At 44.5% G+C, this 229,662-nt stretch overlaps 18 protein-coding genes and 1 long non-coding RNA gene across 26 annotated transcripts; 5 read left to right on the top strand and 14 right to left on the bottom strand.

The window, feature by feature from the left end:
* Positions 1–787: 787 nt before the first annotated feature.
* On the bottom strand, positions 788–10,091 carry taf4a (TAF4A RNA polymerase II, TATA box binding protein (TBP)-associated factor). The gene is made up of 15 exons (XM_084040352.1): positions 8,458–10,091; positions 8,144–8,277; positions 7,415–7,531; positions 6,689–6,778; positions 6,396–6,518; positions 6,115–6,204; positions 5,774–5,980; positions 5,493–5,634; positions 5,314–5,416; positions 5,027–5,196; positions 4,746–4,876; positions 4,446–4,571; positions 3,946–4,002; positions 3,727–3,849; positions 788–2,087 (listed from the first exon to the last, which is right to left on the bottom strand). Exons 1-15 carry the CDS (start codon positions 9,119–9,121, stop codon positions 1,923–1,925), a joined length of 2,442 nt encoding a protein of 813 aa, XP_083896478.1. The 5' UTR covers positions 9,122–10,091; the 3' UTR covers positions 788–1,922.
* A 780-nt stretch (positions 10,092–10,871) lies between these two features.
* LOC311024852 (protein LSM14 homolog B-B-like) lies at positions 10,872–14,078 on the top strand. Of its 2 annotated transcripts, none has more exons than XM_084027427.1 (8): positions 10,872–11,312; positions 11,413–11,576; positions 11,713–11,839; positions 11,964–12,134; positions 12,771–12,848; positions 13,073–13,213; positions 13,306–13,432; positions 13,532–14,078. In XM_084027427.1, exons 1-8 carry the CDS (start codon positions 11,132–11,134, stop codon positions 13,686–13,688), a joined length of 1,146 nt encoding a protein of 381 aa, XP_083883553.1. In that variant the 5' UTR covers positions 10,872–11,131; the 3' UTR covers positions 13,689–14,078. The 2 variants fall into 2 exon arrangements, with proteins under 2 accessions (XP_083883553.1, XP_083883552.1); XM_084027426.1 differs by having other exon boundaries at positions 11,961–12,134.
* Positions 14,079–14,212: 134 nt separating this feature from the next.
* cdh27 (cadherin 27) lies at positions 14,213–22,517 on the bottom strand (the record flags this gene model as incomplete). The annotated part of the gene is made up of 14 exons (XM_084031357.1): positions 21,459–22,517; positions 20,596–20,745; positions 20,032–20,173; positions 19,792–19,955; positions 19,328–19,459; positions 18,082–18,264; positions 17,620–17,927; positions 17,234–17,376; positions 15,754–15,975; positions 15,497–15,676; positions 15,212–15,333; positions 15,014–15,115; positions 14,799–14,882; positions 14,213–14,419 (listed from the first exon to the last, which is right to left on the bottom strand). The coding sequence occupies exons 1-14, from the start codon at positions 21,627–21,629 to the stop codon at positions 14,213–14,215; spliced, it is 2,310 nt and encodes a 769-aa protein (XP_083887483.1). The 5' UTR covers positions 21,630–22,517.
* Positions 22,518–22,555: 38 nt separating this feature from the next.
* LOC311028427 (dysbindin-like) lies at positions 22,556–33,299 on the bottom strand. Its single transcript, XM_084032987.1, has 4 exons — positions 33,106–33,299; positions 23,661–23,813; positions 23,420–23,563; positions 22,556–23,339 (listed from the first exon to the last, which is right to left on the bottom strand). The coding sequence occupies exons 1-4, from the start codon at positions 33,146–33,148 to the stop codon at positions 23,080–23,082; spliced, it is 600 nt and encodes a 199-aa protein (XP_083889113.1). The 5' UTR covers positions 33,149–33,299; the 3' UTR covers positions 22,556–23,079.
* Positions 33,300–35,580: 2,281 nt separating this feature from the next.
* On the top strand, positions 35,581–40,361 carry LOC311023114 (uncharacterized protein). 3 transcript variants are annotated; one of them, XM_084024781.1, is made up of 3 exons: positions 35,581–35,870; positions 37,323–38,475; positions 38,967–40,361. In XM_084024781.1, the coding sequence occupies exons 2-3, from the start codon at positions 37,423–37,425 to the stop codon at positions 39,285–39,287; spliced, it is 1,374 nt and encodes a 457-aa protein (XP_083880907.1). In that variant the 5' UTR covers positions 35,581–35,870; positions 37,323–37,422; the 3' UTR covers positions 39,288–40,361. The 3 variants fall into 3 exon arrangements, with proteins under 3 accessions (XP_083880907.1, XP_083880906.1, XP_083880905.1); XM_084024780.1 differs by having other exon boundaries at positions 35,581–35,954; XM_084024779.1 differs by having other exon boundaries at positions 35,581–35,958.
* Positions 40,362–40,891: 530 nt separating this feature from the next.
* Positions 40,892–50,205, bottom strand: LOC311024716 (bone morphogenetic protein 7-like). Its single transcript, XM_084027262.1, has 7 exons — positions 49,786–50,205; positions 44,815–45,004; positions 42,038–42,186; positions 41,683–41,889; positions 41,530–41,603; positions 41,331–41,441; positions 40,892–41,246 (listed from the first exon to the last, which is right to left on the bottom strand). Exons 1-7 carry the CDS (start codon positions 50,189–50,191, stop codon positions 41,097–41,099), a joined length of 1,287 nt encoding a protein of 428 aa, XP_083883388.1. The 5' UTR covers positions 50,192–50,205; the 3' UTR covers positions 40,892–41,096.
* A 1,696-nt stretch (positions 50,206–51,901) lies between these two features.
* On the top strand, positions 51,902–56,716 carry rae1 (ribonucleic acid export 1; the record flags this gene model as incomplete). Of its 2 annotated transcripts, XM_084032968.1 has the most annotated exons (13): positions 51,902–52,001; positions 52,566–52,673; positions 52,767–52,871; positions 53,249–53,341; positions 53,424–53,510; positions 53,596–53,682; positions 53,835–53,906; positions 54,029–54,136; positions 54,248–54,354; positions 54,549–54,624; positions 55,129–55,323; positions 55,442–55,527; positions 56,123–56,716. In XM_084032968.1, coding segments are annotated over exons 2-13 (1,107 nt in total). In that variant the 5' UTR covers positions 51,902–52,001; positions 52,566–52,583. The 2 variants fall into 2 exon arrangements, with proteins under 2 accessions (XP_083889094.1, XP_083889093.1); XM_084032967.1 differs by lacking the exon at positions 56,123–56,716 and having other exon boundaries at positions 55,442–55,531.
* Positions 56,717–58,161: 1,445 nt separating this feature from the next.
* On the top strand, positions 58,162–67,440 carry LOC311024158 (RNA-binding protein 38-like). The gene is made up of 4 exons (XM_084026439.1): positions 58,162–58,582; positions 60,583–60,706; positions 61,052–61,106; positions 65,613–67,440. Exons 1-4 carry the CDS (start codon positions 58,370–58,372, stop codon positions 65,953–65,955), a joined length of 735 nt encoding a protein of 244 aa, XP_083882565.1. The 5' UTR covers positions 58,162–58,369; the 3' UTR covers positions 65,956–67,440.
* A 13,444-nt stretch (positions 67,441–80,884) lies between these two features.
* On the bottom strand, positions 80,885–85,931 carry tada3l (transcriptional adaptor 3-like). 2 transcript variants are annotated; one of them, XM_084037284.1, is made up of 9 exons: positions 85,870–85,931; positions 85,279–85,535; positions 84,699–84,946; positions 84,438–84,543; positions 84,211–84,346; positions 84,018–84,121; positions 83,771–83,877; positions 81,411–81,602; positions 80,885–81,324 (listed from the first exon to the last, which is right to left on the bottom strand). In XM_084037284.1, exons 2-9 carry the CDS (start codon positions 85,486–85,488, stop codon positions 81,132–81,134), a joined length of 1,296 nt encoding a protein of 431 aa, XP_083893410.1. In that variant the 5' UTR covers positions 85,489–85,535; positions 85,870–85,931; the 3' UTR covers positions 80,885–81,131. The 2 variants fall into 2 exon arrangements, with proteins under 2 accessions (XP_083893410.1, XP_083893409.1); XM_084037283.1 differs by lacking the exon at positions 85,870–85,931 and having other exon boundaries at positions 85,279–85,841.
* A 450-nt stretch (positions 85,932–86,381) lies between these two features.
* Positions 86,382–88,815, top strand: LOC311031264 (actin-related protein 2/3 complex subunit 4-like). Its single transcript, XM_084037462.1, has 6 exons — positions 86,382–86,512; positions 87,073–87,191; positions 87,473–87,584; positions 87,696–87,791; positions 88,038–88,208; positions 88,323–88,815. The coding sequence occupies exons 1-6, from the start codon at positions 86,510–86,512 to the stop codon at positions 88,326–88,328; spliced, it is 507 nt and encodes a 168-aa protein (XP_083893588.1). The 5' UTR covers positions 86,382–86,509; the 3' UTR covers positions 88,329–88,815.
* Positions 88,816–89,513: 698 nt separating this feature from the next.
* LOC311031103 (6-phosphofructo-2-kinase/fructose-2,6-bisphosphatase 4-like) lies at positions 89,514–101,008 on the bottom strand. Of its 3 annotated transcripts, none has more exons than XM_084037218.1 (14): positions 98,020–98,293; positions 96,973–97,089; positions 96,760–96,856; positions 96,580–96,646; positions 96,423–96,497; positions 95,292–95,348; positions 95,082–95,203; positions 94,373–94,580; positions 94,143–94,289; positions 93,954–94,058; positions 93,246–93,375; positions 92,811–92,873; positions 92,632–92,696; positions 89,514–90,402 (listed from the first exon to the last, which is right to left on the bottom strand). In XM_084037218.1, exons 1-14 carry the CDS (start codon positions 98,216–98,218, stop codon positions 90,343–90,345), a joined length of 1,512 nt encoding a protein of 503 aa, XP_083893344.1. In that variant the 5' UTR covers positions 98,219–98,293; the 3' UTR covers positions 89,514–90,342. The 3 variants fall into 3 exon arrangements, with proteins under 3 accessions (XP_083893344.1, XP_083893346.1, XP_083893345.1); XM_084037220.1 differs by lacking the exon at positions 98,020–98,293 and adding an exon at positions 100,806–101,008 and having other exon boundaries at positions 89,518–90,402; XM_084037219.1 differs by lacking the exon at positions 89,514–90,402 and adding an exon at positions 91,083–91,804.
* Positions 101,009–103,261: 2,253 nt separating this feature from the next.
* mapkapk3 (MAPK activated protein kinase 3) lies at positions 103,262–114,824 on the bottom strand. Its single transcript, XM_084037302.1, has 10 exons — positions 114,187–114,824; positions 108,961–109,100; positions 107,367–107,431; positions 107,138–107,217; positions 106,913–107,039; positions 106,692–106,767; positions 106,459–106,583; positions 105,808–105,893; positions 105,593–105,673; positions 103,262–103,938 (listed from the first exon to the last, which is right to left on the bottom strand). Exons 1-10 carry the CDS (start codon positions 114,481–114,483, stop codon positions 103,783–103,785), a joined length of 1,233 nt encoding a protein of 410 aa, XP_083893428.1. The 5' UTR covers positions 114,484–114,824; the 3' UTR covers positions 103,262–103,782.
* A 417-nt stretch (positions 114,825–115,241) lies between these two features.
* Positions 115,242–138,235, bottom strand: LOC311031069 (dynein axonemal heavy chain 1-like). Its single transcript, XM_084037179.1, has 62 exons — positions 138,114–138,235; positions 137,777–137,932; positions 137,405–137,603; positions 137,041–137,294; positions 136,685–136,897; positions 136,429–136,593; positions 135,857–135,978; positions 135,457–135,562; positions 135,195–135,374; positions 134,936–135,076; positions 134,633–134,796; positions 134,415–134,528; positions 134,143–134,331; positions 133,957–134,062; positions 133,188–133,301; positions 132,959–133,108; positions 132,451–132,537; positions 132,150–132,336; positions 131,964–132,055; positions 131,729–131,883; positions 131,482–131,659; positions 131,210–131,404; positions 130,980–131,099; positions 130,389–130,547; positions 130,166–130,264; positions 129,946–130,086; positions 129,565–129,725; positions 129,323–129,480; positions 128,965–129,138; positions 128,448–128,626; positions 127,976–128,200; positions 127,629–127,825; positions 127,127–127,262; positions 126,750–126,958; positions 126,445–126,616; positions 125,834–126,025; positions 125,636–125,746; positions 125,318–125,503; positions 125,035–125,226; positions 124,746–124,913; positions 124,443–124,634; positions 124,130–124,261; positions 123,625–123,750; positions 123,369–123,488; positions 122,991–123,140; positions 122,703–122,863; positions 122,073–122,298; positions 121,704–121,899; positions 121,417–121,568; positions 121,114–121,310; positions 120,873–121,017; positions 120,481–120,639; positions 119,784–119,915; positions 119,501–119,671; positions 119,212–119,391; positions 118,805–118,981; positions 118,280–118,450; positions 117,936–118,066; positions 116,953–117,097; positions 116,398–116,604; positions 115,698–115,929; positions 115,242–115,374 (listed from the first exon to the last, which is right to left on the bottom strand). The coding sequence occupies exons 1-62, from the start codon at positions 138,213–138,215 to the stop codon at positions 115,253–115,255; spliced, it is 9,972 nt and encodes a 3,323-aa protein (XP_083893305.1). The 5' UTR covers positions 138,216–138,235; the 3' UTR covers positions 115,242–115,252.
* Positions 138,236–138,393: 158 nt separating this feature from the next.
* Positions 138,394–143,281, bottom strand: LOC311027356 (dynein axonemal heavy chain 1-like; the record flags this gene model as incomplete). Its single annotated transcript, XM_084031344.1, has 13 exons — positions 138,394–138,480; positions 138,587–138,706; positions 138,918–139,143; positions 139,253–139,446; positions 139,534–139,684; positions 139,787–140,085; positions 140,420–140,526; positions 141,115–141,272; positions 141,894–141,918; positions 142,002–142,134; positions 142,245–142,395; positions 142,712–142,818; positions 143,177–143,281. The coding sequence occupies 13 exons, from the start codon at positions 143,279–143,281 to the stop codon at positions 138,394–138,396; spliced, it is 1,863 nt and encodes a 620-aa protein (XP_083887470.1).
* Positions 143,282–144,357: 1,076 nt separating this feature from the next.
* On the bottom strand, positions 144,358–146,549 carry LOC311031225 (tripartite motif-containing protein 16-like). Its single transcript, XM_084037400.1, has one exon. It carries the CDS (start codon positions 146,532–146,534, stop codon positions 144,870–144,872), a length of 1,665 nt encoding a protein of 554 aa, XP_083893526.1. The 5' UTR covers positions 146,535–146,549; the 3' UTR covers positions 144,358–144,869.
* A 21,567-nt stretch (positions 146,550–168,116) lies between these two features.
* LOC311031127 (E3 ubiquitin/ISG15 ligase TRIM25-like) lies at positions 168,117–216,163 on the bottom strand (the record flags this gene model as incomplete). The annotated part of the gene is made up of 2 exons (XM_084037246.1): positions 168,117–169,091; positions 214,889–216,163. 2 exons carry the CDS (start codon positions 216,161–216,163, stop codon positions 168,699–168,701), a joined length of 1,668 nt encoding a protein of 555 aa, XP_083893372.1. The 3' UTR covers positions 168,117–168,698.
* LOC311031179 (tripartite motif-containing protein 16-like) lies at positions 179,675–181,957 on the bottom strand. Its single transcript, XM_084037332.1, has one exon. The coding sequence runs from the start codon at positions 181,925–181,927 to the stop codon at positions 180,263–180,265; it is 1,665 nt and encodes a 554-aa protein (XP_083893458.1). The 5' UTR covers positions 181,928–181,957; the 3' UTR covers positions 179,675–180,262.
* Positions 194,231–205,722, bottom strand: LOC311027140 (uncharacterized protein; the record flags this gene model as incomplete). Its single annotated transcript, XM_084030991.1, has 4 exons — positions 194,231–196,522; positions 198,256–198,496; positions 198,707–198,947; positions 204,081–205,722. The coding sequence occupies 4 exons, from the start codon at positions 205,720–205,722 to the stop codon at positions 194,831–194,833; spliced, it is 3,816 nt and encodes a 1,271-aa protein (XP_083887117.1). The 3' UTR covers positions 194,231–194,830.
* Positions 200,644–202,655, bottom strand: LOC311031279. The gene is made up of 3 exons (XR_014599058.1): positions 201,936–202,655; positions 201,771–201,848; positions 200,644–201,018 (listed from the first exon to the last, which is right to left on the bottom strand). It is a non-coding gene; the product is annotated as an uncharacterized lncRNA (long non-coding RNA).
* Positions 216,164–229,662: the final 13,499 nt, after the last annotated feature.

Genomic DNA, 229,662 nt, shown 5'->3' with positions numbered 1-229,662 from the left:
GCCGTTTGGGAGTGCCTGGCAGATTGGCCTTGTCGTCTGAATTGTCCAGCAGAGCAAAGCGTGGACATGAAACTCAACCAAATGTAACAAGGTGATGACTGTAAACAAGAACCTGCAGTTTCAGTGCCTTTTAGCTACTGGAGAATCCTGTAATGGGGTAAAATTGCCACCTAGTGGTTCCCAGATGTACTTTCATTATAGAAAATGAAATTATAGCTCATCACCACTGATGGCTCCAAATACACACTTATTGCTGCTCTTTGGTCATTGCCGATACGAAAGCTGCTCCCAATCATTGTAACATCAGGCAACTGTCCCAGTGGCAGAATGGCCTAATTATTTCCAGCCCATGGACGTGGTGAATGTTTGCAGCTGATGTTGCAGCTGTTGTCGATGCACGGTGTTGGGCTGATAATGGAGATGGACTTGAACAAGACAGCCCAACAAAGAACAGCACAGACTGGTAGCCGGCTGTGTGTGTGGATTTCATTCTAGGTTGAGAGCTGTGTGTTTTGCTCATGGGAGTTGTGCTCAATAGAAGTCTATAGACCCAGGGGACACGCACGGTGTACTACATGTGGCTTTGCAGATGTTAGAGGATTAAGTGGAATTATCTGTGAACAGGTAGAGTAAGAAGGAATTAAAGGCGTTTAGCTCATCCATGTGCAAAGCCTCAATATCCTCAGTGCCAGATGCAGCACACATCCAGATGTTATATTAATGCAATGCTGCCCCCTAGTGGAATACAATTCAAACAGTTATGACACCAAAACCAAATCAGTTACTGTAAAATCATTATTTATTCAAACTTTTTAATAGAGAAAATGTGTTTTCTTTAAGCTGAGTGGGTAAATTCTCAATTCTATACAAAATCAGGTGTAAAACTTTAGGTGTAACATTTACAAATATACAGGAAAACGCCGCTTTCTTAAACTGGAGGAAGCAGTCGGTCGCTATTGAAAGAGTAAAAATGTGTGTTGGTGGGCAGCTACAAAAATAGAAATCACTTTCAGGTAGATGTATGTTTGGTAGAGCAATACAGGTTAAAAGCCTTCCGAAAAAAAAAGTAAGTTTTAGAACTGAATACATGTCGAGCTAAAGATTAAAACAAAGAACAAACCTCTTTTCACGCACTGAAATATATATACACACCCAACAAAATGTCCAAACTGATTTTAAACATATGCTATGCAGGCAAAAGCATTGTTTTGAATTGAAGCTACAGGAAATCAATGACGAATCACATGAAATAAAATAAATACCTAAACATTAATTTAAGCTCGACTTTAGTAAATAAATATGCTAAAAAAAAAGAATCAAGTAAAGTAATGGAGATGACAGATACAGAGCAAACTACTGCTTTGAGTTACAGCAGGGTTAATTGCTTCAGGGCGGCTATATGGCTTATTCATAGTAAGGAAGGCAACTCAGTAGGTTACACAGTTTTGAGTTCAAACTAATTCAGTTAAAAGTTAAATAAAAAAAAAAATCATTAATCCATAAAATTACTTGGTCTGCTAAAATGTTGATTTCCATTGCTTTTAAGTCTAATGCACATAAAATCTGAAAATAAACTGTACTGTGTGCATAATTGTACAATAACTCATTTGTAGACACCCTTCCTCATAACAAGTAATCCATTTTTGCACTTTCTTGAAAAGTTGTACAGGGTGAATGGTAGCATTAGTAGCATTATGAATGCTCTGAAGCTAAATAGGCATTATTTGAGGAGAGAGGTAGAGAGGCCATCCAAGATGGCTACTGCTGTACTTCCGGTTATCGGCTATATCTGAAAAGTCTTGAAATGTGCCAAGATGTCGCTCTCTTCGCCTTCACTTAGAAGAGTCTCTTATGCTCTCTCTGTGGTGGGATCGGTTGGTCTCTCCACACACACTTCCCTCCTCTCCCCTCTGACATCAAGCCTATTTGAGAAAGCCCTTGTAGAGGAAATGGGAGTGACTGGTGAATCTCTCGTTCTCCAAACAGAAGAGCAGGTCCCTGAGATTGACACGTGTGATGCGCTGCCGTGTGGGTCTGGAGCCTGACGAACCAGCCCCACCAGACATGGAGGAACCTGGTCCCGACCCCTGCAAGATGAGAGGGAGAAAGAGAGGCTCAGTGTGTGGAGAGGGTATGTGATATTTGTCGTAGAGTAGACCGGATGAGGTTGTACCTGCATGTGCCTTTATTAACACATCTATTATATTGTTTTACATTGAAATGAATAATGAGCAGCGAGTGGCTGAGTGAGTGCTCTGTTTGAAAGCACCATCCGGCCCGGGGCCTTCCCTGTGCAGAGTTTGCATGTTCTCCTGTATGGATTGCTCCGGATTCAACACCACAGTCCAAAGACATGCTATTTAGGTCAGTGATTTCCATCCAGGAATACTAGTCACCCAGGATGTGGTCCAACTTCTGCAGTGGCCAGGGGTGTCCAAAGGACAGTTTGTGGAGTAGCTCAACTGAATAAAAATGCACATTTTGATTGAAAATTGAAATTACAGTAAAACTAGAAAGCCAGTAGAGACGTTGGGCTAAATGTGTAAGGGAGTGTGAATTTGTCTGTCTATACATGTCAGCATGTTAAGACTATAACGTAAGCCCCCCCACAACACTGAACTGTCTTGAGCAGTAACTGAATGTCTCTATAACAGGCCTCTGTTATAGAAAAATACTGTTCTAAGTGGGATTTACATGGGTGGGTGTTTGAATTGGTTAGAACATTTCCTACTTACGATGTACTGCTATAGCAATTTGCAGTGTACCTAACAATACATTAAAGCTCTGAGGCATCTTTTTCCTGCATTATGAAGACGAAGAAAGGGGGGGAAAAAACGCACAAAAGCAGCATTCAGTCATTCAGAGGTAGGGAAGGTACACAAATATACACACCCCGTAAATTATAGCAGCAGTTCTCAAAGTAAGTAAATAAAAGGTCAGTCTGTGTTCCTTCTCTTGCAGTACCCCCTCCTCCCCTCCTCTTCTCAGCTGCTGTTTTATTCGTTTCACACATGAATACATGACGCCTGACCTTCCACATTTGTTTGGTTAATTTGGAGAAATAAATGTGTCATAACTTTGAACTCGTCTGGTCTCCCGTTTTTGTGGCAGCCTTTGTCAATAATAGATATGCATCTATGTGTGTGACAGATCTATGGATGGGAGAAATGAATGAAGTAAACCAATAACGGTGACGTGTAGCAGGATGGATCACGCATTAACCAGCAGCTGGAGCACCATGACTGAACACACATTATGAAGACTGTCTCCTTGTGTTAAATGAATGAGATCGGGGACTTGCAGGAGTAAGCTGACATTGAGCATGAGTAGTGTGTTCTGCCAGAACTAACGAGCGGCTGCATGTCATTATTTTCTCTGTGTGTGTGTGTGTGTGTGTGTGTGTGTGTGTGAAGAGCACAGATGACTGACTGCAGGTCTCCGTCAAGGTAGTGCAGGCTGTCGATGACGGCTCGTCAAATTAACAACGGCCCGACGGATACAGTCACTGGAGGAAAGAACATTAGCTATGCTTTATACTGACGAAGACAGTAGCTTTTACCGTAACCTGGTATTATATTTGACATAAGTCATGTGGCTTTCCATTCCGTCTCTGTCCAGCTTGAGCTGATTAAGTCATGTAAGGAAATGCTGGGTTAAGATGTGTAGGAAAGGTGACTTTATGAAGGTGTTACACTTGACAGCTAGTAACTGTAATACTGTAATTACCTCGGCTGCAGCAGAGGAGGATGGGGAGTCCAGGATCTTCCTCTTCTTCCTGGGACCGATGGCGGCCAACGCTGTCAGGTTGGCCTCCCTCTGTCTCATCTGAGCCAACTCCTGCTGCTGCATCTGGATAAACGCACACATGGCAACATGCAAATCCATCCTGCAGTGCTTAAACACACAGAAACAACACACTAGTTGCCTGCCCTCCTCTCATCCTACCTCCTTTGCCTTCTGTTTCAGACGCAGCTGCTCCGGGTCCTCCTGCCGAGCTCGGGACTGCAAGGCCAAAAACGTTATCACGTTATCAACGGAGCAGATTCTACATCATCTACTTGTGAGTTCAAGTCCGCTGAATAATATATATCAATATTTACATTTAGAACTCAAACGTTTTATATAGAATAAAAACATGTTCTTAATATGCATAGTGTCTGTGGAGAAGGGAATAGCTTTGGGATAATAAAACATCTTATTACACAACTGCTAAGACATTTGTTTATTTAATCCAATCATCAAAAGAAGCAACAGTACGGCTTTGAAATAATAAAAACCGTTGGGATGCTTGAAACAACTGAAACTCAATAGAATCTTAATAGATCTTTGATGCCTGCCGAATGTAATAGGTGCACCTTTTGATGGTTATGCAAGATGTTGTTTCAATCTCCCAAAGAATGTTTTATTTAGGGATGTTATCATGATGTCTGTCAGTGATGCTGTACCTTAGCTGCCTTTAGGAGGATCTCTCTCTCCTGTTCCTCCTTCCGTTGTTTCTCTAGCTGGTCCAGCTGCTCAAAGAACTTGAGTTGAGCACGAACGTCACCGCTCTGCTCATGAGTGTCATCCTCCTGACAAAAGATACACATGGACTCAGAACATTAGAAGATGTATCTTTCATTTGCATGCTAAAGGCTGAGTCATGGCACCTTAAGCCTTGACCAGATTCTTGGTTGATCTAAACCATGGGGGGGGGGGACATGGATACTAGTATGAGTGTCTTTATAATGGTGCTGTAAACAAACCTTGAAATTGGCGTTTTTCTGCTGAGCCACTTGGGAAACTTTCCCCAGCAGGTTCTGGAGCCGCTGCTGAGTAGCGTGGGAGACGAAGTTCACCACCTCTGCAGCCAGGTCTGTCACACCATACCTCCTACCTGGAGAAGAAACATAACTTGGGGCTTTAGGAGGTGGGGATAGATAGATAGATAGATAGATAGATAGATAGATAGATAGATGGATAGATGGATAGATGGATAGATGGATAGATAGATGCTGTGTTGTCAAACATTTTTCAAGTGTCTCACCTATCTCCTGCATTCTCCTCTGTAGAATGGCACAGGAGAGGAAAGCCTCGTCCTTACAGGAATGTGTCACCGCTCCCACTAGTCCAGAATTGGTTGCCAGGATGTTAGCACTTTCCTCTGATAGATTCACTCCAGCCATGGAGGCCACATCGTTGATGTCGTCGTCTTCTCTGGAAACAAAACACGGATAAATCAGTACAAACTGTTATTTATTTATTTAATTAGAGAGTAGAGAGTAAGAAGAGTTCATTTTCCACTTATGTGAGTTCTGTTTCCTTTGTTCTTACTTGAAAGTACCGCCAGCCTCTTTCAGGTTGTTCTTTTGAGCCAGGCTCATGGCTCCAGCAGAGACTTGTTTATAAAAAGGTGTCACCTCTGGCCTCACAGGAACTGGCAGAGACACGAAAGCACAATAAATACTAACCCAAAGAGAGGTAGACAGGTGTAAACAGATTGGCATCCTCACCTGGCTGCAGCTCTTTCAGCTGGACCTGTTGCTGTCCCAGCATGATGCGGCCAGGGGCCTGATTCCTGAGAGTCACCATGGGGGGCGTCGGTAAAGCTACCTGAGGTCTCAACATTGCTCTCGGCTGTTGGGGCTGGATAACCTGCAAGATTGTTATTGTTATCAGAGTGATATGTATGTGTTATGTTTCATTGTGCAATGTCAGGGAGTGGAAATATTTGATATAAATGTCCCTCAGAGTTATAGATTTGAGTTGAGCGGACATGTATTTGTTAGTTTACCAGTGAGGGTGGATGTCCAGGTTTGCTAATGCCTGGCTGCGGCCTGCTGACTGGGGCAGTAAGGCGGGGCGCGGGGCTGCCCAGGACCACCGTGGCTGGGATGGGCGAGGTGGAGGGGACTGGACTTGGGGCCTGCTGTGGAAGCTGACTCTGCTGGATAAAGGCTGCTGAGTCTGGGGTGAGCTGCCTCAGGGCTGGGAGGCTTCTCTGCAGAAGATAAACGGGTTATATATTACATAAATGCTCGTTTGGCAATCGTTTCCTGTGGTCCAAGGAAATATTAAACATGTTACTGGAAGGTATTATCGCTGAAAATGTCAATAGAATATAAGCGTGCTTACCTTGAGGAAAGGCACAAGGTAAGGTTGGGGTGAGGAGTTGAGCTCTTTGTACAATCTGCTGGTGAATTCCTCAGCTTCCAGTCTGCCCTCCTAGTACAATATATAAGCATGCAGAGCTGGGAGGGAGAGCTGCCTTTTGCAGGTACAGACTTTGCTTTTCTTGGCTTATAATTTTAATGAACAGGTTAAATAAATTATTATTTATTTATTCATCAATATGGCAAACATAATACAGCAGTTGACAGGTCAGTGTGAACCTCCTGTATGCACGGCTCACTCACCAGCAGGTCCTTGACTAGCTCTCTCACGCTGGCTGCAGTCTCCGTGGATTGCTTCCCGGTGGACGCCAGCTTGATCAACGTGGACAGGAAGTTCTTACATTTCTTCACGTTCTCCATTGTCTCCTGCCAAAAACACAGAACACTCAGATTGTCAACAAATTCCAGTCTCATTTTTTTTGAATAACCTGTTCTCCATCGCAGCATGCTTTGCCTTCTTTTATTATGCTGTTATTGTCCATCGCACACAAAGACACCCAGTTCTATACCATCCCTTGGGGCGTAGCACAACTCACTTTGCTCACTGTTACTGAGGCAACTGTGGTCCCAGCTGTTTGGCTGAGGGTCCGGGGGGTAATTCCTGGCACTGTAGCCCCAACCGTGCTCTGGGAAGACGAAACAACACAACAAATGATTTGGGTTCAAAATGTTCAAAACACTTGTCATCACAGAGGAGTGTTTTTTAGAGCTGCTTCAAACACATAAGAGTGAACAGTTATTTTTCTTCTGGGTGTGCTCTCTCAAAAAATAACCTTCATGTTTTGGTTTTATGATGTTGGGAAAGAAGTCAGCATGTGGTTTGACTTGATCATTTTGTGATTTGTTTTATTTGTAACTGTCGAACCTGCTGAGCTGCAGTGTGTGTGTAACACAAAACTCTTTATAAATAAGTATAATTCCTTCTAGCTGGTCTCTACTATAGAAAATCCAGGAAACCAGGTCCAGGATTACCAATAAACCCAGGCAATTGGAAAACACGTATTCACACTATGTGCCAAACAACACATGTTCTAGAGAGCGACAGTTTGCATCCTTTTCATTGAGGCGAAATGCCCTCATAACATCCCTCTAGTGTCGCTTTGACACACAAACTGGTAATATCATGGTGTAACACAACACAATGCTCTCTAACACGGTGTATCAGCCTTCAGTCTGCAGCTTGAGCTAGTAATGGATACAAAACAAGGTACCACAAGCCAAACGAACATGAGATATGACCTGGCACCCACAGCCTGGGTTACCTGAAGGACAGGAGGTCTGTGGAGGGTGGTGGTCGCAGCCAGTGGTTTTGGGGCTGGACAGCCGTGGCGGATGGCGCTGGGAGCCACTGGCCTGCTGATGATGGTGTTTCCAGGAGCCTGAGGTGAGGCACAAAACATGACATGATGGGCAACACATCATCAAACCGGATGTCTACTGAATATATATTTAAATTAATACCTTAATAAAAACTAATAATACGTAGGTTTAACAATACATTGATCAGGAAAAAGACAATTTTAATGATCAATGATCCAGCGATACATCTTTAAGATAAGCCTTCCACGGTACATCTGTTACACCTTTCCCATCCAAGGTCGCCTCCTTCCCACAGAGCCCAGCAATATAATTGTCAAATTATGTTTTTGTTGGGTTTTTGTGTGAGTTGAGTTCATATAAATATAACTTGATTGTGTTAAAAGTCAAATGTATCATCTCATATTAATCACAGGCCCCTGAATTGAACCGAACCTGCATAACGGTGGACTTTGTGACATCAGCAAATATCATTCGGTTGTCCAAGGAATCAATATGATATTGTATTGTGATGAAAATTGTGCTTTACACCCCTAAAAAACACAGCACAATAATTTACTATCACACTACTTTCCATATACCTAAACACAACCTATATATGTAACTAATATTCTACTAAACCGGTGCTAATCTGAGCTATAGGCAAGCTGAACATGGACTGTGTGTGATCTTACCTGGCCAGGAGGCAGGCTGGTTGGTGTGGCAGCCCGAGGTGCCATGCTGCCCTGTGCCTGAGCCTGCATCTGGGCCAGAGCCTGCTGAGGAATCATCAGCAGCTGTCCGCTCTCACTGCGTACAAGCACCATGCCTGGACCAAAAGTCACAACAGTTCGGCGTTATTTGAGGAATCTGCTGCACTAGTCGTAGTGAGCCTGAGAGGACACGTTAACATCATTCAATAAGAATTCAGAAGTTTATTTTTTACAAGCACTGATGAGGTAAACTAATCAAATAAGTGCCTGACATGGAAAGTTCTGACTTCACTCACCCGGTGGGAGCTGGATGTTATGAAGGCCTATACTAGGCTGTCCCGGGGAGGTCTGGGGGAGCCTCGGGGCCAACATCTGAGGCGTGAGGGTTCGGATCCCGCCTGGACCGGCAGCTACCATCGACGGCATACGGGGAGCACCGACCGCGCCAGGAGTGCCGGTCGGCGTAGACTGTAATAGTGTTACGGGAGGCTCTGCCTTGATGACGTGCGACCCCGCGCTGACGACAGACACCGAGTTGGACGGCTGGCTGTTGCTCACGAGCGGAGTTTGCACGCCGAAACCCGCGTGACCCGCTGTGTTGTTCCCGTTCAAAGTTGCACCCGACCCCGCGGCCGGCTGCCTGACGAGTGTCACGGCGGGTGCCGCTGCCGGGCTCGCCGACCGAACACTCGTCTGGATCACGCTGTTGGCCGAGGGATGCGTTACTGCACCGGCCGGCCCGCCGCTGACAGCTGTTACGGATATCACGGTGCCACTTGTCGCCGTCGCCCCCCCGAGACGGGCGGCGCTTCCTGCATTGTGAGAGTTCATAGTTTGGCTCCCATTTAAAGTGTGCGCCGAGTGTGAGCCCACTTTGCCCTGGTGACTCGGGAGAGGAGTTACACCGCCGCTAACCAGGAGTGTTTTGCTGGGGTCCGTGCTGGCCGTCGACGCATCCATAGTTGGACCATGGGGACCCCCCCTGCGCTGCAACTTGTTCGGAGCACGAACAACCTAGAATGTGATGGGGCAACACTCTTGACAACTCTACTGGCAGCTCCGGCGCTTGCTTTTCGTGTTATACTCGGAGAGGCGGAGAGGAAAACAACATTAGTAGTTACAGCGTACCTGCTTTCGTCTTGACCAAGTCCCAGCTGGACATTAGCTCTCGCTACCCACTTGTCCGGCAACTACAGCCATGTAATAACCGGCCGCCCCGTGCCTACACCAGTGGTTGTTGTGACACGACAACGACAGTTGTGACTCTGCGGACCGCACGGGATGACAAACTACCGCTTTATTCGCCTCTGTGTGTGAAATCGGCTCGTCCAGCGGACCGGACCCGACCGCCATCTTCACACTCCTGCGAGCTTATGAGAAGCGGAGGGGACTTACCCAACTGACGTGCGCGTGCGCACAACGGCCAAACGTCTCCGTGCGGGAGGTTTCGGCGAGCTGCGATTGGCTCGCGCGCGTTGTAAAAGGCGGCACCAATGGCTTCGGCTGTCATTCCGGCGGATGCACGAGACGGAACGACACCGTTAACGGAGGCGAGTCGTCTTCGTCAAAGATTACATTATCGCCGGGGTTTTTACACCGGCACGACAGCTCCTCCGTCTCAGAATTGTACCACGTGACCATTGGTAGAACGATAACGTGGTTTACGACAAGCCAACGGACCTAAATTCACAGTTCGCCCACACTTGGTGCGCCGTGCAAGATGGCTGCAGTGTTTTTGGCCAACAAGTGAAGTAGCTGTTGTAAAGAGGCGTTTGAGGGCGCCACACCCTCCTTTTTTAGAGAGCAGATAGTGTAGCCTACAGTGCTGCCAGCAGTCACGGGACTAGATAGTGTGGTTAAACTCCCACGTGCGCAGACTTTAAGATCAATGCAAACAACAGTGTGTTTACATTAACGTGTGTGTTGAGATATGAATTCAGAATCAGCTTTTATGGCCAAGTAAGTGTGAACACATAGAAGGAATTTGACTCAATATACACTTAAATAGACATACAGCTTAAAACAACTATGACAACAATAAATAGATATATTTATCTACTTTATATGTACAGATATAAATATAAGTATACAAGCACAGGACAATTAAATTAACAGTCTGACTGGTACAGAGGGTGTTAGAATAAGTATGACATTTTGATTTCAGCCAGATGTAGTGTAGAGTCATGTTTGAAATCTACAGTGCAAGTGCAAGCTATAATAAGTAATTTTAGAAGCAATTAAAGCATTCTTTAAATTTTAATCAATATCAGTTACAGGTGTGAATAATTATTATGGAATTTCACCAATGAAATAGAAAGAGAATGTCAAATACATATTACCATATTGTAATAATTATAATAAAAATAATGTTATATGCATGTTAAAAAGAAACTGAAAAGGGACATTTGACGTCATATACAGTATAGCCTTCTTGATATTGTGAAACTTGAAAATGAAAATGTGTTAAAGCCCTGAAAGGTGTATTTGCAAACTGCCATGTCCAAAATATATAATCCAATGTACTTTTGTTTGTTTTTTAACATCCAATTAAGACTTAATTATCTGAAGTATGATAGTAAATCAACAGTTGATTTTATAAATATAAAAATTCACCGGCCTATATTTTGTCACGTGCTTTAGGTGGGACAGATGAATTCGGGACTCACGCTGTGTTTAAGGGAGTAAATTCACAGTAAAAGTATGAAACCACGAGCAGCCACTGCGGTCTTTCTCCACCTCCTCCTCCTATCAGGCTGTCCAGTTTGACCCAGGCTGATGAACGTCCCATACACACACACACACACACACACACTGGCGGGGCACGCCGGCTCTCTAAAGAAACGAACCTCGTTTTCACACGCAGGTGCCCGATCAGGGAAGAGGCGCGTCACTGGCGCTCTTATAAAACGCACGTGCGTAATTAGCGAGCACCTGCGTGATTAGCTCGTGTGTGATGTGTGCCGCGGTTTAATGCTCCGTGATTTAGTCGCTGCTTTCCAGTTTGAAAACGTGTTTTCGTCGGCAAACATGAGTGGAGGAGGGACCCCGTACATCGGCAGTAAGATAAGTCTGATATCTAAGGCGCAGATGCGCTACGAGGGAATATTGTCGTCTGTGGACACGGACAGGTCCACCATTGCGTTAGCCAAAGGTATGTTGAAGAGCCTAGGCAGCACGTGCTGTTGTCTGCTGACTATCTATACATCTGAATGTGACAATTTGCCCCCTATACTAACTTTATTTCCCAACAGTGAAGTCATATGGGACAGAGGACCGGCACACGGGTAGACCAGTGCCACCCAAAGATGAAGTTTATGAATACATAATCTTCAGAGGAGGTGACATCAAAGACATTACTGTGTCTGAGCCACCGAAGCCCCACCATGGCCTGCCTCGGGACCCTGCTATTGTCCAGGTCTGTGCTCTTGAGATTTTTACATTTTATTTGGTTACTTGCACTATGTAGGTTATATTTGGCATTCAACCTCTCAATACTCAGACATGTTGTTGTTTTTTTAAGTTTAACCTTTTGTCTCAACTTTTGTTTGCAGTCATCTCTTGGCAACTCTGCTGCGTATATCCCACGCTGTAGCTCCTACAGAGACATGATGCCCACCTACAACCAGTTAGCTGCGACCTCTCTGCTCAACCAGCAGTACAACGCAGCACTGGGCCTCGGTACTCCACATCTCACAAATATCTTACTTAGTTTTTTATTTCTATGTAATGCGAGTGGTGGTTTCTCACGTGTATCTGCAGTTGATCAAGCCCCCCTCCATGTTTGTTCCTGCTCCCTCAGTAGCAGGACTTCATGGCCTCCCATCCAGAAAAGCTCCCATGGTTGAGCAGGCTGTCCAGACGGCGCCCTTGGCTGGTGCCGCCCAGAAAAGGGGGAAGACTTCAACCCAGCCGCAGGGCAAACAGCCTGTTCGTCCAGCCCAGCGCTCTGGCCAGGTTCAGAAGGAGAACATACGTAAGCACACTTGAGACGGTAGCCCCTTGTAGACGGCCTGTTCGTTACGGGAGTATTCCCCCGTCAGTCTAAACGCTCGCCGAGGCAGAACACAATATTACGCCTCTGAGACGGCAACAGAGGTCGCTGCAGAGCTGCATCATAGACGAGTCGATACGGTGTGTTATCTAAACGCCCCGAGCACCCGAGGCGGAAAAGACGTGACGTAGTGAAGATGTTACCAGGGAGACATGCCACCTGTGGATTTAACGAGCTCAAAGCGTTCATCCGAAGCAGATGGAAAAACCGGTAGTTGCTCGTACGAGGCCGGCGTTGAACACGACACGTTTATGATGCAGCAACTTCGCTTGCGGCTGAAGAGTCGTGTGAATATGTGAGACGAGCAAAACTTTATCTATCTTAGTTGTTTTGATGCGGCGAGCTAATCAGATTTCCGACGCTCTTCAAATATCCATAGGCGCAGTGGGACGTCTCACTCGTTGCGGCTTTAAGTTCTATCTAAACGCAGCGTTTCACGGCATATTTTGACTCGCCTTCCCGCCATTACGGCTGTCAAAGTGGGCTAGTGACTCATAACATTGCTCCTAATTTAATCTGAAGGAAAAACCTAAAATCTTTTAATTTGTTTGTTCTTAGGTCGGACACCATCTCAGCCAAGTGCAGCCAAGGTTCAAGACCAAGGCGCTGAGAATCCCAAACAAAGGCAGAGACAAGGTATCAATTTTAGAAATGCACACTGAGCCATTTCTCGCTGACAGATCGCTGTATTTGTATCGTCTCGACTGTTTTGTTCTCATCCGAGGACGGAATGTACGGCAGGAATTTTGTCTTCTGTCTGCAACAAATGTCCAAGACTAGATGAGCATGTTTTTAAATCGTTACCAAACCAGTCTAACAGCAGTGTTTGTGGTGTTTGTCTGAACTCTCGTCTGGAGCAGGCGGTCGCAGGTCGAGGAATCGGAGCAGAGGCCAACTTCTGGTGAAAAACTCAAAGGCCACAACTTTGCAGTTTGAGTCGGACTTTGATTTCGAAACGGCAAACGCTCAGTTTAAAGACGATCTTACAAAGGAGCTTGTGGGTATGTTTTATTCTCAAAGGATATTAGCCAGTTCACTTTCAGTACACATCACAGAAAGAAATCTAAGGCGTATGCATTTTGTCTTCCTGCAGGTGTAAAGGTGGATTCTGGAGAGTCCCAGGACAGCCAGCAGGGTATGCAGGAGGACGCTCTGGGAGAGAAGTACTACGACAAGGCCAAATGCTTCTTTGACAACATCTCATCAGACCTTAAGCCTCGGTAATTATCTAACTTTTGATGTTCGTCTTTCTGTTATCATGGTGGTGTGTCATGCCCAACAATATTTAACATTTCCTTTTTTTTTTTATGCATCCTCAGCAGAACCACCTGGGCAGAGGAGAAAAAAATGAACATGGAAACATTCGGAGTGCCCGGCCGCTTCCTGAGAGGTCGCGGATTCGGGGGCCGAGGACGCAGAGGGCAGAGCACCACTGAGCAGCGCCCCCTCCCAAAAACTGGTAGTGGGAGGGTGTGAATGTGCTTGTTTTTGTTAATAATTTCTGTAAATATTGTAGTTTTCTACTAATTTAAAAAAAAGTACCTCCCTTTTTCCCCCCCATTTGAAGCCTGTTTTTTTTTTTTTTATTATCCCTAATTTGCATTCAGGGAATTTTGTACTTTAGTGCTTTATTATATGAAATGGGAGAGCAATTTCTTTTAATCAAGCAGCTGTATGCTGGAAGCAACTTTATTAATTGGTAGTTTGGTAAAAAATCAAACGTGGAATTTTTCTTTTGAACAGGCCAGCAGGTGCACATTTTATTTATTTTTTGCTAAATATGAAATCCTGTCTCGACTGCTCAAATGTAACTCCAAACTGCTTTTGGAGGACAGCTGTACTTTATTATTTCCCTACTTGTAAAATGAAAACTGGAGGACTTTGTAACAGTTGCTATTAAATAACATGATTACCAGAATGGCTTTCATCTCCGGTGATGTCAATCAGTCTTAAAATCACAGCTTGTACACACTTGAACATTACATTTCACACTTATGTAATCAGTTTTGGATGTGTGGTGGCTTGCAAATGGAAGCCAGTGGTTTGAACTTGGGGCCCAGGTCTGTCAGCGCTTTGTGAAGTGAATCCTCGTCGGGAATGGGAATGTTCTCCAGCTCTGAAACATTGTCTGATTCCCCCTCATCAGCGTACAGGTGAGGGGGATAGTCCAGCAGATCTCCCTCCGTCTCCTGGAGAGAGGAGAGCCTCTGCAGGAGGAGTGGGAAATGAGTCATTGCTTAATATTATTCTATGCAGAGTTGCCATGATGTAAGTGCACTACCAACCCCGTGAAGCAGGGCTCGGAGAGCTGCGTGCTCCATTTGGTTTTCGTTCATTTTCTGGAGATAATTCATTGTGAACGTGTTCCCCTTCTGTACAAAAACAAGTTTACATGATTATCACATTTCCTCAGCTGCTGCCACAACGTAACGAGCACAGGTCGAGTGACTTCCCTACCTGGTATGTGTCATGGTGGCCATTGGCTACTAGATAATTCCAAGTCTTGAGGTTGAAGGAAAGATTTGAAAGACATTATTTGGATGCACAGTTGTCACTGTGAAGTGACCTTCAACAGGTGCATATTACCTGGTTCCAGTTGTCATTGAATAGGTAGGAGATGTCTGTGCTTCTGTAACTTCTGAAGTCTTTGTAGAAGTTTTGCTCCGTTTCCTGTTTGAGTGACGGAAGCAACTGTGATTAAACGGCAATTTTTAAGTAAAGTTGGTCCACCTACTCAAAATGGCAGTCTTACATTTTACAGTTTAACCACTTAAAAACACATAATTTCCATCTGTACCCACATATGAAGTCTTGCTGTGTTGCATCATATTAGGCAGACTTTTCCATTTAAATATGTCGTGGTCAGTTTCATCGGTGGCCATTACCAGGATGCTGTCGACTACCTTGAGGGGAAGAAAAAAATTGTTTACTGATATTTGCATGAAGACACATCTGGAAAAGCATCACTGTTTGGTCTGTGAAGGTTTCTTGGCCGTGACCTTGCAGTCTGTTCCAGGTTGCTCGATGTTTGATACGAGGAGGGTTGCTTCAGGGGAATCGGCCCCCTGCAAAGTGGTGAACTCCTTCTTGCAGGTCACGGCGACTGCCATCAGCAGCACAGCTATCGGCGAGACAGAAAACACTCAATGCAAAATTCACCTTGCATTGAGCTGTCAGAATTGTGAAAATGCATGTTAGAGTATACTGCGATACTGACTAAAGTCAATAATCCAGTTTCTTACACAGGAATAAAAACACTGAGCCAAACGCTACGCCTACAGCACCGGAGGCAGCTTTTATGGCGGGGCCTTGGCGGCTTCGACAGCTGGCGGTCACAGAGCAGTCGCAGGCAGTCACGCTGAGGTTGTAAACGCCAAACACTCCTTGCATGTCAGAGATCTTTAGACCAATCGTGTGTGGGCCAGCATACACACCGGGGTCCTTCACCAGGCCAGCTGTGTACCCTGTGAGGAATAATGTGTTAAATGTGTTTTTTTAATGTTTGCCCTTATATTTCACTTCATGTCGTAACTGTTTCTACCATATGAGGGATTTAGTTTCCATTTTCTGTTGTCATCCACTAGCTCGAATAAGAAAGGCCCTCCGAAGGGGTTTTGATCCGGGTCGAAGGCTGTGATGTTGGTGGTGGTGGGGCCGTCGGACACGCACACGTCGACGTGGTCCACCGTTAGCTGAGGCGCGTTGTCGTTCTGGTCAGTCACGTGGATGTTGAGTGTGGCTGTGCCCGTCAGTGGTGGCTCACCTGTCCAACATGGAAAAACAAGAATAAGAGCTAATGGAGCTAAATGCTAATGTCAACATGCTAACATGCTCACAATGACAATGCTAACGAGTTGATGTCAAGCAGATACACTTGACATCAACTCCTTAGCCTCATACTACTCCAATAATATGAGTCGTACTATTTTATCATCTTAGATTAGCAAGATAACAAATGAACCTCACGGTGGCGCTAGAGTAAAGGTCAGAGGAACACCACAGTTATTAGCTCGAGGGGCCCCGGGTTCAGAGGTACGTCAGACTTGAAGACATTAGACGCCACACATGAGGTGTGGTTATCGTTCTTGTATCGAGGTTTGAAAACGTTGCATTTATCTTCATCTCGCCACCGTCGAGCGCGTCACGTGACACACCCACGATGCGTTTGTGTGGCCTGGCTAACATGCTAAATGCTAACACGGTGGGTCCTGCGACCTCTAAGGCCGGTGTGAACCCCATTAAGCTGGACAGACCGAGCAGACTGGTTATAATGGGACAGACTGAGCAGACTGGTTATAATGGGACAGACTGAGCAGACTGGTTATAATGGGACAGACCGAGCAGACTGGTTATAATGGGACAGACCGAGCAGACTGGTGAGTACTAAAAACACACATCTGAACTCGCAGTGATCTTTGGCTGAGCTCTCCAGACAACGTAAACGACCACTTCGTTGCCTAGAAACGTCGTTTCGTGCGCGCGCTTCCCGCTGTGTGCAGTGTCTCCTGTGCTGTGTTTACCTTTTCTGCTTTGGCAAGTTTGATTCTGCTCTCGTTTCTAAAACAAATATCAGGCGCCCTTGTGTCTATAGCCTCTTTTTTTTTTAATCGTTGAAGATATTTGTTTAATTTTATAAGTTGTGTCTCTGAGGCTTTGAGGAAGTTTGAGTATACTTCTATAAGTGATGATCAGTTGTGTGCAAGACTGCAGGGTGCATACAGTAATATTACTGCGTAATATAGAAGTATTACCAGTGTTATATTCTCATACTCTTTCCATCACCTGGGTAACAAACATTTCTGTACTTTCTGTGCCATTCTATCAAGCAAATCTACAGACATTTCACAGACTGTGACACATTGTAGATGCTGTTGGCACCAGAGGAAAGGTTAGGCAGACAGGCTCATATGCCGCCATAGCAAGGCTAAACATACTGTGAAAAGGCAGTGGAGATTTGAATGAAAGCTTTCCTGAAATAGTTGGTTCATGTCATTGCCAGTGGGTGATACTTGTTGTTTTACCGTTGTCCACTGCATGCAGTAAGACGGTGTAGACGCCGTTGATGACGTGAGGAGATTCTCTGTCTGGTGTCTTGGATGTTGTGATGTCTCCTGTGTGGGGATCCACCGTCACCCAACCAGCAGGGTCATCTCCCACCATGTACCTGTGGACATAAACAAATGGCTTCAGTGTGGGACGTCTTGGAGCTCAAGCATATTTAAATAAGAGGCTGTTTTCATAAACGGAAATATGCGTATCTGCCCTGTGACTCGGATCTGCTTCTTATAATAACTTCTTCCTTGGCCCATGCTACAGCCTGCCACCATGTTTGTAGTTTTTTTCTGTAATCCTGCTGACAAACAAACCAACAGCCTCCGTGGCGGAGACAAACAAACATCCCACTTACACGAAATCTCTTGCGTGACTGGAGTCGGGATCCACAGCTGTCACCGTCTCCACCCGGGTTCCAATGGGTGCGTTCTCCTCCAGCATGGCCTCCTTGTGGGTCACGCTGAACAGCGGGGGGTCATTGGCGTCCTCGACCTCGATGATGACTTTTACAGAGTGAGGCCGGAGATCGTCGTCACCTAATCTGGTGTCCACTTCCCAGAGGCCCGAGGGCGTCCTCCCCCTCACTTTACAGGAGAAATATGGCTCCTCGTTTTCCACTGAGATGGTCAGCTCCCTCCGCGTTTCCTCCTCAAAGTCCAAAGGCTGAGATACAGTTAATTGTTTGTGTGTTATTCAGAAAATATTCCTGAATGCAGTGAAACGGGTTAACTTCAAGTGCGAGCGGACTCTTTCTGACAAACAATGCAGCAATTACATGACAAACAGGATGTAAAGCATGGAGTTAAACATCACTTACTTTTATGACTGTAAGGATCCCATCATTGGTGTCTGGGTCTGTTTCGATTTTAAAGTTCCCTCCCTCGTCACCCTGAAGGGCGTACTTTGCTCTCCACGCCGAGCTGTTTCGGGTGTCTTTGTCTGTCGCATGCAGCCGCAGAGGAGACGTCCCGGTCTCATCTTCCCTCACTTTGCCAGAGCCCTAATGTGGGAATCCAAGGGTCAGAGGTCAGCGGAAAAGACATCTGTGACGTTAGCAAGTGATGGCGTTGCCTCCATTTATCACCTATGGTTACTTTGACTTGACAAGAGTGGAGTTTGTTTTCTCATAGATCTGATTTGGCTTTTTAAAACGGTGAAATGAACCCGATAAATATTGTGGTGGAAATCTGAAAATACAGATGTTTGCAACGACTCTGTCTGGTTTAAATGTTGTTTTGCAGTGCAGAGAGAAATACAGCATCTTTACAAGCAGTCTGTCATGTGTGCTTACCAAAGGTATGCACTAATGGAGTGTGAGGTGAGGACCTCATGGGCTTTCATGGTGGGACGTACGATTCGGGGGCCCAGGGCCTCACTGATAACGGGACATCTTAGCAGCCCAGGGTCTGATAACGGGATGATGAATACCAAGCTGTTCATCATCTGAGCATTCTTCATGGGGGAAGAGCAAGTGGTTCTATGAACAAGTTGTATTTTTCCATTCTAACGTAGCACTTGTTGCCTGCAGTGTTCTTTATTTAAAATAATGTTATCAGGGTCATTCGGGGGTTAAATGAAATAACTAACAAAAACATTTGGAATTATTTTCTTCTGCAACATGAAAAAGGCATCCATGTTTTATCTAATTAAATTTAGCATTTTATTGGATTATTTATTTCCATTGACTTATTTGATTGTTTGCTCACTTGAGTTTCTTCCCAACTACATTGAAATGTAATTTTTTTTTAAGTGCCTAACGGTGATGATAATAATAATAATATATTTTTAAATACTGTGGCATGTATTAACCTCCTAGAGTAATTGAAAATAGGTTTAAAAAAATAGCTCCGGTATGATCATCATTATATAATTTCAAAGACTAATTATTCAACTAAATATTCAAATGATTTTATTCAAATTTCAACAGTAATTTGTCACGTCTAACTTATTGATCGGCATCATAGATTGAAGGTGTAACTGCTGCGTGTCTGTTAAACTATGAAGAACTGTGTGACTACTATGATCGTGATCTTGTCAACACGTTGCTGATCAGGACAGCTCACCGTTTGTCCGCTGATGGTTGGGTGGTGGTTGTTGCCGTCCTTCACATGGATGACGACGATGGTTGAACTGGACAGACTGACTACGTCACCGTGGTCCTTGGCCTCCACCACCACTGTGAACATGTCAGCCACCTTTAGCCAATAGAAAGGATTCCATCAGATTAATAATATACAGAACTGGGTTGATAATCCGGTTGTGGTATATTTTTTTTCCTTCTATAATGATACATTTATCCTGCATCCTCTCAATGCAGCTTGATCATTTTAGATGATCTCAACTGAATATAAATATCAATATCAGCAGTGAAACACGTAAAGATAAATACGAAATAATTTAACATACTTTTACATGTAATCAAACATCAAATAAAGTATCCATCTATCTATCTATCCATCCATCCATCCATCCATCCATCCATCCATCCATCCATCCATCCATCCCCCAGTATTGTAGAGACACCTGCCTCGTGGTCCAAACATCCTTTGAATGAGATCGATCCCCACTCATCGATGGTGAACTCCATGTCTGGAGGGTTCGGGGCCACAGACTTGATTTGGTAGTGGAAGGTTGAGTTGGGAGTCCCTCTCTGGTCCTTGTCGTAGGCCACCACAGCAAGGAGGTGTGAGCCTGTACGGAGACGACAGGAGAGGAGCAGACTAACGGACATATTCTCGAGGGGTTAACTCTTCACGATAGTCTTTACCTTGTGGGGTTTCCTCGTCAACGCTGATTTCAAACAGATCCCTCTGGAAGCGTGGCGGGTTGTCGTTGATGTCCAATATGGAAATTTCAACTCCTAATTTGGTGTGAGTTGACAAATCTGTCCTTTTGGCCTCAAATTTCAGCTACGGATTGAAAGCCGTAACTCAGTTAGTCCCAGTGTAGAGAAAACAAATGTGATTGAAACGCTACGCTGTGATTGGCTAGTCTGCATTTGAGGGGGGGCTTAAAACAAAACTCAACACAACTATTTAGACCAAAGAGACTGAACACTATGTTTGTTCATTTCCAATACCAATACGACAGATTGTGCACCCTGAATCAGTAGAGGTGGGGCAATCTTTCCACATTTTATATATGTAATATAGCACATCAACTGTATCCTGCAAGTAGGAATTGGTTTGAAAGATTTGAAGGAATTCTCAGTATATTTAAATCGAGAATCGTTTAATTGTGAGGTGACTGTGTAAACTTTACAGCAGTGAGCTGAGAAAGTGGTTGACTAGCTGTTTCTAGATGTCGGCACGTTATATATGCAGAGTCTCACCATAAGCATGGTGTTCTTCTCGTAGTCCACAGCCCTGTGTACCGACACGGTCCCAGATTCCTTATCAATGGAGAGAACTCCCGTTGGCTCCTCGTCCACTCCTTCCCCATGGAGATCAAAATACACTAGATCGTCCAGCTCAATGTTTATCTACAACACAACACCAAATACAGGTGCATTCATCCTTTATACATATTCATGATGAAAAAACATGATCTGCATTTAAAGAAGCGGAAAGATTAAAGAAAATGATTGGAAGATAAAACTCGATGAAGATGAAGAAAGCAGTGATCGTCCTCAGAGCTTTGCACACTAATGGTAATGCTTGGTAATTAGAGGTGCAGAGGTCGATTCAACTAAATCCATCTGCTAAAATAAATAAATAGAATGAATCGTTTTGGCTTCACCAATAATCCATATAAATGCGTTTAATCGTGATTCTTACTTATGATTAATGTTTTAATACGTTTAAGACACTCTTTCCCCTGCCAGCATGTAGTCTATTAAAAACAAATTCAAAATAACTGGGCATTACATTTTTGTATTCAGCATAAAATATTATGCAGGACTACTTTTTTATAGAATAAATATAGGTTAAGTAAGTAATTCTGTGGTCTGTTTATTTTTTCACGTTTCAGAAGAATTCAGATAGTCTCACTCACATTATTTCATGTTTATTTCATGGATATAGAAGTTTGGTTACAAGTTACTGAATCGAATCGTTCCAAAAAAAGTCCTTGAATCTCATCGCCAAATACTGTATTGTTAATCGAAACGAATAGAAGATTCACACCCCTATTGGTAACTGTATTTATTGAAGAAGAAATGTGAGTATGAAGATGAATACATGGTGGTTTTCTCACCTTGCCCAGCACATAAGGGAAGGGCCCGGGATGCCCCTCCTCAAGATCGAAGGAGTTAATAATCCAAGACCTTGTGTGACGACTCAACAGCTCAGAGCATTTTGCATTTGTCAAACAAATAACCTGAAAGACAAACATCCAACCAAACCTGAAGCACAAGGTCTCCATCATAAAAGTCCGAAGAAGAGACACATAATTTATGGCATTTGAACACTTGGGAATGACCTTGTTACAAACATGAGCTTGCAAAGTGGGAGAACCAGTTCAGGAGCAGCATTAATACCACAGTGGGATTCTGTACTTTGTACCTTATGTTTGACCAGGTAGAATACGTGTATGTTACATTGAAGAGGCCAATTTTACACCACAGACTTAAAAACTGCTGTGGGAAGAAATCAAAACATGAACTTATAGACCACTAGAGTGATGGAAAATTATATAAACTGTAAAAAAATAAATAAAAAAAAGGCTCTGATTTTATAGAGAATAATACAAATCTTGCACCCTTATTAATTATTATTGATTATATAATTGAAAATCGTATTGTGTCACACTTTCATTCCCAAATAAAGAAAATAAACATTCCTTTTTAAGTAACACTGAATTTATTTAGTAACTGACATCGACAAAAATGAATAGTTTCAAACTTTCAAAGTAATTTGGTGTAAATGTAAATTTCATAAAATCTGCGTTGCTACTCACCAGGAGGAGGAAGAAGAACATGATGCTTGTTCATCGGGCTGTCAGAGCCTTTGAGGACCGGCTTTTTGACTCGACGAGACCCTGCCCTCGATTCTCTTCACTCCCACACGCGTGAATAATTAGAATAGCAGGTTGGAGTGTTTGTTTGTGTGAGTGAGTGTCTATCCCACAAACACTCGTTAGCCCTGAACACTTCCCTGTTTGCTCATGATGTTTTCTTCAGAATTTAACAATGCTCACTTTGATGGGACTTTCTGCCATATTTGTTGTACAATCATCCATTTTGCAGAAAGACTGATAAGTAGATAATTATTCTTTTTAGTCGACATTCATTTTGTGGTCTGGAAGTCTTTTTTACGAGGCTGTTTGTAGCGTCAAGCTTCCCTGGAAGCAGCTAAGAACTCCTTTATTCTTCTAAATACCTTGAAACAACCAAAAACAGTTTGGCTCATTATTAGAAACACATGCATCCATGTTTCTCTCGTGCTTTTATTGTTAAAACAAAGAAATGTATGAAGCCGTCTATAAGTGTCATTTTATTATTCCACTCACGGCTCTGCTGCCCTGGCTTGTGTTAGTACTGTGCAAAATGTATCATTCATCAGCGACAAGTCATGTGAGGTCAGACGCAGAGGAACAAATGTTGTCTGTCAAAACATGCCAAAAACGTGAGTGGAAACAGGCGAGAGTGAACGGGAAATCTCCATATTTACACTTCACGGTCCGCACCTCCAAAACACACACAAACCCATTCAAAGCTCACAATTCAATGACAGGTCGAAAGCAATGATAAGGGCCGGTGTGTGGCTGAGAGGCTTCTTTTTTTGATCGCCTCCCACAGTCTGCTCTCCGCCCCCCTCCGGCCGAGTTCTCAGCTGCCGCCGTGAAGGTGGAGACCTCCTGCCGAGTGGCTGCATTCCTACGAAGGCGACAAAGGAGTCTGACTGTTTGCCTTCTCTATCTCCGGAGGCGACGCTCTCCGCTTCACTGTGCTGATGAGCGTCTCCTCGTCGTCTGACCTCACGACGGGGGTGCCTCCTCCGTTGGCGTTGATGGTCTGGCTGTCACAGGAGGAGTTTGAAGACGTGGAGGACATGCGGGACTTGGCGTCAAGACCCTCGAGGACGTGCCGAAAGAGTCCGTTGCTGATGACTTCCTCGTTGTTGTTGTTTCCTTGGACTGCGGGTCAGATACAACATATTATTAGGGATGTAACCGCACAGCATGGCTGGTTATCTCTGTTTTCTGGGTTTCCATACCTGGCAGCGGGGAGGTCTGCACCCCATCGTCTCCCCCCGCGCTGAAGAAGACATCCAGGGCCTCCTGGTCAGAGATGTCAATGAGCTCCATCTGGTCCAGCAGGTCCACGTTCACCTCCATGGAGGAGATGCTGCCAATTGGAGCTGCAGGAGAGAGGGGGAAAGCGATGAAGGGGTGTGCATCGTTTCATGAAAGTGCAATTTGTGTTTGGCTTTATAAAACAATCCCCATCCAACTCACGCCTCCTATAGTCTCGGATAGACAGGTGCGCCGAGGACAGGTAGGCGTCCACGTCGTGCTGGAAGACCTCCTCGAAGAACCGCTGTCTCTCTCTCAACTTGAGCTGCTGTGCTGCGTCCACATCTGGGAGCCTCTGGCCTCGCTCGGCCTCCGCTGTCGAAGGAAGGAAGGAAGGACAGACAGGAAGTTAGACGCCCGCTCAGGGAAAGTCTTATACCTGGAGGCTCCCATCACACCAACCGGTTCCTCCCCTCTGGAGGTCGGTGAACCCTGGTGGTGTTGTAAAATGTGACGTATAGTTTGAGACCCATTTTACAGACGTAAAGGGTTCAAGTGTTGGCAGCCAGTAGGGGGAGACATTGAGCTGTAAGTGAAAGACATTAGTAGGTGGAATCCCCCTTTGTGTGGATTTATAGTGAGGTAATGAAAAGCTCATATCCCAACTATAATAAGATATTGCTTATTAATTGTTAACATTTTTTAACTGAACTTTCATTCCTATGGATTAGAAAGAAAAAGCCAAATAAGTGCAGTAGTCAGGGTAAAGCTTTCAAGTTGCCTGAAAGCAGCAACAGGTTGCAGTCTGGAGTGCTGCATCAGCACCCTCACCCCCCCCCCCCCCCCCCCCCCCCCCCCCCCCACACTCCAGGCGCACGTCCGCGGTGACTTAAGGACACTCGCCTGTCACTGCAGCTCCGCTCGGCCCTGTTTGACAGCCGGCCTCCTGGGTGCAGGACCTCCTGGCTCTGGGATCAGACAGGCAGACAACTTTGGAGGAGAGCAGGAGTAGAGGACAATTCAAAGCTCAGGGCCGGACCAGCTGACGGCCTTACAGTATGTGTGCATATAGACAGAAGCCATACGTATAGACGGGATTACCCAAAGACTGAAGACGCAAATCTACAAGCAAACTGACAGCAAAAAGTGACGAGCTGACGATATCTGCCATGACACGTGATCCTACTGTGACGACCAACAGAAGGAATAAAATAATCTGATGAACCAATATCACACAGCTTTCTCTGGCCTGTCAGAGAATATCTGATCCTCCTGTGCACCAAACTGCTCCTCGCATCCTCATCCATCCTCATCCTCCTCTTCCATCCTCACCCATCTTCATCCATCCTCATCCTCCTCTTCCATCCTCACCCATCTTCATCCATCCTCTTCAATCCTAATCCATCCTCACCCATCCTCATTCATCTTCATCCATCCTCTTCAGTCCTCTTCCATCCTCTTCAGTCCTCTTCCATCCTCATATATCCTCTTCCATCCGCATCCATCATCTTCCATCTTCATCCATCCTCTTCAATCCTCTTCCATCTTCATCCATCCTCTTCAGTCCTCTTCCATCCTCTTCAGTCCTCTTACATCCTAATCCATCCTCATATATCCTCTTCCATCCTCATCCATCCTCTTCAATCCTCATCCATCCTCTTCAATCCTCTTACATCCTAATCCATCCTCTTCCATCCTCATATATCCTCTTCCATCCTCATATATCCTCTTCCATCCGCATCCATCCTCTTCCATCCTCATATATCCTCTTCCATCCGCATCCATCATCTTACATCCTCATCCATCCTCTCCAATCCTCACCCATCCTCTTCAATCCTCTTCCATCCGCATCCATCATCTTACATCCTCATCCATCCTCTTCCATCCTCATATATCCTCTTCCATCCGCATCCATCATCTTACATCCTCATCCATCCTCTCCAGTCCTCATCCATCCTCTCCAATCCTCATCCATCCTCTCCAATCCTCATCCATCCTCATCCATCCTCTTACATCCTCATCAATCATCTTCCATCCTCATCCATCCTCTTACATCCTCATCCATCTTCTTACATCCTAATCCATCCTCTTACATCCTCATCCATCTTCATCCATCCTCTGCATCCCTCACACACACATCTATGTCTATGCTTTCTCTTGTATGCCCATTATTTTAATTCAAAGATCACCTCCATTCATTTAAAGAGACTTCCAGAAGCTTTGAGGCCTTGCAAGAATTAAATAATAAAATAATAATCATGGTCAAATTATTATTATTATATTGGCATTATTATTATTTCTTTTTTTTATTATTGTTCCTCTTTTAGTCCCTAGTATGCTCCAGAAATGCTGGATTCTATGAACCACTCATCTTTCGTTTTAGTCTCCCATCTGGTAAATGCTTTCAAATGCCACAGTCCTTGTTTACAACTGAAGCTTTCTGTTATAGATTTGTAGTCTCCAAACCCAACATGAGATAATCCTGATGACAACAAGAGTCATGAGTTGAGATATTTTCTTGGACTTTGGAAAGTTCCTCCAGTGTCAAAGCGTGCCCCTTTAACTATTTTCTGGAGGCTTAAAACAGCACAAGTTTATCAGTGAACGTTTTGTTGGACTCCTGGTGCCTACATTACCCACAACTACCTGCAACCCGACCATTGACAGTTTGGTTGGAGATGCACGTGTATCATGCTACCGCTGGCCTCAAGCAGAGGTGAAGAATGGGTTTCAGAGGTCCGGTAAGCTCACTTCTTTCTCTGTTTTTTATCAACTAACATCCCTTCGGGCAATTTATGAGATACAACTTTTTATTTTTTTTATTTATGCAGTTGAACTCTCGGAGACCTTGAAAGAGACTTGTATGAAATTGGCATAATTACCTTTTCTTTACCAAGAAAAGATGGAAAGTCCCCTGTAAGAGGTGATGATAGCGATAACACTTCGTCAGCAGGGTAAAACTGCTCTTTTGTAGATATCCCAGCTTGTGAGCGTGTGATCGGGCTTCATCTTCCACAATCAGAGACACTATTGTCTACAGAGTCTTGCAGAAGCGAAAGGGAGCAGCACTGACAAAGCAAGATGTCAGTCACAATCAGGAGCGGCCTCTTTGACATGTGTGTTCCAGTGAAAAGAGCTGCTCGTTTAATGTGACCAGACAAGGACATCATGTCAAACTAAACTCTGCATTTCTACTGGATGAATGACCTTCCTGTCTTCCCTTCCAAAAGGAGAGCACACATGATTTAAATATCATGTTTGAAGAAAATCATCCTTAACACAAATTGCTTATCTGGGAGTTTTTTTCCCTCACTCAGTTAAACACTGATTGATCTCAGCATTGATTGTTTCTACTTAAAGGCTGAGGCATGTGAGAGCTAAAGGTTAGCTACAGATGCATATCCTCGCATTGATTTTGCTTCCCTATCCAGTTCTTTCTTCCATCGCATCACCTTGATCGATGCGACTTCCCTGGCCGCCGTCGACCCCGGCGACCTCTGATTAGTGCAACCACTCACACGGGAAAATCGTCTTACACCAGAAAAGCCTGGCCACAGTGATCACGGCTGATGGGATCACATGTCCAGTCGGCTACAGCCCAAAGTCTTGAGTTTCAAACCACGAGATGTCTGAGGGGCATGTGGAAGATACAAACAACCTGCAGGCTTGAGCTCGACCTGACGATCTTTCTTTCTGTCTTTTTTCAATATGTCTTTGTCCGTTTCTCTTTCCATCTTCCTTCCTGTTAAACTTTCTTTCTTCCTTCCTGTCTCTCCCCCCTACATCCTGTCTGTCTCCCCATCCTCCCCCTCCTCTGAGTCCTCGGGTCATAGGTTCAGAACCCGTTGGACACTCAGAATGACTGCGACAGACAGAAAGGGATAGACAGAGCGAGCTGGACGTGAATGCATGCCACTCTGCCTCCCCCATAAAGACAAACCCAGATCCTCCGCTCAGGGGTCGGAGAGAGAAAGAGCCCATTCAGAGCCGGACAAAGGCTCAGATGTAAGGGAGCGGGACGGGCCTGCACTCCTTACTCATGATGCAATTTTTACGGGAAATCGTTTTGGATGTGGTGGAGGGTGGATACACAGAAACTCAGCCTTTAATTTGTTTAGCCGAGCTGCGCCCTTCCATGACCATGAGATGTTTGTTGAATTCCTCCTTTTGGAAACGGCATGACTTTTGCGCTGATAAGACATCATCTAATCCGCATGATGATGGCAAAATTGGTCAATTCTCTACTGTCTTCAGCTTCACTATATATCTCTATTCTAAAAGTAGTTAAAAAAACTCACTTTCTGTGTCTATTCAGTGTGAGTATTGCCTCCTTCCATCGTCGGGACCCTGAACACCAGTTTAGAAGCACAAACAGCAGAGGCAACGCATTGATCTGAAGGCTAAATGAGGGGATGGCGGGAGGGCTCGGTGTCGCCCACAGGCAGCCATTAGCTCGTCACCGTGCTAAATGAACATGTGAGCTCACCGGCTGACTCCCCTGTGATGGGGGAAGGAGAAGGTCAGGGCCGAACGGGGCAGAGAGAACCGCCTCTCCAGATGATCCAGTTGTTTTTACACTTGAGTTGAAGAAGCAGCTCTGGCTGTAACCCCTCAGCAAACACCGGTTTAACAGAAACCCCCACTGGGAACCAGCACTTCCTCCTCTGCTTTGATGATGGTAGCAGTTTGCCAGACCTATTCATCCAATCCGAGGCTTTTTGTGAGAGGTTCCTTGTACGAAACGGGTGATGTCATCCCTGTTTAAATGGCTGTGGGGACGTTACATACTCCTGTGTGTTGCCTTGGCCCGTCCACCAGTAGATTTAGTAGACTGCCAAGAAGAGGCGTCAAGCGGTGTAGTGTTAGTGGTATAATAAGTCTGCTTCTTCTCCCTCGCTGTCTTTCTCATTGACAAACCGAGGCTGTCCTTTCCACCTGGACACAGAAGAGGTTTTATTTCACATAGATGGGTTCTCAACTGCAGCAAGACGGAGAGAGAGAGCGGTGGAAAACACAGAAAGACAGCAGGAGGAGTGAGGGAGGAAAGGTCAAGGAGGACAGGCACACTTGCAGAAAGGCTTAAAAAATGAGAAGGAGGAGGTGGAGGTCTTAAATCTAGAGTGTTAAGCAAAAGTGAGTCAACCCAAGGGTCTGGGTTATAGAGATGGAGAGTATAGAGAGTGAATTCTGCACAGGCTCATTAATTAAAGAGGACATCTTGTTAGTGTCTTCTGTACACCTTCTAACACAGCACTGACCCCAGAGGCACGGCTGCTAACAGTCTACGGCCCGGTCATTAGCCGATCCATCTCTCTGCTAGTTAATGGGGTCTCACCGGTCGGGACTCGTGAAGAATGGAGGGGCGACTGTTTAGCTACAGGTAGAAGATTTATCTCGGGGTAAAGTCCTCCCGTTTCTATTTTCTAGCGGCTCAGAACACATGATGCTTTGAACCAAAGGAGCAGACAGGTAAATGTCCTTGCTTTGTCTCACACTTTCCCTGTTTTCTCTCCCAAAAAGCTTCCATTTACTTGTCTCCAGTTGCAAGGACTGTAAATTATTTATGGGAGTTGTGGTTGTGTGTTTCTGTCTGGTCTGTGTCTCCGTGCATGTGTGTGTGTGTTGTCATTTACATATTAGATCTGGGTGTTTTCGTTGGGACAAAGCAGTGTCCAGCCCCATCAGTTCAGGCCTCCAGGACAACAATGACATCAGTGTTGTTAACCCTCTCCTTCCTTCCCTCCTGCCTGGATTACACCCAGACTGACAATAGGACTGTTTGTAGGTCAGAGTCCTGTCCCACTGCCCCTCATTAACCCACAAACACAGTTCTGATCAACATGGCAAAACACTTCTACATCACACAAGTATAAGATTATTAACTGCAATAAGTTATTCAATCAGACAATAATGCCCAAAGCTCTGTATGGGCAAGAAAACCAATGCTAGAAAAAAAGAACACTCTATACTATATACTGTATATACTACCTATAGGGAAAGCAAGGCCTTAGAATAAAGCAAATGGTGTTGACAGCTTGTTCCTCTTCTTCCATTTAAAGCAAAGTGCATCTGGAGTGGTTGTCAACAGGCAGAAAACACTGATGCTGATAATTAAATCTGTAATTAGCGTCTAACATTAAATGATCAAGTGAAGGTAACAGAGTGCATCCTCCTCTGTAAGGCTAATGGCTGGGGCTCGCCCTCTGTCAGAGAGAGAGAGAGACAAAGGGGGAATTAAACCCTCACATGCCGACTCCTCTCATTGTAATCCCTTCAACATTCACACGGCTCCCTGCTCTTCCTGGAATCGCCGCCTCTCCCCGTGTTTGCGAGCGAGGTTTAAAGCCGTTTTCCACCTCAGCTGGGAGAACCGTAGGAATGTTTGCTTCCACTCCACGCGTCTGTTGAGGCCGGCCGGCCTGCAGATGCTGCCGGCTTCAAAAGCCTGAACGCATATATTATCATGATTAACTGTAGCAGTGACGATTCAATTATGACCTCATGTTATCACAACCATAGAAGAGTGTGATTTAATAGATAACAGTATTTAAACCCCATTACAGCCAGACTTTGTTGTCACTTATTTGGTCACCGTAAGCTCCAAGAATACTTGAGTAATATTTATTTAATGACTGTTAATAATGTACTGTAATTCTGCATTTTCTTGACTATTATTATCATGATTTGTATTCTCCTTTGGTGGATTTTATTTTCATCTTCATTGTCTTGTGAAATCCTTGAACAGCCACAAAGGCCCTTTTACTTATTGGCTAATTAGACCTCTATCAGACGTAAATTATTGTTAGTGTTTTATAAAGGTATTGCTGCTTTAAATCCCCCCTTCTTTCCCCCCCGTTTGGTTTTAATAGTGAAGGCTATAATATTCCCTCCTCCCAGCAACACCAGCGCCTCAGTGAACAAACTCCAAATCATTTCCCGACCAAACAGGTGAATTTGTTCCGTTTGGAAGTGAGTTCCCATGATGAATTGCTGCCGTGCTTCTGAAAACTCAATGTAAGGCTTTGCTCCGTCTACGGAGGATTCAGCTGAGCGGTGAGTCGATGGATTTTGCTGGAGAACTAATGAGAGGAGCTGAGTCTCCAGGGCCTGCACAGCTTAGGCCGTTGAACTGATGGGAACCTTATTCAGCCGTCCACGCACTGCTGTTTATTATAATCATGCTCAAACAGCCTATATTTAGCTTAAAACCACGAGGCATTGTTTATACTAGAAGCATCTGTTTCCCCCGTGTGGCTTTCCTTACATTACCAAGCAGTGGTAATGTAAGTGTTGCTTCTTTGCTTTCAGCAACAGCGATTGAGTTGCTGGAAACTTTCAACGGTCCTCATGGCCAATAGCTTTAGAAAGATATCAGCCATCATTATCTCTGAATGATTATATTTAATGTGAAAGCTGCCAGCCATAGTGGAGAAATGCAGTAGAATTATAACTCAACTACAGTTTCCCTCAGTACTACGGAGCGTTTTTACCGTCTTTAAGCTCTGCAGTTCCAAAGAACAGGCTCCTACCCGGCAAAGTTAGTGACCAGCTGAGCATTCAGCTCCTACAGAACCAGATATTTGGTAGGAGTTGGTAGAGACTATAGACTGTATGTAAGAAGTGGACATCGTCGACTTCACTCATTGGTTTGTGGACTACGGTTCTGAAGCCTCCATTGTGGATGTTGCCATCTTGGATTTTGAACGGAAGTTACCATTTTTGGGGGCGGGGGTAAATAGGGGAGTAGGGGAGTGATAGGTGGATTTGACAAACACAAGCGGCATAGTGGCACCCTGATCAGCAACCTTGCCGGATCTGGATCCATTTGGCCTCTGGTGTGAAGCTGTTAACAAAGTTAGCTTCCACAATTCGAGGTAATCTTTTCAGTTAAGTGTCAAAGTAATCTTAGTAGCTAGTCGGTAGCGATGGTAGCGAGGCCGTGGTAGTGATCGGCCAATCGCAAGTCAGACATGCCCTAAAGCATACGGTGCTTTATCATTATCTCCAATGTTTACTCAATCAAGTAAGAAGAAGGGTAATTCCTCATAGACTTCTATACAATCAGTTTGCAAGCAGAGGAGTCGCCCCCTGATGGCCAGCAGAGAGAATGCATGTTCAAGGCAGTTCAGCATTGGCTTCACTTTTCAGAACTGGAAGTTGCTGCCTGGGTAGAGACCAAAACAGAGCTAAAAAAAAGAGTAAATATTTTATCCATTGGCATTTATCAGGTAGTCATAAAGATGATTCCCAATAAATGTGAATGAATCTCTGAATCTGCTGGATGTGTAAATAGATAAACGCTAGCTAGAATGGAAAGTACCTCACCGCTACTTAAACATGACGTCATTCCAACTGTAGCCAAGTGCTCAAGAGGAACGAATCTGTAGAATCCAACTGTTCACTCAGAAGGGAACGGGGGTTGAATGTTCAGTTTGATCCCCTCCAACTTAGACATTAAGCTCCATGACTTGAGAGCAGCATGAGATGATACGGGATCCCTCAGGGTGTGATCAATTACAGATCCAGACAGCACATGATATGCAGTTCTACCTCTCTAATTGTCTCATTAAACACAATCTACTCCTCGGTCCGATCTGGGTCAAGTCCAAGGAGACTGAGCTGGTGAATACATGGAGAATAGAAACCCTCTCCACCCTGCTGTCTGTAACACGCTCTCAGCAGCTGGCCAGTCCTTCACTCCAATGTGCCTCTCTCTGGCACATTCCCACAATAATCACAACGCGACAGAGCCGACTGTAGCGGCGCCGAGGCCGAGTGCAGAGCAACAGATGGGAGATCTTCCTCTGGAGTCTCAGCCCCGATTCCTTTTTAGCCCCGTGAAATCACAGGGCGATCTAACTGGGACTAATTCAATCCCAGGTCCCGTGTGTTCCTTCTGGGTCGGTGTGTCTGTGGAGCGAGCTGCAGTCCATCGACTGATGGGATCTGTGAGATCTGCAGGCACAATCCCATTAGAAATAAGAGATCCTTGTCTGGAGCTCTGCTGTGGCCCTAATCCAAGCCTGCCTCAGTGTGTGTGTGTGTCTGTGTGTGTGTGTGTGTGTGTGTGTGTGTGTGTGTGTGTGTGTGTGTGTGTGTGTGTGTGTGTGTGTGTGTGTGTGTGTGTGTGCAGCCCTTATCCCATGCAAAGAGTGTGACCTATTCACTTGGTATTAGTGGACATTACTCAGGGTGATGATTCAACATTCCTGTCTGATTTTTGGTTGGCGCAGCACATCAACACAACGGCAGCTATTTAACACACACACACACACACACACACACACACACACACACACACACACACACACACACACACACAGCTTATGCCTCATAGTAATGGAGCAGTGAATAAATAAATAAAACTCCACCTTAACTTACCTGACATTAATTTGGCACCATTTGATTTAATACAGACACAGAATTGAAAAGCAAAGGATTTGATATGATTTCTGACGCCTTGTTAAAAGGAAATGCGTGATTTGAGATTTGTTTTTTGTTTCTTTTTGCCTTAAATGTGCTGTACTACCTCTCATCCCTACTCCCCCCATTAACACAGCTTTACATCTACAAATTAAACCTGAGTTAATGGAGCAAACATGTGGCTACGTCTCACCAAAATCCCCCTGAACTTAAAAGAGGAGAAGAAGTTTTGAGGATGACTCACAGGGCAGGCGTTTGTTGTGGAGGTTGGCCGACGAGGAGCTCATGTTGCCGGAGAGTCGTAGAAGAATCAGTCAGTGAGAGTTCAGCAGAGAGGCTGCTGATCCTCTCCCACCTCCCTCGGTGAATGATACCCGCTCACGGCGCCGTTCTGCCTCCCTGCTGCCCCTCTTTTGCCTCGGTGGACTCTGAGCCACTTGGATGAGGCGAGAACAAGTTTGTGGCTTTGTGGAGCCGACCAGCTGACCAATGACGGGGAGGGGGAGGAGCTGGGAGTCCGAGGAAGGGATTGAGGAGAGGGAAGGAGGGATTTTATGTAACGGAGTGGAAAATACCAAGGAGAGACAGGCACATGCCTTTGTTATTTTTGTCTTCTTACACCCCCTCCCTCCCTCGTCCTTCCTCCCTTTCTGTCTCTTGTTACCTCTCCCCCTTTTTGTTTGATTTAAACGCTCTCTGTGTCACCTTCAGGGTCAAATGTTACATGACAACAAATATCACTTGAATTATTGTATGATTTTTCATACCTGGTTTATAATAATTGGAACAGCACCGATGCTCACATTTTCTACCTCACAGAATAATCCAGTCTGAATAAGAGATTAATAAAACTATTACATTTGTATACATCTAGCTGTTAAAAAAACTCAAAATTCAAGATTTTACATCCAAATATTATTATGAAAATGTTGTGCATCCTGAGGGGGGGAAAAATCTTCCTTGTTGAGTCTATTGTCAGAAAATTAAACCAAAAACATGAATAAGACAGGTTCCAGTTTGACCCAGTGAGGATTTGAAGGGTTTCTCTGTTTTATATTTCCATAAGTTTTATATCTTTATTGATTGAACAAAAACAAGACATTTACAAATCTCTACTTTGTCTTTAGTCGTGTTTAAATAGCAGAATAATAGTTTGGTGTCGTCCAGTTTTCAGATTGTTTCCTTCTGATTTTCTAAACAGTGTTGAAACTCACTGACTCTCTAATTATTCATTTATTTAATAATGAATTCGATGCTCCATTCTGGCTGTGGAGAACTTTCCTCCAAACCATTTAATTTACAAATGGAACAGAAGAAGCAGGAGTCCTTATATATGGGAATGTAGTGTTGACAGTAATCTGATGAGTCTGTGTGTCCGAGACACCATCTAGTGGACGGCAGCTGACATCTCCACTCCTTCCACACCGGACCTGCTGATTACACAACGTTTGCATGCAGAGGCTTCACAGAGCATCATTACATCATCGCCTTCCCCCAAAACACCGCATCAGCATCTGAAAGAGGCTTTGAAAGTATGCAGGTAAAGGTGATATATATATATATATATATATATATATATATATATATATATATATATATATACTATATTACAATAACCACGGCACATAGTTCTTCACATAAGGAAACAAATGTGCATTAGCATGGGAGCTTTACCTACTGAAACTCTCTCTTGTCGTCTGTGCTAAGAAGCTGAAAAGTGAAACTTCAAATAGAGGCAAACTCTTAGCTGTAAATGTCAGTGGTTGTGATGGTTTAGCCTCAATGTGCTCTGTATGTGTGTGTGTGTGTGTGTGTGTGTGTGTGTGTGTGTGTGTGTGTGTGTGTGTGTGTGTGTGTGTGTGTGTGTGTGTGTGTGTGTGTGTGTGTGTGTGTGTGTGTCGAGGACAAGAAGACAGAGCGATAGATGAAGAGAGAGAGAGAGTGGGCAGAGGAAGCATGATGTGACTCAAAGTGAGAAATCCTCTCCACCTCAAACTAGATTATGCGTGGGCTTCCTCATGACTGGGGGTTCACCTGCTGAGGCCCTGCAGAAAATCGATAGCTGAGAACTGGGCTGCAGCGCTGCTCGGGCGGCCATGAAGCAAAAGCCAAGTCCTCTTTCATGTGTTTTTTTTTTCTTCTCAAAATGAGATAAAAGAGGGAGGCGAGAAGAAAGTGAAGAAGAAGGTAGTGAAAGCATGCAGGCGGCAGGGAGTGAGTGAAGGGGTCACGGTTCCTGTTGTCTGCACGGCCCTGAAAGGCCTTGTGTGTTTTTTTGTTTGCCTTCGTGCTTGATGTTGACCTTTTGAACACTTTGCTCCAAAGCAATTTCAAAGCGTTCACACAGTTTGGCGTCATTCACGATGAAATATCATTCACAGAGGCGAGGAGAAAAAACCATCAGGATGAATTCACAGCAAGTTGGTGCAGGATTGCAGACGTGATGACGAGATTCCTCTTTTGTAATGCCCTTTTCTTTTCTTTCTTTCTTTCTCGCTTGTGGCCACGCTGTAGTCTAAAGCAGCGTTTTGTTTTTTTCTCCACCAGGCAAAGCGCCAAAGCCATCAGGCAGTCATACGCCTACCATCCGCTGAGGAGTTGCACAGCAGTCTCATTTCTAATTATACACCCAACAACAGAGAGCGAGGAGAGAGAGAGAGAGCGTGGAATATGGAGGGAGAGGAAGAGGAGTGTGATTACAAATGGAAGAGGCTGAGAGTGCTACTCAGCAGCAAACACGGGGTGGACAAGTTCAGATGAGAGAGAGAGAGAGGGAGAGACATTAAATGTGTCTGAGAAAGGCAGGACTGAGTGGAGTGGGAGTGTAACATGTAAGAGTGAGTAGGAGGGGAGAGAGAGAGAGAGACAGAGAGAGAGAGAGGGATGAAGAGGAGGAGAAGAGAAAGGGAGGAGAGCTTGTCTGATAGACAGTCTGTTGAGCTTGTCTGCTCATTCTGCTGTGTTTTGCCTTTTCACCTGCAGCCTGGGAGGAAGACACAAGCCAGACAGGTGTGTGTGTGAGTGTGTGTGTGTGTGGAGAGCATCTGTGAACATGGATGGATACGCTTCGTGAAGATGGACGGACACCACCATGTAAGTAAGTAACACTCTCAATTCCGTGTCCAGATTTGTGTTCCAGCAAACATGCGGTAGTTTCTCTGTCTGCGTTGCACGTTGGAGGAAACTCTCTGTAGGGATTCGACACCGGAGGTCCTGTTTGTTTGCATCGCCGCTACATCTCCATAAATAGAAAGCATCAAGCTGACTAATTCACTATATGCAAATAATCCTCCTCGGGGGCAGATTGTCGTTCTCACGCTGGCACCAAACCGCACTTAAACACTGCTGAGTAAACACTTCATTTCCGTAGATTAGCAGCCTGTGGTGAACCCATCACCTCATACGGTCGTTCACCCTAGATAGCGTTACAGCGTTGGCCTTGTTTTGGTTCACTATCTGATCCTACCTGAAGCAAGCTGGTCCCCACACCTCCGGGCTCTTTGAATGTATTTCCATTTCCCCCCCCATCATCATGTGTATGCATCGTTGTGTAATGCACAGGCACGGCAGTGTGAGGGTTGTCGTCTGATCCCACACACACATAACTGCACACATGATCAATAAAGCGTTGATATCAGAGACGTGCCTGTCGGGCAGAGAAAGAGGTCCATTCAGCGGCGGCACTCGGCTGTGATGTGATGACATAACGCGGGGCATTGAGATGAGCTTTGCATTGACGGGCTGTAAAAGTCCTACACTGCTCTTTACTTCCCTGCATCACTTTGAGCCTTTTGAATAGGTGAGAAAACCGTGTGTGTGTGTGTGTTTGTGTGTGTGTGTGTGTGTGTGTGTGTGTGTGTGTGTTTCAGCCCCCTCCAGTGAACTGACTCATTGTTGTGCATGCTTGTACGGGGGGGGGACAATGAGGTTTGAAGTGCTGGAAATGTCGGAGATCCTTTCAGTCCCATGACAAAAGAGATGCATGGTTGAACATGCTGCGCCTATTTAGATGCTGAAAACACACGCTTTCCTTTGTTGCGAGTGGAAAATGTCTCCATGAAAACTTGATCCAACGATAACATCAACCTTGTGATATATCTTAACTTCTAACTTTACACCCCCCGACCTTTTAAAATCACATTGTTCTCAACCACACGGTGCAGTACAGCACTGTCACCAGACGAACTCTGTTTTTTTGCAAAGGACTTAATTGTCCATCAAACCTCTTCACTACAGCAGTTTGTTGTTGGGAAAGCCGATTGTTGTTGTGTCAAGGGGATATTTGCATGCAATTATCTTGCCAGGTTTGTTCAGAAGGGACGGGTGGAGATCCATCATCTATAAGAGTTGTTAAGGAGACAGAAAACTAGAGTGTGAATAGAGAATCCGATGACTCTCTCCAGCTCCAGACTTGTTTGCGAGGATATTAAGTGCGTTGATATTTGTTTCCTCCACTTTCAGATCGTGACGACCTTGGACCTGACTATCGCCGACGCTCGCAAAGAGACTGGAGTCTCATGATCTCAACACCTCCTCAGCCTCTGCAGGAGGACATGAGCCAATGAGCTTCACACCCAACCCAGTTCTAGTCCCAGACGGGGACCGGCTCCCGCTCAAAAAGAGGGACCAAAGGCCGAGATTGCAGGAGCAGCAGTGCGATGCTGCCACATTCAAGGCGCCGTACCCCTACAAGAGCCACGGTGAGTTCAAGACCAAGCACACGAGCCCCTTCCTGCCTGTACCGAGGCGGGTTCCCGAACTGTACCAGCCCTGGATGCAGACTCACTCCTCCACCAGGTCCAAACCTCACCAGCTCTCTGCGTTCAGGGATCACCACGGCTGGGCAGAGTGGAGAGACTTCAGCCCCCTGCACCCCGGATGGGGCTTCTCTCACCACTATCAGCACCACAGCGACGCGCCTGGCACACATGCACTCCAGCTGGGCCGTCCTCACCTCCCCTCCGGGTTCAGCCCCGTCTCCCTGGTCACGGAGGCGTTCCACAGGGCGGGCGGAGGGTACGGCTGGGAGCAGACGTTAAAGGACAAAAGTTTAAACGCCGAGAGGCAGAGCAATGGAAGGAATAAAGGGCCGTATGGGAGGAGGAGAGAGAGACATTTTGAGCATTTTCCCAGGGTTGAAAAGGCGAGTCCTCCGCCAGTGAACGCACGCCTACCTCACTCTCCACACGAGGACCTCACACTGCAATGTGACGCGTCGCACAGCTCGCCACAGGAGGTCAGACAGCCCACTTACGGCCACTCCTTCGCCAGAGTTTCACCTGACAGTCACTCAAGCAACGCACAAACCTCAACGGAGCAGGACGCGTCGACATCTCGTGCTCTCCCCTCTTCTGAGCGGGCGGCGTCGTCCTCCTCTTCCTCCCCTAACAATTTCCCCTGGCTGCTCCCTCACTTCGTGGCCGGCTCTCTGATCGAGCTCAGGGACGGCCAGCTGAGGAGGGTGGAGCACCTGCAGACGGAGGACTTCCTGCTGGGATCGCTGGCCTGCCCAGACCTGCGCTTGAGCTGCTGCACGGTGCAGAGCATCTCCCCGTCAGCCTCCTCCTCCGCCATCTCACGCCTCCTCATCCTGCTTCACGACCAGCTGTCTCAGGTGAAGGGATGAATGTGCATTTTACTCACGTAGTACAACTACCAAATGTTGCTGCCAGGTTATGTGTTCAATGTTTTTACATTTAAACACTGATTCTTACATCCTCTCTAATTCTTATTAAGAAAATGCCTTAAGTCTGTTACAAATAAGAACAAATAGTCATCGTCTATGTAGCCGGATGCATCTTATTCCTATTTGCACAAGTGATTAAAATTAATTAAATTACCACACACTGAGTGAATATGGGCACATCCACCTGTTAAACTGCTATAACAGTACAGAACCCAGCTGTTTTAGGTTAATTGGTGATGTTAGCGCCGGTCAGCAACAAAAATGGCGGCTACAAAAGAGGTCAAATCAGATTAACCGCTCCATCTCAGTGTTATTCTTGAAAATTCTCCATTCATCAAAGGACAGTAGCAGCCAGAGGAACTAGTGTGTAAGCTGCAAGTCTGTGTCTAACGGTCCTGTATGGACGTGTCGTCCTCCAGGAGTTGGTGGACGTCTACGTGGAGTACCCGTTCTTCGTGCGTGGGCGTGGCTGGTCCTCCTGCAGCCCTCAGAGGACCGCCCGTCTCTGTGGCCTGCATTGCCGGCAGCTCAGCGTGGGGGACATCTGCCTGGCTCTCACCCCCATCTCAGCCCCACCGCCACCCACCCTGGAGGCCAAGACCTCGCCCGTTAAGTTAAAGGTAGGGTGTGTGTCCCTGAAGGCACCACAGCCCCAGGTTCCCCCAGGGCCAGAGCTGGGAGCCCGGGGGCAGAAGAAGGAGGCCGAGGCGGTCCGCAGGAGACACTATTCGGCCCCCTGAGCTGAGAGGGCCGGGGGATATCTGCATGTCGGGAGGAGGGTGGCCGTTTTAAGGACAGAAAGCATGTCAATCTCTTTTAAGCTCTGCTATTTTCAGCCTATATTTGCTGTCTTTCTACCTCCTGAATCATATTTCTGTGCTTGACTGTATTTTTTCCATTATATCTAAGGAGTTAAAACTAAAGAGGATTAATAAGATGAACTCAGGATTCCCCGGGAGGTAAATCTGTATTTGCATATTTGTCAAGGAAAGTCAGGGAACAAACACTGACAATGAGATTTAAAGATGACTTTTAACACCCAGATCTTCCTCATGTGAGAGAACTCAGGCTACGTACACGTTTGTGGGGGAGAACGTGGAGAACCAAAGCTGTTTCAGCAGCAGCGACTCGGAGAAAGATCTTTTAGATTCAAAGCACGTCTGAGATGTTTGTATTATCTCAAGCAGCTCCGACAAAATCAGCCCACGTTCCTCGACAAGCGCAGAAGAACACTCCCTCAGGTCCTTCACTGCTGATCATACCGTTTAAAGTTATAGCTCTCCTGCCGAATATTATGTAAGGCTTCTTTATGATCATTAATAATTGGTTACATTCCAAATCATTATTACTTAAAAGTCTGGTAATAAAGGTCTAGTCTCGTCTTTGACAATCAACACCACTTTGATTGTATCAGTGGGATTAAGGTTTTACGCTTCTACCTCTATTTTCTATATACGGTGACGGATGCATATATTCTGTGTTTCTGACGGTGTCTGTGTTATTTACGCTACGTTGGAAGCTCTCGGCTTCTCGGTGGATGTCAGCGTGAATGCCTTTATTTGCCTGGTTGTTACCGTACATCGCTGCTTTGCTTATGTAACGATGCTCCTTTATGAACGTCTGTGGAGACGCTTGAGATTAAGTACTTTAAAAAAAAGCACAATTTGTGTGTACAAGTGCCACATGTCAGCACTGCCGTGTGATTTCCTCCTCGGTAAACAAACTATTAAATTGTACAAAATTGAAATGCAGACCACGAGGAACTCAACTATGATGTCAAAGTTACGGCAGATCTTGTGAAACCATTTTCTCAGTGTTCAATAAATATATTTAACATTTTCTGCATATTCTTTCAGTTGAATCTCCAAAAAACTTCCGACACATGTTTTTTTTGTTTTATAATTTCCATTTATTTACTTTCATCTTACAAAATAAAACATTTGAGCGTTCCCTTTGCCCTCCTGCAGCTCTGGTCCAAACGCCAGAGAGCAGCTGCAGTGGAGGCAACGCTGCCCACCCTGATGTCCGTCTCAGGAAGACGAATCCTGGAGATTGCATGCCTTCCACAGGCCGGTGATGTAAACACTCGGTCCATCAGGCCTCCACTTCCATTCTTTACTGACTTCATCAGCAGCCAGATGTCTTCCACCTGACCAGGTCCCAGTGGCTAACTTTGTCTCATCGGACTGAAGTTCATCCAGCTGTTCGAAAGGAAAAGGTCCAAGAGGGAATGTGGAGATTTTATGAGCACTTCCACCCAGGTGCCTGATGGTCAATGCCCGAATTAAAATACTACAAGGGGAAATGGTAACCTGTTAATTTGTGTTTCTAGCACTGGAAGGAAAGCAGAAGTTGGACCGTTGTGTCACCAGTGGTTCTGATTGGTTAGTGGTGGTTAATACTGCATAGGAGGCTCAGCTGCTGCTCATAATGACAGCTTGTTCTGAGGCTCCCGATGACCAGCCAGTCAATCATCTCTTGTCTCTGGATCTTTCACCTCCCCCCTCCCACAGATTGGCAGAACTTAGTGGAGGGGGGGGTGCGAGCGGTCAGTGGCAGCCACAGGCTCTGACCACCATGTTGCGGTACTTCTTGAGAATGACGTTGGAGCTGTCGTCAAAGTAGAGCACGGAGATGCCGTGGAGTTGGGTCGGGGCACAGCAGGGCTTGGGCACCGTGTCCGGGTTGATGAAGTGCACCTGTGGTCAGAGGACGCGTCAATCAATATTCACGTTAGAGTGTGTGGTGAGCGTGCCCGTTGGCGTGGGGGTGTGAGGACTCACCAGAGTTTGCACGATGGCGTGATTGGTGGCGTTCATGTAGGAATTGAGAGGGAAGGCGCATTCTCCCTCGCAGTAGTACGCAGCGTAGCCCTCCGGTGCTATGATCCAGTCCTGGATAAAGTCAAAAAAAAAAACAGCAAATTAAATTAAAGTAGGTGAAATTACATTAATTAGCAATTAAAAATAAAAAGAATTATACCTGCCAGCCCAAATCTCTGAAACTGACGTACAGCTCGTGCTTTTTGCATCCCTCTTTGGAGATGCCGAGGTTATCTGAAATGAAAAGCAAGTATGAGTACACGCAAGTATGAAATAAAGACATTAAAACGATGGCTAGATTCCATGACTGCACCTGTTGCGGCCTCCACTGCCTTCAGTGCATCCTGGACGGTCCTCTGAGGTTTGGAGCGGTTGGACTGGCGCCCCTTGTGGCCGTGGGCGGAGCGGACGCTGCGGAAGCGCACCTCATTGGCTTTGAAGAAGGCGACGGTGAAGGGCTGCTTGTCCTGAGGTCCACTGCCCGTCACCAGGCCCGCCAGCCTGGGGTTCCTCCTCTGACCTACAGAGGGAGACGTGGAGAAGAAAACCAATGAGACTCAACCGAACACACATCCAAGTGTCTACTAAACATGGTTCATCCTAGTATGAACTCTATAAGAATCCCCTGTATCCCTCCCCTTGTTAGTCGGTGTCTAGCAGTGACTGACCGTGGCGGTCCTCCAGGACCAGGTGCAGGCCCAGGTTCTGCTCAGGGTTGACCAGCCAGAGGTTACTGGTGTCGGTCAGGTCGAAGACCAGCCAGCCCTCCTCTGCAGCCCACACGTCTCGCTGGTCCAGCAGCAAGAGCTCCACTTCACTGAGGAGAGGACGGTATGTAATAATTACATTCAAGGCAGAACAGAGATGTTCCTCAGATGAACCATCAACGACTTTCATATCACTACTTGCAAAGGTTTGATTTCTGCAAAATGATAACAAGAGTTTGATGCTACGATGATGAAGTGTCGGTTTCTGCAAATGTATTTTCATGCCTGAAATGAATGGAAAGCATTGGCTGTCTGGGATTTATGAATCATCCACAAAAAATTTTATTTAATAGGCAAGAAAATAGCAAAACTACACGTGCAGTCCTGTAATGGTTATGAATGATGAGGTAAATGTGTTTTGTGTTGCACATTGGGCTTAAAATGAAACGTTGACTCTGCGGTTAAAGTTCTAATTGTCGATAGAAACCCTCTGTATACATATTTCCTCCAACTGGAGGACAACGCAGCAGGAAAATAATACATTAAAGGCAAAGCCAAGAGGTTTTATGGCCAAACGGTGGAATGTTGTTGATAAGCCAAGTCAGACACCTGACCCGAGTCCAACTGAGAATCGGTTTAATTGGCTTTAGACTGAACGGGGGAAAGCAATTAATAAAGTTACATCGTGTGGGTTGCAAAGAACCAAATATAAAACCATGATCGCTTTAATTAACTTTCTACTAACGTGTCCAATCACACGGTGTCACCTTAAAAGATCGGGAGTAGCGTTCCAACGTGTGGATACGAGAGATTTAACTTCATAGAAATCATTTATTTTCAAATAATAATAACAAACTGTTGATGGGTAGATGCATTAATACTAAACCATTTAAATATTTTAAATGTCCTGTACTGATGTTGTGCTGAATGGAGGGCAGATCTGTTAGCAGACTGAGCTCCAGGCCCTCGGGACCCAGACGTCTGCCTTCAGTGCTGCCGCTGGTCGTCTGGGTGGAGCGGCCTTTGTGTGTCTGTGCATGACAATGGCGTTGCCTTTAACGCCGTCGTCAGCCCCGCTGTCACCGACGGAGGAAATCAAATCTGCTGCCCCGCTCACGATTCCTCCGGCTGAAAGAGTCTCTAACGTGGATGGTAGATGGTAGATGATTGGCGAGGAAGGAGGGGAGGGTCTAATCATTCTACAGTCGGCTAATTGGACTTCAGATGCCTGACAGACAGAAACAGGGAGGAACGGCCAGCTGTGTGAGGGGGAAGAGAGTGAGTTGACGTCTTTATTCGCTGAGTTATAAATGCAGGTCTCCTGGGGACCGTCCTGTTCTGAACCCGCTCTGGAGAGAATCACTCTGTTTCTGTAATTGACACTAATGTCTGTGTAAACAGCTCAGGCGCTGACACTAAGATCAGCAGAAATAACCTGTGGGGGGGGGGGGGGGGGGGGAGCAGACAGGCCCGGCCAAAGCAGACAGATGTGAGCACGTACAGCAGCCTGAGGAGCCGTCGGGACAGGAAAGCACACAGTAGCAAGAGGTGTTTGCTTAAACTCCACCACACTAGCAGACGAGCAGAATCCTACGCAGCAATGACACCGGCTGTGAAGGCTTCATTCAACAAATGCTGCATCCAAACGTGAAAACAAAGTTTAGCTATCATGCAGGTTTGGTTTCTGACATATCTGTCTGTGAGACGTTTGCTCCGATACAACAGAGGTGAATGGGATTTCATCATATTCACCATCGTGTCTTAGGAAATCATTTCTACTGAAGTAGAAGTCAGTAAAAGCTGTTCGGGGCTCCAGGAATAAGTATGGCATTGCCAGGAAATGTAATAGATGTAAATTCCGTCCTTGAATGAAAAGCAATAACTGTATTCTCTATGATACGGTATTTTGGTTTAAAGCAAAAAACAAGCGGCGGTTAGCAAACGTCATCATGCTAACACGCTACGCTAGCATGGTGAACGTGATATATGCTCCAAACGTCTGCATGTTTGCACTGTCATTGTGAATGTGTTAGCATGGTGACGTTAGCATTTAGCTCGCAGCACGACTAGCCGTAGATTTGGTAAATGTCTTTTTAGCACCACAACAGAAATGACGAATTAAAACGGCGACGAAAGTAATTTGATTCAGTCATTTCGGAAAGTAACTAAGTACATTTAATTTGAGTACAGTACAGTACACATTTTAGGTAGTTGTACTTTACTTGTGTATATTTAATTCATACTTCTACTCCCCAATTAAAAAGCAAATATAGTACTTTTTACTCCACTATATTTATCTGTCCATTCAGAGAAACAAAACAAAAACAAAAAATAAATAAATGACACTTGTTTCTACTTTTTTACTTTCGACAAATATACTTATTGTAAGTTGCTTTGGACAAAAGCGTCTAAATGTAAATGTAAATGTACTCAAAAGAACCACATAAACGTTATAATGTAATACATATTCTTCTGAAAAGGGCCATTCTGGATCATGAATACTTGTACTTTTGGCACTTTAAGTACATTTTAATGCCAATCCTTTTGTATTTTTGCTCCAGTATGTTTTCCAAAGCAGGACTTTTACTTGTAAACATATCTTTACACTGAGGTAAGACTACTTTTCCTTCAGTCAAAGACTGAGGGATTGAGGTGACGGGTCGGATGAAGCCGGTCAGCAGCAGTAACCTCAAACATCCCTGTTAAATGTGCAGAAGCCGGATAGAAAGCACTTGTACCCGTTCGGAAGCTCCTCCAGGACCTGGAACACACGGACTCTGAACGTCTCGTTGTCGTAGCGCTCCTGGATGAAGTCTTTATAAATCCTGAACTCTGCTGCCGTGACGGCCTCGCCCTCCGGGATACGGGAAAGGTCAAACCGAAACTCCCTTCTGTGCTGCTGGTGCAGAAGTTCCTGATCCCGATCGACTGTGAGGAAGAGACAAATAAAAAGAGACATTTAAATAAGTGTATTAGTCTCCGTTTACAATCCAGCTAGGAGAAATGTGCGTCAGCTGACACGCATGCACGGTGGAATAATCCCCATGATGTGACTCTGAGAGAGGGGGGAAAAAAGGCAAACCGCCGTGAGTGCAATCAGATGGTAAAACCGGTCGGCGGTCGCACGTCTGTCAAAACTGTCAGCGATTCAAACGTTGCTCTGATGTGTGTCACTCTGCCCACATCTCGGAAGCTCGGGGTCAGAAATAGGAAAAATCCTGCTGTGGATTAACATCACTTAAGTCTGCCATACGTGCCAATGAATGTGGGGGGAGAAAAAACACACACTCGGGGCTCAGTTTGGCTCCCTGTTTAAATTGCACACATGTGCTGACCACAAGAAAAGGCCCGTTAAGGCACTGCCCGGAAAACCACAGCTGCCAGTGTGCTTTTTGCAAACACACTTGCATAAAGTATAGAGGGACGCATAAATTCATGTGTGACTTAACTGCCAGAGCCTGTACCACCCACACCTCCCTGATCATTTTGCCATGGAGCGCTGCGAGTCGGACTGGAGCGGGTGAAGCAGTGGCACCGCGGGGGTTTCCGACCCGCCCTGATCCAGTTGAATCCCTCCGAACGCTCAGACTTTCCAGAGGAGCGGCGGTCAGAAAGACCCCCAAGCTTCCTGGAGCTTTCCAGCGTTGTGTTTTTACAGCGATGTGTTTCCCCCCCTCCTTCAGAAAAAGAGCAGCGGAGGTCTCTGGTGAAGGTGTGCAGCGATTAGTCACCTTAAACACATCCTGCCCACTGGCATACGCCATGACATCATCATCATGACATCAGCCCAGCATTTTAATGACGGGGCCGCCATTGTTTTCAGATAATGCACGCTGGAAACACACACACACACTGACTCGCCATCTTCCCTCTCTAACGACACAAAAACACACACAAGCCGTTCGTCGTTAAGAGCAGTGCATTCTGAACCCTGCGAGTCATTTGTTTGACCGCAATTAAATGCTGGAAGGGAACGAGGGGTGTTTTTATGAAAGCAATAATTGCTTGTAAGGACTTGGTGTGTTTACGTTAGGGACCATTAGCTGCAGAGATCAGACCTCAGATATGCAAACTTCCCTCTGGGAGGCATTTCAACACTTCAGATTACTCCTGACACTGCAGGGCCTCACAGCCCACCAAGCTATCGTTAACCTATTGTTTTTTTTGTTTTAATACATCAGCATGGGTGGTTTAAAGATGTATCGCAATGGCTGCACTCAAAAAAATGACCTTTGTGTGGATAATAATATGCTCCAGACGGGATTTATGTCATCCTATATTTCAGTCAAACTGTTTAAAGTTAGCTTTAAATCTTTTCCCGCCCTTTCTCAGCCTTTCTGAAGCTGTTTTCTTGCAGATTATTAGAACCACCATATAACACGTATGCAAACATGATTTTTTTCTTTTTTTGCACCGTGTTTGCTCATTGAAGACAAAGCCTACTGAAGACAGGGAGCGTCTCCTCAGAAAGGAATTGTTTTTGCACAAGATGTACAAATAATGAGATGGTTAATGTGATTTTCTGGTGAGGAAAAAAGAAATTCCGAGTGTGATCTCCTTATGCTTCCTACAGATCAGCTTAGCAGGACAAACACATTTCTTCCTGCTTGTTCTCCAAAACACAATACGACTTCTGTTCTCCAGCGACTCACTCATTCCTCCGACCGTTGGGAGAACATTTTTTGCACTCTTTCTGTCTTAATGAATGCCAGTGATATTTCTGGTCATTAAGCCCTTTCCCATGCTCTGCAGGTGTGCCGCTGTCACGCATGTGTACACGTCTGCAGGCGAAAAGATTTCATCAGCAGTAAACAAGCCGACGTGAGGAACACATGAGCTACAGCTGATGACACTCCGGTGTTAAAGCCTGCGGGCTTCATTCATTTTGTATTGTATTGCTTCATTCGACTGTTCTTTTTTGGGCAACATTACATTTTAATGCCCATATTTATTATTGCTGCTGTTTTTCTGTTTCCTATCAGACCTACATATTTACATAAACATAATTATTATTTATTACTGGTCTCTTGACTTAACCTGCACTGTATTCACACTGTATGTCACTCTCAAAGTGCACCTTACATACGTATCATGTGGATCTCTCTCTCTCTCTCTCTTTAAAGTGTGTATTTTAATACTTGTTTTCTTAATAGAGTGTATGTGTGATGTCTGTCTTGACCTACTTGGACCCCGAATTTCCTCATCCATCCATCCATCCATCCACCCACCAACCCATCATCCATCCACCAACCCATCATCCATCCACTCATCCATCCATCCATCCGTCCACCCATCCATCCACCCATCCATCCATCCACCCACCAACCCATCCATCATCCAGCCATCCATCCACCCATCCATCCATCCACCCACCAACCCATCCATCCATCCACCAACCCATCCATCCATCCACCAACCCATCATCCATCCACTCATCCATCCATCCATCCATCCGTCCACCCATCCATCCATCCATCCATCCACCCACCAACCCATCATCCATCCATCCACCAACCCATCCATCCATCCACCAACCCATCATCCATCCACTCATCCATCCATCCATCCATCCATCTATCCATCTATCTATCCATCCATCCATCCATCCATCCACCCATCCATCCATCCATCTATCTATCTATCCATCCATCCATCCGTCCACCCATCCATCCATCCATCCATCTATCCATCTATCCATCCATCCATCCATCCATCCATCCACCCATCCATCCATCCATCCATCCATCCATCCATCCATCTATCCATCTATCTATCCATCCATCCATCCATCCATCCACCCATCCATCCATCCATCCATCCATCCATCCATCCATCCATCCATCCATCTATCCATCTATCTATCCATCCATCCATCCATCCATCCACCCATCCATCCATACATCCATCATCCATCCACCCATCCACCTATCCATCCATCCATCCATCATCCATCCATCCATCCATCCACCCATCCATCATCCATCCACCTATCCATCCATCCATCCATCATCCATCCACCCATCCATCCACCCATCCACCTATCCATCCATCCATCCATCCATCCATCCATCCATCCATCCATCCATCCATCCATCCACCCATTCATCCATCCATCCACCCATCCATCCATCCATCCATCCATCCATCCATCTATCCATCTATCTATCCATCCATCCATCCATCCACCCATCCATCCATCCATCCATCCATCCATCCATCCATCCATCCATCCATCCATCCATCCATCTATCTATTGTGATGGGATACGCTCTATGCATGTGTAGACATTAAGAAACGGAGACAACAGAGGGGTTGAATTGTTAACTTTTCTGAAAGGTTTCCCTCTGTTGTTTCCATCAGTGCAGTCCATGAGGCTGACTGTTATTCCATGCACTCTCCACCTGCAGGTTCTACCTGGCTGCAGCTCTCCAGCAGCCCCCCTTCACACTGGAAGCTGTGGTCTTTGGAAGGGAAATACCATAATCCCGTTTGGTCTTGAAGCGATCATTCGGGGGGACCACCAAGACGGAGTCGTTCCAGCACATTGTGGGCTCAAAACTCTGCCAATCATCAGCACAGGAGGAGGCCGTGGTCGAGTTAAGAGAGAAATAATGTCCCTTTTTCTTCCCTCCTCCTCCTCGTTCTAATCAAACTCCTCAGATGTGGAACCGCACAAATCTGTTATGAGTTTTCAATAACAACGTTTCAAGATCTCATTAGCTAAGCGCCATCAGTTAGAAGTTGATGACCGGGGACGTTAAATGTTATGTTTGAGATTTTTGTCTTCCCTCTCCAAATGTTTTGTATTAACTACACGTTTATGGAGCTGAAAAAAATCATCCTGAATGACTTCAGTTCAATCTCAATGGCATCCACACAGAAAGGAAGGTCAAAGGTTTCTTCTTCAAACTTTCATCGCTTCGGGTTTGACCTTTAACCCCCCCCGCTGAGCTCGGAGGGATGCACGAAGGAGCCGTGGGTTGGTTTTGGATGTAACCGCGTCCGGATTAAAGCCCCGGGCACCACTCCGTCTGCTGTTTCACCATAGTGATATCAGAGCAGCAGGAGAATCTCCAAGGGAAACAAAGGCAGGATTTGGCTTTTATAAATGCAATAATGTCTGAGGAAGCCTCGACTCCCACCTGTGACCCGGGCGATGTGTGCCCCTCCAAACAAACACAAACACACCAGGAGCACCTGCACTAACCCAGCTTTACTGCAGCAACTACGTGTGTTTAGATGCAGTTTGCATCTTGATCTGACTCGTCTCTCACTCCCTGGAGGTTCAGAAATGCCTGTTCAATTCCTGGTCATGCGAAACAAAGCCAAGCTAAAGCCCCCCCCCCCCCCCCCCCCCCCCAGAGCTTTGAGGGGATTCTGTGGAAATCGGATACAGGCATGTTGTCATAACATTTACAGCTCGGAATGCATAATGCCTGATTTTCAAGTGAAGAAAATGACCTGAAAGCCACAACGTCAGAAAGGCTCTCACAGATATTTGACTAATGCACTCTGTGGTGGTGGAAGACCTGACAACAAGATGGAAAACATTTCAGCTATGAATTCAGTCAGATAATGGAGATGAAACTTGAACCCCTAAACTACATAATGAGTATTGATTTGGACGTTTGGCCTATAATAAACAGATATGTCTTCCCAAGTCCCTGCAGTCATATGTATTGAAGCTGATATAAATATTGTAAACTTACCCAGGTTGACGAAACTCATGACCGTGTCCGCGTCGTCCAGGAAGCGGCTGTCCTGCGGGGTCACCATGGGAGAGACCTGGGTCGGCGGGGCGGGCTTGTAGTAAGAGTAGCCGGGCAGCTCCGCGTCCGTGGATATGGTGTTGTAGAGGTCCAGCATGAAGATCGGCGCGGCGTTGTGTTTGGTGGGGACGTGCGGCCGCGGGCGATGCGGCAGCCCCAGGATGGAGAGGATCTCCCGCTGCATCTCCCGGCGCTCCTGGCTCCGCAGCCGCCGCTGGATGAAGCTGGAGCGCACCTCGTTGTCCACGGACGCGTTGGAGGAGAAGGCGACCTGCTTGGCCAGCGCGCAGGAGGAACCCCACGACAGCAGCAGCGCGGACACCGCCGCCAAGGCGCGTGAGAGCATTTTTTACCCCCAGATGTGACGCTGTGTGGGGGCAAAAGTGGGGATAAGACTGTTGATACAAAAAGTTGCCCTACTCGTGGTTTGACGCGAATATCATTCCGGCGTGTTGTCTTTGGTCGCGCGCTCCTCTTGATGGCAACTTTGGGAATGGGTTTGATTCCGTCGCTGTGTCAGGGGAGGGGCGGGAGGGGGGGGGGGGGGGGAGAACGGGATAAACCAATGCTTGGATATATTGGGAGAGTTTGTGGGGGCGAGTCAGTGAGGAGTAGATAGTGACCTATCGTGGAGTACGCGGCTCTGTCTTGGTAATTAAACAGGGTGTGCCCCAAAACTGCGTCTTCCTCATTAACACATGTTATCCCCGGTGGTCTCTTCTTTCTCTTGTTTGTCCGTCAACCTCTCTCTCTCTCTCTCTCTCTCTCTCTCTCTCTCTCTCTCTCTCTCTCTCTCTCTCTCTCTCTCTCTCTCCAGATGACCTTATCTCCAAACCACCCATCTATTTGCGCTTAAAGGCGATCTGGAGAAACTCTCCAGCACAAAACCGAAAGCTTAATGGTCGGTCTAAAAGGTAGAGAGGTAAACTCCCCTAATCCCTTCTTCAATGGCGACACCTTTGAACTCAGACAATAAACTCGGGCCCACCCTAATCGTTGAGGGGTTTGAGTGATCGGCAGTATAGGCGCATGAAGGGACATGCCAAATAGCCCCAGTTGAATTACGACAACAAATGTGTGAAGCACTCCAGCGGGACTGCTTTAATAGAGAGATAATGGGGGTGGGGGTGGACAAGGACTCAGACACTGAAGTACAGATTATACTGAGTCTTGAGGACAGCAGTGACTATAATTCTAAATTAAGTGACCTTTTACTAACCCATAAATAAAAGCCTATCAGTCAGTTTACATGAGCACCATAGAGATGGTTATTCCCTAGCAGAGGCAACTTTATGGCTCATCTCTGCAAACTCATAAACGACTTCCCTCCCTATCCAGTCATTTGTACATTACTGTAAACATCCATTGCTGCCCAAGGACACTTAATGCATGCCAGCAGGCCCTCGAGACACATCAGCATCCCATGCATTGAAAGCAAAGGAGGTTTTCACACTATATGTCTCAGTGGCACCATTGTGTAGCTTATAGCTGCTGCAAAGTCAGACATTCGTCAGCAGCAGGGATGTACTGTATCTCATAATGTCTAGGCTACTCAGTGCAATAAGTATCAATCATTCTCCCAGTGAAGCTACCATAATGGCTGGCATATATATAACCAGACCTTTCTTTTTTTTTATTATTTCAGAATATGTGTCCATACAGGCAAACTATACATTTACAAAACTACATTTACTAAAAGAGGCTATTATTTTATAATAAAGTTAAATGTTAAGGTACTTAACTTAAGTATTTCCATTTCAGGCTACTTTTTTTTTTAATCTAATCCACTATATTCAAGTTGGAAATATTGTAAATGTCTGAATGGATGTCTCGGGGGACGGGGTTGTCGGTTGGTAACCATGGCAACCCAGTCTACCACCTGGCTTCTGTACTGGGATAAACAAACAATCGCCGAGATAATAAAAAAAAAAACACACTTAACTCAGCACAGATCTGAGTTTCTTTTCATTAAAATGACTTGCTACCATGCACTGCCTCCTAGCGGCTACTCCTGACATTGCATGCTTTGAACCGCCGGGCCGACTACGTCACTAAACTGCGACACACGCAGGAACAAGCGCCACATTTTGGATGCGCCGAGCTGTTTTGGCATTTTCAGCGTTACGGCTTACAGCCACAGTATAACAAACATTGGGGTATGTATATTCCTGTAGTTGCGAGAAGCTTCTACCGCCGATAGAGATGCTTTAAAACAGTGTTTGATACACGGGGACGTGTTTAATCCAGTACATTAGCTACGATTTTACAGCAAAGTATCTCACCTTCGCTAACGTTAGCTAGCGTTGAATTATCGTGTTATTTTTTTTAACGCACATCATGATTAAATAGTTGTAAATTCACCTCACATTCGCTAAAGCGTCGTTTAAAAACCGTAATCCGCCCATATAGCCTCATGTTATCAAGCTAACGTTAGCTAGCATTCGGAGCTAGCAGCGGTAACTGAGGTAACATCGTTTAGCGTTAACATTCTCAACAGCCGTTTTGCTTTACGTTACTCATGTTTTGCTGGTATTTGACCCACAATCATAACGTTTAAGGTTGCTAAATGAGTGTAGGAAAACGTTTTTTGTGTCGCGTTAATGCTTTCACGTTAGCTACCTAGCGCTATGTGCTTGCTTACACGCCCCGTTAGCACCATTTGGCTTGTTGTACACGTTAATTAAACAGTGCCTCCGCCTTCTCTCCCGGTCTCTCATTAGGAATAACGTTAATGTGCTATGAGTTTGTTCGGGACAACCGCCGGGTTTGGAGCAGGGGGGACAGGCGTCTTTGGAAACGCAACAACGGACAGCCACAATCCCATGAAGGTAAAACCAGCACGAAGGCAACTGTGCCTTCCCCAGTTTACATGACAGCTACGTGTTTGTTGTTGTTGCTCATGGTCCGGACTCGTCCCGCAGGATGTTGAAGTGACCTCCCCTCCAGATGACAGCATCAGCTGTCTGGCTTTCAGCCCCCCCACCATGCCAGGGAACTTTCTCATTGGAGGATCCTGGGCCAACGATGTGAGTTGTTTATACAATCATAATAATGGTGTACGGTAGTAGATTGATTCTGTGATTATGGACGATCATTATCATGTGAGAGTTGAGGTCCAGGAGGATCCCGTCACCAGGCTGGTCTTCCATAGAGGACCATTTACATTTAAGGTATTAAGCAGACGCTTTTGTCCAAAGTGACTTACAATAAGTAAGTTGAAAGAAAGAAACCACAACATATTATTGCCGATAAAGTAAGAGCGAAAAAATAGAGGTCCTCGTCTGAGTAAAGTAGTAGCTGATCAGCAACAATTCCTTAAGAACAACAGTGCTATGATCAAAGTGCTTTAGGTTAGAACACGCAAGTAAACACAGTCAAACTATGTTGTGGTATCTGACCTCAGGTCCGGTGTTGGGAGGTTCAGGACAATGGACAGACCGTCCCCAAAGCCCAACAGATGCACACGGGTCCAGTGCTGGATGCGTGTTGGAGTGACGTAAGTCTCATCACCCAAATTAATTTAATGGTGTCTGCTGGGACATGGAACCATTTTACAATGTTTCATTCTCTTTGACCAGGACGGGAGTAAAGTCTTCACTGCTTCTTGTGACAAAACAGCCAAGATGTGGGATCTCAACAGCAATCAAGCGATGCAGATTGCACAGGTTGGATGAGAGTTTACAGATAAAACTATGTGGTCGCAAGATTGAAGCAGAATCATCTGACGCCTCTCACCACTTCTCCTTACAGCATGATGGTCCAATCAAATCGATCCACTGGATAAAAGCCCCGAACTACAGCTGTATCATGACTGGCAGTTGGGACAAAACACTGAAGGTACACAGAACATTTCATACCATCTCTTGAAGGGACATACTTTGCATTTCTGGTCCCAAGAATATTGATGTATTGCGGTCGACACATACATGTAAGCATAGTTGGTTATGAAGAACTGAGAAACATGACGGCTCTTCTGTTTTTCTCTTCAGTTCTGGGACACCCGCTCTCCCAATCCCATGATGTCCCTGCAGATGCCAGAGAGAAGCTACTGTGCAGATGTTGTAAGTCATTTGTGAGGAGTTTGACATGATGTTTGGTTGGTTGTAATAATTGGTGAGTAAATAACTGAATATGTGACTTTTGTGTGGGTTTCTTTAACCTCCTTGGCTGTTGTTATATATAGGTGTACCCCATGGCTGTGGTTGCCACAGCTGAGAGAGGCCTTATAGTGTACCAGCTGGAGAACCAGCCCTCTGAGTTTCGCAGAATAGATTCACCTCTCAAACATCAGGTGAGTTTTTCTCTTATTTTTCTTTAATTGCTGCTAAATATTAAGTCAAATTTACGTCATATGCAAATCTTCATGTAATCCAATGTATTTTTGTTTGCTTTTTTTGTGCAGCACCGCTGTGTTGCCATATTCAAGGACAAGCAGAACAAGCCCACAGGCTTTGCACTGGGAAGCATCGAGGGCCGCGTGGCCATTCACTATATCAACCCTCCAAACCCGTAAGTGTCTAAAACAATACATTTCTTCCAAGTGCATGCATTTTTGAAACCTCGCTCCCGGTGTTTCTTTAATATAGCGATGTGCAAGCATGTCTGTTTATTATTTGGTTTTTACATCATTTAAAAGACACTGCTACTGCTGTCAAAGGCCTACAGCTAAATTTGACATGAATGTGTTCCCTCATCTCTTTCAGAGCCAAAGACAACTTCACCTTTAAGTGCCACAGGTCGAATGGAACCAACACAACCACTCCACAGGACATCTACGCTGTAAGTGCTCTTCATTGTGAACAAAGTGTCTCCTTTGTGCTCTTAAATTAGATTTTATTAACATATTTTTATTGGAACTAAGGACAATCAGGATGGGTGGCTTGGAACTGACTAAGCTACAACAAAAAGGACATATACTTCTATAAAACATGTGCTTTTCATAAATGTCATATCTTTAGTGAAACAGGTTTGTTAATACGGTTTAATTAAGTTTACAGTGTTCAATATCTGAGGTCAAAAAGAATGTCAATATGGCTTACCATTGATATCTTAATATTAATTTAATTAGCATTTTTTTTAATATTATGGTAAACCTACTGTATCCTTTGAATATTGACACAATTCCTTTTTGTATTTCTGTTGCATTTGTCATAATTATGTAATTTGATCGTCGTCATCTTGCTGATTAGACCTTGTGAATCGTTTTACAGACTCCATCATTACAATATTGTCACACTAATGTTTCCTCATGTCTCACCCACTGATTCCCACCTCCTGCATCAGGTCAATGCCATCTCCTTCCATCCTGTCCATGGCACGCTGGCTACTGTGGGCTCAGACGGCCGGTTCAGCTTCTGGGACAAGGACGCCCGCACCAAGTTGAAGACCTCGGAGCAACTCGACCAGCCCATCACAGCTTGCTGCTTCAACCAGAACGGCAACATCTTTGCATATGCTTCTAGTTACGACTGGTCAAAGGTAGGATGTTCCATTTCTTCCCACGTTTTCAGAAGAAGTGAGCAGGTGTTTGTACTTCACTGCAGTAGTAGGATCAACTCATGTTTTGTAATATTGTGCTCTCTTCTGAATTCCTCAGGGCCACGAGTACTACAACCCCCAGAAAAAGAACTATATCTTCCTGAGGAACGCTGCCGAGGAGCTCAAGCCTCGGAACAAGAAATGGTGAGAGAAGGGCATCCACTGTCAGTAAACCTGGAGACTACGGTCTCCATACTTGGCTGCCCCACTTACTAAATACCATTATGACTCTCACTGGGGCCTTAGAAGGCTCCCCATGATCCCTGGCATGCATGAATGTGGGCAATAACGATAGACATGGTTCCCATCTCAGTACTGCTGTGTCCTATTACAACTAGACATTTGTATGGTACTGTGAGAAGTCATTTTAAAGGTTTCTAGGTCTTGATGTAGTAGTGTATACATGCTGCATTTGCACCTGTACAGTAAGGAATTTAGTTTTGTTTTTTAACAGAGAGAGCGTGTAAGCAGTAAGCCTATGCATAGTAAAATAATATATATTATTTATTAAATTATGCAGATAACAACGAAAAGATTCAAGACATATTGGACATAGGCAATCATGCAAAGTGAATCAGCAGTCATCAGCCAGGGTTGATTGTTGTTTGCAGTGATTGAAGTGTGTGATTGTGCCGTTTATTCTGTGTGAAAAGGGACACGGTGAACACCCTTTCACAAATAAACCAAACAAAATGAAAAGAAATGTTCCTTGCGACTGACCGCTGCCTCCTGTCTTTAGATCCGTCGTGCCACGTCGCATCTCTTGTGAGGAAATGCGGAAGACCTGCTGCTTTAGTGTGTGTGTATACGCTCAAGACAGACTCCTTCCTTTCACCTGGACCAATGCTGTGGTGCTGCGTACTGTGCATGGACCAATCAGAGGACACTACCCCAACTGCAGTTGATGACAGCTGTGTGACAATTGGTCGTAGAGGTCATCATAGAAAGGGAGGGCTTTATTTCTCATTCATTTTGATGTTTCCGATTTCTCTGTGTCCAGCTACTCATTTGTTTTTTTTACAGGTTTCCCAAAGACATTTTTAATTCTCAGATGATTTGCTGTTACTCCACGGTTTAGCTCCATGAATGCCACTGGGATATAAATAAACAACTATGTGCATATTATTAGATTTGAACATGTTTATTCCGACTTAGGTTAAAATGAGCCTTTTGTTTTTGCTGTTTTAAATGTGTTTTGGGGATTCACGGAAATGTATTGTGCATGCAAAACCATGAACCACTACCATGTTTCAGCTGTAAATCTCTTCAGCATGTGGGTCTCTGACATTGGAATCATCACATCAAAAATGATAAACGATGGACAACAACTGCATCACCGTGACCCTTCCTGTCTGCTTGTTTTGAACCAAGTTGACCAGCAGGCGGAGCATTCTGCCCTTCAGTGTCTTAACCTCAGCAGTTGCCTATAGAAAAGTCAAAGAGAGCGAAGCAGGACAAATGAGATCAAAGTGGGACAGTGGTGTTCTTAATGCAGGTCCAGTCCTTTTGGCAGGGGCTTCATGGCTGGAAATGAGGGGGGGTTTATCAAGAGGATACGAATGAGGCAGCACGGGCAGCTACAAAGGCCATGTGTGAAAAGTGAACCAGTTCATAGAGGAGAAGGTGTGAATTAAATGCCTTTTTATTGAGGTCATTAGCGTATCACCTCCCTGTTAGCTTGACCCTTGGTACTTGGCAGTGGAACTCCAAAGCACAGAGGGTGGGAAGATATGCTGCCGCCACAGTTCACCGGCTCCTCTCAGCTTTCATGGGGTGACACCGCCGGCACACCTCGAGACCACTGTCTCCCGTTCTTCTTTTTTAACTAACCAGGTGGACTGCACTCACACGATTTAGGCTGACTCACTGGCTCTTTGAGGCACCAGGAGGGTAGCATTTATTTGGATAGTCAAGCAATTAGGAAGCTTATTGTCAGATCGACCTGTTGCTTTGTACCCTTGGATCTGCCCTTTCCTGTTAAGAGCATCTGCAGAAACCGTAAATCGCACTCAGAAAATAAGAGCGTGGTGCTTAAGTACACTTTTACTTAATACTTTGTTTTATTATTGGGTAATAAGAGGTGGGCTGTTGTGGTGGGCGCAATTTATTGTCATATTGTACTATTTCTATTACTATTTGCCTCTCCAAAAAGGAATAACCAATATACTGTGTATAAACTAATCCTTCATGGTATGTTGCACTGTAACACTAGTACATAACACAAATAGTATATATCTATATGTTTATATATCTTGAGAGCATATTAGAACGATTATTTTCTTGTTAAAAAAATAAAAGACAGGCCATTAGATATGTTTATTTGGACATTTTTAAAGGGAAGGTTACAAATCCATCATAATCACAGTGAAGTGCTGGTCCTTTTGTCTCAGCTGCACTGTTTTAGGTATAACTGTCGCACAACTCCTGTGTTCAGGCTGTCACGATGATAACATGGACATTAAACGCGTACTTTCATGTCTGCATTTTAAAGTTTGAATCAGAAAAAACGCGCATACAATTACTTCCTCGTTACGGTAGTACGACGCGCCATGTGGCGGAGCCGCGCTCATTGCCGTTTCCACGCAGCGAGAGCGTTTTTCTTTGTGTCGTAAAGGACAAAAGCAGGTGCAGCACAGCGCCGGGGAGGGCGGACCAATGGGAGGAGCCGCTGCCCAACTTTGGCACCCGGCGGCCGCGCTGATTGGAGGAGAGTTGGAGAGGGCGTGGCGTCAGTCGCGGCGTATAAAAGCTGCCGGCACTTTTTCCCACAGCGGCAAAGAAAGAAGTTTGGACGAGGAGCTTCACGCGGCGTCACTTACAGTCGTCATCAGGTCGCCACAACTTTTTATTCAACACGAAAACTGCAGCAAAAACAACAGCGAGTTATTCGTATTGAGTTTTTTACTGATGCCGGGACGTTGTTGAACGCTCAGCCGACGCGTATCTTTTGTCAGCGGTGCCCCCCGGTCTTCTCTCCGGCTGACCAATGCTTCTGCATCAGTTCATGAACGGAGCCCTGGAAGTCATGCATCCCACGACGCTCCAGAAAGACACGACTTTCACCAAGATCTTCGTCGGCGGGCTGCCGTACCACACCAACGACGCCTCGCTGAGGAAGTACTTTGAGGCCTATGGGGACATCGACGAGGCGGTGGTGATAACGGACAGGCAGACCGGCAAATCCCGAGGATACGGCTTTGTGAGTACGCGCCGACACCTCCACACAGTGACGCTCCTTTTAACCACATGTTGTTTTTAGTGTCTGCGTAACACCTGCCGTGTGTGTGTGTAGGTGTCCCCTCTTCATATTGGAATTTGACCCATTCTAGCTGTATGTACTGTATGCCCTGCAGTGTTACTGTTGCATGTCACAGGTAATCCACTGGATCGCACAGTTGCCCCCCCCCCCCTGTTTGTTTGTTTTATCTCGCCTGGCTGTCATTTATTTTAGCTTAATAAGCACTGAGGGATCACACAAGTTGATGGGCAAGTTAACTAAGACGATTATATTTCAACATATGTCCCCCGCATAATGGATCCCCCCTCACTCACCCCTCAGCAGCCCCAGCTTAGAGGTGTGTGTGTGTGTGTGTATCTCTGTGTGTGTGTCTTTATATGGTTATTTTGGACCAGTGTGGGGGGGGTTGACCTTGCACACTGTAACCCTCCATTGTCAAGGACTGGAGCAGTCAGCCCCAGCACATGATTTGCATCACATCTTGGCTTCCAAAAAGAAAGAGAGAAAAAATCCTACATCAACAAATTGGCTCTTCTACAAATGTATGTTAAGCGTCCCTTTGATCTCATCTTTTCAGTCAAAACTGTATAAAATACTCAGTAGATCATAAAATACAAACTAAACTCCAGCCGGCTGTCTGATCTCAGTTCCTGGTGTAGTGTGTGGGGGGGGGGGGGGGGGGGGGGGGGGTGCTGTTTACTGCTATCACAACTTGATCCACCTCCTACAGTTACTTCAAGTCAGATAAAAAATAAAAAAAATACCCAACAACCCCCTTTTTGATGTCTAATTTGAAGCTACAATTATGGGTTACTCCTCCTGCTCCACATGGATAAAGATGGCTATACTCTCTTTGACATAAAGCACAGAAGCAGCACGAGAAATGCAAATATTTACCAGAACCTCTAAAAGACGCATCGGCACCGTCCAGGCCAAAGAAGGAGTGGAAAACTGCTGCGTGTGCATGTTTAACTTCCAACGTCAGAGTAGTAAGACAATTGCTCTGGATGTTTACACATCAGCTCCCTAACTCCGAGGGAAGCTGCCCCGTGAGTCTCGCCGGCGTCCCAACGGCTGCGTATCGAGGCTGGAGTTTCAGGTTAAACAGGCTCGGGGTGATGTGGGTGCTGCCTGGGACGCAGCATGCATACCCAGCGGTAGATCGGCTCTTTATTACGCCGCACACTTCACGTCTGGCATGAGGCGACCTGCTTATTCTGAACTGGCAGCAGGAGGAGGGGAGGGAGGCGCCCCGAAGCTGAGCGCACCTTTTTTTTTTTCTAAACACACTTTAGAGGTGGATTAGCAGAACCCCCCCCCCCCACAGTAAGGCTCTCCACAGTGTAAACACAGCCTTGTTCCTTCCTGTGTGTTCACAACACAGGCCCTGGAGTGGGCTTTGTTCCGGATCCTTCCACTATGAGGAGGCACACTGCTTCTTTTTCTTTTTTAAATGTCCTTAAACAATGCAAACCGTGGCCTACATTCACTGCTCGAGGTGGCTGAACCCTCCGAGTTGGCAGAACGTGGCAATCAAAACAGAAGGGCTTGTCTAATGCCAGGTGGGAGAGAGGAGGGGGTGGACTAATTCCAATCTCCTTAATATTTTGTCCCTAATTGGATAAGCTCCTTGTTGCTCTTCCCAGAACCATATTTCATCAGGTCTGCCCGGGGCTGAGTGGCAGTCAAGTGGCTGGCTACTGCTGCTGTGGGCAGTTTTCAAAGCTTAGCATTGTGCTTTGTTTGTAGTTTCCCCTTTTTTTTGTACAGAGAAACAAAAGTGTATCCGTGGAAAGCCTGCAGGGGGAATTGTAGGGTACGCCCAATAGACAAAGTCTTGTTTTCTGCGTTTCATTTGTTTTTGTCTTGGGTTCGGTGATGTGTCACCAGACAGCAACCCTCCGTTTGCTTCACGAGGTGATGATTAGTTTTGTTCTTGACGAGTCCGACTCTGTCGTCAGGTGACGATGACGGACCGAGGAGCAGCGGAGAGAGCCTGCAAGGATCCCAACCCCATCATCGATGGCAGGAAGGCCAACGTGAACCTGGCCTACCTGGGTGCTAAACCCCGCAGCATACAGACAGGTGAGCTACCATACGTTGTTTCAAGGTCCAACCTTTCAAGATAGGAAGATACAAGATAAACATCCATAACATAACATAGACCATAGAGCTGAAAACAAACCATTTAAAAACATGTGGATATACCAGGGTTTTACTCCAGACACATGCAGTGTATTTTATTTCTACATGCCAAAAAGCAGACATGTTTGCTTGTTGCTCGGTGCACATTTGTAACTGTTGTTCCATCCGTGGTAGGTTTGCAAACAGGCAGCGCCTCTGTCTCTCCGTGCCCTCTGTGTATTGTTCTCCGCTCCTCCTCTGTAAATGCAAATGTCCGTGCCTGACAGCCGGCCTCCTATCTTCCAGGCATATCCATCGGAGTGCAGCCCATTCACCCGGCGCTCATCCAGAGGCAGTATGGGTAAGTGAGCGGGAGTGGGCGCTTGTATTGCACTATGTGGGACGCCACTGGGCTACTATTTCTTTGACAAACAGGGGGGGGGGGGGGGCCTCTGGAAAGTACGTGTCAGTTTCTGTGTCCACATGCAACTCCAGAAGTAGCCTATTAGCATATCTGAGCTGTGTGGGGCTGGGTGATGCTTCACATCTCTGTGGTAATGGAAGAACATTCCAGAGGTGAATGTGTGACTCACTTGTGGACTTTTGTCGTGAACCTCTTGGCTCGCGTACCTGCCTGAGTGAGCTCCGTCGCCGACGAGGCGTCCTAGAAGTGGCTGTGTTGTAGAAACGGCCTGGATGGCATCGAGGAGGCACGCTCCGCCGAGCAGCTAATGAGCCTTTCACTGCAGTAATGAGTCCCTCCTCCTCCTCCACAGCTCTCAGATATCATCTCCCACCACTGTTCATACGATGCACACAAACCTCCCATCTGTCTGTAGAGTTAGCTGGACGTCTCCTGGTATTTATTCTAGGGTGGTTTTTGTCACATATAGAAATACAAACCAACAAACGGTGACATTTCCATTTAAAAATGTGATTATTTGATCAACAGAAAACCAATCAATAACGAGCTTTATTTTCGTCACTTTAAATTAAAGATCTCCAGGTCAGAAAAACAGCATTTCAACATGGCTCTTTCCCACGCAACTAAATTATTAATCCACTATTCAAAAGAAATTATCAAGAATACAAGTAATCATTAGTTGCAGCCATAAATATGTTGTCAGGGTAGACCAACCGAAATTTAATGGATAACAATTCTGCTAATAAAAAAATGTTTTGAGCCATTTTCAAGCATAAATTATGAAAAATCAAACGAATCCATCTCTGCTGAAACAAGTCAGATCTGAGGTTCCCTCTCGGAAATCCTGTCTGCTCATGAATTGAATGACAAATCAATGAATTGAAACCATAAATGTATTATTTTATGACTTCAGAGCATGTGAATCTTAAAGAGCTTCATGGAAATCTTAGGACAGGAATCCTGGGGGTTTCATGAACCCTGAAAAGACATGCAACAAGTGTATATCACCTCTGTAAGACTGTACTGGGCCTCAACGAGGACTCTCAGAGTCCACTAGGGACACTTCCCAACCTCCTCCAAGACCTTAGGGGGACGCTAGAAAGCCCCTCCAGCTCCTGCTACCATAGTGAGCATGGATGTCAGCAAGACCCGGAGGGTTTGAAACGTGGAGCACATGCATGTGTCTGACAGGTGCTGGCTTACATTACAGCCCTTTACACCCCCTTAATCTCCCATGACCACCACCTCCTCCACCCCAGAGACTGAGGGAGGCGCACGGAGCACCTGTCTGCCTGCCTCTGACTTCCCTCTGTATGGCGGGTGACAGACGCAGGCCTCCCTAAGATGCAGAGCATACAAGTGGCTTTTCTTTCAGCCTCCTCCCCCCCCTCCAAACCCCTTGACAACATATGGTGTGAAGTAGGATTGTGAACAGTGCTAGAGCTCCAGCGATGTGCTGGTTTGGGCCTCACTGCGTGTGGATGTGTGTGTGTATAGCTGTTGTCAGCAGATGCTGTGGACTGTGAGTGCCAGAGGGAGTCACTGAGGCCACCATCATACTTTTTGATGGGCAGAGGAGGAGCTGTGTGTGTGTTCTTGCAGATTCATCCCCTCTCATGCGTCGCCTCCATCCACTTCCCTTTTTGCTTTCCCACATCGTATCATATGCGTCCCTTTTTTGTTTGTTGCGTTTAGAAACTGGTTTTTACTTAAATCTCGGCAATTAAAGTGCCGCCGCTTACCGGTGTGTCGGATACAGACGCTGAAAACTGACACCTCTGTGAGACTGGGTGGGGGGAGGGGGCTGGAGAGGAGACGGGTGGGGGTGGGGTGGATCTGGGGGTGTGCTCTAGGAATAATACTTAATGAGGCCCTGTGTGCTCCCTGTAGGAAACTCACCTCTCCAGGTGCCCAACAAAACACCCTGTTTTCCTCCCGCTGCCACAGAACACTCCTCAACAAAGAGGAGTTGTCTTACGAGTGTTGTACGGTGGCGTTCGATTCCCCCGCCCGCTCCGCTCCGGTCCGTTTTCACACAGTGAGTCATGCGCTGAAGGTCATCTGTGTTATCGTGTAGAAATATTTGGCTCCTTGGTGTGATATTGCGCAGGCTTTATTTTTCACATTAGCTCATTATGTGGCCATCATCATCATCATCACGATGACGATGACGACTCCGGCCTGTATTTGAGATGTTTATGGGCATCAAATATTTTCTGTGTGAGCGGTTCGGTGAGTGACGCTATGTCAAACACACACTGACTGGCCATCAGCACAAAACCAGCTGACCTATGGTCTTCTGGACATCATCCCCCCCCCCGCCAATGCCCCACAATCCACTTCATCTGGTATCTCTGTGGCCCCCGGGAGCTCGCTGCTGTCCCCAACTTGCCTTGGTCCCCCCATCCCGTCCCTCTCGTCTCTTTACATCTCCATCTCTCTGGGCACACCAAAGATATAACACAGGAGTACTTTGTCTACCCTTAACTCCCTTTGGGCTTACATCATTTACATTATTTTCTATTCCACTTTACCTCAACAAGGTCACTTGATTTTTAAGCCTAGATTAAGGCAAACTGCCTGCGGAGACACGATGCCGAGGCCGGCTCATTATACATGATGTGAGAGAGAGTACATGTGCCCCGCAGCATTAATGTATCGTCGTCTCTGAAAGCTGCCTCTTTGTACGCTGCTCCATCGCACTGCGAGGGCAAAGGGTAGCTTGGCCTGGTGGGTGGAGGCTCCCTTCATTAGCTTATGCTGACTTGTTACATGTTACTGTTTTCTGGTTTGTTTTTCCCCCTTTACTCGCCGGATTACGTCTTCCACATTGTTTGAATGTTCTCCTCACGGTGGAAAAACAGGGCATTTAACATGTAATTATGTTCCTTAGTCCTGCTTTATATCTTTGTATGTGATGTCATATAATGACATGGGATTAATAGTTAATAAGTAGACATGTCTGTTCCCCCAATGCTTCTTCTCTGTATTGACTTGATGATACAACAGGACTGTAATATATCGTTGCTGACAGTAATCAGTGCCATCCTCCTATCCAACCTTCTGCCTCGGCTGCTCTCTGCTGCCAGCTGACCAGCGTCCCAGCAGAGGACCAGAAGAGATCCACAGTGCAGGACTAGTCCCGAGGAGGGGGTCTTGAGGAAATGCCTGCCTGCCCCCTCCCCCTCCGTCCCTTCCTCCCTCAGCCAGCCTCTCTCCAAGGTGCCAGTGATGGCTTGAGAGTGCAGTGCGGTGTGCTGTGATGGAGTGGAGTGTCTTTTTTTTATCCTTTCTCTTGTGTGTGATATGAAGTGAAGAGGCTTTGCTGATTGTGGTGTGACTCTTTCCCTATTATGGCATGGTTTGGGGTTATAACGGGTGTGTGGGTTTGGAGAGACGGGGGTGTGTGTGTGGTGTGGTGTGTGTGTGGTGTGTGTGTGTGTGAGAGCGTGATGACATCCCTATCCATGCATGCTTCCATCTCTTGTTGTGTTGACTTCACGGCTGCCTCTCATTACTGATCCTCGTCTCTGGATTGAATCTGTAATAATAAATAAAAAAAAGAAAGGAAAAAGAAGCTGAAATTTGAATGAAGGGAAGATTATCATCAGTACTGTGACGCAGCTGGAGAGCACTCATCAAAGTGACGTTTGTTGTGACTATGTTGCCTTTGTCTCGGGATGTTTGTCGATGGTTTCCCCCCCAAAGACGTAGAATCCAAGATAAAGGCGCTCAATAAAGTCAGTTACTTCAACAAAGTGCCACAACCACCCCTCCCTCAGGTCCTAAAGCCCTTCCTTTATGGAGAAAGTGACAAAGACCGACAGAGGAGGAGGGGCACCACCCGTCCCCAGACCCCACAGCTCTAATCAGCTACATTTGAAAGCTGACCCATGAGGCCCGGCAGAGCCTGGCACCCAGACCTGATGAGCTCCCCCGCCACCGCTACCTCTCCCTGCTAGCATCATCACCTGTGGTAGTCTGCACGAAATGTCTGCCCAAGTGAGAACTAAGAGGGGCTGCAACTTCTGCACAGCCTCCATGTACTTCCCTGTGTGTGTGTGTGTGTGTGTGTGTGCGTGTGTGTTATGTGTGTGTGTGTGTGTTACTTCAGTGAGTGAAGAGCAACAGCTGTTAAAACACTCTGTTGATGCCTGAGCTTGAAAACCTGCCAGTAACGGCTGACTCTGTCATTCACCCCCCCCTTCCCGTCCCATCTACCCCAGAAGGCCCTACCTAACAGGTTTGGTAGGTTTTACTAACCGACGCAGACAGAGTTGAGTCATCGCCTCCTAACCTCCTCTGCCTCCCGTCTGTTTAGTCTTTAATAACGGTGGATCTCCGTGTGAGAACTGTCAGAGTTCATATTCCCCACGTGTTGCCCTCTAGGAGCCAGCTCCTTCCTCTGGTTCTGTCTAACCCCTGGTGTCTGTCTGTGTGCAGGTTGGCCCAGCCGTACGTCTACCCACAAGCCTATGTGCAGCCCAGCCTGGTGCTGCCCACCCAGGTGTCCAGCTCCGTCAGCAGCAGCCCCTACATGGACTACAGCGCCGCCTACACGCAGTACGCCCAGGCGGCCTTTGAGCAGCAGTACCCCTACGCCGCCTCCCCGGCTGGCTTCCTGGGCTACAGCTACGCCACCAGCCCGACGGCCAGCACCGGCCCGGCCGCCGCCGCCACCGCTCCAGCCACCGTCCACCCCACCCTCCCCTCCGCCGCTGGCCCCGCCCAGGCCTTCCTGCACTACGCCCCGCAGCCGCACATCCAACCGGATCGCATGCAGTGAGCCATGCGGTGGAAGCGGAGGAGGAGGGAGCAGACCTTTTTTTTTTTGGACAGGCAACGGAAAATCTAGCTATCGTCAGCAGGGACTTTCAGGAAAAAAGGGTGGGACTATTGCACTATAGGATCAGGATGAGCTGATTGCTCATTGGTTAAAGGGTAAAAGGTTTGGGAGGTTGGAGGACTGTCGAAGTTCAGGTTGGGAAGCTAAACGCCATCATATATGTGGTCGTTTCCAAGGGCTTCCAGAAGCTGACACTTCATTTTTTTTTATTATTATTTTTATCATTCTATTATTATTATTATTATTATTATTATTATTATTATTGTATTAATGTCAATGTTTGTTTGTGTGCCATTATTATCATATTTTTGGTTCAATCAGTTTTGTGTGTCCATGGTACATATTGATATTGAGTGGAACGCTGTCTCGGACCCGTCGCACCCTTTTCCTCCCAACGCCAGGGTATCTGGGGCGGATATGAAGGGCCCTGCTGCTTAAGGACACTCTGGGACAGGCAGGCGGTCGGGTGCAGGGTCAGGACAGGTTGGGGATCTGGGGAGGCGTACAGCCGGCCTCTCAGCCTCGCCTCTGTGGTCCCCATCTTGATGCCATCCACAGTGAGGTAGAGCATGGCTGCCCCACGAACAAAACCTCCATCCGTCGGCTCCACAACGCAGGAGGACCATGAGAGATTACGCCTCGAGGACAAAAACGGAAGGAAAGTTTCAGTATATAAGACAGTGGGAGCTCTGTGGTTTTGAGACTGTGATGTCAGGACGACACTTTTTAAAAGATTCTTATTAAAGAGGCCTTAATAAAAGAGAGACTCCTTTTTGAATCTCCTGATTTTTCAAGCGCCCCCCTTTCCCACCACAGAACCAAGTGTAAAGAGCCCTTTTGTAGCTGGCATTTCAGCAGTCAGTCACAGTAATCGGCGATACTTGGGTCTTAATTTCAAATGGATGTAGATAATCATGCAGTATGTGGACGACGGGGGGGACCAGGAGCACTGTGTATCGTTGTTTAAAGGTAGCTGACACTGAGCTCAAACACCAGTGTATTTTCTTTTTTCTCACTAAGATTGTTGCTCTCAAAAGGACATTCATGTACAGCAAGTTTAAAATGTTTTCATCAAGTACATTTACAATATTTATATGTAGGTATTTATATGAGGTACTAAGTTAAAATAGCTTCTCTGTTTTGTTACTATTGCTATAGTTGTGGCAGTGATGTCATTTAACCTAGAGGCATACCTGCAGATCCACAGGGGTTGTATTCATTTTGTTTGTTTCTTTTGTCCTTTCTGTTGCCATGTCGGTGGATTTGCCCTGGTGCACACAACTACAGCAGATGATCCTTTTGTAAATCCTTGACCGGTTGCATCAGAAATTATCTGGATTTTTTTTTTTTCCTCAATAAAGATGTCTTTTACAGTCTCTTCAAAGAAGCCATACCAAAAGATAGAAATAAAGAATTTGTACTGATCAGATGCCTCTTGACTTCTTCTTTGATTAAAATGAAGCTCTAATCCTGTCGGTTAACAATGCCATCACTTGAGTAATTTGTGTTTACAGCGTGTTTATGCTGCGTCACTGTATTCAGAACGAAACCGAACGGTAGCCCCTGCTGATAATAAACCCTGTGGGGTGATCAGGTTCAGTTATGTATGAGCATGTGCTTGTTATCAATGCGGTGTGTGCTGTAGAGGAGCAGAGAGGCCAAGACTTATCAAGCCACACCACCACTTGCCATTGGTGCTGGGTGTTCCCTCAGCTAATGTACTTTTACATTCGTTCTCTCACTGAGAGTGTTGACGGCCCGTTACCTGAGGCTTTTTTTTATTTAATGCTTAACAAGCAGCTCGCTCTGTTTCACAGCAGTGTCTCTACATGTTTGTGCTTAGGCCAGCTCCTTTAGAAGATGTGTCACTTCTCAGCCTCACTTTGACCCGGAGAATAAAGCAGGCAAAGCTGTTGGAAACAAAAAACATCAGTAATCTTTTTGTCCTTACTCAAGATGTGATGTTAGGATTTACAGTGTGGGATTGAGTGAAATGTTGTTTTTGTGGTCATTTGTTTTGATTGAAATTCACCAGAGCTTATTTACGCATGACTTAATTGCATATCATCATAGCAACCTATTTTGTTTAAAAGTCATTAAACCATAGTATAGTATATTAAAGTTATAAAAAATTAATAGCATTGCATGTTGTAAAAAGTCATAAACAAAGTCATAGTATAGCGTTTTGAAAGAAGTAATAAAAATGTTGTAGTACAGTATGTCTAAAAAAGTAATAAAAATGTAGCATAGTACGGTAAAAAAAGTAATAAAAATTTTGTCCTACAGTACGTCTAAAAAAGTAATAAAAATGTAGTAGTAAAGTACGTCTAAAAAAGTAATAAAAATGTTGTAGTACAGTATGTCTAAAAAAGTAATAAAAATGTAGTATAGTACGTCTAAAAAAGTAATAAAAATGTAGTATAGTACGTCTAAAAAAGTAATAAAAATGTTGTAGTATAGTACGTCTAGAAAAGTAATAAAATTGTTGTGGTATAGTACGTCTAAAAAAGCAATAAAAATGTAGTATAGCTTGTCTAAAAAAGGAATAAAAATGTAATATAGTGCGTCTAAAAAAGTAATAAAAATGTAGTAGTATAGTACGTCTAAAAAAGTAAAAAAAATGTTGTAGTATAGTACGTCTAAAAAAGTAATAAAAATGTTGTAGTATAGTACGTCTAAAAAAGTAATACATATGTAGTATAGTACGTCTAAAAAAGTAATAAAAATGTAGTATAGTACGTCTAAAAAGTAATAAATATGTAGTATAGTACGTCTAAAAAAGTAATAAAAATGTTGTAGTACAGTACGTCTAGAAAAGTAATAAAATGGTGTATAGCTCGTCTAAAAAAGTAATAAAAATGTAGTATAGTGCGTCTAGAAAAGTAATAAAAATGTAGTAGTAAAGTACGTCTAAAAAAGTAATAAAAATGTTGTAGTACAGTATGTCTAAAAAAGTAATAAAAATGTATAGTACGTCTAAAAAAGTAATAAAAATGTAGTATAGTACGTCTAAAAAAGTAATAAAAATGTAGTAGTATAGTATGTCTAAAAAAGTAATAAAAATGTTGTAGTACAGTATGTCTAAAAAAGTAATAAAAATGTATAGTACGTCTAAAAAAGTAATAAAAATGTAGTATAGTACGTCTAAAAAAGTAATAAAAATGTAGTAGTATAGTATGTCTAAAAAAGTAATAAAAATGTTGTAGTACAGTATGTCTAAAAAAGTAATAAAAATGTATAGTACGTCTAAAAAAGTAATAAAAATGTAGTATAGTACGTCTAAAAAAGTAATAAAAATGTTGTAGTATAGTACGTCTAGAAAAGTAATAAAATTGTTGTAGTATAGTAAGTCTAAAAAAGCAATAAAAATGTAGTATAGCTCGTCTAAAAAAGTAATAAAAATGTAGTATAGTGCGTCTAAAAAAGTAATAAAAATGTAGTAGTATAGTACGTCTAAAAAAGTAATAAAAATGTTGTAGTATAGTACGTCTAAAAAAGTAATAAATATGTAGTATAGTACGTCTAAAAAAGTAATAAAAATGTTGTAGTACAGTATGTCTAAAAAAGTCATAAAAATGTAGTATAGTACGTCTAAAAAAGTCATAAAAATGTAGTATAGTATGTCTAAACAAGTAATACAAAAGTTATAGTAGAGTTTGTTGAAAAAAGTCGTCGTTTAGTTTCCCGACACAACGTGTACAAAGCTGTAATGGTGTTTATTTGGGCCATGAATGATGAAACATTATCGGTGCAAAATGCAGCGGGTGCCGGTTGGAGTTGCCATGTCTCTGTTATGTGCACACAGACCGCCACAGACTGTCCGGGTGCTGCATTTCCGAGTTCTGCCTTTTGCGTTCCATAAACAATACGCAATATGGAATAAAAAAAATCAATTTATTTTCTGAATCGTCCACGTCTGGATTGCGATGCATCTAAGAATCGATTCCCCCACCCTAGTTAGACAGGTAACAAACTGAAGAAAGTCTAAAGCTGGAGCTGACAGACAAACTATGGCACAACGATCTGGTGGGATTGGCAGTTGGTGGAGGCGTTTTTAGGAAAGGCTTGATTATTTGTTGACAAGCAGGTGTTTTGATTCCAGATAATTTGTGTGAGAGAGAGAGGCAGAGGAAAGGAGAACAGGAATAACCAACTCAAAACAGACACACACCCATACCCAAAAGGCTCATCAAATCAATTAACCTGACGCATGTTTTTGGAACGTGGAAGGAAGCCAGAGTACCTTGGGACAAACCAGCTAACATACAAAACATACAGAAGGAAGCCGAACCAGATTAAAACCTGGGCCGCTCTCGCTTTGAAGCAACACTAACCACTACAACAATGTGTGTATGATTAAAGTTAATAAAGATAATAGACAATAGTTTGTCATTAAAACACCATTGAAATGCCATAGTATCATAAAAAAAATCCTAGTTTTTCTTTGATGTTGAAAAAAGTCATAAAATAGTCAGAGTATAGAATATCGAAAAGGGTCATTAAAAAATCTGAGTATAGTATGTCGAAAAATATCATAAAAAGCCATAGTACAGTACGTTGAAAAAAGGTCATAAAAAGTAATAGTATGTGTCAAAAAAAATAACAAAAAAGGCAGTAAAACTTTGTCAAATAAAGTTAGAATATGTTGAACAAAAGTGATAAAAACAAAAAAGTCATAAAAACGTCATAAAAATTGATAAAATAAACAGTTTAATGAACAAAGTGAAAAAAAAGTCATAATAAAAAGTCACAAAAAATCATTAAAAAGTAATAGTAATGCATGTCGTAAAAAGTGATAAAAAGGTAATATTCAAGTCATAAAAAGTATAGTATATTGGAAACGTTTTAAAAAGTCATAAAGTCATAATACAGTATGTCAAAAAATTATTTAAAAAGTCATATATATTGAAAGTAGTTATTAAAAAAGTAATATTAGAATAGGTTGAAAAAAGTCATTAAAAAATCATAGTAGAGTATGTCAAATAAAGTAATAAGAAGTATGATCCTGACAGTTCTGCACCATTTACATAATAATATATGAGAATAACAACAACAACAAATAAAAATGATAATTTATACTAATGATAATGCAAACTTCATTCTACACACATACAGTATAATGCAACTTGGTGCCTGGTAAATGCTGACAATCAATCCCTCAGTTTGTAACGCATGCTCTCTAAATATGAATTCTCCGAGCCCATCGGTGCTGGTTTAATCAGAAAGTGTGAAAGTGTGATGAGTCCATTGACTTTGATGCCCTGAAACAGATTCTGTGTTGAATAGAGCTTGTTGTTGTTCAGTGATGATGAGTGCGGTGTGTTCAGGGACTGCATGTAGAAAGAAGTAACAGCTCGATAGAAGCCACGCCGGTGTGTTGGACAGGTTTTACAGCTAAATCCTGTCACAGAGCTTTAAACACACTTGCATTCAACAGAATTGATGTCCTGACTGTTGCTGTGTTTGCTGGTTGTTAACGAGGCAGCTCTGGTCTCTTCACTGTTTATCTCTCACTATCTCTCCTCCCCTCTTCTCTGTTTGGGATCTCACTTTTCTGCTTGTCATTGGTGTTTTTTTTCTTTTCCTTAACATCTCTTCTGGCCTTCTCCACTTCAGCGCTCGTGGTCCTGTTTCTCCTCACACCCCTCTCTTTCTCCCCCCGTTATCTCTCCCCTCTCCTCTCTGTTGTCTCCATCCTTTTCTGTGAATCCCATCGGAGAGGAGCAGAAACAGAGCCGGGCGTCAGCTTGACGAACGAGGTCACACAGGCCCAGCAGACACTGTTATGCTGAGTCACCATAAGGCTTCTCTCTCTCTGTCTCACCCCGTCCCCCTCCCCCCTCCCTCTCTTTTTCACATGCACATCCAAAGTAGATTCAGTCAAATCTCACTCACCACACGCTTTCACTCCGTCGTGCAACTCTGACGTCAAGGGATTCCTCAGAAGTGTCATGAAACCAGTCGCATGTTGTCAGGCCCTCGGCTCCACGTTAATCCCAACCGGGCAAAGAAACACGTTTTCACGGCGTGAAACAGTGAGTTAGCGACATGTAAAAGAAAAGTAACGCGAATAAGAAGCCAAACTTGAGACAACCATGCTTATCCACCCTGGACAAGTCTCCGGTCTATCACAGGGTATCACACACAATTTAGAAGAACCACCTAATGTGCATGTTTTTGGATTGTGGATTACACATGTTTTGTGTTTTTGGATTACACCTACGGGCAATTTAGAGTCATCAATGAACCTATCCCCATCCTGCATGTCTTTGGACTGTGGGAGGAAGCCGGAGAACCCGGAGAGAACCCACGCTTACACGGGGAGAACATGCAAACTCCACACAGAAGGAACCTCCCTGTTGTTTTGTACGACAGCGTATATTCCGAAGAAAAAAGCCAGATTTTAGACTTTTTCCCCCTAATACGCCATCTTAGTTAAGCCTTGCTATCTGGCTGAATAATTACATCTAAACAAGCCAAGTAATGCCGTTTTCTAAGATAAATAAATCTGGAATGATATAAGTGAGCACTCATCGAGCCTCTATAATCTCCTTTGAGGTTTGTAGAGAAACAGAAATGACATCATCATTTTGCAATGGGCTATCAGGTATTAACATGAGATGGCCCCTAAAACCCAATCTCTATATACACACCTGACTGTCTCTAGAGTCCAGTCTTACCGGGTCTGTCTGGGCCTGGGGAGTGTTGCTGCTGTGGCATCAGATAGGCTTCTGATACAGGCTATATTTACCGGACCCCAGAAACCCACCGCCGAGCCAATAATCCATTCAGATAACAGGGTCCAGTCTGGAGAGAGTCAGGTTGGAACGAGGCAGTCAGCAGGTGGCTGAAGGGGGGTCAAACTCATTAGTTCTTACCTAACACTGTTCATGTATGTACACCTGAAGTAGGACGAGTGAAATTAACAGTCTACAACCGTTACTGATTGAGTCACAGTCAGAATACCTGAACAGTGTAATTTACCCAAACTTACCAAGCAGGAGGATTAAAGAACAACTCCAAACTGTCACTATGTTACACAACATCCTACCTGGACCGTATAAAAGTAGTTCAGCTTGATGCAAAGCTGTAAATAACCTTGAACAACCGGATCAATCAGCTGGTTCAGCCAGTAAGACTGGGCACACAGCAGAGACTCCCAACATATCTCTGACTTCTATAAACACGACCATGGACTGAAGAGGCTGTTGAGGAAAAGGAACAACAGTTATGTTCCCACTCTTTAAAGTGGAATCATTTTTACTGAACAGTTATCATATTATTTATTAGTTCTTCTATTTAGCTAAATGCTAAAACACACTGTAACCGTTGCTCAGGTAGAGTAGAGTAATGTACGAAGGATATATCTCTTTCCCTCAATCTAAATATACATATATATATACATGTTTGAAGGTATGTGTATACATTAATGTGTAGGATATAGATGTATGTGTGTTTTATTACTTATTTTTATTTATCTACTTAATCATTTTATTAATTAATTAATTTTAGTCATCTCTACTCTTATTATTTATTCTTATTTTAATCCCCCCTCCTTCTCTCCCCTTTTAATTGATTTATTCATTTTATACTTTATTTACTTACTTATTTACTCTTACTTTAACTCATTCTACTGTACATCACACATTTTCAAAGTCATATGTCAGGCAATGTTTTGTAAAACGTTTAAAATGTTTAAAAAAAAAAATACTAATCCCCTATCAGGAAATAGTAAGCCTTTGTCTTAAATTCAGTGGAATCAGAAAGTGATGTTACATAAAAATAAAGTGTGTTGGTTCTGTAAGTCAATGGAAATGTTACTGGATAGTGACGAGGGAAAGTGTACAACCAGGGCGGTGGAGCGTGGGTGTGATAAAGATTGAGATATTTTTGGATCACTGTGAGTTTTCAGGCCTCTGGCAGATCCAAGTGCTTAACCGACAACAGGTCTGTATTATATCAGCTGCTCGGATGACCCTCCACCCCACTCTCAGACACTCCTGCCCCCCTTCTGGCACTGCTGCTGCTGGGGCTGGTGATAATGAGGGGAGTTTTATCTGTGAATGGGAGTGAAGAGAAATCAATTAGACACAACAACAGCTTTGCACTCACAGTGAAGTGAAGTGATTAAGTGTATCTCAATATAGTGGATGTATGGGTTATAGTTTATACACTGGAGGTATGACAGTCCTAACAACGTGTAGACTGATATGAAAATAATCCCTCTCAATCATCGCTTATAATCACTAGAAGTGTGTGGTGTTGTCTGTATCTTAGAGTACTTTCTTGGTATCAGTGAAGAGCATTTGGACCCCCCCCGGCGAATAACTAGGTCCACCCCTCGCCATACAGAGGCACAAGGTATGTGGCGTCGGTATAAAAGTCATTTTTTGATGTGCTTGCCCTATTGGTGGAGACACACAGAGAGAGCAGACAGGTCAAGGAAGGATGAAGGCTGCATTCCTTCAAAATGCGGTACCTTTCCGCAGGTTTGAGGTGTGTAGGTGTTTATTTGTGCAGGGGGAGTGCAACCCCCTGGGAACCAATCACAAAATGACATGAGCTGGAGAGGAGGGGCAGATTTTGAACGTGTTTATAAAAAGCAACCTACAGTGTGACCACATATTACACCAACAGGAGCATCAACACAGTAGTAGTCTTCACTCTGCCACCTCCCTCCGATCATCTCATTTCCCTCTCCGTGATGTGACCTCCTGGCGAGGTCCATCAGAGCCCCACCCCCCCACTCTCCCCTCACCAACAGCCCCTAACTCAAGCAAAGCTGAGACGCTGCAGACGCTTTCAGGCCCCAGTCTTCTCCTCATGTCCATTTCACACCACACCTCACCGGTCAGGCATTCACACCCAGAAACAAAGCGTTCCTCCCCCACCTCAACGTGGAGCAGGGCTTTGCAGTTTGTTCCTCGTCGCTCAGCACGTGAGCCGCTAATGTTTCACGACACCGGAGTAGAATATGACAAGAACGGTGTGAAGCGAGGTCAAAGAATTGTCTCTAATCCAAAAGTCACGTTATTTACGACACTTCTTCGCTGTGTGTTTGTAAGATGTTGGACGCAGAGGGAGGTTTGTTGATCCTGTGACACATATCCTTATCTCTGGCCAACACGCTTGTACAAACCAGCGCCTCCACCTCAACCTCAAACCCATCGAGCCGCTGTTGGGGGGCAGAAAAGAGGAGGAAGGGAGGAGGAGGAGGAGGAGGAGGAGGAGGGGGGGATGTTAGCTTCAACAGGATCAGCAAAGAAAGAGAGAAAAGCAGAGGCCTGACAACTACTGACAGCTGAGCTTCCTCTCTCAGCGGGGCTTTCACAACCACGAACTGACAGTCTCACACACACACACACACACACACACACACACACACACACACACCAGCATCGATCCACTTCTCCTGTACAAAGAGCAACTGAGTAGTCACGCACAAATTATACTTGTTTTATCTCCCATGCAGAGTTTGACATTGACTCTGTCAGACTGAGCGGCGGTGGAGTCGTCTGTGTGGAAGAGGCGCTCTTATGTAACAAGTGCTGATGTTCAGTGTGTCTGCGAGGCTATTCGGGGGGTTTTCTGTGCAAACGTCTCCGCTCAGACAGCTATGGCTACTGGTGTGCCACACACACACACTAACACACACACATACACACACACACACACACACACACACAGCAGAGGACAGTAAGCAACAGGTGTAAAAGACCATGTAAAAACACACAGGGAACCTTCTTTTCCCCCCCAGTTAGACTCCTGAACCCTTGCTGTCACAGCTGGCATACGAGGGCAGCTGTGAAAATGATCTTGTTTGCTTCACAGAGAGCGCGGCAAACATATCTGTGTCTCTGAAGTGACCTGCTTTTGTCTCCTGTTGCAACACGTCTATCCGTGCACATGGCTGGTGTATAACTTGTGTAGTTATTTAACGGCAGAGAGCAGCTGCCGGTTTCACGACGACGACAGCAGCCGAAAACGGACCAGCTCGTCTCTGATGACTGGATGGGAGTAAGTTAGTAACTTCCATCGGTGACGCAGCTGTTGGATTTGTTGATTTGTTGTGTGTGACGGTTTTCTCTTTGAGGTAGGGGGAGCTTCATCCTTGAACCTTGTCTAAAGACATTTCTTTTTAGCAAAACTTTTGGTTCCCCTCTTAGATGTTTAAAAAAAAAAAGAAACCTTTTACCTTTTTTTTATATTTTCAACAAAACTGCATTTAACCTGTAGGATAAATAAAATGTATTATTATTATTATTCATTTACAAAGTTGTTTAATTCCTCTGCAAAGAGAATGGATGGCGTCATTAGAGAATAAAGGGTTAAAATAAAAAATACTTTTTTTAAAATAGCTTGACTTTTCAGAAGCTATGCTTTTTCGCCTTCTCCATACCACAAATATGAGGAAAGCAACAGGTTAGCCTAGCTTAGCACAAAGACTGGAAACATGGGGAAAGCCTGCCTGGTTCCGTCCCAAGCTAACACTAACGAAGCTCACTGTTAACGTTATGCTTATCGATCCAATACCAAAAACAACAACTTGTGGTTTCACAAGTGGGGCAATGTAACGGACTATTTCTTGGCTGGGAGTAGTGACTTCCTGGAGTCTTGTCGTCAAAGTGAGGTTGCCAGGCAACCAGCAGAGACACTGTGCCCGGCCAAGTCAGGGGTACGTCCAACATAAAAACAGTGTGTTTGCAACAGGCTTCAGGTTTGGTGTGTCAGGGATGTTTCCCAATAAGCAGTGACCTGTAGGCCAATGGATCCAACTAAAGTCCATGCATAACACATAAAACAGGGTTAACTCACAGCAAGAAAGTCAATACACATATTACCAAAGATGTAAAACTACTCCTTTAAGACAGAGCTCTCTTTAGAACAACATATTGACTTTAAGTGATAAGATTAGAGAAGTAAAAGAGCAAAAAAAGGGTGATCTCTAGCTGAGTGTTAGTATGAATATAAATGTATATACGCTCCATACTTGGAGATATATTTTTGGACATCTTTATCTTATTTCCTGATCTCCTCCCCTGTCTTGAACTCTCTCCCCCATCACTCATTTCTCCCATCATTTCTGTTTGGAGGTTTCCTCAAACCTCTCCTATTTTAGTATGTTCCACCAAACATGATCTGCCCTCTGGTGTACAGAAAAAAAAAACCCTAAGCCCCTGTCCTCTCTTTCTCATAAAGCAACGTAGCCCTGTGTGTGTGTGTGTGTTTGTGTGTGCGCTGACAATTTTGTTCCCAATCCTGGAGGGAGCGATCAGCTCTCAGTCCACACCGAGGAGGATCGTCCAGCCGGATTCAACAGCAGCTCTTTATAAGGACAGGGGAAGAAAGACCTTGCAGCCTCTATATTTAGATGGACTTTATTGGGCTTCTTGTCTTCGCTTTACCCCCCCCCCCCCCCCCCCCTCCTCGTCCTGTGCTGCCGCTGTTAGAAATCTCTCACCAAAGCCATGTGGGCGGCTGGCCCTCCTCTCCATCGCAGCGAGGGGAGCATGAGCCTGATAATGATCTGGGTGATAATAACAGAGCAAAGGAAGCGAAAGAGAGATGGGGAGAGGATGGAGGGAGGATGACAGAGAAGTGGTGGGTGGTGAGAGAAGTGTTTTTCATGGTGTCTTCTTCTGCTACCTCACTGACTATTATCCACAGTGCCTGTGATATCCTTTTTGCCATCCGGCTCGGAGGAAGTCCCAGGAAAAGGGTCACGTTGTCCAACCAGCACAACAACTGGATGGGTCTCTTCCAGCAACGTATAGGAAGTGTTGAATCTGTGTGGAATCATGAGCCTCTTATAGGTCCTTTCTACATACCTCTGCTATCTGGCCTTATCTCCGAAGAGAAGCGTATTTCTCAAGAGCTTTGACCTCTGCTGTCAAAAGGTATTGCCAATGACAAACAGCGCCCTAACATGGCGCACTCTTATGCACCTATATCTCTCTTTCTTATCTTACTTATTGCCTGCCGGTTCTAAGAAAGTAAAGTCAAACACTAACGGCACTTGACTCGCTCTCAGGAGTTTCTCAGGGGGAAACAAGAAAAAGCGGTGCCTTTTAGCGTCATATGGGGGTTCACGGACTTGGCAGGACTTAGCAAGACGCATAAAACCTTGAGCAAACATGAGCTGGGAATCACTGTGTGTAAACGACTCATTATGGCGACGTGTGTTGTCGGTCAAACAGTAGCTAATTGAACCTCACGCTTGCTTTCAGTCACTAATCCCGAACTCGCCAGATGTATCGGATAGGTAAACATTTGTACATCCTCTTTTCTACATCCAACACTAAGAGTCCACAGCCATGCTAGCAGCTCTTGGAGGCTACACTCAATTAGGCACAGCAGTGCTTTAGCCCAAATGCTAATGCTAGCATGGCAACATGCTCATAACGCTGACGTCGAGGAGTTATTTTCAGCTGTGGTTCTGATCTTAGTTTAGCGTGTCAGTAAGCTAACTGGCTAATAAGCACTAAAGTGCCACTGAGGCTGATGGGTATGTCATCAGTTTGGTATTTTCATTAGTATAGGATACATAAAAATCATCCTCTGGCAAATGATCCGATAGTTGTCAAGATATTTCAGTCCGGACCAACAAACCGACAAACCTCCGTAGCAATAATGCCCTTGCAGCTTATAAAAGGCACTTGTCTGACTGGGTTTGTTTCCTCCAATACTGTGAGTGAATAGCTTGTCTGTGGCTGATTGTGCTTATCTTGTACAAACTACCCTGGAGGCATGGCAGGCTGGAAAGGGAACCCAAGAGTATGAGTTATCTTTACCTCACCGATGAGCAAAGCCCCGACAGGTGAACCAGAAAAAAAAAAGAGATTTGCATATGAGCTGCCAAATCCAGGAGTAACACAAGAACAGCATCAACTGCCACACAAATGAGACGCAAATGAGATTCAAACCAGACCAGGGTGGTGTTTTTATGTGCATGTGATACTCTGTGCATCTGTGTCACCGTGTTTCCACCAATGACTGCGGGGCTAAGAGGTCTGTCAAGGTTTACCAGCGGCCCTCCGGAGAAAGACAAGCCATGACATCAGAAGCGATGACAATAGTTCTCTGTGCGGGAGCAGAGCTGAGGCGTGGCCCGGCGGGACAGAGAGTCTTCTCAGTGGACCAGCCAGCCTCAGCAGCTGTCTCAACCTCTGTCTGTATCTCTGTCGCACACACAATTTAAAAATCAGCATGAAAGCTGACATATGAGGACAAAGGATCGACAGATTTATGTTAACTCCCTTTACTCGTGTGTGTGTGTGTGTGTGTGTGTGTGTGTGTGTGTGTGTGTGTCCGTGCTCAGTTCCAGCTCAGGAACGCAGCGATGGAGGTGGAGTAGGAGGAGGGCCCCAGAGAAGCAAACAAAGTTCATACAAACTGGCAAAACAAAGAGCCGATGGACAGAAAGGCCCCGTCTGACAGGAGGTCTGGGGCGATAGTAGCGTAGATAAGTGTGCGTGCGTGTGCTCATGTAAACACACAACACACATACGTGACAGCACTGTATTTACACTCTTATTTGTCTCCTCATAATTGCTCCAGGAGATACAGAAAAGGCTTCCAGACATGCAGCCGCTGCACATCTCGTGCCAGGGAGTATCTCAGACCCTCCAGTGGAGAGAGCCCTCTCGACTTGAAGGCCACAGAAGAAGAAGAAGAAGAAGCTCACCACGGAGCTGGATTTCACATGCAGAGATCGTCATAGACTCAACCTTGTGAAAATGAGTCGAGCTAGCCTTGACAAAGAAAATGCTCAATAGTGGATGTGCAAACAGTAGACGGGCATCATTGAGTGTGAGCAGCGTGCATCAACACAAAACCCACCTGCCCTTCAATTTAGGTCTAATGACAACAAACGCAACAAAAGCCCTGTGCGATACGCCCAGCCTGGAGGGGCCAGCAGGCTATTTATTCAGCCTCTCATTCCCCTGTGAGGAGGATTCAATAGGTCTGTATGTTATTAAAAGCTTTCATACACATTATGAATTTGCTCAGAGGACGCCGACCTACACACACACACACACACACACACACACAGAGGGGGTTTTACATGGAGATTGGGCCATTGTGGCCGCCTCAAGGACACTAATCATTATTATTTTTAACCAGTCTGTTATGAAAAGATGGTCCAGCTGTATTATTGTGGATTGAGTGAGTTTCCACTAAGCATGCCTGTATTCTATATATAGACTACGCCTGCAGGAGACCAGCATACATGTCTTAAAGGAGTTGCCTATATGATTATATTTAAAATACACATTTTTTTATCAGAATAAACAAGCATCCTGGTAGCAAACATCCTCTACGATCGCAAAAGCCTTGTCATTTTGAAAGTCTGGATTTCTTGGGCACAGAGTACAACGTTCACTTAAATATAGAAACTTTGGGAAGCGGGTTTGACTGTTGCATGATGGGAACCGGGTTTGACTGTTGCATGATGGGAACCGGGTGACCCTCACACACAGCCTCCTGCTTTATCTCATCTTCAAGTAAGGACTGGATCCACATCACACTGACACACGCTGTGTTGACCTAATGACTATCAGAGGAGCCTTTGCTATTTAAATTATGTGGCCCCCAGTCAGTCGAGAGTCAATGACTGCCATCTAGTGGTGACTGTAAGGACAACTTCTTTCCATATGTGAAGCAAGGTGGATGAATCATTTTAAAAAGGTATGACATATTCACACATTAGATTGTATGATTTTAAAACATAACCACCTGAAGATAGTTCCTCCTATTGTTGTGGTAATAATACTGTATAATATCAATACCTTTGGCTCAGTTTATCCCATAGGAATCATTTTAGAGATCAATTTTCAGACTCAGAAAAAGCATTTAACAAGTATTCAAAAACAGCCTTCAAGCGGTAGTGATTTATTCATATGTATTGTATTCATAATATTACAATGGTAAAAACAAACATAAATTCAACTGATAAAGAAAGAAAAAGGAGAAAGTCTCTAATGGTACTAAATGTTACTGATTGAATGTGTGTCATCTAACAGCTGTCACAGCAAACTGTGTCAATCTGTGGGAAATCCAGATTCTTCTTCACAGACTGTCTCCGGATACAAACCAGACAACGGCGCTCTCTTCTTCTATCCATCCAGTAACTTCAGGATGCTCTCCCTCTCCTTCAGTGCTTTCCAGGCCTGGTCCTTCTCCTTCTTGGTTGGCGTGCGTTTCTTCTGCCTGGCTGCCATGATCCGGCGAAATCCCTCCATGACCTCGTTGTCAGACACCCTGACTCTCTGCCTCAGCTCCTGCTTGCGCATCTCCTCTTTCGCCAACCTGTGAGGCAGCAGCGATGGCAAAACTTAACGTCGGCAGCTGATCGTGGATCAGACAGTTTATTTCACGGTTGGCCGAGTCCTCACCTGAGCAGCTCCTGCTTACGGGCTCTGTTGTGACCGCTCAGGGCTTTCAGCTCTGCTTGCCTCTTCTGCAGCTCTGCCAGGATCTCGTCCTCAGAGTCCCCTCCTGGTCCGGGGCGCTCCTCAGAGTCCAGCAGCCCCTGAGCCACCAGCTCCTCCTTGATCCGAGCCTCCAGAGAACGTGTGTGAGGAACACTGGAGTGGCAAAAGAAAGACTGAGTATGTGGCACTGAGTGAAATGAAAAGCTCACGATGGCAGTTTCATACCTACGATGCACTTTGTTTGCAGCACAGCTCCGTTTAGTGAACGTATATATGGAGCAGCAGACCTGGGGCCTCATTTATCAACCGTGAGAAAGCACAGATGTGTGCGTTATGAGTGCATAAGAACATTCCCACGCCAAGTATGGGATTTATCAACTTGTACTTGTGCGTAGGAACATGTGTAAATTCAAGCACAACTCTTACCATGCGTACACACAAAACCTAGTGGTAGAACAGTGAAACTACAAATAGAACGCACTCAGAGAGTCACAGTATTCAGCAATTTCAAACCTCACACATGTTCCCTGTTTCCTCTAATTACTTACATTTCTCAATTAGTAATTTAGTAGACAATATGAATAATTGGTGTAACAGGTTATAAAAGACAGCTGTGACAGGACACCCTGAAAAGAAAACATGAAATGCACGTGCCATGGCTTATCTTGCACTATTAGAGGACTTGGAGAACCGTGCGCTCCGCAGGGAGCGCGTTTTCAAAAAGCGCGCTGATCTGTTCAGTGAGAGCACAGAGTGGCTTCTCAGCAAGTACCGCTTCCCCAAAAATATACTAATAGATTCATGCCGTGATTTACAACCCATGTTGGAGCTAGAGACAAGACGCACTAAAGCCATCCCAGTTCCCCTACAAGTATCTCAATCTCTGTGTCGGAGAAATTCCTCTTCTTCGCTCTCTTTGCCATGATTTCAGAGAGGGAAAAAGTCCATTGACGCATTCTTAAAGGGATTCCTGCTACCATATATGGTCAATTGGAGGCGTTTCTGAATGCAAATGAGCCTAAACATGCACCAGCATGGTAGTTTAGAACAGGTGGGATTTATCAACACAGATTACTTACTGGTGTGCGTACGGCTGGTGTCCGCACGTTTGATAAATACGTTTTTTGTTGTACTTACACACATTCGAAGTTTTAGTCCTACGAAAGAATTTAGAACCTTTTCTACGCACAGGTTGATAAATGAGGCCCCTGGTGTTGTTAAAGACTACGGGCTTCATCCACAAACAATGTGTACGCATAAATCAGGGCTAGAAGTGTGCATACGCACAAATCCACAAAAAGGCTTTAATAGACAATATGTAAAACACCTTCACCCCTCATCAATTATCATCAATTAACATATATATGTATATTTGAAGCTTCTATTGAGATATTTGAATTCAGCTTAAAATGTCTGTCTGCAGTGAAGAAAAATGTTTAAAGCCCAAACGCCAACAAATATGAATTGAGAGAAAATATTTTGTTTCATGTTGTGGATTAAAAAAAATTATTACATCCGTCTATTTTCAATAAATTTAGACTTTTGCACAAATGTTTTGATCACAGGGTTTAAATTCCACAAATAGTATACAACTTATATTGTATGACATGTCATGATGTGAAGCACTCTGAGTCTGCCTTGTGTATGAAATGTGCTATACAAATAAAGTTGCCTTGCCTTATAATATTAGTGTAGCCTAATCTTTATCTGCAACTTTGCAGCAAAAAACACATTTAAACAGAATGTATGGACAAAAAAAGAAGCTGCACAGCATTCAAATGCTGATTTAGAACTTGATTTTCAACGTAATGAATTAAACTCTGAACTATTTCAGCTCTAATATAATTATGACATAAATTACCTCGGGGTGAGATTTCTTGCTGGACGTCATCATTTTCACACTAATTTCTTGGACATATCCAAGTTTTAAAATGCGTTTCCAATAATTGTGGAAAGTCCTTGTCCTCCACCTTTTTTTCTTAAAAATAAATAATATCAAACCATTTCTTCTTTTTTTTTTAAACCTGAGCCAGTCTGTTATATCAGGCGACACAACATTCACGTGGCAGTGTGGTGATTGGGAAAAGTGGACACGAATCAATATGATTTTTGTGCAAAGTGAGAACATTTCTACGTAAGTGAATGAGGCCCAATGACCTGGGAACTCACGATAGACTGACTTAATGTGTCAAACACAGGTTGAACACGTGTTTAGTGTTTATTATGCTCCGTCAGGTGTACTCGGTTGGAGTTATCTCATGTGGAGAACTGATCGTGGTGCTTCTGATTCCTCATTCATTCATTATGGGTTGCATAAATACCTAAAAGCTTTCCCTTGGCTCCGAGGAGACGTCCCAGCGCCGTCGTTAGCATCCTTCCCTGAAATGTCGGGTATAGGAGAATCCTCCATGGGGGATATAATGTTCTCCTGGAAGAGAAGTGAAAGAAATGTCATCATGTTTCCGTGTTGAAGATGAAATAGTACAGAAGCCATCGCTAACTCATCAGAAATGTGGATTCTCAAACACTATTATGGAAGTTTTATCAGAGTAAATGCTTGATGCTGACCTCTACGAGGGCTTGGAGCAGACGCTGTGTGAGAGGACCGAAGGGACACCCGTCTTCTGGAGATTCATGTTGGGATTCTGACTTTTTCAACAGGGAGTCCACGTCTACAGCAGTTGAATATTAACACGATTATTACATGGATATATATGTGCACATATGTGTCGTGGAAGTGCAGACCGCAGTCTTCCTTCACCTTTAGCATCCAGCTCAGACAGCGGCCCTCCCATGAGGCTCTTCTTCTTGTCATTGGCTCGTGCTCCTTCCCTCTGCTCCTCCAGCAGATCCTCCTGAGCCCAACGCTGAGAGTAGTGTTTCCCCAGAGCTGGAATCTACAGTTCATAGACGGTACCAACGTATGGATTTAATACAAACATCGTTTTGGCCACGCAAAGTGAATTAAGGTGGCTTTCTAAAGCTTACTTTGAAGTACTCGGCTTCATCCTCTGGGGGTTTCAGAAGCTCTTCTAGCAATCGTATCTCTTCATTCGTGATGTCAGCACAATATGGCTCGACTGATGCCCAAAATCTGAAATAAACAACACCAGAACAACTCTAATTGTTACTATGGCACACTTTAGCCTCATTAATAAGATGCATGAAATCTAATATGACTAGAGGACCAAAGAAGAATACGTCTGAGACAAAAGCAAACAGATGTTACGAAGAGCTGCTGTTGCTGACCTGTTGGGTGCATCGTTCTTGGGAGTGCGGGGAATGTCTTGCGGATCATCAGTAAACTCATACTCTTGGACTTTAGGCTGCAGATTTTTGGATTTGGGTCTGCCAGGACCTGGACCCGGTGTGTGACCGCCTTTGCCCTCCAACTTCTGCTTTTTGGGTTTGTGGCGAGAGGAGGCAGCGGGGTCCGGGTCTTTGCCCAGCTTCAGAAAGCGCTTGTCTCCCTTCTTGTCCTGCCAGTCTGTGAGGATCTGAGAGGCAGCACAGAGAAAGGGGGGTTACAAACAGGACTGGAACATGGTCCCGTGGTCCAGGAGGTCTTTTGGGAGGCCCCCTCCTCCCCTGCTTGATTATGTCAAAAATCCTAATCATGATTATTTTGTAAATATTGCGATCACAAGTCACAGACTTTTTCAAACATCATGCATTTAATGAAGTTTTTAATAATAAACTTGTTGGGTCATGAGACCTGTTTAGTGTCACATTCACAGAAACTGGACTCGGGATTAAAACCACCATTCTAACACAGGTTACATGAAAAAGAGAGGGGTGGTGTGTGGTGGTGGTCCCGACGTCCTCCTACCTGTCTCTGCTCCTCTAGGGCCCGGAGCCGTCTGCTGGCCGAGGACAGCAGGGTCTCCAGCTCCAGCTGCAGGGTGTCCAGCTCCTCGATGCCGATGCCATCGTCCTCCGAGCGGCCGAGCACGGCGGTGTAGCGGGGACACACCTTGACGTGCTCGACGGGCTTGAAGTCGTAGTACTTCAACGGGGGGCAGTCCTTCAACTCACTCATGATGCTGTGTGACCCGGCAGACCGCAGGGAGATGGGCCGTGTGTAGGCTAGAAGTACAATTAAATAGTTTTACACACACACACAGTGGTGTCCGGCTGTGGGTGTGTTGTGTCAGCGTCCCTCTATCACATAATAAACAACACACACACCGGAGCACGCGCCCAAACGTACGAACATGCAGATGGGATCGATACAGCGCGAGCTCGCTGGGCCCCGAACCGCCTAAACCCCCCCTTTTACATTTTAATAATGGTTGCTATGGTTTCACAATTTTGCACACGATCATTTTTACACGCAGGACTCAACATTACAAGACGCCAAGTGAGCTGGCGCAACGCGCAGACGTATAATAGGTGAACGTTTAAGAGCAAGTATATTTACGGTTAATGTATGGCGTCCATGATGGGAGAAACCATTGTGCTCCGACAGGGGTGTATTATTAACACAGACTATATTATAACATATTCGCGACAAAATGACAGGTTTTTTACATCATTTTAATAATAAAATCTTTTAATCTTCAATCTTGGAGGAATATTTTAAAGCGTTGCCATTTTTTAAAACGTTTTTTGAGAAATTACGGCGTTTTGTTCGAGCATGATGTTAGAATGGTATCACCGGAATAAACCATGTCGTGTCACGGTGCATACAAATAGATCACCGCGAGACCAACGATTCAGGCGTTTAACTGGATCGTATATCGATTATAACGTTGTTATTTTACGTATTGTGTTCAATAACAGGCAACAAAAAGTCTAACTGCCTCCCGGACCGTCTGTCTCCCGTTCACACCACGGAATGGACGCGTCGTATGATACACTCGCTTTACAGCGCGCGTGCTCCACCCGGGCGGGGTAATGAGCGCGAGCAGCCGCGTCCCCTGCTGTGCGGAGACACCCGTCTCTTCAAGCGAGCAGCTGGGTGAAAAACGAGCGCACCCTATCTTTACCAGACTATGTAGGATTTACGGAAGAGGAGTACCAGGCGTGGCTGAGGAACTTCCGTCTTCTACAGCACAAAAATGGTAAGTCTTGCTCTTTACGCATCTTTCATTGTTTAGCTATTTGTCTCCGTTTAACCGCGGCTCCGTTTAAGACCGGCTAGCTAGCTTCGTGTTCCGCGTAGACGGGGGGGTTCCGGTCGGCTACCGTGAAACGAGAGGGCGGGCATCCTCGATACGGTTTGCAGAAACTAAAGTGATCGAGCTGAGCTGTCTTCTCCCCCCTCAGCGGTACTTTGACAGTCGGCTCTCCCGAAGCTTAGCCACAGAAACGTCCCTTTTTTCGTTGAAAACGACGTAGACGTCTGTAAACACGAACCCACCCACTTACATTAGTGTAATAGAAATCACCCATGTTTTAATAACACTCACATTCACAACCTAGCTACGTGTTTCCTGTCCAAAATGAGTCGTTTTATCATATAAATGTGGGGAACTGTAACGCCAAATCCACCTTCCTGCTGGTGACGTCACAGGCTGACCCAGCTGGTTGAGTCACTTGACCGAGAGGTTCGGTTTGCCCAAATAACGAGAACAATAACAACAAACGCGTCATGGATATTGTGTTTTTTTCCCCTCCGCAGACAGCGACTCTGCGCCCCTACTTGAACGCCGTGAGGTCCACCTTGCAGGCGGCCCTCTGCCTGGAGAACTTCTCCTCCCAGGTGGTGGAGCGTCACAATAAGCCAGAGGTGGAGGTCAGGTAGGTGTAATGGCATGCGCTTCTTCTCCCTGAGCTGGTTTTCTTTGCAGATCCACAGCTGTCACACTACAGACTTGTGCAAACTTGCATAAAAAAATCCAGGAGGGGGGAAAAAAAATGACACAAGCGCAGGCAAGGCTGTAAAATTGGCTTGCAGTGACTTGCCACAGCCTGTTTGCAGTTTGCTTTCCAACCGGGTTTCTGTGTGAGGGTCTGTGAGCAGAAAACACACTAATTTAAACCGTTTTATTTGTAATGGTGGGATCGTTCTGTGGTTACAGAAGCAGCAAGGAGCTGCTACTTCAGCCCGTGGTGATCAGCCGTAACGACAAGGAGAGGGTTCTCATCGAGGGATCCATCAACTCTGTCAGAGTCAGCATCGCTGTCAAACAGGTGATTTAAAAACAGCAGGAATTTGAACTTTTTTCTGGTTACGAGCATCATGATGCACATTTTCTAGTCTTCGTTTGCATAAAAAAAAAAGCCCAAACTTTGTCGCTGCAGGCTGATGAGATCGAGAAGATTCTCTGCCACAAGTTCATGCGCTTCATGATGATGAGAGCAGAGAATTTCTTCATTCTGAGGAGGAAACCAGTGGAGGTAAGAGAAGATGGACAGAGAGGTTTTTTTTTTATAATAGAAATAAAGTAACTGATTGACAAAAGAGGAATCAATATACAGGAAGAATTTAAAAAAAGAGGAACAGTGTGAACCTTTTTTAAACTAAAAACGTCATCGGGCTCTTCATGCAAAGATGTCGTAGAAGTACCTTTAATATTTACAAAGTGTGTACTCGATTACACAAACGTCTCCTTCCTAATTCCCTCCCTTGCTTTGTGATTCCAGGGATACGATATTAGCTTCTTGATTACCAACTTCCACACGGAGCAGATGTACAAACACAAGCTGGTGGACTACGTCATCCACTTCATGGAGGAGATCGACAAGGAGATCAGCGAGATGAAACTGTCCGTTAACGCCAGAGCCCGCATCGTCGCCGAGGAATTCCTCAAGAACGTAAGAAACTTTTAACGTAATGTGTTTTTTTTGTTTGTTTTTTAAACAGTGAGACTCATAGCTGTGTACAAAGACAGAAACGCTTACATGTAAAGTAATTTCTCCTCTCCACAGTTCTGATGAGTTGGTCCCACACAAGCCGGTGAAATGCTCCAAGGGCCAATCAGCACAAGAGTGGAAAACTAAAGGAGCAAACAGCCAATCAGCGTAGGAGACGAGAGGAACGCGACCAATCCCACGACGACACCACTTGCGCTCTTCTCAAGTATTTCCCTGTACTCACGAATATCATGACTGTATATAATGGAATATTTCATTTCATGCCACGTAGAACAAATCCCCAAACAAAGGCGGGTCCTTGAAGTATTAAGCAGGTTGATATCCATGAGTACAGGGGCGTTGAGGGAATCACACGGCCAGGTTTTTGTATTTTGTGCAGGTCTGCGTCTTCTGTCACCGTTTGTCTCCAGAAATTCTCCGTTCAGGAAACCCATGTTTGCAGAAAGTAGATTGTGAGGTTAAAAAGGGCGGTCATGGAGCAAGAGCTGCCTCGAAAAACACATGTATGAAAGTAATGATGAAAGATAATAAAATCAAGTTGTTTATACCTTTTAGTGTCACTATTTAAATACAGTCATTCTGAGTCATTTATGTTTCTGCATATAAGCAGATTAGTTTGGCTTCTGACATATTTAGTCAGCATCTCTCTCTCTCTCACACACACACACACACACACACACACACACACACACACACACACACACACACACACACACACACACACACACACACAGTTATTTCAGCTGTGAGGAAGGGGAACTACAGCAGACGGACTGAACCATTGCAGTTTGTAGTTCACAGAAATAAAGTGGCTTTTTATCAGATTAGAATTGAATACTTTTTAAATGAGTATTTGCCGGGTGTGATTTACTTCTTACGGCTACACAAGGCTTGTAGTGCTCGAGGTGTATTGCCTTGCTCAACAGCACTTCAGAGGAGGAACTTAAAAGTGTAATTCTGATTTGTGAATTTGGTCAAAAGGAAGATCCCTTCCCATGAACTCCCGTCTGTCCAAACTCATGTTCTACCAGTTCATCACTTCAGGGAACCCACGTCTCGGACCATCAGCTGGTCTGATTTGACCAATACAGCTCACCGGCACCCTCATGTTCTGAATTAATAACAGCTGAAACAATTAGTCAATTAATTAATTAACTAACAAGCAACCATTTCTATATTTGACCTTTTCTTTTGAGCAAAAATAAACTGGTTCCAGCTTTAAGACGATAGACTGGACATCACTGGGTTTTAGACAGTTGGTAAGACGACACAGAATATGTAGAATGTATCAATTTATATCATCATTTTGTGACTTTTATACCCAAAAACAGTATTGAGAAAGTACAGGCAGCTTAATCAGAAATTAAAATGATCAATTCAGCCGTAATAAATACGTAATCCCATAATGACAAACAACACTTCTTAAGCAGGGACGTACATGTTGAACAGCTTTGAGTTAATATTGCATTTTTACTTCAAAAACATTTGGATGTTCCTTCACAGAGAAAGTGTTCATTAAAAAGGTCTGTTTGTTGAATCATCAACAGAAGGCCATGATTTGATTCAACCCATCTGTATGAACTTTGTTTTCACCATAATAATAATAATAATAATAATAATAATCCACTCATTCATCGACTCACCAGTCAAAATAGTAAGCTTCTTCTATTTTCCAGAAGGTTTGTAACCTTTAAATTGCACATTATCATCGAATACACTGAACATGATGAACAATGATTGCAACACTAACACGTCCAACATGTAGCTGCACAACATCAACACACTGAGACCACACTGAACATACGGTCGTAACAAACAGACAAGAATCTGTGTCAAAGTGATAAATATCCACCCCGTGACTTCCAAACATGAACACTGAGGCCCAAACACACACACAAAGAATTCAGGCTGAACTCCTTCAACTAAAAACAAAAAGGTGGACGCGGTCCAAGGTGGGTTACAGACGGGTGTGTGTGTGCTTCTCAGAACGGCAGCAAATCACCCAAACGGTCACCACTGTGAGGCGGCTGTGCAGATTGGAAAAGTGAAAAGGGAGTGAGACGTGTCACTGCAGTCAGAGGTGAGGAGGGACGGTCTGCAGGGCGTCTCGGGTCGTACGATGGACGTTCACATTCTGAAAGGAGGAATGATTCAGCGTCAGATACCTTTTTTTAATTAATAATGCATGCGTACCAACAAATATACAGGGAGTCGAGTCAGTGTACACGACGGTTTGTCATATTAGAGTATTGTTTTTGTTGAAACTGTACTGGATGCTTCGGAAAACTCATTAAAAACGGCTATTTTAGACCCATTTCATAGCTAATAAGTGCTCCCATCATGGTAAAATGACTCCCGTTATTTTATTTTATTTGTATATGGCAGCAGGTCTTTGTAAGCTTATGCAATATTTTGTTTTATTATTTTCAAGCCTTTAAACAAAAAGGGCCAGTATTATTAATTTGACGTTTTGTTATCGGTCCAAACCGAGGCAGGAAGAAATGTGTGCGACACAATGAGCGTTTTGTTCGGGCGGATGAATGGCAGCCAACCAACCGGTGGAGTCTTTGCATATAAATGAACAGGAAAATGTCCGGGTGCAGTTTGTACAGCAGAGTAAGCAGAAAAAGGCACGGCACGGTATGTGGATAGTACGAAGAGGAAGGAAGGAGAAGTGTGTCACGTAGGAGGAGGGAGGAAGAGCCAACTCAGCACTGGAGTTGGGTTTGATCTATTTGTCATGTGGGACCTTAATTTAAAAAAAAAAGACCATAACTTTCATCAAATCCTCTAAAATGAAGCACAAGAAGAGTGTTGTATGGATACATGAAATGTTTGATTGGAGTTTATTTGGAAACAAACAGAAATATCTCCTTTTATGTCTAATCAGCGATAATAATTTACTGTAAGAACCTTCATATAGTTGAACAAAAAAAATCAAAACAAAGTCTGGAGGATCTTCATTAGACAGTGTTAGACATCCTAACCCTAAAACAAACTGAGAACATGAAGAATATAAACAGTTGATTCGTTAATGTGCAAAATATTTAAAATGTTGCTTTGTTGTGCAACGCCGTAAAACGATTAGCGTTCCGACTCCTACAACAAGGATAAAGCAATGAGACACTGCTAAAAGGTAAAATCAGACCGACAGACAGGATCAATGGAGAAAACAAGCTACATCACTGGAGTTTCATTGCTTTCACAGTTGGCACGACTTTTCATTCATTCTCCAAAAATGGGAGAACGTGGTCATAGATCCTCGTCACAGGATTAATAATCTGATCAGAAACTGGATTCCAGTCAATTATCACCATCATTTAAAATAGAAGTGGAGGGAAAGCAGGAGATCAGAACAGTGAAGAGATTCAATCAAAAGGAAGGTGGAGGAGAGAGAGAAGTACATGGTGCGTCTGGAGGGTGCAGAGTGCGTAAAGGAGGGTGAAAAGGAGGGGAGGGGGGAGAGCGTAACGGCCTCATTGGTGAGCTGGCACCGTTAGCAAAGCCTCCTCTGACATCCGCGACACTTCTACGTTCTGACAACACAAGAACACAGAGGGGGAGGCATGAAAACACAGGAGATCAAACCACTGCACACAGACTGGCCCGAGACACGGAGGTGAACAGCTCTCAGATAATCTCATTTAATCCTTTTACTATGTGCATCTTACTGGTCAAACATGTGCAAACTATGTATTTGCTCACTTTGTTCGGCTGATCCTCGATGACACTGATCCTTGCCATTCTTATCTATTCTGTTTATTTACTTTATTAACTTATTCCCTGTGTATTTATTGTGTGTACTGCGTTTTATGCAAGCTGCTGAAATCAATTGCCCCTGGTGGGATTCATAAAGTTGTCGGAGTCCAGTCAGAAAAATCTGATGATAAACATGAAAAACTTAAGAGTCCACAGAGGTTTAACGTGTAATTATGTAAGAGTCACAAACTTCAGGTCTTTAAGTGTAAATAAAGGATCCTGATTGTATGTATTATCACATGCTCGTATATAAAAAGGTACGTATATTCACCGTCATACTTGCTGACAAAGCCAACATTTTTATCACGTTTACGAGTACATTTCTTTGGCTGTCGTGCGACTACTTTCATCAGTGCTTTTCCTCATCAAACCCTGTGGGAAACATGATCCATACTGAGGGATATGAATCTAAAAAAGGGGAAAATGTGGAACAGGAGCAACAGGAGCGTTTGTTTTATTTACAGTGACTGCTCGTGTCACCTGAGGCCCTCGGATCGACAGTTTTTGAACCAGCTTTCCTGGCACAAGCGGGTTCAGTTAGTGTGTGTGTGTGTGTGTGTGTGTGTGTGTGTGTGTGTGTGTGTGTGTGTGTGTGAGTACCCACCTCTGGTCTCTCTCTGTGTGTGTTGACCGCTTCCACATTTAAGCTGATGGACTCCACCTTACAGCCTGAGCATGCAGACACATTTGCTTCATTAGTTCAGGTGGCAGACGCACGTTTATATTATGACTATAACAAATAGATTCATCACATGTGATTGCTGAAAGGGAGAGCAGTCCTACCGTAAGCTACAGGAGTTAGCTTTAGCACCGTGTGCAGCGGGCACTTCAGGTATGGCAGCTCCTCTGTGGGAAAACACACAGAATCAGCAAACAGAGTCACAACTTGGAATTTACACGGTCCGATCTTGGTCAAGTCTCGTCATGGTTGATGGAATATGTCTTTTTTTTCTTGATTAATGTTACAAATCGCTTAGATTTTTCACATAAATACTTAATTATGGTGAAAATGTACCTGCATGACCAAGAGGAAAAGAAGTACAATGTAATCTGTAATCGTCGCTCAAACATCAACGTACTTTATCTACTTGGTGAATTTAGTGGTTTTCTACATTTCCCAGAGTGCTGTTCAACCACCTCTGAAGAAGCCAGATTAACAGAACTGCATGGTTTTTCTGTACGTGTGCCTGATTTAAAGACCCAATAAAAAGGACTGACCTGCCGTCTTGTCCAAGAAATAGGCCAGCAGGCAGCGCATGACGGCCTGGTGACAGATGACCAGCACGTTCTCCTGCCGCTCCAGCTCCATGATGACGGGCTCCAACCGCTGCACCAGGTCCTCGTAGGACTGAGTCAGGAGACAATTTACTCATCATTATAAACTAAAGACACTTCTGCATCATCCATTTCCTTCACACGGCCTGGTGAATAATCACAGTTAAACAGATGGACATTCTAGCAGGTGGAAAAATCCATCAGGCCATCTTAAACCCACACTAGCTGTAACAAAATCCACTAAAGCCCTACATCAGCCGACTAATGCCCGTATCCATCTTCCTGTAATGGAGAGTTAATGGAATGGACTTAAGGTGAGAAGAGGCCAACACTCAGACTGATGTGAGGTCTTTATTTACTGTAATCTTCAGTCACATCTTTCTGAGAGGCTGCCGTTCCAAGCCGGGGCTCGTTAGTGAAGAGTAAGTGGCCGGTCGCCATCTGGACGCAGTTTAATTGTGTTTGCGGTTACGTGTGAGCGTCGATGATGACAGCGTGTCCTTATTTGCACAAAAGGAGGAGACACTCGGCTTTGAAAAGATCCGAAGTTCAAACAGAGACACAATAACGATAAAATCCAAAAAACAGCCTCAACAGTTACGACATCCCACCATCAAACACAACGTAGCACTTTGAATCGGAGCCACTGACCTCTCCTTTTGGGTACCGATAGCGGTATTTGTCCTGGTCCCTCAGTGCAAACTCCAGAGGAAAGTGATCCTGGATCTCCTCGTACATCATCTCCTCACACACGCCCTGCATTACATCAAACACAGATTTAAAACACATGTAATAATAAAACACCCCACACACACATCAGCAAACAGCTGTAGTTCTCACCGCATCGATCTCGTTCAGGACCTTCCACTGCTCGTAGGTCACGCTGAGAGCCTCGGCCGTCTGGATGGTTCTCTTCATCTGACTGGTCCACACCTTCAGGTCACTGATGCCCTGCGACTGGATGAACTGGCTCAGCTTCTTCGCAAACTGCATGGAGAAGGAAAGCATGTATTAACTCAGTTAAAAACTGAAGACACGTCTCTTGTTAAAAAAAAAAAGGGTAACTATACCTCTTTGCCTCTCGGCGTGAGGCCCGAGTCTCCTCCGATTCGACCGTTGACGTTGAGCTCGCTCTCACCGTGGCGACACAGGTAGATGGAGCGCGGCGTGATGTGGATGTTCATGAGGTAGTAGACGATCCTGCTCTGGATATGGTCCAAGACCCGGTTGACCAGGTACCGCTGACCCACCTCCATGATTTTAATATAGGAGAGATCCCTGAGGAGACCACCAGCATGTTCAACATCGATTGATTTTGGCAGATTCGAGAACCACAGTATGATTAGCTCTGGAATACAAATTAATCACTACATAAACCTACAATAAAGAATTCTGTTATCAATCAAAGAAGCTTGAAATCTGATTCTACCAGATGAAGGGGAAACAGCGAGTGGTGTCATAGCTTCATACAAGGCAAAAGGCAAGAACTATCCTACAAAATGCATCATAAAAAAGTGTTTTTTTAAATTCAATAGATCTGCAAACAAGACCAAAAACTATAACGGTCAAATTAATTTTAATGTACTGTAATGCAAAGTCAAATAAAAACTATTGTTGAGAGCAATGTTTCCTAATCTGTCACGTGTGTGAGCTTTGTAGCGTTTGCTTTTTCTTAATTAAACAGTTTAAACAGTAGCATGCAAAACACACAAAGTCCAGAATCTATATTAAATATAATAATTAATTTACTAACAATAACCACGCCAGTTTCCGCCTCACCTGTCCAGAACTTCATCCAGCGTCTCGTAGGAGTTTTCGTAACACTTGATCCTCTTCTTGAAATCTTCTGCTGCTTCTTCTGTGTTACAGTTGGTGTAGTCGGGGCTGTCCAGCTTCACTTGCTGAGCAGAGAGACAGCACAGCATTAAATCAACAACATGGACAGAAGTTCTCCTGAGATCTAACAGAGAGATAAACAGAGACACTTACCACTATGTTCTCCTGTATGACATCTGGGTCTTCACACACAGACTCCACGAAGAACACCTGAGAGAACGATGTGAGGAACAAATCAGACTTTGTGGGAACGTCAATCATTGAAAGGAATAAGACGGACTATTTTCTGTAAAAAGGAAAAGGAGAGCTCTAATAGCTATTATAGTAATGTTTACATATCTTTTATGGGGCGTTCAGACCAAACAACACGAAAATGTCTGTTTTCTGCTTCCTGAATGTTTCTGCATCTCCTGGACAAAACCCCCACCATTGCATTGCAGACGCTTTCCAGATATCCAGCAAGCTAAATATGTGGATCTGTTGGGAGGTCTGTCGGGGAGCTACAACCAATGACAATGCAAGGCGTCTTGCCTGTAGCAGACCTGTTATACATTGCATTTGCAACATGGATGAAAGCCGTTGTTGTTGCACCTATAGTGTGAGATGTTTGTGTGAATAAAGTGACTGATCTACAGGGGAAGTGGTGCGACATTAACAAGCCTGTGTCACTTCACACATCTGGGGTTCCAGACAGCTGGTCAGTCATGTAGTATGAAAACCACATTTAAAAGCTGTGTAGCGTGAACATGGCTTTACTCTTACTCACTGCATTGTTGCATGCTCCTTGTATTCCTGCCATTTCTCCTAACAGTAACTCCTACTAAACACACTCGGCTTCGTAAATATCTTGGGTCGAGTGCAGAACCGTTGTGGGAGGAGAGAAATCAACAGCGTTTCTGTGATGTTCTGGCTCCACCGTGCCGTAACACTCACCTGGACCAGCCACAGAACTAAACCTTTAACAGTAGTCTCTCTCCAGAGCTGCACGGAGGGAGACACCCAGCCGGCCATTCAGCTCATTCTCTGTGGCCAGTGTTGCAGTAAAGCATGGTGGAAGCACTGGTTCTCATTCTACTGGCGATAGCTCCCTGGTTTCTGCTTCCTGATGTTATTTCATTGTTTTGGTCGTTCATGCAAAACCCTCAGCGAGTACATGACTCGCCCCAAGGCTGTGTTCAGTTTCTGGTTACCGGCATACAGAATCAAGCCCGCTACAACAGTCACAATGGAAACCACGCTGCTGGGTAGATTTGAACGGGAATGTCCACGTTCCACAATAGTTACCTTGAAGCCATTCTGCTCCGCAAACTGGATGATGGTTTCCCTCCTCTCTCTGGTGGTGTTTGTTGCATCAAAAACCTGTTTAGACAGACAGACGTTTTTAAGCATTCCACACCGTCTGAAACATGGAAGCCAAAACGGCAGTGAACATGTGACCCACCGCCACTTGGCCGCCGTCTTCCGAGAGATACTGTCGCACGTCGTTCAGCGCTGCTGAGGCACATTGTCTGTAACGGTCACAGATAACACGCATCAAGAATGACGCTGCTTTTTCCCTTTTTTTTTAATGATTTAGCCACACATTGCTGGCGGCTACATACATTAAAAATGGCATTCTTACCTCCTGATCTTTAACCCCTCCTCGTTGTCTGGACGGAAGAACTCAAAGGACTTGTAGATCTTCACAAAGTCTCTCCTGTACTGCCCGACGTTGAACTCTGTGGGGAAACATGGAGGCAAGGACACGATATAATTTCACTCAGCGTGAAACTTGTGATTCTCACTCGATTCGATGATCCTACGATGTCATTCCCTGGAGCCCAAGAAGTCGTACCTCTGGTAGGCACGCCGATCCAGTTAAGGTAGCGGGTCAGCTTCTTGGAGATGTAGGTCTTCCCCCTGGCAGGAAGGCCCACCGTCACAATCAGGGTGGGACAGTTGGTCATACATACTGGAACGACAGATGGGGAGGGAGAAGAAAGCTCAAGTCATGCTGCCGATTACACATAACGTGATGGATGAAGTTGCAAAACAGATCTCGGCGTACAAACTCGAGGTTTTGTTCCAACAATTGACAAATATGCCTCCACCACTATCAAAATGTGTCGATTTGTGTGTATTCCAGCGTTACCTTCCCTGAAGATGCATCAAAACCACTCTGAGAATGTCGTCAGAGGTCACAGAGGTCACAGTCTTTGCCCAACTTGTGAAACGCTGCACTTTAACTGCACTAAAAGTGACCAAACAGCTGCTTTCCACACCCGGTGGCAGTGTGTGATCACAGATGACTGGGTCAGAGTCTGAGACAGATTGTATGCATGCTACTTCTATTTAAATGATAATAAAGAGACCCAGAACAGGACAGACTATTATAGATGAAAGGATGGAAGGAAGATTTCCCATAATGCATTACACGTCTTATTAGAAACCACTCAGTCAGGCCACAGTGAGGAGACACTGACCCGGGCTGCTCACATGACTGCAGGGATACGATTCCCGTTTACAGCCAAAGGTACTGGACTTGGCACAGATGCTAACCATGACATGGACACACCTGCGGTCACCTGTCCAGTCCCCTCGCTGCGAGCAGCCTTCATCTAACGGGGGACGTCATGTGGACCCTTCACGTAACCAGGTGGCAGCGGGACATCTGAACCGCCGTTTATAACCGTAGTAAACGTTAGCTAACGCACAGACGCAGGCTGAGGTGTGCTACACGCAGGGGGGCGGATTAGCATTAATCATTTAAGTTTTACCACACATGGGTTTTGGCTACGTCATGAAATAAACCTCAGAAGTGACACAAACACACAGTTTATTCTGCCACCGCCGCTCAAACAGATAGATATGCTAACGACTGACGCCACGTCGCCATACGCACCCTTTCTTTGAGAAATGTGTTTTTCGGGAAGGCCATTTTTACACGGCATCCAGATCTTCTTGAGCGGGTTCTGGGTGAGTTCCCGCGAATGTGACGGCGCGTTGTCCTCCATTGCGTCCGGCGGCGAGGCGGAGGCGGGCGCGGCGGGAACACGGGGCCTTTTCCCGTGATGCTGCTCTGAACGTGACCGGCGTTTCATCCGCGCTGCTCTGCTGTGATGGAGATGGTCCGCGCGACCGGTCTCTCCTTCAGAGCGGTGGTCACGTGCTCCCGTCTGGCCACAATGGAGCCCGGCGGCGGAGTCTACCGTAACGACGGCAGTAGAGGCGCAGCATATGTTCTGCTTAACCGTAAGTGACATGAGCTGCGGCGTGTGCTCAGTCAGAAAACACAAATGCAGCGACAAAAAACGCAGTGTTATGCTTATTTTATATACTTTATAGCGACAAGAGCTCGAGCTACTTCTGGATGCATTACAAGTGCGCCACCGAGATACTGAAAAAGTTATGCTACTTTAATAGAGAAACTTTCACAAACAGGGAAGTCACATGTCTCTAAAAAACGTCAACGCTGGCTGCATTGAATGAAGACATCCGGTAGAGGTCACTCACAGCAGCCATTTAAAGTCCTTATAGGTGAAACACAGGTGTAATTAATAATATTAATCATGGCCCTATTCGTAGCTAGGTTTTAATTGACTGTGACACTTATCAATTACATGATGCACCTGGCCGCTCAAATATGTCAAATGGCGCCTGTGCAAAAAAAAAAGTCTTTTGACTAAGTAAGTTGCCAATTAATTATTCCTTTAACCTCTTGGGGCTGGACTCCCTTCAGTCTTTGCCAACTCATGAGTGAAATATCTAGCTCCTCCTCAGCTGCTAAATGCTCCATTTACCATTATGCATGGCTGGGAATCGGGTTGATGAGAGCAGTGAGAGCGAACCAAACCATTCGTGCCGTGAGTCATAAAATACACTGTAATTGTCTCAATAGTCTGTATCTTTTATGGAAGCTGGCTGAGGCACAACACATGAACACATTTCTACAATAGCCTACATGCAGCTGACAGAGATTACTGACAGTGAATGTAAGGAGGATCTCTAGGGGTCACAGTGGTGAGTTGGGATTTAAAATCACAGCCTATTCATATCCATTCTAAATGTAATCAAAAACAACGTGTGTGAGGACTGTGCTTGATTCACATCCTCCTCGCAATCATGACTGTTAAAGTAGGACAAATTACACCGTAATGGTTTTTTAATCGTTCACTGTGTTTGGTGACCTCACAGGATGACACAACACTAAAGAGGACTGGCTTTCATTCACACCGCTGGGTTTGTGCATGCTGACTCACTGTCCCACCGTCATGACTTACTGGAACACAACACAATGGGACTTATTGTTATTAGTAACACATGTGCTTTTCCTACTTTACTAAGTCAAAACATTATGACAATAATGCTCCACTATGTCTTGATACCCAGCCACCACTGAGTGACAAAAATATTTAAAAACTTATTCCTGTTATTATTGAGGAGGAATTAAAAGGTAATCCCAACAAGCATGAGGTGTCCACCAGATGGCAGCATTACTCTGTATGCGCGTTGAACAAGGCTTTTAAACCACAGTGAATAAGACACACCTGTAATGCCAAACAAATACAAATGCATTTCCTGTAGATGTAATGCTTGTAATGTTCAGATTGTGTGTGTCAGAGGATTTGTTACTCTATCACTATGGCTTAAGCAATTATAATGGAGATACATCCGCACTAATAGCTTTAAATAGAGAGGACATTGAGGTGTTGAATTTATGTAATAGTATTCCTTAAGGTGCACTTAAATATAAGGAGTCACTCTTTAAAGCAACAGGCCTGTGACCTACATTATGGGGAGATGGAGGTTTTCTAATTAAATAGCTCCACCACTCCCTCTAATTCCCTGACTGCTAGTACATAATATATGTCAGGTTCATCAGGTCCACGCATAAATGGCACACTTACTCAAACTGTACTGTTTCAGCTATAACCACACCGCAGTGCAGAGTTTCAAAAAACAGAATAAACAGCATCACAAACTGTGTCCTTTGTTTTATTTACAGGAGCTTATCTGCTCTGGCAGCCCGTGTGAAATCAGCAGCAGGTCATTCACACTGTGTGAAAGACGTCAGATACTTTTCGGACGCGGTGTCTCGCATTCTTTACACTGGGACACGAACAGGAAGCAGCTCCGAGAGAGCAGCAGCTCCTCCTCCTCCTCCTCCTCTTCCTCCCAGCAGCTGCCTGCCTCTGATTGCAGCTAACAGCCGTTAGCCTGTAAACATGCAACTGCACAAGTAATGCCCCCCCCCCCCCCCCCCGAATACACGCAGTCTGCAGCGAGGCGATCGACGCGCAGCCCGCCGATGCCTGCCAGAGGCCGCGGCGGGTCGCGAACACATCGTCGCAGCTCCGTACAATCACAACAAACAGCAGCCTTCAGCAGCGTGTCCGCCACCGTCAGAGTGTGGGAATAGAAATAATGATAACTGGGAAAACAACCTATATGATCAGCCTATAGAAGCGCAAAGATTGTTTTTGTTATGGTTTGATTACAGCAACAACAAAACATTGAAGCACATCAGCTGTTGTTACGGATACAGCTGGTTACTGAACGCGGAGATGCTCGCTGTTTTGTGGGGTAAAGGTCTCGCTGACAGCCTTGTTGTTTACGTCTCGACCTGCCTCCCTCTCCCGTCATCCGCTTTAAAATCCCCCCCCCCCCTAAAAAAAGAGACGCTCTTACCCGCGGGGTCCCGGTCCTGTGTGAGCTTGGCGCGGCTGGAGCAGCCTCTCATGACGGCGCGTCCTGTCCTCCGGATGGAGCGCGGTGCCCGGCGGTGTGTGTACGTGCGTCCGTCCGCAGCTGCCTCTTCGCCGATGCTCGCTGTGCGCTGCACACACCCACTTGTGTGCGCGTTGGGGACCTCGGGCAGGTTTCTCCAAAAACGGGATGGAGTGAGGTAACTGCCTACCTGCCCCCCCCCCCCCCCCCCCTCCCCTCCTACACCCCACCCACCTTTGACTGCTGAGGTATGTCCCCGCAAATAAAACGCATAGTGGAAACATAACGTGCAGCCAAATAACAAAGCACACTTCTATAGTCACATCTAGATATGATATGAACAAAATATCTCAGATTTCAAATGATATGTATATCATTTATAGGGTGCCATTTAAACAATAACATGCTACAAAGCTTATGTCCAGGAATAACGCAGGTAAAGTTTGGAGGTTTTCCAGCAGCAGCCAAACTGGCGGGACTGGTTTTTCTGCAGTGCCAATAAAAATCATTTACCTAACTTTGAACCTGTCACATTAGGCTTTTGCATTAAAGAAGCAGAACTTAGAGATGGCCGAAGATCAAACTGATAGCAGTCGGCATAACTGATCTGTAATTGCTTAACATTGGATTGTCTCTTTATTATGACACACCTAACCTGTTACTGGTAGTTGTTTGTTGAATACCTGTGTGACGTGGGGATCACAAGGATGTACAAGTTTACTCGGTGCACCGTGCCACCAATCAGAGGAAGGCATCACAGAACGGAATGAGTTATGCAGGTATGGAACAGTTGTTGTGACACAGTGATCAACAGCCAACGATAGTTGAGACTTAGATGGCTCTTGACTGACCTTCAACACTTTCTGCCCTAAAAGGCAAAGTGATCTACCCCCCCCCCCCCCCCCCCCCACTGCCACCCGTCTACACTCCGCCTGCAGGCCACACACCCAAGCCTCAGGCAGCATGCCCACACACTCACATACAAGCCAGACCTGTCTCACTGGGCTTTATCTCACAGCTTAGAATAAGATAACATAGTTTAGATAGCTCATGCAGCTTAAACACAGTGTGTACGCTCACACGGGGCATCCACCAAAACGATTTTATTTGGAATTCTCCTTTCCTTTCTCGTGCATTTTTCACTAATCTTCCACAAGTAAAACAATCAATTTAAAATAACCTTACACGACCATGCAATAATCAATAAGTACCTCTTATTTCTGCTGAACATGCCAGGATATTTCATAGACGGACAACTTTCATTGCACGGATGTCTGACGGATCCGATATCTTAGTAACAGTAGATTCCATGAACTTGCAATAAAGCTTCAGAGGAAATAAGAAAATCAATCATTCAATTGTTTTATGAATCAATACGACTCCCAAGGAAATTAAAAGAGCAATGAAAGATAAGGGTTTAGAATAGCCCTGCGTCTCTCCTGTGATTATCGCTGAACAAACTGACCCACGACTGAACCCCGCTGACCCTTGACCTAATAGCTGCTGTTGTATTTACTGTCTGTGCCAGTGAAGTGTGAAGGGGAGGATCGGAGACTTGTTGTGCGGAATAACACAAGAAGGAAGTGTGCGAAACACTCGTTGTCGTTGGTGTTACACATACGTGCTGTAATCATGACTGCGCTTGTTTCTGACTAGCAGGAAATGTACTTACCGCCGCCGCCCCATGAGGAAGTTTGTCTTTTTCCACACACTGTAAGATTCCACCAACAACTACACTCTTGGGTAATTCTTATTGTGAGAACTCTAACACTTAAACAGCAGCTGAGGTCACGCTTCATATCTAATAATGGCCGACGTCCCATATTTACAGTCGTTTTGATGATAAGCTTCCCGTAACCCATCACCTAAATACTGCAGGGGGAGCATGTGATTGAAGTGGGGGAAAGGTACCCACCGTATAATCTAAACATAATGTTGTTGACCTTTTTTTCCTGTCCAACACCACGTCAGATGGCTGCGCCCCAAATAACTGCGCCGCTGCTGCTGCTGCTATTAATAGGCGCCTCACAAAGCCTGGAGGGGAACGACTACAAAAACAATCGTTTCAAGGACGGCTCCGAGCCTGACTTTATAGTTAATAGTTACGTTTTATTAACAATCGTAGGGACAAATCCAATCTCTGCGTGGAGTGGATGTACATATATGCTCACGTTTTAATGCGAGGTGAAACCGTGGCCCCTATTTACAGGAAGTGCTTGACTCAACCTCCATAAACAAGCGCAAGACCTTTGTCAAGAAACGTGTCACAACTCATCCATGTAGAGAGACCAACCATTACCCCACTGCTGCACCATTACGAGGACACAATGTCGACCTGCTCGCTCATAAGTGTCCTTTTATTGTTGAATACTCCCTCGGGGTCGAAGGGCACGGATCTCATGAACAAGACGAGACAGTCGGGTGTCAGACTTTGCTTTAATTCCTGAAAGGAAGGCTGCAAAAGACAGACGGCGTTAAGACAACGCAAGTATTAGTGAGTGTTCTAGTTTCACAGTCTGACCACGGTTGCTTCTTCGTCCGTCTGTGTGATTTGCACACAAGTGCATAGTTACAGAGGAGACCTCAAATAGCCAATCCAGCATTCAAATACACAAAACCTGTCCACTACAAATACTTCCTGTCTGCACACAGACACTCGTTCTAAAAATGACATACGCACGTACAAATACTTAAAAACGGACGACCCCCGCAGTGAGAGGAGCTGTTGGTGTCTGCCGCTGACGGGACAAACGGGTGATACCATGTCTTGATACGTCTTGTAAATGTCCAGCCGTGGTTCCTATGTTGTCCCTTCCTCAACATCCAGCCTCCCCAGAGTATTGAGCAGGTCTGTGATGGATCCTCTCTCTGCACACATCACCTTCTCCTCCCTCCTCTGAGCTGCTTGTCCTCGTCATCATCGACGTCGTCGACCGCCTCACTGACTCTGGCAGACCGTGGAACTGGTCTTGGCCCCCGCGGCGGCCTTCTTGCGCCTCTTGTTGAGTAGCGGGTTGCTGGACGTGTCTAGATCTTTGATCTTCACCTGGTCGTAGTCCACGCGCATGGTGGCCAAAGCGCTGGTCATCTCCTCCTGTGAGAGACGGGCAGAGGGTCATGTGTGGCAGGGTGTCTTCTACATTTCGTTTTATCTCTCCATGTTAAAACCCCTGATTTGTGTGTGTGATAGAGCGGCGACCTGTCCAGGGTGTAGCCTGCATTCACCAAATACCAGCTAGGATCGGCTCCAGGCCTCCACGAAACTGAACAGGATGAGTGTGTTACACATCCATTACATCCAATTCACTTCCTTGCAGAGAATGAGATGAGAAGTTTGACACCAAACTCACGTTCACTCGATAAAGAAGTAGCTGGTGGCAGCTGCCAGTTAGCTTAGCTTAGCATAAAGACTGGAACCGGAGGGAAACAGCTAGCGTAGCTTTTTCCAAAGGTAATACAATCCACCTAGCAGCTCTTAAGTTCACTAATATATATAATAACATGTTACTTCTTATCTCGTCTATTTTTTTATTCCTCACAAAAACAGAAGTGGAAGATGGTTAAATTTAGTTTTACTGTAAATGAACCAGAGTTGTTCAGGGTTTAGAGAAACGGGAAACATTTTCATGAGTTGGGGAAAGATCAGTTAATCAATGGACGAGGACAAGAGTAGCAAAAACGGACCTCAGATCCTGAAAAAAAGACTAAAATGTTAGAAAGTGTGTACGCAAACTGGAGCTAAAAGGCGTGGAAGTGTTAACCCTCAGACTCTTCATGATTTCAGGCCTCGGTCTACGTGTGAAGAAAGAGTCTTACATGGTTGTGCTTTTTGAGAAGTGGAGTGCAATCCGTGACTTTTTTGCACAATATAGCGTTGGTCGTTGCAGAACTGAACGGCGGTGCATTGTGTGCGTATCTGATTGTAGAAATGTTCTTTTCATACATTATCGCCTCAAACCTGCTCATTCAGCAGCTGTGAAGGAATGTACCGTTCTACTCATGATGTCGCTCACATTTACAGCCGATTGCACAACGGATGCTTTAACCCCACGTTGACTTGATGAGAGCAAACAGCTTTCTTTAGCACAGATTGTTTTTGAGTGAATCTTAGAAATAGTGTTGGGGAATATGGCTGCTGAGCTCCTTTGTGCTTCAGTGTTATATGAATATACTGGACTCACTCACAGTACAGACTACACTGTGACCACTGCTTCCTCCTGCTGGCCAGCGGGGGAATATCAGGATATTGATACGCAAATAAACATTTGAATGTCTTGAGCTTGGATAATGTATTATAATTTTCCGTTTACTGAAGGATTAAAAAAACAAATACAAATTGTCAATCTTCCTTTACTGGCTTTCGAGTAGTTATCATGAAACTAATACAATTTAACACATGAGAATCAGTATACTAGTCTTAAGAGTACTTGACTGTAAAAACCCTTAAGAGGCTGTATGTCTTCTGTGGCTCTGCAGGAGCTTTGTAAATGCTGAGAAAATGCCCCAGATGTTGCCATAGTGATGTCACCAGATGTTATCTCAGCTTGGGCTTGGATACTCCAAATGTTAACAGAAGTCTTACAAACGGAGGGAGAGAAGATTGATTGGTTTTTACCATCCTTTTTTATATAATCTCTCACTAATTAATTAATCTTAATTGCTGCAACCTCAAGCTTTGACAGCTCAGCAGTGACAGGGTGTAATATAAATATGTGACCAGATGGGGTCAGTGTTGTTGTGCTACTGACCTTCACATCCTCCCACATCGCTCTGTCTTCAGTCAGGACCCGGGTGGTGTGGAGCGGAGTGGAGGGAACCTCCATGGACTTCTACAGAGAGAGCACACACACACACACACACACACACACACACACACACACACACATGTAAATATGAACAGATGCACTGAAAACAGGAAGCAGCACAAGTAAACACTGTCTGCATGTGACCCACAGATACTTACATTAATCCAGGGGTGGTTCATAAACTGAGTGATGGTCATCCTCTCGTTAGGGTCTGTTTTTAGTAGCTGGTTGATCAAATCTTTGGCTGAAAGAGCAAAGGAAGGCATTCCAAACATAATTACATTATTAGAAGCAAAAGACACACAAACACACACAACTCTTGTGTCTCCTGAAGCTTCTCCAGGTCTCGGGGACAGACTGGCCTGATTGCATAGCAAATAGGATTACAAGGAAGGGAGAAGCGTGAGTCTGAGGGAAATAAATAGAATAATGATTCATTGCAGATCATCATTGCAGTTGGTTTGGTGGACGACACCAGCTGGCTGTTGGGTTTTATGTCTCATAGAGGGGTTAGGGCCTGATCATGTGTAGCCAGTAAAACTCACGCAAACACAGCTGAGTTTGGGAGATGAACCCGAGCTGATCACAAACTGGTCTTCTATATGAGAACGACTTGGACAAAAGGTCATCCAGTAAACCAGCAGAGCTGCAGGTCGTTTTGTGACTGATTTAATAGCTATAGAATATTACACTTTTCATAAATGTGTAGTTGATATAGGTTTAATATCGAATATATGACATTTTTTAATATTTCAGGGTTGAATTGGAGAGAAAAACAAGCATTTTTGTTGGCGGGAGGGGCATCTCACCTTCCTGTGACACCTCAGACCACTCTGGGTTGGGGAATTCGTATTGGCCCATCCTGATCCTCCTCTTCATCCCTGGAGAAATGGCCTGGCCCGTGTTGGAGTAAAACGGAGGGAAGCCACACAATCTACAAACAAATCAAAACACGTTATGATGCGTTTAAAGCCTCAACTCTTTGTCGGAAGAATGCTTCAAAACGTTTGTGGTGACATTCACACGGCCGCCCAGCACTCACAGGATGTACATGATGACGCCCAGAGACCACATGTCACATGACTTGTCATATTTCTCCGGACCTAAAACCTCAGGAGCTTATCGTTGGCAAAACATAAACACACAGAAATACATAAGAAATATAAATGGAGATCAACGGCAGATGAATTGTATACGTTTTTTTTCCTGAAACATCAGAAAAAAGAGAATCTTTTGGGTAAAAACCCCATAAAGGACACGTACCCACGTAGTACGGTGTATAACAGGGGGTCTGTAGAGGATTTTGCAGCGTCGTCTCCTTAGCAAATCCAAAGTCTGTTAATTTAAGGATCGCTTTTTTCTCTTTATTGGTGTACAGCAAGTTCTCTGGCTGGTTAGGAGGCAGAAGAACACATAAATACGTCCTTTAATGAACCACAACGTAATATAATCTTTACGAGTTAGACAGTGATCTGGATCGTTCTGCACCTTGATGTCTCGATGTGCGATGTCGATGTGGTGGAGATACTGAATGGCCGTGCCGATGTCCCTCATGATTTCAGAAGCCTCTGGGAGGAAAAGAGGAGAACACACTGTCTCAAACCAGAACTATTCTAGTATCACAACAAATAAGATGGAGCACATGTATATATTATTTTTTTTTTTTCTAATGAAATAACGGTTATTCTTTCTCACGTCCTGTGACATCAGTCCTCACCTTTCTCAGTGAAGGCTTGGTCTCCTCTGGCCTGGATTCGGCTGAACAGCTCGCCTCCTTCCATACTAGAGGCAAACATACACAAATGACCATCCAGAGCATGATGTCACCTCTACATCACAGACATCAACCTTGAATCAAGTTAACATTTTCTGAGCATTTCTTAAAAATAAAAAAAAATAAAAAATCAGCGTTCCCTATTATTTTGATATTTCCACCTCTGGAGAATTCATTTTGAGAAAGAACATTTTTTAAGTTTATTTATGAAGTCATTTCTACTCGAAGGCACTGAGAAACAACATGATTAGTAATGAAGCAGGGCTGGAAGGAATACATAAATGTTATTTTATACTAAATAAAGCACCACAGTTACAGTATAACAGATAAATTCCACAAAGTACGCATGAAAAAACAAAATAAACTGGCATAACCACAGCAATTAAATGTTATAATAGTATTATCAACACAAACTGGTAACAAAGACAATAAGTCAATACCACAATAAGCTTGACAATCGGGTATATTTTCTAACACGGTTTTACGCTGTGAGGCGGGCGGGTGGATTGTGTGGAAGTCTTGGAGTTTCTCGGAACACTTTTTTCAGAAGGAACAGAAAGCTTTCGGTCAAAGTGATTCGAAACGCTTTCGGTTTCTTGCAAAGATTAGTGAGTGATATGTGGAACTCTAAAAACACTGAGCGAAAGTCTGGATCTAAAGGGTTTATTCTACTCTAATCTCTATCATTTAAACAGTAAAAAGGCTACTTTGTTTTCCCTCTGTAGTCTCATTAGTATAAATACATTAACTGACCTATGACCTCAAAAGTTCAGAGAGTTTCAGAATCACAACCACGCATCAAACAGGCCTCACGGAAACTCTCCCCTCTGACTCTCTCTGTGGACGGGAACTACTTTCTGTGATCGGCCGATAAGCTGAGAGGGAAATGTGTGTGTGATCGTGTGTTAAAGGGACTGTGGTGGGCTGTACTGCTGTCCTCATCTGACCCTCACTCACACAGGAAGCAACACACACACACACACACACACACACACACACACACGGTGTTTCTCTGCTGTCAGCCTCTGTGGTTTCTTTCTGTTCCTTTGAATGATAACTCAACCTAACCCTTTTTGCCGTTCACAGGTGGAAGACAATGAAAAAAAAGTACAAAGTTCAATTACATGTACACACATCAAAGCTCTCTCTCTCACTCTCTCTCTCTCTCACACTCACACTGGAGGTATTATTATGGAGCGTTTGTCATGACACACAAAGCCCAGATGGAATTCTGTCGACGTCTTCATTTGCTTCAGGACTGACCTTTACCAAACCTCCAGCTATATTTAGTATGAAAACAAATCAGCACCTATTTGTTTTAGATCTATTGGAAACTGTGACTTATGGGAAAATGGAGTCATCGTAAGCTGACCCTTGAGCCTGATATTAAAGGCGCAGTACTCTTTTTTTTACTTCATAATTTAATAATAATAATTTAAAAAAATGTCATTCCCTTTATCTAATAACTCAAATCACCAAATATGGAGTCCTCATATACACGGTCGTCAAGCAGAGTGTGTAAAGCGGTGAATCCTACCACTCCATGATGATGAGCAGGCACTTCTTCCCATGATGCATGTTTTCGTACAGGCTGATGATGCGGACGATGTACGGCCCTCCCGATACGTGCCAGTGGAGCTCCACCTCCCGTCTGGCTTTGGGGCTGTCGTAGAGAATCTGGGACACAACAAGATATATGATCAGAGATGTTCCATGACCGTTTTCCCCTCCCGATACCGATTCCGATACTCGTGCTGTGATACCGAGTACCGTTGTTTGGCTGAGATCTATTCGGATCCTCTGCACTTCCTCGGGACTGTGCTTGATCCGCGTTATAAAGACCATTACTTGGATGTGGGATTAAAGCAGCGTGCGCGAGAAATGATCCAGGATGCGATGGATGCGGAGACCCCGCTTGGAGACGGAGAAGAGCAGGAGAAGGAGAGCAGAGCGCAGAAAAAAGGACTCGTCTCTCTGCTCCAGATGAGGGGCATGCACCCTCGTTGTCTGATATGTTCGATGACACATTTTATTTGTATATACTGTGCATTGTTGTAATGTCAGTGCTAAATACATATGTTCAGACTTTTGTAATTGATTTATTCTTTGAATTGCAATGCCTTGCTTTTAGTGAGGTGAGTACACAGTCATAGCCATACATGCAATGGTACTAATAATTGGAATATTAATTGCTTTCGGTGTTTCCGTTTTCGGCCTTGGTTTCCTCATTTTTGGTTTTCTGTTTCGGCCAAGAATTTCCATTTCGTTCCCTAATACTTACACACATTTCTGTCATCAAAATCCACCTAAAAGCTAAGAAAAGTAATGGCTTTACTGTAACTGTAAAAGTAAAAGCTTTTGGTCTTGTGTAATGAATGACAGGAACACATGACTATGAGCTTCACATTTTTTTGGCAACTATTTAGATCATCGCTTGAGTCATTCGATTTAAAAACACCAAACATTCCTTGGTTAAAGCTTCTCAGTTGTGGGGATTTGCTGCTTCTCTCTGATGTCAACAGCTTTGATTGGTTGACCAGAACAAGCAGTTTGAAAATGTCACTTTATGCTTTGGGAAACTGTGATGGATATTTTATTATATTCCATAGTACAAAGATTAAAGGATTTATTGAGAAAGTAACCGGCGGATCAATAGATCATGAAAAGGATAATTGCAGCACTAATGTCGATATCAGAAAGAATCCTTATTAATGTGGTAATGATCAACCATATCACCTCGACCGATTACAGCTTCTAAAAACCCGTCAGTTTTATAAGCCTATAATAATAAGCAACATTAACGTTATTATACTATTTATTCACTGATCCACCACGTGTACAGCAAACACATATATAGTCCTTACGGCATCCAGGTCATACAACAGCACACACACACACACACACACACACACACACACACACACACACACACACACACACACACACACAGCAGGTGGCAGACCTTGGCATAGCACACATCTTCAGTCGGGGTGTATTTTTGGATGTGACATGGTCGGAGTGATCTGCTGTTCACGAGGCCCAGTACATAAGACAGAGGGGCTGACTCATAGACACACACACACACAGGCACACACACACACACACAGGCACACACACACACACACACACACACACACACACACACACACACACACACACACACACACACACACACACACACACACACACAGAAACCGGTGCTCTCTAACAGGTTGTTTTAAAATGCTCAAAATGTGAGAAGTGATTTTTGTGGATACTCCACATGTCAGAACATCTGGCGGCGTTGTGTTTTAGCTGGCTAACGTCAAAGAGGAAGTGAGGGCAGAGTGTTTTCTGAGCAGCGCCGTGTCGAAAGTTGAGGGTTTCCGGTGACTTATTTGTCTGATCTACTATTACATGTGTCCTACTTTGTAGAGCAAGGCAGTGGGCGGTGTTGTTTCTGCTGTGTCATTTATAGCTTTATGACTTGAACGAGAGCAGACTACATGTGAGCTGGTTTCCTTCATTTCCTGCAGACAACCTGAATTGGCTCCAATAAAAACGGACTGTGTTAGATTAAATACATAAAAACATGAAGGCGGAGGCGGAGAGGGACAATTAACACAATGAGACGGACAAAGTTAATTTTCCGACGGACTCTTTTCATATGTGAGGCGGTATCGTGAAGACTAAACAGACGCTTGTCCCTGACCCTGCAGTAAACCCATCAACCACATCCTCACGCTCCTCTAAACCAATCAGATCCCGGGCCTTAACACACACTGAGACTTACACACTGTGATCTGATAATGCCCGCTGAGTTTAACAGCACATTACCTGCGAGGCCACACAGACACACACACGGCTCCAACCTGTTTACACTATTAAATATTAGTGGCTCAGAGAGTGCCGGTCTGTGGGTCTTGATAGAAAAGGTGGTTTATCTTTACAACGTTCTAATGATTGACTTTGTGCAGCAATAACAGTAAAACATTAGAGGTTAGAAGCTCAATCTCAGTTTAATACATACGCATGCTAACATTTGCTAACTAGCTTAGTTTTGCAGGTGTTTTGTCATAAGGTAGCTCATGAAAGGTTGAAGGGATCACCGATGTTATTACTCGACACACAACAAACTTTCACCTCAAGTAAGAGTTTTCCTTGACATCAGGGCTAAACTGCAGAGTAAACTGCAGAGTCCTGTATACCATATACTCACATTGTGAGTTAAATCCCCATAGGCAATACAATCATTTCCATAAGCACACATATACTTACTTCAGATCTATTTGCATGATCCATGCTGCTAACTTGCTTTTCTTATTGGCTTTGCATGTATTTTGCATACTTTTGATTTGCACTGTGTTGTTTTAGATTTTTAGAATTGCTCTTTTGTATTGCAGCAAAGCGATCCTATGTGTACAAACTGAAAACACTGCAGTGATCCACATCCACACGTCTTCCAGCTCCGTTGAACACAAAGATCCTTAACTGAAAAGGATCTGCATTTATTCAAGACACCCTGAGCTTCAGTATAGTGTGTTTCCTCCATGCTAGCATGCTACCGTCAAAGCAGATAATGATCTTGAATATCACACAACGAGCAGCTAAAGAGTCTTTAATAAGGCCAGACTTACCGAGACTATTAACTTGTTTAACAGCAGCGGTTGCTGTGTACGATCCTAATTGTAGTTTTCACACTCCAGATCCCTTGCATGTAGTGTCTGACCAAACCACTTAGGGTTCCTCTTCTTGGTCTCTGCGGGTCCCCTGAGGAAACCCAGATGTGCCACAACCATGCCAAAGGCCTGACCACGGAGGTGCACACACTCAAACACATGGACCATGAATGGAAGTGTCTCTACACGGACCCGTGGCTTGTACAGTTTTCCATGCGCTAAGATACGTGCTTCCAATGGTATTAACAGTCCATGCTCGAGAGTCAAGACCACGGGACTCTCCCGGGTCCTGCTCCTCCAAGGAGTCAGACAAATCCCAGTTAAAAGAACCCTGATGACTTTAACTGAATTGCATTAACAGGATGGCTCCCCTCCAGCTTTGCTGCAAAGTGGATTAAACCTAAACCACACATCCATTACGTTCAGCGCTAAGAGCAACACTTAATTACAAAAGCCAGCTGGTCAACCCTCCTCACCCCCAAACACTCTTGATTATTTCCATTATTTATACAGAGAAAGCTTGAGTGACAATAAAGTGGAATCAAAAACTCTCTGTGACTTCATCCAATACAATACAATTCACAAAACAGACAGCCAGTAAAGGCTTCTCTAGAGAAGGTGTACTGTCATGTGTTTCCTTTGTCATCTCTCAAACCCAAACCCAGGGTCTACGGTCTTCAGGTCTCAAAGGGGTTTCCTCAAAGCTGGGGTCACCCTGACCAGCTGCTATAGCTTTCTCCGGCTGAAGCTGGAGTCTGTCGAGCACCAGGTGATGCTGTTGTGAATGCGTACGGCAGTCACATGACTTCACAGGAAAACATTTTCACAGATTAACACACCTTCTCTTAATAGCCAACAGGACGTTTCTACTACAAACTGCCCTTGTGCTGTAGACCCATTTAAACAGCTTTGTCTGCTCCGACACATCCAGATTAAATTCAGTGGCCTGTAGATTTCTCTGCATATATATAAATACAGTATACACACACACATTCTCTCTGCTGTCATTTTAAAACTGTAACTGTGTTCTTCTCCCTCTCAGTCTGACATGATGCTATCAGGAATCCTATCCCTCTTGGCCTTTCATCTGTTTTTGAGTTATTTTCTCTTATCTCGTCACTGTTTCTCTTTCTATTCTGGAGCCCGGGTCTACAGCTCTGCCTGCTTGGGCAGCTCAGATCCAGATGGATTACTGTAAGCCAGTAAATCTCAGAGCCTGCGTCCCAGTGGTGACAGCCGGGCGACCAGGGCTTGTGTGCCTCTCTCCCCGTGTACGAAAAGGCGTGCTCGAGTTTCCGCCGCTCCTGGAGCGAGGTGTCACTGTCAAAACCCCATGTGTCCCCCCCGTGAAGCTGCGTAACATATGGCTGGGCGACCACACGCCCCTCGACTCGCATCTGATCCAGTAATAGGCTGAGATTCCGTGAAACCCAGCTCCGTGATCACGTTCGGCCTGTCCACGATGTAGAGCATGTGAGCTCAGTGGGCAGCATGTACACCCGATGTGGATGGCAGGAACACGTGCAGAAACGGAGCCAAAGCGTGTGTTTACCAGTCAATACAGACAAACTGACCAACCACTCAAGCACACGAGGATGGATGTTGGTCCTGAGTCCTTTATGTCTGTGGCAACAACTTTACCTCAACAAAGATCATAAAGAGTGTTGGATAACCAACTGGACAACTCTACAATGTGTCCTCATCAAGACAGCACTAATAAGATAAGACAAACTATACTATACTATGTTTTCAGACAGGTATTAACAGTACTTTATATCACTAAAACTCAAAATATCCCTCAGCTCTTTTGTGTGCTGCTCTATATTCCAAAGTCACTGACAGGTTTGGACCAGTGGCTAAAACTAGTTCTTCAGTTTTGCAAGTATGATAATTTAGGCAAACACACACACACACACACACACACACACACACACACAAAGCGAGTTTATGAACCTTTAATTGTGCTAGAAGTGCTGACTTGGCAGATTAAAGTGTGTAAACCGATCTGAGGAGCTCTAATGTCTACTTCCCTGTTTATAACACACACACACACACACACACACACACACACACACACACACACTTGTGTCAGGTGACTTCGGTACCTTCAGTGCGCACTTCTCTCCCGTCTTCTTGTTGAAACACTGTAGAACTTTGCCGTTAATCCCTAAACCCAAGACCTGACTGGAGATCTTGTAATCGTCCGTCACTGCGTGTCGCTTTATCTCCACTTTGGGGTAAACGGGCAGGGCGAAGTTTGTGGACTCGCTGCCTGCGGCGGCGGCGCCGGGAGCGGCGGGAGCGGGCTGCTGCTGGCCCGGCTCGTCGGCCGGGGAGTCCGCCTCTGCCTCAGCCTTTGGCGCCTGCAGCGGCTCCTGGTTTCCGTTACCATTTTGTAGCATGTTCCCACCGGCAGCTTCCTCTGGAGGAGACAGCGTGTGTAGTCCACCGGAGTAGACGCTGCGCTCCCGGTGTTTGCGTAAACCTGACAGGGATCCTCCAGCAGACCGACGCGTCTGGTCGTCCTGGGCACCACAGCCTCTGTGTGGACTCACCACACCGAGTCCACCGGTTCTACAAGATAAGGCTTATTTAACAAAGGACATTTGTTAAAACTACTCTATGTCTATTTTTCCTCACAGAAAATTAAATACCCGCCTTTTAAAAAAAAAAAAAAAACAAGCTGTCTCTTCAGAGAAATCACAAATATTTTAAGATACAGCAGAAAAATTAAATTCCCGCCACTAATGTGAGGCTGTATTCTGTTGATTGTGCTGATCTCAGCTTCCCGTTGATCTGGAGTCCTGTGGTTGAGTTCACATGGCCGGTCACTGTCACAGTTGGTTGAAGCGCCACCCTCCCACGGTTAAATCATCCAACTCAACTGCACCTATGTGGACGTCTTAAAGGAGCAGCACGTATATTCTCCTCGGTGTCCAGTGAGCCCTGTGGAGGACAAGCTGGGAGGAGAGCAACACTCGGATATGTTACTGCAAAGCTAGGATAATGAAATGATAATAATTATTATTCATAATAATGAGAAATGATTTATTACACAGAGGTTCAGTGAGCTCATTTGTACAAAACCACATCTTCATCGTCATGTAAAACATAGATATGGTATGAAGTCGGGTGTTTGTTTTTGTGGTGGATGAAAAAATGTGCCAGTATTTAGAAGTTGAGTGCACAGATGAGGGCGACGCCCCGTTTGATCCAGTGTCTCTGGCTGTGATCTGTCGCCAGCTCCACCGCCATCACATAGTTGGTGGAATGACCGGTCGTGGACAAAGTCCCTAGAAGCACACAAAGCGGTTCGGTGTCACCAAGACATTTGCATTTTTTTCCATCACGTCAAGTGTTCCTGAGCCACACAAGGTGTTGGCTACCGTGCTGCTGTGGATGGAAAATACAGAGCTGCACTTTAAGACGCTTCGTGAAACGAGACACTAACTGGAGGCTATTTTGGGTGAGTAATAAAACCACCAAAAGGAGATACACACAAACACTAGAGCAAGCAGCCCGACACCTAGTCCCACTGAAAACCAGGGTTATTACACCTGGAAAAAAATGGCACAATAAAAAACTTGTCTGAATTGTAGTATAGCTGTGTAATTACCAGCCCGTGTGAGGGTCTTGTAGATGGGGCAGACGTAGAAGCCAGAGGTTGGAGGTTGGCGGTTGGGTTTGGGGATCAGCCAGAGGGCGGCCATCTCTGTGTAGAGCTCTTTGGGCCTGGACTCGGTGAGTTGACCTGCTTCGTTATCCCAGCGAGCCCCCTCCAGGAATAGACCTTGGATGTAGCAGCCTGTGCTCGGTCTCTCTGTTATCTCGGACGTTGACTTCACTACCTGAGAGAGAAAGGATTACAAAAGAACTTGGGTGAGAAAGTAAATCTTCAAATATTCATACACAGTTGAGTTAAATTGATAAATATGTAGTGCTAAATCTGGAATCAGGGACTCTGGGTTCCTTCTGTGTGGAGTTTGCATGTTCTCCTCGGTACTCTGACTTCCTCCCACAGTCCAAAGACATGCAGGTTAATGGATGACTCTAAATTGCCTGAAGGTGTGAGTGTGAATGCTTATTTGTCTCTAAGTTTCAGCCCTGTGTAAGACTTGCGACCTGTCCAGGGTGGACCATGTCCTCGACCAACGTAAGCTGGGATCGGCTCCAGCCCCCTTGTGACCCCGAATGGGATACGTGGTGATTGATAATGGATGGATGGATGGATCTGAAAAACTTGTGTTTTTAGCTAGCGGGGCAGAAACAATGGCAATGGCACAGACTTGCAGACATACACCAGCTTACTGTCTGACCTCAAAGTCAAATCCAATTGTGTCGATGGAGGTCCTAAAGCGGCGGGCGTGATTCTGGAGGGTTCCGGTGAGAAAAGCCTGGGGGAAAAAGAAGCCGCTAATCCAGAAAACAGGTGGAATGCCATTATCGATCCATCCCTGCAGGAAATTGATCCTCTGAAGCAGGTCCGACACCCAGGAGGCCAGGGGCTTCAGAGACGGGTATGCCTGGAGGGAGAGAGAGACACGTGGCCATCAAAGAGCCATGTAATCTTCAAAAGCAGGGCTTGGAATTATTAGAGCGGCATAAACGATGAACCACATGTTGATCTGATATCCTGTCCACTGAAAACACTCAGAAATGTCCAAGTCTCACCCCTAACTGCATCCAATAAAACACACCTGCCAACAGCATTTTTAAATGTATTCACATCTAACAAGGTCATTGTTTAAAAATACAATTTCTCAGTAGGATTTTGAAAAATGTTGAATTTACAGTGGTTACAACCTCTGAGCAACGCCACTGTCACCCGTTGGTGAACCAGAAGGAGAATAACTGTTGTGGGTGTGTCTTACCTTGGTTTTCCACATATCAGGCACCACGTTGTTGAATAAGCTGTTGGCCATAAGCTCCAATTCTGATGACATCACCACTAAACCCTTCAGAGCCTTCACAATATCACTGAGACTCTGAGAGATGACCGCCAGCAGCTTGTTGTACCTGAAAGACCAAAAGAGACACGGACCAATTACTAGTAGTACTAATGACTTAAACTGGCAATACCTGATCCAGTACAACTCAGTCATCAAGTTGCAAAAAGACAAACACATAGCAATGAAAAGTCACAAAGGGCAGGAAAATATAAAATAAACATTCACTTATTTCCAAATCTGTTCTCAAAGCTGATATAAGTTTGATGTCTTATATTGATTAGATGTAGATTCAAATCTCAATAAGTAATATGTTAATTACTATTAAGTAACTATGGTCAAAACTTCCCAGCCAAAGTTCATAAAAGTAAAATCCAAGGACAAAAAATTGCACAAACAGACAGGAAAAATATTATATATATTATATTATATTTATAAGATCTGGACAACAACACTTAAACCCAAACATTTGAAAAGATTTGACCGCCCCACAGTATAAAAAGGAACATAATATATTAATGGGCTAATGGGACCATTGACTGATAATTTAGCAAACCTCCTTTGGCCTGTTGCTGACATCACCAGTTATAGCAGTTTACACGTATCCAAAATGAAAAAGCTGTTATTAATACAGTATGATTACAAAGCCATGTCATCACGGTGACTGGCTGGGACTTTTGAAGGGTACAATTTCAGCTACTGGATTCCAATAGTGATATTACATCACCGTTGGTTACAGATTGAATGACTATTTTTTAACTTACCACTTGACCAAACTGCAAACTGCTAATTATTGTCGACGGCCGTTTCTTTCTTGAATCTCAAAGAATGACCGAACTGTATCACTATTATGACCTCATGGAAACCTGCAGTGTGGTTTGTTATCTTTTAGCACAGCCCGATGTTACCTGATGACCTCCTGGATGAGCACTGTGTTCATGGACTCTTCATAGAGGACCGGGTACTTTTCCATCACCTCCTGAACGCTGAAAGGCTGAGGAATCTTTTCAACGATGCCTGCCACTATCTCCTCCACTATCTGCAGTAGAGGAAGAGACACACACATTACAGTAAATACCTGACAGGATGCTAAGCACTGCTCAATGAAGTATGTTCAGCTAAAACCTCGTTGAAGGAGGAAATGATGACGTTTTCTGTCGTCCCGCACCTCTGAATCTGCACTGAGCTCATGTACAAACTCAAATACGATGCAAGTCGTACTAAAAGGAATCAAATCATTCGATTTCTGTACCTCCTCCAGGGTTTTGCCCCCAGCAGATGCGGCTCGAGGCTGGAGACGAACCACGGCTCCCAGCAGTGTGAAAGTCTCATTCTGGGCAAAGCTGATGTTGGCGTTGTCATGGAGACCGAAGACCTCGGGTCTATCATTGATGGGCAAACCACGAACGTACGCCAAGTAACCCTAGAGTCAGAATTGCCGGGTCATCAATTAGTTTGATAGTCAGCACGTCATAAGATGATGTTCTTTGATTTATAGAATATATCATTTTCAGTCGTGTCGGTTTTTAAAACTAATCTTATACACAACTTAACAAGTATAGTGAATAGACTTAAATGTAATGATTATTTTCATAAAAGTTTGAGTTTTTTCTGCTTTAAAATAAATTGGTCTTTTTAATGATATGTCATTAAATCACAAAGATATCGTCATGTTTTATAGACTGACACTGTGATTCCTGAACCTTTGAAAATACAGTTTTGGACTATACCAAGTCATGGTGACAAAGGTCAGGTCTAAGTCCTGCGTTGATCTAACCTTGATATCCAGACTCGTGTCTATCTGCCGGTAGACTCCAGATGAAGAGTAGACGTGGTCTTCATTGAGCACAGCTGGACAGTAGAAGTCCTCCAGCACACTGAGCAGACATCGTCTGTCCCAATCATCTGTCACACGGCCGCCATAATTAATCTCCCCCGCAGTGTATTTTAGCACCTGGACAGATGGGGGAAAATAAACTCAAACACACAAATATTCTCTGTCTCAGTTTATACCTAAACTCTCAGCAGATTAAATAAAGCATGTCACAAAAGCAATTAACAGTGAGTAATACAGCTGTGTGTGACGCATGATAAGTTAGGAGGAGAAAGGATCAGTGTGATTGAGCTATTGTTGTTTTAACAGGCTGTTAAATATTGACAGAAGCCTTCTCCCCCCCCCCCCACCTTGTATGGGATGTCCTGGTACTCATCCAGGAACATTTTGAGTTGGCTGATGCAGATGTTCAGGTCGCCGTCGGTGAAGTCGTAGGGGATGTTAAAGCCCAGGGGGCCGAACTTCCTTCGCTCCAGAGCGATTCCGTGGAAGAGACACAGAGACAGGAGCAGAGACTTGAGGTGTGTTGTCTGGAGAGGAGAGGAGAGGAGAGGATAAGTCACAGATACTAGATGCTTTAAAAGGGATCCAAAAGGTGGTACATGTGATGAGCAGGAACAGACTGAACTCTAGGCAGACCTTGGTGGATGAGGAGATAAAATCACTGGTGAGCCTCAGGTAACTTTTCTGTAGATTAGCCTTGATTCCCTTCGGAGGCTCGATGGTCATCTTTGACCCATTTTGGAGAATGGACACTGGGAACTGGTTGCTGGGGAGACTTGTGAGCCACAGACGGAACTCCTTGTGCACCTGTTTGGGGGGGTTGTGAGGCAGTAACGGCATTAATTAACACCGGCAAGGCTTGTCTAACATGCAATACTACAATAGTAGTACAGTACGGCATGTGTGCATACTTGCTGACCTTTACTGGGTTGATGTTTTCAATGAGTCTCTCCAGGGCAGGCATCCAGCTGGGTGCCAGGTGACAGTTTTGAAAGAAGACCCAGTGACCTCTTTCCATAGCAGCGTGCATCAAGATCTCAGCACAGGGGCCCTGAATCAGACAGCAGCAGCAGAATAAAGAGGCAGGTGTGAAGATAACCATGTCAGTTTACCGTGACAATAGGTAACAGTTTCCTAGAAGAGTAGTCTTTCAGAAAGGCTTCAGAGCCCTCGGTTCAATGTAGACAGAAACTGAGGACAGGTGAAGGAACAGCCCCGAGTCTAACTCACATAATTGCAAATAATGTGATAAATACACAGTAACACCTATTAAACAGCCACAGGGGGAGAGCGTTAATGGGAGACATTTGTCTCAGGAGTTATCCTAAAACCTACACATGGTGTTTTTATGGTTATTCTTAGAGCTCATTTATGGTGTCCTGGAATCTAGCATCTGTCAAAGTTGTAGCGTACATTGTCCTTGCCTATGGCCATAAATAGAGAAAACAATTAGCACAGCGGTGGCCATTCTGAAGACAAATGAGAACGGCCTGGTTCTGTGAGAAAGTGTCTTACAGTGCATTTCCCCAGGGTCAGAGAGAGTGTATGCAAGTTTGAGTGAGTGTGGGTGTGAGAGAGAGAGAGAGAGAATTCCCAAGCACCCCCCTGGCCCTGACCTGGCCCTGGCCCAGAGAGATGGCACTCATTTTCTTGGAGAACTGCATGATGTCAGCAAACTTGTAGAGGTCAGCTGCAGGGTCAGTGCCAGGGGACAGGACGAAGATGAGGGGGGTGGAGGGGGATGACTCTGTGAAGACCACGGACAGGTCTGATGTCTGTGGAAAGATGGAGATAGTAGTAGTAACTTGATGCTGTTACATCGTGTAGAGGACAGACATACCGTAACCCATGTTTGCACTGCTGCACACCCAAGCCAAAACAAACTGAACCATTATTGACATTTTAATATTATCACTTCTATGCAACTGTCACAGAGGTACGACTGACTTTGTGTCACTGCATACATATTGGTTTTAACATCATCATTAAGGCAAGAGCGTGACTCTACCTGAGGCTCAATGAAGCGTTGTCCCAGCTGAGCCGAGACAAAGTCCTGCAGGCCTTGAACAAGACAGTCAGCCCTCAGACAGCGCAGGACCAACAGCTTCTGGAATGAGTCCATCTCTGTGTCCAGCTCTCCTGGGAGAGGCTCCCTATAGGCAAACATACACATGCACTCACAGCTTCTTCACGGTACAAATTAAGGAAACGAGTGTGCATTTGTTAACACGGCGGTTATCTATGCATGCCTGTGAGGCTGGTCGCTGTCAAAAATTCTCTTGAAAGCCTGCAGATGTACGATGAAGCTGTCCGCCAGGTTGCTGAAGTTGTCCAGAGCACTGAGGCCCAGGATGTCCTGCCAGGCGCGGTCTGACAGCCAACCCACTGCTGGGTTGGTCAACTCTCGAGTGGTCACCCCTCCAGATAACAGGTAGCGCCACTCAGCCTGCAACACAGATTCATCAAATGTACTTGGATTAACTCAATTTCTGTGTGTGTAGGAGTTCCTACAGGAAATTAAATAAAAGGGAGGGAGGTGCAAAACTCCTCACCATATCGATTTTGTTCTCATTCATCATGATGCGAGCGCACAGCAGAAAGGCGAACATGAGTTTGTGCTTCTCAAACAAGCTGCGGCACACGTTGCTGTATAGGCTGAAGGTAAAGAAGTCATTGATGTTGGAAATTCTCTTCTCCACTGTGTCTGTGAGAAAAACAGAAAATATTTTCACATCTGGTTTCAATGTGATAAACATTCTCGTCATTTTTCCATCTGCACTGACATAACTCTGTGCATAATCTTGCAATCGGAGAGCATGACTGTGGAATTTCTTTCTACCTGCTCTCTCAGAGTTGGCGATGCCAGCCATGAAAATGCCAAGGAACCACTCCAGTGAGTACTGGTACATCGGGTCAACACTGGACAGGTCCGACACGCAGAAGAAGAGGATCTGAGTGTGGACGGCCACCGGCACATACTCCTGACGGGTGGCGTCAATGTCCTGCTCTGTCTGCTCCGCCGCCTTCACTTTGGCCTGCAGGTAAAACCAGCTCGCATTAGAAGACAATCCAACAATAGTAGCTCATGAGTTTGATTGCACATCAAACATCAACAGTATCATATATGAAGCTAAGTTAGCTAGTTATTTAAGAACTTTCTATTAGACCACATAGTATATTAGAGTAAATAGCTCTCCCACGTTGTTACCTTGATCTCTCCAGCTTTGATCTTGGAAGCCGCCAACACTTGGATGAGCTCCTCATTGTCCACAGGGTTCCCCTCCGTGGAGCTCAGTCGAAACAGGATCTCGTCTTCAATTTCTTTCAGCTCTTGTTTCATCTTCGCATTGCTGATGATCAGCTGGTTCTTTGCCTCCTCCAGGTCTGGACGTTCCTCAGCAACCACTTGGCCCAGCAGCTGGTCCTCGAGACCACTGGGAATGCACATTCACACAAACACAGACCAAAAGACCAAGACATCATTGTTAGAATTAAATTAATTTCTGAAATTTATTGTTTTCCCTATCTGATAGATAGTCACAAACTGTTTTTTTAATCTATCCTTCAAAATCCTAACCTCAAAATTTGATTTTGAGTTGTTTAAAGCAGAATATTTTCGACCAATATGTACCAATAATTAACACAAATACACACACTTACTTACTATTGCAAGCGATGCTTGTATAATATTCCAATAATTATACCATTTGTGTATTTCGGATGTAGGTAAGCCAGACTTTTGTGTCTGTGTGAAGTGTATTGAAGAAACTCAGTGAAATCTACAAACGTAGTTTTAAACATTTGTATTTAACTTATATCTGTTTAAAATGTGTGTTACCTGGGTGACAGGGTGAAGTTAATGAGGGTGACTTTGGTGGCGATCTCTGGAGAGTAGTGTGGGTTAGGCAACTTGGTGGTGATGTACATCCTGAATCCTTCTTGGTAAGGAATGACTGAATCCCCAAGCTTCAACAGAATACTGCCTTGGTGCTTATATGTCTAAGAACCAAAAATAAGAGGTAAGCAGACCAGTGGATGGTAGATATTTGCATATAACACTGGATATATATGGATACGTGTGTGTGTGTGTGTGAGTGTGAGTGTGTGTGTGTGTGTATGTATTCACCTGTTGCAACAAGACAGGTTCTAGAGCAGGATCTAACTCCTCTCCTACGTTCTCCAAGAGGCAGGGTTTACCAAAACGAATGGCATTCTCAAGACTGCGGAGGAAGTCCCGGTCACTTAGCTTCATAATCTCCAATCCATTGTCCTGGTCCTGGGTGAGAACAGGAAGCAGGTAAGAGTGAGCAGTGGATTACCTGAGACACTCAGAAGCTTTCCAGCATTTTAAACATCTGCACTGGATACCCCGCTGTGGTTCATGCAGTTTAATTACACATGATGGAATATTCTCAATCTTGATAGGGCTATGTGCGCTGTCTTTTTGTCTCACTTGCACCCTCTGCAGCTATGGTTGGATCAGCACAGTAACAAGAGTCCTCACCATCTTTTTGATCCACTTGTTTGCTTGTCCCTGGGGATCAATGAATAGAGGCCAGCGCAGAGAGTACTGGGTAATCACACCATTCTCCACTGATAGGTTGTCCCTGGGCAAACCTGATATCTATGCATGTAGAAATGACATGTATGATGATGACAACAAAGGTAAATTATAGAAAAAGTCTTAAAGCACACTGAAGTTGGTCTATTAACAATTAAAATCTTAAGAGGAGGTCAGCTGGGTACAGGTTGGTACTGACCTGCCAGTAGCGGATCTTGACTGGATCTCCGAGGGTGTTGATCAGGTTGGGTTCGTCAGTATGTGGAACACTTAGCTCTTTGAAACAATGCAGCCACTCCTCTGCCATGGCTGCCCTGTACTCGCCCTAAAGACAAAAACAATGCCCCATCATGCAAAATATCCAACAGTGCAACACTAATTAGGAATATGAATGGAAATCATGGTAACTATGGTAACCTACTAAAAATGACCATCATGATACTATGGCCAGGGGCCCGAAGTGTTAGGCCTTCACCTAAAAAATGTTACTCAAACAGACTCAAATGACCGCAATAATCAAAACAACTACATAGAGATAAAAAAAGAAGCTGCTAACAAAGTTAGCCTCCATAATTGAGAGAATGCAAGTTTAAGGCACTTCCACCTTGGCTTCACTTTTCATAACCAGAGGTTGCCGCTTGGTATCTATACACATGATATTATGTATCAACACTCACATACTAACTGTCTTACATCCCACTTACAGTGAAGGCTCCCAGGTACGCTACGTATCCTGCAGTCAGAAGCACGTCGCCTGTCACATTATTGACCATGTAATCCAGATGTTGCACTGTTTCCTTCCATCGCACCTTCTCATCTGCCAGTCCGCCTATAAGCTGAGGAAAATCAATGTCATTATACAACGATCGATATTTACAAAGTTAAATATGTTGAGTGTTCTCATCAGACACTGCATTTTGATTTGCCTTGCGATTTGAGAAAACATAATGCCTGTTACAGTACATCCTTCCCTCCCTGGGGATCAGTGAAGTGTATCATCTTAACCCTCCTCCTGACCTTGTCTGCTCGGATGAGTTGGGCCTGGCATAGCTTAAACTTGTTGTCCAGTTGATCTTTCTTCGCAAGACAGTCCTGATACTTGGCCTGCAAAGTTGCAATGCCACCCTCCACGGCTGCCAGCTTTCCCTTGGCATCATCCAGGATGCACTGGGTCGCTGCTAAGTCTTCCTGGGCCTCCTGGAGAGCTTTCTGTGTAAATATTTAAGTGTTTTTATGTTAGGATGACATTCGACAAACATGTAAGGACTGTGATGTGTTACATTTATAACCAATGGCTCAAATGTGAATTTCAGTTCTTACCCTTTTAGGTTCTACACCCTTGGCCACAAAGTGATATATATGCATGGCTCGAACCCACTGGCAAATGGAGGTACAGGCTTTGGAAACCTTGGCAATGGAGTCGGGCTGAAATTCCTCATTATCTATGTAGGGCTGGACTAAATTGATCACGCTATCTGGGATGTTTTCCTGCAGAAATGATCGACAGCAGAAAAGCTGGTATTAACACATCTCCAAGCAGGAAATTACCAATGCAGCATCAGATTGAACATCCTTCACATACAATGAATCCATTAGATATGGGCTCTACCTTATCAAACTTGAAGAGGCTCTCCAGAAACCTGCCAGGGTCTTGTAACATTCCCTTCCCAGGCTCCCAGTAGTCATCAATCCTGGAGCCAGGCTTCTCGCCAGGTACCCTTTTGGGCTTGATGCCCTTCATAATACACACCGCCTCAATAACCAGCTTCACCCCATGGGGAGGTCGCTGCATAGCTCGCACCTATGGGGAAAAAACATTCAGGTTATATTCTATATATAAGCAATCTATTACTGTTTGAACAATATCACCATTCATCATCAACATCCTGGACCTCAGTGACATCATTCTTGTTGAGAGACTTGAGGCTGGCGAGGGCAGCATCCAGCGCTGGCAGAGCCTCATCTAAATCTCTTTGGGCGTCTGCTGCAATGGCTCCTGCAAAATGGGCTTTCTTTGAAGCCTTGGCTTCCTCTGCTTGCACTGAATTCCGGGTCTCCTCTGCAACCACTGTGTCTTTCTGGCAACAGACAGTATAAATCACACTCATGGTCCTTAGGTTATATATTGGTAGTCATACAGACATACATGGGACACATTGGCCCCACTTTTTGTTCCACTATTTCTGAGTTTCTGTATTGTTTTTCCTTACTTTGATGGTCTCCATAGTGACTTCAGTGTCCTTAGCAGCCTCCTCCAAAAGAGGTCTCATCTCCTCCAGCTCCTCCTGCATCTTACTCACATCCTCTGCTGTGCAAAGAAGCTACAGGATGACAGAAAAGGTGCTTATTAAGCAGCATATGTACTTAAATTTAATTTATGTTGTGATTTTTCAAATTGAGTGGCTGACCTTGTCCAGGCCAGTCTTCATGCGCTGGCGGGCCGTGCACAGTTCTTGCTTCTTGCGTCCAATGAGATCCAAGAAGATCTTTAGCAATTCCAGGTAGCTTTTGGGCGTGACATAGTTGTGTCGAGAAAGCTCAGTCAGGTACTGATCACACTTCCTCTTCACCGTCCGGTGGATCTTCACACACATCAATGTCTAGAGGAGGAAATCATTTGGGGAGAGATTGAAAAAATATTTTAGTATCTTAGATTTTTGTAGTTTTTCCACATTTTTCCTATTCATTAAGTCTTATTTTACCAAGATATAAAAATACATTTTCTCTTTGGTTACTCCCAAATTTTTTAACCTATGTTTGTTTTCTCATGACCACTCTTAATTCATAAATCCATGTATACATACATCTCATATTCTCCTCGTCATCATATTGTTGAAGTCAGTGCACTGTGATTTTTCAACTGGCTACATTATCTCAAATAACTGAATGATTTCTCAATTAGTACAATGTAAAATCTATAAATCCCACTGAAACACACACACACACGCACACACACACACACACACACACACACACACACACACACACACACACACACACACACCCCTCCCTCCCTTACCAGTCCCCTCATGGCTGTGGGGCTGGCTTCTAGCTCCGGCAGCTCATTAAGAAATGACGTGGCGACAGCCTGTAGAGCTTCCTCTGGCCAAGCACTGAACCAGTCTATGGTGCAACATGTCACCAGTGACGGAAACTGCCTCAGCCGTGCACGAAAAACCTCCCCAATAGGACTGCACAGGAAGGAAAAGGGAGAAGTGTGAGTAGCAGTAAGGGAGAGAACAAGGATGGATATAAGAAGAAGATTAAAAGTGATTTTCATTTGCTTTTGGCTCAGTGATAAACTCGTACTAAACTTTGTACGACCTCATGCAGAGTACAGTGTGGATGTTGCTGCGGACCCTTCGGATGTAGGCTGCCATAAAGTTGGCTTTAGTTGGTTGTTGGCCCAGCTCTTGCACCACTGGCTTCATGGCGCTCAGGATTTTCTCCTGCTCGTCTGTTGCATACAGGTTGGGAACATCCCCAGAGTTCAAAATGTTGTTGACATCCTCTAGGAATGACTCACTCTTAATCTGGGAGATGAACACAAAGGCAATGATAAGTAAAAGGCTGCATCGTCTTCTGGAGATAACAGAAACACATCACTACTGCAAGTAGTACAAAAGCATTCCAACCACAGAGTTCCAAGGAGGTGATACTATCGCAGGTGATACGATAGTATCATGATATATATATAGTACCTGTGTGTCTACAAAGAGGAAGGTGATCTGCTGGTTTTCAAGGCCGGCCTTCAGCATGATGCTTTTAATATCTTCCCTCCACTCTGTTTGACCGTAGTTCTTAGACAGCTCAATCTGGAAACACTCGTATGCTGACCTGAAGATGGACAAACGCACTGTGAGGACTGGGCCATAAGAGGTCCCTGCATGTTTTAGTACATTAACAGTACATTGTGTATTATTCAACATTAAAAGAATTTCCCGATTTGATGTATAAAACAGCATCTGCATGTACCTGAGCTAACCAAAGGCAACAGACTGTTATATGATGCTATTACATGACTGTATCCTCGTTCTAATTTGGATAGTGTGCTCAAATCAATGGAAACAGCTGTTCATAAGGCGGGACATCAATCCAAAAATGTCTGTATGCTTTGGAAAAAGTTCAGCAGGTAAGCAACAGTAAACATGCAACACCTTGTGTTTCATAAAAGTTAGCCTGTTGACAGTGTGGGAATCTCACATGTATGAGGCCAGCTTAGTGAGTGACTGACGCCCACTCCCACCCACTCCAAGCAGCAGGGCATTGCCCAGAGGCTGTCGCAGGATGCGGCCGATACGGCACACGTGCTCGATGGCATCCATGAAAAGCACCAGCTTCATCTTGGTGGTACTGGTCTGGTTGTAGTCTTCCATGTATTCCTCCATCACTTTTGCCAACTGAATGATGTAACATAGGGGTGAAACAAACCAAGCATGTTGGTAAAGTATACAGTCAAATAGCAGATGAATGAGGGGCACAATGAAATCAATCACAAGTAAAATGCAATTACCCATACGCAAACTGGTCAGCTGTTAAAAACCTCTCACCTCTTCTTTGTCTGCTATCAGTGTATAGACTTTGCGGTCAGGAACCATGAAATCTCCGTAGAAGACAGGTTGGCAGGGCACAGCCTCTTCAAACGTGCAGTCAAACTCCTGGATGCAGTCCTTGAGGAGCCTGTCAAACCAGTCCCTGTCCTCAGCACACACCAAGCGATCTTGGAAAACCCGACAGCTTTCATGGTACCAGAGCTGCAGCAGCTGCAATTTGTCCTGAAATGACCAGTCGCACTAGTTTTATACCGGGCGTTTTGAGACTGAATCCTTCAGACATTTCTCCATAGTTCAAACATATTCATATATGATTATTCTAGGGCAGTATTGCATCTATTGCTGGGGAGGCATAAGTCACACATCACACTGCTGATACTAGTTGCTTCAAAAGAAATGTGATTTGATTATATTTCATAATAGTAACGTGATTATGTCAAATGAATGTGCTTCTGTTGGACCTGACTACCTCTATCATTCCAGCCTCGGCCATGAGGATTCCCTGGAAGACTTTGGACAGGTCTCTGAGGTTGAAGGTGTAATGGGACTTGGCTGGAGTTGGGAGGAGCTGGGAGGTAATGGTGGAGTAGACTTTGATAGTAGCGTCTACAAGAGGCTCATTCAGCGGCTGGATCGCTGGCACAGGCCCTGTTTAAAAATAGCAGGACAGAAGAGGGAAGTGAAAACATGAAGAAATCTATATGTAGGATTTTGAGAAAATACTTTTACAGAGTACACTTCCACAAGTTTGGGTCAACATGTGTTAACTTGTGTTTTGTATCTATATCATAGCTTCACTAACTAATGCTGAGTATTAAATGACACACTTTGCACTCTTTGTCTACTTCCTATCTCTCTGACCCTGACTTACTGCCTGGTTCCTTTTTACTCATATTTCCATCTGAAAGACAACAAAGATTCAGTTAGAAACTGTTGCTAGCTTTTTTTCCCCACACTTTTTTAAAGGTATTATCTACACAACTCACCCATCCAACTGCCCAGAATGGTGGAGAAAATGGTTTTCTTGCTGGCATCTTCCATTTCAGTGAAGGACAGTATGTTGAAGTGGCGTGTGAAGCGCTGAGTGACGGGGTTCCGGCCTCCACCCGGGGGTCCCATGGCACAGGCAAAATTGATGTCCACGATGTGCTTGAATGTCCCTGAGGAGAAAGCAAACAAAGAGAGGCTCAATCCAATTAGACTGCATTCATGAGAAGTAAAAATAACCTTAATCTGTGTTTTAAAACAGTAAAAATGAAAATGTTAGAGACATTCAAACAGTGTATTTTTAGTTAATCTAGATAATAAAGAGTTAACATTGAATAAGGCCTCCAGTAATCTCACCTATGTGTTTCCTGTCATACCAGCCTCCGTGGTCCATCCACTGCCTCAGCAGCTCAATAGGAGGCTGAGCACCGTAGGTCTCCAGCATGGGCATGTTTAGGTCATCAATGAACAAGATGAAGTGCTTCCCTATTGGAGGTCCAAACACACCTTTGCGCCTGACACACAGTCACACACACGTCACTGAAACAGCCGACCACGAATATATTGGTGTAACTTAAATAAACTGGCAACAGTCATACCTTTTATCCAGCTTACTGTCGATGTAATCTTGAGTGTGGTTGGCCGAGGTGCGGGCAGAGAACATGAGGAAGTGTGTGATGTAGTCGGCAGACATGTTCTTCAGCAGTTTGTCTGACATGGTCAGGGTCTTTCCTGTGCCAGCTGGCCCGATGCAGAGCACCTGGATCACACACACACACACACACACACACACACACACACACACACACACACACACACACACACACACACACACACACACAAATCTAGTCTATTTGGTGCTTTTTCAAGGCAATTAACATATTTAAATATTAAAAATGTATTTCTGGATTCTGAATAAGTGGTTCAGAATAAAATGTTCATAAAACATTTACATTATTTGTATGAAGATATGTACTCACAGGTTTCTTATTGGTCAAAAGCATATCCATGAGGAAAGACATTCTCACTGTGTCGGCTGTGGGAACGATGATGTCAGCGTAATTTGTCTCGGGGGTGACTTCAACGCTCTTTGAGTATTTCATCCAGCTGACCCACTGCACCTGGAGCACAGGCAAAAAGATGAATGACTGAAAAGCAGAAATGCATCCGATTGTTTGGGTGGAAGAACAATAGGTTTACTTTGATTTCATCTTCCTCATCGTCTTCAAAGTTACTAATCCCTGCATCGTCCAGCCTGTAGTCATACACCAGGCCCTCCTCAGGGAAGCATAACTCGATCTGAAGGATACATAGATATATGTTAATCAAAAAAACATCCATCAGGAAATAATCCAGCTGGAAAAACAAATTACATTAGAACTATTTTGGTGCCGGGACGCTAAACTGGAGATGCTGATCTGACCTTTTCCTCTGCCATCTTGTTCTTGAGCCAGGCACTGAAGCGCTTACAGCTGTCTGCGTCTCCCGTGGATCCGACGCTCCACACCAGCGAGAAAAAGAACCAGGGCTCAATCAGCTCCTTCACACGGTCCAAGTTCTTATGGGGAGGTGGCATCTCATCCTACGAGACGATAAAGATCAATCAACAAAGTTCACAGGTAAAGCTCTTTGTTTTTGACAGGGTGATGTTGTGTTTGTTGTTTATATACATTTCATGTTCTAAATGGCCGAAATGAGAACATTTATCCTGACAAAGAGAAAAAAATGACCTGCCAAAGTATTTTTTCACCTTTTTTAAGAGAGAAAGCAATTGAGATCATACAAAGAAAACGCATCACTGGATTTTTTTAATGCCTCTCAGGGCTTCCGTACCAAACAGATGGATATGAAAATAATGCAAATTCAAATAATGTTTAAAAGCGTCCCTAAAGCACTCAATATTTACCATACAAAGCCAAAACTCCTATGAGTGTTCTAGTTGCCTCAACAGCATATTTGCTATACAGAAATACATGTCATGGATGATAATCTAACAGGGAAAAGCAGCACACACCTCTCTAATTTCAAAGGGCTTGAAGAAGCAGTTCATAAGTTTAAGGAGACTGCAGGTAAGGTTGCTGTCCAGAGATGTGATGACCTCCTTTACTGACGTGCGGACAAAAGTGAGAGAGTCCTGGGAAAAAGTTTGGAAAAATAAAAACAAAAGGCAGCACATTGTTTATACTTTCATAATCTACTATAATGAAAAGCTTTAAGATTCCCTGCTTGCGTCTCTTGTCTCACCTGCAGGAACCTGGCAAACAGGGAATCCAGTTGCTTTGTGAACGGTGTCAGGGCTTCAGGGACACGCTTCAGCCAACACTCTGTAAAAGGCTTAAGGCCCAGGATACTGGGCTCAAGGTAGACCATCCCACAGCGAGACACTGTGGCCGGAGATGCCACCGCCAAGTCCTGCACCTCGAACATCATGGTCATCACCTGCAAGGGGGAAACTTTAAGATGTCTGAATGCACATGGGACACAACACGGGGACAACAACTGAGACTTAACCTTACATCGGTGAGCTTGATGATTTCCCCAGAGCTAAGGCACAGCTTTTTGTTGTCATCCAGCACAGTGTTCATGTTCTCGATCCACACAGCATCCACTGGCCCATCAAACATGTACCACTTCTTCCCGTTGTCCATGGATACTGCACCTCCACGGATGACGGATGAGAGGATACCGTCTGTCCTGTAAGAGAAAAAACTGTGTTTGTCTCGTAGGAGACTTTTTTGTTGCGTAAAACAAAGCCTCCCTTACCACTCGTGTGTGAGCAAGTCGTACTCCCCGTAGAGCTGTCCCATGGTGATGGACTTGGGATTGAGGACATACATCTGAACCGCCTCATAGACACCACCACTCACTGACAGCTGGCCCTTCAGAGCGGTTATAGCCTCACCTAGTATCTCATAACACTAACACACACACAATAATGTCAACTTTGGAGAACTGGGAATAAAACTGTAATCGATATTTTGACCCATAAAAGACTCACCTTGGTTTTACCTGATCCAGCAGGTCCCACCAACATCAGGCCGTGTCTCACCACAGTGGTCTCATAGAGCTGAATACACTTGCTTATATACCCTGTGATCACCACAACATTGTCAGCTACTCATCCTGAAAATACAGGTACCTGCACGTCTGAAAACATATTCTCTAAACTTCCAGAAACACTCACCGTCCACATCTTTCAGGTTCTTCTTGATGCAGACGTTACGCATGGACTCTTCCAGTGTGCCATAGTTGATTGGCTCCTGTTTTGTCTCCGGAAAGAGATCAGACACGATACCACGGAAGAGCTTCAGGTCGTCCTGTAAGAACTTTGGCACATTGACATCTTGAATGGCTCGCAGACAGATCAACTCCTGGGAGACGGCGAGATTGCAGAAGAATTATATTAATTGGACAAGTCGTTTTTCAAACTCCATACTTTCTCATACTTTATTGCCTTCATGAACAAAGAAAAAAACATGTCTAACCTCATTCATGTCGGGATTTTCTCTCTTCAAGTTTCCAGCAGCTGAGATCACAGTCTTCACAGCTCTCATACCAAAGTCATAATGATCCTTCATATAAATAAGAGCAAGTCAGCACATCTTTGTTTTTCTTATAGAAACACACATCTTTCCACCCTAGGAATGTGTTAACTATGTATCTACATGCTGTATACCAATATTTTATTGTTTAATGCTGTAAAATGTAAGTTTTTTAAAAGTAATGTAACTTCTGTTTAAATTGCTTTTTCAGTATCACATACACCTCCACTTTATTGTATCATTTCGTTTCACCTGTCCAGATGGAAAATTAACTATTGTATAAATCTAGTACAAAGCATTTTCTTTCTTGAGATGAATGCATGTTTTTACATGGTCCCTGCTGTGAATAGATGTAATAATCTAAACTACAGCCACTTCCCTGGACAAATAGTGTATTTTCTTGGTAGATAGAAATGTATTTGAAGATTTAACTGATCCATTCATACATCACCTGAGAGCTAAGCTGCTCAGACGAGAGCTTGAACGTGGTGGTGATCTTCTTGGAGAGGACTTTGGCATCGCTGAAGCCAAATGAGTACAGGGAGATCTCAGCTATCATAGTATAGTCAGGAACCATCATGGCCACAGGACGAAACAGCGCCTGGAGAAGACATCGTCTCCTTTGTTGAGCTTAACCTCAATATCATTCAGGTATTTAACTGATATATTGAAGTTCAAACCTTGAGATTGTCGGGCAGTTCGGTGCGTCCGGCGTAACCAGGATTCATGGTGATGAACACAGCGCAAGAAGGGACAAGAGGGATCTCCGTCCCCTCAAACACAAACCACTCTGCCTAAAAACACAACACACACACAATTACCTTACAGGTACGTATGGGTGGAATGCAGTGGTGGTAAAAATGTATATATTTTTCTTACTTCCTAAGTCTTTACTTTAATTCTTTAAAACGGTACAGTACGGTGCTGAAGCTGACTGACCAACATTCTATATTGGTGACTAATCTGTGCAAAAAACCTGCATATTTTAAGAGATAATCTTGTATAAAAAACATTATTCTGTAGTCAAACCATTGCAAAGACTAGCGATGTATAATATTGAACCGTTTTCTAACTTACTCTGTCATCGTCACTGACAAATATAAGCAACATTTGTCAATACAATCATATTTGATTCTTGATTCAGATATGTGTAACTAAGTAATGTATCAGAACCTATGTTGGATTTTAAATAACAATACTATCTATAGTAATGCTTGTATCTGCAGTTGCTCCAGGAAGTTTAGTTTATTCAACTCAAATATATGAGAAAATATACAATTTAGTTTTAATTTGTTTTTTTTTCTTGAAATGCAATAGAAAAAAAGTACAACATCAATACACAAAATGGATATACTCACTGTATTTATGCACAGTACTTGTACAAAGAGGTAATCTGGGGTTAAGTATCTACCAGCACATGAATCTCTAAGTGAACCAGCCTCTTCTCACCCTTTGCTGTTGGGCCTTTTGTATAGTGGTCATCTGTTGTGCCACCACCGACAACACTTCCACGTCAATACGATTAAACTCATCAAAGCATGCCCAAGCCCCGGAGCTGTAAACAGGAAGTCAGGATTGATGGACGATGTTTGATATTTAACAGCATGCTATCACACTTTATCACCTGCCTCTCACCTGGCCAGCCCTTTGAGAAACTTGCCCATAGCCATGAAGTCAAGCTGATCAGAGCAGTTGAAAACAACCGTCTGGATAGCCAGTGCCTTTCCCAGATCTTTGGTGGTTTCAGTCTTTCCTGTCCCTGCTGGACCTGCGGGAGCTCCTCCAAACTGCAGGTGTAGAGCTCCTGTTAGGGTCAGGTAGCATCTGACAGAGGGAGGAGGTGGTGTATTCAAAAGAGCATATGACAGTCAGAAAACAACAGAGTAGACGACATTATACTTAACTACCTGTCAGTGAGCGGGGTGATGACCAGACGTCCAGAATTACCAAGGTACTCGTATCCATACAGAAACTCTGCGTTCACTGCACGGATGTACAAGTCATCTTTTGCCCAGTAATATCTACAAACAGTATGAGATCAGTATCAATCTCATTCTGCATCCATACTGTAGAATAATAGAATGCAGTGGAGTCTAAAATCAGTAGTGACAGACAAACAGATAACCTGAGCTGGCTGATCCACTCAAAGTCATTGATGCTGGAGACTTTCTGCTGGACCAGGTTGGCTGCAACATCCTTAGCATGGACGTCTATGACGATGAGGGCCGACAGCACAGCTCGTTGCATCTTAGACAGACCTCCTCTCACCAGCTGCACCAAGTCTTCCAGCTTCAGAAACAAAAGGGAACGTCTTAAGAAGGTCAGCATACTGCAGTATGCACAATGTTACTTGTAAACGTGTATATTTTTCACCAGTTATGGATATTTAAATGTTATTTAGTTTGAATAGGGGTCCCATATTCCACACCTGTGTTTGTAGTTGGGGATAAAGGCGTTTGGCCAAGTCTTCCTTCTCCAGGGCCTCCGACACCTCAGCAGTCCAGAAAACCTGACAGCCAGCTATCACCACTTGACCAGGCCAGGATAACACCCACTTCTCACGAGGTTGCTGAGGGATGCACATAAAGATTATACAAAAACTGAACAACTTCAATCTGCCTTGAAATTGTACAAACAAGTGATACAAGAGTAGAAAGCACATCAAAGTGAGAGTTAGTGTCACAGACCTCTGCGTAGACTTTGAGCGAGCGGTCAATGTTATCCCTCAATGTGGTCTTCATAGATTTCTCCACATCCCTTAGCCAGTCCTCCACGTTTCCAGTCGGCCACACCGGCAGAGACAGCTTCACCTCCTCCCCGTCTCCAGAGTACATATGTGTGATCTGAAGATCTGGCTGGAATTTAAGCTGAGAACCAACAAGAGCTTCAGTCTCATGTAGTAAGCATGTTATATTTTTAGTTATATATGAAATCAAAGAAACAACAAACCAATGAAATGTTCTCAAAGCATTTGCGCAAATGCGGTTGTACAGCAGTAGGATCTTTGGTCTGGGAGAGTATCTCCAGGAGCTCATCATCCGACAGGAAGTAAAACCTAAAAAAGTGTGTCAAAGTTTAGCAAATCAGTCCCCATATACTTTGTTTGTTCAAGTTGCGTTCTTTCGTTTTTGATACAAGGTATTGCTAGTTTTTCTTTTCACAGCCACCCCCAACCAAAGGAAGTTTCTTTGGCTGCTCACTGGCAAGTTTGTTCACATCATATGAAAAAAGATCAACGCACCCTAACTCTAGTATTATTATTATTATTATTATTATTATTATTATTATTATTATTATTATCACCACCAGAAAGCCAGGGGAACTTCAGGACACTTTCAGTGAGGCTCACCTTGGGAAGGAGCCTCGTTTTTTCTCCAAGTATTCACTGAGACCCTTCTGTACCTGTTCCAATAGTGCGTTGCACTTTTTCAATTTGGCTAGTAGATGAGAATCTGGACAAAGCTCAATCACCTAAAGAGAAATGCAGAAAGACACATTAACAGTTAACAACAATCAAGCAAGCATTTTTATTAAAACTGCCATAACATTATATATGTTATATATGAATATTATTTTACACTTTTTCTGATTTATCATTCTAAACAATATCCATCCATCCATCCATTGTCTACCGCTTATCCTGTATTCAGGGTCACGGGGTCTAAACAATATCATATTGTGATTTTAAATACCAGTAAAAACTACAATTGTGAAGCCAGGACTCTAAACTGAGAGCCTAGTATAATAATATGTATGATTTAATGCTGTAATGGAAGTGGGATCAAACAATGGGGACTGATTTGAGGCTGCATTTAGTTTATTATAGACTTATTACAGAAAATAAGTCTGAATTTCTGAAAATTTGTTGCCAAAATATCTGCCACATGCATTATCAATACGAAGTACTATGGAAGCTCTGACCTTTTGATTCTTGAAGGCCCGTTTCATGACGGCCCTCCATATTTGATCCATTTGCTGGTATCTTTTCCCCTCCACAGGCAGCTGCTGGATGATATCATCAGAGCCGAAGATGGGTTCCAAGTAGAGCCAGGAATTCTGGCATGTCAGCCACTCCTCCAGCACATCCTGCAACCACCACAAGAGGTCAGTAGCACAACACAAGACACTACACGGCAGTGATAGAAGACCCTAAGCGACCACCAGTGAGTGTGCGTACTTGAGTCAGTCTGAGCTTGCTCTCCCAGGTGTTGATACGGCTCTCGAATATTTTTTTGAAAGGAGAGAAGGACATGCTCTGTGTCATGACGATGTGGTCATCCAGCAATTGTGACACTTCATCTGGGCTCTTCAAGATGTAGGTGCCCGTCTCCTTGTAGGGCAACACATCAAAGTCTACTGATGACCACTCTTGTTCCATCTTTTCCAGGGCCTGAGACAGAAAGTGTGGGGGAAAAAACAGTGAGTAGAGCTTCTAAACAACACAAATCACTACGCTTCTGTTACACCATCATTCTGTAAAAAAAATGTTTAAATAAATCAAAATGTAACTGCTGAAATTCTGTTCAAACGTACCTGTTCAATGGTATACTCTTTCCCAGCCACCTCAGCCACCCGAGCGATGTCATCCACGTGGTTGTGGAGGCCCAGCTCTAGGTAGTGAGTGAAGGTCAGTTTGGCTTTGGGCATAACTTTCATTTGAATGAGTTCTGAAAGCTTCTCCCAGTGGCGGCTCCTCATCACTGGGTTCCTCAGGCTCCGGATCAGAGGAACGTGAGCATAGAAGTCCTCTATCTTGCTGTGGATTGCAGATGCTACCATCAGGCAGTCTGGGGACGTGTCAGACAAAAGTCAAAATGGGCCAAGAAAAATAAAATACATCAGGCATATTAACAATCACATTTTGTCACGTTTGAATGCAGATAGAGGTGTCACCGACCAGGAATGTCCTTGAACTGTTTAATACATTTCTGCATGGTCTTGTGGGCATCTGTAACGTTGCGCTCAAGCTGCTCAGGGTCTATGGAAGACAGGGGGTCATTTAACCAGCTCGCATGCCAACATAGCCATTTAGAGGTGGTGATCCATAGGTCTTTAAAGGGCTGGAAGTCCTGAAGCAGCTTCTGCAGCTGATCATTCTGGAATACATATGTACAATTTCCTTGTCAGAAAAAGCATGACCAATATTATAGTATATATATAGTATATTATTTCCCTGTTTGTTTAGCAGTTCAAAACAAGAGGATATAGTCTGGCATCTCGATTGACAAAATGTATCTAGACATCGTTTGATGGATTCTCTTTCACTTACATTGGTGACAGGAATGCCAAACAGACGTTCTCTGGTGTTGTAGGTCTGAGCCATTGTCTGACACTCCTCAAGCTTCTTGCTTATATGCCTCACCTTGTTGGCCATCACATGGGCCTGGTCAGCGTCAGCATGACCGCTAAACCCAGTAACCAGCATCTATAAAAACAGTTACACACACACTTACTTCTACTGAACCTTACATTTCTAACATTAACTAATAATAAATTATGCTCTAGAGTGGATGACTTTAGAAATGAGAGCTCACAAGCAAAAAAAATACAAATTATAAAGGGATCCGTCCAAACGAGGCTACTCTCCGGAGTCTTGCTCAGCTGACCTGTAGGGAGTCAAGGTCCTTCTGATAGTTGCTCTGGTCGACCAGCTGGATATCATGGAAGCGCTTCTCATCCTCCGCATGCTGGACGGCGACAGCTTCCATCTGGCTGATTATCCTTTGAGGCCACACAATAGCTGTCAACCTGCAGACATGTGAAGCAATCAGTCGACAGTTTCCTCTATTCACTCTAACCACTAAGAAGCCATCAACTCACGTTTCATTTCATATCAGAGCGTGCAAATTCAAAGATTAGAACATGAGCATGTGGATGATTTTACACTTACTTTTTATTAACATCCTCATCTGAGAGACAGTAGAAAAGTGATTCTATTAGCTCATATTCTGACAGGGTTGTGCCAAGGGTTTTCTGCTTTGGAAAGATTGAAAATAAAATAAAAAATCAGGTCTACGAACAAAGAACCCTCCATATGACGGTTAACAGAAATAGCCAATCCATGCATGTGCATGTGTACCTTGTAGCTCTTGAGCTGTTCTGGGATTTGCTTTATCCACTCTCTCTTTTCAGTCAGTTCCTCAACGCTGTTTGGCCTCTCATGTAGCTTGGTACTCAATGTGTTGCACACTTCATCCGCCTACGCACATATGAGACAAGAACTTACAACCAAAGTCAAAACAAGGTCACTTGCAAACTGAAGTACATTTAGGAGTAATGGTTAAAAAAAGAAATGAATTATCAAAACATTTCAGTACATAACACTAATGCAGTACTGCATACATACACTACATGTACACTACATACTCCTCATTGTCTCACACACACATATATATATATAAATGACTTACATCATTAATCTGCTTGCGTAGTTTCAGGACAAGTTGGTCCAGCAGTGCATTGGCTAAAGCCCTTCTTTTGTTAGAGAGAGCCTGACGTACCGCCTCCACACGGACAATAAAAGGACCGATGACAATGGAGGATGGCAGAGAGCGCTCGAGCCTTTCCTTGTCTTTGAGAATTTGTTCCACACCTTTCTTTACTTCTTGGGCCGTCTGTTCTGCATGCGTATGAGATCTGTCAGAAAAGAGTTAAATGACTCAATGATTCAACGAGGAAAGGATCCTGAATGGGCCGTGAATCTGACACTTGGAGAACCTGCATACACAACGTGAATCAGGCTTACTTGAGAAGCGTTTCGATGTCCAAGTTGTGTAAGTCTAAGTGTTTCTCATATTCAGCAGCATAAGCCCTGAGAGGTATGGCTGCTTGCACCAGAGCATTGCGGACCTTCGCTCTCAGCTCCATTACTTCTGGTTCCCAAGATGCCCCCAACTCCAGCACTGGATCCCCACCAAAGTACAGCTGCTGCATCACAAACTGGCATGGACAAGAGAGGAACCATTCAATTATCCTCCCCTGGAGTCATTATCGTCACCCATGGACAGATCAACGATTTTATTTTACCTGATCAGGCTGTGGTATGTTGTTGGTGGCCAGAATAGCTCGATCAAACAGGTTGACGATAGATGTCTCAAAGTTCTCCAGAGCAGTGCTGTAATGAACCCCAGTCTGATCCAGAACCAAGTCCACCAGGAACAGAGGGTTCATGTTTGGCCTAGTTATAGAGAACGTAGTAATATTACAATATTTAGCAGAGTTATAGGTTGTGTCACACTCAAACATGTGAGCCCATGTATGCGACTGCATGCTATCCTACTTGTAAGGGCTTGTGATGAGGTTGTTCCCCCAGACCAGGTCCTCAGGACATGTTAGCACACTGTGGCAGGCGTTTAACATCAGCTGAGTCAGGCTGACCAGCGACTTCTGCACCAGGAAGTGCAGGGAATCTTGCAGTTTTAAACGCACCACAGCCATCAGCCTACACAGCTTGGAATACTGGTACATCTCCCAGCAGGACTCGTTCACATTGTATGCACCCTTGCCGCTATGAACCAGGTTGTGACGGATTTTCTTGCTGAGCGTTTCTATCCATTCCTGCCTCAGAAACAAGCTGATCTGCAGGAGGAGGAAAACATTCAATGCTTCTATATTCATGTGAAATCCAGGTGCGTTATTCAAGGTTTCTCTTTCTGGTAATCCACATCAAAAACAAAATATATTGTTACATTTGGTTGCAGGCCTTGTTGTTACCTGAGCCATAATGATGAAAAATAAAAGAAGAGGCGTTGCTGCTTTATAAATGGTTTGAATGACAAAGCCTCAGTTGCCCTGATGGTTGATTCTTTTAGCTTTGTAGTGGTTAAACGTGGGTGCTATATCTGCACTGATCATACGGTACATAGACATTCTTATTTAAAAAGAAAGAGAAGCTACCCCAATGCTACAATACCTGAGTGTGTATTTGTATCTGGGCGTCTCCAAACTTGTCCAGTCGCAGCGGTTTGACTGAGGTGACACTGAACAGCGTCATGGTTGCTACGGTGTTGCACTCTGACTCTATTTCAGATAATACACAGATCACCTCTGGCTTCGTTAGCAGGGAACGGTGGACAAAAGCAGCTTGCTGTTTCTTAAAGTCAAAGCCAGGACCTGGAGCGTCCCCTGTGCATAGATAAAACAAACCAGTGTTTAGATGCTGATTCTAATGCTAGGTTTAGTTTAGTTTATTATAGGATCCCCATCAGCTGTGCCCTAAAACATACATTAAACATTACAGTCAACATATTAGAGAATGGCATTACAATATATGAATAAAAATGTTCTCTTTCAACAGTTCCCAGCAATATACACAAATAAATATACATAACGTCCTACAAATATGATGTGCCCAGGTGTTTTCTTATTTGTTTATTAAACATTGATTTTTGTGTTATATAGTCAATAACAGTGGGAAAGAATCCCATATTTTCATCACTCTATTTGTTACTGAGCCTTTTAGGTAATTAGTGTTTGCCTTGGGAGTGAAAACTGGCCTTTTGTTGCCTGTCTGGTAGAATATATACATGACTCCAAGTATAATATAGGGGAGTAATACATTTCTTTAATCTTACCTCAATCAAATGTATACAAGGACAACAGTCATACCTTTTTGCTGTACATATTCAGGATCCTTCTTCGGGAGGATGATGTGTGAAAACTCTTTTGGATGTCTCAACACTACTTTGTCAAAGATCATGCGGTTCATTGTCCGCTGATATTCCAGTTTGATTTCTTTCTCCAGATACTCTATACACTTCTCCAACCTGCACACATAACATTCCAGTTATTCACCTTTACTTTAGTTAACATTTCAACTCAGAGGCATGTGTTATAAAACAGATAACACTGAACAAAGAGACAATTACAGCAACGTTATGACATTACTCACATTTTCAGATTGAGCCCAGGGGTTGAAAGGGCACGTCTTTTGATACGCTGGAGGCTGTGGGTATCAAGAGATGGTGTTCCCCTACTGATGGGCATGCAGTCCACAGACAGGTGGTAGAGAATCACAGCTTCTGTGTCCTCCCTCAAACTGAGGGCAGACTGGATCCGTTCAACAAAGACACGTGGATCCTCAGCACTGAATAACAATCTGATCCTGGGTACCCAGACCTTAGACCCTGCTAGCATGGAGTTTACTCCTATGAATAAGAGGGGGATGGAGGGCATACATACATGGTGAACAAGACAGAGACAAGATGAAGTTATGAGACTCAAAGAACATGAAAAACCAACCAGGAGATTTGCTCTTTTGGTATTGTTCATTGAGAGTAGGATTTCCTTCTTCATCTGTCAGTTTGCTGCATTGGTGAACTTTCTGTACCAAGTACTGGCATGTCTCCTTACTATAGTCAAGAACCCCAACGACATGCCAGCTGTACTGCACGGGGGCACTTTTTGGGTCGTCTTTAAAAAGGAGAGAAGAAAGAAAATAGTGACCATCTCTGTTTTTACACATCTGTTGTACTGTGTTGCTGAGGAAAATGTACCACAGGGACTCTTGTCATCTGTAGGCAGCAGGGCTTTTGCAGCAATAGGTTTTCCACCAGGTGATCCTGGATCATTGCCCAGGGCAAGCCAGTCTTCTGGAGTCCGGCAGTCATACTCCTCATTGTCAAATATCTAAAGGAGAGAGATATGAAACATGAGTGTGGAGTGGACTTTGGCCTTAAATATCAGATGTAGTGGCTACCCAAATGCCACAGAAAATATTGCAGCAGTAACAGACTCACCTCCAGGGGAAGGTAAGGGGATACAGGGTCGTCTGTTGTAGTGATATCCTCATCACGACTGCTCTTGTGTCTTGGCATTAGGAGGTTGGAACATATACCCTTTTCTGCCAAGAGCTGTTCAAAGTCTAATTTCAAATATTCCCTTCGACATCTGTGAGAGAACAACAGAAAACAGTAAGTCTTAACAACAGGCAGAGAAAATAAACCAATGCATGGATGCCACTCAATCAGCTAATGTGCGATATAAAATAAATTAATACATATGTGCCGTATGATAGAAGCTCAGTGTCTGAATCACTCAGCAGTGAATCTGACATTAGAATATGTATAATACGTTCACTACAGGAAATGTCATGAATGGACTAGAGACTAAGTGTCCTTTCTGTCTTGCACACAAACACTGCACACCTCTCTATCGCTAACTTGCGGGGATTCTGGCCCGGAGCGGTTTGGTAGGGTATCTGGACTTTGGGTGAACCTCCACCCCAAAAGAAGAAACAACTTTGTGCTTGCTGTGGGACAGGTCCATGGTTAAGCTTTTCAACAGGATTGCATGGAGCCTCGAAGGTTGTAACTGAGGAAAACAGTGGGGAAGAACAAAGATTTTAGACACAGCATCTAAAAAGTTGTACTTTAGAGAAGGATTATATGTTCCTCTTATAAATACATATTTGGCTACAGAAATAAATGCCTACATTTCTAAAAAATGTCATGTTATACAGTAGTTTCGCACCTTTTGTTGTGTTGAGATCACTGAACCCAACGATGGATCGACCCCTTGACCTCCTGTGGATCTCAGGTCCAGCTGTACTAGACTAATGAATCAACAGTTATAGCCTTTGGTTTTGGCCGGAGCACAGCAGCATGATAATGAGCACAACATGATATATCTGTCAGAATTTGAAAAGGCAAATGCATATTATGTATTTTACCTGGAAGTTGAATGTGGTGATGTCCTCTGAGTAGATGCCCCTCTGTTCATTGGGCCTGGCCTCTGGAGGTTTGCTGGGTACACCTGGCAAATAGTTCCTTTCCATCTTCTGCAGAATAACATTATTAATTTTTAACAATTAAGCCTGGATGTAATCCTGTTAGGTGAAAATAATCTGTACAGCCCATTAGCTGAGTATGCTTTATTTTACAGGCATGATGTGGATGAAAACCCCCAGGAAATACCAAACATTAATAAACGTTGACATAAGCTAACGTTATATTTGGAAAATGAACAACCAACTGTGTAATAACAGGACATGTGTGTGACTCTGTCGCTGTTTCCAAATAACTATACTGAACCAGGACAACAAGCATTAAAAAAAACTGTTAATTAAAACCGTAAACTGTTTAGTGTTAGCTGCTAACGCTAGCAACGTAACGCAACGTTTACATCTGAAGGGTGAACAAATGACACAGCGTAACGTTTGCTAATGTAATCTTCTAAACAGTGATTTTGACATAACGTTACCTTAAATCCAACCGGAAGTTCTAACGCTGCTTTTTTTATCCTCTGCGCAGCTAAAACATTGGCGAGGCGAACTTCTGAAATCTCAGTTACCGAGTGGACGTTAGCTAACTGCCGGTATGAAGTTAATGTCGGACATAGCAACGGTTGTCATAGAGACGGAGACCCTCCACCAGAAGTGAAGAGAGCGAGCCAGAGCAGAGCAGCACATACTGAACTCAAACCAAAAGTACACTTTTTATTCACTTTTACTTTATTGGTTATCGTAATATGTAATCTGTAGATGTAGTATGTAATACTATTGATGAATACTTGCATATCTAAATATTTTAACTGAGGGTTATGGATACTTTTGCACAAATAAAACATCTGAATGCGGCTCTTACCACTGGTGAGCCACATGAGTGTGAGTATAGTGATTAGTGATAGTGTGTGTGTATATATATATTTATATTTATATTTTTATATATATATATAATATATCAGTATAGCTGGACCCGATGAAAGGAAACCCCATGTGATGAAACCCACAACCAGGAAACATCTGCACCGCCAATCTGAGAGTTAAAGACACACGACGAAGCTCGGGGGAAATCATTTATATTCAATATCATAATCACATAAGCATCAATAATTCACATAAAAAAACCTCTTTAAAATAAAACTTTTCAGCATCTGTGATCGACGTCCCAAAAACAAACAAAGAGTCTTACAGGAGGTGGAGAAAACAAACACACCTGGCAGTGTAACTAAACCCGGAGCGATCGCTTCCTGTGAAGCTGATGATGAGATTTGAGGCGTGTTGTTGTTGTTCTGGGTCGCATTAGATCGTCAGCTGTTCCTGTTATTTTGTCCACCTCCCGCTCACACCATCAAGTACAAGATCTGCTGCTCAGTTAGCAAAAATATCAACAGAATAAAAAAAGTACTGGTGTTACTGGTGTTACTGGTGTTACTCTTTCAAGACCCACAATAAGGAGGGACTTGTAAAATGTAACATTTTCAAGCTGTGTTCCATTCTCAAAAGAAAACATCAGCAAAACAGTTATTTTATTTTTAATGGGATTCAAATAGAGGAGAGAAGGAGGCGGAGAGGAGAAGGACAAGAGGAGGAGGAGGGAGAAGGAGAAGGAGGTGAAATCATTCAACTCTTAAATGCCTTCTGTCTAGTTGAGTTGACAGAACTCACCACTGCATCCAATATTAACACAAAGTCCAGCATAGAGGGGCTCAGTGAACGTGGTCTGGACTCTGTGGAGGAGAGTCATGGTCTTAGAGACGCTGTAGAAGGACAGAATACCTGCTCTGTGATCCAGGAACACTCCTACTCTGGAGGACCGAGGACCTGAGACGGGAGTTTCAACTGAGTTGTAGGAGAACGTATATCTGTTGTTGATCAAATCTAACGACCAGGATTTGTCATTGTGTCCAAACGTACATTGACGCCAGTCTCCTGCTCTACTGATACTCTTGTATGCGACTGCTACACCAACTACACCTCCTCTCCTCTCCACCTCCCAGTAACAACGGCCAGTCAGACTTTCTCTACTCAGGACCTGATAACAATAATCAGTGAATCTGTCTGGGTGACTAGAATAAGACTGGTTTTGACTCCCTGTTGCTTTTCTGTTCCCCTCAGATAATAACAGACATGTGTGTGCTGTGTTTGGATCCAGTGTGATTTCACGTGAATATTTCAAGAATCCAGCTCTGGTCTTGGGTTCTGGTTGTGGCAGTGAAACATCCACTTCAGTCCCTGCCAGTGAGACGTTTGTCCATCTGTGTGTCAGAACTTCCTGTAGTCCATCTCTGACTTCTGACAGCGCCGCCGTCACGTCCTCAAAGTAGCGGCGAGGAGGACGGGCGTTGATGCTGGATGAGTGTGTGGACTCACTGAGTGGTGACAGTGATGGGTAGTCGTGTAGAAACTGGTTGTGATCCTCTGTGTGTGAGAGCTTCTCCAGCTCAGCGTCTCTCCTCTTCAGCTCACTGATCTCCTGCTGCAGCTTCTCCTGAAGCTCTCCGACTCGACTCACTTCCCTTTCCTGCTGGGATCTGACCTGCTGCTTCACGTCAGAGCGTCTTCTCTCCATGAGACGGATCAGCTCCGTGAACATCTCCTCACTGTCCTCCACTGCTTTATCAGCAGAGTGGTTGATGGCCTCCACCTCCTGGTGGAGCAGCTTCACATCTTTGTCTCTGTCCTGGATTCTCTGCTGGATGTTTAGTCGACTCCCCTCCAGCTCTCTCTGCCTCTCGGTCCTTTCTGCTGCAGCTGAGACTGTGTCGTGGCCTTTATGTTCCTCCACAGAGCAGAGATAACAGATAGACTGCTGATCAGTACGGCAGAACATCTTCATCACCTCATCATGACGAGAGCACATGTTCTCCTGGAGCTTGTTGGAGGGCTCCACCAGCCGGTGTTTCTTAAATGCTGCTGATTCATGATGAGGCTGGAGGTGTTTCTCACAGTAAGAGGCCAGACACACCAGACAGGACTTGAGGGCTTTCAGTTTCCTCCCAGTGCAGGAATCACAGGCCACATCTTCAGGTCCAGCATAGCAGAGACCAGCAGGAGCAGCTAGGAGTCCAGTCTTCTTCAGCTCCTCCACCAGATCTGCCAACATGGTGTTTTTCAGCAGGACAGGCCTCGGTATGAAGGTCTGCCTACACTGAGGGCAGCTGTAGATCTCCTTCTCATCCCAGAAGCTTTCAATACACTTCATGCAGTAGTTGTGTCCACAGGAAGTAGTCACCGGATCCTTCAGTAGATCCAGACAGATGGAACAAGAGAAGGTTTCCCGGTCCAGCTGAACTCCTTTCTGCGCCATTTCACCTCTCAGCGACGACGACTGTCTGAGTTTCACTTAGTGAGAAGTGAAACTGGTCTGAGGTCTGATATGGAAATTTTGTACTTCTTGATGAGAGGCATCTGAACTGAAGACTTACACATGAGAAGGTTTGGTGAATGTAAATGTGTCCTGTGACCTGTGACGTGTGGCCTGTGGCCATTTGTGTGCGTTTTGCAACCCATGGGTGTTTTGCGACATAGGTGTGGTTTATGACCCAGGTGGGGTTTGCGACCCATGCAAGGTTTAGATAAACATCGGAGTTTACGACTTCCATCCCTGTGAACTGAGTGAAAACACACCCACAAGAAGATGGATAAATATCATGTTTGTCTCACAATACGTTGAGTCTACACTTTGCAACAGACCAGCATGTTGTTCTGTGAATTCTCCTCTTGATCAAGATTAAATCCCTGTTTGGACCTTGAGCTGACTCCGATCTCCTTCCTCCAGTTCTATACTAACGGGTAATTATTTTAACACTTTGGCGCCCAACGTGGGGCCCCAATATCTTTCCCTCTCTTCGTACCAGAGGACCTGAAGACCTTAAGGCAGAGGAAATAGAAATCCTCTGAAAGACCTCCACCGCGGGGCTCATATAGCCTCGTTTGGGACAGGAGGCCAGGTCCTCTGAAGAGGGGGCGGTGACGGGGCCAACCACAGAGGGGAGACGGACCAGCCAGGCAAACAGAGTCAGGGACTCATCGAAAGGGTAAGAAATTTCTAATAAGTAAAGCAAGTCGGGAACTTGGGGGATCGATCTCTTAGAATAGGTCAAAGGACCTAATAGGAAAAAGGAAATAAATAGAATCAAGCCCAGGCTTGGGGGAGCAGGACTCTCTTAGATTTAGGGCAGGACCCTAAATCCAGGTAAACTGTCTTTGGAAGGACAAGGATTAAACTAATCCCGAAGGCCTGCGAAAACAAAAAGACGTCAGGGAGGGTTAGAGACCCATAGGTAAGAGTACTCAAAAGAAAAGAAATGAAAAGACCGGTAAAATAGAAAAAACGTTTAAATAAAAATACGTATTGAAAATAATTAAATAGATAAATAAATAAATAAACAAATAACTAACAAATTCAAGCTGGGAAATTGTAAAAGTTGTTTTAAATTGTTGTTGTTGTTTTTTTAAATATTGTTGTGAACCTGACGAGGTTCAATATAAATGAGATGCAAAATGAATGAGCCAGAAAGCTCTAGATAATGTAAAATATATAAAGAAGTGGGAAAAAGGTTTAAAGGAAAGTTGCAGGTGGAAGAATGCAGAGAATTGGTAGAAGAAAAAAAAATAGAGGAAAGGTTAAAGGGAAGTGAGAAAAGGCAGAACAAAGAGGGATACACACAGGCGAAAGCATGGTTAGAAGAGGCAGAAGCAAGGAAGAGAGGAATGCAGAAGCAGAAAGAAAAGTAAGTGAGACAATGTAAAGAAGAAATTGAGAAAAGAGAGGTTGAAGAAAGGAAAAGATAGGAAGAAAAGGAGAAAAAGGAAAAGAAAAAGATTCAGTATGTAATAAACTTTATCCTGTTTTGTACTCCAACCGAGATAAACAGGATGACAAGTATGTGCCTCTGGGTCTCCACCCTCCCCCGTACAACATCCCTCAGCCACCACCGCCTCTTGTCCAGGCCTCAGCTCCACTCCTTCGCCCTCCCTCTCTCTTCGCATCTACTCTCTCCACTCCTGCACCGATAGCAACAGCCGTAGGAAGCACCTAATTGGTGTTGGAACTGCTGGATACAAGCTACGACTGACCATGAAAAGCCAAGAAAGGCGGAACAAAAAAGGCAAGTGAAATATTTGTCATGGAAGATAATGACGAAAATTATGCTAATTCATTCACTGATGTGTATTTCCGAGGCAATGTCAATCGTGGAGGCTGGAGAGGGAGAGGAGGAGGAGAAGGACGGGGAGGACGGAGATTTGGAGATGAGAGCTGCTACAGTTGTGGTAAATTTGGACATTGGGCTCAAGAACGCAGAGCTCCAAAGGGCAGAGGTCAAGGAGGCTGGCGGGGGAGAGGAGGAGCAGGGAGACCCAGACGAGTTGATGATTCATCGGCGTGACTTCAATAAATCAGGTCATGCACAGTCACACACACACACACACACACACACACACACACACACACACACCAAGACACAGATGAGGAGGAAGAAGAGGTATGTTCACTAGAAAGTTCTGAAATATTTTTAAGCATGAATCAAAAACCGATTACCGATCACCAGATTATTGGTTAACAATTATAAAACTCGTTTTCTATGCGATACGGGAGCATGTAGAACAATAATCAGAAAAGATGAAGGCGGTAGTAGACTGCCACTCCAACACGGTAAAGGCATGAAGGTTAAATCTGCGACAGGACACATAGTCACTGAGCCACTTAGTCAACCGGTGTCAATTACCGATCTAAAGACAAATACAACAGTCTTAGCAGTGGTTGCAATCTCAAACCTGTGTCCAGTGAATCTGTTAGGGAGAGATTTAATGGAAAAATTAGGAATAGGAGTAATTCCAACCCCGTTGGGCATGGAAGCCTGCAGGATGACAAAAATACAAATGTCTCAAATGACAGAATGATACTTACTGACTGATAAAGAAGAAGAGGAACTGAAAGTTGTTCCTGAAAAACTATGGTCTAAAGGGACAGCAGATGTAGGGCTAATACGGGGTATATGACCAGTAGAAATAACCCCGAAGGGTTCATTTAGGCCCTACCAAAGACAATATCCATTGAAACAAGAAGCAATAACAGGAATACGGCCAATAATCAAGGATTTATTGGCTGGAGGGATAATCAGAGAGTGTCCAGATTCACCATGTAATACACCATTATTCCCTATAAAGAAGGCGGCACCGTCACAAGGATGGCGCATGGTTCAGGATCTGCAAGCAGTAAATCGAGCAATAATACCAAGAGCTCCTTTAGTTCCTGATCCACATACTTTATTAAACGATCTGGACCCGAAAGTAAAATACTTCTCAGTAATAGATCTGGCAAACGCATTCTTCTCAGTTCCAGTACATAGAGATTCACAATTCTGGTTTGCATTCCAGTTTGAGGGTAGAAAATATACATACACGAGAATACCTCAAGGTTACTGTGAAAGTCCAACTATCTTTTCTATGGCCATGTCTGCAAACTTAGCAAAATTTGAACCCCCGTGTAAAAGTCAGATACTATTATATGTGGATGACATCTTAATAGCGTCTAAAACTGAAATAGATTGTAAAACAGATACCTTAGCTATATTAAAGTTCTTAGCTGAACAAGGACATAAGGTCAGCAAAAATAAATAACAATTGTGGCAAACGGTTGTAAAATATTTAGGTTTTAATATTTCACAGTCAGGTAAACATCTAGACGAAAAAAGGAAAACAGCTATTTACAAGCACCAAAACCTACAACCAAAAGACAAATGATGTCTTTCTTAGGTATGACTAATTTTTGCAGACAATGGATTGCTAATTATGCTGAAATAGCACAACCGCTCCAAAATACTATATATGACCAACCTACGGCAGCTCAAGACAAAATAACATGGACTCAAGAAACTAATGATGCTTTTGTTAGACTCAAACAAGTTCTAGTGAGCTCAGCAGTATTAGCTTTCCCTGATTACTCAAAGCCGTTTGTTCAGACTTGCGATGCAAGATCTGGTTTTATGACTAGTGTTCTAACACAACCATTTGGAGGAAAACAGAGACCTATTGCATATTATTCATCAAAACTTGATAACATCACAAAGGCTATGCCACCTTGTTTGCAGGCAGTACAGGCAGCTGCACTCAGTGTGCAGAGTTCTGCTTCTATAGTGTTATTTCACCCACTGACACTTATGGTGTCACATGCGGTCTCAGCACTTTTAATGCAGAACAAAATAGCCTTTATGTCACCAGCGCGACATCTTAGTTGTATGACTATCTTACTGTCACAGCCACATCTCACTATAGAGAGATGCACTACATTAAACCCATCAACCCTGCTACCAAATGAAACAGATGGAATAGCACATGATTGTGTAGGAGAAACTAGTGCTAGAGTTTTACCAAGACCAGATCTCACCGATGTACCACTTGATGCTGCTGATATTGTGATATTTGTGGATGGCTCATGTAAAAAGAATCCTGACGGGACAAATGTAAGTGGATATGCTGTAGTAACATCTGACAAAGTTTTGAAGTCAGGCTCCTTACCGTCGCATTTCTCTGCACAGGCAGCAGAACTTGTTGCACTTACAGAGGCGTGCAAAATAGGGAGAAATAAAGATATAACTGTATATACAGATAGCCAGTATGCATTCTCGACACTTCACGTGTTTGCACAACAGTGGAAAAATAGAGGCATGGTAACATCTACAGGGAAACCTATTACACATAAAGATCTCATTTTGCAGCTACGGGATGCCATTCAACTGCCAAGAAAAGTTGCAATATGCAAGTGTGCTGCACATACTACGGGTAAAGATTTTATTTCAATGGGAAATAAAAAAGCGGACGAGGAAGCAAAACGAGCGGCTGCTACTCAGAAAAATGTAGATGACATTTATACTACTGAGACTACGCTTACACATATAGATCATGACATTTTGAGAGACATGCAAAATAGTTCATCTGAGACTGAGAAAAACATGTGGCGAAATAAAGGAGCCACACAGACAGAAACGGGGATTTGGGAGAGCCTCGACGGAAAGCCTATACTACCAAAAAATGTATTTAGATTTGCTGCGATATTGAGTCATGGGATTACCCATGTCTCAACAGGAGGGATGGTATCCACAATAGAGAACATTTTTACTACATATGGATTTCACAATTACACAAAAAAATTTTGTGCCTCATGATTGATTTGCTCTAAACATAATGCTCAAGGTAGACTACGTCCTAAACCAGGTAAATTCCCAGAAGCGACATACCCATTCCAATGTATCTGTATGGACTTTATTGAATTAAACAGAGCCGAAGGAAAGAAATACTGTTTAGTGATAGTGGATATGTTCTCCAAATGGGTAGAAATTACACCAACAGTGAACAATGATGCAATAACTGTGGCCAAAATTTTGGCTACAATAATAGCTCCAAGGTATGGTTTTCCAGAGAAGATTTATTGTGATAACGGTCCTCATTTTAGGAATCAAATAATACAAAAGCTATCGGAAATATTTTCAATCCAACTCAGGTTCCATTGTAGTTATCATCCACAGTCAGCAGGACTGGTGGAAAGAAACAATGGAACTATTAAAGCAAAACTGAGGAAGGCTATGGAAGAAACAGGGAAGAGTTGGGTAACATGTCTACCAGCTGTAGCATTAAGCTTACACATTCAACCTAACAGTACAGGATTATCACCATTTGAAATATTATATGGAAGGCCATTTAGGGTACCGCTAATAGATACAAAGGGAGATGATACAAGATTGACTGAAACAATCGTTGACTACATGTCAAAAATGATGAAGAACAAAAGTGTTATGTCTACAGTATCTCCTCCTACAGATCCAGCACCAACAGGAGGGCCAATAAACCCAGGAGATTGGGTGTTTATCAAAGTCCTGAGGCGAAAGAATTGGTCAGCTCCCCGCTGGGAAGGACCCTATCAAGTGTTACTGTCTACACCCACAGCAGTCCGCATAGCTGAAAGACAGACTTGGATCCATCTCACACACTGCAAAAGAGCACAAATACCACTGTCAGATAAGTAGAAACATTCACCATGCCGGATTTAAAGCTATGCTTGATAACTGTTTTGTGTGTGACCACAATTGCATTCCTTATTTCAAATATAGTGACACAAGGCCAGGTATACGATAAAATGAGGGAAAGAGCTATAGGAATACAATCCAGGTGGGACACTAGTAGAGGTGTAGTGATAATAAAATGTACTGAAGGGATGAATTGCATTGCTCAGATTGATGCATGTCAGGTTTTCCCCTGTTCAGGACAACACTTTCACTGGCCGGAGACAGAAAATTATATCTGTGTCACCACGGAGATATGCAGCGCATATAGAAAAGCGTGGGGTAGAACTGTTCATATAGGTGGGTGTACGTGTGAGAAGTGGAGTTGGGTAATTGCTAATACAGGACCACGAGATTGGGGATACAACCCAAATTCTAACTTGAAAAACCGACTGAAAATTATCAAGATATTTGCAAAACAAAATATTTGCAAAACAAACAATTGCATTCCTGTAATAATAACACTTAAGACTCCTAAACGCACTGATAACGGAACATATGTGTTGGGAGCATGGGGGAGTGGAATAAACAAGGTTGGGATATTCCATATAATAGTGTCCCCAAGCCCGAGAGATCAGACAACATCTGTAACAGCCACACCAACCAAACCGACTTCGATGAAAAATAATCCTGTAAAATATATAGACATAAGAAATATGAAGGAAACGTATGCCCTAGAAACAGGATTCACAGACTCAAATGTATGGCTACAATGGATCGTTCACACAGCCCGAAACAGCAAGTTATCCTCTTCCAGTTGTCTAGCATGTGCAGCAGCCAGGCCGGGGTTAGGCACAGTGCCTTTTCCCCTTAATCCAGATAATGATCCAAAAGGTTTTCGTTGCATGCTAGAATTATACAAATCAGAGAGTGCTACAAACTGCACCACTTTGAAACTTCTGTTCCCCCCAGTGTCATCACAGATTAAACCACCTTGGTTTACGCCATACACCGGGAATTATACCTGCTTGACACGAAGCAGAGGTACTGTGTCAGTAGGAGTATTGACAACCTGTAAAACCATCATTGATGTAATTAAGGGCGAGAGCAATGTCACTGATGACATAGTGAATGATCAAACCATGGCCAGAGCTGATGTATGGTGGTTCTGTGGAGGTAAGATACTCAGAGCAAAATTACCAACTGATTGGAAGGGAACTTGTGCTATGGTACAATTATTAATGCCGACATATATTTTACCATATGACACAACATTAGAAAAAGTGACGATACATAATTTACGAACAAAGAGAAATGCACCAGCAGGATCTTTTGACAGCAGAGTTTATATAGATGCAATTGGTGTTCCTCGAGGTGTTCCTGATGAGTTTAAAGCCAGAAATCAGGTTGCTGCAGGATTTGAATCACTCCTGGCTTGGTGGGTAACCGTTAATAAAAATGTGGATTGGATAAATTACGTCTATTATAACCAACAAAGATTTTTAAATTACACTAAGGAAGCAATTGGGGGCATACATCAACAGTTAGATAAGACTAGTTTAATGGCATGGCAGAATAGGATGGCGTTAGACATGTTGTTGGCTGAAAAAGGAGGACTATGTAAAATGTTTGGAGATATGTGTTGTACGTTTATTCCTAACAATACAGCACCTGATGGCAGCATCACTAAGGCGTTGAATGGATTAACCTCTCTATCTGCAGAGTTAGCTGAAAACTCTGGTTTTGAAGATCCTCTGACAGGATGGCTCCAGGACATTTTTGGAAAATGGGCAGGTTCTATAAAAACTATGATGTTATCTGTAACCGTAATGATTACCATTCTAATCGTTTGTGGATGTTGTTGTATCCCCTGTTTGAGAGGACTGTTACAGAGACTCATTGACACCGCTGTGACTAAAACAACTATGCTGTACGAAAGGATCCCCACCACCGATGATCACCGAGGGGACTATGAGAATGCAGCACAAGAAAATGTTACTTCTGATCTGACAGATGATGATTTATATGGTAACCTCTTTGATGGGGATAAGGACACTACGGACTAAGAGATAATTGCTGTTATATGTTTATTCTACTGATTATGATGAGACTACAGCAAATCTAACTGAAGTTGTAGTTTTCTGAATTGGCCGACTAGAGCCTCTTAGGAGAAAAATATTCACAGCATTTGTACATATTGAAGGTGACCCCATTTCTTTTGTTCTTTTTACGTGCAAGGGATAGTTTAACTAGGTAGGGATAGGTCCGTAGCCAAGCCCGATAGGTTGACTAGCTTGGCGAGGACATTTATGTTTTGTTTTTGGGGGCAACAATGTAATCAAAATGCTTTTGAATTTATGCTTATTTTTATATAATTTCTGTGCCTTGTTAAATGGAGTACCTGCGGGTGGTTGCCGGGGCAGCGGGACCGTGAGAGAGTTTCCCTTTCTAGAAGGATAATGGATAATAAGAATGTTTTGAACTGCCTGATAGGGTTTTTGCTCTCACACTTCACAAAATGTATGTTATGATTATGCTTAGAATCAGCATAAACAGGAGGGATATGATATGGAAATTTTGTACTTCTTGATGAGAGGCATCTGAACTGAAGACTTACACATGAGAAGGTTTGGTGAATGTAAATGTGTCCTGTGACCTGTGACGTGTGGCCTGTGGCCATTTGTGTGCGTTTTGCAACCCATGGGTGTTTTGCGACATAGGTGTGGTTTATGACCCAGGTGGGGTTTGCGACCCATGCAAGGTTTAGATAAACATCGGAGTTTACGACTTCCATCCCTGTGAACTGAGTGAAAACACACCCACAAGAAGATGGATAAATATCATGTTTGTCTCACAATACGTTGAGTCTACACTTTGCAACAGACCAGCATGTTGTTCTGTGAATTCTCCTCTTGATCAAGATTAAATCCCTGTTTGGACCTTGAGCTGACTCCGATCTCCTTCCTCCAGTTCTATACCAACGGGTAATTATTTTAACAAGGTCTGATCTCAACAACACTGTGTGTGTGCAGTGAAGGTGGCCTGTCAGCTGCTGCACTTCACCGCCATGTTGGTTACACCCGTCCACACGCAGTAGATCTGAAGGGGAGGGAACAAGGAAGTGTGTGTGTGTGTGTGTGTGTGTGTGTGTGTGTGTGTGTGTGTGTGTGTGTGTGTGAGAGAGAGAGAGAGAGAGAGAGAGAGAGAGAGAGATTCTTTTTATTTTTTACAAAAAACACTTTATTTACAATATTCATATATACATATACATACAATATTCATCAATATCTCAACAGAGAAAATGCAATGCATCAATAAAGTGCTATTTGTGCATAAGGTTAATAAAAAGAGGAGTTTATCTGATAAAAAACTGTGCAAATACTAAATCATCATTTTTGACAGAGCAGATAAAATCACCGAAGCACCACCGCCGTTTAAAATGTTCCACGTCCCCAATGGTCTTATAAAACTTAAACTCTAGACATATTCTTGACTTAATGTTACAGAGAAACACAGGAAGGGCCTCATGCCCCCTCTTTCTTTTACCTTGTTTCTCCGACTGATGTAGACTGCCATTTTTGCTTCTCCTAATAGGAAGTTTATCAGCTGCCATTTGACACAATCTGTCTTTTTCTATCCTGCACCAAAAATAAAAACTGTCTCTGAAAAAAACACATTAAAAGAGCTAAAAACCAACGTTAAAAAAGAAAAAAAGCTTGTGAGTCTCAGGCATTCAGTAAAAACATGGAAAACTGTCTCTCTTAGGCCACAGAAAGGACATTGGTTTGAAACGGCAGGATTTAAAACTGAGACAAAGGCATTTGAGGCGATGGCACCATGAAGTACCCTCCACTGGAGGTCAGCTGTCCGTTTTTTAAGGGGAGGCTTGTATAAAACCCTCCACTGCGGGCAGGCCCCGTCCCACCCCGCTCTGTTGCTCCAAGCTGTGGGGGGCCTACTTTCCAGTCCTTTCCTGTTGACTGATTTGACAATGTTGGTATACAGCGTTGCCTTGTCGGCTCTGTGCAGGCTGAGCTTGCCCGGGCTAGTGACAGTTAACAGGGGTCCAGTCTCTTCTCCAAACTCTGGGCTCAGGCCAGAGGGGGGGTCTATACACGACAGACGATGCCACAGGAGGGATGCAACAAGATTATTTCAGATTAAAACTCTACCTCTGTATGACATTTGAGGGAGCAGCCATTTCCATTTTTTTATTTTACTCTCTACTCTTTCTAGGACGGTCTCCCAGTTTCTCAGCACCACAGCCTCATTCCCGAGAAACACCCCAAGATATTTCAGCCCGTCTTTTTTCCAGGCAAGGCTCTGGGGGAGAACCGGGAGACCGTCAGCCCATTCACCAACAGCGAGGGCTTCGCTCTTTCTCCAGTTCAGCCTCGCTGCTGATAAAATAGTAAAATTGTTTACAATGTTTTCTAAAATGTCCATCTCACCCTGATTTTTAATAAAAACAATGAGGTCATCAGCGTAGGCTGATAAAACAATGCTTCCATTAAAACCAGGTAAAATGAGACCTTCAATATTAAAACGTATTTTGTTGAGGAGGGGTTCCAGGGAGAGCGTGTAGAGCATGCCAGACAGAGCACAGCCCTGCCGAACGCCTCTACATGCTCTAAAAGGAGCACACAGACTACCGTTTATCTTCAGCACACTCTCAACCCCACTGTACAACACCTTGATCTTAGCTATGAAACCAGCGCTGAACCCAAACTTCTCCATAACTTTCCAGAGGAAATTGTGTTCAACGCGGTCAAAAGCCTTTTCCTGGTCTAGACAAATCAGACCAGTGTTACTGCCCAATGAGCTGGAGACGTCCAAAACATCCCGAATGAGGTGGACATTGTCCACCATGGACCTGCCGGGCACACAGTAGGTCTGGTCCCGATGGATGACCTGCTCCATAGCTTTCCCCAGCCTGGAGGGCAAAGAGTTTGGACAGAAGTTTGTAATCCACACACAACAAAGACACAGGGCGCTAGTTTTTGATTTCTTGCAGGTTACCTTTTTTTGGTAGGAGAGTGATAACTGCTCTGCGGCAGGAAGTGGGCATGGAGCCAGAGGCCAGACTTTCATTAAAAACCTCTAAAAGATCATTTGCAAAGATGTCCCAGAAGGCTTTATAAAACTTGACTGTGAGGCCGTCGATGCCGGGAGCCCGCCGCCCTTGCATGCCCTGCAGGGCAGCGTGTAGCTCCTGCATCTGCAGCGGCCCCTCGAGACAGGTGTTGGTCTCCTCAGAGACCTGAGGCAGTCCACCAGTGAACCCCTCCAGTAGAGCGTCCTGCTCCTCATATTGGCTTGTGTAGAGGGAGGTATAAAACTCCACCGCACGCCTTCGGATCTGGCTTGGCTCCACGATCTCCTGCCCTGTGTCTGAAAGCAGTGTGTGGATTATTCGCCCCTGCCCATTCTTTCTCTCCAGGCCGAAGAAATAACTAGAGGGGACATCCATCTCTTCCATGGCTTGAAACCGGGACCTGACCAGTGCGCCCTGTGCTCTACTTTCCAGCAGGTCAGCTAAAGCTAGCTTTTTGACTTTGAGGACTTCAATATGTTCTCGATCTCCTGTGGATTCACTTCAATTCTCAAGTTCCACTATATCTATCTCCAGGTCCTTCATAGATCTAGTGATGTCCCAAGACCCGAGAATGATCAGTAAAAATAGCTGGGGTAACTGTGCATGATTTATAAATATTAAAGTGATGCTTAAAACAATAAAAACGATCTAGTCTGGCTGAGGAGATCCTGCTCTCTCTAAGGTGGGACCATGTGTACTGTCGGCAGTCTGCGTGCATCCTCCTCCACACATCCACCAGGCCATGAGCAGAGACCAGCCGCCTCAGAGCATGCTGGGATGCTGGATGTGGCTCTGCATGGTTTCGGTCTAAACCCTCATTTTCAGTACAATTAAAATCCCCACCCAAGAATAAAAAATCCTCCGTGGCACAGCCGTTTAAAACATCACTTACTTTTTCTAAAAAAACCTTCCTCTCTGCACCGATTGTTGGAGCATACACATTAATAAAAACAGCTGTAAAATTGTCAAATGGAGCTTTGACTAATAGTAGCCTCCCCTCGATAAAATGCTCAACCTCCAGTGAGACTGGAGTAAAAGCCTTGGAGAAGAGGAAGCCTACTCCTCCACTCAGAGAAGTGCCATGACTCAAAATGGCTTCCCCTTCCCACTCTCTCCTCCAGTCTGCCTCATTGCCTTTGTCACTGTGTGTTTCTTGTAAAAAATAAAATATCTATTCATTTCATTTTTGCTGTTTCATGAATACTTGCTCTTTTTTTGTCCTCTCTGGCTCCGTTCACATGAACACTTCCCACTCTAAAACAATCCATGTTGAGTGAGAGGTTAAAAACGAGGCTTAAAAACAATAAATTCATTAAAACACACATTAGAGCATTTTCCATCACTGTTCATTTGTTTTTTTACCTTGACTACAAATTTCTAAAGACTTCTTGGTTGGTAAAACCGGACAACTCTTGCTGGCTAATATGGAGCCGGGCCGAGGAGCAAAACAAAGTTAGATCCGGGAAGAAATCCTCTATTTTTACCCCATGTTGGTTTTTTGTTTTTCTTAAAAAATTCCTGATTTTTTCTGGAGTGTATTGTGATTTTTTTTGGCTGTTGCTGAGGCTAGGAGCTTCACTGCCGTCGGACACATATTCCTCACTGCTCTCGTCTGTGTTGGCCCTCCTATCCGTCTGCCCGTCTTCTTCACTGGCTTTACTCGTTTTAGCATCACTTGTTGTGTTTTTTGTTTTTCTTTGTTGAGTTTTATCAGCAGAGTGGTGCTGCTGACGATGCGTAGGAAGGAGGCTGACGACTTCTCTCATTATAGAACATTTATTTCAGAACAATGAAATGTGGCCATCTGCCGGTTGGGTTGAGCGCGGACTGACTGGAATATGAAAAACGTTCCGCATAAAAATGTCCATGTACGGGAAGTCCATTAGGTCACAATACAATACATGAACATTCATTACATTAATTATTGTGTGTGCTCTTGCGCCCTCTTGTGTCTCTAAGAGTAAACAATATTTACAGTCATGTAACCTGAGAACATAAAAATAGGCTTACATTTTAACACCCCCACTTGTACTCAGGTTGGTAACACAAAAACACCAAAACAAGATTAAACAAATGTGTACCTTTGGCTTACACATATTAGTCACCAAAAAGAAGACCTGCAAACTTTCCCAGTTTGAACTTGCTGACAGGCTTCGTCATCAGCGACCATTTCATCAGTAGCACAATACATTAAATTCACCTTACCCTCATTCACAGTAGACCTAATAAAGTGATACCTAATGTCTATGTGTTTACAACGCTTTCTATTCACAGGATTTCTGGCAAGAGCAATCGTCCCCTGATTGTCTTCGTGTATTACCGTTTGTGTGTATTGGTAACCATCCATATTCTCCAGTAATTGTTCTAGGTAAAGGCATTCCTGAACAGTAGAAGCAAGTGCCATATACTCTGCTTCGCATGTGGAAAGTGCAACAGTAGGTTGCTTCTTTGCCTTCCATGAAACAAGTGCACTGTTTTCACTAAGACTAACACAGTATCCTGTGGTACTGCGGCGATCACTGGTATCAGCCGCCCAGTCTGCATCACTGTAGGCTTTTATACCAAGATTCTCAGTGCTTCTCCTAAAGGTTAAACCTTTGTCTGCTGTACCTTTAAGGTATCGCAGGACATGCTTCACAGTAACCCATTGCTCCTCTGTAGGCTCAGCTAGGTACTGTGACAGCCTGCTCACCACAAAACTCAGATCAGGCCTAGTGCAGGTCGTCAGGTATATCAGACTGCCCACGGCCTCTCTGTACATCCTGATATCTGTCATTTTAACTGCATCATTACTGTATTCGAGCTTTTGCTCACAAGGGGTATCTCTCACCCTGCATTCTGACATGTTGAAACGCTGTAGAATTTTGTTAATGTACTTCTCTTGTGACATCTTAATGCATTCATCAGAAAAATCAAAATCAATACCAAGAAAATGTTTGAGTTGCCCCAAATCTTTCATCTTGAATTGCTCTGCAAGCATCCCTTTCACCTTTTTCAGTTTTCCTTCATCGCTTGCAGCGATGATCAAGTCATCGACCCACACAATTATGATCACTTTCCCTTCTTTAGACTCTTGGGAATAAACACAGTTGTCAGCTTGGTTTTGTGTGAAACCATTTTCAGTTAAGCAATCATGTAAAACCCTGTTCCAGTTTCTTCCAGACTGTTTGAGACCATAAAGCGATTTCTCTAGCCTATACACTACACCCTCTTTTTCTTCATAGCCCTCTGGTGGATTGATGTAGATTTCGTGGTCGATGGGGGCGTGTAAGAACGCGGTTTTCACGTCCATTTGGTGGACCAGTAAATTTTCCTGCACTGCCTTCTGTAGCACAATTCTAACACTGGTTAGGTCTGCTGTAGGTGAAAACGTTTCCCCATAGTCTACCCCCATTTTCTGGCTGTAGCCCTTGGCGACAAATCGAGCCTTGTACTGGTCATTCCCATCTACACCAGACTTGATTGCGTAAACCCACCTACCCCCCACTGGTTTCTTGCCCACGGGTAGTGTTGTCGGGGTAAAGGTTTTATTCTCATTTAGAGACTGGATTTCCTCATTCATTGCTTTTCTCCATTCTTTTGAATTGTCTGACTGCATTGCTTCACCATAAGTTTGCGGAATGCCACAAACTGCTCTGCAGCAGTAGTCTACTGTGACATGCATCCCGTCACTATCACTGTCTTCTCTCACGAAGTCGCCTAGGTAATTTGGTGCCCTCCTTTCTCTTGTTGGATACCGCCTACTCTCAGGATCGATGCTTGTAACACTTCCAGTTTCATTATGCTCAGTAGACTCATTTGCTGCCCTTGGACTATCGCAATGTGGACTTTTACCGGGTTCATTTTGCTCTAGAGCCTTTTCTGCACTCCTGTTGACCCCCTGCGTCCCCCTAGTCCTGACTCTGTGCCCCACACCGTCATCATTTAGATCTGGCTCATCTGTCTGTGTTTGTTTTTCTGCAGCTGTTTTGCTCACAAATTTCACCAGCCTGTGTTTTTGCACTTTGTTTGTATTTGGGTGATACACCAAATACGCTGGGCTATTTTTATCGTACCCCACAAAACGCCCCTGATCACACCTGGAGTCAAGCTTTCCCTTTTCCTGCTCATAATTGTAGCAAACAGACCCGAATCGTTGCATTCTGGACACATTGGGCTTTTTGTTTGTCAACATCTCGTAAGGAGTCAGCCCTGTGCGCTTGTTCAAGCATCTGTTGCGTACCGTTGCTGCTGTTTGTACTGCGTAGTGCCAAAGGTGTTTTGGTAACGCACTTTCAATTAGCATGCACCTGCCCATCTCGAAAAGAGTACGCCACCCACGTTCTGCTGTTCCATTTTGGTGCGGTGAGTACGGAGCTGTCGTCTCATGCCTAATTTTGCTTTTCCTCAGCAGCGCCTGGAAATCACCACCTGTGAACTCAGTTCCATTATCAGATCGCATACACTTCACCTTCCCATACGGGGATACATCTGCAAGGAATTTTTCAGTTGCCTGCACTGCGTCACTCTTTTTCTTTAGAAAGTAAACAAATACTGCATTTGAGTAATCATCGGTAAAAGACTGTGCATATTTGTACCCATCTAATGACTCAGTGGCTATTGGACCTGCAAGGTCTGTGTGTATCATTTCTAAAGGAGCCTTTGCTCTGGCATCGGGGTTCCTATTTCTAGTTTGTGTAAACTTCCCTTGAATACACACCTCACACTCTTGCTCAGGCTTACTCATTTTTCCCTTGATCTGCATACCATCAACAACATCATGTAACCTAAGCACATCATCATAATTACAGTGGCCTAGTATCTCATGCCATGCTTGGATGTCGTGGGTTGCATTACACTTATCATCAGTTGACTCAATCTCAGTGTGCAGGTAGTACAATCTGCCAAACACATGAATGTCAAACCTGGTACCATACCTGCCCAGTAAACATTTTCTCGACCATCGTCTAGATGAAGACGTCCAATCGACGTCGCGTCACGACGTGACTTTAATTCGACTTTTTTTCGACATCATAAAATAATATCATGGCAAATATGACCTTATTAAATATGCATTTTAGAGAGGTTTAACTGAATAAACACGGCCAGAAAACGTTTGCTCGACCTGCGTCCAGATGAAGACGTCCAATCGACGTCGCGTCACGACGTGACTTTAATTCGACTGTTTTTCGACATCATAAAATAATATCATGGCAAATATGACCTTATTAAATATGCATTTTAGAGAGGTTTAACTGAATAAACACGGCCAGAAAACGTTTGCTCGACCTGCGTCCAGATGAAGACGTCCAATCGACGTCGCGTCACGACGTGACTTTAATTCGACTTTTTTTCGACATCATAAAATAATATCATGGCAAATATGACCTTATTAAATATGCATTTTAGAGAGGTTTAACTGAATAAACACGGCCAGAAAACGTTTGCTCGACCTGCGTCCAGATGAAGACGTCCAATCGACGTCGCGTCACGACGTGACTTTAATTCGACTGTTTTTCGACATCATAAAATAATATCATGGCAAATATGACCTTATTAAATATGCATTTTAGAGAGGTTTAACTGAATAAACACGGCCAGAAAACGTTTGCTCGACCTGCGTCCAGATGAAGACGTCCAATCGACGTCGCGTCACGACGTGACTTTAATTCGACTGTTTTTCGACATCATAAAATAATATCATGGCAAATATGACCTTATTAAATATGCATTTTAGAGAGGTTTAACTGAATAAACACGGCCAGAAAACGTTTGCTCGACCTGCGTCCAGATGAAGACGTCCAATCGACGTCGCGTCACGACGTGACTTTAATTCGACTGTTTTTCGACATCATAAAATACCCAGCAAACATTTTGACGTCTATTTGACGTCTAATCAACGTCGGTCAGGCAGGTTGATCTGACGTCTACCTGAGGGGCTGAAATGACCAACGTCATTTAGACTTTTTTTCAACGACATATCAACGCACGAATGTTAAAAACTATTCAAAATAATGGAAATATGTTCGTGAATTTAAGAAAATAATGTAGTATCATATTGGCAATGTGGGCTAAAATGTTTGTGATTCTAGCGTCCATCTAGGAACTATTTTTCCTCGCGTAGTTAGCGCACCTAGCGGTTTCCTACGCATGCGCAAGAAGAACTTTGCAGCGTCAGTTGACGAGGAGGAGACACAGACACCTGTGAAAGGTGAGTTACTAAAAGTACTGTAGTTTAAAATGAAACCGTGTTTGGTAAGACATTATACGTTTATCAGTTGCATGTTAGAGTTTTGATTTTCTTGCTGCATCGTGTATTGTTACAGATAGCTGTTTTTTTGTTGCTTTTATCCGTAACCGAGCGGCGGCTAGCAGCCGAGTTAGCTGCCGTGTGAAACTAGCCCTGAGTTAGCTCACAGGCTAGTGAGGTGCGATGCTAAACCGAGCCGAACATTTGTGCAACTCTCGGTTTAGCATCGTTACAGAACCATAACACTTTAAGGCGCCGTCCAGACGGGGGTGAAAACGTTATTTTTTCTCTCTCTTCCTCGGCATTGTTTCAAGAATATTTGCATCTAGACGGATCCACCGAAAACGCTGTAGTTCATATGCCAGGCCTATAGGTGTCGCTTGACATACACCAAAAAGGAGACGGAGAGACGGAGCATGCGCAGAAGGTTTTCGCTCTATAATTTGTTCTTGCCATCTATAAAGTGCATTTAACACATTTCTTATGCCCTCCCTCCAGCTGCTGTGAAGAGATGGAGTCCAAAGGCCACAGATGCAGAAATGGAGAGTGTGATTCAGAACCACCTTAAACATGCCCCAGCAAGGAGTGGGGGCAAGGGGCAGACTGCAATAAAAAGGAAGTCAATAAAACATTTGTTCCAATATACATGTTCGTTTTTTATTCAATTATTCAATATATGGATAACTACATATATCTGGTCCTGAATGCTGAATTTTTTTTTTGATTTACCTGAGATTAGTCCATGTACTACTTGTATTTTACAGTATGGGTGAACATTACTCGAGTATTTTTAACTTTATCACAGGTGAGTTTATTTACTATGAAAGTTTCCACCAGGTTCACCATTCCTGTGATATTTTAAGTTGGCAAATGTGAAATTTGCTGGTGTTGTCTATTGGACTTTTTGACCTCTTTGCATTTTAAGGATTTTTTTTGCTGAAATGTATAAGTTAATTTAAATAGTTGTAGATTAGAGCATTAAGAATTGCACATGTATACAGCACAAGAGCTGTGCTTGTCATAGAATGTATGGATGTGGTAATGCCAGTTATGTAGGCACTAGTTGAAACTAGATTTAGGTAAACATATTTTTAAATGCAATACATTACATGTGTATTTTGACAAAGGTTGATATGCCGTCGAAACGACGTTGAAATGACGTGAATTGATGCCGTCTAAAAGCCGTCATGAGACCGACGTTAATTAGACGTCAAATAGACGTCACGTAGAGACGTGGAAAAGTCGTCTATACGACGTAATAATGACATAGTAGCCTGCTCTGTGAGCCGTTGATATGTCGTAGAAACGACGTTGAAACGACGTGAATTGATGCCGTCTAAAAGCCGTCGAAATCCGACGTCAGAAAAACTTTCATTTCAGCACCTCTGGTAGACGTCGAATCGACCTGCCTGACCGACGTCGATTAGACGTCAAATAGACGTCAAAATGTTTGCTGGGTGGTTATCAAGACATCATCATCTTCTTTGAAGACGACTGTGGACCCATTCGTGGTTGCTGCCTTCACCGAGAAAATGTTCTGCGGGTACGACGGCACATACAGAGCGTCCAACAGTTTCGCATTGCACCGCCGTCCACTGCTGTCGATGAGGGTAACCACTGCCGTGCCTCTCCGCTGAGCGACGCCGCTGCATCTGGTCCCATCAGCCAACTCAACGCTGTGAGTCTCCGGCCTGAAGGTGCTGTCGAAACTTGTGAACAAGGCGATGTCGTTGATGACGTGGGATGTGGCCCCGGTGTCCACCATCAGGCCCCTCTCCTGGATGGTGCGCGCCGGCTGCTGCTGGTCACTGGCCCGTCCGTCCGCCATCTTGAACGCGAAGTCCTCCTTTACCTCAGCATTCTCCGACACTTGGCTCACGCCGTCCCTTCGGTCTCTGTCTTTGTCTTTTCGTCTGCATGTCGCGTCCCTGTGTGTGTCACTTTTGCAAACACTACACCACGTCTTCTGTCGACACGCTCTCGCTCGGTGCCCCTTGGTCCCGCACTTGAAGCACACCATCTCGCTGTCGTCTTTGCCCGGTCCATGTGCGCTGCTACTGGGAGGTCGCCGTCCGGTTCTCCCCTGGGTCTTCATCACGCTGTCATCGTTCGACCCGGTTGCTCTGATGTTCTCGGTTTCCTCGAAACTCCGCAATTTGGTCTTGAAGTCAGCAAACGTGATGTTATCGTAGGTGTGCGCCACATGAATTGCGAATGGCTTGAAGCTCTCTGGCAATCCCTTCAGCGCCATAGCCACCAGCAAACTGTCCCCCGGCGTTTCTCCCGCGCTTCTCAGGGCAGTTATGGCGGTCTCTGCTCTAATGATATAGTCTATTACACTTTCGCCGATGGACTTTTGAAGTGAGGTCAGCGTGATGTACAAACTAATTATACGAGGCTTTCCCTTCCCTGCATAATAGTCTCTCAGAATATTTCATGCTTTTCTGCCATCATCTTGCGCATCTCTCATTACCAGAGACAGACTTTTGTCATCTAGCAGTAGGATCAACTCTGCATACGCGTCCGCGTTTTTCTCAGGATCTGCTGCTATTTCAGCTTCTTCTACTGGCTCATTCAACACAGTGTTGTTCAGCCCTAATAAACGAAAGTGTCCCAACAATTTAGTTTCCCAAACTTCATATTTTGCCTCGTCGCCGTCGAATACCAGTCGATGTAGCCTGCTGCTACTTGCCCTTCGTTGCTCTGCCATGCTAGCTTGCCCCTCTCCTCAGGTTAGCAGCCTTCCTCAGCACGCGATCCGTTGCAACTTTCTTGGCTTTCGTCGACTATCTTCTCCTCCAAACGTCTCCTGGGCCCATAACCTGTTGAGTTTTATCAGCAGAGTGGTGCTGCTGACGATGCGTAGGAAGGAGGCTGACGACTTCTCTCATTATAGAACATTTATTTCAGAACAATGAAATGTGGCCATCTGCCGGTTGGGTTGAGCGCGGACTGACTGGAATATGAAAAACGTTCCGCATAAAAATGTCCATGTACGGGAAGTCCATTAGGTCACAATACAATACATGAACATTCATTACATTAATTATTGTGTGTGCTCTTGCGCCCTCTTGTGTCTCTAAGAGTAAACAATATTTACAGTCATGTAACCTGAGAACATAAAAATAGGCTTACATTTTAACATTCTTCTACGTTTTATAGTAGGTTTTTCTCTAACAACCTCTGCTGCAGCCTCCTCTTCCTCCATCTCATCCTCCTCTCCCAGATCACTCCATCTTGTATTACCTTGCCCAATCTCTTCATTTATGTTTCCTTCATTAACCTCATCTGCCTGCCCTTCACCTGTTTCCCCTGCCTGTCCCTTTCCACTGATCTCACCCTGTTCCACACCTGCATTTCCACTCGTTTTTTCCTCCTTTTCTCCCACCACTACACTTCCCACCGTTTCACCCAGCGGCGCCGCCAGGATTCAATTTCAATGTACGCACAGAAACGGCAAATACAACAACAAATGGAAAAATACCTTTTTAAGACAGAATCTAATGTTTTCAGTATCAGTGAAATCAGTAGTGTATATCATGGTGATAGGCCCCGGTGCAAATAGTTTTTTGTGCCCTCCATCCCCGCCCTAAACACAAGCGCACGCTTGTGAGCACTCCACGCACGCACACACACACACGCTTGGACACACACGCACAGTACGGTATGATAACTCTCCCGGCCCGGGGAGAGAGACATGCATCGGCTCGGCCCACAGTGCTCAGCAGCAGAGAGGTGACGAGACTAGAGCCGAGCTGTATTGTGTAGTGGAGAGGGGCCAACACACGCTATGCGTAATTGCGCACACACGCGCGATCGTCCTCTCAAATGCGGCTGCGTCTCTCCAGGTCACTGTGTGAGAGAAAGAAAAGCTCTGACTTGCTTGGGCAGACGTTGTTTGGTGTCACCCGCTGAAATTTAAATATCTACCCGCTGATTTTTTTTTCACCTTCAAAAAAAGTACGCGCAGTGCGTACAGGATTCCGGCTGGCGGCGCCACTGACCAGGAAAACAAATAATAAAAAAAACCTGCTCCACTTTCAGGAGGACGGTTTGGGATTCTCGGTGTCACAAACGTCCAACTAGAGCTCCGATGCTTCTGAGAGAAGTGCAAAAGAAGTTCTTTATTTGGCTACGTGTTACTGAAACACACCGACGCTGGAGAACCAAGAACGGTTGTGGACAAATTCTCTACATTGCACGTGGGAAAGCAAATATAAAACCTATAAAGTGTTAACTTATACCACACGTTAAACTGAATGCAGAGCCAGTGTTTTATTCTGTCCCCCATTAAAAAGGAAACAAGGCTATGTGTGCAAAAACAAACCCTTTCACATTTACAAAAAGGACATAAAGAGCCCGACAGTTAGTGTGTGTGATGCATGGAAAGTCAATCAACCTCAGAATAACAAAATCCTTGCAAAAATAAGAAATCAGCTCTTCGGTTAACGACACAGGAGGTGATGAAACCTGGACCCGATGAAAGGAAACCCCGTGTGATGAAACCCACAACCAGGAAACATCTGCACCGCCAATCTGAGAGTTAAAGACACACGACGAAGCTCGGGGGAAATCATTTATATTCAATATCATAATCACATAAGCATCAATAATTCATATAAAAAAACCTCTTTAAAACAAAACTTTTCAGCATCTGTGATCGACGTCCCAAAAACAAACAAAGAGTCTTACAGGAGGTGGAGAAAACAAACACACCTGGCAGTGTAACTAAACCCGGAGCGATCGCTTCCTGTGAAGCTGATGATGAGATTTGAGGCGTGTTGTTGTTGTTCTGGGTCGCATTAGATCGTCAGCTGTTCCTGTTATTTTGTCCACCTCCCGCTCACACCATCAAGTACAAGATCTGCTGCTCAGTTAGCAAAAATATCAACAGAATAAAAAAAGTGCTGGTGTTACTGGTGTTACTGGTGTTACTCTTTCAAGACCCACAATAAGGAGGGACTTGTAAAATGTAACATTTTCAAGCTGTGTTCCATTCTCAAAAGAAAACATCAGCAAAACAGTTATTTTATTTTTAATGGGATTCAAATAGAGGAGAGAAGGAGGCGGAGAGGAGAAGGACAAGAGGAGGAGGAGGGAGAAGAAGAAGGAGGTGAAATCATTCAACTCTTAAATGCCTTCTGTCTAGTTGAGTTGACAGAACTCACCACTGCCTCTAAAATAAACACTAAGTCCAGCATAGAGGGGCTCAGTGAACGTGGTCTGGACTCTGTGGAGGAGAGTCATGGTCTTAGAGACGCTGTAGAAGGACAGAATACCTGCTCTGTGATCCAGGAACACTCCTACTCTGGAGGACCGAGGACCTGAGACGGGAGTATGAACTAAGTTGTAGGAGAACTTATCTCTGTTGTTGATCAAATATAACGACCAGGATTTGTCATTGAATCCAAACGTACATTGACGCCAGTCTCCTGTTCTACTGATACTCTTGTATGCGACTGCTACACCAACTCCATCACCTCCTCTCCACTCCACCTCCCAGTAACAACGGCCAGTCAGACTTTCTCTACTCAGGACCTGATCATTATCAGTGAATCTGTCTGGGTGACTAGAATAAGACTGGTTTTGACTCCATGTTGCTTTTCTGTTCCCCTCAGATAATAACAGACGTTTGTTTGCTGTGTTTGGATCCAGTGTGATTTCACGTGAATATTTCAAGAATCCAGCTCTGGTCTTGGGTTCTGGTTGTGGCAGTGAAACATCCACTTCAGTCCCTGCCAGTGAGACGTTTGTCCATCTGTGTGTCAGAACTTCCTGTAGTCCATCTCTGACTTCTGACAGCGCCGCCGTCACGTCCTCAAAGTAGCGGCGAGGAGGACGGGCGTTGATGCTGGATGAGTGTGTGGACTCACTGAGTGGTGACAGTGACGGGTAGTCGTGTAGAAACTGGTTGTGATCCTCTGTGTGTGAGAGCTTCTCCAGCTCAGCGTCTCTCCTCTTCAGCTCACTGATCTCCTGCTGCAGCTTCTCCTGAAGCTCTCCGACTCGACTCACTTCCCTTTCCTGCTGGGATCTGACCTGCTGCTTCACGTCAGAGCGTCTTCTCTCCATGAGACGGATCAGCTCCGTGAACATCTCCTCACTGTCCTCCACTGCTTTATCAGCAGAGTGGTTGATGGCCTCCACCTCCTGGTGGAGCAGCTTCACATCTTTGTCTCTGTCCTGGATTCTCTGCTGGATGTTTAGTCGACTCCCCTCCAGCTCTCTCTGCCTCTCGGTCCTTTCTGCTGCAGCTGAGACTGTGTCGTGGCCTTTATGTTCCTCCACAGAGCAGAGATAACAGATAGACTGCTGATCAGTACGGCAGAACATCTTCATCACCTCATCGTGACGAGAGCACACGTTCTCCTGGAGCTTGTTGGAGGGCTCCACCAGCCGGTGTTTCTTAAATGCTGCTGATTCATGATGAGGCTGGAGGTGTTTCTCACAGTAAGAGGCCAGACACACCAGACAGGACTTGAGGGCTTTCAGTTTCCTCCCAGTGCAGGAATCACAGGCCACATCTTCAGGTCCAGCATAGCAGAGACCAGCAGGAGCAGCTTGGAGTCCAGTCCTCTTCCGCTCCTCCACCAGATCTGCCAACATGGTGTTTTTCAGCAGGACAGGCCTCGGTATGAAGGTCTGCCTACACTGAGGGCAGCTGTAGATCTCCTTCTCATCCCAGAAGCTTCCAATACACTTCATGCAGTAGTTGTGTCCACAGGAAGTAGACACCGGATCCTTCAGTAGATCCAGACAGATGGAACAAGAGAAGGTTTCCCGGTCCAGCTGAACTCCTTTCTGCGCCATTTCACCTCTCAGCGACGACGACTGTCTGAGTTTCACTTAGTGAGAAGTGAAACTGGTCTGAGGTCTGATCTCAACAACACTGTGTGTGTGCAGTGAAGGTGGCCTGTCAGCTGCTGCACTTCACCGCCATGTTGGTTACACCCGTCCACACGCAGTAGATCTGAAGGGGAGGGAACAAGGAAGTGTGTGTGTGTGTGTGTGTGTGTGTGTGTGAGAGAGAGAGAGAGAGAGAGATTTTTTTTATTTTGACAAAAAACACTTTATTTACAATATTCATATATACATATACATACAATATTCATCAATATCTCAACAGAGAAAATGCAATGCATCAATAAAGTGCTATTTGTGCATAAGGTTAATAAAAAGAGGAGTTTATCCGATAAAAAACTGTGCAAATACTAAATCATCATTTTTGACAGAGCAGATAAAATCACCGAAGCACCACCGCCGTTTAAAATGTTCCACGTCCCCAATGGTCTTATAAAACTTAAACTCTAGACATATTCTTGACTTAATGTTACAGAGAAACACAGGAAGGGCCTCATGCCCCCTCTTTCTTTTACCTTGTTTCTCCGACTGATGAAGACTGCCATTTTTGCTTCTCCTAATAGGAAGTTTATCAGCTGCCATTTGACACAATCTGTCTTTTTCTATCCTGCACCAAAAATAAAAACTCTCTCTGAAAAAAACACATTAAAAGAGCTAAAAACCAACGTTAAAAAAGAAAAAAAAGCTTGTGAGTCTCAGGCATTCAGTAAAAACATGGAAAACTGTCTCTCTTAGGCCACAGATAGGACATTGGTTTGAAACGGCAGGATTTTAAACTGAGACAAAGGCATTTGAGGCGATGGCACCATGAAGTACCCTCCACTGGAGGTCAGCTGTCCGTTTTTTAAGGGGAGGCTTGTATAAAACCCTCCACTGTGGGCAGGCCCCGTCCCACCCCGGTCTGTTGCTCCAAGCTGTGGGGGGCCTACTTTCCAGTCCTTTCCTGTTGACTGATTTGACAATGTTGGTATACAGCGTTGCCTTGTCGGCTCTGTGCAGGCTGAGCTTGCCCGGGCTAGTGACAGTTAACAGGGGTCCAGTCTCTTCTCCAAACTCTGGGCTCAGGCCAGAGGGGGGTCTATACACGACAGACGATGCCACAGGAGGGATGCAACAAGATTATTTCAGATTAAAACTCTACCTCTGTATGACATTTGAGGGAGCAGCCATTTCCATTTTTTTATTTTACTCTCTACTCTTTCTAGGACGGTCTCCCAGTTTCTCAGCACCACAGCCTCATTCCCGAGAAACACCCCAAGATATTTCAGCCCGTCTTTCTTCCAGGCAAGGCTCTGGGGGAGAACCGGGAGACCGTCAGCCCATTCACCAACAGCGAGGGCTTCGCCAGGGGCGTTGCTAGACATAAAACTCTACTGGGGCACAGGCCCCCTATTTCATAAATCACAAAAAACATCCTTGAATTCCCGCTGCATGTATGAAATGTGCTATACAATGTGCTATATAAACTTCCCTTGCTCAGCCCACTATTACTGCCACAGCCACACTGCTGCTGCTAAAACCGAAAGGTAAAAATGTAGAGATATTAATCTCTAATTCATATTTATTTCAACATACATAATGAACATGCTCAACATGTTTTTGATGATTTTGGAGTACCGTTCCCACATTTGTGAATGAAGAACATCAGACGCTTGGGGTTGGGGGAAATCACTGTGACTGTAAATCTTACTTTAATGCTGAGCCATCACTTGGTTTACAAAGTACTATAAAGTAAATTGTATTAAAATGAAAAGATAATGCGGTAAACCGTCAGCTATCTAACTCCTATGAAACAACACAGAGTGATCTGTGATTCAGAGCAGCAAACATGAGGACTGGTGGTGATTATTGAGTGGTAATAGAAATGTGTAACACGTCGTTGTTTGAGTTACTTACTGGAAGGACCGCAACACTGTCAGAAACTACGCGCACTGTGCCGCTTCACGCCGGCTACTGCGGGCATCGGGGCGAGCGGGGCAGGTCACGTGGGAGAGAGAAGTGGATCATACCATGACGTGATGGGGGGGTCTGTTGTATTTTCAAAGTAAACCATATCCTGTCTATGGTTTTTTGACCATGTTTAAGCTTGTCAAACACGGACTTGCGTTTAAAAAACAACATAACTGATATATTTTTTTGCATTTATCTATGCGTGCGCGCCGCGGTGCCCCAGCTACGACATGCACACTGCCGTGCACGGACGTAATGTGTGCGCCGGACCCGGACCACAAGGTACGCGCCTCAGCGTGTATTTTGGATTAAACTGCGTTGGTTTGAGATTGTGGATGAGAAAGAAAATCCATTCTTTTACCGTTATTATCAATATAAATTAATCCACTGCCAAATATAGTAGCTCGTTAAAACTCGAACGGGAGTTTTTACTGGGGCACTGCAGATCAATACTGGGGCACGTGCCCCAGTAAAAGAGGTCTAGCGACGCCGATGGGCTTCGCTCTTTTTCCAGTTCACCCTCGCTGCTGATAAAATAGTAAAATTGTTTACAATATTTTCTAAAATGTCCATCTCACCCTGATTTTTAATAAAAACAATGAGGTCATCAGCGTAGGCTGATAAAACAACGCTTCCATTAAAACCAGGTAAAATGAGACCTTCAATATTAAAACGTATTTTGTTGAGGAGGGGTTCCAGGGAGAGCGTGTAGAGCATGCCAGACAGAGCACAGCCCTGCCGAACGCCTCTACATGCTCTAAAAGGAGCACACAGACTACCGTTTATCTTCAGCACACTCTCAACCCCACTGTACAACACCTTGATCTTAGCTATGAAACCAGCGCTGAACCCAAACTTCTCCATAACTTTCCAGAGGAAATTGTGTTCAACGCGGTCAAAAGCCTTTTCCTGGTCTAGACAAATCAGACCAGTGTTACTGCCCAATGAGCTGGAGACGTCCAAAACATCCCGAATGAGGTGGACATTGTCCACCATGGACCTGCCGGGCACACAGTAGGTCTGGTCCCGATGGATGACCTGCTCCATAGCTTTCCCCAGCCTGGAGGCAAAGAGTTTGGACAGAAGTTTGTAATCCACACACAACAAAGACACAGGGCGCTAGTTTTTGATTTCTTGCAGGTTACCTTTTTTTGGTAGGAGAGTGATAACTGCTCTGCGGCAGGAAGTGGGCATGGAGCCAGAGGCCAGACTTTCATTAAAAACATCTAAAAGATCATTTGCAAAGATGTCCCAGAAGGCTTTATAAAACTCGACTGTGAGGCCGTCGATGCCGGGAGCCCGCCGCCCTTGCATGCCCTGCAGGGCAGCGTGTAGCTCCTGCATCTGCAGCGGCCCCTCGAGACAGGTGTTGGTCTCCTGAGAGACCTGAGGCAGTCCACCAGTGAACCCCTCCAGTAGAGCGTCCTGCTCCTCATATTCGCTTGTGTAGAGGGAGGTATAAAACTCCACCGCACGCCTTCGGATCTGGCTTGGCTCCACAATCTCCTGCCCTGTGTCTGAAAGCAGTGTGTGGATTACTCGCCCCTGCCCATTCTTTCTCTCCAGGCCGAAAAAATAACTAGAGGGGACATCCATCTCTTCGATGGCTTGAAACCGGGACCTGACCAGTGCGCCCTGTGCTCTACTTTCCAGCAGGTCAGCTAAAGCTAGCTTTTTGACTTTGAGGACTTCAATATGTTCTCGATCTCCTGTGGATTCACTTCAATTCTCAAGTTCCACTATATCTATCTCCAGGTCCTTCATAGATCTAGTGATGTCCCAAGACCCGAGAATGATCAGTAAAAATAGCTGGGGTAATTGTGCATGATTTATAAATATTAAAGTGATGCTTAAAACAATAAAAACGATCTAGTCTGGCTGAGGAGATCCTGCTCTCTCTAAGGTGGGACCATGTGTACTGTCGGCAGTCTGCGTGCATCCTCCTCCACACATCCACCAGGCCATGAGCAGAGACCAGCCGCCTCAGAGCATGCTGGGATGCTGGATGTGGCTCTGCATGGTTTCGGTCTAAACCCTCATTTTCAGTACAATTAAAATCCCCACCCAAGAATAAAAAATCCTCCGTGGCACAGCCGTTTAAAACATCACATACTTTTTCTAAAAAAACCTTCCTCTCTGCACCGATTGTTGGAGCATACACATTAATAAAAACAGCTGTAAAATTGTCAAATGGAGCTTTGACTAATAGTAGCCTCCCCTCGATAAAATGCTCAACCTCCAGTGAGACTGGAGTAAAAGCCTTGGAGAAGAGGAAGCCTACTCCTCCACTCAGAGAAGTGCCATGACTCAAAATGGCTTCCCCTTCCCACTCTCTCCTCCAGTCTGCCTCATTGCCTTTGTCTCTGTGTGTTTCTTGTAAAAAATAAAATATCTATTCATTTCATTTTTGCTGTTTCATAAATACTTGCTCTTTTTTTGTCCTCTCTGGCTCCGTTCACATGAACACTTCCCACTCTAAAACAATCCATGTTGAGTGAGAGGTTAAAAACGAGGCTTAAAAACAATCAATTAATTAAAACACACATTAGAGCATTTTCCATCACTGTTCATTTGTTTTTTTACCTTGACTACAAATTTCTATAGACTTCTTGGTTGGTAAAACCGGACAACTCTTGCCGGCTAATATGGAGCCGGGCCGAGGAGCAAAACAAAGTTAGATCCGGGAAGAAATCCTCTATTTTTACCCCATGTTGGTTTTTTTTCTTCTTAAAAAATTCCTGATTTTTTCTGGAGTGTATAGTGATTTTTTTTGGCTGTTGCTGAGGCTAGGAGCTTCACTGCCGTCGGACACATATTCGTCACTGCTCTCGTCTGTGTTGGCCCTCCTATCCGTCTGCCCGTCTTCTTCACTGGCTTTACTCGTTTTAGCATCACTTGTTGTGTTTTTTGTTTTTCTTCTACGTTTTATAGTAGGTTTTTCTCTAACAACCTCTGCTGCAGCCTCCTCTTCCTCCATCTCATCCTCTTCTCCCAGATCACTCCATCTTGTATTACCTTGCCCAATCTCTTCATTTATTTTTCCTTCATTAACCTCATCTGCCTGCCCTTCACCTGTTTCCCCTGCCTGTCCCTTTCCACTGATCTCACCCTGTTCCACACCTGCATTTTCACTCGTTTTTTCCTCCTTTTCTCCCACCACTACACTTCCCACCGTTTCACCCAGCGGCGCCGCCAGGATTCAATTTCAATGTACGCACAGAAACGGCAAATACAACAACAAATGGAAAAATACCTTTTTAAGACTAAATCTAATGTTTTCAGTATCAGTGAAATCAGTAGTTATATCATGGTGATAGGCCCCGGTGCAAATAGTTTTTTGTGCCCTCCATCCCCGCCCTAAACACAAGCGCACGCTTGTGAGCACTCCACGCACGCACACACACACACGCTTGGACACACACGCACAGTACGGTATGATAACTCTCCCGGCCCGGGGAGAGAGACATGCATCGGCTCGGCCCGCAGTGCTCAGCAGCAGAGAGGAGACGAGACTAGAGCCGAGCTGTATTGTGTAGTGGAGAGGGGCCAACACACGCTATGCGTAATTGCGCACACACGCGCGATCGTCCTCTCAAATGCGGCTGCGTCTCTCCAGGTCACTGTGTGAGAGAAAGAAAAGCTCTGACTTGCTTGGGCAGACGTTGTTTGGTGTCACCCGCCGAAATTTAAATATCTACCCGCTGATTTTTTTTTCACCTTCAAAAAAAGTACGCGCAGTGCGTACAGGATTCCGGCTGGCGGCGCCACTGACCAGGAAAACAAATAATAAAAAAACCTGCTCCACTTTCAGGAGGACGGTTTTAGTGGGGTCGTATAAGGCTCAGTCATTTTAAATTCGTGTTAAAGTTTGGTTTTCACTTCCAAGTTGAAGTTTAGGGTCTACAGAAAAATTTGAGTCCGAGTGTCAAACACACAGATGAAAAATGGCCTCTAGGGGGCGCCGCAAAATATGTAAACTGCTACAACTTTTGATTAGATTATCCAATTTTAACATATGAGGTATGTATGGATTCAGAATTAAAAGGAGAAACAGGTATACCAAGCATTTGGTGACCAGATAAAAATAAATACACTTTTATCCCAAAATATTACATGGACACAAGCGAAATTATGCTTTTTTTGGAGATAAAGTCTGGAAATGTCCTCAAAGTTGCTATGAAACATGATTTTTAAAGTTATTGTAAATAAAGGCTGTGTAATGACTCGACTGGATTTAAGATTGGTGTTCAGAATATCCCTATAGCACAAACATAGCTAGGATACCCGTACACAAATATGGCTGCATATAGCCTACGTGATATGAAGCACCCAACTTGCAGGCCTTTTGTTATTGTTGCACTTTTTAATTATTTTGCTGGAAGGATCAGCATCACAGCAGCGTTTTCAACGTCACACCAAAGACGTGATGGAGCTGTTGCTCAGCAATGGGAATCCCTTTGAGGAGAGCAGTAAAGACCTGGTTACTTTAGATAACAAGGTGTGCGAGTCTGCAGCCGCTGCAGCATCGGTCCTTAAAGTTGAGTCAATGGGACAAGAGCAGTACAACAACTTCAAAAAGAATGTGCTGGACTCACATGACACACCACTGACAGCTCCGATCAAGCGAAACAACTTGATGTTGTTCCATGAGAAGAAAACACGCAAGAAGACAGCAGCTAAACTGAGGATGCAGCACTTCAAACGTCATGCAGAGCTTTATGGGAAAGCTTTCATTGTGCTGGAAAGCCGGAGTGGGAATTTGGAAGATTTTTTCTGCCACGAGTCTTCTCCATACCCACCTGCATTGTCATGCGAAGGATCCCTCAACTCCTGTACGAAATCAGATTTGTTGTTTTACATCCTGGGGAATCCTAAGAGTGGAGGAATATCTGACAGTGAGGAGATAGTTGCACCAGATCTTTATGATTTCATTGTCATTGATGGTGGAGCACTTATCCATTCACTGCCTGGCACGACTGTCCAAGGGAAGACCTTTGAGTCCTACTTCGACAAGGTGTTCTGCCCAAGAGTTCAACGTGACCTGAAAAGATCAACACGAGTGGACATCGTCTGGGACCAGTATCGTGCTTTGACAATCAAAGGAGGAACAAGAGAAAAGCGAGGATCAGGCACCCGACAACGCATCTCTGGCACTGCCAAAGTCCCAAGAGATTGGCAGGCATTTCTGGGAAATGAGGATAATAAGACAGAACTGTTTTCATTCCTGTCAACTGCGCTTGTAACAAATGGACAGTTCCCAGATGACAAAGATGTCTACATAACAGCAGATGATTGCGTCCACCATGTTGGAAACAGTCCTCCAATGGATCGCTGCAACCACGAGGAAGCTGACACTCGTGTCCTAGTGCATCTTCTCCATGCCCTCCAAACAGCATCAGTTGGGATGGTCTATACTGGAGACACAGATGTTGTCGTAATCCTGCTGAGTAATTTCCATCATATCAAGGCTTTGAATGCAACTGCAGAAATCTGGATCTGCTTCAAAACTGGAAAGACATCAAGAATGATCTCCCTGAACACTCTCGCCACAAAACTGGGCACAGAAACATGTAAAGCCATGGCTCTCTTCCACGCATTCACGGGATCAGACAGCACATCTTCTTTCAAGTTCAGGGGTAAGCGATCCTGCTGCAAATTGATGCACGAAGTTCCACACTTGACAGAGGAGTTCGCAACCATCATTGAGACTCCATTCCAAACCTCTCCAAGGCTGAAAGAAGTTGCAGTAAACTTTGTCTGTAGGCTGTACTCCAGTGAATCAAATGAGGAAAATGATGTTGATCTTCGAATGAGGCTATTCTCACAGAAGACGAGGGATGTTGAAAGAATCCCCCCAACAATGGATGCTTTGGATCTACATCTCAAAAGGAGTGTCTTCCAAGCAAGCATCTGGACAACAGCCCACATGTAAGTATGCACCTGTATGGATTTGAGTACTATATAATCACAAAAAAAACATGCATTTATGTATTCATTCATTTAGGTCTATAATGCCTGACAACAACCCCACTGACCATGGGTGGAAAGAAGAGGACAGCAAACTTCTTCCCATTTGGACTACGCTACCACTTGCCAAAGACGTATTCCAACTAGATGTGAAGTGTGGTTGTACAAGTACTTGTACAAGTCGACCTGCCAGTTCTCGGTGCAAGTGCATGAAGGCGAAGTTAAAGTGCACACGTCTGTGCAAGTGCACATGTCAGAACTTCTAAGACTGACATAGAATAAATCAAAGAAGTAAATTATAGTTATCATTGTAGAGTGAAGTTCTCAGAATAAATGTTAGCCCTATGGTCCTCTGTTCATTTTTTGAATGCCAGAAAAACTATTGTTTATCTTCTTATTGTTATTGATTTACTTTCTTCCAGATATAAAGTTCTTTTGTGAAAATTTCTTGTGAATAAAATGATGGCTTGTTGGCTTGTTGGCTTGATTGATTGATTGATTGATTGATTGATTGATTGATTGATTGATTGATTGATTGATTGATTGATTGATTGATTGATTGATTGACTGACTGAAAAAAGTTGAGACAACTGATCCTAAATCAATACATAGAAAGTTCATGGCTGTTACTACATTTTGCGGCGCCTCCTATAGAATAGAAGAGTGAGGAGCATTTCAATTTCAGTTTAATCACCACACAGTCTTGACTTGTGAAATAACATTAAAAAGTAAAATTCCTTAGCAACTGTGAGGATATTTTCAGACTTTATCTTTAAAAAAGCATAATTTCGCTTGTGTCCATGTAATATTTTGGGCTAAAAGTGTATTTATTTTTATCTGGTCACCAAATGCTTAGCATACCAGTTTCTCCTTTTAATTCTGAATCCATACATACCTCATTTGTTAAATTTGGTTAATCTAATCAAAAGTTGTAGCAGTTTACATATTTTGCGGCGCCCCCTAGAGGCCATTTTTTATCTGTGTGTTTGACACTCGGACTCAAATTTTTCTATAGACCCTAAACTTCAACTTAGAAGTGAAAACCAAACTTTAACACCAATTTGAAATGACTGAGAAAAATTACACATGCATCCGACCCCACTAAACCCTTTCACATTTACAAAAAGGACATAAAGAGCCCGACAGTTAGTGTGTGTGATGCATGGAAAGTCAATCAACCTCAGAATAACAAAATCCTTGCAAAAATAAGAAATCAGCTCTTCGGTTAATGACACAGGAGGTGATGAAAGCTGGACCCGATGAAAGGAAACCCCGTGTGATGAAACCCACAACCAGGAAACATCTGCACCGCCAATCTGAGAGTTAAAGACACACGACGAAGCTCGGGGGAAATCATTTATATTCAATATCATAATCACATAAGCATCAATAATTCATATAAAAAAACCTCTTTAAAACAAAACTTTTCAGCATCTGTGATCGACGTCCCAAAAACAAACAAAGAGTCTTACAGGAGGTGGAGAAAACAAACACACCTGGCAGTGTAACTAAACCCGGAGCGATCGCTTCCTGTGAAGCTGATGATGAGATTTGAGGCGTGTTGTTGTTGTTCTGGGTCGCATTAGATCGTCAGCTGTTCCTGTTATTTTGTCCACCTCCCGCTCACACCATCAAGTACAAGATCTGCTGCTCAGTCAGCAAAAATATCAACAGAATAAAAAAAGTACTGGTGTTACTGGTGTTACTGGTGTTACTGTTTCAAGACCCACAATAAGGAGGGACTTGTAAAATGTAACATTTTCAAGCTGTGTTCCATTCTCAAAAGAAAACATCAGCAAAACAGTTATTTTATTTTTAATGGGATTCAAATAGAGGAGAGAAGGAGGCGGAGAGGAGAAGGACAAGAGGAGGAGGAGGAGGAGGGAGAAGAAGAAGGAGGTGAAATCATTCAACTCTTAAATGCCTTCTGTCTAGTTGAGTTGACAGAACTCACCACTGCCTCCAAAATAAACACGAAGTCCAGCATAGAGGGGCTCAGTGAACGTGGTCTGGACTCTGTGGAGGAGAGTCATGGTCTTAGAGACGCTGTAGAAGGACAGAATACCTGCTCTGTGATCCAGGAACACTCCTACTCTGGAGCACCGAGGACCTGAGACGGGAGTTTCAACTGAGTTGTAGGAGAACGTATATCTTTTATTGTTACAATATAACGACCAGGATTTGTCATTGTATCCAAACATACATTGACGCCAGTCTCCTGTTCTACTGATACTCTTGTATGCGACTGCTACACCAACTCCATAACCTCCTCTCCACTCCACCTCCCAGTAACAACGGCCAGTCAGACTTTCTCTACTCAGGACCTGATCATAATCAGTGAATCTGTCTGGGTGACTAGAATAAGACTGGTTTTGACTCCCTGTTGCTTTTCTGTTCCCCTCAGATAATAACAGACATGTGTATGCTGTGTTTGGATCCAGTGTGATTTCACGTGAATATTTCAAGAATCCAGCTCTGGTCTTGGGTTCTGGTTGTGGCAGTGAAACATCCACTTCAGTCCCTGCCAGTGAGACGTTTGTCCATCTGTGTGTCAGAACTTCCTGTAGTCCATCTCTGACTTCTGACAGCGCCGCCGTCACGTCCTCAAAGTAGCGGCGAGGAGGACGGGCGTTGATGCTGGATGAGTGTGTGGACTCACTGAGTGGTGACAGTGACGGGTAGTCGTGTAGAAACTGGTTGTGATCCTCTGTGTGTGAGAGCTTCTCCAGCTCAGCGTCTCTCCTCTTCAGCTCACTGATCTCCTGCTGCAGCTTCTCCTGAAGCTCTCCGACTCGACTCACTTCCCTTTCCTGCTGGGATCTGACCTGCTGCTTCACGTCAGAGCGTCTTCTCTCCATGAGACGGATCAGCTCCGTGAACATCTCCTCACTGTCCTCCACTGCTTTATCAGCAGAGTGGTTGATGGCCTCCACCTCCTGGTGGAGCAGCTTCACATCTTTGTCTCTGTCCTGGATTCTCTGCTGGATGTTTAGTCGACTCCCCTCCAGCTCTCTCTGCCTCTCGGTCCTTTCTGCTGCAGCTGAGACTGTGTCGTGGCCTTTATGTTCGTCCACAGGGCAGAGATAACAGATAGACTGCTGATCAGTACGGCAGAACATCTTCATCACCTCATCATGACGAGAGCACACGTTCTCCTGGAGCTTGTTGGAGGGCTCCACCAGCCGGTGTTTCTTAAATGCTGCTGATTCATGATGAGGCTGGAGGTGTTTCTCACAGAAAGAGGCCAGACACACCAGACAGGACTTGAGGGCTTTCAGTTTCCTCCCAGTGCAGGAATCACAGGCCACATCTTCAGGTCCAGCATAGCAGAGACCAGCAGGAGCAGCTTGGAGTCCAGTCTTCTTCAGCTCCTCCACCAGATCTGCCAACATGGTGTTTTTCAGCAGGACAGGCCTCGGTATGAAGGTCTGCCTACACTGAGGGCAGCTGTAGATCTCCTTCTCATCCCAGAAGCTTCCAATACACTTCATGCAGTAGTTGTGTCCACAGGAAGTAGTCACCGGATCCTTCAGTAGATCCAGACAGATGGAACAAGAGATGGTTTCCCGGTCCAGCTGAACTCCTTTCTGCGCCATTTCACCTCTCAGCGACGACGACTGTCTGAGTTTCACTTAGTGAGAAGTGAAACTGGTCTGAGGTCTGATCTCAACAACACTGTGTGTGTGCAGTGAAGGTGGCCTGTCAGCTGCTGCACTTCACCGCCATGTTGGTTACACCCGTCCACACGCAGTAGATCTGAAGGGGAGGGAACAAGGAAGTGTGTGTGTGTGTGTGTGTGTGTGTGTGTGTGTGTGTGTGAGAGAGAGAGAGAGAGAGAGAGAGATTTTTTTTATTTTGACAAAAAACACTTTATTTACAATATTCATATATACATATACATACAATATTCATCAATATCTCAACAGAGAAAATGCAATGCATCAATAAAGTGCTATTTGTGCATAAGGTTAATAAAAAGAGGAGTTTATCTGATAAAAAACTGTGCAAATACTAAATCATCATTTTTGACAGAGCAGATAAAATCACCGAAGCACCACCGCCGTTTAAAATGTTCCACGTCCCCAATGGTCTTATAAAACTTAAACTCTAGACATATTCTTGACTTAATGTTACAGAGAAACACAGGAAGGGCCTCATGCCCCCTCTTTCTTTTACCTTGTTTCTCCGACTGATGAAGACTGCCATTTTTGCTTCTCCTAATAGGAAGTTTATCAGCTGCCATTTGACACAATCTGTCTTTTTCTATCCTGCAGCAAAAATAAAAACTCTCTCTGAAAAAAACACATTAAAAGAGCTAAAAACCAACGTTAAAAAAGAAAAAAAGCTTGTGAGTCTCAGGCATTCAGTAAAAACATGGAAAACTGTCTCTCTTAGGCCACAGAAAGGACATTGGTTTGAAACGGCAGGATTTAAAACTGAGACAAAGGCATTTGAGGCGATGGCACCATGAAGTACCCTCCACTGGAGGTCAGCTGTCCGTTTTTTAAGGGGAGGCTTGTATAAAACCCTCCACTGCGGGCAGGCCCCGTCCCACCCCGCTCTGTTGCTCCAAGCTGTGGGGGGCCTACTTTCCAGTCCTTTCCTGTTGACTGATTTGACAATGTTGGTATACAGCGTTGCCTTGTCGGCTCTGTGCAGGCTGAGCTTGCCCGGGCTAGTGACAGTTAACAGGGGTCCAGTCTCTTCTCCAAACTCTGGGCTCAGGCCAGAGGGGGGGTCTATACACGACAGACGATGCCACAGGAGGGATGCAACAAGATTATTTAAGATTAAAACTCTACCTCTGTATGACATTTGAGGGAGCAGCCATTTCCATTTTTTTATTTTACTCTCTACTCTTTCTAGGACGGTCTCCCAGTTTCTCAGCACCACAGCCTCATTCCCGAGAAACACCCCAAGATATTTCAGCCCGTCTTTTTTCCAGGCAAGGCTCTGGGGGAGAACCGGGAGACCGTCAGCCCATTCACCAACAGCGAAGGCTTCGCTCTTTTTCCAGTTCACCCTCGCTGCTGATAAAATAGTAAAATTGTTTACAATATTTTCTAAAATGTCCATCTCACCCTGATTTTTAATAAAAACAATGAGGTCATCAGCGTAGGCTGATAAAACAATGCTTCCATTAAAACCAGGTAAAATGAGACCTTCAATATTAAAACGTATTTTGTTGAGGAGGGGTTCCAGGGAGAGCGTGTAGAGCATGCCAGACAGAGCACAGCCCTGCCGAACGCCTCTACATGCTCTAAAAGGAGCACACAGACTACCGTTTATCTTCAGCACACTCTCAACCCCACTGTACAACACCTTGATCTTAGCTATGAAACCAGCGCTGAACCCAAACTTCTCCATAACTTTCCAGAGGAAATTGTGTTCAACGCGGTCAAAAGCCTTTTCCTGGTCTAGACAAATCAGACCAGTGTTACTGCCCAATGAGCTGGAGACGTCCAAAACATCCCGAATGAGGTGGACATTGTCCACCATGGACCTGCCGGGCACACAGTAGGTCTGGTCCCGATGGATGACCTGCTCCATAGCTTTCCCCAGCCTGGAGGCAAAGAGTTTGGACAGAAGTTTGTAATCCACACACAACAAAGACACAGGGCGCTAGTTTTTGATTTCTTGCAGGTTACCTTTTTTTGGTAGGAGAGTGATAACTGCTCTGCGGCAGGAAGTGGGCATGGAGCCAGAGGCCAGACTTTCATTAAAAACATCTAAAAGATCATTTGCAAAGATGTCCCAGAAGGCTTTATAAAACTCGACGGTGAGGCCGTCGATGCCGGGAGCCCGCCGCCCTTGCATGCCCTGCAGGGCAGCGTGTAGCTCCTGCATCTGCAGCGGCCCCTCGAGACAGGTGTTGGTCTCCTGAGAGACCTGAGGCAGTCCACCAGTGAACCCCTCCAGTAGAGCGTCCTGCTCCTCATATTAGCTTGTGTAGAGGGAGGTATAAAACTCCACCGCACGCCTTCGGATCTGGCTTGGCTCCACGATCTCCTGCCCTGTGTCTGAAAGCAGTGTGTGGATTACTCGCCCCTGCCCATTCTTTCTCTCCAGGCCGAAGAAATAACTAGAGGGGACATCCATCTCTTCGATGGCTTGAAACCGGGACCTGACCAGTGCGCCCTGTGCTCTACTTTCCAGCAGGTCAGCTAAAGCTAGCTTTTTGACTTTGAGGACTTCAATATGTTCGATCTCCTGTGGATTCACTTCAATTCTCAAGTTCCACTATATCTATCTCCAGGTCCTTCATAGATCTAGTGATGTCCCAAGACCCGAGAATGATCAGTAAAAATAGCTGGGGTAATTGTGCATGATTTATAAATATTAAAGTGATGCTTAAAACAATAAAAACGATCTAGTCTGGCTGAGGAGATCCTGCTCTCTCTAAGGTGGGACCATGTGTACTGTCGGCAGTCTGCGTGCATCCTCCTCCACACATCCACCAGGCCATGAGCAGAGACCAGCCGCCTCAGAGCATGCTGGGATGCTGGATGTGGCTCTGCATGGTTTCGGTCTAAACCCTCATTTTCAGTACAATTAAAATCCCCACCCAAGAATAAAAAATCCTCCGTGGCACAGCCGTTTAAAACATCACTTACTTTTTCTAAAAAAACCTTCCTCTCTGCACCGATTGTTGGAGCATACACATTAATAAAAACAGCTGTAAAATTGTCAAATGGAGCTTTGACTAATAGTAGCCTCCCCTCGATAAAATGCTCAACCTCCAGTGAGACTGGAGTAAAAGCCTTGGAGAAGAGGAAGCCTACTCCTCCACTCAGAGAAGTGCCATGACTCAAAATGGCTTCCCCTTCCCACTCTCTCCTCCAGTCTGCCTCATTGCCTTTGTCTCTGTGTGTTTCTTGTAAAAATAAAATATCTATTCATTTCATTTTTGCTGTTTCATGAATACTTGCTCTTTTTTTGTCCTCTCTGGCTCCGTTCACATGAACACTTCCCACTCTAAAACAATCCATGTTGAGTGAGAGGTTAAAAACGAGGCTTAAAAACAATAAATTAATTAAAACACACATTAGAGCATTTTCCATCACTGTCCATTTGTTTTTTTACCTTGACTACAAATTTCTATAGACTTCTTGGTTGGTAAAACCGGACAACTCTTGCTGGCTAATATGGAGCCGGGCCGAGGAGCAAAACAAAGTTAGATCCGGGAAGAAATCCTCTATTTTTACCCCATGTTGGTTTTTTGTTCTTCTTAAAAAATTCCAGATTTTTTCTGGAGTGTATTGTGATTTTTTTTGGCTGTTGCTGAGGCTAGGAGCTTCACTGCCGTCAGACACATATTCATCACTGCTCTCGTCTGTGTTGGCCCTCCTATCCGTCTGCCCGTCTTCTTCACTGGCTTTACTCGTTTTAGCATCACTTGTTGTGTTTTTTGTTTTTCTTTGTTGAGTTTTATCAGCAGAGTGGTGCTGCTGACGATGCGTAGGAAGGAGGCTGACGACTTCTCTCATTATAGAACATTTATTTCAGAACAATGAAATGTGGCCATCTGCCGGTTGGGTTGAGCGCGGACTGACTGGAATATGAAAAAACGTTCCGCATAAAAATGTCCATGTACGGGAAGTCCATTAGGTCACAATACAATACATGAACATTCATTACATTAATTATTGTGTGTGCTCTTGCGCCCTCTTGTGTCTCTAAGAGTAAACAATATTTACAGTCATGTAACCTGAGAACATAAAAATAGGCTTACATTTTAACACCCCCACTTGTACTCAGGTTGGTAACACAAAAACACCAAAACAAGATTAAACAAATGTGTACCTTTGGCTTACACATATTAGTCACCAAAAAGAAGACCTGCAAACTTTCCCAGTTTGAACTTGCTGACAGGCTTCGTCATCACATCAGCGACCATTTCATCAGTAGCACAATACATTCAATTCACCTTACCCTCATTCACAGTAGACCTAATAAAGTGATACCTAATGTCTATGTGTTTACAACGCTTTCTATTCACAGGATTTCTGGCAAGAGCAATCGTCCCCTGATTGTCTTCGTGTATTACCGTTTGTGTGTATTGGTAACCATCCATATTCTCCAGTAATTGTTCTAGGTAAAGGCATTCCTGAACAGTAGAAGCAAGTGCCATATACTCTGCTTCGCATGTGGAAAGTGCAACAGTAGGTTGCTTCTTTGCCTTCCATGAAACAAGTGCACTGTTTTCACTAAGACTAACACAGTATCCTGTGGTACTGCGGCGATCACTGGTATCAGCCGCCCAGTCTGCATCACTGTAGGCTTTTATACCAAGATTCTCAGTGCTTCTCCTAAAGGTTAAACCTTTGTCTGCTGTACCTTTAAGGTATCGCAGGACATGCTTCACAGTAACCCATTGCTCCTCTGTAGGCTCAGCTAGGTACTGTGACAGCCTGCTCACCACAAAACTCAGATCAGGCCTAGTGCAGGTCGTCGGGTATATCAGACTGCCCACGGCCTCTCTGTACATCCTGATATCTGTCATTTTAACTGCATCATTACTGTATTCGAGCTTTTGCTCACAAGGGGTATCTCTCACCCTGCATTCTGACATGTTGAAACGCTGTAGAATTTTGTTAATGTACTTCTCTTGTGACATCTTAATGCATTCATCAGAAAAATCAAAATCAATACCAAGAAAATGTTTGAGTTGCCCCAAATCTTTCATCTTGAATTGCTCTGCAAGCATCCCTTTCACCTTTTTCAGTTTTCCTTCATCGCTTGCAGCGATGATCAAGTCATCGACCCACACAATTATGATCACTTTCCCTTCTTTAGACTCTTGGGAATAAACACAGTTGTCAGCTTGGTTTTGTGTGAAACCATTTTCAGTTAAGCAATCATGTAAAACCCTGTTCCAGTTTCTTCCAGACTGTTTGAGACCATAAAGCGATTTCTCTAGCCTATACACTACACCCTCTTTTTCTTCATAGCCCTCTGGTGGATTTCTGTAGATTTCGTGGTCGATGGGGGCGTGTAAGAACGCGGTTTTCACGTCCATTTGGTGGACCAGTAAATTTTCCTGCACTGCCTTCTGTAGCACAATTCTAACACTGGTTAGGTCTGCTGTAGGTGAAAACGTTTCCCCATAGTCTACCCCCATTTTCTGGCTGTAGCCCTTGGCGACAAATCGAGCCTTGTACTGGTCATTCCCATCTACACCAGACTTGATTGCGTAAACCCACCTACCCCCCACTGGTTTCTTGCCCACGGGTAGTGTTGTCGGGGTAAAGGTTTTATTCTCATTTAGAGACTGGATTTCCTCATTCATTGCTTTTCTCCATTCTTTTGAATTGTCTGACTGCATTGCTTCACCATAAGTTTGCGGAATGCCACAAACTGCTCTGCAGCAGTAGTCTACTGTGACATGCATCCCGTCACTATCACTGTCTTCTCTCACGAAGTCGCCTAGGTAATTTGGTGCCCTCCTTTCTCTTGTTGGATACCGCCTACTCTCAGGATCGATGCTTGTAACACTTCCAGTTTCGTTATGCTCAGTAGACTCATTTGCTGCCCTTGGACTATCGCAATGTGGACTTTTACCGGGTTCATTTTGCTCTAGAGCCTTTTCTGCACTCCTGTTGACCCCCTGCGTCCCCCTAGTCCTGACTCTGTGCCCCACACCGTCATCATTTAGATCTGGCTCATCTGTCTGTGTTTGTTTTTCTGCAGCTGTTTTGCTCACAAATTTCACCAGCCTGTGTTTTTGCACTTTGTTTGTATTTGGGTGATACACCAAATACGCTGGGCTATTTTTATCGTACCCCACAAAACGCCCCTGATCACACCTGGAGTCAAGCTTTCCCTTTTCCTGCTCATAATTGTAGCAAACAGACCCGAATCGTTGCATTCTGGACACATTGGGCTTTTTGTTTGTCAACATCTCGTAAGGAGTCAGCCCTGTGCGCTTGTTCAAGCATCTGTTGCGTACCGTTGCTGCTGTTTGTACTGCGTAGTGCCAAAGGTGTTTTGGTAACTCACTTTCAATTAGCATGCACCTGCCCATCTCGAAAAGAGTACGCCACCCACGTTCTGCTGTTCCATTTTGGTGCGGTGAGTACGGAGCTGTCGTTTCATGCCTAATTTTGCTTTTCCTCAGCAGCGCCTGGAAATCACCACCTGTGAACTCAGTTCCATTATCAGATCGCATACACTTCACCTTCCCATAAGGGGATACATCTGCAAGGAATTTTTCAGTTGCCTGCACTGCGTCACTCTTTTTCTTTAGAAAGTAAACAAATACTGCATTTGAGTAATCATCGGTAAAAGACTGTGCATATTTGTACCCATCTAATGACTCAGTGGCTATTGGACCTGCAAGGTCTGTGTGTATCATTTCTAAAGGAGCCTTTGCTCTGGCATCGGGGTTCCTATTTCTAGTTTGTGTAAACTTCCCTTGAATACACACCTCACACTCTTGCTCAGGCTTACTCATTTTTCCCTTGATCTGCATACCATCAACAACATCATGTAACCTAAGCACATCATCATAATTACAGTGGCCTAGTATCTCATGCCATGCTTGGATGTCGTGGGTTGCATTACACTTATCATCAGTTGACTCAATCTCAGTGTGCAGGTAGTACAATCTGCCAAACACATGAATGTCAAACCTGGTACCATACCTGCCCAGTAAACATTTTCTCGACCATCGTCTAGATGAAGACGTCCAATCGACGTCGCGTCACGACGTGACTTTAATTCGACTGTTTTTCGACATCATAAAATAATATCATGGCAAATATGACCTTATTAAATATGCATTTTAGAGAGGTTTAACTGAATAAACACGGCCAGAAAACGTTTGCTCGACCTGCGTCCAGATGAAGACGTCCAATCGACGTCGCGTCACGGCGTGACTTTAATTCGACATCATAAAATACCCAGCAAACATTTTGACGTCTATTTGACGTCTAATCAACGTCGGTCAGGCAGGTTGATCTGACGTCTACCTGAGGGGCTGAAATGACCAACGTCATTTAGACTTTTTTTCAACGACATATCAACGCACGAATGTTAAAAACTATTCAAAATAATGGAAATATGTTCGTGAATTTAAGAAAATAATGTAGTATCATATTGGCAATGTGGGCTAAAATGTTTGTGATTCTAGCGTCCATCTAGGAACTATTTTTCCTCACGTAGTTAGCGCACCTAGCGGTTTCCTACGCATGCGCAAGAAGAACTTTGGAGGAGACACAGACACCTGTGAAAGGTGAGTTACTAAAAGTACTGTAGTTTAAAATGAAACCGTGTTTGGTAAGACATTATACGTTTATCAGTTGCATGTTAGAGTTTTGATTTTCTTGCTGCATCGTGTATTGTTACAGATAGCTGTTTTTTTGTTGCTTTTATTCGTAACCGAGCGGCGGCTAGCAGCCGAGTTAGCTGCCGTGTGAAACTAGCCCTGAGTTAGCTCACAGGCTAGTGAGGTGCGATGCTAAACCGAGCCGAACATTTGTGCAACTCTCGGTTTAGCATCGTTACAGAACCATAACACTTTAAGGCGCCGTCCAGACGGGGGTGAAAACGTTAATTTTTTCTCTCTCTTCCTCGGCATTGTTTCAAGAATATTTGCATCTAGACGGATCCACCGAAAACGCTGTAGTTCATATGCCAGGCCTATAGGTGTCGCTTGACATACACCAAAAAGGAGACGGAGAGACGGAGCATGCGCAGAAGGTTTTCGCTCTATAATTTGTTCTTGCCATCTATAAAGTGCATTTAACACATTTCTTATGCCCTCCCTCCCGCCTCTGTGAAGAGATGGAGTCCAAAGGCCACAGATGCAGAAATGGAGAGTGTGATTCAGAACCACCTTAAACATGCCCCAGCAAGGAGCGGGGGCAAGGGGCAGACTGCAATAAAAAGGAAGTCAATAAAACATTTGTTCCAATATACATGTTCGTTTTTTATTCAATTATTCAATATATAGATAACTACATATATCTGGTCCTGAATGCTGAATTTTTTTTTTTTTTTACCTGAGATTAGTCCATGTACTACTTGTATTTTACAGTATGGGTGAACATTACTCGAGTATTTTTAACTTTATCACAGGTGAGTTTATTTACTATGAAAGTTTCCACCAGGTTCACCATTCCTGTGATATTTTAAGTTGGCAAATGTGAAATTTGCTGGTGTTTTCTATTGGACTTTTTGACCTCTTTGCATTTTAAGGATTTTTTTTGCTGAAATGTATAAGTTAATTTAAATAGTTGTAGATTAGAGCATTAAGAATTGCACATGTATACAGCACAAGAGCTGTGCTTGTCATAGAATGTATGGATGTGGTAATGCCAGTTATGTAGGCACTAGTTGAAACTAGATTTAACATATTTTTAAATGCAATACATTACATGTGTATTTTGACAAAGGTTGATATGCCGTCGAAACGACGTTGAAATGACGTGAATTGATGCCGTCTAAGAGCCGTCGAAATGACTTCCGTCATGAGACCGACGTTAATTAGACGTCAAATAGACGTCACGTAGAGACGTGGAAAAGTCGTCTATACGACGTAATAATGACATAGTAGCCTGCTCTGTGAGCCGTTGATATGTCGTCGAAACGACGTCGAAACGACGTGAATTGATGCCGTCTAAAAGCCGTCGAAATCCGACGTCAGAAAAACTTTCATTTCAGCACCTCTGGTAGACGTCGAATCGACCTGCCTGACCGACGTCGATTAGACGTCAAATAGACGTCAAAATGTTTGCTGGGTGGTTATCAAGACATCATTATCTTCTTTGAAGACGACTGTGGACCCATTCGTGGTTGCTGCCTTCACCGAGAAAATGTTCTGCGGGTACGACGGCACATACAGAGCGTCCAACAGTTTCGCATTGCACCGCCGTCCACTGCTGTCGATGAGGGTAACCACTGCCGTGCCTCTCCGCTGAGCGACGCCGCTGCATCTGGTCCCATCAGCCAACTCGACGCTGTGAGTCTCCGGCCTGAAGGTGCTGTCGAAACTTGTGAACAAGGCGATGTCGTTGATGACGTGGGATGTGGCCCCGGTGTCCACCATCAGGCCCCTCTCCTGGATGGTGCGCGCCGGCTGCTGCTGGTCACTGGCCCGTCCGTCCGCCATCTTGAACGCGAAGTCCTCCTTTACCTCAGCATTCTCCGACACTTGGCTCACGCCGTCCCTTCGGTCTCTGTCTTTGTCTTTTCGTCTGCATGTCGCGTCCCTGTGTGTGTCACTTTTGCAAACACTACACCACGTCTTCTGTCGACACGCTCTCGCTCGGTGCCCCTTGGTCCCGCACTTGAAGCACACCATCTCGCTGTCGTCTTTGCCCGGTCCATGTGCGCTGCTACTGGGAGGTCGCCGTCCGGTTCTCCCCTGGGTCTTCATCACGCTGTCATCGTTCGACCCGGTTGCTCTGATGTTCTCGGTTTCCTCGAAACTCCGCAATTTGGTCTTGAAGTCAGCAAACGTGATGTTATCGTAGGTGTGCGCCACATGAATTGCGAATGGCTTGAAGCTCTCTGGCAATCCCTTCAGCGCCATAGCCACCAGCAAACTGTCCCCCAGCGTTTCTCCCGCGCTTCTCAGGGCAGTTATGGCGGTCTCTGCTCTAATGATATAGTCTATTACACTTTCGCCGATGGACTTTTGAAGTGAGGTCAGCGTGATGTACAAACTAATTATACGAGGCTTTCCCTTCCCTGCATAATAGTCTCTCAGAATATTTCATGCTTTTCTGCCATCATCTTGCGCATCTCTCATTACCAGAGACAGACTTTTGTCATCTAGCAGTAGGATCAACTCTGCATACGCGTCCGCGTTTTTCTCAGGATCTGCTGCTATTTCAGCTTCTTCTACTGGCTCATTCAACACAGTGTTTTTCAGCCCTAATAAACGAAAGTGTCCCAACAATTTAGTTTCCCAAACTTCATATTTTGCCTCGTCGCCGTTGAATACCAGTCGATGTAGCCTGCTGCTACTTGCCCTTCGTTGCTCTGCCATGCTAGCTTGCCCCTCTCCTCAGGTTAGCAGCCTTCCTCAGCACGCGATCCGTTGCAACTTTCTTGGCTTTCGTCGACTATCTTCTCCTCCAAACGTCTCCTGGGCCCATAACCTGTTGAGTTTTATCAGCAGAGTGGTGCTGCTGACGATGCGTAGGAAGGAGGCTGACGACTTCTCTCATTATAGAACATTTATTTCAGAACAATGAAATGTGGCCATCTGCCGGTTGGGTTGAGCGCGGACTGACTGGAATATGAAAAACGTTCCGCATAAAAATGTCCATGTACGGGAAGTCCATTAGGTCACAATACAATACATGAACATTCATTACATTAATTATTGTGTGTGCTCTTGCGCCCTCTTGTGTCTCTAAGAGTAAACAATATTTACAGTCATGTAACCTGAGAACATAAAAATAGGCTTACATTTTAACATTCTTCTACGTTTTATAGAAGGTTTTTCTCTAACAACCTCTGCTGCAGCCTCCTCTTCCTCCATCTCATCCTCCTCTCCCAGATCACTCCATCTTGTATTACCTTGCCCAATCTCTTCATTTATGTTTCCTTCATTAACCTCATCTGCCTGCCCTTCACCTGTTTCCCCTGCCTGTCCCTTTTCACTGATCTCACCCTGTTCCACACCTGCATTTCCACTCGTTTTTTCCTCCTTTTCTCCCACCACTACACTTCCCACCGTTTCACCCAGCGGCGCCGCCAGGATTCAATTTCAATGTACGCACAGAAACGGCAAATACAACAACAAATGGAAAAATACCTTTTTAAGACAGAATCTAATGTTTTCAGTATCAGTGAAATCAGTAGTGTATATCATGGTGATAGGCCCCGGTGCAAATAGTTTTTTGTGCCCTCCATCCCCGCCCTAAACACAAGCGCACGCTTGTGAGCACTCCACGCACGCACGCACACGCATGGACACGCACGCACAGTACGGTATGATAACTCTCCCGGCCCGGGGAGAGAGACATGCATCGGCTCGGCCCACAGTGCTCAGCAGCAGAGAGGTGACGAGACTAGAGCCGAGCTGTGTTGTGTAGTGGAGAGGGGCCAACACACGCTATGCGTAATTGCGCACACACGCGCGATCGTCCTCTCAAATGCAGCTGCGTCTCTCCAGGTCACTGTGTGAGAGAAAGAAAAGCTCTGACTTGCTTGGGCAGACGTTGTTTGGCGTCACCCGCTGAAATTTAAATATCTACCCGCTGATTTTTTTTTTCACCTTCAAAAAAAGTACGCGCAGTGCGTACAGGATTCCGGCTGGCGGCGCCACTGACCAGGAAAACAAATAATAAAAAAACCTGCTCCACTTTCAGGAGGACGGTTTGGGATTCTCGGTGTCACAAACGTCCAACTAGAGCTCCGATGCTTCTGAGAGAAGTGCAAAAGAAGTTCTTTATTTGGCTACGTGTTACTGAAACACACCGACGCTGGAGAACCAAGAACGTTTGTGGACAAATTCTCTACATTGCACGTGGGAAAGCAAATATAACATCTATAAAGTGTTAACTTATACCACACGTTAAACTGAATGCAGAGCCAGTGTTTTATTCTGTCCCCCATTAAAAAGGAAACAAGGCTACATGTGTGCAAAAACAAACCCTTTCACATTTACAAAAAGGACATAAAGAGCCCGACAGTTAGTGTGTGTGATGCATGGAAAGTCAATCAACCTCAGAATAACAAAATCCTTGCAAAAATAAGAAATCAGCTCTTCGGTTAATGACACAGGAGGTGATGAAACCTGGACCCGATGAAAGGAAACCCCGTGTGATGAAACCCACAACCAGGAAACATCTGCACCGCCAATCTGAGAGTTAAAGACACACGACGAAGCTCGGGGGAAATCATTTATATTCAATATCATAATTACATAAGCATCAATAATTCATATAAAAAAACCTCTTTAAAACAAAACTTTTCAGCATCTGTGATCGACGTCCCAAAAACAAACAAAGAGTCTTACAGGAGGTGGAGAAAACAAACACACCTGGCAGTGTAACTAAACCCGGAGCGATCGCTTCCTGTGAAGCTGATGATGAGATTTGAGGCGTGTTGTTGTTGTTCTGGGTCGCATTAGATCGTCAGCTGTTCCTGTTATTTTGTCCACCTCCCGCTCACACCATCAAGTACAAGATCTGCTGCTCAGTTAGCAAAAATATCAACAGAATAAAACTCAGCCCCCACAAATAAACACGTTCACTGCTCAACAAAGTGTCTTAAATTCCCTTTTAACCGCCGCGCGCGCACACACACACACACACACACACACACACACACACACACACACACACACACACACACACACACACACACACACACACACACACACACACACCTCTCAAGCGTACATTCAAAAATCTTGAATCAAAGAAATCCTCGTCGATCCGTCTGAAGCGACCTCGGAGGCGGAGAGGAGGAGGGAGAAGAAGAAGGAGGTGGAGGGAGAAGAAGAAGGAGGTGAAATCATTCAACTCTTAAATGCCTTCTGTCTAGTTGAGTTGACAGAACTCACCACTGCCTCCAATATTAACATAAAGTCCAGCATAGAGGGGCTCAGTGAACGTGGTCTGGACTCTGTGGAGGAGAGTCATGGTCTTAGAGACGCTGTAGAAGGACAGAATACCTGCTCTGTGATCCAGGAACACTCCTACTCTGGAGGACCAAGGACCTGAGACGGGAGTTTTAACTGAGTTGTAGGAGAACGTATATCTTTTATTGTTACAATCTAACGACCAGGATTTGTCATTGTGTCCAAACATACATTGACGCCAGTCTCCTGTTCTACTGATACTCTTGTATGCGACTGCTACACCAACTCCACCTCCTCTCCACTCCACCTCCCAGTAACAACGGCCAGTCAGACTTTCTCTACTCAGGACCTGAGGACTTCCAGTGAATCTGTCTGGGTGACTAGAATAAGACTGGTTTTGACTCCATGTTGCTTTTCTGTTCCCCTCAGATAATAACAGACATGTGTCTGCTGTGTTTGGATCCAGTGTGATTTCACGTGAATATTTCAAGAATCCAGCTCTGGTCTTGGGTTCTGGTTGTGGCAGTGAAACATCCACTTCAGTCCCTGCCAGTGAGACGTTTGTCCATCTGTGTGTCAGAACTTCCTGTAGTCCATCTCTGACTTCTGACAGCGCCGCCGTCACGTCCTCAAAGTAGCGGCGAGGAGGACGGGCGTTGATGCTGGATGAGTGTGTGGACTCACTGAGTGGTGACAGTGACGGGTAGTCGTGTAGAAACTGGTTGTGATCCTCTGTGTGTGAGAGCTTCTCCAGCTCAGCGTCTCTCCTCTTCAGCTCACTGATCTCCTGCTGCAGCTTCTCCTGAAGCTCTCCGACTCGACTCACTTCCCTTTCCTGCTGGGATCTGACCTGCTGCTTCACGTCAGAGCGTCTTCTCTCCATGAGACGGATCAGCTCCGTGAACATCTCCTCACTGTCCTCCACTGCTTTATCAGCAGAGTGGTTGATGGCCTCCACCTCCTGGTGGAGCAGCTTCACATCTTTGTCTCTGTCCTGGATTCTCTGCTGGATGTTTAGTCGACTCCCCTCCAGCTCTCTCTGCCTCTCGGTCCTTTCTGCTGCAGCTGAGACTGTGTCGTGGCCTTTATGTTCGTCCACAGGGCAGAGATAACAGATAGACTGCTGATCAGTACGGCAGAACATCTTCATCACCTCATCATGACGAGAGCACACGTTCTCCTGGAGCTTGTTGGAGGGCTCCACCAGCCGGTGTTTCTTAAATGCTGCTGATTCATGATGAGGCTGGAGGTGTTTCTCACAGTAAGAGGCCAGACACACCAGACAGGACTTGAGGGCTTTCAGTTTCCTCCCAGTGCAGAAATCACAGGCCACATCTTCAGGTCCAGCATAGCAGAGACCAGCAGGAGCAGCTTGGAGTCCAGTCTTCTTCAGCTCCTCCACCAGATCTGCCAACATGGTGTTTTTCAGCAGGACAGGCCTCGGTATGAAGGTCTGCCTACACTGAGGGCAGCTGTAGATCTCCTTCTCATCCCAGAAGCTTCCAATACACTTCATGCAGTAGTTGTGTCCACAGGAAGTAGACACCGGATCCTTCAGTAGATCCAGACAGATGGAACAAGAGAAGGTTTCCCGGTCCAGCTGAACTCCTTTCTGCGCCATTTCACCTCTCAGCGACGACGACTGTCTGAGTTTCACTTAGTGAGAAGTGAAACTGGTCTGAGGTCTGATCTCAACAACACTGTGTGTGTGCAGTGAAGGTGGCCTGTCAGCTGCTGCACTTCACCGCCATGTTGGTTACACCCGTCCACACGCAGTAGATCTGAAGGGGAGGGAACAAGGAAGTGTGTGTGTGTGTGTGTGTGTGTGTGTGAGTGAGAGAGAGAGAGAGAGAGAGAGAGAGAGAGAGAGAGAGAGAGAGAGAGAGAGAGAGAGAGAGAGAGAGAGAGAGATTTTTTGTATTTTTACAAAAACACTTTATTTACAATATTCATATATACATATACATACAATATTCATCAATATCTCAACAGAGAAAATGCAATGCATCAATAAAGTGCTATTTGTGCATAAGGTTAATAAAAAGAGGAGTTTATCTGATAAAAAACTGTGCAAATACTAAATCATCATTTTTGACAGAGCAGATAAAATCACCGAAGCACCACCGCCGTTTAAAATGTTCCACGTCCCCAATGGTCTTATAAAACTTAAACTCTAGACATATTCTTGACTTAATGTTACAGAGAAACACAGGAAGGGCCTCATGCCCCCTCTTTCTTTTACCTTGTTTCTCCGACTGATGTAGACTGCCATTTTTGCTTCTCCTAATAGGAAGTTTATCAGCTGCCATTTGACACAATCTGTCTTTTTCTATCCTGCACCAAAAATAAAAACTCTCTCTGAAAAAAACACATTAAAAGAGCTAAAAACCAACGTTAAAAAAGAAAAAAAGCTTGTGAGTCTCAGGCATTCAGTAAAAACATGGAAAACTGTCTCTCTTAGGCCACAGAAAGGACATTGGTTTGAAACGGCAGGATTTAAAACTGAGACAAAGGCATTTGAGGCGATGGCACCATGAAGTACCCTCCACTGGAGGTCAGCTGTCCGTTTTTTAAGGGGAGGCTTGTATAAAACCCTCCACTGCGGGCAGGCCCCGTCCCACCCCGCTCTGTTGCTCCAAGCTGTGGGGGGCCTACTTTCCAGTCCTTTCCTGTTGACTGATTTGACAATGTTGGTATACAGCGTTGCCTTGTCGGCTCTGTGCAGGCTGAGCTTGCCCGGGGTAGTGACAGTTGGGGTCCAGTCTCTTCTCCAAACTCTGGGCTCAGGCCAGAGGGGGGGTCTATACACGACAGACGATGCCACAGGAGGGATGCAACAAGATTATTTCAGATTAAAACTCTACCTCTGTATGACATTTGAGGGAGCAGCCATTTCCATTTTTTTATTTTACTCTCTACTCTTTCTAGGACGGTCTCCCAGTTTCTCAGCACCACAGCCTCATTCCCGAGAAACACCCCAAGATATTTCAGCCCGTCTTTTTTCCAGGCAAGGCTCTGGGGGAGAACCGGGAGACCGTCAGCCCATTCACCAACAGCGAGGGCTTCGCTCTTTCTCCAGTTCACCCTCGCTGCTGATAAAATAGTAAAATTGTTTACAATGTTTTCTAAAATGTCCATCTCACCCTGATTTTTAATAAAAACAATGAGGTCATCAGCGTAGGCTGATAAAACAATGCTTCCATTAAAACCAGGTAAAATGAGACCTTCAATATTAAAACGTATTTTGTTGAGGAGGGGTTCCAGGGAGAGCGTGTAGAGCATGCCAGACAGAGCACAGCCCTGCCGAACGCCTCTACATGCTCTAAAAGGAGCACACAGACTACCGTTTATCTTCAGCACACTCTCAACCCCACTGTACAACACCTTGATCTTAGCTATGAAACCAGCGCTGAACCCAAACTTCTCCATAACTTTCCAGAGGAAATTGTGTTCAACGCGGTCAAAAGCCTTTTCCTGGTCTAGACAAATCAGACCAGTGTTACTGCCCAATGAGCTGGAGACGTCCAAAACATCCCGAATGAGGTGGACATTGTCCACCATGGACCTGCCGGGCACACAGTAGGTCTGGTCCCGATGGATGACCTGCTCCATAGCTTTCCCCAGCCTGGAGGCAAAGAGTTTGGACAGAAGTTTGTAATCCACACACAACAAAGACACAGGGCGCTAGTTTTTGATTCCTTGCAGGTTACCTTTTTTTGGTAGGAGAGTGATAACTGCTCTGCGGCAGGAAGTGGGCATGGAGCCAGAGGCCAGACTTTCATTAAAAACATCTAAAAGATCATTTGCAAAGATGTCCCAGAAGGCTTTATAAAACTCGACTGTGAGGCCGTCGATGCCGGGAGCCCGCCGCCCTTGCATGCCCTGCAGGGCAGCGTGTAGCTCCTGCATCTGCAGCGGCCCCTCGAGACAGGTGTTGGTCTCCTCAGAGACCTGAGGCAGTCCACCAGTGAACCCCTCCAGTAGAGCGTCCTGCTCCTCATATTCGCTTGTGTAGAGGGAGGTATAAAACTCCACCGCACGCCTTCGGATCTGGCTTGGCTCCACAATCTCCTGCCCTGTGTCTGAAAGCAGTGTGTGGATTACTCGCCCCTGCCCATTCTTTCTCTCCAGGCCGAAGAAATAACTAGAGGGGACATCCATCTCTTCGATGGCTTGAAACCGGGACCTGACCAGTGCGCCCTGTGCTCTACTTTCCAGCAGGTCAGCTAAAGCTAGCTTTTTGACTTTGAGGACTTCAATATGTTCTCGATCTCCTGTGGATTCACTTCAATTCTCAAGTTCCACTATATCTATCTCCAGGTCCTTCATAGATCTAGTGATGTCCCAAGACCCGAGAATGATCAGTAAAAATAGCTGGGGTAATTGTGCATGATTTATAAATATTAAAGTGATGCTTAAAACAATAAAAACGATCTAGTCTGGCTGAGGAGATCCTGCTCTCTCTAAGGTGGGACCATGTGTACTGTCGGCAGTCTGCGTGCATCCTCCTCCACACATCCACCAGGCCATGAGCAGAGACCAGCCGCCTCAGAGCATGCTGGGATGCTGGATGTGGCTCTGCATGGTTTCGGTCTAAACCCTCATTTTCAGTACAATTAAAATCCCCACCCAAGAATAAAAAATCCTCCGTGGCACAGCCGTTTAAAACATCACGTACTTTTTCTAAAAAAACCTTCCTCTCTGCACCGATTGTTGGAGCATACACATGAATAAAAACACCTGTAAAATTGTCAAATCGAGCTTTGACTAAAAGTAGCCTCCCCTCGATAAAATGCTCAACCTCCAGTGAGACTGGAGTAAAAGCCTTGGAGAAGAGGAAGCCTACTCCTCCACTCAGAGAAGTGCCATGACTCAAAATGGCTTCCCCTTCCCACTCTCTCCTCCAGTCTGCCTCATTGCCTTTGTCACTGTGTGTTTCTTGTAAAAAATAAAATATCTATTCATTTCATTTTTGCTGTTTCATAAATACTTGCTCTTTTTTTGTCCTCTCTGGCTCCGTTCACATGAACACTTCCCACTCTAAAACAATCCATGTTGAGTGAGAGGTTAAAAACGAGGCTTCAAAACAATAAATTAATTAAAACACACATTAGAGCATTTTCCATCACTGTCCATTTGTTTTTTTACCTTGACTACAAATTTCTATAGACTTCTTGGTTGGTAAAACCGGACAACTCTTGCTGGCTAATATGGAGCCGGGCCGAGGAGCAAAACAAAGTTAGATCCGGGAAGAAATCCTCTATTTTTACCCCATGTTGGTTTTTTGTTCTTCTTAAAAAATTCCAGATTTTTTCTGGAGTGTATTGTGATTTTTTTTGGCTGTTGCTGAGGCTAGGAGCTTCACTGCCGTCGGACACATATTCCTCATTGCTCTCGTCTGTGTTGGCCCTCCTATCCGTCTGCCCGTCTTCTTCACTGGCTTTACTCGTTTTAGCATCACTTGTTGTGTTTTTTGTTTTTCTTCTACGTTTTATAGTAGGTTTTTCTCTAACAACCTCTGCTGCAGCCTCCTCTTCCTCCATCTCATCCTCCTCTCCCAGATCACTCCATCTTGTATTACCTTGCCCAATCTCTTCATTTATTTTTCCTTCATTAACCTCATCTGCCTGTGTAACCAATTTTAGGAGTGTAAAAGTGAATTACAGTAAAATAAGAAGTTGATCTAATGATAAGACCTGGACCAGAATCAGAAGAAACTAAATTCGAGAGGAGCCACTGTACTGAGCAACAATAATGAAGCAGACGCAAGAGTAACAATTGAGTAGCCACTCTTATATTTTTTACAGTGGACAAAATGATTTGTCTGGTTTGTACAGAATACAAAATATTAACCCAAACAGTAAGAAAAATAAAAAAGTAGTGTGCACACTAAAACCAAAAATGTCCGTTGGGGCCCTTAAAATAAAAAAGGAGTTGTTGCAGGTTCTATTGTTGTAGAGTTTGTGCAAGTTCACCTGATTCCAAGGTTCCTTGTAGTGTAATGTAAGTGTATTATGTGTGTGAATGAGTGTGTACGTGGATATCTCCTCGGTGCTGATCTTTCTTCAGGGTAGTTGGCTCGCCATCTGTTACAGCAGGAAGTTGTCCTGAACCTCAGACTCTTCAGTCCTCCTAAAAAAACCTGACCTGAAGACAGGGTCACACAATACATTCAACACTATCCATTCTCAGATGCATCATTAGGAATATCAGATGTCAAAAGATGCACACCATTACATCTAATTCTGACATAAATCTTCATCCCTATTCAAATCTCAAATCTCTGTCTCAGTTGTACAACGTTCAGTCTTAAGTGTATCATTTATGAGAACTAAATACTAAAGTGCTCACACATTTACCCGTTCATGTGAACAGTTTCAATAATACTTATGGTAAGTAACCATTAACATACAAAATATCATTTATCATAAACATATCAGAACCATGTGCAAATAACATAACAGTACACATTTTGAGTTAGACTCAGAGGTATTAAAGAATTGTGCTTAGTTTACTCTTACATTATAGGCCTATTCATGTCCGAGATCTGCACCAAAAATTACCCTCTAGTTGCTTTAAACTCAGTTGGAATAACATAAATGTCTTCAATAAATTGCATGGTACAAAATAAAATATTATTTTACATTCATCACATTCACAACATACCAAATTACTCTTTTTTCTCCCTTTAAATTGGCATAAGGAAATAAAACACTTCCCCTTTAATTATATTCACATCAGCATAAAATAATAAACACAATGTGCATTTGTTCAGAAGTATTTTACCCGTATTCATTTCAATGTACTCTGATAACCCTAATATCACCGCTGCTTTCTTTTAGCACACGGAAAACCAAGAGGGAAATAGCACCAGAGCAGCTAAAGAGCACATTTCTCACCGTTGCTCTGTGTATCAAGGTGGAGCACGCCGATGCCGAACTTCGTAGCAGCTCTCCGGATGAAAGCAAGCAGTTAGCCTGTTAGGCACAGAGCTAGCATTAGCATGGACTACGACGGTAAGCGTCAACAAGCTGTTTTTTCATCGGATAATTGACTCGTCTTACCGACGTAACTCTCCTTCGTTCAGTCACTTGGCTCCGGACCTCCACTGGGTAAGTGCTCCGACTCTCTCTTTTTCCCGTTCCACAGGTAAACTCCGGGTTTTCTCCCGTTTTCCTCTTCTCCTTAGCACGCAGCTGCCCTCGCTAGTGATGTAACTTCCGAAACGGGCGTGTCGGCGCGTCTCTGAAGTCCCGGATCGAAACGTTTCGAAATGTTGTGCCGAAAAGCGGTTCTGAAACGCCCATGTCACGTGACTGTAGTTCAGCGATTGAAGGAACGCCTCTGTTTGGAAACGGCTATTCCAAGACGGGCAGATCCTTTGAAATACTGGCAAGAGCGACGTGCTGTCTTCCCTAATTTGTACCAACTGACTAAGACATGTTTAAGTGTCCCTGCAACAAGTGTACCCTGTGAAAGGATTTTTTCAAAAGCAGGGAAAGTGTTATCCAAAAAAAGAAACGGACTCAGCTCAAAAAGAGCTGAACAAATATTATTTTTGAATAAAGATCTTTGATTATTGTATTGCATATAACAATGTGTCATTTATTTATTTTTAATGTGTCTTTAATTCAACCTGTATTCTACTTAACTTAAGGAAACCTAAGACCGGCTCATAGTGGCACATAATTAGGAGTTTTCTTTGGCCAGACATGTAGTTCACAGAAGTGGCCACTAGATGCCACTGTAGAGTCAGGTTTCATATTCGTTTCAAGGCTTCAACACATACTGAAACATCGCTTCAAACTGTTCCGAAGCTTCCCTTTGCCCTTCACTAGCACACACGCGCGATCGTCCTCTCAAATGCGGCTGCGTCTCTCCAGGTCACTGTGTGAGAGAAAGAAAAGCTCTGACTTGCTTGGGCAGACGTTGTTTGGCGTCACCCGCTGAAATTTAAATATCTACCCGCTGATTTTTTTTTTCACCTTCAAAAAAAGTAAGCGCAGTGCGTACAGGATTCCGGCTGGCGGCGCCACTGACCAGGAAAACAAATAATAAAAAAACCTGCTCCACTTTCAGGAGGACGGTTTGGGATTCTCGGTGTCACAAACGTCCAACTAGAGCTCCGATGCTTCTGAGAGAAGTGCAAAAGAAGTTCTTTATTTGGCTACGTGTTACTGAAACACACCGACGCTGGAGAACCAAGAACGTTTGTGGACAAATTCTCTACATTGCACGTGGGAAAGCAAATATAAAACCTATAAAGTGTTAACTTATACCACACGTTAAACTGAATGCAGAGCCAGTGTTTTATTCTGTCCCCCATTAAAAAGGAAACAAGGCTACATGTGTGCAAAAACAAACCCTTTCACATTTACAAAAAGGACATAAAGAGCCCGACAGTTAGTGTGTGTGATGCATGGAAAGTCAATCAACCTCAGAATAACAAAATCCTTGCAAAAATAAGAAATCAGCTCTTCGGTTAATGACACAGGAGGTGATGAAACCTGGACCCGATGAAAGGAAACCCCGTGTGATGAAACCCACAACCAGGAAACATCTGCACCGCCAATCTGAGAGTTAAAGACACACGACGAAGCTCGGGGGAAATCATTTATATTCAATATCATAATCACATAAGCATCAATAATTCATATAAAAACAACCTCTTTAAAACAAAACTTTTCAGCATCTGTGATCGACGTCCCAAAAACAAACAAAGAGTCTTACAGGAGGTGGAGAAAACAAACACACCTGGCAGTGTAACTAAACCCGGAGCGATCGCTTCCTGTGAAGCTGATGATGAGATTTGAGGCGTGTTGTTGTTGTTCTGGGTCGCATTAGATCGTCAGCTGTTCCTGTTATTTTGTCCACCTCCCGCTCACACCATCAAGTACAAGATCTGCTGCTCAGTTAGCAAAAATATCAACAGAATGAAAAAAGTACTGGTGTTACTGGTGTTACTGGTGTTACTCTTTCAAGACCCACAATAAGGAGGGACTTGTAAAATGTAACATTTTCAAGCTGTGTTCCATTCTCAAAAGAAAACATCAGCAAAACAGTTATTTTATTTTTAATGGGATTCAAATAGAGGAGAGAAGGAGGCGGAGAGGAGAAGGACAAGAGGAGGAGGAGGAGGGAGAAGAAGAAGGAGGTGAAATCATTCAACTCTTAAATGCCTTCTGTCTAGTTGAGTTGACAGAACTCACCATTGCCTCCACTATTAACATAAAGTCCAGCATAGAGGGGCTCAGTGAACGTGGTCTGGACTCTGTGGAGGAGAGTCATGGTCTTAGAGACGCTGTAGAAGGACAGAATACCTGCTCTGTGATCCAGGAACACTCCTACTCTGGAGGACCGAGGACCTGAGACGGGAGTTTCAACTAAGTTGTAGTAGAACGTATATCTGTTGTCGAAACAATCTAACGACCAGGATTTGTCATTGTATCCAAACGTACGTTGACGCCAGTCTCCTGTTCTACTGATACTCTTGTATGCGACTGCTACACCAACTTCATCACCTCCTCTCCTCTCCACCTCCCAGTAACAACGGCCAGTCAGACTTTCTCTACTCAGGACCTGAGGACATCCAGTGAATCTGTCTGGGTGACTAGAATAAGACTGGTTTTGACTCCATGTTGCTTTTCTGTTCCCCTCAGATAATAACAGACATGTGTCTGCTGTGTTTGGATCCAGTGTGATTTCACGTGAATATTTCAAGAATCCAGCTCTGGTCTTGGGTTCTGGTTGTGGCAGTGAAACATCCACTTCAGTCCCTGCCAGTGAGACGTTTGTCCATATGTGTGTCAGAACTTCCTGTAGTCCATCTCTGACTTCTGACAGCGCCGCCGTCACGTCCTCAAAGTAGCGGCGAGGAGGACGGGCGTTGATGCTGGATGAGTGTGTGGACTCACTGAGTGGTGACAGTGACGGGTAGTCGTGTAGAAACTGGTTGTGATCCTCTGTGTGTGAGAGCTTCTCCAGCTCAGCGTCTCTCCTCTTCAGCTCACTGATCTCCTGCTGCAGCTTCTCCTGAAGCTCTCCGACTCGACTCACTTCCCTTTCCTGCTGGGATCTGACCTGCTGCTTCACGTCAGAGCGTCTTCTCTCCATGAGACGGATCAGCTCCGTGAACATCTCCTCACTGTCCTCCACTGCTTTATCAGCAGAGTGGTTGATGGCCTCCACCTCCTGGTGGAGCAGCTTCACATCTTTGTCTCTGTCCTGGATTCTCTGCTGGATGTTTAGTCGACTCCCCTCCAGCTCTCTCTGCCTCTCGGTCCTTTCTGCTGCAGCTGAGACTGTGTCGTGGCCTTTATGTTCGTCCACAGAGCAGAGATAGCAGATAGACTGCTGATCAGTACGGCAGAACATCTTCATCACCTCATCATGACGAGAGCACACGTTCTCCTGGAGCTTGTTGGAGGGCTCCACCAGCCGGTGTTTCTTAAATGCTGCTGATTCATGATGAGGCTGGAGGTGTTTCTCACAGTAAGAGGCCAGACACACCAGACAGGACTTGAGGGCTTTCAGTTTCCTCCCAGTGCAGGAATCACAGGCCACATCTTCAGGTCCAGCATAGCAGAGACCAGCAGGAGCAGCTTGGAGTCCAGTCTTCTTCAGCTCCTCCACCAGATCTGCCAACATGGTGTTTTTCAGCAGGACAGGCCTCGGTATGAAGGTCTGCCTACACTGAGGGCAGCTGTAGATCTCCTTCTCATCCCAGAAGCTTCCAATACACTTCATGCAGTAGTTGTGTCCACAGGAAGTAGTCACCGGATCCTTCAGTAGATCCAGACAGATGGAACAAGAGATGGTTTCCCGGTCCAGCTGAACTCCTTTCTGCGCCATTTCACCTCTCAGCGACGACGACTGTCTGAGTTTCACTTAGTGAGAAGTGAAACTGGTCTGAGGTCTGATCTCAACAACACTGTGTGTGTGCAGTGAAGGTGGCCTGTCAGCTGCTGCACTTCACCGCCATGTTGGTTACACCCGTCCACACGCAGTAGATCTGAAGGGGGGGAAACAAGGAAGTGTGTGTGTGTGTGTGTGTGAGACAGAGAGAGAGAGAGAGAGAGAGAGAGAGAGAGATTTTTTTAGTTTTTACAAAAAACACTTTATTTACAATATTCATATATACATATACATACAATATTCATCAATATCTCAACAGAGAAAATGCAATGCATCAATAAAGTGCTATTTGTGCATAAGGTTAATAAAAAGAGGAGTTTATCTGATAAAAAACTGTGCAAATACTAAATCATCATTTTTGACAGAGCAGATAAAATCACCGAAGCACCACCGCCGTTTAAAATGTTCCACGTCCCCAATGGTCTTATAAAACTTAAACTCTAGACATATTCTTGACTTAATGTTACAGAGAAACACAGGAAGGGCCTCATGCCCCCTCTTTCTTTTACCTTGTTTCTCCGACTGATGTAGACTGCCATTTTTGCTTCTCCTAATAGGAAGTTTATCAGCTGCCATTTGACACAATCTGTCTTTTTCTATCCTGCACCAAAAATAAAAACTCTCTCTGAAAAAAACACATTAAAAGAGCTAAAAACCAACGTTAAAAAAGAAAAAAAGCTTGTGAGTCTCAGGCATTCAGTAAAAACATGGAAAACTGTCTCTCTTAGGCCACAGAAAGGACATTGGTTTGAAACGGCAGGATTTAAAACTGGGACAAAGGCATTTGAGGCGATGGCACCATGAAGTACCCTCCACTGGAGGTCAGCTGTCCGTTTTTTAAGGGGAGGCTTGTATAAAACCCTCCACTGCGGGCAGGCCCCGTCCCACCCCGCTCTGTTGCTCCAAGCTGTGGGGGGCCTACTTTCCAGTCCTTTCCTGTTGACTGATTTGACAATGTTGGTATACAGCGTTGCCTTGTCGGCTCTGTGCAGGCTGAGCTTGCCCGGGCTAGTGACAGTTAACAGGGGTCCAGTCTCTTCTCCAAACTCTGGGCTCAGGCCAGAGGGGGGGTCTATACACGACAGACGATGCCACAGGAGGGATGCAACAAGATTATTTCAGATTAAAACTCTACCTCTGTATGACATTTGAGGGAGCAGCCATTTCCATTTTTTTATTTTACTCTCTACTCTTTCTAGGACGGTCTCCCAGTTTCTCAGCACCACAGCCTCATTCCCGAGAAACACCCCAAGATATTTCAGCCCGTCTTTTTTCCAGGCAAGGCTCTGGGGGAGAACCGGGAGACCGTCAGCCCATTCACCAACAGCGAGGGCTTCGCTCTTTTTCCAGTTCACCCTCGCTGCTGATAAAATAGTAAAATTGTTTACAATATTTTCTAAAATGTCCATCTCACCCTGATTTTTAATAAAAACAATGAGGTCATCAGCGTAGGCTGATAAAACAATGCTTCCATTAAAACCAGGTAAAATGAGACCTTCAATATTAAAACGTATTTTGTTGAGGAGGGGTTCCAGGGAGAGCGTGTAGAGCATGCCAGACAGAGCACAGCCCTGCCGAACGCCTCTACATGCTCTAAAAGGAGCACACAGACTACCGTTTATCTTCAGCACACTCTCAACCCCACTGTACAACACCTTGATCTTAGCTATGAAACCAGCGCTGAACCCAAACTTCTCCATAACTTTCCAGAGGAAATTGTGTTCAACGCGGTCAAAAGCCTTTTCCTGGTCTAGACAAATCAGACCAGTGTTACTGCCCAATGAGCTGGAGACGTCCAAAACATCCCGAATGAGGTGAACATTGTCCACCATGGACCTGCCGGGCACACAGTAGGTCTGGTCCCGATGGATGACCTGCTCCATAGCTTTCCCCAGCCTGGAGGCAAAGAGTTTGGACAGAAGTTTGTAATCCACACACAACAAAGACACAGGGCGCTAGTTTTTGATTTCTTGCAGGTTACCTTTTTTTGGTAGGAGAGTGATAACTGCTCTGCGGCAGGAAGTGGGCATGGAGCCAGAGGCCAGACTTTCATTAAAAACATCTAAAAGATCATTTGCAAAGATGTCCCAGAAGGCTTTATAAAACTCGACTGTGAGGCCGTCGATGCCGGGAGCCCGCCGCCCTTGCATGCCCTGCAGGGCAGCGTGTAGCTCCTGCATCTGCAGCGGCCCCTCGAGACATGTGTTGGTCTCCTGAGAGACCTGAGGCAGTCCACCAGTGAACCCCTCCAGTAGAGCGTCCTGCTCCTCATATTCGCTTGTGTAGAGGGAGGTATAAAACTCCACCGCACGCCTTCGGATCTGGCTTGGCTCCACAATCTCCTGCCCTGTGTCTGAAAGCAGTGTGTGGATTACTCGCCCCTGCCCATTCTTTCTCTCCAGGCCGAAGAAATAACTAGAGGGGACATCCATCTCTTCGATGGCTTGAAACCGGGACCTGACCAGTGCGCCCTGTGCTCTACTTTCCAGCAGGTCAGCTAAAGCTAGCTTTTTGACTTTGAGGACTTCAATATGTTCTCGATCTCCTGTGGATTCACTTCAATTCTCAAGTTCCACTATATCTATCTCCAGGTCCTTCATAGATCTAGTGATGTCCCAAGACCCGAGAATGATCAGTAAAAATAGCCGGGGTAATTGTGCATGATTTATAAATATTAAAGTGATGCTTAAAACAATAAAAACGATCTAGTCTGGCTGAGGAGATCCTGCTCTCTCTAAGGTGGGACCATGTGTACTGTCGGCAGTCTGCGTGCATCCTCCTCCACACATCCACCAGGCCATGAGCAGAGACCAGCCGCCTCAGAGCATGCTGGGATGCTGGATGTGGCTCTGCATGGTTTCGGTCTAAACCCTCATTTTCAGTACAATTAAAATCCCCACCCAAGAATAAAAAATCCTCCGTGGCACAGCCGTTTAAAACATCACGTACTTTTTCTAAAAAAACCTTCCTCTCTGCACCGATTGTTGGAGCATACACATTAATAAAAACACCTGTAAAATTGTCAAATGGAGCTTTGACTAATAGTAGCCTCCCCTCGATAAAATGCTCAACCTCCAGTGAGACTGGAGTAAAAGCCTTGGAGAAGAGGAAGCCTACTCCTCCACTCAGAGAAGTGCCATGACTCAAAATGGCTTCCCCTTCCCACTCTCTCCTCCAGTCTGCCTCATTGCCTTTGTCTCTGTGTGTTTCTTGTAAAAAATAAAATATCTATTCATTTCATTTTTGCTGTTTCATAAATACTTGCTCTTTTTTTGTCCTCTCTGGCTCCGTTCACATGAACACTTCCCACTCTAAAACAATCCATGTTGAGTGAGAGGTTAAAAACGAGGCTTAAAAACAATCAATTAATTAAAACACACATTAGAGCATTTTCCATCACTGTTCATTTGTTTTTTTACCTTGACTACAAATTTCTATAGACTTCTTGGTTGGTCAAACTGGACAACTCTTGCCGGCTAATATGGAGCCGGGCCGAGGAGCAAAACAAAGTTAGATCCGGGAAGAAATCCTCTATTTTTACCCCATGTTGGTTTTTTGTTCTTCTTAAAAAATTCCTGATTTTTTCTGGAGTGTATTGTGATTTTTTTTGGCTGTTGCTGAGGCTAGGAGCTTCACTGCCGTCGGACACATATTCCTCACTGCTCTCGTCTGTGTTGGCCCTCCTATCCGTCTGCCCGTCTTCTTCACTGGCTTTACTCGTTTTAGCATCACTTGTTGTGTTTTTTGTTTTTCTTCTACGTTTTATAGTAGGTTTTTCTCTAACAACCTCTGCTGCAGCCTCCTCTTCCTCCATCTCATCCTCTTCTCCCAGATCACTCCATCTTGTATTACCTTGCCCAATCTCTTCATTTATTTTTCCTTCATTAACCTCATCTGCCTGCCCTTCACCTGTTTCCCCTGCCTGTCCCTTTCCACTGATCTCACCCTGTTCCACACCTGCATTTTCACTCGTTTTTTCCTCCTTTTCTCCCACCACTACACTTCCCACCGTTTCACCCAGCGGCGCCGCCAGGATTCAATTTCAATGTACGCACAGAAACGGCAAATACAACAACAAATGGAAAAATACCTTTTTAAGACTAAATCTAATGTTTTCAGTATCAGTGAAATCAGTAGTGTATATCATGGTGATAGGCCCCGGTGCAAATAGTTTTTTTGTGCCCTCCATCCCCGACCTAAACACAAGCGCACGCTTGTGAGCACTCCACGCACACACACACACACGCTTGGACACACACGCACAGTACGGTATGATAACTCTCCCGGCCCGGGGAGAGAGACATGCATCGGCTCGGCCCACAGTGCTCAGCAGCAGAGAGGTGACGAGACTAGAGCCGAGCTGTGTTGTGTAGTGGAGAGGGACCAACACACGCTATGCGTAATTGCGCACACACGCGCGATCGTCCTCTCAAATGCGGCTGCGTCTCTCCAGGTCACTGTGTGAGAGAAAGAAAAGCTCTGACTTGCTTGGGCAGACGTTGTTTGATGTCACCCGCCGAAATTTAAATATCTACCCGCTGATTTTTTTTTTCACCTTCAAAAAAAGTACGCGCAGTGCGTACAGGATTCCGGCTGGCGGCGCCACTGACCAGGAAAACAAATAATAAAAAAACCTGCTCCACTTTCAGGAGGACGGTTTTAGTGGGGTCGTATAAGGCTCAGTCATTTCAAATTCGTGTTAAAGTTTGGTTTTCACTTCCAAGTTGAAGTTTAGGGTCTACAGAAAAATTTGAGTCCGAGTGTCAAACACACAGATGAAAAATGGCCTCTAGGGGGCGCCGCAAAATATGTAAACTGCTACAACTTTTGATTAGATTATCCAATTTTAACATATGAGGTATGTATGGATTCAGAATTAAAAGGAGAAACAGGTATACCAAGCATTTGGTGACCAGATAAAAATAAATACACTTTTATCCCAAAATATTACATGGACACAAGCGAAATTATGCTTTTTTTGGAGATAAAGTCTGGAAATGTCCTCAAAGTTGCTATGAAACATGATTTTTAAAGTTATTGTAAATAAAGGCTGTGTAATGACTCGACTGGATTTAAGATTGGTGTTCAGAATATCCCTATAGCACAAACATAGCTAGGATACCCGTACACAAATATGGCTGCATATAGCCTACGTGATATGAAGCACCCAACTTGCAGGCCTTTTGTTATTGTTGCACTTTTTAATTATTTTGCAGGAAGGATCAGCATCACAGCAGCGTTTTCAACGTCACACCAAAGACCTGATGGAGCTGTTGCTCAGCAATGGGAATCCCTTTGAGGAGAGCAGTAAAGACCTGGTTACTTTAGATAACAAGGTGTGCGAGTCTGCAGCCGCTGCAGCATCGGTCCTTAAAGTTGAGTCAATGGGACAAGAGCAGTACAACAACTTCAAAAAGAATGTGCTGGACTCACATGACACACCACTGACAGCTCCGATCAAGCGAAACAACTTGATGTTGTTCCATGAGAAGAAAACACGCAAGAAGACAGCAGCTAAACTGAGGATGCAGCACTTCAAACGTCATGCAGAGCTTTATGGGAAAGCTTTCATTGTGCTGGAAAGCCGGAGTGGGAATTTGGAAGATTTTTTCTGCCACGAGTCTTCTCCATACCCACCTGCATTGTCATGCGAAGGATCCCTCAACTCCTGTACGAAATCAGATTTGTTGTTTTACATCCTGGGGAATCCTAAGAGTGGAGGAATATCTGACAGTGAGGAGATAGTTGCACCAGATCTTTATGATTTCATTGTCATTGATGGTGGAGCACTTATCCATTCACTGCCTGGCACGACTGTCCAAGGGAAGACCTTTGAGTCCTACTTCGACAAGGTGTTCTGCCCAAGAGTTCAACGTGACCTGAAAAGATCAACACGAGTGGACATCGTCTGGGACCAGTATCGTGCTTTGACAATCAAAGGAGGAACAAGAGAAAAGCGAGGATCAGGCACCCGACAACGCATCTCTGGCACTGCCAAAGTCCCAAGAGATTGGCAGGCATTTCTGGCAAATGAGGATAATAAGACAGAACTGTTTTCATTCCTGTCAACTGCGCTTGTAACAAATGGACAGTTCCCAGATGACAAAGATGTCTACATAACAGCAGATGATTGCGTGCACCATGTTGGAAACAGTCCTCCAATGGATCGCTGCAACCACGAGGAAGCTGACACTCGTGTCCTAGTGCATCTTCTCCATGCCCTCCAAACAGCATCAGTTGGGATGGTCTATACTGGAGACACAGATGTTGTCGTAATCCTGCTGAGTAATTTCCATCATATCAAGGCTTTGAATGCAACTGCAGAAATCTGGATCTGCTTCAAAACTGGAAAGACATCAAGAATGATCTCCCTGAACACTCTCGCCACAAAACTGGGCACAGAAACATGTAAAGCCATGGCTCTCTTCCACGCATTCACGGGATCAGACAGCACATCTTCTTTCAAGTTCAGGGGTAAGCGATCCTGCTGCAAATTGATGCACGAAGTTCCACACTTGACAGAGGAGTTCGCAACCATCATTGAGACTCCATTCCAAACCTCTCCAAGGCTGAAAGAAGTTGCAGTAAACTTTGTCTGTAGGCTGTACTCCAGTGAATCAAATGAGGAAAATGATGTTGATCTTCGAATGAGGCTATTCTCACAGAAGACGAGGGATGTTGAAAGAATCCCCCCAACAATGGATGCTTTGGATCTACATCTCAAAAGGAGTGTCTTCCAAGCAAGCATCTGGACAACAGCCCACATGTAAGTATGCACCTGTATGGATTTGAGTACTATATAATCACAAAAAAAACATGCATTTATGTATTCATTCATTTAGGTCTATAATGCCTGACAACAACCCCACTGACCATGGGTGGAAAGAAGAGGACAGCAAACTTCTTCCCATTTGGAATACGCTACCACTTGCCAAAGACGTATTCCAACTAGATGTGAAGTGTGGTTGTACAAGTACTTGTACAAGTCGACCTGCCAGTTCTCGGTGCAAGTGCATGAAGGCGAAGTTAAAGTGCACACGTCTGTGCAAGTGCACATGTCAGAACTTCTAAGACTGACATAGAATAAATCAAAGAAGTAAATTATAGTTATCATTGTAGAGTGAAGTTCTCAGAATAAATGTTAGCCCTATGGTCCTCTGTTCATTTTTTGAATGCCAGAAAAACTATTGTTTATCTTCTTATTGTTATTGATTTACTTTCTTCCAGATATAAAGTTCTTTTGTGAAAATTTCTTGTGAATAAAATGATGGCTTGTTGGCTTGTTGGCTTGATTGATTGATTGATTGATTGATTGATTGATTGATTGATTGATTGATTGATTGATTGATTGACTGAAAAAAGTTGAGACAACTGATCCTAAATCAATACATAGAAAGTTCATGGCTGTTACTACATTTTGCGGCGCCTCCTATAGAATAGAAGAGTGAGGAGCATTTCAATTTCAGTTTAATCACCACACAGTCTTGACTTGTGAAATAACATTAAAAAGTAAAATTCCTTAGCAACTGTGAGGATATTTTCAGACTTTATCTTTAAAAAAGCATAATTTCGCTTGTGTCCATGTAATATTTTGGGCTAAAAGTGTATTTATTTTTTATCTGGTCACCAAATGCTTAGCATACCAGTTTCTCCTTTTAATTCTGAATCCATACATACCTCATTTGTTAAATTTGGTTAATCTAATCAAAAGTTGTAGCAGTTTACATATTTTGCGGCGCCCCCTAGAGGCCATTTTTTATCTGTGTGTTTGACACTCGGACTCAAATTTTTCTATAGACCCTAAACTTCAACTTAGAAGTGAAAACCAAACTTTAACACCAATTTGAAATGACTGAGAAAAATTACACATGCATCCGACCCCACTAAACCCTTTCACATTTACAAAAAGGACATAAAGAGCCCGACAGTTAGTGTGTGTGATGCATGGAAAGTCAATCAACCTCAGAATAACAAAATCCTTGCAAAAATAAGAAATCAGCTCTTCGGTTAATGACACAGGAGGTGATGAAACCTGGACCCGATGAAAGGAAACCCCGTGTGATGAAACCCACAACCAGGAAACATCTGCACCGCCAATCTGAGAGTTAAAGACACACGACGAAGCTCGGGGGAAATCATTTATATTCAATATCATAATCACATAAGCATCAATAATTCATATAAAAAAACCTCTTTAAAACAAAACTTTTCAGCATCTGTGATCGACGTCCCAAAAACAAACAAAGAGTCTTACAGGAGGTGGAGAAAACAAACACACCTGGCAGTGTAACTAAACCCGGAGCGATCGCTTCCTGTGAAGCTGATGATGAGATTTGAGGCGTGTTGTTGTTGTTCTGGGTCGCATTAGATCGTCAGCTGTTCCTGTTATTTTGTCCACCTCCCGCTCACACCATCAAGTACAAGATCTGCTGCTCAGTTAGCAAAAATATCAACAGAATAAAAAAAGTACTGGTGTTACTGGTGTTACTGGTGTTACTCTTTCAAGACCCACAATAAGGAGGGACTTGTAAAATGTAACATTTTCAAGCTGTGTTCCATTCTCAAAAGAAAACATCAGCAAAACAGTTATTTTATTTTTAATGGGATTCAAATAGAGGAGAGAAGGAGGCGGAGAGGAGGAGGACAAGAGGAGGAGGAGGAGGAGGGAGAAGAAGAAGGAGGTGAAATCATTCAACTCTTAAATGCCTTCTGTCTAGTTGAGTTGACAGAACTCACCACTGCCTCCAATATAAACATAAAGTCCAGCATAGAGGGGCTCAGTGAACGTGGTCTGGACTCTGTGGAGGAGAGTCATGGTCTCAGAGACGCTGTAGAAGGACAGAATACCTGCTCTGTGATCCAGGAACACTCCTACTCTGGAGGACCGAGGACCTGAGACGGGAGTTTGAACTAAGTTGTAGGAGAACGCATATATGTTGTTGTTACAATATAACGACCAGGATTTGTCATTGTCTCCAAACATACATTGATGCCAGTCTCCTGTTCTACTGATACTCTTGTATGCGACTGCTACACCAACTCCACCTCCTCTCCTCTCCACCTCCCAGTAACAACGGCCAGTCAGACTTTCTCTACTCAGGACCTGATGACAATAACCAGTGAATCTGTCTGGGTGACTAGAATAAGACTGGTTTTGACTCCATGTTGCTTTTCTGTTCCCCTCAGATAATAACAGACATGTGTTTGCTGTGTTTGGATCCAGTGTGATTTCACGTGAATATTTCAAGAATCCAGCTCTGGTCTTGGGTTCTGGTTGTGGCAGTGAAACATCCACTTCAGTCCCTGCCAGTGAGACGTTTGTCCATCTGTGTGTCAGAACTTCCTGTAGTCCATCTCTGACTTCTGACAGCGCCGCCGTCACGTCCTCAAAGTAGCGGCGAGGAGGACGGGCGTTGATGCTGGATGAGTGTGTGGACTCACTGAGTGGTGACAGTGACGGGTAGTCGTGTAGAAACTGGTTGTGATCCTCTGTGTGTGAGAGCTTCTCCAGCTCAGCGTCTCTCCTCTTCAGCTCACTGATCTCCTGCTGCAGCTTCTCCTGAAGCTCTCCGACTCGACTCACTTCCCTTTCCTGCTGGGATCTGACCTGCTGCTTCACGTCAGAGCGTCTTCTCTCCATGAGACGGATCAGCTCCGTGAACATCTCCTCACTGTCCTCCACTGCTTTATCAGCAGAGTGGTTGATGGCCTCCACCTCCTGGTGGAGCAGCTTCACATCTTTGTCTCTGTCCTGGATTCTCTGCTGGATGTTTAGTCGACTCCCCTCCAGCTCTCTCTGCCTCTCGGTCCTTTCTGCTGCAGCTGAGACTGTGTCGTGGCCTTTATGTTCGTCCACAGGGCAGAGATAACAGATAGACTGCTGATCAGTACGGCAGAACATCTTCATCACCTCATCGTGACGAGAGCACACGTTCTCCTGGAGCTTGTTGGAGGGCTCCACCAGCCGGTGTTTCTTAAATGCTGCTGATTCATGATGAGGCTGGAGGTGTTTCTCACAGAAAGAGGCCAGACACACCAGACAGGACTTGAGGGCTTTCAGTTTCCTCCCAGTGCAGGAATCACAGGCCACATCTTCAGGTCCAGCATAGCAGAGACCAGCAGGAGCAGCTTGGAGTCCAGTCTTCTTCAGCTCCTCCACCAGATCTGCCAACATGGTGTTTTTCAGCAGGACAGGCCTCGGTATGAAGGTCTGCCTACACTGAGGGCAGCTGTAGATCTCCTTCTCATCCCAGAAGCTTCCAATACACTTCATGCAGTAGTTGTGTCCACAGGAAGTAGACACCGGATCCTTCAGTAGATCCAGACAGATGGAACAAGAGATGGTTTCCCGGTCCAGCTGAACTCCTTTCTGCGCCATTTCACCTCTCAGCGACGACGACTGTCTGAGTTTCACTTAGTGAGAAGTGAAACTGGTCTGAGGTCTGATCTCAACAACACTGTGTGTGTGCAGTGAAGGTGGCCTGTCAGCTGCTGCACTTCACCGCCATGTTGGTTACACCCGTCCACACGCAGTAGATCTGAAGGGGAGGGAACAAGGAAGTGTGTGTGTGTGTGTGTGTGTGTGTGTGTGTGTGTGTGTGTGTGTGTGTGTGTGTGTGTGTGTGTGTGTGTGTGTGTGTGAGAGAGAGAGAGAGAGAGAGAGAGAGAGATTTTTTTTATTTTTACAAAAAACACTTTATTTACAATATTCATATATACATATACATACAATATTCATCAATATCTCAACAGAGAAAATGCAATGCATCAATAAAGTGCTATTTGTGCATAAGGTTAATAAAAAGAGGAGTTTATCTGATAAAAAACTGTGCAAATACTAAATCATCATTTTTGACAGAGCAGATAAAATCACCGAAGCACCACCGCCGTTTAAAATGTTCCACGTCCCCAATGGTCTTATAAAACTTAAACTCTAGACATATTCTTGACTTAATGTTACAGAGAAACACAGGAAGGGCCTCATGCCCCCTCTTTCTTTTACCTTGTTTCTCCGACTGATGTAGACTGCCATTTTTGCTTCTCCTAATAGGAAGTTTATCAGCTGCCATTTGACACAATCTGTCTTTTTCTATCCTGCACCAAAAATAAAAACTCTCTTTGAAAAAAACACATTAAAAGGGCTAAAAACCAACGTTAAAAAAGAAAAAAAGCTTGTGAGTCTCAGGCATTCAGTAAAAACATGGAAAACTGTCTCTCTTAGGCCACAGAAAGGACATTGGTTTGAAACGGCAGGATTTAAAACTGAGACAAAGGCATTTGAGGCGATGGCACCATGAAGTACCCTCCACTGGAGGTCAGCTGTCCGTTTTTTAAGGGGAGGCTTGTATAAAACCCTCCACTGCGGGCAGGCCCCGTCCCACCCCGCTCTGTTGCTCCAAGCTGTGGGGGGCCTACTTTTCAGTCCTTTCCTGTTGACTGATTTGACAATGTTGGTATACAGCGTTGCCTTGTCGGCTCTGTGCAGGCTGAGCTTGCCCGGGCTAGTGACAGTTAACAGGGGTCCAGTCTCTTCTCCAAACTCTGGGCTCAGGCCAGAGGGGGGGTCTATACACGACAGACGATGCCACAGGAGGGATGCAACAAGATTATTTCAGATTAAAACTCTACCTCTGTATGACATTTGAGGGAGCAGCCATTTCCATTTTTTTATTTTACCCTCTACTCTTTCTAGGACGGTCTCCCAGTTTCTCAGCACCACAGCCTCATTCCCGAGAAACACCCCAAGATATTTCAGCCCGTCTTTTTTCCAGGCAAGGCTCTGGGGGAGAACCGGGAGACTGTCAGCCCATTCACCAACAGCGAGGGCTTCGCTCTTTCTCCAGTTCACCCTCGCTGCTGATAAAATAGTAAAATTGTTTACAATGTTTTCTAAAATGTCCATCTCACCCTGATTTTTAATAAAAACAATGAGGTCATCAGCGTAGGCTGATAAAACAATGCTTCCATTAAAACCAGGTAAAATGAGACCTTCAATATTAAAACGTATTTTGTTGAGGAGGGGTTCCAGGGAGAGCGTGTAGAGCATGCCAGACAGAGCACAGCCCTGCCGAACGCCTCTACATGCTCTAAAAGGAGCACACAGACTACCGTTTATCTTCAGCACACTCTCAACCCCACTGTACAACACCTTGATCTTAGCTATGAAACCAGCGCTGAACCCAAACTTCTCCATAACTTTCCAGAGGAAATTGTGTTCAACGCGGTCAAAAGCCTTTTCCTGGTCTAGACAAATCAGACCAGTGTTACTGCCCAATGAGCTGGAGACGTCCAAAACATCCCGAATGAGGTGGACATTGTCCACCATGGACCTGCCGGGCACACAGTAGGTCTGGTCCCGATGGATGACCTGCTCCATAGCTTTCCCCAGCCTGGAGGCAAAGAGTTTGGACAGAAGTTTGTAATCCACACACAACAAAGACACAGGGCGCTAGTTTTTGATTTCTTGCAGGTTACCTTTTTTTGGTAGGAGAGTGATAACTGCTCTGCGGCAGGAAGTGGGCATGGAGCCAGAGGCCAGACTTTCATTAAAAACATCGAAAAGATCATTTGCAAAGATGTCCCAGAAGGCTTTATAAAACTCGACTGTGAGGCCGTCGATGCCGGGAGCCCGCCGCCCTTGCATGCCCTGCAGGGCAGCGTGTAGCTCCTGCATCTGCAGCGGCCCCTCGAGACAGGTGTTGGTCTCCTGAGAGACCTGAGGCAGTCCACCAGTGAACCCCTCCAGTAGAGCGTCCTGCTCCTCATATTCGCTTGTGTAGAGGGAGGTATAAAACTCCACCGCACGCCTTCGGATCTGGCTTGGCTCCACAATCTCCTGCCCTGTGTCTGAAAGCAGTGTGTGGATTACTCGCCCCTGCCCATTCTTTCTCTCCAGGCCGAAGAAATAACTAGAGGGGACATCCATCTCTTCGATGGCTTGAAACCGGGACCTGACCAGTGCGCCCTGTGCTCTACTTTCCAGCAGGTCAGCTAAAGCTAGCTTTTGACTTTGAGGACTTCAATATGTTCTCGATCTCCTGTGGATTCACTTCAATTCTCAAGTTCCACTATATCTATCTCCAGGTCCTTCATAGATCTAGTGATGTCCCAAGACCCGAGAATGATCAGTAAAAATAGCTGGGGTAATTGTGCATGATTTATAAATATTAAAGTGATGCTTAAAACAATAAAAACGATCTAGTCTGGCTGAGGAGATCCTGCTCTCTCTAAGGTGGGACCATGTGTACTGTCGGCAGTCTGCGTGCATCCTCCTCCACACATCCACCAGGCCATGAGCAGAGACCAGCCGCCTCAGAGCATGCTGGGATGCTGGATGTGGCTCTGCATGGTTTCGGTCTAAACCCTCATTTTCAGTACAATTAAAATCCCCACCCAAGAATAAAAAATCCTCCGTGGCACAGCCGTTTAAAACATCATGTACTTTTTCTACAAAAACCTTCCTCTCTGCACCGATTGTTGGAGCATACACATTAATAAAAACACCTGTAAAATTGTCAAATGGAGCTTTGACTAATAGTAGCCTCCCCTCGATAAAATGCTCAACCTCCAGTGAGACTGGAGTAAAAGCCTTGGAGAAGAGGAAGCCTACTCCTCCACTCAGAGAAGTGCCATGACTCAAAATGGCTTCCCCTTCCCACTCTCTCCTCCAGTCTGCCTCATTGCCTTTGTCTCTGTGTGTTTCTTGTAAAAAATAAAATATCTATTCATTTCATTTTTGCTGTTTCATGAATACTTGCTCTTTTTTTGTCCTCTCTGGCTCCGTTCACATGAACACTTCCCACTCTAAAACAATCCATGTTGAGTGAGAGGTTAAAAACGAGGCTTAAAAACAATAAATTAATTAAAACACACATTAGAGCATTTTCCATCACTGTTCATTTGTTTTTTTACCTTGACTACAAATTTCTAAAGACTTCTTGGTTGGTAAAACCGGACAACTCTTGCTGGCTAATATGGAGCCGGGCCGAGGAGCAAAACAAAGTTAGATCCGGGAAGAAATCCTCTATTTTTACCCCATGTTGGTTTTTTGTTCTTCTTAAAAAATTCCTGATTTTTTCTGGAGTGTATTGTGATTTTTTTTGGCTGTTGCTGAGGCTAGGAGCTTCACTGCCGTCGGACACATATTCGTCACTGCTCTCGTCTGTGTTGGCCCTCCTATCCGTCTGCCCGTCTTCTTCACTGGCTTTACTCGTTTTAGCATCACTTGTTGTGTTTTTTGTTTTTCTTTGTTGAGTTTTATCAGCAGAGTGGTGCTGCTGACGATGCGTAGGAAGGAGGCTGACGACTTCTCTCATTATAGAACATTTATTTCAGAACAATGAAATGTGGCCATCTGCCGGTTGGGTTGAGCGCGGACTGACTGGAATATGAAAAACGTTCCGCATAAAAATGTCCATGTACGGGAAGTCCATTAGGTCACAATACAATACATGAACACTCATTACATTAATTATTGTGTGTGCTCTTGCGCCCTCTTGTGTCTCTAAGAGTAAACAATATTTACAGTCATGTAACCTGAGAACATAAAAATAGGCTTACATTTTAACACCCCCACTTGTACTCAGGTTGGTAACACAAAAACACCAAAACAAGATTAAACAAATGTGTACCTTTGGCTTACACATATTAGTCACCAAAAAGAAGACCTGCAAACTTTCCCAGTTTGAACTTGCTGACAGGCTTCGTCATCACATCAGCGACCATTTCATCAGTAGCACAATACATTAAATTCACCTTACCCTCATTCACAGTAGACCTAATAAAGTGATACCTAATGTCTATGTGTTTACAACGCTTTCTATTCACAGGATTTCTGGCAAGAGCAATCGTCCCCTGATTGTCTTCGTGTATTACCGTTTGTGTGTATTGGTAACCATCCATATTCTCCAGTAATTGTTCTAGGTAAAGGCATTCCTGAACAGTAGAAGCAAGTGCCATATACTCTGCTTCGCATGTGGAAAGTGCAACAGTAGGTTGCTTCTTTGCCTTCCATGAAACAAGTGCACTGTTTTCACTAAGACTAACACAGTATCCTGTGGTACTGCGGCGATCACTGGTATCAGCCGCCCAGTCTGCATCACTGTAGGCTTTTATACCAAGATTCTCAGTGCTTCTCCTAAAGGTTAAACCTTTGTCTGCTGTACCTTTAAGGTATCGCAGGACATGCTTCACAGTAACCCATTGCTCCTCTGTAGGCTCAGCTAGGTACTGTGACAGCCTGCTCACCACAAAACTCAGATCAGGCCTAGTGCAGGTCGTCAGGTATATCAGACTGCCCACGGCCTCTCTGTACATCCTGATATCTGTCATTTTAACTGCATCATTACTGTATTCGAGCTTTTGCTCACAAGGGGTATCTCTCACCCTGCATTCTGACATGTTGAAACGCTGTAGAATTTTGTTAATGTACTTCTCTTGTGACATCTTAATGCATTCATCAGAAAAATCAAAATCAATACCAAGAAAATGTTTGAGTTGCCCCAAATCTTTCATCTTGAATTGCTCTGCAAGCATCCCTTTCACCTTTTTCAGTTTTCCTTCATCGCTTGCAGCGATGATCAAGTCATCGACCCACACAATTATGATCACTTTCCCTTCTTTAGACTCTTGGGAATAAACACAGTTGTCAGCTTGGTTTTGTGTGAAACCATTTTCAGTTAAGCAATCATGTAAAACCCTGTTCCAGTTTCTTCCAGACTGTTTGAGACCATAAAGCGATTTCTCTAGCCTATACACTACACCCTCTTTTTCTTCATAGCCCTCTGGTGGATTGATGTAGATTTCGTGGTCGATGGGGGCGTGTAAGAACGCGGTTTTCACGTCCATTTGGTGGACCAGTAAATGTTCCTGCACTGCCTTCTGTAGCACAATTCTAACACTGGTTAGGTCTGCTGTAGGTGAAAACGTTTCCCCATAGTCTACCCCCATTTTCTGGCTGTAGCCCTTGGCGACAAATCGAGCCTTGTACTGGTCATTCCCATCTACACCAGACTTGATTGCGTAAACCCACCTACCCCCCACTGGTTTCTTGCCCACGGGTAGTGTTGTCGGGGTAAAGGTTTTATTCTCATTTAGAGACTGGATTTCCTCATTCATTGCTTTTCTCCATTCTTTTGAATTGTCTGACTGCATTGCTTCACCATAAGTTTGCGGAATGCCACAAACTGCTCTGCAGCAGTAGTCTACTGTGACATGCATCCCGTCACTATCACTGTCTTCTCTCACGAAGTCGCCTAGGTAATTTGGTGCCCTCCTTTCTCTTGTTGGATACCGCCTACTCTCAGGATCGATGCTTGTAACACTTCCAGTTTCATTATGCTCAGTAGACTCATTTGCTGCCCTTGGACTATCGCAATGTGGACTTTTACCGGGTTCATTCTGCTCTAGAGCCTTTTCTGCACTCCTGTTGACCCCCTGCGTCCCCCTAGTCCTGACTCTGTGCCCCACACCGTCATCATTTAGATCTGGCTCATCTGTCTGTGTTTGTTTTTCTGCAGCTGTTTTGCTCACAAATTTCACCAGCCTGTGTTTTTGCACTTTGTTTGTATTTGGGTGATACACCAAATACGCTGGGCTATTTTTATCGTACCCCACAAAACGCCCCTGATCACACCTGGAGTCAAGCTTTCCCTTTTCCTGCTCATAATTGTAGCAAACAGACCCGAATCGTTGCATTCTGGACACATTGGGCTTTTTGTTTGTCAACATCTCGTAAGGAGTCAGCCCTGTGCGCTTGTTCAAGCATCTGTTGCGTACCGTTGCTGCTGTTTGTACTGCGTAGTGCCAAAGGTGTTTTGGTAACTCACTTTCAATTAGCATGCACCTGCCCATCTCGAAAAGAGTACGCCACCCACGTTCTGCTGTTCCATTTTGGTGCGGTGAGTACGGAGCTGTCGTCTCATGCCTAATTTTGCTTTTCCTCAGCAGCGCCTGGAAATCACCACCTGTGAACTCAGTTCCATTATCAGATCGCATACACTTCACCTTCCCATAAGGGGATACATCTGCAAGGAATTTTTCAGTTGCCTGCACTGCGTCACTCTTTTTCTTTAGAAAGTAAACAAATACTGCATTTGAGTAATCATCGGTAAAAGACTGTGCATATTTGTACCCATCTAATGACTCAGTGGCTATTGGACCTGCAAGGTCTGTGTGTATCATTTCTAAAGGAGCCTTTGCTCTGGCATCGGGGTTCCTATTTCTAGTTTGTGTAAACTTCCCTTGAATACACACCTCACACTCTTGCTCAGGCTTACTCATTTTTCCCTTGATCTGCATACCATCAACAACATCATGTAACCTAAGCACATCATCATAATTACAGTGGCCTAGTATCTCATGCCATGCTTGGATGTCGTGGGTTGCATTACACTTATCATCAGTTGACTCAATCTCAGTGTGCAGGTAGTACAATCTGCCAAACACATGAATGTCAAACCTGGTACCATACCTGCCCAGTAAACATTTTCTCGACCATCGTCTAGATGAAGACGTCCAATCGACGTCGCGTCACGACGTGACTTTAATTCGACTGTTTTTTGACATCATAAAATAATATCATGGCAAATATGACCTTATTAAATATGCATTTTAGAGAGGTTTAACTGAATAAACACGGCCAGAAAACGTTTGCTCGACCTGCGTCCAGATGAAGACGTCCAATCGACGTCGCGTCACGGCGTGACTTTAATTCGACTGTTTTTCGACATCATAAAATACCCAGCAAACATTTTGACGTCTATTTGACGTCTAATCAACGTCGGTCAGGCAGGTTGATCTGACGTCTACCTGAGGGGCTGAAATGACCAACGTCATTTAGACTTTTTTTCAACGACATATCAACGCACGAATGTTAAAAACTATTCAAAATAATGGAAATATGTTCGTGAATTTAAGAAAATAATGTAGTATCATATTGGCAATGTGGGCTAAAATGTTTGTGATTCTAGCGTCCATCTAGGAACTATTTTTCCTCGCGTAGTTAGCGCACCTAGCGGTTTCCTACGCATGCGCAAGAAGAACTTTGCAGCGTCAGTTGACGAGCAGGAGACACAGACACCTGTGAAAGGTGAGTTACTAAAAGTACTGTAGTTTAAAATGAAACCGTGTTTGGTAAGACATTATACGTTTATCAGTTGCATGTTAGAGTTTTGATTTTCTTGCTGCATCGTGTATTGTTACAGATAGCTGTTTTTTGTTGCTTTTATCCGTAACCGAGCGGCTGCTAGCAGCCGAGTTAGCTGCCGTGTGAAACTAGCCCTGAGTTAGCTCACAGGCTAGTGAGGTGCGATGCTAAACCGAGCCGAACATTTGTGCAACTCTCGGTTTAGCATCGTTACAGAACCATAACACTTTAAGGCGCCGTCCAGACGGGGGTGAAAACGTTATTTTTTCTCCGTCTTCCTCGGCATTGTTTCAAGAATATTTGCATCTAGACGGATCCACCGAAAACGCTGTAGTTCATATGCCAGGCCTATAGGTGTCGCTTGACATACACCAAAAAGGAGACGGAGAGACGGAGCATGCGCAGAAGGTTTTCGCTCTATAATTTGTTCTTGCCATCTATAAAGTGCATTTAACACATTTCTTATGCCCTCCCTCCAGCTGCTGTGAAGAGATGGAGTCCAAAGGCCACAGATGCAGAAATGGAGAGTGTGATTCAGAACCACCTTAAACATGCCCCAGCAAGGAGTGGGGTCAAGGGGCAGACTGCAATAAAAAGGAAGTCAATAAAACATTTGTTCCAATATACATGTTCGTTTTTTATTCAATTATTCAATATATAGATAACTACATATATCTGGTCCTGAATGCTGATTTTTTTTTTTTTTTTACCTGAGATTAGTCCATGTACTACTTGTATTTTACAGTATGGGTGAACATTACTCGAGTATTTTTAACTTTATCACAGGTGAGTTTATTTACTATGAACGTTTCCACCAGGTTCACCATTCCTGTGATATTTTAAGTTGGCAAATGTGAAATTTGCTGGTGTTGTCTATTGGACTTTTTGACCTCTTTGCATTTTAAGGATTTTTTTTGCTGAAATGTATAAGTTAATTTAAATAGTTGTAGATTAGAGCATTAAGAATTGCACATGTATACAGCACAAGAGCTGTGCTTGTCATAGAATGTATGGATGTGGTAATGCCAGTTATGTAGGCACTAGTTGAAACTAGTTTTAACATATTTTTAAATGCAATACATTACATGTGTATTTTGACAAAGGTTGATATGCCGTCGAAACGACGTTGAAATGACGTGAATTGATGCCGTCTAAGAGCCGTCGAAATGACTTCCGTCATGAGACCGACGTTAATTAGACGTCAAATAGACGTCACGTAGAGACGTGGAAAAGTCGTCTATACGACGTAATAATGACATAGTAGCCTGCTCTGTGAGCCGTTGATATGTCGTAGAAACGACGTTGAAACGACGTGAATTGATGCCGTCTAAAAGCCGTCGAAATCCGACGTCAGAAAAACTTTCATTTCAGCACCTCTGGTAGACGTCGAATCGACCTGCCTGACCGACGTCGATTAGACGTCAAATAGACGTCAAAATGTTTGCTGGGTGGTTATCAAGACATCATTATCTTCTTTGAAGACGACTGTGGACCCATTCGTGGTTGCTGCCTTCACCGAGAAAATGTTCTGCGGGTACGACGGCACATACAGAGCGTCCAACAGTTTCGCATTGCACCGCCGTCCACTGCTGTCGATGAGGGTAACCACTGCCGTGCCTCTCCGCTGAGCGACGCCGCTGCATCTGGTCCCATCAGCCAACTCGACGCTGTGAGTCTCCGGCCTGAAGGTGCTGTCGAAACTTGTGAACAAGGCGATGTCGTTGATGACGTGGGATGTGGCCCCGGTGTCCACCATCAGGCCCCTCTCCTGGATGGTGCGCGCCGACTGCTGCTGGTCACTGGCCCGTCCGTCCGCCATCTTGAACGCGAAGTCCTCCTTTACCTCAGCATTCTCCGACACTTGGCTCACGCCGTCCCTTCGGTCTCTGTCTTTGTCTTTTCGTCTGCATGTCGCGTCCCTGTGTGTGTCACTTTTGCAAACACTACACCACGTCTTCTGTCGACACGCTCTCGCTCGGTGCCCCTTGGTCCCGCACTTGAAGCACACCATCTCGCTGTCGTCTTTGCCCGGTCCATGTGCGCTGCTACTGGGAGGTCGCCGTCCGGTTCTCCCCTGGGTCTTCATCACGCTGTCATCGTTCGACCCGGTTGCTCTGATGTTCTCGGTTTCCTCGAAACTCCGCAATTTGGTCTTGAAGTCAGCAAACGTGATGTTATCGTAGGTGTGCGCCACATGAATTGCGAATGGCTTGAAGCTCTCTGGCAATCCCTTCAGCGCCATAGCCACCAGCAAACTGTCCCCCAGCGTTTCTCCCGCGCTTCTCAGGGCAGTTATGGCGGTCTCTGCTCTAATGATATAGTCTATTACACTTTCGCCGATGGACTTTTGAAGTGAGGTCAGCGTGATGTACAAACTAATTATACGAGGCTTTCCCTTCCCTGCATAATAGTCTCTCAGAATATTTCATGCTTTTCTGCCATCATCTTGCGCATCTCTCATTACCAGAGACAGACTTTTGTCATCTAGCAGTAGGATCAACTCTGCATACGCGTCCGCGTTTTTCTCAGGATCTGCTGCTATTTCAGCTTCTTCTACTGGCTCATTCAACACAGTGTTTTTCAGCCCTAATAAACGAAAGTGTCCCAACAATTTAGTTTCCCAAACTTCATATTTTGCCTCGTCGCCGTCGAATACCAGTCGATGTAGCCTGCTGCTACTTGCCCTTCGTTGCTCTGCCATGCTAGCTTGCCCCTCTCCTCAGGTTAGCAGCCTTCCTCAGCACGCGATCCGTTGCAACTTTCTTGGCTTTCGTCGACTATCTTCTCCTCCAAACGTCTCCTGGGCCCATAACCTGTTGAGTTTTATCAGCAGAGTGGTGCTGCTGACGATGCGTAGGAAGGAGGCTGACGACTTCTCTCATTATAGAACATTTATTTCAGAACAATGAAATGTGGCCATCTGCCGGTTGGGTTGAGCGCGGACTGACTGGAATATGAAAAACGTTCCGCATAAAAATGTCCATGTACGGGAAGTCCATTAGGTCACAATACAATACATGAACATTCATTACATTAATTATTGTGTGTGCTCTTGCGCCCTCTTGTGTCTCTAAGAGTAAACAATATTTACAGTCATGTAACCTGAGAACATAAAAATAGGCTTACATTTTAACATTCTTCTACGTTTTATAGTAGGTTTTTCTCTAACAACCTCTGCTGCAGCCTCCTCTTCCTCCATCTCATCCTCTTCTCCCAGATCACTCCATCTTGTATTACCTTGCCCAATCTCTTCATTTATGTTTCCTTCATTAACCTCATCTGCCTGCCCTTCACCTGTTTCCCCTGCCTGTCCCTTTCCACTGATCTCACCCTGTTCCACACCTGCATTTTCACTCGTTTTTTCCTCCTTTTCTCCCACCACTACACTTCCCACCGTTTCACCCAGCGGCGCCGCCAGGATTCAATTTCAATGTACGCACAGAAACGGCAAATACAACAACAAATGGAAAAATACCTTTTTAAGACAGAATCTAATGTTTTCAGTATCAGTGAAATCAGTAGTGTATATCATGGTGATAGGCCCCGGTGCAAATAGTTTTTTTGTGCCCTCCATCCCCGCCCTAAACACAAGCGCACGCTTGTGAGCACTCCACGCACGCACACACACACACGCTTGGACACGCACGCACAGTACGGTATGATAACTCTCCCGGCCCGGGGAGAGAGACATGCATCGGCTCGGCCCACAGTGCTCAGCAGCAGAGAGGTGACGAGACTAGAGCCGAGCTGTATTGTGTAGTGGAGAGGGGCCAACACACGCTATGCGTAATTGCGCACACACGCGCGATCGTCCTCTCAAATGCGGCTGCGTCTCTCCAGGTCACTGTGTGAGAGAAAGAAAAGCTCTGACTTGCTTGGGCAGACGTTGTTTGGTGTCACCCGCTGAAATTTAAATATCTACCCGCTGATTTTTTTTTTCACCTTCAAAAAAAGTACGCGCAGTGCGTACAGGATTCCGGCTGGCGGCGCCACTGACCAGGAAAACAAATAATAAAAAAAACCTGCTCCACTTTCAGGAGGACGGTTTGGGATTCTCGGTGTCACAAACGTCCAACTAGAGCTCCGATGCTTCTGAGAGAAGTGCAAAAGAAGTTCTTTATTTGGCTACGTGTTACTGAAACACACCGACGCTGGAGAACCAAGAACGTTTGTGGACAAATTCTCTACATTGCACGTGGGAAAGCAAATATAAAACCTATAAAGTGTTAACTTATACCACACGTTAAACTGAATGCAGAGCCAGTGTTTTATTCTGTCCCCCATTAAAAAGGAAACAAGGCTACATGTGTGCAAAAACAAACCCTTTCACATTTACAAAAAGGACATAAAGAGCCCGACAGTTAGTGTGTGTGATGCATGGAAAGTCAATCAACCTCAGAATAACAAAATCCTTGCAAAAATAAGAAATCAGCTCTTCGGTTAATGACACAGGAGGTGATGAAACCTGGACCCGATGAAAGGAAACCCCGTGTGATGAAACCCACAACCAGGAAACATCTGCACCGCCAATCTGAGAGTTAAAGACACACGACGAAGCTCGGGGGAAATCATTTATATTCAATATCATAATCACATAAGCATCAATAATTCATATAAAAAAACCTCTTTAAAACAAAACTTTTCAGCATCTGTGATCGACGTCCCAAAAACAAACAAAGAGTCTTACAGGAGGTGGAGAAAACAAACACACCTGGCAGTGTAACTAAACCCGGAGCGATCGCTTCCTGTGAAGCTGATGATGAGATTTGAGGCGTGTTGTTGTTGTTCTGGGTCGCGTTAGATCGTCAGCTGTTCCTGTTATTTTGTCCACCTCCTGCTCACACCATCAAGTACAAGATCTGCTGCTCAGTTAGCAAAAATATCAACAGAATAAAACTCAGCCCCCACAAATAAACACGTTCACTGCTCAACAAAGTGTCTTAAATTCCCTTTTAACCACACACACACACCCACCCACACACACACACACACACACACACACACACACACACACACACACACACACATAGGCGTAATAATCCAAACCAACCACCACAACCCACCCAATATGATATCATAATTATTGATATTGAATGTTAAGCATTATAATCACAACAGTGTGGTAGATTTTCTCAATTTACCAGTAAAAAATAGTGACTGTTTGTCTGTGCCCCCTCCCGCTCTGAGATTTGGTTTCGCCCATCTTGCCGGACTTGCGCTTCTCTACTGTCTCTCCCGGTCTCTCCCCGTACGTCTACGAAGCATCAGCGGTGGTATGAAGAAAGCACGCGGAAAAAAGCAAAAGAATAAAAGAATCTTCCCAACAGGAGGTAGCTACTGCTAGGGCTCCAGTGCCACCACTCACGAGTCAAATCATGTTACTGAACAAAAGTTAGCCCCCCAGCCGGCGAGTTCGACAGTGCGTGCGCGTATAGCCCCGTTCACATACGTCGCTACTCGCCCGTCACTCGCTTTCTCGCTGAATTCTACTCGCTGCCAAAAAAAAGCTCACTGCCGCCGGCGGCGACTTCAAACGGCAACTCTCTGTGGAACTCTGTTGACGGCCACTGTCGATCATCTCTATTCTACATTGTGATTTGTACTGGCTTGGTTCTCACTTCACTCGCATCGCAGAAAGTTAAAATGATTCTATCTCCGATCGACCACATCGCATCGCCTGTCCTGGTCCACATCCCGGTAGAACACATTCACATTCATTGACAGCTGTCGCT

Source organism: Eutrigla gurnardus (assembly GCF_963514095.1).
Source record: "Eutrigla gurnardus genome assembly, chromosome: 2".
Lineage (NCBI taxonomy): Eukaryota > Metazoa > Chordata > Actinopteri > Perciformes > Triglidae > Eutrigla > Eutrigla gurnardus.
The sequence above is the reverse complement of the archived record's forward strand: the minus strand, read 5'-3'. Positions and strand labels throughout refer to the sequence as shown.

Excerpts from the sequence above, each read along its gene's own strand:
- LOC311031264 (XM_084037462.1), top strand. Across the intron at positions 87,585-87,695 it reads TCAGCATCGCTGTCAAACAG|GCTGATGAGATCGAGAAGAT; the intron begins GTGATTTAAAAA and ends TTGTCGCTGCAG. Across the intron at positions 87,792-88,037 it reads TGAGGAGGAAACCAGTGGAG|GGATACGATATTAGCTTCTT; the intron begins GTAAGAGAAGAT and ends TTGTGATTCCAG.
- mapkapk3 (XM_084037302.1), bottom strand. The coding sequence starts at position 114,483 with ATGCTACAAAATGGTAACGGAAACCAGGAGCCGCTGCAGGCGCCAAAG. Across the intron at positions 107,432-108,960 it reads CTGCTCATCATCATGGAGTG|TATGGAAGGAGGCGAGCTGT; the intron begins GTAGGATTCACC and ends GTTTGCCTCTAG. Across the intron at positions 106,584-106,691 it reads GGCGTCATCATGTACATCCT|ATTGTGTGGCTTCCCTCCGT; the intron begins GTGAGTGCTGGG and ends ATTTGTTTGTAG.
- taf4a (XM_084040352.1), bottom strand. The coding sequence starts at position 9,121 with ATGGATGCGTCGACGGCCAGCACGGACCCCAGCAAAACACTCCTGGTT. Across the intron at positions 8,278-8,457 it reads TAACATCCAGCTCCCACCGG|GCATGGTGCTTGTACGCAGT; the intron begins GTGAGTGAAGTC and ends CTTTTGGTCCAG. Across the intron at positions 3,850-3,945 it reads TGAAACAGAAGGCAAAGGAG|ATGCAGCAGCAGGAGTTGGC; the intron begins GTAGGATGAGAG and ends GCGTTTATCCAG.
- LOC311031069 (XM_084037179.1), bottom strand. The coding sequence starts at position 138,215 with ATGGAAGCTGTCGCCGTCCAGCATGCGGAGGATGAGAAGCGCTTCCAT. Across the intron at positions 126,026-126,444 it reads CCACAGCCATGAGGGGACTG|ACATTGATGTGTGTGAAGAT; the intron begins GTAAGGGAGGGA and ends TTCCTCCTCTAG. Across the intron at positions 121,900-122,072 it reads TCAAAGCTGGAGAGATCAAG|GCCAAAGTGAAGGCGGCGGA; the intron begins GTAACAACGTGG and ends TTTTACCTGCAG.
- LOC311024716 (XM_084027262.1), bottom strand. The coding sequence starts at position 50,191 with ATGCTCTCACGCGCCTTGGCGGCGGTGTCCGCGCTGCTGCTGTCGTGG. Across the intron at positions 42,187-44,814 it reads CTGGAGGAGCTTCCGAACGG|TGAAGTGGAGCTCTTGCTGC; the intron begins GTACAAGTGCTT and ends TCCTCTCCTCAG. Across the intron at positions 41,442-41,529 it reads TCAGAGATTTGGGCTGGCAG|GACTGGATCATAGCACCGGA; the intron begins GTATAATTCTTT and ends GACTTTATCCAG.
- LOC311031179 (XM_084037332.1), bottom strand. The coding sequence starts at position 181,927 with ATGGCGCAGAAAGGAGTTCAGCTGGACCGGGAAACCATCTCTTGTTCC.
- LOC311031225 (XM_084037400.1), bottom strand. The coding sequence starts at position 146,534 with ATGGCGCAGAAAGGAGTTCAGCTGGACCGGGAAACCTTCTCTTGTTCC.
- LOC311023114 (XM_084024781.1), top strand. The coding sequence starts at position 37,423 with ATGAGCTTCACACCCAACCCAGTTCTAGTCCCAGACGGGGACCGGCTC. Across the intron at positions 38,476-38,966 it reads TTCACGACCAGCTGTCTCAG|GAGTTGGTGGACGTCTACGT; the intron begins GTGAAGGGATGA and ends GTCGTCCTCCAG.
- LOC311024852 (XM_084027426.1), top strand. The coding sequence starts at position 11,132 with ATGCTCCGTGATTTAGTCGCTGCTTTCCAGTTTGAAAACGTGTTTTCG. Across the intron at positions 11,840-11,960 it reads CAACGCAGCACTGGGCCTCG|TAGCAGGACTTCATGGCCTC; the intron begins GTACTCCACATC and ends CTGCTCCCTCAG. Across the intron at positions 13,433-13,531 it reads TCATCAGACCTTAAGCCTCG|CAGAACCACCTGGGCAGAGG; the intron begins GTAATTATCTAA and ends ATGCATCCTCAG.
- LOC311031103 (XM_084037218.1), bottom strand. The coding sequence starts at position 98,218 with ATGAAACGCCGGTCACGTTCAGAGCAGCATCACGGGAAAAGGCCCCGT. Across the intron at positions 94,581-95,081 it reads CTGGATGAAGTTCTGGACAG|GGATCTCTCCTATATTAAAA; the intron begins GTGAGGCGGAAA and ends TGGTCTCCTCAG. Across the intron at positions 94,290-94,372 it reads TCACGCCGAGAGGCAAAGAG|TTTGCGAAGAAGCTGAGCCA; the intron begins GTATAGTTACCC and ends TTCTCCATGCAG.
- LOC311028427 (XM_084032987.1), bottom strand. The coding sequence starts at position 33,148 with ATGAGCTCCTCGTCGGCCAACCTCCACAACAAACGCCTGCCCT. Across the intron at positions 23,814-33,105 it reads CCACAACAAACGCCTGCCCT|CGGAGGCCGAGCGAGGCCAG; the intron begins GTGAGTCATCCT and ends TTCCTTCGACAG. Across the intron at positions 23,340-23,419 it reads GCAGACCTCCCCGCTGCCAG|TCCAAGGAAACAACAACAAC; the intron begins GTATGGAAACCC and ends TCTGACCCGCAG.
- LOC311024158 (XM_084026439.1), top strand. The coding sequence starts at position 58,370 with ATGCTTCTGCATCAGTTCATGAACGGAGCCCTGGAAGTCATGCATCCC. Across the intron at positions 58,583-60,582 it reads AATCCCGAGGATACGGCTTT|GTGACGATGACGGACCGAGG; the intron begins GTGAGTACGCGC and ends CTCTGTCGTCAG. Across the intron at positions 60,707-61,051 it reads ACCCCGCAGCATACAGACAG|GCATATCCATCGGAGTGCAG; the intron begins GTGAGCTACCAT and ends CCTATCTTCCAG.
- tada3l (XM_084037284.1), bottom strand. The coding sequence starts at position 85,488 with ATGAGTGAGTTGAAGGACTGCCCCCCGTTGAAGTACTACGACTTCAAG. Across the intron at positions 84,347-84,437 it reads ATGAAGCCGAGTACTTCAAA|ATTCCAGCTCTGGGGAAACA; the intron begins GTAAGCTTTAGA and ends TATGAACTGTAG. Across the intron at positions 84,122-84,210 it reads GTCTGAGCTGGATGCTAAAG|ACGTGGACTCCCTGTTGAAA; the intron begins GTGAAGGAAGAC and ends CAACTGCTGTAG.